Source organism: Macrosteles quadrilineatus, unplaced genomic scaffold (assembly GCF_028750875.1).
Source record: "Macrosteles quadrilineatus isolate MER2022 unplaced genomic scaffold, UCM_ALF_1.0 Scaffold_2__2_contigs__length_208266976, whole genome shotgun sequence".
NCBI lineage: Eukaryota > Metazoa > Arthropoda > Insecta > Hemiptera > Cicadellidae > Macrosteles > Macrosteles quadrilineatus.
The window spans coordinates 170,602,476-170,883,837 of NW_026542595.1; the positions used below are offsets into that span (position 1 = coordinate 170,602,476).

Consider the following 281,362-nt stretch of genomic DNA (forward strand, 5'->3'; position numbering starts at 1 on the left):
AGTTTCAAAAAGTTCGGTGCATGGATGGGCGCGTAATATAAAATCAAACGTTTAAACCCCTTCGTGGGACAACCTATATATTTATAGCCTCGTTCATTATAAGCTCAATTACAAGGAACAGACATAGGCCTACCATTTATAATTTTGCTAAGAACCATTCGACGCGATTTCATATGTTTGTCCTAAAAATGATTCTACAGGTCCTACTTAAGTAGATTAGCAGATCAGAAAATGTGAAGATAAAAGTGCATGCATTATTTCCAAAGATTAATCTAGCTTAGAAAATGTAAGTGGAAAACATATATAGTCCAGAGCTTATGATGATATTAGACAATTTGTGTGAACTTTATTTATTTAACGAGGACTTTTAAATTGGAACTTTAATTAGGATTGTTTTATTAATGTAGGACTTTATTCCTTTTAAGTTTTCACTTCATTTACACACAATCAAAGTTAAATTATTAATATTCAATTTGCAAAGTTGCTTCATAACCATAAATTATTTAACAATATTTGAGATAAACTAAATATTACTTTTTGTAGACTAAAGATAATTAAAAAAAATGGTTTTCAATGGAATTTTCAAAAAACTACAAAATATCAGTAAACATTAAATTTTACTGCAAAAAATATCAAATACATCATTGAGATCTTTTCTAGTTAGTTTATTTTATAAGGACAAAAAATATTATCATAGGTATTTAGTATTAATAAACATGGATTCTACCTAACGTTCGTTGGACACTTTTCTAACAAAGTATTTCAACAAAACAAACATGAGAAGCTGCCCAAGATTAAAATTCACTTGTCTCCAAGCTAAAACCAACACACTTTAGCTTTGATCATGAAAAAACAACTGTTATGACATATTCGCATTTTATAAAGCAAGTAAAACATCCCTTGTAAGACATTTCAACTGCAAAATTTATCATTTTATTATTTTTTTGTCTTGAGGGTCGTGATTTCTCATGTAGTATTGAGTAAAATAAATATATAGTAAATAGAAATAGGTATAGATTTGTATGAAATTGAAAGGAACCCTATAGAGAATTAGCTTATATTTACATACAATTGTAAATATAAATTAAAAACTATCCGATGTCAATTTTTCCATGCCATATGAGAAAATAACTTGAGTCCTCCGTTTGATGTTTTCATCCAAATCTGATAGTTTCTGAGATACCAATGGTGGCAAAGTTAAGTTGTTCACCCTGTGTAATAAACTAATAATTTGCTATATTTTAATATCTTTCTTTAAACGAAATTCTAAAAAAAAACAAAAAAAAACAGACATATTAAATTCGAAAGCCTTTTCTTTCATAATGTGTTTGGTGGTTCAGTAAATTAGGTACACACTTTGGCAATGCAATAATGTTGTGTATTTCTTGTATTCCGTTGAATTGTTTTCGTTGTTTTATAACTGGTATATGGACCCAAAATTAGGTTTTACCATTACCGAATTTTAGGTTCATGAAGATGATTTAATTTTTAAACTTAAATGGTAATGGAAATGATATAAAAGCTTAAACTATTCTTTTCGAGTGCACGTTATTTTTTATAACCTAATGACTGTTAGACAGAAAACTAAAAAAAAAGTTCGTCCGGTAAAACTGTAAACAAGTCTATAGTCATTATCGGATTTCACAACATAATTATACAATATTACCATTGAGCATGTATAATCAAAGATATTACTCAAGGATGTGTGTATAATCTGTTCAGTAAACTCCTCTCTGTTCTCAAGAGGGGTAGATTGGTCGGGTGGGGGGGGGGCGAATGGGGGGAAGGGAGGCTATCAGCCAAGATTGCACGTAGAGGGAAGCCATTTTGCACCGGATCTGCCACACTTGTCGCACCTGCCATTTCCGGTCTGAGATCACGTCATTATCATTACGACGATGTTGTTATCATCGTTATCATTAATTCAGATTTTCATTCAAAAGGTAAGACACGAACGTTTAGCGGATATTTGCACCTGTTTAGGAGGTATTGTCATGTTTTCTATGCGGCGATTAATCTAAGATAAGAACTTTAATACTTCTTTGAAATGGTGACTATACGAAAGTAGGTATTTTGAGCCAAGTATGATTGGAGAGGATTGTAGGATGCGTGGCACGATCTTGTAGTCTTGTTAGTGACTAAGGCCGACATATTCCTATAGATACAGCTGTTAATTAATAGCCCATACAGCCAATTGCAGCTAAGTGGCCTACAGTTAATGGGGGAATCCGAACCAAATTTTTGCCTTGTAATCAAAGAATTGGTCTAATTATCAGAATAGTACTGCGGATAGTAGTAAAACTCACTAGTGCGGACGTTAATCCACACCAGGGTGTATCCTATCCACAGTGCATGCCTATAAATATCCACATTTAGTCACCTCCTAATCGCTAGATTACAGGACGACACCAACGTCCCAGTCAGTAGTTTAGTGGTACAGATCTTCGTAAAATATTATAGATAAAATATAAATATATATGAAAGCAAACTTTTATTCTTCTTATGTGTCATTTTCACGATCTAGACCGATTGGCCCTAGAAGGTTAGCGTCACAATCAATAGATATAGTTCATTGGTGGTTGGTTATTATTGAACCCGCGACCTCGAAAACCAAAGTCCCTCGCTACCACTAAACCAGCTTGCTCCCCTTGATACAAATTTCATTCACAATTAAAAAAAATAAAAATCAATGCATAAATGCTCAAATATAAAATCCTTTGTAGGTTGTAAAGCAAATTATATGGAACTATTTTCTAAACTATTTATTTACAAATTATGTGGCAGAAATAATGTATTTCAACCAATTCCGTGCACGATGTTTCATTGTATGCTAAGTTTATTACTAATGCCAAACTGTAATCAGTTCCATAAAGACATTGTGAATGTTCATCAATGGGTTGTTTATTCATTTTAATCTATTTTCCCAGGGCCGAGAACTTGAAATACTTGTAATTAACTTTTGTGTTGTAGTCTATTGCAGACTTTCATTGAGAGAGTATATTAAACGAATATTTATCATAGTTTGTCAAGCCAATTTAGTTTAAAGTAAAGATTATATTGCAAATAAATAGGCTGCCCTTAAAGGTTTGTTTATTAAAGTCATTCCCTTATGAACCTTTTCTGTCAATTTCGACTTTTCTAATAGAAATCAACTAATTACAAAAGAAGCTGCAAAGAGAGAAGTTCCTGAGAAAAAAATATTTATTTTCAATCAGGTTATAGCAGATTTAAAAAATAAACATTTAGAACAACAACTCAATAAAATGGAATTGCTTTTCAGTTCTTTAAGCGAGCACCAATCAAAATTGTAAATTCATATATTTTACTGTAAAGGTATGCCAAAAAACCTATGCTGGGCTTATATTTTAATTTCAGTATAGATTGGACTTGTGATACCTGTTTGGAGATAGTGTATGCTGGCACTGATTGGGTTACTCGTACACAATACACGTATTTGAACTGCTTATCTTCCCCACGTGTTCCTTAATGTACTTGCCAACAAACTATTATGATTCTGTTACATCAAATATTTCCTTTCATAACTCTTGTGATACCATGTTCTTGTTTTGTAGTAATTATTTTTAAACGTTACATTTTTTCTGAGTAGGATGGGTAAATAGGATACTACTCTGAAAAAGCTGTAATTATGAAAATAAACGTAATTGAACTCAATTTTTTTAAATATTGAAAATCAGAAAGGTTTGTCCATTTTGAATTATTTAACTTCAAGTATTTGAGACTAAAGGGAATTATTATCTGGTTGTATGGCATTGAACATTGAACCACTCTGTGGGCACACACAAAGCAACGGCAAAGCAGGTGGTAATAGTGCTAAAAGAATCTACACAAAACTGGTAAAAAAGCAGTTACACAACAACAGGTAGTAATACATATAGCACGTATATAACAGCTGATACATATACATATAGCACCTAACCTACACATCAGCTGGTAATAAAGTGCTCCAGAAACGTGACTAAACTTTTCGCTCCTTCGCTAATCGCTCCTACTTAATCAAGCACCTGTTTGGTAAACTTTGCACGTTTCCTCTGGTTGGTGGTAATTTATATGTATAACTTAACCGTTCCAATGCTAAGGAACGATAAACCGTTTAGCTGGTGTGCTTATTAAAGCCACGTGATGGTAAAAACTACGTTGCATAGTGCAGCTGTTATTTTAATTAGAAAAATGTTTAAAGTGTGTGTATATTACTGCATTATAAGGTATTGTAATACAACCACCGTAAAAATTTACCTAATTAAAATTTGAGAAAAAATACATTTGTGAACTCAATGTAAATGTTTCTTTCTCTTATGAGTAAAAATCATCTTTATTTTTATTCATGACAAATTTTGTTTTATTTTGAAAGTAACTTATTATAAATTTAAAGTCAAAATAATAATGTATGTATTTTAGCACTTGAGGAACCAAAGTATGTTTTGATTGCAAATCTTTCAAGGTATAATGCTTTTGTAGTACAACTAGTGAGTGGTTCCGTTACTCACTATTCACTACTCACTATTCACTACTCACTACTCACTACTCACTCATTAGATAGTAATGTTACAACTAGATGGTCGTTTGTTTGTTCTACATAGCCTACTAAATGTATCAATTTATTATATGTTTAAATATTTAAAAAACGCTTATATTTTACCAAATGGTATTAACATATGCATTAAAATAGAAATATATTCATTCAAACAGATTATGATGCTAAGGAAGTAAATGAAATACACAATTGTTTGTTAGCTTTGTAATATATAATGCACCAACGACTTAACCTAAAAGTAGGCCTAAGTAATTGTTTCTGTCAAACGGCAGGGTATATTAAACCACAATCCTTACTGTGGATATGCCGTCCTTTCTTGTACAGACCATATAATAATTTATGACTACTGATATTTTATTTCCTCGTTCTAAAATGCATAATCTATTATGATATCAGTTTCAAAACATTTATGTACGCCTTTGAGGTATGTGTATCTATTTATTATTTATTATTAATTAATTATTATGAATTATTATTAGTTATTTATTATTAATTAATTATTATTAATAAATTATTACTAATTAATTATTATTAACTAATTATTATTTATAATTTATTATTCATTATTCATTATTCATTGTCCATTGTTAATTTTCATTGTTCATTGTTCATTGTTTATTAATCGTTGTTCGTTGTAATTTGATCATTGTTCATTACTCATTACTCAATACTCATAACCCATTACCTTTTACTCATAACTCATAACTCAACACTCATTACTCATTACTTACTACTCACTACTCACTACTCACTACTCACTACTCACTACTCACTACTCACTACTCACTACTCACTACTCACTACTCACTACTAACTACTCACTACTCATTACTCACTACTCACTACTCACTACTCGCTACTCACTACTGACTACTGACTACTCACTACTCACTACCCACTAATCATTACTCACTTATCACTAATCATTACTCACTACTCACTACTCATGACTCAAATATCACTTCTCACAAAACATTACTCATAACTCACTACTAACTACTCACTAAACATTACTCATTACTCATTACTCATTATTCACTACTCACTACTCAATACTCAATACTCACTACTCACTACTCATACTCATACTTATTACTCACTACTCACTAAACATCACTCATTACTCATTACTAATTATTCATTACTTATTTCATATTACTCATTACTCATTTCCCATTACTTATTACTCATTACTCATTACTCATCACTCATCACTCATCACTCATCACTCTTTACTCTTTACTACACTCGTTATCCGTCATCCATCATCCGTCATTCGTTATTATTCATTATTCATTATTTTTTAATTCATTATTCATTATTTTTTAATTCATTATTCATTATTTTTTAATTCATTATTCATTATTTGCAATCCATTATTCATTATTTTCATTCCATTATTCATTATCCATTATCCATTATCCATTATCCATTATCCATTATCCATTATTCATTATTCATTGTTTATTATTCATTATCCATTATTCATTATTAATTTTTTCCTTTATTCATTTTTTATTTTTAGGAAAACCAAATTTCTTAATTTCTCTCTAGAGTTTTTAAAGAACTTAAAAAACAAATAATTTAGTATATCAAAGTGTTTTTGTACAATTATTGGTAACGGAGAAAATTCAATTAATTGTAGGTTTAAATTCAAAATTTCCATGTTATTCTCTTGGAGAAAATCTTGTAAAATGTTTGCTCATTTATGATTTTGATAATACTTTGATGAAACCCGGCAAACTTATTTATTTTATACTAAGCTGTAAATAATTTACTAAAACACACTTTATTAGTTTCCTTATATCAGCAAACCAAGATACTCGTTAGGCCTATACCTAAATGTTATTTAAATATATTTAATTAAAAATCAATTCAGACAAAGGGAAATTTGCTTACTCGGCAGGATTGCTGTGGTTTGGGTATTTATATTATTAAATTCTTTATTATTTATTTGCACCTAAGTCTTTATCTTGGCCACATCCAAGAAAATAACAGCTTAATTTATTGAAAATTTTTGATGTCTGTTAGTGAATCACAATATTTTTGTCAAATGCAAAGAAAAAACTATATCATTGTAAAATAAATTGAAACTTAAGTTTTAAGGGGCAAAATTGATTATAATTGAATATGTCCTAAATTATATTTTTATAATTAAGAAGAAATTTGATAACTTAATTAATTTAGACAACACCCAATTTGGTATACATTTTCGGTTCTTAAAAAAAACATTATATTTTATTTTAATTAGGTAGTCTTTAATAATAGGCTGCTATTGAAAACATTATCTCCGTACTTAAGATATAAACAAAAATGTTAATATAATTTTGTTGTTTACGTGTATAGAAAGATTTTTTTTATTTATATCAATACTTCACTTAAACTGCTTAATCCATATTTACCAACACGTAATGTGATTTACCAAAGTATACTAAGCATGTTAAGAATATTTCTTTTGACATGTATGTAGTTGTTATATAAGAGACATATTTTAACCGTTTTTAAAATCTGAATCATTTAGACAAATAGTTCTAGTATATATACTCAATACAATATAGAATAGGAAAGTTCGGAAGCAATACACCAAGTCACTAAGCCTATAGGCTACGTTCTATAAAGACTTGGAGACTTCTCCTTTGAAGAGAGTTGCATTTGATACAAGTTTCAGCGATTTAGATCGAGACGGACAATGCCATAGAACTACGGGCTAAATAATTTAATCGGTTTGTGCAGTGCTTTTAAATGTATCGCACTGATTTATTTTATTTATTTGTAGATAAATCAAATTTTTTAATATTAAAATAGTATTTTATGTGAAAATATGCATCATCGAATTGAAACACCTAACTGGAAACTAAATACACCTCTTTACTAAAATTATTACTATTTTTTTTTATATTGTTTAGTATTTCTAAATATCAGGTGATATTATATTTTTAAAAATGCAACCAAACAAAATTTTACCTTTAAAAATAAAACTCATATCAAAGGGTCCAAGAATAAAATACTAAAAAAGATATTAAACATAAGCATGAACGCATTTTTATGTTACTCCTTGTATTGTTGTCAAGAACAACTTTCATTTAAATAGTGAACATCTGTATTCCACACTATTACGTCAGACAATATGCTTGATAGATATGTTTTCGACAAAACTTCAACCGTTTATTATTTACTCTCGAGGAAATGCAGAGTTATGAAGGATTAACACAACAAAAAGGTGAGTTATATGAAAACTCCAGCAGTTAGAGATATAATTGTGCAACGGCTGTGCCAGGGTTGGTTCTCGCTTTTATTCTAAGCTTTTGATACAACCACAATTTGTATTGTTACTATTTATTCATAATGTATATTGTATATAATACTACTTCTTATGGTATGTTCTGTTACATTTTTTTTAGTTTCATTTCCAATGTCTTGAAGTGGTGCTGACGCAGTTTATATTTTAGTCAAAAACTACTAAATAAATAATTAAATAAAATTGAATTAAAAACATAAAAACTGTATTTGTAGAAGGTTCACAGGTAAGTAGGCTTAATATATAAGCTGCCATGTTTTTCATATTTTCGGTAGTCATTTTTCAAATGATTACGATAACGTTTGAAAATGTTTTGTACATTTTTTAAATTGCAAAATCCACTGTTGAAGTTGATTATCCACTGTTGAAGTTGATTTTGATAAAAATTGTGTTTTCTCAAAAGCTTAAAACTATTCCAATTGCTCTAGTGGGAACTTTAGAGTTCCTGGATTTAAGAACAGCAGCAAAGTTTATACAATACAGCAGTGAAAAGTTTCAGCTTAGTCACAGATGTTAACAGCAAATCTACCTCCTCTTGGAGCAAGTATTGTAACGTTTTCGTGTATTGTTAGAGACAAAATTGTGAAACAAGAGTAAATATGAAATGTTATAGTGTTTTTAAATGTTTTTTGAGCATTCAAGGTTTGGATTTCAAATAGTTAAAAATATTACGGAACATTATTCAAGTATAGTGGGTTTGTTTGGTTGTATAAAGTGGTAGAATATTTAATTCTGGCGGATAAAAACCACTTGATCTGGTTATAGTATACAAGTCCCTGAACGTAAAAACGGCCAAGACCAACGGTTTTTACTGTTTGGGATAAATTTATGTGGTTTTCAACAATTATATTGACCATTGACATTTTCGTTTCTCTTTTAAAATTTATTATTCAGGAATACTCCACTGCAACAAAATTAGACTAAGCTAGTTTGTATTAATTTGTCGTGTTTAATACATGCTATGGTGTCCTTAAGGGGTACACTAAGTTGAACCATAGATAAAACATACTCCCCCAAGTAGATTTCTCATCCTTATGCAACAGCTGAAGACAATTTTATTGTTAGTTCTGTACGGTTTATGTAGAGGTCGTGTTTTGTTTACAATTTGTTTCCCGTTATTACAGTAATTTAAAACCTCGTTTAACCAAATAGTACGATCTAATCATAAACAAAAACTTGTCTCCTAGTTATATAACCAAACAGTAAAGCGCAAATCAAGAAATTAACCCTAAAATAATAGAAACAACATTTTGTCGACACTAGCACCCAGTGTCACCGTACATGAACTAGACACGAAAAACGTGCTTCAAATTTTACAATGGCCGACAAGTCTACTTGTGTTGGTTGGTTAGTCTATGGTTGAACCCAATTACTGTTTTTGTGATTTCAAATAATATTATTGAAATAATTTAATTTGTCTTTTTTATGTGTACTAACCGTAGGTAAATGAATAAACGCATTGGGAACTTTACCAACCAAATGTTTACTATCTATACCTGTAGATTAAATAGAGACAGTTTTATTATAAAAAATATAACCATAAACTACTTACATTTCGCTAAAGAAACATCACCAATGATAAAGACTTAATTATTGTTAGTAAAATTAAATCTGTAGCCATTACAAGAAAAGAGGATAATTTAAGACAAGCAGTTAATGGTTACTACAATAATCAATAGATAGAGCGTATATGCAAGGACGTGTGCCTTTGAACACCTTTAATGCAGAAAAGATAAATTGCACTGAAACCTTTCTACCGTAGAGGGGTGAGTGGGGTTAGGTAGGTCATATGGCTTTTACTTTCACAGCGAATAGTAGATTAGTTTTAAAAGGCTGTTCTTTGTGAACTAGTACAAAGATTACCATGAAGTATTGTTTTATTTAAATTTGCAACATAAAATATTTGTGCTCCAATTAAACATTAAAATTCGTATGCTCCTGTGACTCGTTTAGGTTTATTAAATTTAGTTCCTTGAGGTGGGAATTTCACATTTTATTCCTACTAATATTATAAATGAGAAAGTTTGGATGTATGTTTGTGACAAGTAAACGCGAAAAATACTGGTCGGATTGGGCTGAAATTTGGTATGATGATAGCTCACATTCCCAATTAACATATAGACGCATTCTTATCTCAAAAGTCATTTCGGGCTCCGCCCCAGTGGCTCTGGAGTTTCCTATGTTAACCTTATGTGTAAGCATATTTAAAAGGAATAAAATAATTTTGTCAGCTGTTTCAACTACACAAGTTGGTTATGCACAATAAGCTTCGGTTGACGTGCTTGGACCTTGAGTCCACCCTCACACACACAAGTTGGTTCTATCATAGATAAAACATACTCCCTTGTGTTGGTTAGTCTATGGTTCTATGATACTCAATAGCATTAAAAAGTTACAAGGCTTACCAACAGGGTGCAGTACTATTATTTTTTACATTTATGAAAACATCTATCCTATAAAGGCCATAGGGGCCTAAAGGTTAAATTTTGTTTTTAAAAGGCTTATGTGTAACTATTTTATCAACAGATGTAAAGATCAAAATGTTTCAATTTCGTGTTCTCTTCCCGTTGCAAAGCACGGGTACAAGAGCTAGTAATCTATAATGATGAAAATGTTATATACTGTAGCAGCAATTTTCAATAAGTATCTATATGCATATTACAAACATTTCATGCCAACATATAACCAATTCACTTATTTGCTAAGGGAACAAAACTAAATACCATGAAGCGTTGATTTTACCAAACAGTGTATTTAACTACCCTAAACCCCCTTGAATTAGAAACATTATTATTCTAGCTTATTAATATATTTGTGATTTATTTATGTTTGTAGATGGGTTTTCGACTCTTCAATTTTATTTTAGTTTTAAATTAATCTTTGGGGAGTTAATTCAAATTCCAATCTCAAGATTTACCCCTATTGACTTTCACAAGTTCCGTATGAGTTGTATTTAGACCACAGAAAGAAATAAATACTATCCTTAGCAGTTAATTTATTATTAGTTATAATTATTATCTATTTCTCTATAGGCCTAATGGGGTGATCTTTTTTAAAGTAAAAAAATGATTACTTATAACCGTGATTACATTTATAACCTTCTCTGGCTTTTAATGCCTTCATACAGCTGTTTCGGCTTGGGAAGGAAAATTTGGGTCGTCGATAAAACAAATTCTTCGTCAAATTCAAAGTCATTTATTGAACAAGATCAAAAATCCCATTTCCATTAGCCAATACGAAGCAAAAATTGCATTATCTTATCATAAAAAGAAGAATGGAAGCTATTTTCTACAGTATACGATTTAGTTGTTGTAGTCAGTAACAGAAAGCTCTGACCTAATGCAGTAATTGACTTATATAGAATGCGACTTTTCCCATAAAGTATTCAACTCAAAGGCGGACGGATTCAAGTATCATCAATGTCACGACAGAAAGTTTTCTCGAAGTACAGTTTCATAGCAAACATCTGCTGCAGAAGGCCAAAAGTTTGTACGAAAGGCTTACTAGTACAAATCTAATATATCCTGTACTATGTAATAGATAAGAAAGGTTAATTACCTATTTTAACAACAGAGTCCTAAGTATTATCCTTCTTTTACCTACCGTACGACCATTTTAAAAGTAGCCGTTTCATCTCAGTTCTCGGAATTGAAAAGTTTCTCATAACAGCAACAGCATAGTTTTTCTTTACCATACGGGTAACGGATCAATGAAGTTCAAGGATTGAAAGAGAAGAAGAAAAATTGTACGCTTCGAACGTCAACTAATCAGCTGTTTAGACCAATTTAATTGTTGAGTGGTGCAATTAGTGCTTCAGTGTTTCATCACTGACAGTGGCATTGAGGTTATAAACGAAAAAAAAACCTCTCTTAGAAGTTATGAGTAGTGATTGTTAGTAATTAATAATTAGTAATTTAAAAAAAAAACAGTCGTAGGTAAAGTAGTGTACGCAACTCGCGTAAATAGTCTTAACGACACTTGTAGAAGTTTTAAGGCACTCGCCAAGGGTCGTACCTTAAATTTTCTACTCGTGTCGTTAACTCTATCTTTACGCAATCGTTGCGTAGACTATTATTAATAAATTGTTTCTCTGAGTATCACAGTCCCACATTTTTCGATAACAAGCTTATATTAAATAAGTTAATACTTAGAATTATAGGTAGAGTATTAGTTTACTTTACATGTTTACCAAGTAGAATTTACCAAGTAGTGTGAGTAGAATTTTCCTTCAAACTTAAAATAATTCTGTTGGAGTATGTGTGTGTAGAGTACTCACATTCAATTCAGTACTCACTTACGAAAGAATTGAAAAAACATGGTATCGAATTGGCGTTCAAGACCAACAACTAGACAATTAATAAATTAAACGTTTCTGATCGTGTAATCGACAAAAGTGAGAAGTCAGGTGTATACAAAATTAAATGTGCTAGTTGCCCGAGCTTTTACATAGGAAAAACTGGACGGACATTCGGAACCAGGTACAAAGAACATCACCCATGTCCAAGAGCCGACAAACAAAAATCATCCTTTGCGCAACACCTGGTTGATAAAAACCATGACATGTATGATCTGAACACTGGCCTCGATATACTCCACACAAGCAAGAAAGGAAATAAATTGGACACATTAGAAGAATACGAAATTTACAGAGCCTATACAGAAAATAATTTTGATGACACAATATTAAATGACAAACTACAATATAAATCACACATCATTTTCAATAGTATTTTAGACCAGGACAAGAGACAAAAGGCAGGAGTACAAAGGTCAGCTGATAACACCACTACGCAAAGAACGATGCAGGATAAACCTCCAGTCGGCATCCAGTTCAGATCGTGGCAATGTCAACCGGTACCGTGTGTACGACAGGCCTGTTCGTTGTGTTTTCGTTAGTAATTGTAAAAGTAAAATGTTATTCGTGTTCGTGTTTTGTGTTTCAACTATGACGACGCTACTTCAGCTGAATGTTCAACGTCTGACGATGGCATTATAATGCCGAAACGGCCGTAACTCAAGTTACAACAGATTGAGCTGTAGACGAAGGTAAATACCTATTTTTAATTAATATCAAAGCTCAAGGGCTAAAAATGGATTTTAAAACATAGAGAAAATCAAACTCATAAAATATCTTATCATGATATTAAGTAATTTAAATCACTAATTTGGTAAAAAGAATTACGCATTGAAATCCTTTGGTACGGTCAGATAATTTTGAAACACAGCAATGATAATGTATTTATTTTTTCCACATTGACGAGTAAAATTATTAACTATTCAATGGATAACTGGCGTTTGGGTTAGATTCATATGTAAACCTTCATATATTATCGTCGACATAGAGTTGGAAACAAAAATATATTGTTGTACGCATATTATTTTCAACGATTATTTTATAAACTGTTGTTAAGTAGTGCTAGGAATATTTCCATTGCAGTGTTAGTGGTAATATAATTATTGTGTTACCTGTTTTACGTTTTAGCAGTGATAAAAGTAGTAGTCTAAAGAAGAGTCACTGTGTTAATGTAAATGTTACTGTTGTTGTGTTTGTACCAAGGTTTATGAGCAGAAAATAGCAAATCTACCTGTTACGTGTATTAATACTTCATAACATTGACAGAGCTTTCAAGCAGTATTAACATGAAAATGAGACACTAGAACTTTCACTTGGTATCAAATCATAAAATTCATTTGAGTTAGATTGTTGTTGTAATGAGTTTAATTTTGTTAATGAATGATACGTACTCACATTGGGATCCAAAGTAACAAATAACATAATATACTATTTTGTTCATATAATCCAAAATAAGTTTATCAAACTTATAAGTTGTAGTTTTTAACATTTATGTCTAATAAACTATTTCATCTCAATTCTTTTGGTAAAAAAGAATTGTTTTCTAACATGGATATTTTATTTTTTACAAGAAGTAAAGTAACCAATTTTAAAACGTTGTGAACAGCGAAGAGAAGGTCTTCTTTGAGGATGCCGCTTGATAATTAAAGTAATAACCAAGAGACGGTTATTTGATCATGTTTCTCTTTCGTTTCCCTCAGTAGTTATTTTCTTTGTCGGATCAATAACTTTTACGTTTCACGTAGCATTTGACAATAATCATTTATTTATACAATGAAATTCATTTTATCTACGATCAAAAGACTTTTTTTTAATACAAATAACTTAAATATTTAACTAAAAACGTATGTTTAAAACATCTTTTACAGCCACCTTAAGTTTAAAGAATTTTGCAAAAAATTCTTAACCAACTATAGGGATTTGAGGATATGTAAAACATTTGTAATACACTGGATGTAGCTGTAATATTTTAGTTTTAATCTTGTTTTTTTTTTATTTATCCATAGGGTAGCACATTTAAAAAAAAATCTTTCTACCCTTGGAATTTTCCGATATAGAGTAATTCTTCAAACTCTTCTTTGGAATCGACATAAAACACATACATTAAATATTGACTAGAGTCCGTCATGTGCTTAAAAACTCGACCAAAAATATATACTTGTAAACACTTTTCTGTTTTCACCTCATGCTGTAAATAGAACTAGTGATTGGAATTTTGCCAATTTGTTTTGATTTTCTGTTTGGATTTTGTTGTTATTTCGTCACCAGCATGGCAACCCATAAGGCCCATGTTAGTTTTTTTTTAATTTCAAATAAATTTCTTATGCTTATTGTTGATCGTATTTTAATTTATAAAGGGATTCTGCACATCTACATGAAAACATCTTTCTAAACAGTATGCGTAGATTTTTCCTGTGATGCACACGAGCTGAGAAAAAAAGGTTTTAAAGAAACATGCTTGCATATTAGTATTTAGATATAGAAATGGTTTATAGCATGACTGGATGGGTCATACCAATCTATGAGTTCTGACATGACTTATTTGTCAACTTCACTACATCTTACAAAATTGATATTACGATACACGTATTGTTTAGCGAACAAAGTAATAAACGAATAATTAGTACAGTATACTCGGTAGGTTATAGTACAGTGTATACTCATGCCAAATATAAATCTTTTAAAATTAAATTAAATTTAAAATACTATACTGAGTATACATGCTACCCAAGACAAAACAAAATAGCTTATTTTTAAGAGGAATAAAAAACATTTTTGCGTTTATCATTATTGTGTACCATACCAAGATTCTACCATTAGTGAAGGTAATTTTCAACCATATGTGGGTTGAGGAGAGGGGAATTCCATAACACCAAGTACGCTTAGTTCCAAGAAGGTCAACATGTTTACATTGGTATGCGACAAGACCCTTCTCATCCCTTTGTAAGCCTGTCTCGCACAAAACTCCCCTTAGGTGTGCGGTAAACATTGTGTATACAGTGCAGTGTATTTTGCAAAGTTAAATGTATACAAATTAATTCCCTGGTAGACCAAGAAAGTAACATGCTTTCAAGAACTGTAGTATTCTATTAACAAAGATATTTAAAACTTAAGTTTTAAAATTGACCCTGTCGAGCTTTAAATAAAATCATACATACAATTAAAAAATCTTCATGTAGAACTTTGCAGTTCTTCATTCATACACAAGAAATGTTACCATCGATAAAATACAGGGAAGCCTGTTGTTTACTGATTGAGTACGGGACTTCGGTACCAAAGGTCCCGGGTTCAAATCTCACACATCACCAATGGATTTTATCTAAATCTTATACCGCGACCTCTAGGTGTAAATAATGTGCAAAATAATTCCGGGCTAAAGTCTAGTTGTAAAATATTGATAAAGTACAAACTAGCAGCGGATTGGTATTTAATTTGAACACCAAGTTTTATTAAAGTTTAGAGCCAATATTTCATTGTTTACAAAGCAAACAATAACTTTTAATTATCTTTTAGTGTTATTTTAAAACTGATTAGACAAAAAGCTGCCGAAGTACTAACCCACCCTTTTATACCCATTTACCCTGATATTTTCATAGTTTCAAATTAAGATGAAAAAAGAACAATCGATACCATCAAGAACACTGTAGGAATTTTTAAGTTTTGGCTCATTTTGTAAATGAATGTCGGTACAATACTTTTTATTGCCTTCGAAAGTTCAAACCCACACACTGTATCTGTGAGCTCATTAGTGACTTACTGAGTGTGATGGACGAGATACACAACTGGCGCCAGCACCGGAAGTGGAATCGGCACGACCGGAAGTGAAGGTGACAGAAATATCACCGAATGTCAACATTTACCTGCTCGCCCTCAGTCCACGCTGACAAATATTTGCAACTGATGAAATCGTGGTTAGTTTTTTTCAGTCGTCAATATTTACAACCGTATGGAAGAATTTGTAATCCAAATACTTTATGTGAAAAACATTTATCTACATTTTTTAGTTTCATTTGGGAAGGCATTTTGAGAATAAATGTTATAGTTTAACCATAGGACACTAGGCTCTAACCCAACATGTTTTTCACATCACTTAAGGCTAGGCCTAGGGGTTGCAAGGAGTCACCCTATACGTTCCTTAACTAAGTCAAGTAGTGACCCTTTTTGAATGTATGATTGAACAGGTTAGAATAGGTTAGGTTAGGTTAGAAGGACACGTAAACAAGGACATTACTTCTGCCGGCAACTCACCCTTATATGGCTTGGGCTTGGCGCAACTAAGGAACATTTTTTGGACCCTTTTAGGGCTTGGCGCAACTAAGGAACTCGTTGGCGCAATCAATGCACGAGACTATAAATCACATACATCGATGTAAATCACAAACAATCAGCACGGTTCAATACACGTTCTGGACTCCAATGGACATGTTGGACAGGATAAGGTGCAGCAGAGGTGAATACCAGATTCTCCTGAAAGGATTCAGTCAAGCATATGATCTTGGAACTACCGATGCAACCAACGTACTGTACAGTACAATGCTACAGTATTGAGACGTCCCTACTGCTATCTTCGTGAAATGTGAGTTTCAATAAACACTGCTTGTTGAGATATTTAATAATAATACTCTGCATAACATTAGTGTTTTTATTTGGGTGATTAATTATGATTAACAGTTTGGTGCTTCCACAAGGTTGTGGATAAAGTAATAACATTAATCAAGTACACAATTAAAATATTATCATACAAGAAGCAAGTATTTTTTTTTAATATTGTTTGTGTATTTACTTTAAAGATCGACTACTTTAATAATCGACTAAAACTTTTGAAAGATAACAATTGAAATCTACCATAGCTAGAATATTGTTCGAACAAATTCATTAATTCACACACAAGTAGACTGACGTTAATGTATAGGAATTTTAGGCGTCCTTACTAAATATGGTATTGTTTCAAATACAATAATTTTATTACAAAACATATTGCCAAATTGTTATTTTCTTGGAGTACAATTTAATCATAGACTCGACGCCATACCTTTATGTATAAATATTTATGCTGCTAAAGCATAAAAAAATTTATTTTTAATTTATTAATTATTATGAAGGCTTAAAAAATAATAAAAGGTAATTATCAATATTAACTCATTGTTGTACTGATTTATTAGCTATCTAGGATTTGTGCAATTGGCCCTCTTTCTCTGTTACATCAGTTGGCCTACCCTTAATGATCGCTGTTCAATACAATTCCATATACCAGAAATAAATAAATACATGTTTTTTTATTGGACAATACAGTATCGTCAACTAAACTGATTCAAACTACCAATATCTCAAATGAAAGCCTTTATTCCTATGAGTATTTTAAGACCAAGACATTTAATATAAAAATAAAAATTGAGTTACGTATCATTGATTGCAGATAAGCCAAAAAAATATAATTATTGTTGTTTCGGGATTCATTATCGTGCTTCAGGTACGTCTGATCAAAAGTAATCAATATCTCAAATGAAAGCTGGTATTTCACTAAAGGTTCTTAGAACAAAACATAATTTAAAGAATAATTTAATTAAAACTGGTGAAATAGATCTTGAATTGAAGTAAGATTTCGGAAAAAAATATAATTTATGTTTTTTGGTGTAGTAATGCAGAAGATAAATGAATGAGATGCTTGATTGCAAATCTGTCCATGCATACTTAAATTTAAGACATTTTTGAAAATCGTTCGGGAAGAAGAGCTAAACCAACTCTTGGAAAAGAAAAAAAAATATTTTTTTATACTGTAGGCTATATAGATATCAGTGTGCAATTCACGTAGAAGAAATTGTAAGGCTAATTTATTTCATAAAACTCAATACTATTCACAAAAGCAATCTAATTTGTAAAATGGATAGAAACCGAGAGATTAATGTTCAGACAAGAATTCAGCAATACAATGCAATCATGTGGCAGATTATCTTATTATTTATCATCCACGGGAGATGAATCAGCTGTCTCTTGCCATAATTATCTCTGTTTACATAAACCGGAAGTGAGATTCATGATGCGTCTCGCCGGAAGCTGCGGTGACGTCACCGGATATGAAGGCGAAGATACATTAGTCCCAGAAACCATCATTCAACATATTTTCGGCGGACGGTGAATGTTTCCCAATTAAGATGAGTCCGAAATAGTTTTGACATTTTTATAAATAACTCTAGTATTTTGAAGTTATATTGGTTTCTCTCTATATCTCTCTGAATGTAGTTTGCAAAATAATATTAATAATAGGATCAAATCTAGTGATATCATGAAATAAAATTAAATATAAAGCCGTTATGTTTATTTGGAGTGTCCTGTACGAAATATGAGTTGAATTTGTTTATTTATGTTATGAATGTAAAATTATCACGGAAATGTTTACCAATACTTATCAGACTGTATATGTTTATCATCAGCTTAACTATATTAATTAATATCATGCTTCATTGTTAGATAAAATATAAAATATAAAAATAAAAATAATATGTTATATGAAACATTTAGGGACTTAATAGGTAACAATTTCGTTGTAACATTAAATAAACATATATTTAGCATTAGTATATAATATAAAAAATTATAAAAGTAGAGAGTTTTCACAAATAAAAATATCAATACGATTATAATACGATATTTTTTTGGTTCACACTGAGATGAAATCGATTGTTTTTTTTTAACTTGATTAAATAATTGAAGTAGAATGTTTTTCAGGGAGGCACAACTTACTGCCAACTTATACTTATTTGTTTGTTTAGTATCTTATAATATCAAGTTAGTTTAATTTATTACACTTTTGCTTGGCTTTGAATATACGACTTATGACCATAGAATTTCTTTCCAATTATTTATATTTTCCATATTTGAATTTATAGCATTTGGTTTTGTTTTAAAGTAAGGTGTAACGAGAACATGAAAAGGGGTTGTTAAGTCGGCAAATCACAACATTTAAAAATGAATTTTATGAACATCACATTCTCTGGGAACGGGGAACGGTCTGTTAGCAATAGTTAAAATAAACCATTCCATATACGTAGCTTGACCTCGATATATTGTTGTTATTGAATGTATTAAATCCAAACTTAATCATACTCAATTTTACATTATATTCCGATAGTCTTGGTCACTAAACTTAAGAGATGCTTCAAAATGCTCGGGTCGGATAAAGACTCAACGGGGGGGGGGGAGGTGTAAATGGGGTAGCAAAAAAGGGGGGGGGGCTCATTCACCCCCAGAATACCAATGTAAACATGCGTCTTTCGAAGAGCACTCTTCTTTCCGCATTCATATTAAATTTCCTCCCCTTATCGAACATTTACTTCAACTTACATTTTCTATATTTCCAGCAAAGTTTTAAAATTTAATAAATTTAAAACACACTAACCAAATAAAAACACTATTGATAATAAAATTTAATATTTTTAACGGCGTAAAACCGAATTTATTGGGACAAATAATCATGGGATGCAGTAGTCAATTATGTCGTGGGATGAAAAATGTATAAGGAATTTTATAATAATAACAACAGAACTTTTGTAACTGAAATATAATTCAATGTGAAGATTCGTCCTACTCATTTAAGAATATGAGTCCACAATATTTACAGGGAATCCAAGGCATTTTTAATTTTTCATCAACATTTTAAGATGGAGTTTGTAGTGAAAATAAAATCCCTTTTAAGCCCCCTGACCCAAAAAGTGCTTTTCGAAGTGACGGGTGCCTGTATGCATTAACATTTTGTATGTTATGGTAGTTTTGACTCTTAACAAAATTGTACAGCTCCCAATGCTGTGAATATTACTGGTCAAAAGTAAATGATCATGTTATGAGTTTCCCTATAACATATCATAGCTACTCCCACCGACGCTTATTAAAATGGGATATTGACAAGCAAATGGGAAAAAGTACGAGTCAGATTGCCAATCTCGTTAATTTTTTTCTTATAATCAACTACACTATCAATAAAAAATTAGTCTAATCAGTTCATATTTTTAATGATAAAATCGGACATTATTCAAGACACAGTCACTAAAAACTCTAAAAGAAATTTAATATTGTGAAAAACTATAAATATAAACAACAAATTATCAGGTAAATATTATTTAGCAAGAAAACCTCAAGACTAAACCAAGTTGCATCGTCAAATTGCTAATAAACTTATATTAGGCTATTTCAATTTCACAGTATAATTGAACTTTGCATTCAACTCAATTGGCATTGTAATATTAAATCAGTTAGTTGAGCTTTAGCCAAATCTGGAACAGCCATAAATGGAATTGTTTTACTGTTTTCAACAGTTAAGCTGGCCAAGCATTAATAACTTGAATGTAGAATCGCTTGAAATGTTTCAAATCCCAACCAACTAGAGCAATGTGTATCCACAATATTAAAAACGTTGTCTTTTAAGGCATAATATTGTATCATATTTGTTTATATTTAATATGAATACTAAGGATACGCAAAAGAATTAAAATTATTCTTTTTATGGGTGTTCACTGCCGCAGCCTGTTCATTATTTTTTAAGGATTTATTTTCTATTTTTCGTATGCATTACTGCTAAGAAACTTTGATTAAAGATTATTTGTACCGTATTTTGCTAGATTTCATGTTTTTAATAGCCTTAGCAGTTTTGTTCAGTATATTTCAAACACAAAACTGATTAGTTTACAAATGTTCGTTTTAAACAATAATTCAATGTTTTTCTATTCAGTTAAGTTAATTGATTTAACGGCTATTTTAAATATTATAATAGATGTAAACGATAAAACAACTACTAAACAAATGGAATAGAACAATACCGAAAATCCATCGATTATAGAATAGCTATCAAATGCGCTCTTTATTCAAAATCCTTGTTCCCTTTGTTCCTTGTATCTTTAAGTTCCCTACGCCTTATTAGGATTAATCCTGATTAGACTCTGGTTTGATTAGTTTCCTATGATTTTTTGTAGCAAAGTGTTGTTGAGAAATTCACAACAAGAAGTAGCATTTTTTTCTTCTGTTAAATTCAAGGAAATTATTTTATAGTATATATTATAGCACACCATTAGTTGTGTTTCAAGGAAAATTCTAAAACAAAATGTGTGTGCCAAATGTGTTTCGACAAAAATATATATTTAGTTTGAAAGTGTAACTAAGGCAAATGTCACAGTAAAAAAATTGCTTGTCCAGGACTTATGATGATATCGTTGTGTGTTTTTCAACCTCATAAATCATAACTAAACCCCAGTAGCTTGGCATCATCCTCTTGTGAACTGACATGAATATACTATCAGTTCTAGTGAATGTTTACTAGTCTTGGCAAGACAGCTTATCATGGTGAAGAATACGAAAAATGTAATAACTCAAAGTGTCCATTCACTAAACCGAAAATCTAAAGGTATATGCAAAGTAAATGCATCAAAACTCTTCAAATTATATTGTCAATTATTGTGAATGAATAATAAGTAATTTTAATGAAATAAATGATTTAGTATACCAAACCATAACATATCGTCACTTACGGAGGCATAACAAAAACAAAATGTAGGCTAATCACTTCACATCTAAACGCAATATTAAGTGACATGATTTTATATTGTTATTATGTCCAAGAAACATTTTATATTTTGCATCAATGAAATGTTAAAAGATAATATTGGAAATCTGAAATGGCCCATATACACAGATTTGTCTGCCGATTTTACCTTCCTAGAATTTAACCTAGAGTTCCGATTAACCTAGAGTTTTTTATTGTTTAACCCAATCGAAATAAATTCTCATATAAAATACTTCCACTACAGCAAACATGTATACCAATATAATTTACATTCTGGTCGAATCTTTCTCCAAAATATCCACTGAAAATTATCAGATGTATTTCCTATTACAATAAAATTAATTTCTACGAGTACTTAAATAAATGTTTTATGATTCAGGGAAAGTAACAAAGTGTGTTTTTATTGAAATGTAGATTAGTGGAGTAGTATTAAATACCCAGTTGTTATCAAAATATATCACTAAAAAAGCAAACTACAACGGTTTATTAATTCTCCACAATAACATGGGAATTTTAAATTTACAGTTTTTTAGATTTCCTCCTGAACCCTTTGACATATAAAAACGCTTCAATTTACTATTTTTTTTTCTTTTTAAACACTACAAAATTGTGTGGAAAAATTTGTATTTTGGGGATCCAAAAATGAAAAAACCCAGTTCATACCCCATAAAAACTCTATAAACCCCGGTCTCATAGTCCGATCATGCTGCTTCTCGCGAACTCGTTTAAATAAATGTCAAAATCGTATGGTTTTTACTTGACTTATCGTGCTAATGGGCACACACATACAGTATATACAGAGTGTTCAAAAAAGGTGAGGACATAATTTACTACTTATTCTACACCTTTTTTGAACACCGTGTATATATGTGTATAAATTGAATCGAAAGTGTTTTGTCCTCTGGGGACCTCAAAACAAAAAATAAATCCATCCCGGGTCCAGGTCTAACTAAGAGACCTACAATAATAGCTCATTCCCTATCTGGAAAATTCGCTAAAAGTTGGTTTCAAAATAATTCATAATCTAAAGAATTTTATGTTTGTTAATATTTCTTAATATAGTGTAAAACTAACAGGCAATTCACTATTTCCAGTGTTTATATACTCCTCTAGGAATTTCAGTTACAATAATTGTGTGCAATGTACAATTCTACAAGATTTCTGTACACTTCACTTCAGATCAAGTAAGGGACAGGAGACAAATTAGATGTGAAACGAAAGGAATTACATTACTGTGAGCAAGGTTGGTTGAATTTCCTTCACGTTAGCTTTATATCCGAGTTGAATAAAAACTCATTCTCATAAATATAAGGATATTCTTGAATTTTCAATCTACCAATATATTTTTCTATTGAAATCTGAGAGCAATTTAACTACTGTATAACATAAAATTGTTTGTAGTGAAATCAACCTCCCTCGTATACGATAAATAAAAATCGAAAATAATTAATCATTATATTATTGTAAGCTAGCTAAATATAACACATGTTTCGGACTTGATAGATGTTGTACCCAACAATTCAAATCTTGAGAGACAGTAAGCTCAGGAATAAATACATTCCACCCCATAATGTTATATCAGCAAAATAAACTTACATAACAAAGATATCTTAATTAATTGTTATTCCCTTTTTAGGGTAGATTCTACTACAATTAATAAATTCGGAAGAAAGCTTTCATGTTTCAATGTGTTTTCTTGTTTTAGATGGCAAGTATTCCATAAAATAATTTATTGCGTTGTTTAAAACTAGTTAAAAAGTAACTATTTAGTTTAGACTTAGAATTAAGACTTTGTTTTTTTCTTGGAAGACCCTATTTAAAAACTCCACACATACAAACCAAAGTAAATAGTTAAATATTTAAATGGAAATTATGTCTATTTAAAGGGATATTTTAACTAGTATTTTATTGATTTACATTAATGCTATTGTTATTTAAAGATCTAAATAATCGATTTCATGCTGCAAATAACTACAAACTATTATTAATATCAATATTCATTATATTATTTGCTTTAATTTGTTTACTATCATGTCTTTATCCAAATTTTGCAATTTACCTACACCATTTCACAATCAAGCAATAAATCTATAGAACATTTTTTAATTCATTGTGACACACTATTTTGTACATAATATTTCTAGGAACCTTCAAGCCATTAGGGTCTCAGAGGTCATAAGTTATACACGCTGGGCTGAAAGTTTAAAAGTTTAACTTGGCAAGCGATCTAATAAAAACTTTTAAGTGATATTGGAAGTGTTGCCAAAACTTAGATTCAATCTAACCCATTGAATGTGATCCCTGATTCTATTGTAATTTTGCTTAGAATTCTCAATATTTATGATTTTCAATTTATTTAAACAGTCGAAAAAGGTATGTATATAATGAACAATTTTAAACTATTTCCTCCTTTTTATTTAAATAAATTTATATGATCCTTTTTAGCGGAGTAAAAATTATTTTATTTCAAGTTAAACACAGATTGGGTTTGTATAAGGTCGAATAATCGGAAATAATTAGACATTTTCTCCTTTTTGATAAACAATATTATTTTCTAAAAGTTGAGTGACACAGTTTTACCTTAGTTAGGGAAGTTAATAACTCGTGTCAAACAGAACAGAGTATATTAAACCACAGCGTGGTTTCTAGGTTATCGAACATTTCTCTTTTGATAAACTCTGCAGCAAAACGAATTAACACAACTTTAAGTTTTTTAACATAAAGTAAAATTAAACGGTATCAGCAATCTGACACATACTTTCTCCCATTAGCTTGTCAACAACCTTTATCATGGGTGCGAGTAACTATGATATTTTATAAGGAAATCACCAAATTTGCAATAACTTTTGAACGGTAACCGTTCAGCAATGGGGGGTTGCACTATTTTTTTTTACAATTGAACATAACATATTAATTTCGATCAAAACCTGTTTTTTCCTCAAATCAGATTTTTTGTTATTTTATGGGGTTTTACGGATATGTTATGTGTACCATTTTGTTCAGAATTTAAAGGACCATAACATACTAATTTTAATCAAAACCGGAATTTTCTCAAATCAGATTTGTAGTTATTTAATAGTTTTTTAAATGGAAAAATAATATAAGTTACAAAAACTTTTTACTGAAATAGGATTTTGTTTTTGAATTTGAAAAACTACAACATACTAAATTTTCATCTAAATCGTTCTTGCCATTTTAGAGAGAATCCTGTATTTAAGTTATTTTATAGGTTTTAATGGAAAAATCGCCATTAAAAATCAAAATTAAAAAAAAACAACCTAGAGATACCATGGATTGGTACTTGCATACCAAATTTCATCAAAATCGGAATACAGGTGTGATCTGTAGCTCTATACACATCCACAAATACATACAGACACACACGAACAGACGTCACTTCGATAACCACTTTTTGGGTTCAGGGGGCCCAAAACGAATTTTTCCACTCAAAACTCAAACTCGAAATTTTTTTTAAAACAATACTATGTACTTTTAATGGGTATAGGGGGAGAAAGTAACACAGCTCAAATTGTTAGCAATGATATAGGTAATTAATATATTTATTTGTTCATGAAAAGCAACTAACTAGAAAATAGAAAATGTATCTCCGTATTCAATAGAGAAATTCAACACAATATCTTTTCATTCACCGAATCCAATAAATAAAAATGTGTCTGAGAGAGCCTTTGGCTAGAACTATCTGATCGACGATGCATTTCATATGGGAGTTGAACCTTTTATATTTATTTGGTTGAATAGATTTATCGCAATCTGCTGTCATCGAGTATTATTTACTTCTTCCAAAGACTTTACTATATTTTCACAATTTATTCGTTTATTTTTCTACGTAGCTCCACCCTTTTTTTGTATAGATATATTTTATTAGTGTTAGCAAATTGTAAATGAAACTTTTTACATAGGTTTTCATCTTACATCTAAGATGTGCATAATAACATGTATGCTTATTACTAATAGTGATAGGTATAAAATACTATAAGATTTAAAAGCTTTGAATAACATTTGTTTTCCTTGGACACTAGGCACGAGCCTGGAATTGTTTTTCACATTACTTCATGCCTAGGGTTGTTAGATGAAATCCATTGGTGATTTGGCGGGATTTGAACCCGGGACCTCTTGGACCAAAGTCTGCTCCAGCCACAGTCTTTGAACAACATTAGATTATCCTCACTACAACAAACCTGAATACAGAGAAATTAGCAATTTTCAGTTTCTTAATACACTAAATAACAATGTACTGTGGTCCCGGTTCAAGGCACTGTATTAACGTGACAACTTTTGTAATTGTTGGTCTCCTACTAGGATATTGACCAATTTAGACGATTAGGTACAATACCAGATTATTTTATACGAAATCGTTTTTGGTTTTTTTTTATGTCACCACAATGTTATTAGTTGATTTTGTATCACTCTATTACTTCATATTTATATTTTGTTCCAGAATTCCCCAATTTAATCAGTTCCTGAATAATATGTCCTTATAAAATGTAATCCAACATTTGTACTAATTCCTACTCGTGACGAAAATTTAATTAACTTTATTGAACAAAAGTTTTGGACAACACTGAAAAAATTTTTTAATAATAATCCCAATATGTGAAGGACAAATCAGTTGTAAACATACCGGGCGAAAAATAAATGTATACATTTTTCATTTTATATAAGGGTGGGTTTTAATTCAAATCACTGCTTTGTTCCAATGTGTACGGAAGTGTTACTTTAAACGGCCAATATCCAACTTTTGTTGCTGAAGTTTGCGATGTAGTTTGGCAAAGTTTCCACAAGAGACGGTGATTGAATCTGAATCCATACATAGAAGCTACATGGAGTCAACTCTTATGGCCCAGAGGGTAATGACCCGAGCATTTATGTCGTATACTCCCTGTGTTTAGTTTTAGTACTGATGAGTCCAATCCGCCAGGCTGCACAAAACTGTTAAACTGTCCTAATTTGGACTCGTCATTATGCTGTTTAGGATGAACACACACAGTTTTTTTGTAACCTATCATGCTTAAAAACTACAGTACAATGTGCGTATCCTAAATGAAATCCTATGAAAATTTATTTAGGTAAAATGTTTGCATATTTACGTGTGAGATTGAATATCCAATAGATGGTCTTAAAGGGGGTACAGAAAGTGGTTAGGAAAAAATATTTTTATGAGTTTTATTTGTAGTTTTTATACAATTTTTATTATTTTACGTTTTTTTCCATTGAACAGCCCAAGCCTGAATCTGGGTTGGATGAGCATTAATTGCGCCAACTGACCTGAGTCAGGTAGTCGGGTATTCCTGAATTGCGCCAACTACTCCAGGGAGCCACCCGATACGTTCATTAACCGTTCCATGTGGCGGCCCTCTTTAACTGTATAACTGAGTAGGTTAGGTAAGTTTTGGTAGGTTATGTTCGGTTAGGATGACACGTAAACAAGGACATTCCTTCTGCCGGCAACTCACCCCTACCTGGCTTGAGCTTGGTGCAACTAAGGAACATTTTTTGGGACCCTTGAGGAATTGGTGCAATTAAGGAACTCTTTGATGCAACTAATGCACGACCTCTTGGTCACAATCTTGCCCGCTCGGAACCAGATCACCAATCGTAATGCTAGTAGTAAATTAAATATCATTGCAAAATACGAGTTGTGTAAGAGGACCACAAAAGGTTATCAGTTCTGGGGTTGAAGTAAAACGTTTTAAATTTCAGTTCTAATTTGTTAACATAAAACCCAAATCTAATCGTAGATAAATAATTAGGAACAAAGTTTTACAGCATTTTTGTAATACAATCACAAACAATCTAAGTTATATTTTACAAAATTGTAGCTGTCATTATGTTCTGACAAATATACAGTGATATACGATGGCTCCAAAGGTGGCTATAAAATAACACCAGATGTCAACGCCGGCTGTTAAACATTTATCTTGCCTTCTGTGATCCTTGTTTATAGATGTTGTAACAATCCTTGGAGTGATTCGTCGCTAAATATACTTTACTACGTTTATTTATTATATTTGGAACAGCTTCGTACAAAATTTACACAGTGTAGAGGATGTTTCAAATATAATTTCTGATTTGCCAAAATGCAATGGATTCTCGTGCTCTTTTTTTTAGAGGCTGGCAGTATCTTTTAACTTTGCAAAATGCAAGGCAAGGGGTGAGCCGGTACAGTGCAATGGTGAAATGTACTGATAAAAAGTGGCAGGTCCAAGATCGGTTCCTAGAACCATAGTCAATGCTAGAACCTTCGGCGTCGCTGACTTGGGCCAGCTGACTGTGGTGCTATGGTAGCAGTCACTGCTACCAACACTGCCGCACCTAAGTTCTCAGAAAGGTCGTAATATTTTATAGTTTTGAATTAGTACTAGGGGATCTTTTGGATTTAATTTATTGATCCTGGGTGAGGAAACAGCTGATATTTTTCAGGACCATGCTATTTATTGCATCTCAATTTCCTCTCTACAATCTAATAGTATATTTTGTACCTAGGGCCGAAAATGAGGTTTTGCCAGCTCGAGATAGTTTTCAAGTTCGAGACGAAGTCGAGAACTTAAAACGATCGAGAGTAGCAAAACCATTTCGGTCCGTGGTACGAACGCTATTTTTCACCACACTATACCTTATTACCACTATTCACCACAATAATAATGCACAGTGATAGTCAACACAACTGCAACTTTAAGGTTATGTGTAGAAATAATTTTAGGAATCAGCCAAAAATAATAATAAATAGTTGCTAGGCAGCGGTGACGATAAAAAATTCTATTGCAATGCTATGGATACTGATTGTGTATTTAATATGCATTAATTTTTTTAAGAAAATAAGCGGGCAGCTGATTTTGCAGCCCTAGGGATGTAAAAACCTGCTCGGTCCCCAAATGACGATGACATGGCCAGCAAAACGCAACTTTCAGCCACCAATTAACGTATGTAAAACAGCTATAAACATCAGAGCGTGGTGAAAATATGTTATATTCTATCGTGATTTCAACATCTTAATTGATGATCGAGAGTTTAAAAAATCGCGTTTTTATACAGCGGAAAACATTTTGAAGTAACTGCCTTCTTTTAAAATTATATAAGTTATACAAACCGAATATGAGTCATTTTCTTCTGCGTCTCAACAGTCCCCAATAGACCAAGGAATCCAAACATTGTAATAGTTCTACTATTATTAATTTGCTATTGTCTGTGCTCATTTATACACACAACAAGATCCATATCCAGCCTATAATGGGCTCAAAACATGATTTTAAAACTAAACATTCATATTTAAAATATCCATTACTATTCATCTTTTTACAAACAAACGTCAGGCTTAAATGGGTTCTAGCTGTACGCGGGGTGCGAAAAGTTTGTAAACTTGGGCTTAATAAAAGGTCTTTATAAACTTTAAGTAAGGTTATGCACATTTTCACTAATGAAAATCGCAAATATGGTTCCCGTATCTAAGCCTCAGGAAAGACATTTAAGAGCCTGGATTTTCACTTATTCAACGACGAGTGGTCTTTTTATGTGTTCTCAAAAAAAAAAAAAAAAAAAAAAAAACAGCTGTAAATTTTTAAAAAAATACTGTCTTACGTCAAACAATGGATTTTTCTAATATTATTTCGAAACGCACCAATATGACGATATGACATCAATCCAACCAATATACTAGAAGTGAAATGTCTGAACCATTTATGTGGTCCATAACATACACTATTAACTCTTTAATAATCATTTTCATTGCTGCAACGTCTTTGGATGCAAAGCAAGGAAGCTTTAAAGCGGACGTATGGTTGTAACTACTTCTGTCGTTGAGAAATAAACTACCCGGTTTGGTTTTAATTCTATTAAAAGTTTTGCTAGTAAAAAATTATGGATTATTTAGGATATTCAAGCATAATTATATTTTATCCTGGTAAAATAATTTATTACTAATAATGTTTACAGTATTTTATCAATTATGTCTGATGTGGGCCGATTCTTTTAGCCATTAGAAGTTGAACTGTATACATTTCAAACTAGATACAAACGTTTATATTGTAACTTTAAGTTTTAATGTATTTTTGCAAATGAGGAAAGTATTGATGTAAAATTAATTTTCCTACTAGTCCTAATGCACGTTTCTATATCACTCTGTTTTTAGGGACGTTTCACCAAAATTCAATCGACTTAAATGATATTTGTTGTATAAAGAAATTAATGCAAAGGAAGAATATTTATTTCTACAGCATTTAGTCATTATTTTAATTTACAATTAACAACTACATTTGTGTACAAACATCCTATAATCGTTAGTTGAATTTTAATTTTGACAATTTTTCTAACATCACTTAAGAGTTTTTATTAGATCTCTTGCCAAGTGGAACTTTCAAACTTTTAGCTCAGCTTGTATAACTTCCAAGCTTTTAAGCCCACCAGCTTGTTGTTCTACTAATTTAAAATTAATAGTGTTTGCATTTGCCAAATATTGCGGGTATGAAAGTGATATAATGATAAAGAACCTCTATAATTACATAGATTGTTATACATTTATTTTTATGAATAAAATACAACGAACTAAATGTGTTCAGATGCAAAAAACCGTTGTTTGAACAAAATTTTCATTATTAATGCAATAATTCATGGCATTGTTATATAAAGAAGTCTCAATACATTTGTTACGAAGTTTTCTGTTGCTGTTCTTCTTGGTATTCGTTATTGTATGTAACTGTTTTGTATACTAGTTTAAGCATACAGGTAAATTTATGTTAAAAGATCTACATTTATATAAATAAAAATGTTTGTACAGCTGTTAAAGGTAGACAATAAAGCCATCTCAATCTAACAATGAATCACATTCCATTAAGTATTTTATTATAGTTATGTTATATTTTATGAATAAAGATTACAAATTTTATCGTATAATGCTTAGAAGTTAATGTTACATGCTTAGGAACACTCAGTTTAGCAAAATAACAGTTTCTGTAGTTGAGTGGTTATATTTATCGCCTTCAAATTTTAAGGTCGATGGTTCGGTTCCAAGGGATAAAAAATATTTTATTATGTGTCATGCATCAAAATGTTTAGGAAGAACTGTAGAACAATGTTTTGTAAATAGCTGAAATTTGAAAATTTTTTTTAATTCCTAGTTTTTTTGGGGTAGTGTTCAAAGTACAATTAAAACTATTTTAGATGCAATCCAAACCTTTTTTAATTCTTCGACTGGAAATACCCTATTAATTTATAATTTAATTTATCCCACTTTTTACTGGATTTAAAAATAAAATTATTGTACTCGACATGTTTTACTTTAAAATAGACCTGAACGTGTCTTGGATAGTTTTTGCACATAGCAGCTGCACAAGCACCCACTTGGCTTACTCAAACCAACACAGTTTGCAGTTGGCAAATACAATTCTGCCACTTCAAGTCTTATTTGCCACCGTCACGGTCTGAACTCAGGTGAAATCTCTGGGATTTACATTATAATATGCTCTACAGATTTAGACTGGGAGTTATCTCGAGTTATGTGAATTTCAAGGAAGAAACATGTAAAGACGTGGAAGAAATAAATCACATACAAAATATCAATGGAGATAAGCTGAAGGGTGTTAGATGTAATTGATTTGTTTATGGGTTTTCCGAAAAATTGTATTATTGTTATTAGTTCCTATTAATAACGGTTTTTTTAATTTTTAAACGTGATTTATGTGTTTTCAACATGCATACTCTACCAATATAGAAGAGGTGTAAAACTCTTGTGTAGATTTTGTAGAAAGTGTTATTCGTAAAAACCCTTAAAAATATTAAAATAAATATTTTTTTATAGGATTGCAATTGCAAACGACATTTTTAGTCAGAATAAGAGGTCGTATTTTAGTATGCTGTACCCTATAAGTATGGAAGGTGACTTAAAATTACTTAGGCTGCTTCCCTTTTAATTTAATAAGACAAAGTAACAAATAAATCATTTCCATTTACAGTACACATTTTGGGACTAGCACATTTTCTTATTTGTGTTATACACTTATTATATGTCATATACTAACACAAAAGTCATACACTTTTTCTTACTAAACAACTAAATACTGACTGTATTTAAAAATAAATTGCAATACATTAGATATAAAATAACAAATAAAATAGCAAATAAGACAACACATAAAATAACAAATAATAACTTTATATTTTTAATTTTAAAGAATAAATAAAAAGCTTTAACTTAAAAAATCAATAACTTTACTATTCCATCTAAGACTATTATTCCTAGTTAAAGTTTTAGCAACAACTCCCATACTGCTTCAAGTTTAATGATGCACTTGAAAGTTTAAGTTGTTTTATTGACTTCCAAAGAAAATTGAAAATAAAACGCTAATTATGTACCTGTATTTGCCTTTTACGTACTAAACTTATTCATCCTGTCTACACCTAAATTGTTTTTTTAACCTTCTTAAATATAAATATGTAATTTTTGTTAAAGTATTGTAAATAAATGCTAAGAAAATATTTCTTCAAGAAGCATCAAACCTGAGAAGAAGAAGAAGACAACGAGGAGAAGGAGAAGAAGAAGACTATGACAACATTGACTTCCCTACTGTCAATTAAACGAACTGTACATTATTAATCATGATAACCCAAGATTTAATAATATTTTTTATATTTATGAAATATATAAATACCTTCTTTGAGTTACATCATTACTCATAACACAACTTTAAATCTGAAAATTGTCAACATATTGTTTTATAGAACTTAATATGAAATGTAATTGCATCCGTTAAAGATGTTTGGGCCATCGTTGAGAATGGCAAAAATTAGTTTCATGATCAAAACGTCTAATAACTATTTTTTTCTTTATAATTGGGATAATTTAAATCTTACTTTACCTTGCGTTCAATTTATTGAACTTTGCAACATAAGAGTACTGACTATTTTTATTCGTGATAAAATTGTTGAACAATTGCAGCAAATGTTAAAAATGAAAAACATCAATTGTGTGAAAACAAATTAAACGTCATCATCTGTCAAACGTAATAAAACTACAATATATTTTTTACTTAAACGTAAATTTAAAAAAGCCTTTCCTTTCAAACATGGGTTCTTTAATTTTCCATGCACGTCAATAATATACCTTGTTGTAACTACTGGAGGGCAGGACTATAGTGAACGCCTATTCCATGTCCTGTCATTGTTATAATGTATGCCTTGTCCGATTGCTACCTATGCCCTATAGGTACTAAGTTACAACGGGAGATTTCGCATGAGTCTTTTAAACATATTTATGTATGTATTTGTTTTGTATTTTATAATTTTAGTGTTAAAGCAGAGCACATCCAGTACTTAGTTAAATGGGATATGTAGGAAATACTATTTGTATTTGTAAGAAACAAAGAGGGTAAACTATAGTGGTTTAAATTACCTTGTTAATGTAAACACGATCCTTTGTAGTTTGTTTAGACTACAGCTGTTTCATGCTTCGAAAAAAGGTCAGAAAAATGTCAAGTTGTCTTCGTTGGATATTCAGGTTACCCCTATTCGTTCAGGTCGCCCCTATTCGATCACCGTGCCTATTCGATCAGGTGACCTTTTTTAAATTACGATAAAAATGCATGGATGCATATAACTAATAATGGACGATAAAAATGTTTTAAAGATTTTATGTTACATGTGTTTAGAAATATTTACTGAGAAATATGTTTGGCAGATAAAAGCAAGTATTGTAGAGGATCAGGATAATTTATGTAAGATCGTACAGCATCTTTTCCAAGACTCCGTCTTTCTGCAATTTTCCCACATGTTGTCTGCTAGTATTAGTATTAATACTTGTATATTTCAGAACTCAACCAGTTTTTAGCTTTTAAATTAATTACACTCTAATCATTTAATACCAATCGTATATTTTTCTCGGGTTTCTTCGTTAGAGTTATACGGATGAAAATGTATGCACTGTAAGTAGTAGATATTATTAGAAAATTAATATTACAGGCTCGTTTTTTGTCTCATATAGCCATTTGTACAAAGATACAGTGAACACTGTGTCATATTAGGCTTGTTATCAGAAATAAATCAATCATTGACACGCAAGAAAAATATGTATATAGCTTTACACGGCCATGAGAAATTAAACGATTCTCATTACTAGTTACACGTTAATACTGACTCTATACAAACATGCCTTTAAAAGCTATGATATTTAGTGCCCAGAAAGAGACACTATAGAGTAAAAGAGAGTGAAGACGGAGACAAAGAAACACATATCCGGGAGCAGACAGTCTTTAATCTTAGGAAGTCTTTCATATATTTTATCCTTTGGGAAAACTCGGTCGTTATAAACTTCACAAAATGCTTTTGTGAATACAATGTTTATTCATTTCTATTTTCTCTTATAATATTGGATGCTCAAGTAACCCGTTTTGTCATTTTTAAACTTTAGTTGGAGATTGTTATTCGATACTGTTGTTGGCTAATTTAGTAGTTGGATAGTTTGTTTTTTATTTCACCTACAAACCTAGTTCAAAAACCTGTCATCGAGGATAGAAATATGCAAATCAGGCAATGTATGAAAAGGCCTATTATATGGTTTGCCTATTCATTCTACAGAATGTCCGTGGAATCTACAGGTAAAGTATGCAATACGCTATTGTAGGACTTTTTTAAACCTTTGTTACTTTTTTGGTATAATCTACTATAAAATAAAAGAAACCCACATATAACCCCCCCCTCACCCAACCTCACCCAAAATAATCGAATAAAACATATTTCAATAATTTAAAGGATTTCTATGGTTTTTATTCCTTTTTTGAGATTATCCAATCTAATATAAAATAACCTCAACTTACTTAACATATATACACAAAATATTTCAATATTGTAAGGTAAATACTGTTGTTAAATATCTTTATTTTTTTCTTCACACTCCTATTCCGTATTATACAAAATGCCTAGTCAAAGAGTATAAAATCTTATCATTACTACACAATTCCATACTTTGCTCAAAATCTCAAGGAAATGTATGGAAAGCATAGTCGCTCTATAGAGAACCTGCATTATATACTTTGTCGGGAACACTATGTCAACATTAAACATTGGGAGATGACTCTCTCTGTATTTAATATCCTTTGCAATATTCAATAATTTAACACTTGAAACTTTGCAAAATACTCTAAAGAGTTATGTAAATGTGAAATTTTTTTTAGTTGTTGAGAATAAATTTACACTGTTACCGTTATAACACAAGTAAATTCTACTCAAACCTATGCAATTCAGAATCATGATCACTTATTAAGTATAAGAATTTTCTGTCTTTCAATTATGGTTAGTTTCAACTATCACTCGTTTTCACAAGGAGTTAGATTAATTCATGTTTTGTTTAGTAAACCACGATTATGGTGATTAATTTTAAAATAGTCTAGAAGTTAAGTTTGAATGAAAACTAGAATTTAATTAACGTTTTTAGAACCAAACTATCCAGTGTTTTTGACTAATATATAAAAAGTTAAGTTCTTTTTTGCACAATTCATTCATCAAAATATTTTACGTTTTTGTCACTCGTAATTATAAATCCGTAAACTTTGAGTCGTACTGTTATTTACACATATTAAACTATACAGAAATGCAATGAAAAGAATAATTTAACTCACAAAGCAGTGTAGTGTAGTATATTTCCAATATTTACCGTGATGTGACATGTCGTATGGAGCATGATTAAAGTGATAAGGTAATAAGAAGCCTTGTGGAAATGTGATACACTGATACACTTATAACCCCCCCCCCCCCCCCCAACTTCAACACGAATGGCTTTGATGTAATTTATCTTTTCTGCATTAAGGGTGTTCAAGGGATGATGCCAGGCTCTACACGGTATTGCAGTATTCTCTATTGTTGCACATTGTAACGTTTTTGAGTATCATCTGCGTTTCTCACATATTTTATTCATCTGTGTTAGAGTTCTTATACGTTCAATATTATTTTTCACTTTGGAAACGGTTTGGGGACAATCAAATATTTTCCACTTACAAAACAATAATGTGGAAAGTTATAATTGAGCGGAGTGAGCGAACCGAGCAGAGCTCATATACTAACTCTTTCTTTTGTTTCACAAATACTCCTCCTGAACAGCTGAAGCGAACCGCACGAAATTTAGCACAGTCATAGTGACCTATGGAGAGGTATGAATTTTAAATGGTACAAATCGGAATACAGGGGTTTATCCCTAGGTGAATTTAATTTTTTTATAAATTTATCATGGGCCTTATGGGTTGATTGGTCACTATGATAGTATTTGCAAGATAATAATATAAAGGTAAACCAAATATGTTGATCAACAAATAATCTAAACTAGCACACTCCAAATACACAACCAAAGGTAAGAAAAACGGATTAATACCTTTGAGCATAATTTACTACAATCTGAATATCCAATAATTACAAGGCTTATGCACCATTGACTTTAGATCCTGCAAATAGGTATTGTGTGAACCATTCATTTTACTGTATAAACCAAATATACCATTGACTTTTGATACTGCAAGTAGACATCTCATTTATGTGACCGAGATGTGCCATTGACTTTGGATATTGTAGGTAGACGTCCCGCTGTGAACCAATTGTGTACCATTGACTTTAGATACTGCAAGTAGACATCTCATAACATAACCAAATGTACCATTGACTTTGGATACTGCAAGTATTCACCCATTTTACATAAAGCAGATGTAGCATTGACTTTGGAAAAGTATTGGATTAATAAAATTGCTCTGCTCATTGTTGCAAGCAGACAATAACAATGTACACCTAGAACAATAGTCACTATAGTGACAAACACGGTTAGTAATCTAATAGTGTTGTGGGCTGATATGTTGATATATGACAGTGATATCGTGATATAGTGATATAGTGATCTCGTAACATCTGGAGCTGTCAGTAAAAGGTCACGTCTTTATGTTTAACTTCCTACAATAACTTTCCGCGATGTTATGTCTTGTGTCTTATAACAACTGAATTCTGGCTCTTGTATCGAATCAGGCGTCCTTTAATTTTCAGTGTCCGACCACAAAGTTATCATCTAATGTGTCGAATATATACGTTTTGGAATATATTTGTCTAGTATATTGTTTATAATTGTAACATAAAAAAAATATTCGTAAGGACATAGTACTTCACGACAGTTAGAGTTAATACTAATACTCAACAGTTAACAGCCTATAGTTTATTTCTATTTAAGTATAGTATCCTACTATTTTATGCCAAATTTTGAAAGGTAATTATCTGAAGAACTATGATGATGAGTTATGTATTAAAATATAAAATATTTTAGCAACTGTCAAAATATCATCATTGAAATGTGTAAGTAAGATTAAAATGTTGTATATTTGCGGTGAATATTAAATTTCTGTTTTTCTTGGGTTAAGGACCAGTAGTTATTTGGTGGACTTGGTAACGATGTATAGTGGTCAATTTTCAATAAAATAAATACCCCGCCACAGCAAACCTGCAGACTAAGCGAAACTACATAAATATACCCTGAAAATTGTCATATTTATTTCCTTTTTAAATAACATTAATTTTAATGAGTACCTAGGTTTGCTGCTACAGGGAAGGTATTGAGGTGTGTTTTTTATTGAAATGTTGATAGCTTAGTATGAAATAAACAAAATTGCCATATTTTATTAAAATATATCCATAAACAAGCAAACTACAACAGCTTAGACTCCATAGCAATAACATGGGCATTTTAAATTTAAAGTTTTATTTAATTATCTCCGTAACCGTTAGGCATACAACAACGCTTCAATATACTAAATTATTCCTTTTTTAAGATCTACAAAATGGCTTGGAAAGAAATTGTGAAATTTTATGTTTTTAGAGTCAAAAATGGGAAAACCCAATTTTTACCCCATAAAACCCACCATAAACCCCCGTTCCCATAGTCCGATCATGCTGGTTCGCGAACTCGTTCGAACAATGTAGGTTTACACATCCCTACCAAATTTCATCAAAATCAGATAATGGGAAATTCGCTAAAACAATAAACTTCTGTATTTATATATAAAACAGCCAGCCATAAGTATGAACTGCTATAATGTAACATACGATATGATTTATATTTTAATGTATAGTAAAATAAAATTAGGTTTAGTTTTTCAATTAATTTAAGTTATTTAATAATGAACAATGAGAAAGTTTACAGTTTGTTGAGTCTGATTCCGCTAGGTTTGACTTTCAAACTTTACCTTGATTGCAAAACTTTCTCTGAAGAGTATTCTTCAACTGAAATCTATTTTGTAAATTTCACTGAAAACATTTTCATTTGATTGTAATTTAAATGGATTTGTGTTAAATTAAATCTTTAGCTGTTCGAAAAGATTGGTATAACAGTTTAAATTTAAAAATCAATCTCCTGGTACTAACTAAAATAATTATCTTTACAACTTTGTTCTAATTATTTTGGTTTAGTATGTTAAAATATACGATAAACATTTCATTACTACAGTAATTACAACATTATTTGACGTAGATAAGTTGTGATTTAAAAAATGTATTATAGTGCTCACTTTATTCTGTTCTAGACCCTGAAGCCTATTCTCTTTGTTTTAGTATCATTAGGTTCTTAATCAAATCAGTTCAAATATTTTTTTTTGCACTTTAGTCAGAAGATTTAATGTTGAAAAAGTATGTAACTTTTTTGTGTACCTCAGCTGTACTTCTGTGTTTGTTATTCTTTTAATTTATTACCCTTTTAAACCCAGGCGTGATTATTTGCTTGTATTACCGTATTCTATTTTGTACCTTTCAGCTTAACTTTACCAATAAGTAGTTTTATTAATACTTATGAAGTCAAACAGGGTGAAGCCAGTGGGTAATAGCTAGTTTTAATAAACAGTCTTTGCAAAAAAAAAATATATAGCGAAACCTTTGTCAGTAACAAAGCTGAACACTCCATTTTCAGATTACTCTATTGTACCTTCATACTTTGCTCATTTTAAGGTTAACAAACGCCCAGTTATATCGTCTTGAGTTAGTCAGCTATCGAAATTAATTCGTGGTGTGGTAATAGTCTAAATCCTTTACGTGTTTCTTTTAAGATATTACATTACAAAAGTCATAGTCAACCACAACTCACAACTGAGCTTTTTGAATCCTAATTTATTGAATATCTTTTATAAAAAGGACCTTAGGCTCCGGTTCATGCCAAATTGTACATAGCCAAATCAAAGTATATCTACATTTAATAGGCAACCATGTTTCTTGAAATGCTTTTTTTCTCAGCTCGTGTGTATCGAAGGGAAAATGTACGCATACTGTTGGAAAGATATTCGTATGTAGATGTGCAGAACACCTATAAATTAAAATAGGTTAAAAAAAAACACAAAAAATGAATTTAAAATTTAAAAAATTAAAATGGGCCTTATGAGTTGCCATACTGGTGTTGAAATAACAACGAAATATAAACTGAAAATCAAAACAAATTAAAGAAATTCCAATCACATGTTTTATTTACAACGTAGGGTGAAAATAGAGAAGTTTGAACAATACATATTTTTGTTCGAGTTTTCGACCACGAGGCGACCAATAGTCAAAATTAATTCGTGGTATGGTAATAGCCTAATCCCTTTAAGGTTTATATTCCGATATTACATTAACAAGTCATAGTCAACCACAACTTTGAGTTTTTGGAATCTAAATGTATTGTATATATTTTATAAAAGACCTTAAGCTCCGGTTTATGTCAGATTGTACAGAGCCAAATTAAAGTTTAATAACATATATTAACTAAAGTATTCTTAACGATTTGGCGAAAAATATATTAGGCTGAAACTCCCATGGAGTAACTAAAACTTTAACTTTTCACACAATTACATTTGATACTTATTCATATTTGCAATTTTTTTTACTCAGACAATATCAAAAATTGTTAGTGGAAACACGTATAATATAATTATTTTAATAACGTCTAAATGGCAACTGTGACCATTTTAACATCACTGTTGCAACATTGAATTGAAATGTTTAACAGAATGTTCGAAGTTAGTTTTAATCAAGTAACGAGCAAGATTCATGACTCAAGACTTTATTACAGAGATAAAGACGTCTCGCTAATTACCAAGTCACAATTTAATTAAATCTACTTTCATTATCTTTATTGTAATTTGGCAAATAGATTGATTTATTACTCAGTATGTCACAGATTATTGATATATAACACATGTTCAGGGGTTTTTAATCTAATGATTGTTTTGTGTGGACTTTACTTTTTCATGTTCTGCTTTAAATTAGTTTCTAGTCACAATAAAACCACGAATCAAAACACTTTTTAAAATTGTGTAAATATGACCCATTGAAGACTCGTTATGTGTTTTATGTAAAGGTATACTTTGTCTATGCTCTTTTACACATAGGCATAGCTAAAAAATGCACTAAAATGTTCGAAAAAATACAAACGTAAATTCTATTTGAATATAAAGACGATTTCAGGACTGGGCTGAACATTATTTTACCAAAATATTATACAAAAACTCCCAAAGTCACTTTAAACTCCACAAGAAACAATCTGCTTATGTACTGCGACACAATTACTAACAAAAATATAAATACCCCCACCGTAGCAAACTGCTGCTACTGGGTAGGTATTTTTTTTGGTCCTTGGACGCTAGGCACGAGCCCGGGATGGTTTTTCATACGACTTCAGGCTAGACCTATGACATTGACTTTAACAAATCCATTGGTGATTGGCGGAATTTGAACCCGGTACACAATGGAGTTGGATATCCCAGCTAATTTAATTACACTTTACAATAACTTAAATGTTTCGATAGTCAAACAATATAACAAATTATGCTAGGTACGTAAAATCATACTTTGACGTAAATAACGATAGCGTTGTCGCTTGAAATGGCCACAAGGTGCTGTACCTGCAGTTATTAGTGAAGTAAAAGCTAACATTAGGAGTTAATTCTTGTCATTCAAGCTATAAAGCCATTCGTAGGCGTGAAGTTATCGGCTCAGTCGCAGCAAATGGGTCAAAATTACAGATATTATATATCGAGCGTACAATTGTACCTGATGGACACTCACGCGTTGAAATTGTATTGCAGTGTTTCTACGTGAGGTATTTTATCCCGTATTTGGGATTTTTTTCAGTTTAGTTGGGGTAAAATTAAGGCGTTGACATGAATGGATCTTTGTGTTAGAATTTTTATTTCTATGTTATTATGTGCTTTTTAGAATTTAAAATAGCTTAGTTTGATTGAACCATAAAAATGTTTTTATTTTTCATAGTTTAAGTTAAGTTTAAAGGTAACCTTTTTAAGCTTCAGCATCTTTTTTGTCCTTGTTAACTATACTAGTTTGAAAAACTAAAAAAGAAAATATTACTTAGCACACTACAAGGGAATCACCTTCACAGATACCTTTACGTAAAAATAAGGCCCGTGGTTGGTTCGTATGGATGGAATATCTACAACTGAAGTCCATTGGAGTGATGCTAATTGGGAGATAGTAATTTGTTAATTAAGACATTTTGATTTAATTTTCATACCAAAATAAATGCATCTAAAATTAAAATATTTTGTTTAAATTTATCTACACCAATACTGTACACACTTTTTAGACGGTAAATGCATACAAAATGTGTTATATGGACGATTCATTGTGGCCACTAACACTATTTGTCACCGGAGCCTAAAATAAAAAGTTGCTTGAACTACTATATAGCAAAACTAAAATAGTTAAGAGTGACTTTAAAAGTACTCTTACTTAAAAGTACTTTCAAAATCGACAAGTTGTTCAATCCATGCTTTTACTATCTATGCCTACGACCGTTTTGTAAACTAGCCGTTTCAGTTCAGTTAAGTGAACAGTTTCACATACAGCATTGTTTACTTACATAACAGCATAGTTTTACTACAGTCAACGGGTTTACTTAAAACACGTTAAAAAACACGGGTAACGGACCAATAAGATCCAAGGATTATGAGAAAAAAGGTAAAATTGTAATGATTCCAACTTCAACTAATCAGCTGTTCAGGCTAATTTAATTGTTGAGTGGTTCGATTGTTACAATGTTTCGTTGCATCACTGTCAGTGGCGATGAGAGGTTATAAACGAAAAAATAACCTCCCTTAGAAGTCATGAGTTTAGTAATTTAAAACACTGTCTTAGGTAAATTAGTTTATTTTCTACTCGTGTCGTTAACACTATCTTTACACTATCTTTGCGTAAACTTCTATAATGGTATACTGTGCATTTTAAACGTGATTTTCGGTTTGCTGAATACACACTCTTTCAATTAATTAAATATTCGCGTCCGTGACACCATGGTCAATAGCGTGTTGATGGATATCCTGCGTGACGCACGTTGAGCCAAATGTTGTGTAAGCAGGTGATACGTTATCAACTGGTATCAGTAAATGTTGACAGTTTATCAGAGGTCACCCGTGGGGCCACACCTTCTGATAGGTTTGTTTATATTTGACTATCAAATGTTGGCCCTTCTCTGCTACCTAGGATTGACTTTGGATTTAGCAAAAGTTTTTTTTTATCCTGTTAAAAAGTGTTTCTTTCTGTGTATGAGTTTGTTTTGGTGTGTAATTCCGTTCGTTGCCCGTTGAGTTTTAATTCTCCCTTTGTTTTTATTTTACGCCTTTAAAAAGCAGGTGAGGTATATCTGTCGTGTTGCTGTTGGCAAGTTGAGATGGTTACACAGGTTGTGGGACTGCCGACTTCAGCAAAACTTCAAATAGTGCAAGCAGTGGTTCATCCTTAACTACTGCCTCCCTACTTTTTCTGGTTGTTTAACGAAAGAAACAATCTAAATACTGACAAAACTCTAGAATAATGAACTAGTGTGTGTTCATAATTTGAAGAAATTTGACCATATTAGTGATTTCAGATTGAAAGCTCATACACTATACCCATACAGCAAATCTCTGATCTCCAAACATCAATTTTGGTTCACAAAACGCTGCTGACAAACCAGCCTCAGTATCTGAATACCAAGTTGGTACGAAGATCTGAGGTTTGTGAGCGCAGTACTCGTCAGGAAGGCACAGTTAACCGCGGGTCAGAACTGAGTCAAGGAAAAGGCCTTTTCCTACTTTGGACCCCTGGTTTACACTGCTTTAACATCAGGGGTAAAACAAAAAATATTACAGGCATTGACAAAAGTCTGCATGTAAAACATAGCTTTGTATCTGATTTACGCTGGATAAAATTAAAGACGTTATTTATTTATTTATTTAAATAATTAATTAAGAGCAATAAGATATAAACAGTAAACATCAAAACGCATTATACGAATACCAATCAGTAAAGTACATTATGTTCCTCATTTCAGTTCATAAAGATGACCAATCTTTGTGGGAGTGTAGGTAACCTATGGCTTTTACCTCATCTATAAATAGAACCTAGAACCACATAATATATAAATACCTTTAATATACAGGGGGTTCCGTATACAAACATCCAAACTCAAGGAAATGGTTATTTGGGTCAATATAAAGAGAAAGTGAAGAAAACATTATTATTCCAAAATCACTTCCTTTACCAGATATCTGTAATATTGTATTTTATAAACATGTTTATCGTTGTACTTTTTCCAACAGTTCTTTATGAAACTTGGAGGTAAAAGAAACCCCATATAACCCCATATTCTAGCCCTCCCCCCCACAGAATATGTGAATACATTTAATCCATGGTGGTATCTCACCTAATAATAAAACCACAATATGGGGATATCTTTAATTTAATTTACCTTTATTTTACCTATCATGGTACCTTACCTAGAAGAACTACATAATATAGGAGTACATTAATTCCATGCTGTTGTCTTACCTGAACCAGAGAACATCTCCATTTTTCTTTCTCTGTAGAACACATCAAGAATGCAGGTTACGTTTGCTAAACTACACCAAATGATGTAACACCAGGTGAATTACCAGTTAATGTATTCAGATCATCCCATTGTGAGGACAGGAAAGTATCTTCTACCACGCCCCCTCCCACCCATCCCGGCGGCTCCTCTTAAATTCCTATGCCTCCCACTGGTGCTGATTTTTATGCTAATGCCACGAGCCGAGCCACCAGCTGACTCACACAGCGCAGGAATGTGCGGAACTCCCGCCGTGCCGCGAACTGGAGTAACTCACATGGAAAGAAAAGCCTCCTAGACTCAGCCATGTATGTAGGGCCTAACAAAAAATACATACATAACTTATCAACATCCTAAACATCCTTAAATTATTATGTCATTATACTTGTTTTAGGAAGTACTAGCCGATGAAAGCTAGATAGAACAAAATCTTTACAAGCATTTGCCTCCGGATGCTGAAGCTGCATCTTATTTGAATGGACCAGGTGAGGCCGATATAAAAAATAACGTACTTTAATGAACTTCTTACAGACTCATTAATCTACAAACTTAAAGTATATTTTGTTAATTTTAACTATGATAGTTACTGTGTCAAAGACACTATGGTTTAAAATAAAGCTATTCAGTTTAAAAATTGGCGTATTCCACATAAATCAGTATTCAGAATTACTGTTAAAACTGTTGGATTCTTTGTTAAAATTCATCTACAGTATTTGTTTGCCGTCCTAATAACTGTCTACAAGGTTAGCCTGGTTATAACTGTATTTTGATAGAATAGCAACAAATAATTTTAATTAGCTTTTATCAAATCGTGAGCTTGCGCTTATGTGATCTTACAGCTAATATATCTAACATACATCCCACAATTCGAGAAATGTCTTAGTAATTGAAACCTAAAGAATGCCAGGAATCAATAGTCAATCTCGCTGAAAGGTCGCTATACTTGAAAGTCAGGCGTTGATGAAATAATTAATTGTCTTGTATTTTCTGCCCTTTTTCCTGCTAAGTTTTCCCTATTTTTAATTATCACCACCAACAATGAACAAGGACAGACTAGTTTGATTTCAGATCACCTTTTTGTCCTAGGATGCTAGGCACGAGCCGGGAATTGATTTCACATTACTTCAGACTAGACCTAGGGGTTGCGGAATTATCACTTAAAATCCATTGGTGACTTGGTGGATTTGAACCCGTGACCTCAGGGACCGAAGTCTCGCTTTCTAACCACTAGACCAGCTCGCTCCCCGCAAAGATCCTTATTACCTTATTACTGCGTAATATAGTACGACATGATACATCAGTTGGAAGAAATTATGAATATACTGTAAGTCGTAAGTCTCAAAAAAGGTTATCTGACAGATGCGCTGTTTGGCAATGTGACATCTATAGTCTGTATGGTGGAACCTGTTTCCTGACCTTTTGTCTACCAATGACTGGTCCAATCCTTACACCATTGGACAGCCTCTGGAGGGTTAACAGAAAAGTTTCATCACACAGACTGACCTTTCCAATTTTTGTTGTTAAAGAATCGGAAACTACACATTATGTGTGTTACTACAAAGACAAACGATGTAGCCTATATTTCTTTGTTTGTCAACCCAGCGGCAAGACTGTGTCTTGCCACCCCGCTAAACCGAGACTGAAATAGTTAGTTTTTTCCCACCGGTCGTGACGCCGACTATTAGTTTAGGTGCCAAACAGTTCCGTCGTCTCGTCTGTCGTCCGGAAACGAACCGTTTTGTCACTGCTGGGAGTCACGCTTTTAATGTGCCAGTCGAACGTTGTAAAACTACAACTCGATACGGTCCCAACGGACCCCAAATGTTTGGGCTGAATCCTCATTTTATGGTAGGCTAGAGTTGGGGTTAAAAATAAAAGTAATAGTTGTCTATTTAAAGATTGGGATCGATTTCGTGGCAACAAACTGACTGATAAAACCTTTAGCTATAAGAATGCATTATTACAAATTCTACTCTGAATATGATTATATCGTAATCACTTTAATAACCCCATTAAAGGTAGACGCACGATGACAGGAAATGCAACATTATATTTCTCTAGGAGATGAAGAACTCGTTCCATTAAAACGATAGTATGATAACCCTATTATTTTTTTATTGGTAAAAAACTACTGTTTGCATAACCACCGTACTTAATGCATCAACTTGAATCTTAACTTAAATAAATTTTATGATTACGGGGGAATTATTCTTGAAATCATAATGTGGAAGTCCTAAACTAAAGGACTCTCTTGTGGATTTGAGATTTATCGAAGCCCATATTTTAGTCATAAAGAGAATATTTTCAAAAAAAGTTAAGATATTTTTATACGGTATTTAATGATGCTTTCAAATATTTTAATACTTTCATTGAAATGGTGACCATACAAAGATGAGTGTAGGATGAGTGGCGCGATCTTGTTGTCTTGTTAGTGACTAAGGCCGACATGTTCCTTAGACACAGCTGTTAATTAATTGCCCTTACAGCTAATGGCAACTAAGGAACCTACAATTTTTTAGAGGAATCCAAACCACATTTTTGCCTTGGTATTGACTAATTGGTCTAATTCAGGATAGTTCTGCGGATAGTCGTTACTCACTATTGCGGACGTTAATCCACACCAGGGAGTATCGTATCCACAGTGCATGCCTATAAATATCCACAATTCGTGACCTCCTAGTAGCTGGATTACAGGACGACGCCACCCGTCCCAGTCATATTTACATAGGCTACCTACTTTTAACAAACTTCAAAACAGTTGCATCTGATCTGCATGCACTAGTGAAAGGCACCACTTGACAGAACAACAATAATTTAAACCCAGTTGAAAACTTTTTAGAATACAGCTTTTTACCCTACAGCTATTCTGTTTAGCTCTGATATGGTGCATCTGTTGGTTACTACGCATTGTGAGCACTGCGCAGGCTCGGTGGTGTAGTACGCATAAAGATGACAAATTCATTACGCATGCGCACTCGCATTGGCACGATACCTCGCCAACGTCTTGCGTTATTGCACAGGAAACAAGTTGGCAGCCCTGGGAATCACTTCATCAGGGTTGGCAAGAGTGTAAATCAAATACAACACGTCTACTGTGGCGTCATATCAATATTTTGATACTTCTAGTCAGAATAATGAGTGAAACACACTTTTTGCTCTGTGGTTCACCATTGATATATGTCATATAAACATATGCATTTTACCTGCAGGGTTTTATTTGGTACCTAAACTTTCATGATTCATTTTGGACTATTTTCTATAAAATACGATTTTCAGTGTATAATGTAATTATGTACGTAAGTTTGGAATGTATTTAAATATTTTCTAATATTACTGGATGTGATGGTTCTCATTGTATTGATAGATAAATTTCAAAATAAGAACTTATCAAATTCATGTTTTTCAGACTAACATCATTAACCTTAAGTACCTTTTTTTATTTAACAACTTTTTACAGAACTTGACACTGTTAATGTAGACTACTTATGAAAAACAGTTATTGATGTTTGGGTGCCATTTCTTTTGAAGAGAACTGGTACATCATTTAAATGCATTTGTGGCCTAGATTTGAGTCCTAACCTGCACAACAAGTAGAGTGAATGCACACTAAACTTTGTAAATAAAACCATCCGAACACATGCATTTAAAACTACTCTATTTACTATTTCGACTAAAATAGTTCTCAAAAACTCCCAATTTTAAAGCTTAGGTTCAGAAACCCACGACGTGCCCGACCCTCGACAACCCCAATTTGAAAAACAATAGGAGACGAGTAATTAAGATTTTTAATGGCACGAGTTCCGATGAATATTGAAGGGAAGGGTCGAGCATAAAGCAGTGGGGGATTGTTTTGTCTCACCCTGTAAACCGAGCCGGGACGTCGAGACCGTCACAAAGGACCTTTTATGGGTTTATCTTGGCAAAATCTATACCAAGTTTGTCCTCCGCTCTAGTCTGTCCTCTATCTCTCTATCACTGGGAGTGCCACTAGGGGGTGGAAAGTGGTGCTGAAGGGTCAATGTTTCGGTTTTAAACAAACTGCCAAAATGAAAGCTTTTAACATGTCGGGCCTAGGCCTGAAGTAAATAAGTATATTTTGAAATACTAGTTTGTAGGTGCACGTTTTATGAGTCAAAATTTGAGATATACTTTAAAATGTTTCCATAGCTATATTTTAGTCCATAATCGTCAATCATTTATAAATGTAGTATATTTATTCTTTAAACTGAACTATGAAGTATTTTTTTCATCTAGTATTTATTTCAAATTTGGAAACTAAATCCGTAAATACAATTTTAAAATCGTTGCAACTTTTCATGACTTTACAGTGATAAACTATTAAAATTTATCTTGATATGTCGAGAAATTCATTATTTTGTAGTAAGCTGTTTTTCGTCTTGTTGTTTTCTATAGATATTTTTCACAGTTAGTGTAGTCAACTTAAACGTCTGACAGAAATCTTCAATTTATTCTGTAAAAATGTTAAATCAACAAATGAACAAAATGGACATCCCTACAGTGTGTTTCTGTGTGCTTTGGCTGTAAAACAAACAAAATGAAGACCTCTATTCTATAAAGCTATTGCTCATAACAACGCAATTCTTTGATGGTGGTACAAATTTGAATGTTTAACCAAAAAGGTCATTGTAGACTACGGTTTTAAAACACGATTATATTTTCTTTCAACAAGTTATCAAGTTATCAGCGTTACTGAGATGAGCCTGAATTGGTAGAAAATATTAATTGCACAGATGTTTAAGAGTCAGGCGAATTAATTATTGTGCAGACAGGTTTGCAGTTTTCCTGTTGTAAGATGAAGCAATCATAAACAGCACGTGCTTGATGTTAAAGCTAGCGACTTAGTGGCTGTGGTATGTACTCCCACATTGCCTGAGTATGTGAACTATACTGATTGTATGCCTAGGGATTTTACTTCATATTTCCATAGAGTAAAGCGGAATCCTTCATAGGTTTAATGTTATTTTCTTTTCTTTGCAGACCAGCAAAGAAATGTGACCATTTCAGGCATGTTTATTGTTTTTGTTATTTTGTACACCAGTGGGATTTTATATTGTAAATTTAAACGATTTAAAGGAAAGGCTAGCCATTCAATTTGTGTAGGTACTGTATGCCAGATGTATCGAACCCGTGTCCGGTAGCGCCTAGATTTTTAGTGCACGACATTGTCAGTATTATCACATAATTGGCATTGATAGGTGGGATTTGAACCCACTACTTGTTAACTATTGTACTTTATCTCTACTCTGAGTTATAACTGGTTGATGTTCTGTACTCTATGTACTAGTTCCAGTGCAACGGCTCGGCTGAGGCAGGTATGTTAATGTATGTGTGGGCGAATCAGCTGCACTCCAAACTGACCATATGCGAGACCGCTCAATCCTTTCTAATATTCTCTTGTAGGGATGTCTGATGCATCATGGAGTTTACTTTAAGCATGTGAAGCAGGTAACTAAACGTTGCAGGGTTTCACTCTGCTCCAAAATACTCAGGTATTAGCATTAGATTTCCCATCCTTATGAAACAGCTGAAGCCAATTTTGCCGTCAGTTCTGTCAGGTGCACTGTAGATGTCGTGTTTTCTTTACAATTTGTGTCCAGTTATTTCAGTAATTTAAAACCCCTTTTAACCAAATTATCAATTATCAATTATCAATTATCAATTATTTATGATGGGGACGCCACTATGTGCGTATTTAAATAAAAATATATGATCATAACCAATAAATAACTCATCCTCTAGTTTATAGCCAGTAGGTAAAGCAAAAATCATGAAATTAACTCTAAAATAATAGAAACTAAATTACGTCGACACTAGCCACCAATATCACCGGACATGAACTATAAACAAAAACGAGCTTCAAAATGTATAATGGAATGTGAAGTTTACTTGTGTTGGTTAGACTATGGTATTTGATAAAAAGTATTCAATAAATGAATATATTTTGTATAGTTTTTGTGATAATCAGTGAACTTTTTACGTTAAAACAAAAATTATGTGCTCTTAGACTATTATTTAATTATTAGATAAGTTAAACCAGAGATAAATAATTATGTTAGTTTGGTGTTACTAATTGAAATATGTTTTAATAATTTCTATGTTTATTGTTGACTGTTTATTGTGTTATATTTTATTGCAAAGAAGGATTTTTAAGAAGCTAAATTACGAGTATGATTTTATTACAGTAATAAAAAAATGTTGAATGAATAAAGTTCGTCAGTTTCAACACTGAGTTTTCCAGTGTACATAAACAGTACCGTAGTAAATAACGTTACCAGCACAAAGGATAAACACATTGTTATACTAGATTTTTAGATGTTTGTCTTACTTTAGTAATATTTCCTTATTTCTGCATTTATTTGCATTTTAACGGACATTAAACATTAGCAATAGAGAAAATATTGAAAATTTCTCCTCATACTGTCCTGAGTTTGCTTGCTGTCTTGTTTGTTTCAACTTTCTAATGTTGTTATTGATAGTTTATATCACTGTCCTTTTACTGTAATTTTTACTGTCCTTGTTTTTATAGTATTGTCTGTTAAATATTTCTGTTTGCCATTGACATTTCATTGTGATATTTATTTAATTGTTATCTAGTTGTTGGCAATCGCTATTTTTTCTGTCACATTGGTAAGAATTACAAAATGTTATCTACTTGGTTATGCCATATCATATCTTTGTCAAAGTATTTTTGTTCATTCTTGTTCTCAGTTATGCTTATATAGCAGCAAGAGTGTTTTGACGGGCTGTTACTCTTACACTCATACTATCATTTACATGTTATGTATTTATTGTAAAAATTGTTCTTTCCGTGTGAATAAATAAATAATTAAATAAGACATACAGTTCATACAGTGTTTTCAATTAAATATAATTTTTAGGTGTCTACTTATCTATATGTATAATAACTACTCAATTTAGATTGTTTCGTCCAATTTTTTTTTATCTTGTCCACAAAAATTTCTGTCAACACTCAATTAATTGAATGTAAATGATAAAAATCAGCTGAAGGAAATAATAATAATCTAGAACAAATAAACTGTAAAACATTTAGCATCTGTCCAATAAATCTTAAGATCTGCCAGATTTTAATTTTAATTTTATAAGGAAAAAATATTTTTAGAGTGAACTTAAATTCAAATCAGGAGCAAATGTATAAATATTTCGGACGATTTCGTACATTTCCGTTCCACTTCGTCTTTGCTCCAGGTCTGCCGCTAGATCACGGGGTGTGGGAGGGGGAGAGGAATTCACTGAATTCGGTAGTCTGCGATCAGATCAGTTTGTTGTTCGGTCGGGGAACGGTCTGCTAGAAGTGTCAAATCGTAATGTTGATGTCGGGATTATTAGGTTTTGAAATTTTTACAAACGTGAAGTGAATGTGTTTCCGGATATAAAGTGCGTACCAAAAACATTCAAGGCCTGATCAGTCGTTTTAAATGTTGTAAGTATTAGTTGGAAAACATACTTTAGTAAATTAGACCTGGCCTACCCATATTCTATTAGAAATTGTTTTGATTTACCAAAGCCCTTTACAGAGCTTTTCAAATTGCAATTTGATTGTTTTTCCTATGATTGGTTCACATCTTATGACCATTTCAAGTACCAAAGCCTATATGTTGCATTGCAAGAGACCACCTTATAGGTTATATTTTTCTTAAAGGCTGACTTCAGGTACTGATTGCCAAGTACATTAGCTAGATGTGTTTGTTTATTTATGTATTTGACAATTTTAAGATCAAGTACATATTAATCCAAAGCTGCTGCTATACTTTGATATGAGATAAAAATGAAGTTAAGCTGAGATGAGATATTTTTTGGTGCTTCAAATCAATTTAAAGAGTTCTTGGCCTTTTGGATATTTGTTAAGGTTATGTCATAACTTAATACAAACTATAATCATAGACTAAGCAACACAAGGGAGTATGTTTTATCTATGCTATAATAGGCCTACTCTATTCCCCATGAAGGCATTCACTTTTAAGAGAACTGTAAGCCTAAATCCGAGCAACTTCTAGGCTAACGGTACTGAATGCTGTTTTCATACTAACAGATCTTGTTTTATATTATGAATTTGTTATTTTAAGCTTTAACACAAAAATTTCTGGAAAACCTTTCACTAAATTTAAGAAATTTAACACAATGCCGATAACTTAGGTAGGAATAGTTCATTTGCATGCAAACCATCTGAAATCTAGACTTTTACAGTTAATAACCACAGCTGAATCCTTAAAATAAGCAGTCCATTTTTAAGTAATAGGCCTGATTACGTTTAAAGCTTAAATCCCGCTTTTGTCGTAATTCGGGAAAACATCGGTACCGTACCGGTACTGTAGCTACTTGGCATAGCGCCTACCCAGCTACATTAGTGCCTATCTTATTCCTCAGCGTAATTTAATGCTATTAATATTTTTATCTGTCTGCATAACTTATAGGCTACCTACGGTACCTATTTGATGCCGGATAAGTTAAGTTATTGTGGGATCTTAAATTCGGAGACTAAGCAGAGGTCATCGTTCAATCTATTTAATATGCTACTATTTACTAGACTGTAAGTAAGTTAGGCTACAGTTACGGACAAATTTCTATGCTAATGTTTGTTTTTAATTACAGAAAACCAATGGAACGGTGAAGTGAGATTGTGTTGCCGTGATGCGTGGCGTTGGTTATCCAGGGACTTGTGTGGCAGACCCAACCCAACATGCGAGCGGCTTCTAACCGACACCCCCACAACGTCTGGAAGCACAGCAAATGGCGGACAAAACTAAGAGTCAACAGATGAAGAACATACCTCACTTAGATGATTTAGGCTTTCTACCATCCTTATTGTAATAAATCTAGGTGTAGGTCTAAGCTGTTAGGTAACATTTTGACGAATAATATCTAGTGTTATTAGGGAAGTGATTTTTAATATTTTTTTAGAAACAAAACAAAGTGAATCTGACACAGGATGGTTAAATAAAGTTACATTCCTTAGCTAGCAGAAAGTGTTGAGTGTCGGAAAGTGACTTTTATAGTGCTTTTTATGTCGGTATTGTACCTGAAGAAAGTTTTATTCGTGAAGGAAAATCTGCTTCGAGGCAATACCAAACCTATTTTTTTTATTTATTTAAATTAATAGGTGCAATCCAACAAATTGACATAAACATCAATTTCACATGCGCTTTTGGGTGATCAATATTTAATTCTGAATCGGTAAAATTTAAATCAAAACCTTTTTTACAAAGAGTTAGGCTACTGTTCAGTGCTTTTGTATTTAGTTGATATATTTAGGTAAAAATTATTTAAATAACCATTAGCACGCAGACTTTAAAACCAAAAATGCCTCGTCATAGTGATAAAACATCGTTGTTGGGAAGCTCGTGGCAAAGTGCGGGTGAACGAAACGTCCTTGTGTTGATGAATGGTGTGCGAAGGACCGGGGGGACAAATATCGGAATTAGAAGATGTTTTTTAAAACAAATGACTGTGAAAAGATGTGTAGCAGGATTACTAGTGCTGAGTTTGCTGTCAATTTTATACTACACCCACTACCTGAGCTCGCCTTTTGCAAGGTAAAGTTTCTAGTATATAATATTTTATCGTTGTATTCGTATATTTTGTGTGCAATTTGAGGAATTACTGGGAATTTTCCGTCAAGATTAGTAAAAACCCAATTTTAAGACGTCTCAGGATTGGGACCCGTCTTTAGGTGAGCAGAGTAGGCCTATGCCTACCTAAAGGCCTCAGTTAAAAAAAACTTAATAGTGTACTGTCAGGGCTGTATTTATAATCCATGTGGCCCTCAGCGGCTTTTGCCAGAGGGCTTTTCTTTTCTGATTCATTGGTGGCTGCAGCTTAGGGGGTTTGGGAATACAAGTGGTATTCAACTCTATGAACGGGACCCTTTGTTTTGACAATCCAATCGGCAGTTAATAATCCATACTAGCAGTTAAATAATTCTATTTTATTTTTTATAATAATATCAAAAGATCTACGGTCCAGACCTTTTGACGTCGGGTTAGGTAAAAGTTTTTGAACTGGAATGGGATAAGTAGGTAACCAAACATTTTAAATGTAAGTAAATTATATCTTTTACGCCACACTAAACTGTTTTAACAAACTTTCACATTTAAGGATTTAGTCCGGAAAACAGCTGAATAGGTACCGTTGTGATTATTAGTCCTTAAGCCAGTGTGAATTTATAAGGATTTGTACCTACATATTTTTTATTGTTAAGATAGCTTAGAGTAATATGGCCTAAAATATAGTGCACGTCACTCGTCCAAAATGTGTTTACTAGACTCGTATAGTAATCCTGCACTCGCCTTCGTCTCGCACGGGAACGACCACACTCGTCCGGCAAACACATATTTTTAGGACCTGTAACGTAATTAATGTGCAAATAACCTACCTACCTGACTAATAACTTGCCACATATACAGGGTGCGGTAAAAAAACCGATCTGTTTTTTGCAGAGCACTGTCCAGCGTCAGGTCGTCTGAGGGTGGTGGGAGTAGGCTCGTTGGAAAGCCTAGGATGCAATTTTTTTAGTCACAGAGCAGTGGTCACCTGAGCTACGTGCGGTTGTTATTGAGTCATTTAAAAAATTAAAAAGTTCATTCATTGCAACTCAGCGGCAGCCCGGCAGTTCCGTGCATTCTTTCAATTAGGTCTAAGGCCATATGCAGAAGTTCCGTTGTACTGTACAATAATGCGGTGGGTTACTAACTTTAGAACAACAGCTTTTGCGTTAAAAAGGAAGCTGACAGGCCGTCCTAAGTCAAATAGGATGCCAGACAACTAACATTTGATAGAGTGTGTGCTGCTGTGAAAAACAGTTCTCGTAGGATCGCCTGGAAACAAGCGGCTGCCTTGAACATGTCTGACCGCTCAGTTACACGAATTTTGAGGTTAATTATCATCCCTACAGATTTATAAGAATATTAATCTGTTTAACTTCATGTTAATTATCCGTACAGATAATTACGACGGAACGTCAGAATGCACGGAACTGCCGCTGAGTTGCAATGAATGTAGGGCCTATTCACTACTTATTTTTTAAATACAACTCAATAACAAACACGTAGCTTAGGCGACCACTGCTCTATGACTGCAAAAAATGGCATTGTGTAGGCTTTCCAACAAGCCTACTCCCACCACCCTCAGACGACCTGTTGATGAACAGTGCGCTACAGAAAATAGATCGGTTTTTTTTACCGCACCCTGTGTAACCTAGCCTGGTGGGCATAACAGAAAAGAACCGTGTGTTGTCTGTAATAGAAGAATACTAGCTTCAGTTCTCTGATCAAAAAGATGTACGGTAGTGAAAAATGTGTTGCTACACTACCTATAGGCTAGTTGGTTTCGACTTAAACTGCAAATGTGGCACAAACGTGAACACTAAATAAAATTTTAAATAAAAGTCAATGTACCTGTAATGAAAAATTGAGGATGTCTGCTACATTTAAACAATTAAATATTGAACATCTTGTGCGATCGCTGTGTAGGCTAATTGTGATTATCGATAGTTCAATTTTTGCAGTTGCTTTCTGCAATTAGGAGAATAAAAGCTTGGCTCAAAAATTGAGCCACCTACAGTAACAGATTATTGGTGAAATTCAATTTTCAAGAGAGACAACATTTTCTTAAATAAAATACAGCATAAAATCATACAATGTCTACTATTAATATTGTGATTAAATGCCAGTTATCACTACGGAGGCATACATTATTTTCAGAATTCTCTTTCCTGAAATGAATGCACTACATTGCCTAGGTTGACCTTTTTATTTAAAACCCAAAGTTGGTCGGTAGGCCTATGAGGATGTCCCTGATCTTAGACTCAGCCGCATTATGCAGAAAAAAGTTGTCTCTAATAATTGGTTATCATTCAATTGTAACAATGCCCAATCACTACTTGTTGCCGGCAGTTGGAAAGGCAGAGATTGCAGTTCCACCGAGACCAAGCCTAATGCCAAATACCTTGGTGTTACGATTGACAGCAAGTTGTCTTTCAGCGAGCAGACAAAGTGAACTGTTGACAAAGCCGTTTAAGGTAGTCGCTGCCCTTAGTTGGCTTATGCAAAGCGTTGGCAGTCCCTGCTCTTGCAAACGCCACCTACTGATGTCTGCTGTCTGATCTGCTCTTGGTGCTGAGGTCTGGCCCATGTGCTAGAGAGGGGGGCCTTCCGTGACCGGCATTCGCGTTCAGCGTCAAGGAGCCTTGCAAGTCGCCTCAGTCTATGCAAGTTAAGGTCTCCGAGCCAGCATTCAAGGTGATTGCCGATGCCATCCCGTCTTCCGTTCCGTCACGGGTATCTGACCCTTTTTGTACAGGATGGGGAATGCCAAAGGCGGATAGCTTGGGCTGTTTGTACTGTACTGGTATTGCACACCTTTTTCTTTTGTGACAGGTGGCATGTCCGCTGAGCCTCTTAGTTCACTGAGATCGGCGTCGACATCACTCTTATGAAAACATCGTTTGAGCCCCAGGGGGAGGGCACCTGGAACTTTGTTAAGTCGTTCGCCGAGGCCATACTTCAATGTTTGGAAGAATATAAGAGGAGAGTCTTAGTGGCATAGTTTAAATGGCCTAGCCCGATGTAATGTGCTTAACAGTTCCAGGCCTGTGTCCTTGGCGATGAGGAGTTTTTTTGGCCGGTAGTCCACGGACCCTTGACCTTTTGAGCCGGCGTGATACTACAGAGAGGACATCGAGCCTCTTAGTGATCGTAGAGGAATTTTAACTTCCTCTCTACAAAAAAAAGGGAACAATATCAGGTTTTGAAATTTTCCCTTTCTCAATGTAAGTAAAAGGCATAGGCCTACAATTAGTGTAAATTCACCAAATAAACCAAATGATTTTAATGAATAATTATAAGCGTATAAATTATACTAAAGGGAATCCCCTATTTACCCAACAAGACTTTTCATTGTCATGTGCTAGCAATCAAAAGTAAGTTAAATAATCGGAGGATGTGTGGTAATTTATGAGCATTTTGTAATTTATACTGTACAACATATTTACATAATCTCCTAGCTTTGCCCGTTTAAATAAACAATTTTTCATTTCATAGCACTCAAACACTCTGATTAGGTCAAATTAACAGCTGTTTCTAAGGATATGTCGGCCTTAGTCACTAACAAGACTACAAGATCGCGCCACTCATCTCCATTCATGCTTGGCTTAAAATACCTACTTTGTATGGTCGCCATTTCATTGAAGAGTATTAAAGTAAAATATTAAGACATTCAAAACTCATGTCTTATTATGTGTTTTAAGGTTAACCAAAGAAGACTACTTATAAGTGATGGAATCAATTTAAGTTAGTAGTTGATTTATTACACTTATAACCTCAAATGCCCTAACAAGGCTTAAGTGAGACTTGTTCTGTGGATCTTTTAATTAGGCTCCCTTCGAGACTAATCTGTCTCATCACAGCATCAGCGTCAGCGATGAACAAATAATACAGTCCACTCATACGTTATGAAAGGTTATCTAAGAGCAGTGACACGAGTGTGATTCAGAAAACATTTCGAGAATGATCTATGTCTTAATTAAGTCAGAAAGTCCCATATTAAAAAAATACAAAAGAAATTTTGTTGACGCTATTATGCAGTTTGTAACAACTTAAAAAAATAAAGATGTTTGAGTTTGAGCTTAGTAAATATCCTTTGATGCTGTTCGATTCAATTGACGAGGCAAGTTTATTAGGAAAGCCAATAACTTATATGATTTTAAATCTTGGAGTATATAACAGAGAATATGATATAAACAATTGTAAAAGCCTAGGTAATGATTGTATACACAATCTGTTTGGTTCCCTGATAATTGAAAATATTATATCTCATATCTTAAAGAACCAAACTGATGAAAACAATTAAAGGAACATGTTCTTAAATTTGAGTCCAAATAATTAGTTGAGCTCATTAAAAATTAGCTTAGTTCTAGTTTTGATTTGGCTGTATGGCATTACACATTGAGTAAGACCTGTTACCTACATTTTTTTTAATTTCAATTTTTACTTTGCAGTTAATTTTAAAGAAATGATACTCTACTTATATTTGTTTGTTAAGAATTTAAGGTTAGTTAAAAATCAGTCAGTGTGAAGAGGTTTGATTTAAAACTCCTTCCTAATTCTCTAACGTTAAGCAAATCTGCAAAGTATATGCAACAATACAATACAATATATGCGGAATTAACACGTATTTCCAGTCCACTTGTCAAAGTAAACCTTTTGAAAATGCTGCTGGATTTTCAAAGAGTATAAAAAGCTCTTAAAGCACAAAGGCTGCTCTCAAAAGTGCAATGGGTGTTTTAAACTGCAGAGAAGTCCTCGTTAACCCTGCTCCATTTCATTGAAGGTTCGGTTCTTCACATCTTGGGACCCAAATGGAGTCGATAGTTTTTTACCTTAAACTAAATGTCACGCTATTTTGATTTTTGAACAATAAGTTATTTGTTTTTTTTTACTACTGCTACACTGTGGTATCCCCTTTTCAAGCCAAGTTGTTCATGTTTATTTAACACTTTAAAGATACTTTATTAGCGAATTTCCCATAGGGAATAGCTATTACCGTAGGTCTCATGGTAAGACCTAGACCCGGGACTGATTTACTTTTTCGTTTTAAGGCCCCCAGAGGCCAAAAACACCCCCGTTCAAATTCATATTTATATATACTAGTATATAAGAATGTATATGTGTCCGTTGGCGTGATTGTATTAATAGTCAAAGATTCTATCTTATTCCCAATTAAATTAGTTTCATGTTACCTAACTAACTGTCTAAATCATTTTATATAATCAGGGTAATTAACCACTGCAGCTCAACTCTGCTATTTCTACATCAAATAATAGCTTTATAACCACACAGATGTCTTAATATTTGAACACTTAACTTTTTGCCAGTTTTATTACAATAATCTTTGGTGTTTAATTTTTCTAGTTTTCTTGATCAGTGTTTCCCAACTTATGAGGCCACTGTGATGTACGGGGATTTATTTGAGCTGGTGCATCAGCATTAGTTCACAGCCCATTAGGGGAGGGGGGGGTGAGAGCTGGTCTAATGGTTAGAGCGCGGGGCTTCGGTTCCTGAGGTCCCGGGTACAAACCCTGCCAAATCACAAACGGATTTTATCTAAGTAATAATGCCGCAACCCCAAGGTCTAGCCTGAACTAATGTGAAAAACGATTCCAGACTTGTGCCTGTCGTCCTAGGACAAAAAAAGTTCACAGCTCATTGGAAATTGTGTATTTTACAATGCTATGTGTACAAAGCTTTAAAATTAGTAAGATAATTTTGTCGGTTTAACATGAAAACACATTTAGTAATGGACTTAATTAACTTAAATCAATCAATCAATCAATCAATAAATCTTTATTCAATACATACAACAAGTGTACATGAATGTGTCATCAACCTAAAACTACTTCACATGATTTCACCTACTTCCCAACTTGCTTAGTCATACAGTTTTTTTTTTGTTACAGTGTTCAAAACTTTCTAAACTATAAAATTCGCTATAAATTAAAAACCCCTTAAGTTTATTTTTGAATTTATTTACGCTACTTTCGTTTCTAATACTACTGGGGAGGGAATGCATAAATTTGATTCCAATATAATTAGGACTTTCCTTAAATTTTTCTTTTTTATGTTTTTTAGTTATGAAGTTTAGTTTGTTTCTAGTGTTATAATTATGTACGTCTTTCTGTCTTTGAAGTTCTGATTCATGATTTTTAACATACATTATCGTCTTATAAATATAGAGACTGAAAACGGTAAAGAACTCTAATTCTTTAAAATGATTTTTACAGGATTCGTTTATATCGAGATTAAGGATACACCTAATGGCTTCTTTTTGTAAATGTAAAATTTTGTTTAAATTGAATTTACTTGTTCCTCCATAAATTTCTATACCGTAAGAAATATGTGAGTGAATAGTAGCAAAGTAAACCTTTCTTAAGATTTCTCTGTTGCATAATGGATATAAGCGTCTAATAGCAAAAATACTTGAGCTGATTTTATTACATAAGTTGTCAACATGTGAGGTCCAATTAAGTGTGCTATTTAAGGTGAGGCCTAAAAATTTAGTTTCATAAACAAAATTGTTAAACAGTTCTTTTCTAGATTTTTTAGATTCAAACGCAATGAACGTTGTTTTATTTTCATTTAGTAAAAGATTTTTTTCATTCAAGTAATCTTTAATTATTGTGAGTGAATCATGAGTTTTATTTATAAGAAGCTCCATATTCTTATCATAAATCGACATACTTATGTCATCTGCATACAAGCACAGAGTATTATTTTCTACATGTTCAAATAAATGTTTTGGCATCCCTCCCAAGTAGCACAAGAACAAGAATGGGCCCAACACTGATCCTTGTGGCACTGAGTATTTTACTGTCCTAACCTCAGATTTAATATGGTACATTTTATTCCCACTTAAATGAACAATGTTAACAAACTGTTGGCGTCCCTCCAGATAAGATTCAATCCAGCTTAACTCTTTGCCACCAATTCCATACATTTTAAGTTTATTTAGTAACTTTAAATGGTGCACGCTGTCAAATGCCTTGGACATATCCAAAAAGGCACCAATTACTTTGTTGTCCTCATCCAACTTTTCCAACACATTTTCAATATAAGATATAAGTGCTGTAGTGGTGGATTTGTTTTTTCTATAACCATGCTGCTCTTTATCTAATAAGTTATTAATTTCAAAATAATCCACTAGCTGAAAAAGAAAGCATTTTTCAAATAATTTTGAAAGAGCTGGTTGAATTGCCAATGGTCGATAGTTATTTGGATCTTTTTTGTCTCCTTTTTTATATACCGGGATAATTTTTGAAATTTTCAGCTTATCAGGATAAACACCTGTTATAAGTGAAGTATTAATGACGTGTAAAAGTGGCTTTAATAAAACAGATTTAGATTCTTTTATTATTCTAATCGGAATTTCATCATAACCTGATGACCATTTAGGTTTTAATTGGTCTATTATGGATATTAAAATTGGTTCATCAATTGTTTTGCACTTAAACTTAGTGTTTGAAGCAAAATTTTCAGAACTAGTTTGGGTTTTATTCAGATTTGGTAAAACATTATGTTCCACCATATCAGCAAAATTATTGTTTAATATATTTGAAACAGCATATGGGTCCTCTATTTCGGCACCATTCTGCATTAGTATAACATTATTATGCACCTTATCTTTTTTACTTTTAGTTTTAGAGTTCACAATCTGCCAAACAGTTTTGTTAACATTGGTCGAGTTCCTAATTTTATTGTTAAAATGATTTTTTTTCTTAAGCTTTATAATTTTTTTATATCTTTTTTTACGTTCTTTAATACAATTCTTTAACTTAATGTTACTTCTATCATTCCTGTACAATTGGTGCTCTGTAATTAATTAAATGGCTCAAGCCTAGTGCTCTGTACTTCGAATCAGATAGTATTCGTCAATTGGTAAAATATAACCTTGTTGGAATAAGTTTTTAAGACATATCACATACAATTTTAGTCATATTTTAATATTCACGTACACTGATAAGTCAAAATGTTCACAATACAAGTATTTTGTTCTATTGATGATTTAAGTTTTTCTTAAGCATTGTAGATTATTAAGCTTAAGTTAAAATTTATTTGAAATAAAATACCAAGGTTTATGTTTAAGAAACAAAAAAGTACCTAATTAACAAAAGAAGTTATGAACAATTTTACTAGAAATAAAAGTATCTAAATGACAAAACCAAGCATCCTCTTGACAATTTTTTGCAGCCCTCGAACTGTTAGGAAATAAGACAAAATTTTGGAATTAACAAACTGCACGAATAATAAGTTTAAAATATTCCCTATTTGTACAAGTTTATCAATTTTCCCTTGAACACAGAGCAGAACATTAACTTTAAACGCTCTGATGGTCCAAGTTGGTTAACTGTGTGTTTTATTATGCTTTGCCATAAAACACAATAGTTTAGTTCCCCGCAATTCACCTACATCCTGTGTGGGGACGTGTGGCAAATGTTTTAATCAGGCCTTAACTCTGTTGACCTTGCAGTTATAATGTGAGTCTCTCATCTCACTCTCTCTCTCTCTCCCTCTTGTGCATCTCCCATATCTCTTATCTCTCTTTCTCTTTCTCCCACACAAGTCTCGAGAAACGAAGCATTACTAGTCATCATACCATTACCATAACAAACAATACTATTCCAAACAATGCTCTATTCTATGCTCTTTTTACCTCCATGTAACCATAGCAGCAAACGTAAAGTTTACGCTCAATTGGTATGGATCCACAATCAACAAATTCAATTTATTGTAATTAAAGTTAGTATTTTTACAGTATTGAGCTTACCATCTAAAAACAAACGTTAAAGCTGTTAAAGGTAAAAAGGGCATTGCATTATTTGTTTTGCTCCAGAAACAAGCTATGATCACTATCAAAATGTTCAGTTTGAACATGGGTCCCGTCGGATATTGAAAGTAAGAATATAATGACATATTCTTGTTTAATGTTTATTAGTTAGCTATGTAAATGTTTAAAGTGAATATACAAACTCCTTTAAACTCTACAAATCTCTTGAGTTTGCACATGGGTCCCCTCGGATATTGAAAGTAAGAACATAATGACATATTCTTGTTTAATGTTTATTAGTTAGCTATGTAAATGTTTAAAGTGAATATACAAACTCAACAAATCTCATGAGATGTTCGCAGCAAACAGGATGTGCTTTTGCAACTCATGCATCTCGTGTTCCAAAAGTCTTCTAGGAAAGTGATTCAGCAAATAGAGCATAGAAGAAGTACCTAGCTGGTGTACGGATAAAGCTGATACTTTTATCGCTACTACAAATGTACTCTTTTTTTGAAAATAATTTGTTTACAGATAATCAATTTAGCTTTAGATTAGAAAATAACTCAGTATCAGCTGTCTCTGATTTCATAAATCGGGTGTCGGAGGGCTTGGATGGATCTCAGAGTACTGCAGCAGTGTTCTGTAATCTGTCCAAGGCGTTCGATTGTGTAAACCATGAAGTATTAAGTTATAAACTTAAATATTATAACTTCTCTGATCTGGCACTGTCTTCGATACAATCTTATTTAAAAAACTGGCAACAGAGAACTGTCATTAAGAAAAATGGTAAACATTTCATTTCAAAATGGCAAACCATCAATTGTGGTGTACCCCAAGGATCAATTTTAGGTCCCTTGTTATTTTTAATATTCATCAATGATGTTCCTAACAATGTATCATCAAACCTAATATTGACACTACAGCAATAGTAAAAGCAAATGATGTACATACTCTTAGATTAGAGTTTGATCGTTCCATTGTAGACTTAACTAACTGGTTTGCGGCAAATGGTTTAAAACTTAATAATTCTAAAACACATATTATGCAATTCCAAACAAAATTTTTAGGCTTAAATATTGATAAAAATTTGACATGGAAACGTCACATTGAAATATTAGCTAAAAAATTGCATTCAGCTTGTTTCCAGATGTATGTTTTAAGAAAACATAATAGATTCTAAAACAAAGGTCATAGTTTATTATGCCATATTTTTTTAGTTATGGGGCTCAACATCATATGCCTCAGCTATTTTTAAGATACAAAAAGAAGTTTTTAAGAATCTTATCATTTACATACAAAAAAAGTCATGTAAACCGCTTTTTGAAACATATGGAATGTTAGGCCTAACAATGCCTTCACTTTACATTTATAAAATTCTGTAACACAATTATTTATAAACAATCAATTTATTCATCAATACCCAACACATTCAAAAAATAATTTGCAGTATCCAAGACATCGGCTATGCCTGTATGAAAGATCGCCGCACTTTATGAGTCTAAGGCTTTACAACGGTCTACCTGCTCATTTAAAAAATATCAATAACATTGTAAAGTTTAAGAAAGAATTAAAAACATTCCTTATAAAAAAGAAATATTATACAATAGAAGAGTATTTAAATGACTGTTTTTTAAAAAGTGACTAGTTTAATTTTAATCCTTAGTTTTAATTTTTTATTTTTGTTAGCTAAGAAATGACAATGTCATCTGTTTCACCAGCTTTGCTGGAAATGTGAAATGTTTTATGGCAATAAAGTGATATTATTATTATTATTACTACTAAAATAATTGTATGACAATATTAAATACCTCTGCCGCAGCAAACCTGCAGACTAAGCAAATTTTCATTTGCCAGATTTGATTTCCAGTTGGCAAAATAAACTTGGCAAAACACAGTGAACATAGAATGGATTATAATAATGGAAGCTTAAGGGACAAATTTGCTCAAAAAGAACTCTTTTCCTATAACTCGTAGTTACGTCAATTTATTGAATACTAAACAGCAATGTGTAGACGAAATGTGTCATAAAATGTTTATATGATTGTCAGAAGGTAACTTTTTAATGCTCTATCAAATCAATTCTGCCTAGGATCTTCTGATGAGATTGGTAACAAGGACAGACTTGGTACTTCGTCTTAGAATTAAGAGTGTGCCCTACCACCAGAGAAGTAAGGACAGACAGAGGAAACATGGGACTATCGTGTGCTTCCAGCTCTTGTATGTTTTGCCAGGAATAATCTTGTGACAAGCAAGGAAAGGAAGAGCCAGAGTGGCGAGTGCTGTGTGGAAATTCCTCTAGCACAGGACACCATACGTTGTAGTACATGAGGGCAGCGGGGGCGGTGTTGGAATTCGCCCTAGACACCAGTACTAGTGCTAGACACCACTTACATGTACCATTGAGTGTTTCCTCTGTACTTTACTTCTCTGTAGCTGTACTAACGATGTTTGGACTAATTTTTTTGTGGTTTTCCAGCTTCATCACCCGAGATTCAAGGCCTCAGTCGTACATCCGTTGCTCAGTGCTGGATGGAGCTACTCGACTGCCACAGGTGTCCAACAACCACCGCTCGGCTGCTAGGCTGCGGATAGACCCTAAGGTAATTACCGTTCCACTACAATCTGCATTGGGCCTTGCTGTTACTTTTCAACCTAAAATGTTCTACCTGTGTTTGTTGTGTTGGGCATATGCAACAATTTAATTTTCCTACAGTAACCTGACAAAGTGGCCTTCCTTGCACTGATTGTGCACAGAAAGTTGTCAATTGCTGCATATACTTACTTTTACCGCACACTTTTTACTTTTGCCACACAGTTTTTTTTTTTTTTTTTTTTTGCCGCACACCAGTATTTTATTTGAACAACACAAAACAGCGTGGTTTTATTAGGCACGTAATACGTGTACGCTTGAAAATAAGTTGGCAACACTTAAAGGATATTACTAACGATCAGCTGGTACAGTGTGTTTCCCATTTTGTTCAATGTTTAGATTTAACCTAACCTAAAAACGTGTTGTACAGTGTTTGAAAGACTATTTATTGGTATGCTTTATAGTAACTGTAGGAAAAATATAGGCTTATGTGTAATGCAAGTGCAAACTGCCTTTGCTGCCTTCGAGAAACTTTTTTTCACCTACGTCTTGTGGGTAAACATTTCTCTTGTGTGCAGCAAAGTGCCACTTCGCCCACTATAGTTACACAAATAACCACCTATTTACTTTTAATTGTTACTATAGGTAAATAAAAGAACTAAAAATCTCAGTTGATAAACTAAGAGAGAAAATTCTTCAGAATTCTAATTAAATGCCATTAAAGGTTTAACCAAAGTAAGGAATTATTTTTTCGTTTATTGTTAGTATAATGTAAATACTTCCATGAGTAGGTAAAATACTTCCATAATTTTTTATCTTAGTTCATTACCTGAAGTGTTTTTGTTTGGTGTAGGATGTCCTATATTTTACCATATAACAATAAATTAATCACACAGGGTGAAGCTGAGAAATCAAGATATCCAGTATTTTAGCTAACCTTTTTCATTAAATCTACTAGTCAAACATTTTAATTTTTAGTCAATACATTATTTAGATAAGCAAACTTGGTGACAATTCAGAGTAAAATTAAATTTTGGCATATGCTCAATATAATCAACACAGATAGAAATATGTTGAAAAGTAACACCATGGCCAGAATGAAATTGTACTTATCTTTTGTGAACACCCTGTATACTTTAAAAAACGAAGTAAGGCTATAATGTACAAGGATAGGGATCAGCTAGCTTACGTTACCTAGTACAGTAGAACCTCTTTAATCCGAACCCCCGTAATCCGAAAGTCCACTAATCCGAACCCCTCATTGCTGTACACTATACACAGTATAGCAGTTCTTTATTGTATACTGTATTTAATTTATAGTACTGTTTATTCACCATATTTACTACTGTATTAAATAAACACTGTATTTTACTTTACTAAAGATTTTTTCACTTTTCCCAAAATAATTTTGATCAATTTTAGCCATGTTTTAGCTATTGTTATGTAAAAACAACAATATGTTCTGTAATCCGAACTATTCAATAGTCCGAACTACCCCTGGTCCCAATTAGTTCGGATTAAAGAGGTTCTACTGTAGATAGAGTTCAGCTAGTAGATAGTGTTAGCTTTGGTAACACTAGACTCTACCACGTAATCCTTGTACAATAATCATAATCAGTCAATGGGATTTTCCTAATTTTTCAACCTAAAAGTATGGTTAGTGTGCATTTTAAAGATTGACCAATCAATATTAAGCTAAAACATAGGGAAACTTTGTTTGGGCTTTGTTCTTGACCTTATTGGTTTTTATCCATTAGAATATTGGTCAATGATCCTGAATAATAAATCAGCTAGATTTTGTCTGAAACGAAGCTGTACAATTCCTACAATTTTTAAGTACCCTTACAAATTTCATTCTTAATCAACGCAAAAAAACAATGCCAACTGATTTAAAATTTATTGTCTTTTTTTCTTAAGCCATTGTTTTGTATGAGAAACAAAAAAAGACATTACTGTAAAAACACTTTTAAACAGAACAGTTCCATTAGGTAGTTGTCTTAGGGGCTTTGTTTTTACTCTGCTGGGGAATTATTTTGAGGTCTGATTCTTTCTTATTCTTGTGAAGTAGCAAAATCTGGACTCTTCCCTGTTGACAGTGGAATAATTGTAATTCGACAATGTATGGAATAGACTGCATTTCGCCCCTTGGTTTAAAAGTGTTAAACAATTTCATAATTCCACTTTCCACTCATGTTAAAATAGTGTTATATATTACAACTTTCTGGTAGGCTACAACACATATTCTGAACAAATAATTTGTCGTTACAGGTGCTAGTTTTTGTGGAGACTACGTACTCAAGACTGGGACGAGAAATTGCAGAGCTTCTCGTCTACAACCGAATGAAGTAAGTTATTCTACATTTTATTCTATTTATATTAAACATAAATTGTTTTCAACTTAACAACCATAGGAAATTACTACAGACGAATGTTCTATTGTGTTAATATTGAACGAGTTTTGTATTAAAAAGCTGCTTGTGTCCATAATTTAGCATGACAGTTAATAAACTTGATTTTCAACCAAATATGAAAAGATATTGATGGAAAGATATGAAGGTATAACTTAACTCGCTGTTTTGGCTGGGTCGTCCTTCGGTAGATAGTGCCAGGCTAGATTTACAACTGCATTGTTTAACAGTTGTGTGCGTTTTGTCAATATAGTTGGCTTGCATTTGCTGTTGCGTTAAGCATGGGGGAAAGCAGTGATTAGCAAATTCTCTTTTCTAAAAAATGTTTTCCCTTCCCTGTATATACTACATCTATCAGTATTGTGGTTCCTGGTTGCAATGTTGACCTTTTATTAGGCAGCATCATTAATATTTGAGAAGAAAAAATACCCCCGCCGCAGCAAACCTGCAGACTAAGCGAATTTCCATATACACAGCTGGAGTTCCACTAAATTGTTCCCTTAAAATTGTCAGATTTATTTCCTATTTAAACATCATTAATATTAATGAGTACTTAGGTTTGCTGCTACAGGGAAGAAAATAGGGGGGTTTTATTGAAATATTCATAGCTCAGTATGAAGTAAACAAAATTTCATTAATATATGTCCATACACAAGCAAGCTACAACACTATTTATTCTCCATAAGAATAACATGGTAATTTTAAATTTACATTATTTTGTAATTTTTCCGTAACTGTTACGCATGCAACGATGCTTCAATATACTAAATTATTTGTTTTTTTGAGCTCTACAAAATGGTTTAGATAGAAATTGCAAAATTTTATGTTTTCAGGGCAAAAAATTAGAAAACCCCATTTTTACCCCATAAAACCCCCCATAAACCCCTGTTCCCATAGTCCGATCATGCTGGTTTGCGAACTCGTTCGAATAAATGTAGGTTTACATGTTAATACCAAATTTCATCAAAATCGGATCATTTTTGCTCGAGTTATCGCGCTAACGGACACATATATAAATATATATATAAATATATATATAATTACAAACAACAACAAACAATGCCAACTGATTTAAAATTTATTGTCTTTTTTTCTTAAGCCATTGTTTTGTATGAGAAACAAAAAAAGACATTACTGTAAAAACACTTTTAAACAGAACAGTTCCATTAGGTAGTTGTCTTAGGGGCTTTGTTTTTACTCTGCTGGGGAATTATTTTGAGGTCTGATTCTTTCTTATTCTTGTGAAGTAGCAAAATCACTTCGGCCTAATATATATATATAAATATATATATATATGAATTTGAACGGATGGTGTTTTTGGCCTCTGTGGACCTCAAAACGAAAAACTAAATCGGTCCCGGGTCCAGGTCTTACCATGAGACCTACGGTAATAGGTTATTCCCTACATGAGAAATTCGCTAATATTAATATGAAGAAATATATATTAATATTAAGAGAAGAAAAAATTGAGGTGCTATGAAAATGTGTGAAAAATTTAAAACGTAGAATTTGAATAAATATGTGTAAAAAAGTTAGGTAGATATTTTCTTCAAATAAACGTAGAGAATTTTTATAAAACTATATTGCTTCTGTCTTCAACCAATAAAGCAATATACCATTAACTAGGCCAACCACGAAAACTTGGAATCCTTTTACGCCAAATATGAATTAAAGGTGAGTTTAGATTGGGATGTAGCTTTGTTACTGATTAGGATCAGCTGTTTATTTAGTCATATCATAAATCAAGAGCCCAATGATCAAGGACAGCTGGGCCCAACTTCAAATATTCAAAAAAAACTATTTTAAGATTTAATCTGCAAACTAATTACAAGGTGAACACTAGTCTATATTTACTTAGCTTACAAGCTTTATTTGAACCAACTTTCCATTTTTTGCTCAGTTTTAATTTGATGTCGGACATTTAACGTTTTGACAAGTCCATATCCCCATTATGGGGTTCGTGTTGATTTGAACGTCAGAGTGGTGGTCAATGTGTTGCATTCATCGACCACATGTCAGCAAACTACTGGCCACATTGATAGGTTATGTCACCACACACCTAACTGTGTAAAGTCCATTAATACTGTCATACGGTGATGCTCTGCCATTGCAAGTGCTTTACAAGTTCAATTGGTTTCCATTTTCTACTGGCTTTGCTTAGGGTAGTGAAGTGTATTTGGAGCGATCACGTTTCATGATTTTTTATGAAGTAAGAAATTAAAATGTTAGCTTTAAATAGCAACGGATAAACAACTTAAGAGTTTGCTATTAAGTTGAAGCAGCTGATTTAAATTATTTTTTAGTCCTAAATTATGTCCTAAAAATACAGTGTTGTGCTAGGCTTTTTGATCAGTGGTTGTTTTCAAATGTTTTCTTTCATTTCTTTGCAATGTATTCAGGTAGTATATTGCCTTGTTATTAAACATGTGATTTTTTCGTTACACATACGTTGTTACTTTTGCTAATTTTAAATTGCATAGGCATTACAAAAATGGAATTTTATCCTTCATAGACCTTTTTAATATTTGTCAAAATAAAATGGGTAAGTGTTACTGAAATATTTTCAGCCGTTTTTGCGTGATGATGATACAAAGCACTGAAGTAAATTTCAAAAAGCTTCTACTAAAGCTCAACTTGGATCTCTTATCTATTTCAATTGTTTTTGATAATTTTGATATTAGATATGCCAAACCTTTAATACTTCAAAGTTATGTTGGATTTTAAAGAAAAATATGTAGCAAGAAAGTAATTTTTTGAGGGGTGTTGAAAAAATTACAATAGCTATAAATTTTGTTATATTACTAATGTGGTATTGTAAAAATATTTTTTATACAATCAACACATTCAATGTCAGGTGACACAAGGATACAGAATAGTGTGACAGTAAGCAACTGTTAATGTGGGTGTAAACAGTTGGGATGTTTGGATCCATGTTTGTTATACCTATTTTTTAAATTGCTGAAGAAGTATTTCTCTATTCTATATGCGTGAGCGTTAACTAACAAAATTAAACCTTCATCCATCTGGTATTAATCCTCTGTGGTATGCAATCTAGATGAACAGCTCAAATAATCCAAGCATGCAAGCCTATACACTTACATTAGCAAATTGATCCGATGAGCCGGGAACCCTATTCACCTAATCAGATTAACCACAATTCTAACTGTAATATGTGTTACAAATTAATTTTATAAAAAAACCCTGCCCCAGCAAACATGCAGACCAAGCGAGTTTCAATTTACCTGGCTGGAATTCCACTAAATTATTCCCTTCAAATTGTCAGATTTATTTTCTATTTCAATATCATGAATTTCAATGAGTACTTAGGTTTGCTACTACATGGAAGTGGAAGATAATAAGGTGTTTGTTTTTATTGAAAAATTGATAGCTTATTGTGAAGTAAACAAATTTTCCAAATTTCATTAAAATATGTCCATAGATAAGCATGTTACAACAGTGTATTTACTCTCCATAAAAAAAAAACATAAAAACGGTAATTTAAAATGTAAACTTTTTTGAATTTCTTCTGCAACTGTTACAACAACTCTTCAATATACTAAATTATTTGTTTTTTAGCTCTTTAAAATAGTTTGGAAATAAATTACAAAATTTTTATTTAGGGTGAAAAATAGGAAATCACATTCTTATCCCATAAAACGTTCCATAAACCCCCGTTCCCTTGGTCCGATCATCTTGGTTTGCAGTCTCGTTAGAATAAATGTAGTTTTACACGTTTTTACCAAATTTCATCAAAATCGGATCATTTTTGCTTTGTTATCGTGCTAAGGGACACATATAGCCTATAAATATACATATGAATTTGAACTGATTGTGTTTTTGTCTTCTGGGGACCTTAAAACACAAAAGTAAATTGGTCCCGGGTTGAGTTCTTACCATGAGACATACGGTAATAGCTTATTCCCTAAATGGGAAATTTGGTAAAAACCCGAGGTTTTTAATGTTCAAGTCTCTTCCTCAATATTTTATTTTTATTACAGGCCACATCAAAAACAGCAAAGACCCTTAACAGAAAAACAGTTATTTGGAGTTTGAGTATAATAATTTATCCTGGTCGTTAGGTGGGAGGATTTGAATAGCTTGCATTATTCATCAAAGCTATGCTAGGTCCAATTTATTGTAATTTGGCTGGAAATAATCATATTTTGACCCAATGAAAGCCTTTGGTCATAATAATACTGAAGTTGTTGTCACACAAAGCTTATATTCTGTTTGGGTTGAGTTACATATTTTCTGGGTATTAATGCTTAAAAATATAGCCAACAGATTTTTTTGTATCCCATTGATTACTTTTAATTGTGGATTTTGTGAATCATTTGTTTTTTTAGGTATTTCCTTTCCTATTGGGTTTGTTTATAAATTGTCATATAGCTTTCAGGATACACAGTACATACATTTACACTTCTCATTTTTCATGTTTTTACTTTTTTAGCGAATTTCCCATATAGGGAATAAGCTATTACCGTAGGTCTCATGGTAAGACCTAGACCCGGGACCGATTTACTTTTTCGTTTTGAGGTCCCCAGAGGCCAAAAACACCATCCATTCAAATTCATATATATATATATATATATATATATATATATATATATTATATATATTTATATATGTGTCCGTTAGCGCGATAACTCGAGCAAAATTGATCCGATTTTGATGAAATTTGGTACAAACGTGTAAACCTACGTTTATTCGAACGAGTTCGCGAACCAGCATAATCGGACCATGGGATCAGGGGTTAATGGGGGGTTTTATGGGGTAAAAATGGGTTTTTCTAATTTTTGACCCTAATAACTTTAAATTTCTAAATTTCTCTCTAGACCATTTTGAAGAGCTTAAAAAAACAAATAATTTAGTATATTGAAGTGTTTTTGAATGTTCATTGACTACGGAGAAAATTTAAAAAATTGTAAATTTAAAATTCCCATGTTATTCTTATGGAGAATTAATAAACTGTTCTAGTTTGCTTGTTTATGGATATATTTTAATCAAATTTGGCAATTTGGTTTATTTCATATTAAGCTATCAATATTTCAATCGAAAAAACACACCTCAACATCTTCCCCGTAGCAGCAAACCTAACTACTCACTAAAATTAATGTTATTTAAATAGGAAATAAATCTGAAAATTTATAGGGAATATTTTAGTAGAAATCAACCGGGTAAATGGAAATTCGCTTAGTATGCAGGTTTGCTGCGACGGGGGTATTTGAATATTGACAACATTACATTTTATTTATTATAATTTACTTCTTTTAGCAAAAACTTTAAAGTTTATCACTAAAATAGATACATAAAATAAATCCACTGCAAATTTCAAAATAACCAATCCTAAGTAGAAGCAACAGAAAAAATTATCTAAATTTTTTATCAGTCAATATTAATCAATGTGTTACGGTATATAAGATCTTCGAGACTCTCACAAGGGGCTAAAATAAAAAAAATTGGCTTCTCCAATCAAACTAATTTTAGTTATTTTTTAACAATATTGTCTACCGGTGGATTTAACCCATTTCATACTGTTACCTCTATCCATATTCATGCAGAAAAGCCGTTTTTAAAGCGACAAAACATTCACAGTTGTAATCAGAGTTCTGTGTGTGGCCGTGCATTAATTGTCTGTTTATTCTTCTGCACAGTTCGGCTTTCAGAAAGTAATAATAGCTGAGAGTAGTTTGAACAGGAATGTGAACTTTATTTTCTATCTAGCTTATTCTAATTGTTATGAAACATATTATTATTATTTATATTAGACCTGTGTTTGAAATTTACATTTAACAACAATTCTTCAAACCAACTGAATTTTTTGTTGAATGATTGCATGTTTTTATTCAAACAAGTTCATAATAAAAATATGTTAACCCTCGGATCCAAACCTTCAAGAAAATAATATTGTCCCAATGAGTCCTTGGTTTTTTTTTTAATAACACAATATATTTTTTTTTACTCTAAGTTTACAATTAATAATAATATAACGACTCTCTCCCACTCACAGGATTAATTTATCCTTTGTGGGGGATAATTTCGCTTGATTTTAAAAAGCTTTTATAGAAAATTAAATATAACCTAGAAAAATAAATAATATTGTAAATATTTTTGTACAGGGATCATAATATTATGTTATGTCTGTTTTTGCGAAATAAATGATATTTTGATTTGATTTGATTTGATTTGACAATGTATCCTGTATAAGGAGTTTGGAGAGTTTTTACGGAGTTTTGTTTTGAATAGATAAATTCTAAGGTATGAGAATGGCTTAATAGACAGCATTCTGCCTTTAGCGTGTTTTATGATGTCAATCAATTTGAGAACACATATTTTTTTCCAGCATAATTTATTTGAGAACAGCATAATTTGTTTCCAAGCTAATCTTAACAGTGCAGTAATTTTGTCAATAAAAAATTCCATACAGATTTTTGTGAAACTATATCCAACAAAAAATAAGACATGAATAATCAGTCAATAACAGATTTTAATAAAAGTGGCCCAGTCCAGTTAACATTGTAAATTATGTGATACGTGCTATAAACAGTTTCTATCCACTGAATTTGTGTCGAACTGAATCCGTCAAGTTCTGGCTCAGTGGTCACTCTTGCACCATCGAATCGCCTCACGCAAACTTTTAAATCAGTTTCCCCATATTAGAACAATATGGTCAAATCTCAACTAAAGTTGCTGGTGTGTTTAGACTTTGAAATTTGCTATAGTCTGTATGAATTTCAAGTCTGTATGAAGAAATCTGTCTACTGATCCTTCGAGGCACTATTGAGTCGCCTCATTGAAACTTTTAAATCCTCAGTTATATTGGAACGATATAGTAAAATCTCAACTAATATAAGTTACTGGTGTATTTTGACTTTGAAATTGGCTATAGTCTGTATGGTGGAACCTGTCTCCTGACCCTTCTTCTTACTGGGCTCGGGCCTACCCTGGTCAGCCGTTGAGTAAATTTATGGTTAGGAGACAGATTTCATCATACAGACTATAAATAATATACAAACTTGACCAGTGAATTTCAACACAATTATAAACATCTATGGTTATACTGTAAACTTTTACAAAAGAGCGTAAACTAATGTAAAAGATGTTACAATGGTTACCGTCGTTGATATGTCACTTCGGTCGTCATCAGGCCAATCAGAATCCTTGTATGTTTGCAGTTGTCTTTATTATGATTAAACAATAGTGCTAACATTAAAAATTATAATAAAAAATAAAAATAGTTAATGTATTTTATTGTTGTAACAAACTATTATCTGTTTATTACTGTTTTAAGCAACCGTTTTTTCACTGGGCTGCCTTGCAGGTTTCAAATAAGTCTATTCAATTTTATAAGTTGCGCATAATGCAATGTAAACTGACCAAAATATAAAATAACATTCTGTTAAACAAAGTTTACGAAGTTAAATTCTTATGACACTGTAAAATTTCTGAAATTCGCCCAATTCCCATGTGATAAGTATAAAATTCAAGTGTTTTGTAGTATTTTATCTTTAACAACTGTGACTACAGCGATCCATCAATTGATTAATGCATTTATTTATTTAATGGCGTCCAAATATAAGAAATATTTTCATTGATTGCTAAAATGACGTAAGAAAACAAAGATTTGCATATGAATCATTTTTATAAATGTGTTTTGAGTGCTCCACAACACTTTTAATTAATGCGCAGTAAATAAATATTAGTAACCACTATGTGTAATCATTATGTGATTATACCTATTTGTACTAATCCCATGACTTTCCCGTTTTCCAATTTGCTGGTGTAAGAATGGATTTATATTAATAGTCCTGGCAATGGGTGCAGTCAAAATACAGGGTGTTTATAAAAAACCTGATCGATTTTAACTTTGTCTCACTCATTACGTGTTAGAGGTAGAAACCTCTAGTTTTTATTATTTGTTAGGGAAACTCAAAAAGTTTTATAATCAGCTGTTTTTATTAGCAGTACCTTCTTACATTGTTGTGTGATAAAAACAAATAAGTAACATTTTACGATGGATCCTCGAGTGAAGACGCAGTGTGTCGAGTGGTTAATAGAAACTAAGTCTCCTCTTGCTGTTCAGCGTGGATTTAGAAGGAGATTTAACGGAAATCCTCCTTCAAAGAACACGATAAAAGCATGGTATGAGAAGTTCATGACCCATGGGAGCATACATCACAGAAAAGGCAATGGTCGTCCAAGGGTATGTGAAGAAAATGTTCAAAGAATTCATCAATCTTTTCTTAATAATCCGAGACAATCAACAAGATCTGCAGCTCGAGAGTTGAATATTAAGCATTCCACTCTACACAAAGTGTTAAAAAGAGTTTTGCATTTTCGGTCTTATAAGTTACAGATAGTTCAAAAGATTACGCGACAAGACTGGGCCAGACGCAGAGAAATTGCAGTTACAATGCTCGACCGTTTAGAAACTGACAATAACATCTTAAACCGGATATTTTTTTCTGATGAAGCTACGTTTCATGTATCAGGGAAGGTGTACAGACACAATGTCAGGATATGGGGATCTGAGAATCCTCATTTTCACCAGGAGCATACTAGGGATAGTGAGAAGGTGAATGTTTGGTGCGCCTTATCTTGCAACAGATTGATCGGCCCTTTCTTTTTTGCCGAAAGAAATATCAATGGGACCATTTTCGTGGATATGTTGGAAAACTTAGCCATTACACAGTTTGAAAATGAGCAACCAAACCTGATGTTACAACTAAATGGCGCTCCACTTTATTGGAGACGGTTTGTTCGTGACTGTCTCGACGAACATTTCCCAAATCGTTGGATTGGCCGTGACGGACCTATACCTTGGCCACCAAGGTCGCCAGACATTACCCCATGTGATTTTTGTTTGTTAGGGGGTTTGTAAAAGATCGTGTTTACTCCAAAAAAGTCAACAGCCTGGAAGAAATGAAGCAAAAGATCAGAGAAGCATTTGATGAAATTGATGTTCCGATGTTGTGGCGAGTTTGGGCAGATCTCGAACACAGACTTGATAATTTAAGAACTAATAATGGAAAACATGTAGAAATAAGATAGTGTGAATGTGTCATCGTAAACTTAAGGAAATTGCCTTTGATTTAACATTAATTTTAAAAAATCGTGATGAAAAATAAAAGAGCTATGACTGTTTAAAATCGATCAGTTTTTTTATAAACACCCTGTATATCATCATTTTATATTAAACTGCATTGAACCATATATCACATTTTGTTGATATATCGCCTTCTTCTGTCAGTGTTTTGGTTCAATTGCTCCTCTAATAAATCATATAAACTATATCCAGTTTACAATGTTTTACCATAGATTAAGCATTCTTAATCTATGGTATTACATTCGCTAAAAATAAAGATGGTGGTTTATAGAAATTTTTATTTCTGATAATTTCGTTTGTAAAATAATTAAACTCCAATTTATTCAGTAAATCGTGTATATTTTTAATTGACTGTTTTTGTTAGTAATGGCACTATAACAATTTCAACAAATTCAAACACATATTCCAATGTAGACTTTTGTTTTCCTTTGTTTTTTTTTTTTAATTAGGTTTTGAAAAGAATTCTAAATTTAATAATTTACACTTTAAACTACAGTACCCTTAACCAGCACAAACGACTTTTAATCAAACTAACTAACTACTTTTAGTCAATGTATTATCCAGTAAAAATAACACGTTTTAAAAGGGTTTATTTTATTTAATCAACAGGTGCCAATATTTGTTTAGATGATCCTTTTTCAACCTTTTTGTGAATCCATTACTTGAAATTACTTATTGAACTTAACAATCATTTGATGAATTCTGGAAAAGTTTGTTTTAAGTTAATTAGGTTAAAGTTGTTTGTTGCATTGCTATTTTAGTAGTTAAACATAATCTAAGTGATTTGATATAACTACATTTAACAATAAAAATTGTGGAAATTTGATTTTGATTGAAAAGATCATGAATTATGAAGCAGGTTGATGCTTTTCAAAAGTCATACTGTAATGTTTACATATACATTTTTCTTTGTTTTAAATTCATCTAGGTATCTTTTTACAGTTTTCTGTTGAGATAAATATATGTAAACATTTCAAAAAATAAGTTGCTTTTATTGTGTATTAATAGTTTATGTTATTCAGTTGAAATTATTTTCTAGATTATAAGTTCAACACATTCAGATGATATTTTTCTCAAGATTCTAGTATAATCCTCAAAGATTTAATCAAGTGTTAAATCAACACAAATGATTAAAATTTGTTGAAATAAGCGTCTTCCGATAAGTTGGCAAAACAAGTTAATCATTTCAGGGTTGTTTTGTTGTTCAAGACTAAAAGCCTGTTGAAACTCTGTCCTGGTTTATACCAACATTTCACTCCAGGGAGGAAACTGTTACTTTTGCCCTGTCTCTCTGTTTGATCTGTTCTCTGCTTACAATTCAGTCGCTGATATCTTTGGATCTCGTGTTTGTGATTCCAAACTTGTGGATGGGAATGCTTTGAAAATATTGGTACGATATTCAACCCACTGTCAAGGAGATGAGGAACACATTGTTTTTTCTTTACTGTAAAACAAGGAGCAAATAAAAAATATATACCTTTGTTCACTAAGTAATATTATGAATAAAACATTACTGAGTATTTTTATGGATCAGTTGAAGACAACTTTAAGAACTGTTATGTTTGTTAATATGGAAGGTGTTTTTTTACTATCTGTTTCTTGTTAATTCACAACATGTTGAGCTACTTTAGCAAAAGAAATATAATATTACAAACTGTTGCCTGGCCTATTGTACTATAATAAAATAACAATGTGCAAGTTTTAAAGTTTACCTTAAAACATAAGAGACAAATTTTGTCAAAATTAGTAAGCCTTAACACAAAATAAATAGGCCTTATATGTTACATCAGAATGAGAAGTCAACACTTGCAGTATTAAAAGTTAATGATAAGCTTAATCAAGCCTTAATATAAGCCGATGTAAAATAACGAATAACAAATTTACAGTTTTTATGTTCATTAAACTATTTGTCTAAACTTGTTTTCACCTCAGGTTAGTTTTCTAAACTATAATGATTGTAGAACAGGTTTTACCGAAACAATTCAAACTGGTATTACATAAACTTATCAACAACATTTTACAACATTTACAGTATTATACAACATTTGTATAGAAAAGTACTTCCTTCAATTGTATCAAAAAACCTGTACAGATAAATAAATAGCACTAGGCTACTCTCTCATGTCAATGCAGCAATACAACCGTACTATACAAACTTATTGAACACGATGTAATCCAATCATGGTGTAATGTATGCATTATCTGCTACAAGATGTTTAATGTAAGTTAATGCATGTAACTTAATCATCAAGCATGTTGAAGGGGTTAGGAGTTTATGTCCAAAGGTTAAATTGCATTAGATAATTTACAATGTATTTGAAAGGGGTTTAAACCGTCCCTTCTTCTACATCATTATGACTGAATGTCAAGCTCTTAAATATATGTTTTATACGTTTAGTATCTTTTAGACGGTCCAATCTCCACAATAGTCCTAATTTATGATATGAAATACAAAGGAAATTCATGTTGATCCCCCTGAACCTTTATACTTATCGAAAAGCCAACATTTTATTTCAGATTGCAATCTTCATTGTACTGTATTGGGAAATATATGCATAAGATACTAGAATATACAACATAGAGTTAAGTCATAGCCTCCAGTAACACAAGGCCGCGGCGTTGGTTTCGGTTTGGCAACGTCGCACCGGCCGACTTTGCAATAACAAACGTGTAAACATTGCTGAGAAGCTACAGCTGTTTTAGTAGGACGGAGCTGCGACGTTGCCGCTCTCGCCACGCCTTGTATTAAAGGAGGCTATGATTATGTTTGAGGAAATGTCCTCTTTGGTTATTCACTTCATAAATAATAAACTGTTTAAATTGAATCCAGTATAAGTTAACATGTTTTACAATGACCACAAATGGCAAAATCATCAGATACGGTGACATGTGAAGCTATTTGAATATTTAGAGGATTCTAAAATCATATCCCAAGCCTTTTACGACTATATTGATATACACTTATGCTTTACATTCCTTATGATATTGTGTTGTATTTGTTTTGGTCATTGAAAATAAACAGATCTCCCATGTGAAACCTGGATACATGATCAATGATTTTATGGGTTTATCATTCTAGATGTACTTACTGTGTTTCACAAATCCAGAAATTTTGCATAGACACTATAGTTTTTTTCTATCACTATAATACGTAAGCGTTACATTAATTGAATTAACAATATTTTAATGTTTTGCTGCCAAGAGATAGGAAATACTGTTCCTAATCACTTGTAAAAGCTAGCAACTCTAAAGTGGCTTAGTGCAATTTGAAACTGCAATCTTTTTATCATTATCATAATGGCGCTTTGATACTTGAATAACTACCAACTTAAATCTCTTCTGAGATATTAATCCTTTGGTTATAGTAGTGGTTTTGGTCCATACACAATTTGTTTTGTCCCTAATATTAAACTTTTGTACTGTAAAATATGTTTGGCTTAAAGTAAAATAAACTTTTAACACACTTTAAATTAATTTTTGCTGGTTTTTCAAATTAATATTTATGTGCTTGATAGTTATTTACTTTTCGGTATGAATACATATAACCAGGATCAAAATGTTTGATTTTACTAGTTGGTTTTTTTTACTTATATGTGTAAAAGTATAGTTGCAAAAAAAATCAAACTGGGCTGTTACTATTTTATAGATTATATATTTTTTATTTGACTACTTGTAATAGCAGTCATTAGGAACCAAAGCCAGCAACATTTTGGTCTGTAATGTTGGAGAGTATGATTTATACGGTAATGAACAAAGAATTACAGTTAAAAATTAAATTGCAGTTTAACATTTACAAACTGGCCAATAAAAATATCCGTTTTGCTTGGCATTACTTTTAAACAACAAATGATAAGATACTTTTAATCTGAAATGTTAATAAATATAAATAAAATATTTTAGGTTAGTACTTTAATAATCCAATTCCGCCTACTCAAACAGATGAGTTAAAATGTAATGGTCATATAATTGAAACTTTACATAGTCTATATGGTGTGGAATATTGTACAAAACAACGTTATTCTCCGCTATATGGATTAAATACGTTTGTTACTACAATCAATCGTCTGGATTTGGATGTTACAAAAATAAATTATGAAAAAAATATATAATACTAATATACAAAATATAATACTATATTACAAAATAATAGCTAAGCATTTTTACACAACAACAGAGTTCGTATAATATCTTTATTGCGCAAACTTTCAATCCATAAAATAAAGTACAGTATACATTTTCGCCGCATAAAATCAGGTGCAATATACCTTAGAGTGGTTGAGCTATTGAAAACCTCAATCAGTTCTTTCAATGTAGGTCATCATGATGACATCACAATAGTGTTGACAAAGGACATTTTGATTGCTATTTCATCATTGTGAAAATAGTTTTAATGATTGGCAATTCAGTGGTCAAGTTTCACCTGTATAAAGTTTTATTTTAGGTTTTGAAACGGTTTTGATCAATACATTTGCTTGGTCCTAGGCGTTAGGTGCTAGCCCATGATCGTTTTTCAAATTACTTTAGGCCAGGCTTAGGGGTTGCGACAATATCTTTTAGATGAAATCTATTGGTGTGTGGGGGGATTTGAACCCGGGACCTCAGGGACCGAAGTCCCGTGTTCTGCCAATAGGCCAGCTCGCTCCCCTTTTTTGTGATATCAAACAATCTTTATTTTACGTTGAACAAAATTAACTTTTAGATAAGTGTAAGACTTGTCGTCAAAAAGCTAAGAATATTGACATAAAATACACCGTTTAGACTGCTCACTCTATCGTATAGTCTGAAAACTGGCTTAGAGATGATTTTTTCCAGAAGTGTCCAGTTATATTACTTTGTAAACTAGTGTAAATTTTGGTTATATCTCATTTTTAGGCTCTAAAGTGTAAGATATTCGATCACTCTATTGGAATTTCAAATTGGGTTGAATAACAATAAATATATATTTTTGAATGGTGGTATTCTGGGCAAGAAATAGGTCTATAGTTATCATCAAAATACACTCCACATATACCGGAACTGAACAAGCTTAAACATTGTTTTCTGCTGACAATATTAACTAATGGTGTTAAAAACAAATTTCGCAAATAAAAGTTTATATTTTTAGAAATACTAAACATAAAGTAGGATTTGTTTGTAGAACACCTAAGACAGCCAGAGTACTATGTAGGCTGGAGACACCAAAGAATGCAAGTAGGACAGTGTGGGCAGTGGTCAGAACAGATAGTTGCACTGTACTTAAGTCATAAACCAGTGTAACACTAGCTCCTCTCACCTAGATATTGTAAAAAAATGCCCCCTCTACAGCAAACCTGCAGACTAAGCGAATTTCCATTTGCCTGATTGTATTTACTTAAAATTGCAAAATGTTATGTTTTCAGGGTCAAAAATGGGAAAACCCAATTTTTACCCCATAAAACCCCCATAAACCCCGTTCTCATAGTCTGGTTATTCTGGTTTGCGAACCCGTTAATGTAGATTTACACGTTTATACCAAATTTCATCAAAATCGGGAAATATTTGCTTGAGGTATCGTATCGTGCTAATGGATACATACATTTGAACGGATGGTATTTTTGGCTTCTAGGGACCTTAAAACGAGAAAGTAAATCGGTCCCGGGTCCAGGTCTTACCATGAGTATAACGGTAAGAGCTTATTCCCGATATGAGAAATTCACTAAAATTGGAAAAACGCTGAAATTATACTCAGTAGGCTAATTGTATTTACCTAAACATGTTATGGCTTTTATAACTGTGTTTATGTAAACTACTCTTTATTTTAGTCAGAAGTTCAATTAAATCTATTCATCACTGGCATTCATAATAGCACGATTTTTATGAAGAAAACACATTTTTTACCAACACTTTATGTAATTGATAAGGCTTAGACAACTGACATCCGCATGTCATGGAATCAATGTTATGTAAAAAATATATAATTATTGTACTAAACTTAGAGAGTGTTTCATTGGCACAGAAGTACGGTATGATGACCGTCGTGACGAAGGAAAAATAAAACTTACACAGCTTTAGGGTGGACCTCCATTTGAAGTAAAAACGAGCCTTCTCAACAAACAGATATTTTTCTAAAAAGAAAAAAAAACAGATTTAATCTGCATAACACAATTGACTCGCAGAAGTGTGTACCACAAAAGGACCAATACGTTTTTATTACTATTTAAAGATTCTTCAAAAAGCATTCTTTATATTATATTCATCAAAAAGAAGATAAACGTAGGAACAATCACTCCTATGACGGACGGTATACGAAATATATTATTCATTGAATGATGAACCATATTTTGTAACTAACGCAATAGTCGTTATTGTTTCTACACCTATTTATTACTCATTGAACAATGCTAAATGCTCAGATTTTTTATAATTTCACTCTTTTTGTCGCAGTTAGAATTGTCGTAAGCCTTTAAGGCAAGCGTCGATTTCGACGGGTTTCACCTAGTTTTATGTATAATAGATTAGTTATCTAAATACTAAAAACGTCCCAACAAAAAATATGACTAGCAAAAAATCTACTGCAAAAACAATTTATTTGTTACGCTTTTTAGTATCTCTGCTCTGTCCAAATTACATAGAGTGGTCGACTAAAGCCTCTATGTATCCCACAAAGCTCTTAGTGACACCAGCTCACCTAATGTTTTTTGTTTAATAAATATTCTACCTAGAAAAATAATCGGATGAGATTTTTATCTTGACCGCATAAACAGTTTTTTTAGTAAACCTTTGTATCCAAAACTTTTATCTTTAAATATTAGTTTTGCTAGCTTTGAGGTACACCGTGTTTGGAATAAATAAAATGTAAATAATCTTATTTCAAACTCATACCAATGAAAATTCAAATACATGTTTGCTGCTGTATCAATATTGGTTTTTTTTCAATACAGAGTATAAAAAATTACTTTACAAATTAATTATTAAGTATGCGAAAATATCTGATATGTTACGCACATTTATCCCGTCTTCAGTCTTATGAATAGTAGTCTGGGGATTACTAGTTTCGGGTCATAAGACATCCTCAAATCCATGAAATGCTACTGGCGTCTTCATCGATTAAGAAAATATGTCGGTTGAATTTAATTTGAATTAATCACGAAACTAGTAATCTCCACACTATTTGTAAGACTGTAGACGAATAAAATTAAGTGCCTAATATATTATTAATTGAGTCTTGTTGACGAGAATTTAAAAATACCCCCGTCGCAGCAAACCTGCATACTAAGCGAATTTCCATTTACCCGGCTTGATTTCTACTAAAATATTCCCTATAAATTTTCAGATTTATTTCCTATTTAAATAACATTAATTTTAGTGAGTAGTTAGGTTTGCTGCTACGGGGAAGATGTTGAGGTGTGTTTTTTTTTTCAATTGAAATATTGATAGCTTTGTATGAAATAAACCAAATTGCCAAATTTGATTAAAATATATCCATAAATAAGCAAACTAGAACAGTTTATTTGTTTTTTATAAGAATAACATGGGAATTTTAAATTTACAATTTTTTTTTATTTTCTCCGTAGTTAATGAACATTTAAAAGCACTTCAACATACTAAATTATTTGTTTTTTAAGCTCTTCAAAATGGTCTAGAGAGAAATTTAGAAATTTAAATTTGTTAGGGTCAAAAATGAGAAAACCCCATTTTTACCCATAAAACCCCCCATAAACCCCTGATCCCATGGTCCGATTATGCTGGTTCGCGAAATCGTTCGAATAAATGTAGGTTTACTAGTTTGTACCAAATTTCATCAAAATCGGATCAATTTTGCTCGAGTTATCGTGCTAACGGAAACATATATAAATATATATATATATATATATATATATATATATATATATATGAATTTGAACGGATGGTGTTTTTGGCCACTGGGGACCTCAAAACGAAAAAGTAAATCGGTCCCGGGTCTAGGTCTTACCATGAGACCTACGGTAATAGCTTATTCCCTATATGGGAAATTCGCTAAAAAATTAAGTCATTAATTAGAAAGTTATGCATAGAAAAATGAATATAACCTCTTTTTAACCACGCAGCATTGTCCCATGAAAGAGAAGCAGCAATAACCCTTATTTTACACCAGTTGTAACCCCTAAATTTATCGCTCCTGACACCTCATGTGTGTAAAGCACAGCAGACTGGTAATGTTACGTTAATCTGAAAATGGCTTGTTTACAATCCCTTTGTATATTTACATCAGTGATTACACCGTAATTTATTGTAACGAGGGTAACTAGTGGAAATTTGTTTTTCCTGTGGTGAGTCGATTCGCTAATGCATGTGTACATCACAAATGCATGTGTGATCGAATTTATGTGTTGCTGAATGAACTCAATTGGTAAATTCTTTACATACAAATTCTTACATGTTTTATTGTAGGTTATGCTGATATATATTACCGTTGGGTGCAGGAACATTATGGTTCAAAACTGTTCTAACTTGCTTTCCCTTTGTGATAGTTTGAGTTTGGTTAACTTTTTATGTGTTGGGGTTGTTAAACGTGCCCATCACATAAAATATTACAAAAGAAGGGTGTGAAATTTAGTATACAACCCATAAGGCCACCATGGGTTTTTTTCAAGTTTAATATGCATTTTATGTGCTTATTTTTGAGCCTATTTAAATTTATAAAGAGATTCTGCTACAGGAAAATGTCTTTCTAACAGTATGCGTAGATTTTCCCTGTGTTGCATACGAGCTGAGAACAAGGATAAAAAAAACATCCTTGGATAATATACAGATAATGTAAAAAAAGATTTACCATAATTGTAGTTAGTTTTGATGTTTTATTTCATCATAGACAATTATATTTAGGAATCAGTTTATTTTCAACATATTTTCGCGAATGTACCCCTCCCCTCAATGTTAATAAGTTAATTTAAATTAGTGGTATTACCAAGGCATAAAAGCATCAAAACAGTGTTGTACACAATTAGTTTTGTAGACAAATGGTCAATAAAAAATATAGTCTACGATTGAAACTTTAGCATTTCTAAAGTAATAACGCTAGCAAACGCAAGTAGCAAACGCGACTTACATCCATTAATATCTGAGTTGAAATTATTGGTTTCCAATACATCAAAATTGAGAAATGAAATTCAGAGATGTTAAATTTATCCAGACAGATATTTCATGTTTATGAGTTAAAATTTATGAATGGTTAGGGGTAGAAAAAAGGCATACATCGTCTTTAAAAACCTTTACAGTACTGCGTTCCATATTAACTTTCTTTACATTAGCCCAGGATCACTTCTTGAACATTAAAATGTTATAAAATTACCTGATTCCATTTGTGATCCTAAATTTTGTAGTGAGGAGCTATACCGGTTTCGAGGTTATAACCTCATCTTCAGGCTCTTGATATCACTCTTGTGACTATCACTTCATTTTGTTCTGTATTATTCCAAGGGGAGCGAGCTGGTCTAGTGGTTAGAGTGCGGGACTTCGGTCCAAGAGGTCCCGGGTTCAAATCCCGCCAAATCACCAATGGATTAAGTGATAATGCCGAAACCCCTAGGTCTAGCCTGAAGTATTGTGAAAAACAATCCCAGGCTCGTGCCTAGCGTCTTACGACAAAAAATATTATTCCACGAATATTGCATTTCTTAGCTATTGATATAATTTCGAAATTAATTAATCTCGATATTGATATAAGTAAATGAACGGTTTGCTATAGGCCTAGCAGTGAATCTCAAATTAAAACTGCAAACAGTCTATGTATTTTGGAGATTGGTTCTTTTGAACTTCTGAAATTATATACATTGTCAATCTCGTTAAAAACTTAAGGATTATCATGAAGTAAGACCAAAACACTCCTATGCATTTATTCATGCGTTTCTCTCTATAGTGGTTCTATTTAATTTTAAATTTTCTCGTTTTTAGTTTATGTTTTAACCAGACAATGGTTTGTTTACTGTTTTTTTTTCTCATTATGCTAGACTTTAGGCTCGCGATCATTTTTCACATCACTTCAGGCTAGGGGTTTGGCGTTATCACTTGGATTAAATCCATCGGTGATTTTGCGAATTTGAACCCGCGACCTCAGGGACCAAAGTCCCGTGCTCCACTATGCCATCGCTCGGCAAACTTTTCTGTAGTGCGTTTATTGGTGTAATTTAAGTATTAAGTCTTTACTAATGCTCTTTGATCTATTTATAGTTACAATTAGGCAATAAAGAGTGGCTTTGGAGATTAGTGCCTCGCCCAAATATTGTATTTAACTTGTGCCTATGATGAAATAAAGGTTGGGAAATTCTCGATTGCTGCTTAGTACTTGTAGGAATAGATGTTGCTGTTGAAACATCATAAAGCGATTTTGTAATATTAGTGAGAATAAGGAAGTTTTAAGGTTATGCCAAAGCAATGGCAATCATCATAAAATTTATACGATGAGTTGTAAAGTCTACAACATATATAAATGTGCATTTTCGCCATTATACTTTATTAAATTGTTCTAAATAACCATATAATAATAATTGTACACGATATGTAAATACACTGCTGTGTTGTATCGACGAGGTTTATAAAAAATACAAATATGTTGAGGGAATAATATTTATTTTTCAATTACGTATATTATAAATTTTTGGTTATTATTAGTATGCTTAAATTTACCACGGTATATAGAGAGAAGGTGCTGGGCGCCTTCAGAAAAGTAATATTGAGTTGAGAAATATTTAGAATAAAAAATGTGTCTTTACAAAAATTATTACTTTTACGTCCTAAATATTAATTTACTCCTATAGCCTAAAGTAGGAAGGAACTTAGATATAGTTATTAATTTTAAATTTATTTTATACTCCTCTTTATTTTCTTAGACAGACACAATCGTTTTCCTATGTTATGATATTCAGAATTTCAGGACAAAATCTGACATGTTTGTTCTATGTAAGGATTCTAATGACCCATTTGTCAAACAATAATTAACTTACTACATATTCTGTCAGTCTCCTGCCGTCAGATATGTAGGGGGGGGGGGAGATAGGATGCATAGTGAATAGGAAGGAAGGAAAAGGAAGGAACATACGAGACAATGCACGACTACTGAATGAACCGCAGTCTGCAACAATGAAACAGCTGATTGATTGCACCCGGGAATTAATATTTTCTCACTTCCCAGAATTTAATTAGTAGCATTTATGAATCGTAGGGTTTGTGATTTTTTTAAATTAGTTTATGTATGTTTTAGGAGCTGAATATTTTTCAGTGATATTAAAACGAATAATGATAGGTAATTATTGTAAATGAAGGCTATGTAAAATTTATCAATGTATTTTATGAATACCGTATACAGGGTGTTTCGAAACTCTCCTGTAACTCCGTGGCGATGTTCCTTAGGTCAAAACGAACAAAAAATATCGTATAAACATATGCCCTATCTCGCTTATTTTTCCGTCTGTTGGTGTGTATGTATTTTTTACATAACTTCCCATAACTTTGGAACCACTAAATGTATCAACTTCAAACTTTGTACGTGTATGATAACTAAGGAACTATTCTTTTGCAAAAAAATTAAGTTTCTACTTTGTATAATTTCAAAATGGTGGCCATTTGAATTTTTCAACGCTTAAAAACTCAAAAACTATAGGATTTGTAAAAAGGTTACAAATGACAAAAAGGATGAAAATTGAATCCACTTTACAGAAATGTGCAAATTGTATAGGGCCATAACACAAAAAGGGGAAAAAATTAAATTTTCTCAAGTTAAAACAAAGAATGTTGGCATATGTTTATATGCCATTTTTGGTTTTTTTACCTAAGGAACATGCCCACTTAGTTTCGGGGCAGTTTCGAAACATTCTGTATATTTTCAGATTATATGTAGATACTGATATTTGGAATATCATAAATAAATACCATACCTTGTTACACGGAACATAATTCCCTTAGAGGCTCTAAAACACAAAGGGGTATTATTTTAATAAACCTGGTAAAGATTTAATTTTTGTATAGTTTATTTTTCAAACATGTAGACCTATCCAGGCTATAAACAATTTTGTTTCGGACAGATATTATTAATTTAAAGTTGAGCGAAATAATTAAAAATTTAAACTCTAAGTCTTAGTGTTTTGTTTACCTAATGCCTATTCCTAGTAGGCTACTATTGCTCCAAAGAAAGCTGTATCCAATGAATAAATTATTTTTGAAACTAGCTAAAAACGCCCAGGATGAATTTAGAGTACTGTAAAATCAAAAAAGACGATACAAGCCATGATAGGGCAACAATACATTTAAAAAAATCGTTATAACTACCATGAAATCTATTTAAAAACTAACTTTCATTTAAAAACAACTTTTATTGGGAGTAAACCCATTCAACTAGTTATAACCAAGTTTTACAACAATTGAACTATTAATTGACTTTTTAACTGGTTTAAAACTTAGTTACGGCTTCAGCGGCAATCCAAACGTGCTAACAGGTCTTGGTTATGGGTAAACAATTTGTTTGAAACTTGTTCGTTTCACAATTCAAGTGTTTTTAACTAAATCAAAGTTGTAATTAAACTTTACATAAATATTTTGATCTGCACAGTGTATTCCATTTGTATTTGTTGTTCATATAAACTAAATAAATGATGTAAAAGGCAAATTTTAGGTATTTCAAAATCAATGTAGTTTGTAGACGCTTATAATGTTAAAAATTCACTTAATGTCTTATTAAAAAATAGACAACAGCAAGAATGTAAAAAATATACATGTTTTAAAAGCTAGAAGAGTAATAGTAGTAAATACAACCAATTACCATTTTTTATTTTTTTTATAAGAAAAGAATTATATTAAATCTGCAATCATGTATTAAGTTATTTTTTAAGCATTTGAAACAACGAACGGAAATTTCAAATTTTGATTCGTAAAGTTTAATTTTCAAGATTTATCAATGACAAGTAGCATGGCATACAACTTTTTGCGGATAAGTTTTTTGTGTGTTTTGAAGTTGTTTAAGCTATGAATTATGTATTAACATTGCAAATCTAATTATTTATAAACCCGTTTATAATAATACAGATTTTTATATTTTCCTTTTAAAAAAGTTTAAATGCTTTTGTTTGATTTATTTAAAAATAAATAGTATCAGTTGAATAATATCTCTATTCACAGGTATAACAAATCTATGCAAAATTTTTATTTTTATTTTTTTTCGAAGTTTTTACCTTCGATACGTTTTATTTAAAAAGTTACCGAACATTCTCAATAACATTTAATAGTTGTTAATTATGAGTGACATTGTTTTTACATTACAACAAAACTTCATCCATACAAATAATTCCTTTCGGTAATCATTTTATAAACTCTAGTTAACATTTATCCAAATCAAGATTAATGTCTTCGGTGATCTTTATCTGATGATGGATCTAAAAGTTTATTTAAAACTAAACTTACATAGCAATCCATCACACCAGTAACTTGGTTATAATCCTGGATGGGAAGACTGTTGTCATTCCAGTAAGAACCTATTTAGTTTGAAGGTGATTTTTAACATACCATGAACAATACACTATACTTACGCTAAAGATAACCGCACTATCCAACCTTGGGGGGAGCGAGCTGGTGTAGTGGTTAGAGCGCGTAACTTCGTTCCCTGAGGTCCCGGGTTCAAATCCTGCCAAATCACCAATGGATTTTATTTAATGCCGCAACCCCTTGGCCTGAACTAATGTGAAAAACAATCCCGGCTTGTGCCTAGCGTCCTAGGACAAAAAAATCAAACCTAAATACTCGTAATATTTCATAAACAGATTTTTACTGATCATAAAGCAAGGTTTTTGCGTGGAAAATACGCATTTTTTATTACATTGGCATTAGTTTTTCACATTCCCCCAGTATTTTAAAATAAAAATATTATCTGAGTATTTTAAATGCTACCACGCAAGGGATTTTATAAAGTACACATTGAGATGTTGAGAATGTGAAATGTACGCAGGTGGGTCGGGAGGCTTCGTTTTATGGGCAGTAACAATAATAACATGCAGGTCTTGGCTTCACTACATGAACATAGCCTGCAGCTACGCATTTGCCTTTTGTTAGGTTCAATCCACTTTATTCATTTATCTTTCCAAAACTGTCAGGAGAATTCCACACGATCGTTCTCTTTGTACACCCTTCATTAATTCGCTTTTGTATTTTTGCCAGGTGTATTATGTTAGCGAGCATAATGTATTAGTAAATTGAATGCTTTTTTGTAAGTGTTTTTGGATGAAAAATTCATAATTAATTTTTTTTTTTTGTAAATAATTGTAAGTCTTCTATTTTTTACTACAGTACCTGGAATTTATTCCAGGACCCTCCAGTTTTATGTAAAATAAACAAGAACTCAATAAACGACAACAGCATAGATGTAGCACATTGAACACTTTTAAAGTTATTTCATTTTATTCATGCGAAGAATTTTATCACAATTTGGTTTATGATTTTCAATCATTAGCCTTAGAAATATACTCTAAGATTTATGAAAAATTTGCATAATAAATTAACAGTTAATTTTACAAGTTACAGGTTAGCTACTGTAAACTTATACAGTAAACATTGTACAGTGACGATTAGTAAAATTGAACATTAAACTTTGTTTGGTGTCCTTATATGTTGTAGTGTGTTATCATTATTGCTAACGTTAATTTATTTTTCAGGTGAGTATTGTTTGCCGATTTTAACGTAAGTAAGCTACAGCATGGATGTTTAGTTTTGTACGCTTTACATTTTTACACATTTAAGCGCTTTTTAGTAGATATAATGGACAGGGGTTACAATTAGTTTCCCAACTCTCATGATTGAACTGGCAACCTTTATATCGGTAGTGTGGACAATTTTACCACAGTGATTGACAATAAGTTTTTAACTTTGTGGCATAGGCATACAACAAACAATATTTTGATGAGAAATCTTAGATCAACTATTATTAGTACACACCTATATGATCAATGATTTTATGGAGTTCAAATAGTCTCATTCCTACCTCCTTCTCTCTAGCCAAAATGCAATGCTCTCCTAAATCGTATTGTTGTAGATCTAAAATCTGCAATTCAAGAAAGGTTAAATTAACGGTGTTCCTACAGTGCTGAGGACTTTTTAAGATACTTGTAGATATTTATTCTTAACATGGATTTTTAGTTTTAGAGTTTGTCTATAAGAACCTGTTGTTTTTATGTTAAATATTTGTTGACGCAATTATGCAGTTTGTAGGTACTGTTAAAAATAAAGATCTTTCAATTAACGGAATATTTCAAAACCCGTATTTATTTTTTTGGAGTATGTACTAGTAAAATAAATGTAATATATTTTTTCCCATGCATTGCATAACATTGCACTTCTAATTCGACCAATAATAGAGTAAATGCATTCTATCTCTAAAAACAATTGTTTATACTGTATAAATAATAGGTGAGGAAGCAATAGAATGACAGATTTTGAACTATGTTGTGTTTATTTTAGATATAATATTGCCATGTATGTTTACTATTTAAGAGATGGGGATAAATACTGCCTAATAACTTTAAATCTTTGAACAAAATCGAACATTGTTTACTAAATGGTAAGGAAGAAGTGGGCGTCTTATTAAGTAAAGCAGCTGGTACAATAAAGTGATGCAGTATTAATTTTTGCCTTCCGTATCTGTTGACACAAACAACCGAATGAAAATATCGAATGATATATCGATTATTTGATACATTGTTTGGTTAGTTAGGTAATGTTAACCTAACCTAACTAACCAAACGATATATCGAATAAAACAATCGAATAATCGATATATTATTTTTGTTGTTAGTGCCAACAGATACGGAAGTCTACCCTTACTTTATCAAACAAAAAATACTAACTTTTACTTTCAATTAATTCTTATTCGTATTTTTGACGGTTCTACTTTGTATCCATTTTTGTCATACAAATAATATTCACTTCCCAGATTTGTGATTATAGACGAACAGAGGAAACACAAAAAACAATATGAAAACCTGGTTAAACAATTCGGTCGCTGAGCGAGCATTTGAATACTGCATTATTCATTAAAACCCGTGTTCGGACCAATTTATTGTAATGTCGCTAAAATAATCCTACTTCAGCCGCAGGAGTGAAGCCGAATGGTAATAAAAAAGGGAGCTTTGAGGCATCATATGCTGTTAATATTTCCCCCAGTCAGGTGCGGAGTATTTATGGACTCGGATCTCACCCATGGGCGCGATACAGTTGCCTGTCCTGCTCAGTTTTTAGTGTTGTAATAGCCCAGGTGTACATGTTTTATTCAATATTATCGATTTATACAGATTTTTGTGTGGTTTTATTTTCTCCTCCTGTACATAGGCTTAGTATATGTGAGGAAGTAGGCAATTGTTTTCGTACAATTATGAGTTTTGAGTGGAAATACCGTTTTTGGTCTCCTTGAGCTCAAAAAACTTTTTTTGAAGTGATATCTGTGTGTGTGTAAGTGCGCAGAGATACTGCCTGCACCTATGGTTGGAATTAGATGAAATTTGTTTGTGGGTAATAACATATAGAATCCCCACCGTTTTTCATGAACATTTTTTATAATGTTGATTTACCAGTAAACCCCGATAAATAAACAGATAATCTATTGTTAACAGCTGTAAGCCGGTCGCAGACTGATCATACAAAACATTTGTCTCAAAAAACGTTTTATCTGACCAGTGTGCGTCCGGCCTACCGATTTTAAGTGAAAATAATTATGTCAAAGTCCTTTTAATTCTGTAGAAAATGACACAACCCGGTAAAGAAATTAAAAACACTGTATAGGTAGAAAATTATGTTAAATCTCCAAATATAACGTACACGTTTATCTTTTCATAAATTAGGGATAAATATATATATTTATACAAAAAACTAAATTTGGACAATCCCTTAACCTGAATAAACTAATTAAATAAACCTTTAATGTAGAAAGGGATTAAGTTTTAATTAGCTTTAGTTAGCAATTTAATTGACAATCATATAGAGAGAATAGAATGAGTGAAAAAGTAACATTAATATTTGTAATCAGAGGTTCGCATTGCTACGTAATAAATTAATTAGTTCTACTTGCTCCAAGCGAGTCATATTTACAAGCAATAGCTCAATCTAATTGTATTTTAAAACGGTTTAAACACGGCTTTATGAGTTCACTCAATGATTGAAATATTTTTTCCAAGCCGAATTATTAAACTTTTATACTTCAGTTAGTTATGAGAGTGTTCAGAATTTTTATTCAATTTATTTGTTGCGCTACATGTTGAACTAAAAAGTTTTAACCCTGGATATTCCTTTATGGCAAAACAGTTTTAAAATAAGAAAATACTGAAAAGTTTTGTCGTAAAATACCAGAGTAAATTACAAAAACATGGCTTGATTAAGCGTGTAAGCAATGTATAACACCTATGATGGTTAATTTAGTTTGAAAACGTTTCTTATATCTCATTTATTTTCCAAATCATTCTAGAAACATCCCAAAATCAGTAGGTCATGGTTTGGAGTTTTATTTTTAGTAAGTCCATGTGGTTCTAAATGTGGTTAATTTTAAAGGAGCTCACCTAACAAAACTCTTAATCATAACCCAAAAAATCACACAACACTTAAAAAATTGTCAGTGAAACACCTAACCTCCAAATAATTTATTAATATCAAATATTTAAGCTTTTATCCTAATTAATCATAAAATCTATATTTTAAATTTCATCAGAGATAAGTTCAAAATATTAATTTAATTAGTTTAATTACAGATGGTTCCGATTAGATAACAGTTTTGAAATATAATTAGTTTGCCTGCTGAACTGCTCATGTAAACTAAAATGAGTTGGCAGCTAAATTATTTCCCCATTAATATTTTCCATTACCTACTGTTCACATATTTATAAAACACACCAATCGAAATAGATTTTTTATGAAATCGTAAATACAGTACTGACATTTATCTACAAGTAATGTTATATTATTGAATAGTTGATACGAAATATCGCAATATCTTTGAGAATTTGTAACTATCAATATAATTGCCATTCACAGCCTTTATAGTTTACACATTTAACGTAAGCGAAGTTTCAACAAATCTCACAAATTTTGAACACATCTAACATATTATCTTAATTATTGAACAGCTATATGGTGAACGAGGGATGGAAGATAAAGAGACTCCTTGTTTTATTGATATCATCCTTTGTGGCTGTATTTGTGTCTAATTATATGGACCTACATCTTAATGTGGATCCGGAACCATCGGACAACGCCGTTACTTAGCTAAAAGGGTCTGAGCAAAATCTCCAGCCACTAGAAGCAGCACTCCATCAAACGATCGGCTATGCTTGACACTATTGCAAAGTTTGTCGTCTTTTTCAATGGAAAATGTATAAATATGTGATGAGAATGGTCAATAGTAATATCGATTTGTGTTATATTTTGAGACTTTTACTCGCTTATACCCAAATCATGATTTTTAAAGTATGAAGTTTTTCATAATTAACCCTACATTTATGTGAATTAGTTTTATTACAACAAGAATTCTAACCACACGAAATTTGACTATCCAAACCTACTTTAGAAAAATTTTCACTTAAGACAAACATTTGTTTTACGCCACACTACATCATTTTGACGAACTTCCCATGCAAGGATTTAGTCCAGAAAACAGCTGTTTCCCGCCAGCTTATTCAAATGGGGTTTCATTGCGTACTACTGTTCTGCAATGAGTTTTGCCGGACACCAATCAGCTGATTATACTGTATTTGCGTGGCAATTAATGGTTATAAACAAAAACATAACCTCTCTCAGAGGTTATAACTAGTGATTTTTAGTCCTTTAGTTGGTAGAAATATAAAATGATTTGTACGGATTAAGTAGTATGTCGTAAACTATCGTAAGTAACTCGTCCAAAATGTGTGTACCGGACTCGTATGGTAATCCCGTACTCGACTTCGTCTCGCACGGGAACGACCACACTCGTCCAGTAAACACTTATTTTCAGGACTAGTAACGTAATATACTATTTCATACAATATCCTACTGAATGTAAACAGACAAAATATCCAAATTATGATGTCATAATTGAACCTTATAATCAGAGTCCCACGTTCACCAAGTTTTACGGTTGTTTTAGAATTTATTCAAATACACTATTAAATAGATTTGAAACCACTTGGTCTGAGCATTACCCAGGTTAAAGACGTTGGTTATAATTGAGATTTGAACCTGTGTCAAGTACGACGCTCTAACCTTAGAACTCATTTCTCAGTTTTTGTTTTTTTTTGTCCTAGGACGCTAGGCACGGGCCTGGGATTGTTTTTCACATTACTTCAGGCTAGACCTAGGGAATGCGGCATTATCACTTTGATAAAATCTATTGGTGACTTGGCGGGGATCGAACCCGCTACCCGGGGCTCTAACCACTACGCCAGCTCGCTCCCCACTCATTTCTCAGTTAACATGTTGGCAATGTTTCATTGGTTAGTCTCCAATAACCAGATCATAAATTATTTTCTTTTAGCTATATTTGTATTAACTCATGATTGTATTAAGTGAATTTGTTTAAAATCATTACAATTCTAACTCTACTTATTTTTGAGTATTTAAATCGCTTAAAGATAAAATCCTTGTCACCGTATACGAACCTTCTACAATACCGAATCTCTATAAATTTTATTTGAAAAATATTTTTTTTTATCCATTGTGAAAATTTAATCATTCAAGTCACGTCACTAATTACGGGAAATGAAAATCGTACAAAGTCAACCACGAACGAATATATCGAATTTTATTCAAAGAGTGATCATCTCTGTAGAATTTTAGAGCAGACGAAATATACTGATAAAAATACAAGTTCGACGGCGTATTTTTCCCTCCAAAGTTTATCAGCGCCCGCATGGCGGTCCCGCCGGTGGGAATATTTTTTCACATTCTGACAAGTGATGATTGCCGCGCGGTGAAGTTGGTGCAATCTCTACACAAACTGACAGACTCCCATTCCCCAGCCGCCAAACTACATTTGCTGACATTTATTATTTATCGGGACAATACAGGTTAAAATCAAATTGTTTTTGACCACTGTGAAGTGGTTTTCAGTCGTTGTTTCTTTTGATTTTTATTTGTGATTGACGTAAAGTGGTGTTTGAATGTAAATAAGTGCATTAATTGTAAGAGGTTTTTACTCTAGTGTTGATTTTAGTGAACATAGGTTTGCCAAAAATGCATGTTTGTATTTCGAGTCTTTAAAACTAGAAACAGATTTTCTGATAGAACATTCAATTCAATATGCTTGTATGCGTATAATTAAGTTGTATGACTAGCCTTTTTTTTTGCAACTTAAGTATTTTTTTTCAATACAAATAGCATCTTAGCTCGACGTAAGAAAAACGCTATTCTATAATAATAGACCCACTGCAAAAATTTCTTTTTCTAAAATAATTTTGATCAGAAAAAATTTTGCACAACAAATTCTTCAATAATGCAATAGATTATTTTAGATTGGTGTTCACACTTCCCTAGATTCACAGGAAATACATTAATCGCCATTTTCTAAATGACAAGATTAATTAAAATACTATGAGTTACTTAATACATTTATGTTATTTGTTCAGTTACCGTTGCTGTTATTCCATTTTTTAAATACAATTTCTAACTGACAAATTTTGTTGTGAAAATATAATTTTTTTCACATATAGAGGGCAATTGTTTTACAAATGTAGTTAATTTCTGTGTTAGAAATTTAAACTTTAACAGAATATTAAAAAAAATCCACAACGCTAGTAAAAAATATCACAAGAAACATTTAGAAGTTTATTCAGAAGTTAATCGTACAATATTCCTGTTTTATGTTGAAGCAATGTAAACAGTATTCGTATAAAAGCCGTTATGAAAAGTATTACAATACCTCGACAGGCATTGCCATGCTTTATATCAGCTTTTCCAGACGAATAGCTGCGTTCGGTTTATCTACTTCGGGGTTGTACACTTGTCTTGTGTTTGTACTACAATACAATGCAACTAATTTCAACTAACTTTTTACCGCTCCATCGTGTATATTTTATTTGAACAGAAAAATATCTTTCTCTTATAAAATAACTCATTTTGTAAAAGAAACTTAATTCACATATACGTTTTTTGAGAAGTTTTTTTATATTTTTCAGGTAAAAATGAAACGTATTAATTCTTAAAAAAAGTTATAATTTGAATGTAGGCTAGTTATCTCAGGTTGGGTTCTAAATTTTAAAATGGTTAGCCGACCATAAATTTACTAAATAATAATGATAATTTATTAATCGTTGATCTCTGAAAATGTAATGTTCCAATGCAAAAGATTCAGTATATTTGTCTACATTTGCCCAAAATTAAAACGTGAAGATTTGGGTACCGGTTTATTTTTATACATTTAGAAATAAACGCGATTTGTTCAATCAGTTGTGCAATGGTGAATTATTTTTAGTAAACTTGTAATTAGTTTTAAAATTTTACATTAAAATATACTTCCTTGATTTAGTTTTTCTCAATCAATAATTGTATATATGTTATGTTTCTCTTGCGAAAAACTCTTTTAGGTTAGATTTATGGTCATTTATATACAACCCTTATAACTTGGTTATGAAGTATTATGTCATAATCAGAGTTTTTCTTTGACGTGGACTTGATTGTTTGTATCATAGAAAAAATAATTAAATACAGACCGACAACCGTTATATTTAATTCTTTACCTAACCCGCCATGTTAAACTTCCCTATCCCAAGCGTGATGTATACTATTTCTTTACTTCACAAGTGATGTAAAGTTGAAAAATTTACTCGGTGAGGTAATTTAAATAACATTGAGTGCTTAACTTAAAAAATATACCTCTGTGGAGCCAACGACATTCAACGCTAGAAATCAGCTGTGCGCTTGATTTTTATTGTTATGCTTTGAAGAATTTTCCTAACCTAGCTTTTGTTTGTAAATGAAGGTTACTGTTAGAAGATGAGTGAAATGGATAGTGAAAAATATTGTTCGTAACCTCCTGTATATTGTCGGGTCAGGTAAAATCTTGTACGTTACACGTTACGCAAGAGCTTGTTTACATTACTTATGAGAAGTTAAAATCTCACTCGCTTCCGCTCGTTGCACAACATTCACCTGCGTGATGTAAAAACGCTCTTATTACACTTGTAATGTAAATAGCTATTTTGTTTATGTTCATACTCAATAAATTGTGTCATATGTTTTTATGGGTTTAATACATATTGCAATACGTGAAGTGTCAGTTATAAAATAATGTGTCATCTAATTACCTTGTCACTACATGTTAGTTATTTGTAAGCACTAATGTAGCACAATGATTAGAGAAAATCACATTACCGATAACTTATAACCGCGAAAAACATGTTTTTAAACACAAACTCTCCAAATGGAACGTTTAAGTTAGAAGACATTTATTCACGCGCCATTATGATAACGATGAAAAGATTGCAGTTTAAAACCGTTGTAAATTAGTGTGAAGAGGAAGTTGTTGCATTTGCTTCAAGAGTTCTCAGAACCAGTACAGTAATGGACTTTGTTCTTGGCTGTCTTATATTAATTACACCTTCTTAGACGTTGACACATTTATAAAAAAAATGTGCGTTATAAATTACCATCAGAACTGAGTTCCGCCTTTGTGATTCATCCATGGAATTTATAGTAGTATCACTAAAATGGTTCATAATACTTGTTTGATTATACTATAGGGGTTTTCAAATATTTATCTTGTACATATTTTGAATCTTTATCTATTGCTTGTTATGGTCTCCGAATTAAATACTTTTAAATACTTTTATAACCAAGCACATATTATAATTCTTGGATATTTTATTTTGTGGTGTGGAATAACATTTAAACCTCAATAATGAAAAAAAAAATTAAAATACTGTGTGATATTTTTGGATTTTTTAGAAATGTTTCATATTTATGAAAAAATTAAATTACCATTCTTCGAGTAAGTTACTTATTTTTCACAGAATATTTTAAAACTTTGTATAATCGGTCTACCAGTTGTATAATCCAGTTGTTATGTGAGGAAGATTCATACAAATGAGAGATTTATCCATGGTAATAAAGTATAATTCCTTAAATGCTACCTATTTTTTCAAGAATAAGTTATATCCTACCAAAAAAGTGTTTCTAATGAGTTTGGAAGATTGTAGCCCATTATTGATTACGTACTTTTAAATGATTCATTATATGGATCTTCTCCATTAATTCACTACCACTAGTGGAATGTGGTGAAGTTAGGTATTTCTAACTCTATACTAAACTCTATAACCTAACCTAACTAAAGTGTAATTCCCTACCTATTGCTCTAAAAACTACTGGCAGTGAATTAACGGAAAATGTCCTATTATCCTCTTGCGTAAAACTAACCATTTTTAACGATTAATGTGGCTACGGTGGAAATAATCACAATTTTACGCATTCTAGTTTAACGGAATAACAAATCCTCCACTAAAAGTAAAATTCCAAAAATATTGTTTTTAATAAGCTCATTGAACTTTGCTCTATCCTAGATAGTGTTTCACTTCTTTAAAATTTTAATATACATTATTTTTTTTACTTGATTTGGTAATACATTATATAACGTCAAGAAATAACGTTACCTAAATTCCGAACCACATAAAGAGATACAAAGATATCAGCGACTGAATTGTAAGCAGAGAACAGATCAAACAGAGAGACAGGGCAAAAGTAACAGTTTCCTCCCTGGAGTGAAATGTTGGTATAAACCAGGACAGAGTTTTAGCTCTTAGCCGTGAAACGACAAAACAACCCTGAAATGAACGATTTTCTTGTGCGGGAAACTCTTTAGATTGAGAAAATCGTATTTCAACGGTGTTGTGTAGGATATTGTTCATCGTGCAAATCACTTACGAGTTCAATTCTATTCTTCATAACTACTGTGTTTGTAGCTATGTTAATTTGTAAACTCTTTATGTTTTTATGTAAAATAAATCATAGTTTTCAGAAATGAGTCACAGGCATTTCAAAATGGAAGATCAGATTTTATATAATTTACTTTAGCACTGTTAATCGACCAAGTGTTTGAGATGGCATAATATAGAGCAAAGCATAAAGTTTTGCTGCCGTATTACCTTTTCTGTTATTAGTTTTGCCCTGTAGATTTAAACAATGTTTTATTGGATTTGTTAACTAAACTTGTATTGACTTTTTTTACTAAACACCACCCTATCTAATCCTAGCCTATCTAATCCAGCCTAATTTACACGAGATGTAAATCAGCAATTTTATTAATTTCTTAACCAAATTCTAATTAAAAAAAATAAATTTTACTCACTTTGTATGTTAATGTAATTAACAATTGCTTTTTACATTGCTTTTGTTGAGGAAGGGTCTGAAATACAGGGAAAAGTCTATAGAAATTTCGTTCTCATAAGGTAAACCTGGAGCTGGAGTTGAAATTAATTATCCAACTATGGTATTACCAAATAACTAAATTCCATTAGTGACCAGCAAGATTTGATCCCTAGATATTTGGAAATCTCTATGTTTTATCAGCAGATCAGCCGCGTCCTACTTTCAACATCATTTAGTCTTGGACCGTCTCATTTAACTCGCCAATTAAATATCGACTAGCCTCATTTCATAAACGAAAATCCATAGTGAGAAGAAAATATTTATCCACACCAAAGCCCCTAGATGTAGATTGCTTGATACACTATGAACTGTAATTGACCAGCTTGTGCAGTGGTGTACAGTGCATAGTGTACATTGTCACAGACCTCTGACACTACAACGACTTGTCATCTGTCATCTAGTTCTGGATCATCACCTCTGTCATGTCATATGCGACATGTTACTGCAAGTGTGAACGCATCTCTAACTGTGTCTAACATAAGTGAAATATAGCTTGAATGTGCACTGTTTTGTAAGTTGGGAAAAGATTGAATCGGATATTTTATCCAGAATTGCCGCCAGGTTTATGTTGGCAATCCTAGTTTAGTCTTGCTTGAATAGTTTCGAAACTGTTGTTTCATCTTTGTTTTTTTCAGTTGCTTGACTTTATGTTAGGCGACTTTTTGACACTTATTCCAGTTTTAGCGATGCTGCAAAGAATCGGCAACTAGGGATAACAGATTAAGAGGATAAGGTGGGGATTTTACAGTGGCACCAAACTATGTAATACAGAATCGCTCCTCTGTGCGCCAATGATGTTTACGCTCTCATGGCGCAATTTGGTTGGGCGTTTATTTTGAATACTGTTAATATGCAAGTGCAGTAGTATATTTAGAGACAATATATATCAGGTACATATGGGAATTTTCCGTGTCAACTACGAGAAATTATATTTAATGAAGATTCGATTCTCTGTGGAGTTACTGATCGCATTGGCCAGCTCTGTCGGACATCGATCTCTCAACGTTAAATTATTTCCATACACATGGAAGTGGAGTATTAAGCGGCATGAATAATCAGCGTTGTGCAGTTCTCGTGAATCTAATTCTTTATAGTACAGGACAGTTATGGAAAAAGACCCTAACCTAAAACAAATTAGTTCATGGGTAAACTCTTCTAGAATGTGTTTGGTACACACTCCTTAACATTTCCTGAGAATTCCCCAAAAATCCCACTAAACGAATAAACTTGAAGTTATAGCATTTTCCGTAAAACCTTGCAAGTTCGATTTGGTTGTCCGCCATTTTCAAAGATGTCGGATTTTGCTGACGAGGGTTTTTTTGGGGAATTCTCGGGAAATGTTATGGAGTGTGTCCTAAACACAGTTAGAGTCTACCCTTGAACTAATTTGTTCTAGGTTAATCATTATCTGTCCTGTACTAATAACCCTTTAACAGTCCCATCTGTGGTGCCCATCGCTGGTGTATCCTCGCAGTTAGTGAGTCAAGGAGTAAGCCAGTTCTGAGAGCAAAGAATTAATTAAAATACGTTAGTGGGCTTTTCAGAAAGATCGATTTTAGAGGGAATTTTAACGGGTATTATGCATGTTTCCGGAGTCAGGCAATTTTTGGTAACTGATTCACCTTACATACAGATTGAAAGTGGTGCTTTTACGTAACTTCTAGTATTGTGGTTAACTGGTATATTATCAAATATCTTGAGTTTATGAACGACAACCTTGTTATCAAAATAGATGCAAGATTCCGTACACCTCAGTTGACAAGCAATGCGCGTGTAAGCCTAGATAGGATTGCATTAGGCCTACACCAATCACCAAACACATTACGTCCTAACCCATACAACCAGCCCACTTTGATAACGTTGTGTTTGCTATTCTATCAAAATAACAGGCAATTTATTCATTGGAAAATATCTTTTCTATTAATTTAAACGAGTTTTTTATTGCATTGCACTCTGCGCCGTTTGATTTTTTTATATTTTTTTCTGTATCAAACTGTATGTTTTATACTGCGCTATTCGGTTTGAAAAAAAGTTAAAGGACATTATTTTAAGAGCACGATCTAAGTCTTCATATTAATGCTTATATGCAGCTTTTTATTATTTATAACAAAACCTCAAGCGTGTGTTGAAATTTTTGAATAGGTTGTGGTACATTTTTCAAGTGACTTAATATAAATATTATGGTAATTGTTTGTATTTTTTTACAATATAGCTTATTCCTTATAACTTTTTTAAATTAATATTTTAAACTTCTGTGTTTTAGTACTTGATATATGATACAAAACAAGAAATATACTTTAATAACACTTTATATGTTGTCCAATTCCACATTTAGTAATCTTTAAGAATATTTTTTTAGGATACTCTCCTCTGTGGTAAACATTACGGTGGCAACTAGATTTAGAAAAAATATTATTTTCAGTGTTTACAGAAGTCAGAAACTCAATTTGTTTAAAGCATACAATAAAAAATTTCAATATTTAAATGAGTTCGTAAACTAGACAATTACGTTAGTAGAAAACGGGGGTTTCCGGATGTATAGAATAACAAAATCTTGTCTAAAACTAAAGCTTAAGATCGAGGGATAGAAAAAAAATAATAAAAACTTTCAAGACAACAAAACTAGTTTGATTAGCATGACTATTTTCTTGAACATTCCTCGTTGAACACATGAAACAAATTACTAATTCACAAATAGCTTTGTTGGATCGCAAATTCTCTCAAGTTACATGTGTTGACTTTGTTCACTATAATCTAGTATAGTCAATACTGGATGGTGTTGGAATATATTCCAATAAAATGTTAGGACGCAATAATGCAGATACGCGATAAAATTCTGCCACAAATTGCTGCAGGTCAGGCAAACGTTCATGCTGAACTAAGCTTTTAAATCTAAGGTTTACACCATGTAATCTTTCTGTATGCATACAAAAACGGTAGATTGGCTTATTCCCTTGACTATGTGCGATTTGCTTTACAAATATTATTTGTCTTAGGTTTTTATTTTGTTTCTTATTTTGCTAAATTTTGTGTTTTTGACCTATCATGGCTGAAATAAATATTTCACAATCTGTCATTCCTTTTATTCCCATATTAGTTATTATGTATGGATTATTTTGTATTTTTGTCACTTTTGTACATTTTGCTGTTTGTGGGTTGATACCTGATTTAACTCTGGAGTTGAAATGTTATCGTCTTTTTTATTCCCCTTCGTCTTTTATTTTTACATTGGTTTCTTGACAGTAAATTTCCATTTCTTTCCACATTTTAGTTAACTATAGTGTCATTGTACGTATTAGTATTAGCTTTTTTAACATAAATATACTTTTAATCTCTGTGGTTTTTGATACTTTTGTACGTGCGAGTACCATAAGAAGTCCTCAAATACCACAACACTGTATATATTCATTTAATAATTCAATATTTTAATGAAAGACATAAATATGTTAGATGTCTCTATTTCAAAATAATATTTTTCGTATTTTTTTATTATATCAAAATAAATATGTTTTAATGCAATGAAAAATAGTTAGATCCTTTAATTCAGTACTGCACTTCACTGAGATTCGTTAATTATCTATAGGACCTATGATTGTTGCGCTTGTTAATATGTTCTTCAGATATTTTACACACTAACTCGATCTACATAAAAACGTCACTGTTTTAAATCAATGTTTTCATTAAATTAATACTTATTATATGTTCTAGGTGAGTAGTGTACTGGTGTGGCAGTTTGTAAGTAATTTAATCCAAATTTTAGCATAAGTTAAATTAATCACAAACTAAGTTTCTCGTCTGAACTACTAATGGTAGTGGAAGCAAGTTCTTGATTAAACTCATGAAATTTACCGTTAAACCGGCTAAGGTTAAACTGAAACGTTCAGGTCTAATTATTTCTCCCTGATACACAGGAGTTGAGCTGTCAATATAACTTCAAACTAAACTTTGTAGCTGAAGTTTAGATTAAGTAAAATTATATATTGTGCTTATTTGTTCTGTGGCTGAACGAAAAATTATAAAGTTTCATATTTTAGAGCTAATTAAACACTATTAGTATTTATTTCCGTGGATAATTAGAACGGTGAAGAGTGTTCTTTTCACTAACCGAAGGTGGCCTGTTCGTTCTGCAGAAGGTTTAGTTTGTATCACTTTGTCATTAATTGGTGATGATATATACTAGGTTGTTGTTCGAAAAATAATAAACCTGTATTTTGAATACTATATTACCATTGACTATTGGATACAGAAGTTGTATTAATAGTCAAAGATATTAAGAAATTTTCATCTTGTAAAAATGCAAAAAATATTTTACAAATAGAGTTTGAATGCTTTTACATTTTATGAGGAGAAATATAGCACTCACGTGCAGGGGGTGAGTGTGTATGTACGGACACACTTTTGGATGTTAACATATAAATTGGAATTGTTTAAGTCGGCGTTTTTTCATGTTTTCCATGTATAAATTGAAAATTTTTAATTACGTTATTTAGTTTTAAGAGAAGTTATTTTAGGAGGTTTTCACACGCTAGTTTTAAGCGCTTCGGAAATTCAGGGATCACTTTGATGATTTATTTTGCTTAAGATCCCAAAATTAGGTTTCGCTTGTTTAAGATCAGTTTACAAGTTAAAGACGCAAGCGAGAGTTTCCAAACATTTTTTACTGAAATACAAAACCACTTCAGGGTGATTAAATTTTTATAACTAGAAAAATTTTTTTTAAGAAATGCCTTTTATGTAGGATATAATGTACGCAATTGTTAACACTACGCTATACCGATTATTGTTGTTCGGGAGGACTTAAACACGTAAACATCTGGCTATACTCCCTAACACAAGCTGATAAGAGGTAATCGGGCATTCAACTGTACTTATCTGAACACACCAAATCACAGCCAACTGTATTTCATCTAATCACTTATGGTAACAGAGTTACTGTCGTGATAACTCGTGCTCTTATCATTCAACCTACCATTTTACAATCGCCACTGAGTTAACCGTCGGTAATATGTAAAACTACCAATAATTTACATACTTGTCATTTTGGAAGAAATATTTGATTGTTTTTATGACACTGAAACACATCTTTGCATAGTTTATAGTTGAGATGGTGGAAGATTTGTTGTTTGAGATGGTATATTGTGTTAATAACAGCTCACCATACCGGGTCTTTTACTTGAAAATTATTTTTTTATATTTAATAATTTAATTAATATTTAATGATTAATTTTTCTTCGTTTTCAATATTTAGGCGGTTTTATGGGATGAAGTCTATCCCCTCCACTCTATCCTTTTAAAATAATAGCTCAACAGCTGATAAAGCAACATACGTGCAAAAAAGTGGTGGGGGAACTTCCCTTCAACCTGCCTAAATTATGTGAACCGTGTATAAGAAAGCTATTTTTAGGCATAGAACGTTTAAAAGATGGCCAGTTTTGAAAACAGCTGTTACAGTTTGAAATAATCAATATAATATTTACTAGCTGTTGTACCCGTGCTTTGCAACGGGAAGAGGATACAAAATAGAAACATTTTAATCTTTACATCTGTTGCATATAATAGATACACATCCGCCAACGCTTTTAGAAACAAAATTCAACTTTTATAGCCTTAATAGAAACGTTTAAGTTATATGACTTTTAAATCTGGTAAGTAGTGGATACCACCATTTTGGTTTTGATTAATTTTAAATCGTGTGTAGGCTGATATGAGAAAAACTTACCAAATCTTCGAATAAAACATTGACATACATGATTTACCTTCATCTTACATATCTTTTAATTTATTATTGACATTTTAAATTTCAATTTTGAAGTTGCAAAAATACTAATTATTAAATTTTAATGAACATTTTTTTTTTTTTTAATTTCACTCTTCTTTATATTAAATCACAAATATTTCCATCTTCGGTTTCTTCACTCACAATAAATCATTAGCAAAACTAAGTCAGCTGTTATAAACTTTAGAAATATTGCTGTGTCTTATCAATACAGTTTTTTGAAATATTAAAGAAACTATATCTAGTACTATAAAAAATGTTAAACAAATAATTTAGCATTAAAGACAGCAGACAAAACTAATATAATTATCAAAGCATCAAGGACTAAAAAATGTAACAGCAAATACAGTAAATGTTTCATTGCATCTCTGATTCTACTCTAAAAATATATCAACAAACAACTTAATGTACAAACTCGTTCTTTTAATCAGTTCCATCGTCCATTGCCTTTACATTTTCACACTTACCATTAAGTAAACATAGTAACGGATATTTAATTGATTTTAGAAACAAAAGAACACTGTGTACTGCTTAGTTTTATGATATTTTCCTTGGTTTAATTTAATCAGTGGTGTGGCAAAACACAAATAATAAATGTATCAAATAAAGTAAATGTGAACTAAAAGCTATGTTAAGATAACATAAGAGTATTGTGTATTAGCATTTGATAATTAAATATAGTTACATATATACAACAGATTTTAGAAAACAAAAATCGACTTACAATTTAGTTATTGATGATATTCATTAGTTTAATTAAAGCATAGGTTAAGCATAACACAATAACTTAATTTACCTAAATATACATATAAAAAACAATGTGATGTGCAAGTTATGTTAAGTTAATCTAACACATGTTAAGCAGTTAGAATTTATTTAAAGTAGCCTCCAAATTCATATAAAACATCTATACTTTGTAATTTTAATACTGTTTCCATGAAAACATATCAATAACATTATTTTCATAACTTAGACGCTTTAAAAAATCCAAAGAAGGAGTTGATACAGCAACGGTTATAGAATTTTTTTCTATAATCATTGACATAGTTTTAGAATAAATAACCGATGATAAAAGGTTAGATTAAAATAAACCTACCTCATAGTGTTATGGAAAATATTATATTTAATTTCTTTGTATCAGCTGTCTAAAATTGTGAAATATACAGTTTAGCAGTTCTTCTTGTTTACATTTAAATGTCAAAGCAAATGTAAACAAACATTGTTAGTGTTCTCATCACAGCCATGGAGACCAATCAATATTTACTTTTAAAATGTTCACCTCAGAACGTTTAAAGCCAAAGGGGCAAAGCTTACGGTCAATATCGAAATGTAAATAGTCCTATAATGGTCCTTGGTATGGTAGCTATATTTTTGTATAATTTAAGCCCAGTTGGTTGAGTAGTTTTTGCAGCTATTAGTAATACACATACAGACAGACACCACTAGATTTTTATATAATAGTATAGATTATATATTATATATCAATATAATAAGGTATTGCATTTGTATCATTATTGAATCAGCAGCCATGTAAAGGTTTTAAAACATTGCTACCTATGAAAAATATTGTTTAAGATTGCCCTTCAACCTGAAATCGTAAAAAATTACCAATAGTATTATTTTTGTTGGGTGTCCTCCATAGCAATTTACCAACAATGATGTTTAAACGAAAAGTATGTCAAAACTGTGCTTATCACTTTGAACCAATTCTTGGTGCAAAAACTGTCGATGAAAAACAGACTGTTGTCGCACACCAGATATAATAAAAGCTTTTCCCTTATTGGGGAAGTTCTGTTTCAGTTTCGTTCACTTCATTTTAAAATTTACATTTTATGTAAGTTTACATTTATATTTAAATGTATACTTTTAAATGAAAAAAATCGTTGAAAGTTAAATATTGTGGAACGTTGGTGAATTTCAAACGGGTAACGTACAATAGAGGATCCTTAATGGCTGCCAATAGCAGCCTTCAAGTATAATGACTTCGGTTCTTGAATTTATGTTTGTATTGATTTGTCAAATAACCATAGCAGTATAAAGAATCCAATATTATTACTTGTGTTTACAATATTCTTGGTTAGCTTCTAAATTATCGTCAGAAAAGTAGTTAATTACTAAAGTATTTATTGGATAAGAAATATAGAAAGATTCGGATGTTTAGTGTAATAGTCCTAAAAACGCTGGTCGAATTTATAAGTTCGTATTATCCAATTAGAACCTTAAAGTATTTTTTTCTTTGGCTAGGTTTGTTTCACTGATCGGTTCCCAAAAAGCTATCAAATGTTATGAAGAATTAAATTTCAAAGGATAATTTTAGTGAATTTTCTCAAGTATAATTTTTTTACTACCATTGAACTAATTATGGTTACAAATCGCACGAATTCGTTTTACAAAACCAAAAACATTTAAAGTTGTGACTACTAAATCACTTTATGGTTTAAATTGATTTATGTTAAAAAGAATTTGACCAAACAGTAGACACATACTGTATGATTGTCTTTGTTACCTAAGTGAACACTTTTGGAAATAGGATTTAAAAGTATTTCCCTTTATATTTTAGCTTAAATCACTTGCGATTTAAATGTCAAATTATGACCAAAAAAGGTTCGCAGTTGTTAGCTACTGATTGTTGGACCAATAAACTTTTTATAATCTTATTTAAAATGTTCTTTGTGCTTTGTAACGTTATCGGCCAGCTTTTAATCATAAATACACGTATTCTCCAGACATAGTACACCAAATGTGTGGTATCCTAATTTGAGTTAGTCAATCACCTTGCAATTACTGCAACAGTAGTCGACAAAGCTTCTGTAGTCAATTTAATTCACCTAACCAATTGACCTTATTTCAGACAGTAGTTGCATTTGCACTCGAACTACTTATCGTTTACTTACTAAACCTGTTCTTCGTGGATTTTTATTTTATTGTGATATAAAACATGTTAAATTTAATTTTTGTTAAGGAACCGTTTGAATAATTTTTGTTGTGGATTTGATCAATAAAATATGTCTAACTTTCGTAATAGATAAAGCTATTCAACAAAGTTTTACTTGTGTGTTAAATTATAGAACCATATTTTAAATCAAACTATTTCTTAGAATTTTTTCTGAGAATGTTTTGATTAGAAAATAATTGGGACGATTTGCTGAAAATAATTGGATACGCCTACCGTTAGGTTATGGACTTTCAGGGTTATAATGGTAGGTTTAATTTAATTTTACGTTCACCTGTTTATTTAGCCCATACAATGTATTAGTAAAGGCTTGTAAAAAATTTACATAAAATAAACTCATAAAGATCAAATTTTGGCTTGCGTGTTTAAGTGTTTTTAAATCGGAGGTTTTAATCAAAATTGTATTTTTTCGAGTTTATCTTTGCAATTACACTATTCTATGGATTATTAATTTTTCAATCGTAAATTCTTAATGTACCAAACCAATTGACATTATTTCAGACAGTAGTTGCATTTGCACTCGCACCACTTATCGTTTGCTAAATCTTTTCTACATGGATTTTTTTATTGCTATGTGAAAAACGATAAATAAACTTTTTGTTAAGAAAAATGTTGAACTATTTTATGCATTATTGAATTATTTTATGAAAACCTTCAATACTTCGACAATAGTTTTAGTTTTATTCAAATTGTGCTGAATTCCCAAAGAACCAGTGTAGAAAAATGTGGACCTCTGCAGCATATAATTGAATTGAGGGCTACTCTGCAGCATTCCGTTCAATTCAATTTAAGTTTGAACAACACATATCAATTATCAATCAATCAATTATTTAAGATGGGGACGCCACTATGTGCGTATTTGAACCCAAATATGAGTTGAGGATGAGTGTAGGAAGAGTGGCGCGATCTTGTAGTCTTGTTAGTGACTAAGGCTGACATCAATTCATAATACAGGTTTAGCAAATAACATTTAAATTCAATTCATATAATACACTGTTATAAAGGAAAAGGGATTATACAACTAAATTTATTTTCACTTATTAGGAGATTTTAAATATACCAACCAAATTATCACAATGTGGAATCATCGTTGGAAATTTTCACAAAAGTTATCATATGTAAAGATAATTTATATTTATTTATAAATTAAATCCCCTTGTCGAAGCTGATGTTGCTAACAGAATGTAATCCTTTGGAGGAGTCTTCTTTCACAACGCCCAATCCCATAATCCTATTGCAAACGCTGGTTTGCATGTTTGTATGGTGATTTGGCGCAACAGTTATTCTTCGCTTAGTTAGGTTCAATTTTCCATACAATAACTTCTTTTTGAGCCTTATATAATAAATATTTTAAATTTTAATAACCTGTTTGACACCATTTGTGTGTTTTTGTAAATAAATGTTTTCAAGTGCTTATTCCTACCGAAAAGAGTTTTATAACTTTTTTCATGGTATTATTTTGGCTTTTACTGAGACCAACTCCTTTTTCATTATTTTTTCACAAATCTGAAGGCATCTGTTGTCATTTTCTTCGATTTTTATAGCATTTTAAAATCACGTGTAAAATGAAATTATTTGTCTAACTAATCCGTAGTAATCATAGAATCAATAGAAAATATAAGTTTTGCTCTAAAAATATATTTTCGAATTTTTTAGTCAAAAGTAAGTAGATTATTCAAACATAACTTTATCACTGTACTATTTTATTTGGTTAAAAAATTAACAATGATACGTCTATGTTCATCTAAGCCACAGTTGTCCCTAATGTTATCTCTATGTTAACAAGGTATTTTATGTAGTTTATTTTAGTATAAACATAAATATTTATATTTTTGTAAGTATGACAAGTTTCCTGTTGAGCATTAAAAATAAGGGAAAACATATTGCTGTGTGTCGTCTATCAGTAGGTATTTTACAATTAATTTTATTTTATTTTATTTTTATTTAGACTGGTAATGTGCAAGTATAATAGATGTTAAAATGAAAACCCTTTATGAAATCCAATTGAAACTCCTTACCTACTCTTCAAAAATTTAATACTTTAGTGGTCGCCATTTCATTGAACAGTATTGACAGTAAAATGTATAAAAAAATCTACATTTTATTCTTTAGTTGTGGGCTTATTTATTTACTATCTATTAAACTAAATGTTCTAAAGATAGTTCTTCTAAACTATCATAAACAAACGTTTTTAACGATCTTCGGACATAGTGTTAAAACAATAAATTAAAATGTATTTCCTAAATTAAAATATTATTTTCTTTACTAGGTCCAAAAATGACTCTTTTTCAACCCGAGGTCAAGTTTTTAGATCGAGGCGAAGCCGAGGTCTGCCCTGTGAATCAAATCTTCAACTCTGAATCATAGTAAATGTTTAACTAATGTAAATTTGCCAATTAAAGAGAAGATGCAGGGATACCATAGATAAACATATGTTATACAATCCCTATGACAAGATGAACAACAAATCTCAAGTGAAGACCTTGGGTCATAAACCAAGTGGCCAATCATGTGACCTAGATAAGTGATACTCTAGGATCAGCTGTTCTTGTAATGACGTAATTATTTTTCCGTCATACTGCAGCAAAAACAACCGTTTTAATGCATGCGTTGTGGATCTAATTGGCGTTTTTACCCTAGGGAGTAAAAATCTGCTGATATTAACTCAGTTGTGAATTTCGACTGTAAACAATCGCATGTAACGAAAGTATGTATCGATTGTTTAATCGATTGTAGTTTATTGTTGCCTTATTGTATATAGTTTAACATGTCGATAGTGAACATTATACACTAACACAATCGACGAAACGATTGAATTACTTACTTACTAAACAGCTGATTGTTTCCAGAGAGATGTAAAAGAGTCACATTAGGCCCTAGTGATAAAATGTACTATTTTAACTTTTTAACATCTTTATTGTAATGACTTACAACATCAATCGAGTATAATGTATTGACTTAAGAATAGATCAATATTGAGTTAACAATCTAGTTTAAACAATGAGAGAGTTAGAGCTGTTATTGATGGCTTAAAAGGTATTCCCTGAACTAGTTATTACTGTAACACAAATCGTGTTGAGAATATCGATACTCAATAATATAAAATTGCAAAATTAATTCTAACAAGAGTTTGACCTACTTTTGTTGGTTTAGGAGGTGCTTGGCCATAGCCGATAGCTAAACATTGTAATAACTATCAGACGATTGTTATTTAATTTTTTCAAACAATGTGATAATTAAACTATATTTTTTTGTATGTGCTTAGCCATTTGTGCTTTAACATGTACAGTATAACGAATTTATGACATGTGCGATTTAACGGAAAATGCCATGCTTTTTGAAACTATTCAAACCATGCAAGGGTTTGAAAAATTATTGTTTAGGAGACTCTTAGCCACCAGAGCCACTTGTTGAATAAACATCGTATTCACTTTGATTGCTTTAGTGCTGCATATTGGTAATCAATAATATAACTTACAACTTTAATTTCAAAAATGTAAAAGTAAGCAAGTGTTTTCGGATACGTTTAGCCCCTATAAGAATCATTATAGATCGACAATTTAGAATAGAACAATGTAGGTTGTTCTAATAATGGTTGGTTGGTTAAAACGTTGCTTAGGTATATGAACTATTTAAGACATGAAAGTGAGTGATAATAAATTAAAACAATTTACTGTTTATCCTAGCCATGTGAGAGTGATCTGTTATGCTCACTATTCAAGGTACCGAAACGTACAAAAATTTATGTTTGTAATAGGTTGATACTTAACATTAGAATAATTCGACGTTTAATCCTACATTGTGGTAGTTTGAGCGATTACTGATTTAGGAAACCACTAGTTTGAAATTGTGTTAATAGCCGCGATCGATAGCATAAAATGTGGATGCTCAATAAAGTACACATCAACGGTTATCGTAACAATGTGGCAATTTGAGCAATAATCGTAGAATCTAGAAGTGCTTAGCTATCTAAGGTACTTACTGTTGTAATGATAAGCTATAAATCCTACACATTTTATGATATTGATGTACTAAATAGCAGAACAATGCAACGGTCATTACAACAATGTGAGAGTTTGAGCAGTTGTTGTTTGAGCCGCCGCCGCTTAACCAAAGCCTTCTTGTTAGAGGAATTGTAATTAAAACTATCGATCGTTGTTTCTGACTATTACTCAACTGTTTGGAATATTTAGACCCTATGAATAGTTTCGAATAGGTGTTGAATATTGTTTAGAATGCTAGGATTAATCGTGATAGCGTGAAAGTCTCACTACTTGATTGTAAACATGTTCTAAATTGGTAAAAAATGGTTAAGACTTTTCTACTGATAGTTGATACTAAAATAATAACATCAATCAAATAGAAGTTTATGTTAGCATCGTAATGGTTCATTAATACACCCACCGCAGCAAACCTGCTTGATAAGCGATATTCCATTTGTCTGAATTGTTTTTCAATTAAATCTATTTTAATAACATTAGGTTTAACGAGTACCTAGCATTGTGCTACAAGAGACTAATTAATTTTACTTTTTAGTAAAGCATTAATAGCTTAGTATACAATAAATAAATTGTCCAAGTTTGGTTCAAATATATCCATAAACAAGCAAACTAAAAAAAAATTAAAATATTCTCGATAAAAAACATGAGAATTTTAAATTTAAAATTTTTGAATTTTCTCCATTACCAATAACTGTACAAAAACACTTTGATATGCTAAATTATTTGTATTTTAAGTTCTTTACAAATGTCTAGAGAGAAATAGGGGTATTTTGTGTTTTGAGGGTCAAAAATGACAGAAACCTATTTTTACTGCATAAAACCCCGTTCCCATGGTCCGATCATGCTGGTTCGCGAACTCATTCAAGTTTATCCTGCCTTAAACCTTTAAACAAAAATTTATCAAATTCGGACAAAAATTAATCAAGTTATCGTGTTTACGGACACTTTTAAACGAATGGGGTTTTGGACTCTGGGGACAATAAAATGAAAAGTAATTCGGTCCCCGGCCTAGGTCTTACCGGGCCACCTACGGTAATAGCTACTTTCCTATAGGGAAATTTGCTAATAGAAACTTACTTTTGTCCATCAAACATAACAGTTTACAACAAACACTAAAAAGAGGGGTTTTACATGTATACGACGCCAACCCACAAGCTGTGTATTTTAAGGTGACATTTTGTGATGAATGAATCTTAAATGAATTATGATGGCGCGGTTACTGACTAAGATCAGCTGGTTGTTAGCCAGAATCGTTATTTAAAGCCCCGTCATAATCAAAGATAGTGGGTTCAATATCAAATCATTAAAAGTGTTAAAACCCTTTAATAGCTAGTACAATTGACTTTGTGTATAAAGTCAATGCTAAAACTATTAGCAGATACGGAGTGAGCTGGTCTAGTGGTTAGAGTGTGGGACACGGTCCCTGAGGTCCCGGGTTTAAATCCTGCCAATCACTAATGGATTTTACCTACGTGATAAGACCGCAAAATTAATGTGGAAATCAATCCCGGGATAAAACCTAGCTTCCTAGGGCAGAAAAATAACAGCTATTGAGATCATAGGTGTTGTGTTGATTGCTATTGTGTTAATGTCTTAGAATTGACTGAAGCTTCAATTCGGTCCACACAGTGTGAGAAATTCTCGCCATGAATGTTCCTCAAAATAGTAATTATATTATTTGTTACTAGCTGTTGTACCCGTGCTTCGCAACAAAAAGGACACTGAAGCGAAAAAATTTGATCTTGAATTCTGTTGTATAAAATAGTTACACATTCCCCTTTGGTTTCAGGAACATAACTCAATTGGAACTCTTAGTTTGTCAAATATCTTTTTTTAAGGCTAGGCTAACTTATAAGGCTCTACCTAGTACAAATTATATAAGGCACTGATGCATTTATGGAAATAATGTACCCATACGATTCAATTTTCAAATGATGAGCTTTCTTAAACATTTATTTTGTTCATTAACGTACATTTTTATAAAGTAAATAAGGAAAAATAATCGCACAACATAAAGCACTGTAGTAAAGGAAAAAAACAGTTGAAGGCTCGTCCAAACCGAAGCGGGAAAGTGGCGGGAGCGGGAAGGGGGTGAGTGACCGGCGGGAACCAGCGGCAGCGATACGTGGCGGGAAAGAGGTAGCCCACACCGAAGCTGCAGGCAGCGGGAACCAGCGGGAACGGGACGACTCCTCCCTCAGTTCATTTTCATCTTAGCTACAGAGTGGTTGGGTTACAGTAAGTGAATGTTTGTGGTTTATGCGTTCATTTCATGAATCGTAATTTAAAAGAAGAAGCTTTGCTCTTGCTAGCAACAGCTGAGGATGAAGATGAAGCTGCAAGACGGCGATCTGTTTGGGTTCATGAAATTAATTTAAATAGACATTTATTTGGCGAAATACCACCATACCCTTATGCCGAATCTAAGGAAAGACAAAAGGTGGGTTCAAAGGGGGTTATCTACTATCCAAAAACTACTTTAAATTCCAATAATTTTATGGTGAGGTGGCTAAAAAATAGCAACTCTTAACATCATGAGCCATGTACCCATGTGTTCCCGCGGCGGTACGAGCGGGAAAATCCAACATGTTTCATACCGGCGGGACGATCGAACAACGCTGCGGGACGGCGGGAGCGGTACCGCTCTAGTGTTGGTGCTCACATCTAACACCATGTGTTTTAAAATCCCGCGCGGGAATTCGTCCCGCCACCTTCCCGCTCCCGCCGCTTTCCCGCTTCGGTTTGGACGGGACTTGATATTGATTTCACATATAATTGATATGTTTTACCGTAGCTAATGAGCTTTTTTCAAAGTTAAATCTTTACCTGCAGATCAGTGTGTATATACAATAATAAGATAAGTAATAATAGTAATAATGATAGTTAATAATAATAATTAAGTTTACGTGATAAGTTAAGGGTGCGCTCTACCTCAGCTCGGATTTCTCAATACGAAGTTGCTTAATGCCGATGTCCCTACTCCCTATACCATTGCATTGAACAGCGCCATGAAGAGCGCTTACAAGCCTTTCAAATCTGGGTGATTATATCGTTATCCGTAAAGGTTTAATAAACTAACTGCAGATTCTTGTTTATAAGAATCTACTGCACTTCCCCCGTTTTGTTATTTTTTCTCTAAAAAAATCGTTGTATGCGTTAAAATTTATGATAAAAAACGCTTAATTCAACATTTTTACCAACCTTTGAGCCCAATTTTTTTTTAAATTATCAAAATTTTAAAATGCGGAAAACCTACAATAATATTTAACGAAAAATATGACACCAAGATCTTTTAAATCGGTTCACAATTGGGGCTACAATCTACGCATTTGCGCGCGCCAGCCGGGTAGATATTGTCTAATAAAGTTAATATTGAATATGACGTCATCTTGGTGTTGAAAAATATCATTGACAAAGAAATATTAGCATGGCGTTTTTATATGCTTACAGTGTCATAATTACAGTCAATTGCGTTTTTTATTTTGTTAGCTAACCTAGTGAAACAAAACGTTTTGCTGTCGTATTTTTGTTTTGTTTAAATCTTTGAATTATTATTTACCTGACATTTAGCTTTGCATAGTTTGTATTCTTAATTTAGGGTTGCCATTCATGGTGTAAACAAACTTTCTCTGTTTGTTTCTAAAACACCCCAAAAATCTATACAATGAATTCATTGCTCAAGGTTTCAAATTTATTAAATAAAAAAAAACTATAATTTCTAAACTAAATGTGATTATTTAGTTATGCGCTTTAATTTCTTAACCTACACACACAATTAAGTTTTACGTTGTTTGATTTCAAAAACGCATTTAGAATAGTTTTCGTAATGAAATTATGTATGTAAGAACATTTTACATGCTAAATACTACAATTTAAAATCTTTTCAAATATATTTACAGCTTTAAAATTCAGTTGTGAATAAAGAGAAGTCGGAATATTGTAATATCATCCAATCGACACATATACAGATACTTTACCATTGCTTAAATCTTTTCTATGCTGTAACGTTCTAAATTTAGGCAGGATTGTAATAAAAGTCGTGCAGAACATAACTTTAAAATAACCTGATAAGACTTTTAAGTGGATAATTTCTCAGCTCATGTAACAAAAACGACGTTATCTTTAAATTAGGTTTTGAATTCGAGCAAAGATAACAACTTGACCTGCGCTAGGAAGTTTATGGTCGAAAGAATCTGATAAGGGTATTTTTACAGGCACTTGTATTCTTGTATGTGATAAGTAAATTTAGTTATTTTGTGTATGCCTGTTCAAGTTGTTTGAAACCAATGTATTTTTACTAAGTGAAAAGTTTAACATGTTAAAAAATCAAAATAACTCATCGGGTATTTTATACAGCTTGCATAATTGAAAGTACAGTACAATTTAACAATTAATAACATTTTTTCCGTGTAAGGTGAAAAATTATGAGATTCGGAATTTTTTTCAATTTTATGATCCATTTTAAAATTAAACTGAACACTATACTTTTGAAAATAAAAATACAAAAAGTCATTAAAGTTTCCTAAATCAAACAACAAATATTCCAAAAAATCTTCTAAAAAATCTAAAAAAAAAAATAATAAAATATTTTAAAAATGAAACCTATTGTTGAGGTAAGCACTTCCCTCGGTAGTCCATGTGGACGGACAAATGTAAGACGATATTAATAAGTTAGGACATTGCCTAAACTATAGTTTGTTATGGTGTTTCCAAGCAATTAGCATTGTTAAACATTTTTCCTCTTTTAAGGGGTATGGTTCAAACCCCGGTCTCTGTACTATTTGGTATACCTTAATGTAAGACAGCATTTATATTTAATAGCCCAATACCAAAATGTCATCCTAGTCCTAAAACAGTACTTGGAATCGAAAAGTTTTGGTAGATAAAGATAAGAAACAAATTATGTCACACACTAAACCAATAATAATAATAATAATAATAATGTGTATTTGATTTAATCATACAACTTTCACCAACAGCAATAATATTGAAAGTATCTCAGCGAAATGTTTGCTGATGCTGCATTGGGATTGCAAGTAAAACTCGTCAATCAAATCTGAAATATTGAAAACGGAATTTTCGTGTAATACACTCCTGGGGTTCAGGCGCTGATGGCTTCATTTTATTCCCTCGATATTCTATTGTGTGAAACATTGCTGACCTTTTAACAAGAAATGTTTACGCATGGTTAGTAACTGTTTATTAGTATTACCGAAAGGCCTCGTCTATTACAAGGCCGCCGCGAGAGAAGTGGCAACGTCGCGGTCCAGGCCTACAAAAAGCTGCTGCATAAATTCTGTTGACACGATTGTTGTACTATCATTGCAATAGGTCGACCGGAGTGACGTTGCCACGCACGAAAATCGCGGCCTTATAGGAAGTTATGATTTATGTAAAGACTATTTAAGGGATGCAAATTTAAGTATTAAGTTTACTCATGTTTTAATTTAATTATATTTTTATTTTCTCTATACCAAAGAAAACCCAAACCTTTAATTACCTTTGGTTATTTTCAATAATACCAATAATTCAATAAGTCGACCATACTTCATATTTAAAAATTTTGAACTACTCCCCCACCCACCCCACGGGAATTTTTTTCAAAATTAACCAACACTATTGTAGCCTCTCATATCTAAATATAAGTTATATCTAAATAATATATCTAAATAATAGTTTGCTGCAAACCAATTTCAAATGTCTCAAATAGTTAAGGTGGTGCAAGTTAATTTTTAACCACCCTGATAGTTATTTGGATTTGAAACGTTTTAGGCGCCATTTTGTTATGTGTGGTCCAATTTTGGTTTTCTTTATGTCAATTGTTTAGTTTTGTCAAGACCTATAAAATCATACCAAACTCGACTATACTTGCCATTTAAAAATTTTGAGCTACCCCTAAGGGCAAAATTTTCAGAATTAGCCATCATTATTTTAGCCACTCATATCTAAATAGTTTGCTTCAAACCAATTTCAAATATCTCAAATAGTTAAAATGTTAAGAAGGGGTGCAAATTACTTTTCAGCCACCCTGTATAATTCTCAATTACGAACCGAACACGAGTTATTACGTAAAGCACAATAGTATAGTGTGTTGACGTGACAGCAAGTTTTGTCTGCATGTGAATGTATGTGATGTAGTATATTGTCAAGCATACAGTGTCATGCCCGAGGTGAAGACGTGAATACTGATACACTACGATCTACATTCTACTTCATTGCACCATATCTTACAATTGTCAACCTGCTTGAACACTATAAGTTGCGTTCTTTTCATATCTGACTACTTTCTGGTATTTTTCCTAATTCGGAATTTAGTTATACGTTCCACCTGGGTTTTGCATAGGTAACATTAATTTAATGTAATGAAATACGTCTTCTAACACCAGATATGCAGGGTGTCCCGTAAATAAAAAAATTCAGAAATTGGTTCTGGAGGTAAAAATATAGATAAAATCAAGAATCAGAGCGTCTTTCCCAAAAATGCATCGTTAACCAGATATCCGCCATTTTTTTTTCACAAACACCTTAATCCGGTATTTATAAAACTTAGTATGTATTTTAAAATAAATGAGATCTTTGATCGAAAAAAAGATAAATTTGAATTTCCAAAATTACAGAAATTCAGATTTGTATAATTTAAATTCCAAAAAATTGACAATTTTATAAGAAAGGTAACTTTTATTTAAAATTTACAAGAATTTTTTATCCAATCACATCCAAGTTAAAAAAAGTTCCAAAAGATTGAATGAAACATACCGTACCTGAAATATCACAATTGTTAAAGTAAAATAAGGTCACGGTCCAAACCATGGTACGGTATGTTTTATGTGTTTCCACGCCTCTTGTGTTTTCTTTTTTAATGGGAACGGTCCAAATCACAGTATTTGTACTATTTAGTCGACCTATTTGTAAGATATGTAATAAAATATTAATGCTATATAGCATTAATATTTTATAGTCCTTCAATTTGGTCTTAAATTGATCCCTAAATCAAAATTCAACCTGAGACTGATTAGTGAAAAATCTAGTAAATAGGTAGACCAACATGTATTACAATATTTATTTCTGTATTGTTTTTTCCTTTCGAATAGAAGATTATGTTACTATGAAACAATAAAAATGTTAATTACATAAAGCTATTTAACTAATGTATGGATTAAATATAAGTATAATAAAATTTGTTTCTAGAAAAACAATCTTGTACTCTTCTGTTATGCCGACTACACCAGGTTAGGTTAGGTTAGGTATGGTTAGGTTAGGTTATGTTAGCTTATGTTAGGTTAGGTTAGGTCAGGTTATGTTATGTTAGGTTAGTTTGGGTAGTTAAAAAATGAAAGTGTATTATGCAATGTGCAAAAAACCTGGTATAGTTAGTATTACAGAAAGTATCAAACACACCTTAACGTAACGAAAGTCAATAATTTTATTTATTCTTTTCAATGTAAACATTTTCTATAAATCAATAAAAGGCATAATGTCCAAAGTATTCTTAACAACAAAACAGTCATTCCTTCATCAAGGGATGTTCAGATACAAATAACAGGACATTAATCAGCTTTGACAGGTTGTAGTGTCTAGTGTTCTTTACTGGAGGATATTGGAGTGTCGTTGTCATGTTGAAGCCCGCTAACCGCTGAACTACCCCAACTGTTGTTGCTGAAGGGGATTATTGCATGCTACCCTGCAAACATTCAAATTGGTAATCCTATATCAAGCGGTAAGGGTTCCTTGAATACCCGCTCTGCGTAATGGATTGGGTTAAGGGAATTTGAACATATTTTGTAATTACATAAGTTATATAAACGTCTTTTTCTGTTTACCTACTACAGTAATCAATTACCGAACTTATAAGAAAGAAAACGTTGTATTTAAATCGAAAGGAATCAAATACAGGGTGTGTCGTAAACAGCAAAACTACGGAAAAGGGTTTTAAGGGTAAAAAAAGAGAATAAAATATTTTGTTTTCTAAAATTGCTTTTATAACTAGATATCCGCAGTTTTGTAGTTTTTACATACACATTTGCATCTTTGTATTGTTTTAAACCGATCTTTATTGAACTATCTTTGGTCAGGTACCTACAAGAGACCTATAATTACGACCATTTCAATTTCCATATTTATATAACTTAAAAATGGCTGATTTTGTGACAGAATATGAAGCACACTAATAAAAATTTTCTATTTTCTATAACGATACCAAATTTAAAAGAATCACAAATAGCTTAAATATCATGATTTGTAGCTGTAAAGGTTTAAACAGCTTAACTACTTTTTCTCATCTGTTCGGGTTATACAGTAATGTAAATTGTCAACAGTGTTATTGAATTTAATTCAAAATGAAATTTGACAGGGGGCCCTAAGAATGTCGCCAGGACAATCTTTCGTAATAGTTCTATGTCCCAATAAATGGAAAATAGTAACGTTTGTTTTATAGTTATAATTGCTGCAACAAGTTAAACAACAATACAAGTTAATGATTAAATGCGAGGTTTAGTTGTAGAGTGTAAGACTTCGCTCTGTAAAGTTCCGGGTTCAAATTCTAACAATCACCAATACTGTAGATCTTAACACAGACTAGTGAAAAAATGTGTGTTCCCATGAAGCCATGACCCCCTCTAGTCAGCATGGAGTAAGTGGAAAACAGTTCCGGGCTGAAACCTGGAATAAAAAATATTTATAAATTTCAAACCGATCAGTGGTTCTTAAACTGAAGACTAGCTAGATATTTTTAGTTTATGTCGAATATGTGTTATCTTTTGTAGGCTATATACTATTTTATAGTAAGAAATATTATGCAACGTTGAATGCTACTTTATCGCAAAGGCTTGTGTAAATCCCAATAGATCTTAAATAAGCCTTCAAGTAGAGTGCTTAATATTCCATTCCTAACCCCAAAAGAGCTATAATGTTCTCTGTGATATATACCTCATGTGATCTCTTATAAATACCTTTGAATCGCATCAGATAAATTTTAACCTTTTAGGGAAGACGATTTTGATCGATAAAAGAATTGTATAAAAAGCAAGTTTTTATTTTTGAGTGGTAGGCCTATATAAATTAATTTAAATACATTTTGAAAGTCGGTTGAGAGGTTCCGCTAATCTAGCATTTAAACGTCATGCCTTCTGATCTGAGGGCCTAGGTACGAATCCATCTAAACACCAATAGTTTTATGAGTAAAAGCAATAACTCGATGGTTCGGGACCCACCTTACATTGTAGAGTCTTTTTGGTAGAAAACAAAACCAGTGAGTCATTTGAGATCATCTTGAGTTAAGTCAGTATTTCGTATTTGAATACGACATTTTTACTGTATAATTTGTAAGTGAGTAAAATAGTATATGAATGTTGTTCTTTGAAACTTTAGAGAGGTTTCGCGTTTAAATTGCATTAATTTTTATTTAGCAATTTATTCGCCTGTACGATAAAATCAAACTTATTTAATATATTTTAATATATTTAATATATATTTAAATATTTCCCATGATGTCACAATGAGTAATATTTCAAAAATTAAATTAAATTTATAGTATTTAAGTAATTTAATCTTTTAAAAGTGACACGTGCACGTTATCAATAAGTGAAATAAAAATATATTAAGTGTATATATATTAAGTTATTACATGTTTTATCAACCCCCTGTTGCAAAAGTATGTTTTATTTTTTAATTGTACTTTTTCTGTTTTTAATATTTAATCAGGACTTACACGACTTAGACACACAAAATATCAATGATATTAAATCACTGCAATTTACTGCTTGGCTACCTACAGTAATGGAAGCCATTGGAAATACAATAGTAGCACGGTTACAATAAGAGATTAACGGGGAATTTGAAAACAAAAGAGTGGTCGAAAGTCAATTACTGGTCTGCGGGTAATTGAATGTTCTTAAAACTGTGGATTAGAAAGGAATTTTAAAACCTGTGATTGCATTGTGGAGCTGTAGTTAAACTGTATTCAGTTTTTAATTGACCTTTCAAGAATTAAGCTCTTATCTCTAAAACTGTTTTAATTGTTGACTAACTTAAGTTTAAATGCTTTTATAATTGAATTTGAACAGTTTATTCTACTCTACAAGTTTGATATGTTTAACAAATTTTAGGAAAACTTTTGAGGTTTGTGATTTTGGTATATCTGTTAAAGATATTTTATACTGCGTTTCATGCATTAATTCAATTTTGAAGGTAACTATGATCTGATTAATACTAAACAGCCATTGTTGCAAAATAAATGTTAGGTACCTATTTTTTTTGGCAATTTTTAAACTCAATCAAACAATTGAGTTGTGGAGTTTTTCTTGTTTAACATATGTATTGTTTTGAGGTTTTTTTAGAATCTTAAAGTTTGCATTACATGTTTGCCAAATCTAAACACAGAAACGGCGAATTACTGTGTTTTCCTAGTAAGCATGTGGTTAAAAGGGTAAACGGTCAAAAATAAGTCCAACCATCGTTTTTTCAAGGTTTTTTCAAGTCTTACATTCTTCAGGCTAATCCTAGAAGGTTGTGGCATTATCACTTAGATATAATCCATTGGTGATTGGTGGGATTTTAACCTGGAACCTCCGAACTGAAGTCCCGTGCTCTCCCATCAGACCAGCTCGCTCCCAGCAGTCGGGTTAGAGACTCGGTTTGTAAAGTTTAATTCATAGGTTTAATGCACATATTCAGTACATTATGCAATTGCTTTGGGAATTTTATTAAAGCACTTTTTTAATAATTGTTTCTTAGGCCCTACCTTTAGCATAACTAATTTCATTTTGTCCTATATACCACACAGACATCTTATCAATTATTTGTTTACACTATAGTAGTGTACAAGGGAGAACGAGCTGGTCTAGTGGAATAGCGTGTGATTTTAGTCATAGAGGTACCGGGTTTAAATCCCACCAATCGTTAATTTTTTTTCTTATGACGCTAAGCACGAGCCCAGAATTGTTTTTACATTACTTCAGGCTAGACCTAGGGGTTGCGGTATTATTACTTGGATAAAATCCATTGGTGATTTGGCGGGATTTGAACCCGGGACTCCAGGAACCGGAGTCCCGCGCTCTAACCACTAGACCAGCTCGCTCCCCCATATCCACCAATCGCTAATGCATTTTATATAAATTATAATGCCCCAATCCCTAGGCTAGTCTGAAATCATGTGATGAACCTAGTGCTGGAGCCTAGTAAAAAACTTAAATAATTACAGCATGAAAATTTAATTTTACAATTATTGATTCCATATAATGATCTACCACAACCAGTGGAGGAAATTTAACTTCATCACAACTGTGATGGCATGGATTATGTAGTTTATTATTTGAATACATGATTAAACGGAAACAGAAAAGCAAGGGTTTCAATTGTTAGCAAAACTGATTGCCCGTCATGATCTAATCTTACGCCTTTGTCATGTACACAGAGTATTGTTGTGATGTTTGCGGTTCGCATATGTATAAATGTGGTCTGTTTTAGGTGGCTTTTTGGTCAAATTAGAGGTTTTACCAAATTGTAAACACGTTTTATGGTTACAAACTTTTCTCAACTCATAAAAAAGATAAAGTATACAAGATCCAAATCAATGTTTTGAATGTTGTATGTATTTTTATAGGTTTTCGTAATTTAATCTGTGTAATATTGTAGGAGACGGTTAAAACTGTGCACGTTTCTCAAAATGTGCAAACGGTTTCGAAACAATTCATCGATCAAATATATGTAATCATACAAACAAACGTTTATATAATACGTTAAAGATATTTTAAAGTTATACATTTCCATTTTCAGAAAAATTCGTCCACAATCGTATGACTGTTAAACTAAAATATTTTCCTCATAGTTCATTTAAAATAATTTACCCAACAAAATCGAATTTCAGTTTAAAAATTGGTTTCATTCTGTACATTGTCAGTGAGTGAGTTGTATAGCTTATAAGCTTTCAATTTTGTAAGCCCTCAAAGTTTTTAATGGTTTTAAATGATTCATAAAAAATTTCCTTGAAACAAACAAAATAAGTTGTAAACATGTTAAATCACTTTTACGGTGATGTATTTTAATTTAGAACAGAAAGGTAGTCCATTAACAGTTTTTACAGCAGTTTTTGAACTATAAAGTGTAGTAGGTGTTGTCTGCAGACTACATTCCTCGAGTGAGACTTATGTGAGAGCTTCTTACCATTCTAGGTTAAGTACCATTTTGTGTAATGTTTCTAGCTCGTTAATGTTAATGTTATGTCATAAGTATGACACCATTGTACGAGTAAATGTTTACCGCATATAGAAGCATAGTACCTGGGGACCGAGCTTTGCTCGGGAAACTTTATCACTATACTCTGAAATTGTTCTTTGATCAATGTAAATCCATCCCAAAAATATTATTTTGCGGTCTATCTTTTCTTGACATCTATTTTACTTCTAATAAAATCATAATATCATAGTTTACTGAAACGATAGGTGTTGTCTGCAGACTACATTCCTTCGAGTGAGACTTATGTGAGAGCTTCTTACCATTCTAGGTTAAGTACCATTTTGTGTAATGTTTCTAGCTCGTTAATGGTAATGTTATGTCATAAGTATGACACCATTGTACGAGTAAATGTTTACCGCATATAGGAGTAAGTGAAAAGAGGTTGGAAATAATGAAGCATAAGCATAATTATTTAGATAATCTTCATCAGCCAGTGGTTAAATCCTTATATTCATTTAACTTGTAGTACAATATATCTTTGTGTATAAATATATTCGTTTGTCTAATAATTTAAACCGCCTTTAAATCTGATATTTTCTAGTGAAGAAAATATTGTGAGTAGCCTAAATATCTATGTAATAATGATTGAAACCCCTTGTTTATTGTAATGCCATCAATTTCAAAATGACAATTTTCTTGAACTAACAATTTTTTATTTACATATTTAAAGTAAATTGCTCATATATATTTTTATCTTTTTGGTGCATGTACATACGTTTTTTTCTTGGCTTTACGAAATATGCTAAAATATATTTTGTAGCAGGCTATTTTTACTCGTACAGTGTTGAACTATTGCAAATTCCAGAGAGTTATTCGACGTTTTCATTTTATGATTCGCGTAGTTATCTGACAGAAATTCCAACATATCATCAGATTGCCCATGTATCATGGTATCAACTGTGGCTGGCTGACTTGTTTGGTTTGATTAAAATAAAACACAGTATGAAGCTTTGTTTTCAACTGAAATTCGACAAAACCGATGTCATTACGAGATCTAATCTCGATCTTTTGCTACAATAAAACCTGGTTATGATCCACAAATGTTTATTGTAAAATCAGCTCTGTCGAGATAGGTTCTATACAAACACTTAATTTTAGGAAATGTATTAAATTAAATGTAATAAAATTTCTGTTGGTATACATAAAAAATCAAATAGAAGCATAATTCACTAAAAATAAAAATAAATTTGGCCCAACGTTTTTGATCATCAATATGATCACAAATAACAACTAAACTACAATGGGTTTCAACTTGTTAAGCCTGGCTATATTCATTATCTAGAAAAGCTTTTCATTTAAATATTCTCTACGTAAAGCTGCCTAAGGCCTTGTGTTTCATTTCATTGTGTATTTATATCTAACAAAGCTGTTGCCAATACAAACAAATCATGATACTTGTTTGTTGTTAATAAATGTATTGTTTTATCTTCAATATTATCAGTATTGACGATGAAAAAACGAGTTGTAGTTATTGAACCTATTAATTTTTTTTATTTTATTGAACAAAGTACCGGTAACAGTTTTCGTAATTAATGTAATTAATTAATGCTTCAAACTAGGGGTTTCGACGTAATATTTTTACGGAAAGTAAATAAAAGAAACGTCTTATAACACTTAAAACATATATTTACGCTTATACTGTTACTCGCAAGACGGTAAATATACACAAAAGATGGTAAGTGGTGATCGATTTTGATTGGACACCCAATGTAGTGGCGTCCCTACTACATTTAAGATTCTTGTCATTCGCCTATTGGGTCTGATGATGATTGGAGTGTCCAATCGAAATGGATGACCGCACACCATCTTTTGTGTATATTTACCGTCTTGTGAGTAACAGTATAAGCGTAAATATATGTTTTAAGTGTTATAAGACGTTTCTTTACTTTCCGTAAATTTAACAGCACGTACAATGCTGATAAAGAAGTTATGTAATGTTTTTAGATAGGTTAGGCATGGTTTCCTTCATATAGTCACATAATTCAAATGGACTTATATTGTAAACATCAATCAGGAAAGTTTACAGTTGCTTAGAAAAATAAATTTTGAGACTTTGAAATGTGACAGAAATAGTTAATAGGTCGAATTGCAATTTTACAATTAATTAAACTACCTCAACAAAGTACAGTTTTTAAAGCCTGATAAACTGCTTGGTAGAGGGTTTATAATGCTTTGTCAAGCATTCACTTTGATGGCTAGTTGAAATAGTTAGATAAGCTTAATACGTGTATATTGCTGTTGCCAAAGTTCTTCATCACCTTTAGAATAACATGTATTACAAAGTACAACCTACAACGTAATAGTTTGTAATGTTGACCATGTTACTTGATTAGAGACATTTATATTTTATTTTTAACTCTTTGATGACATAGTTGTTCGCTATATTGAAACTCATAATTTACTGTTGTAAATAGAATTTGTAATAAAAATACCTCCGCCGCAGCAAACCTGCAGACTAGGCGAATTTCCATTTTACCTGATTGGATTTACACTGAAATGTTTCCTTAAAAATATCACATTTATTCCCTATTTAAATAAAATTAGTTTAACGATTACTTAGGTTTGCTGCAAGTTTACTAATTCTCCATAAGGAAAGCATAGGAATTTTAAATATACAATTTTGTTTGAATTTTCTACGTAACCATTAGGCGCTTAAACACGCTTTAATATACCAAGTTATTTGTTTTTAAACTTTACAAAATAGTTTGGAAAGAAATTGCTAAATTTTATGTTTTTGAGTCAAAAATGGGAAGACCCATCACGCTGGTTCGCGAACTTGTTCGAATACATGTAGGTTTACAAGTTTATATCAAATTTAATCAAAATTTGACACATATATGAGGCATCTAGGACCTCAAAATGAAAAAAGTAAATCGGTCCCGGGTCTAGGTCTTACCATGAGTACTACGGTAATAGCTTATTCTCTATTTAGGAAATTCGCTTAACACTTACCTCATGGAATCGTGGTTATGTTTGTATTTCACAATGCACATTTTTACCAATCTATTCTCATTATGTTCGTTATATATATTCTAACAAAGTACGTATATAAATTATAACTAATATGATTGGTAGAGGAGAACGGACGAGTGCAGAAGTGTTCTTTTCCTCTAGGATTCAAAGTGAACCTCATCAATCAAATCTGAAATATTGAAAACAGAGCTTGGTGGAAAGCCCTCCTGGGGGTTTTGAGTTCAGACAATTTCTAACTCTGTATTCTGTCTGAATAATGCACTATCTGAACTACTCAAAAATATAATCAGCTGCGAATCACGTAAAACTCTTCATATGATAATGTGTAACTTATCTATCTAATATATAAAATTCTCGTGTCACAGTGTTTGTCTGCAAACTCCTCCGGAACGACTTCACCGATCGTTATGAAATTTGGTGTGTAAATTCTGTAGGTATGCGAATAGAAAGTAAACTATTTCCCGTTTCGAAATTCTTAAAAGGGCTCCGCCCCAGTGGCTCTGGAGTTTCCCATGTTAACCTTATGAGAAATGGAATTAATGAATCTTAACAGCTGTTTCAATTAAACAAGTTGGTTCTGTTCTATGATGTTCAATAGCATTAAAGTTACAAGGATTACCAACAGGGTGCAGCACTATTATTTCTTTTACATTTATGACAACAGCTAATTTGCAACCAAAAGGTGAGTGAGCGTAGCGAACGAACTTCAACCTGGAGGCGAGTTAGCGTAGCGAACGAGCTAACCTGAAGGCAAGTGAGCGCAGCGATCGAGCTCCAACCCAAAGGTGAGTGAGCGTAGCGAACGAGCTCCAACCCAAAGGTGAGTGAGCGTAGCGAACGAACTTCAACCTGGAGGCGAGTTAGCGTAGCGAACGAGCTAACCTGAAGGCAAGTGAGCGCAGCGAACGAGCTCCAACCTAAAGGTGAGTGAGCGTAGCGAACGAGCTCCAACCCAAAGGTGAGTGAGCGTAGCGAACGAACTTCAACCAGGACGTGATTGAGCGATGCGAACGAGATCATCTTGAAAATTAAACTTAACGGTACTTTCTTTCCATCGGTCTGTCTTAGGGGAAACCTATAACTTTGGCGATACGAAGTTCGCCGGGTCAGCTAGTCTATCTATATATTAATAGGCAAGCATGTTTCTTTAAAACCTTTTTTCTCAGCTCGTGTGCATCGTGGGGTAAATCTACGCATACCGTTAGAAAGCTATTTTCCTGTAGGTGTGCAGAATCCCTTTATAAATTTAAATAGGCTCAAAGATAAGCACAAAAAATGAGTTTAAAAATTTGAAAAATTTAACATGGATCTTATGCGTTGCCATGCTGGTGACGAAATAACAACGAAATATAAACAGAAAATCAAAACAAATGGAAGAAACTCCAATCACATGTTTTATTTACAGTGTGGGGTGAAAATAGAGAAGTGAGTAAGTTTACATTACATATTTTTGGTCGAGTTTCGACCACTGGACGACCTCTCGTTTCTATAAATGTTTGAAATTTTTTATTAGTTTATGGAAATTGTTAAAATTATCATATTTACTATCATGTTCACGGTAGTTTGAAATCAAAATACCCCCGCCACAGCAAACCTGTAAATTTCCATTTGCCCGATTGGCATTTTTATTAAATTTATTTAAATAACATTGTGCTCAACGAGTACCTAGGTTTGCTGCTACAGTGAGGGTAATAAAGTGGGGGTTTTAGTAGAATATCAATAGCTTAGTATAAAATAAGTAAATTTGCCAAGTTTGATCAAAATGTATAAGTTAACAGGCAAACTAAAACAGTTTACTTATTCTCAATAAGCATGTTAATTTTAAATTTACGATTTTTTATTTTTTTCCGTGACCAATAACCGTAAAAAACGCTTCAATGTACTAAATTATTTGCTTTTTTAAACTATAAAAATGGTACCAAGAGAAATTGGGAACTTTTTTGGTTTTGAGGATCAAAAATTAGAAAAACCCCCCATATAATACCCCGTAAAACTCCGTTTCCATAGTCCGATCATGCTGGTTTGCGAACTCATTCAAGTTTATCCCGCCCTACACCTTAGGAGACTTATTGTATTGTTAAATTTGAAGCCTGTTGTGATGTGTAGTTAATGTTGAAGATTATTTTTCACCTCAAAATATCATCTTTCGCAGATTCGTTACAAACTGTTTTGTAGAGCTCGAAAACAAAATAATTTAGTACACCTCGTTGTACGTTTAAACGGAGAAAATTCCATTGAACTAGAACTAAAAAATGCTCATGTTATTCTTAGAAAGAAAATTAAAACTTGCAGTTTGCTCGTTTATGGATGTGTTAGAAGAAAATTTGGCAAATTTATTCATTTCATACCATACCGTACTATTTACATTAGACAAATATATTCCCCTTTCCTGCAGCAGCAAATATGAGTACCCCTTAAACCTAATGAAATAGAAGATAATCTTATATGTGTAAGGAAAAACAATTCAAAACCCAATCGGACAAATGGAAATACGCTTGGTCTTCAGATTTGCTGCAGTGGGGGTATTTAACAATTTATTTATGAAGTGGTAGGTTTGAAAGTCGACCCGACCCTGGTTACAGAACACTGACATGCTCCATTCATCAAACGTGTAATCAAAATGTGCCACTCGACACAACAGCGCTCTCGTATCAATCATACAACAACAACGTCATCGGCTGGCGCAGAATATCGCCATCTTGCGGGTCAACAGCTGTTCTACTGGTGTTTACAAATATTGTGGTAGGTTGAATAAAAAAAGGTTTGACTACAGAAATGTTTGTGAAGGGGTTTATGCAACCTACATAGACTTATTCCTACTCTTCAACCACCAAATATATCAATTACAGCTGATCTTAGTTGGTAACAAAGCTACACAGATCTCACACCCTACAATCACCCTTCACTCATATGGGTTAAAATACGCACCTAGGTGACGTCCCTATCTCAATGATTGATAATCTTAACCTTACCACCGCAAGATGTATGAATGACGGCCCTCTCAATGAACAGCCCAGTCTTTTATAAATTTGATCACTGAAAACTTGACTAGACATTTTTATCGAAAACCAACTTCCTGGTCAGTATGACAATATGGGCAACACATCTTTTAACTTGTTCTAGTCTGTTACTTAAGAGATTTTTTACTTAATTTTTCAAAGTCTGAAATGGAACTGGAAGGTGCAAATAACTTGCAGAATGGAGTTAGCTATGGTTGTTCATGAATTATCTGACTGTTGATAATTAAATGTGGCGGCTCTAACCACATTTGGATTGCTTGACTGAGATTGTATTCTACTTTCGGCCACCCTGTTGTCCAAAGTTGTACTACGTTTGGTTTGGTTTAAGTAACTTTTATAAAAAAAACACATTTCACAAAATTTTTGATTTGCCGTGTTAAATTCAATCTAAAGCTTTGTTTGCGATCATGTCCGACAAAAACAATCAATTTTACAGTTTTTAGGTGTATTATTTATACCATATTAGCTATATATTTAGTAAATATGATAAAATTTTAAGTTAGTATTCATGAAATATGTTTATATCAAGTAATTGAATTTTCATATACCATATCCAAGGGATCATATATCATTTAATTTTCCAATCAACTATCGATTTAATACTAGATTAGTGAGTATGTGATTACAGTTACAAGTAAAATTGTCAACGAATTTTTACAAAATTATTATTTTTCTATCGTACATAATTCTAGTTTATGATCCTACTTTGTTATAATCAAAGAACATATATTTTCTTCGAATTAAATAATTTTATATGTATGATGGGTTTAAAGAATTTTTACAACGATTTTCCGATCACTGATGTGAAAATACTGCTGAAAAGGACCAGTAAAATAAGTTGTTGAAAACTGCTGTGATCTGATTTGCCTGGCGCAGCAACTTTTTCCTCTCGGGTCTACAAAGTACCACTTTGCACCTTTAATGTCCTCCACACAAACTCCTGCTTGAAAGTATCCGCCAATTAACGGACTTATTTGAGAGTCGGTTAACAAATAGTATTTTAATGTTTGTGATTTAATGAGACATTTATTATTTTGCGTTAGTATTACAAAATGTAAAAAGGATTTTTAAGTTTTAGTCCCAATAATTTCAAATACAACTTTAATCAATTTGCTAGATTATTTTATTATTTATTATTTAATATTATTTAATAATTTATTAAATAATAATAATCGAACTGTATATTTAGTATGTAAGTTTTAAGTGGGTAACACCTTATTCTTATTTGTCCAAAAGTTAATTTTTGTGTGTGATATTCTTATTACAGTACCTATGTAAGTTGTATCAGATTAGTTTAGGATAACTATTTTATTTTTTATAGTTTTCCAACAAAATTATTGGGTAACATTTCACTGCTAGTAAGCTAAAATAAACAGCTGTTTTAGTTGTTAGTTACCCAATGAGCTCAAATATTGATACATACCTTCAGTATCTAAAAAAAAAGTTTCCTCCATTATTTATGAATTTATTTTCTTCAAGAAAAGAAATTGCCTAAATTAAACATTAAATTAAAGTTTTTTTTTCAGATAGAAAGTTTTAAGTGGCCGCCATTTTAAAACTAAAATTTGTGTTTGTGCTAATAACTTATGTAACAAATTCCAATTCATAAAAAAATTCAAATAAAAAATATTTTTTTGAAAAAGCACCACAATAGCAGTTGTACAGGTAATTTATGAGTTTTTAAAATGTTTACTGATATTTTGGGCCTTTTTCGTTAATTCGCTGCCACTAGTGGAATGTGGTTAGGTTAGGTTAGGGTTTTCTAACTATACTAAACTCTATACCAACCTAACCTGACCTAACAAAAGTATAATTCACCACCACTTGCTAATAATATATTGCTCTAAAAACTATTGGTAGTGAATTAATGGAACGGTCCAATATTTAAAATGTTAAATAATAAAATGTTATTATTTTAGTTTTTCTTTGGTCTAGGAATGTTACCTTAGAAGGTTGATAAAGTTCAAGGACTTATTTGACAAATTATTATGTGTAAAATATATTTTACAATCGCCGGGAGTGAGACGCTCAGCAGGGTGGGGCGTAACGTTGTAACTGCGTTGTGAAGGTGGTTGGTTGTCTCAGCGGGTGTTAACTCGTAAACCAAACATCTTCACAGAGACGTTTAACTTAGCCTCGTTTGGTCTCTGGGGCTGTAGCCAAGGGGGGGGGACCACCCCCCCCTTGGATCAATATTGTGTCATATTGTTAATGGTTTATGGTGTGTAATTTATTTTACCTACGACGTTTTTTAAACTAGCTTTTCCAATTCAGTTCTTAGAAAATATTCTTTTTAAAATTGATTTTGTACTTTACAGTTCAAGTTTGGACCAATGAGGTTCAAGGATTGAGAAAGAAATTGTAATGCTTCGAACGTCAACTTATTAGCTAAATGCCAATTTAATTGATTATACAATAAGTGTGGTTGGGACAATGAGTAGTTGCATCACGGTGGCAATGAGAGGTCACAAACGAAAACATCTTAGACGTTATGAGCAGTGATTGTTAGTAATGAAACGGTCGTAGGTACAGTAGTGTACGCAACTCGCGTAGACACTCGTAGAAGTTTTAAAGGCACTCGCCAAGGCTTGTACCTTAAATCTTCTACTCCTGTCTGAAAGACTATCTTCACGTGATCGTTCTGTAAACTATTATAAAAACTGATTTCCCAGGACAGAAACTTTTACCTGAAATATACAGGATTTTTGTGTGACTACTAAAATAATTGACCTAATTGACGTCAATATAATTGACGTCTGGCTATTGTAAATCAATCGAATTTTATTTTTACCACAATACTCTATTGAGCCCCGTAGCAGGTACGGGTAATCGATGCGCTCTTTACTCTATGAACACCTTTGTTCAAAGGGCAGTCGTCTATTGTCCGGCAGCTTTCGTCCTTTGACAGCTCAATGACGATGTCAAATCTGTGACACTAAAACTGGGGTATTAGCCATAATTTGTGATCAGACATCGGCTATAAATTGGGATTAGCTATAATTTCTGATTTGGCCATCTATAAATTGTGACTGGGGCACTACGCTATGTATGGAAAATCGAGTATACTACAAACAAGGATTCTCCTTGATTGTCAGAAACATTGGATTTTATAATGACCTGGTTTGGTGTATAATTTGATTTTATTTACATTATTTGGGTTAAAACCTTGTTTTATTTTACGACATCCACATGGCCGCATTTAGGTCGCGTAGCTGTAGCCTTAAAGAGTCCCTACTTTGAGCAGATAGTCTCGGCTGGCGTTTTCTAGGCTACTGTTTCTTTGCGCGTTTGCTGATGCGTGTTAAGAAAGTGTGTATTTTTTTTTTATTTGCTTTTTTTATAATAAATGTACTTAAATTCTTAAATGTGTTTGTGTTTAATTAGATTAGGTAATCCCACCGTACTATCTTCTCTAATATATAAAACTAGTGAACCCGTGCGGCTCAATGAGCCGGCTAGTATGAAACATCACGCCGAGGAAAACGTTATGCTTAAATTCTAGTAACTTTAGTTACATCTTAGAGTTATTTGAAAACTTGTTAGAAACTAATTTTAAATATCTCTAATGGCGTCACCAAGGTTCACCTACATCATTTCTGCTCTCGATTTTAACTGATAACTTCTAATGAATGCTAAACGATCTGCCTCAATTCGAGTTAATATGTTGCAACAAAGTTTTCCAGCATTGAGAATTGAAGAACACTGTTACCTTACTGATAACCTTTCTTGAGTAATTAAAGTTGGGCCATTTTATTTCTTTAATTTGAGACATCCCCCGATCAAACGAATTTTCTCCGTAGAGTAACCTGAAAAGTGGGGTGATGTCAACCATTTCATGTGCTCCATTTTTTACCCACAAACTTGGGGTTACCAACTGAACAACCATAACCTGCTTTGAATAGGCTAAAGCAGCAACACCATTGAAAGTTGGTTAACGTAATTTTAACAAAATGTTTTGAAATATCTCGATCTGTCAGTGTCTGAAGTAAACATTTCTTGCATGCATTCATTTTTGATCTGACATTTAGGCAAGTTTACTTTTCCACCGTGACAACACTATGAGCTTCGTATATTTTTTCACTTCCAAAGTAAGTTGCATAGCAGAACTGGCAAATATTATTCATCTCACAAAGTGAATGTTTATCTGGATGGGTATCTGTTAGACCAGGTCTCTCTTTTTCTACTCTCCTCATACGCACAAAATATCTTATTATTAATTGCGTCCTACTACCGTGTTCAATATTTCTTCTTTGAACTTGAGGCATTTTCTGTTCTTCCAACAAAACTGATTTGAACTGTTTAACTTGGTCTTAACCTACTACATATTACAAACATCAATATTTACTCCCAAAAAGCTACAGCTTCTTATAAACAGCTGTTTTTTGGTTTTAAATTTGTTCTATGTATTTCTTATGGGGAAACCCCGACCTTTGAGTGGGCCTCACGCTCTTAAGAGTAGGAATTTTAGAATTCTAAAACCTTATTGCAAAACTACATATTGAGACGAATCTTTTGACACCTCAAACGTTGAAATTGGTCCACATATAAGGGAGGAGTTGCGTTAACAAAAAACGGCTTCACGTATTATATATATAGATAGATTCTCGTGTCACAGTGTTTGTCTGCAAACTCCTCCGGAACGACTTCACCGATCGTAATGAAATTTGGTGTGTAAGTTCTGTAGGTATGCGAATCGGACGTAAACTATTTCCCGTTTCGAAATACTTAAAAGGGCTCCGCCCCATTGGCTCTGGAGTTTCCCATGTTAACCTTATGAGAAACGGAATTAATGAATCTTAACAGCTGTTTCAATTAAACAAGTTGGTTCTGTTCTATGATGTTCAATAGTATTAAAGTTACAAGGATTACCAACAGGGTGCAGCACTATTATTTCTTTTACATTTATGACAACAGCTATAGTTCGGCCGCTTAGAAAGCGACCTCCTCCAGCATTGGTTTAGCATTAGCGCGCAGGTCGTTTTCTAAGCGGCCGAACTATAATTTGCAACCAAAAGGTGAGTGAGCGTAGCGAACGAACTTCAACCAGGACGTGATTGAGCGATGCGAACGAGATCATCTTGAAAATTAAACGTAACGGTACTTTCTTTCCATCGGTCTGTCTTAGGGGAAACCTATAACTTAGGCTAATTTGTAACTACATTCATGTTTCAAGTTGACTAAATTGTCAACTTAGCTAATTTGTAACCTGGAGGCGAGTTAGCGTAGCGAACGAGCTCCAACCTAAAGGCAAGTGAGCGCAGCGAACGAGTTCCAACCCAAAGGTGAGTGAGCGTAGCGAACGAACTTCAACCAGGACGTGATTGAGCGATGCGAACGAGATCATCTTGAAAATTAAACGTAACGGTACTTTCTTTCCATCGGTCTGTCTTAGGGGAAACCTATAACTTAGGCGATACGAAGTTCGCCGGGTCAGCTAGTATTTCTATATATTTATGAATGTCAGGTTAAGTGTAAGAAAGGGCCATGTAGCCCTAACTTTGCCTGAAAAAATCAAAAATTTGCATTTCATTTAATTTGATTTCATGAACGATTTTTATAGCTATTAGCACTTTTCTTCGGACGTCTTTATTTTATTTGATTTTCTTATTACAGTAGTGTTCTTTTGCACTCCTACACTCTACTATAATATTTGGCACTGAACTTTCAATGAATGTGCTTACTTGTCCTTTGCAAAATTGAGCAATGAACCTTCACGAAGATAGTTTCTCCAACACACTTATACACTATAGTCTGTATGTTGGAACCTTTCTCCTGAACCTTTTTCTACCTGGAACGACCCGGGCCTTGACCATTGTTTAATCCCCAGGAGTCAGGTTCTACCATACACAGTATTCACAAACTTTTTAAATTTTCTGGAACTCACAAGGATTCCAGCCGTCTTGCCCATACCTGAGTAAACCTTTTTTGAGGATCATTAATGATTTAATGATGAATCATCACTAATTGTAAAATCAAGTAAACAGATATTTACAATTTTAATTTTTGTGTTCCAGGTACAAAGTGGAAGTGGCAGGCAAGTCATTGCCGGTGCTCACCAACCTTGACAAGGGCAAGTACGGTGTGATTGTGTTCGAGAACCTCAACAAATACCTGCAGATGGACAAATGGAACCGGGAACTATTGGACAAGTATTGCCGGGAATACAGCGTCGGCATTGTGGGCTTCGTACCCCACAGTGAGGAGACCCTGGTGGGGGCGCAACTACGGGGCTTCCCCCTCTACATCCACACCAACCTCAAATTAAAGGTGAGCTCCCCGAATAACAATTTTAACGTCACATACTTTCTGAATATTGTATTGTAGAATTTATTGTTTTGTGCGAACTCAACAAAGACTTTTTTCATTCTACTCGAGGTAAGACAAAATCCTTCTCTCTCAATGGATTGTTCTGATGAATGAAAATGTTGTTGACTTTTTTGTACCAAGAGCTGCATTGAAGTGGGTTGGTCGTGCATTGGTTGCGCCAAAGAGTTCCTTAATTGCGCCAAGCCCTTAAAGGGACCCAAAGAATGTTCCTTAGTTGCGCCAAGCCCAAGTCAGGTAGGGGTGAGTTTCTGACAAAAGAGATGTCCTTGATTACGTATCATCCTAACCTAACCTAACGTAACTTAACCTAACCTAACCTACTCGATAAAACAGCCAAAGAGGGCCGCCACTTGGCACAGTTAATGGACGAATCGGGTTGCTCCCTGGAGTAATAGGCGAAATTCAGGAATACCTGACTACCTGACTCAGGTCAGGTCAGTTGGCGCAATTAATGCCCTCCCAATGTGATAAACTCGGGCCAAAAAAAACTGACACCAAGTTGAAGTGCATCTTTTTTCATACCAAAAAGCCAAAAAGAGCACTGCTCTAATTCCTTGTATTTAACCGAGGAACATTTCCTACTTGCAGAGTTGAACATTTTTAAAACCCCAGCACTTTTTATTTCCAACATTACATATTCACGCGGATGAAATAATTTCTACGATTTTTTCCATTCCAATGCAACCAGAAAAATTTACTAATGATAATTGACTTTTATCTTTATAGAAAAAGCAAAAGATTAATCATTATAAGACACCCTTGTATTAAGACACGCTCCGTGATAAATTGATTACTGCAAGTGTTTGGAGACAATATAGTGAAGTAACAAGCTGTACATTGATTGAACTCCAGTAATTAGTGCAATGAAGGAGAGCCTCCCTTCGTGATTCCTTCAGCGATTAGATTACGTGCTATCTTGTAAGCCTTGTAGAACAACATTGTGCTATACATTTACTGTAGTTGGTTTTAGTTATTGTTTAAGGGTTTAGTACGGTGAATTTGTGTTATATTTCTTAAAAATACTTTAGGGTTTGTTCTAGATTGTAAAATGTACAATTGTACATAATTTGATTTTATTTCATAATAAAAGTAAGATTGCTGTATTATTTTAAATAAAGAACTAGTGTACATGTTGCTCGAATTCGAGCAATTCCAAAGTATTACAGGAGTTATTTCAAAACGAATAACAGTCATATTTACAATGAGTTTAAAAGAGTCAACTCAAAGATCACCGGTGTGTAACTCAAACCATGTTTATCTTCGTTATTGATAAACCTAAAGCATTCCGGCCGGTTTTCTCCTTCTCAAAATGCCTCGCTGTACAGGCAACACAGGTAATTGATAGAGGGCCAATTGAGAACGAAAAGTCATTTTGGGGTAGTGTTGGGGCGCATTTGTAACCTAATAGTTGAGATTGTCCAGGGTCAGGTGCTGACTTAAGCCTACTACGCGCCACTGTTCTGTAGCTGCGGTCGTTATCACGATTGCGCCTCCTGTCTATGTTTCGTTGTCGTCACGTCGGAGGCATTTAAAAGAAAAAAACAACAACAAATAAACAAATTATAGCTACACAAAACAACGATAAATGCAAAAACTTAAGTTACAATAATGCTAACACGATCCGTCATAGCGACACAAAACAACGATAAATACACAAATTTAAGATACAACCATACTAACACGATCCATCTTGGGGGTTATGTTTACACAAACTCAAATAGTAAATAAATGTAAGCAATGCGTTTCATAGGATTGAAAAATAAATAACAGCAATTAAATTATACAGCTGATCAAAATGTAAACAATTATGTTCTTCATAAGGATAACATGGGAACTTTAACAGCCACTGGGGCAAAGCCCAAGGGACTTTTTCAAAAATGTAAGGCCAGTTTGCAAATCCACGCGACACGCTCTTTCCAATGAGACGTCAACGGATAAAATCGGTTAAGAAATGGCGGAGGAGTTCAACCGACAAAGTTTCATGTAGCGTATTAATTATATAGATTCGTCACCTTCAAATGCCTTAAGGGATATAATTTTAGTACTTGTTTCGAGTGGCCACATATTCTGGTACATCCTCCTGATCAGTCACCGCGAAACATGTTGTAAGATTACACGGGATATTTCAAGATAGAAATACTTCGTTTGAACAATAATCAATATCCAACAGTAGGAATATGCATTCTGTGAAATTTTAATTGCATTTTCGTTTTTTCATACTATTTAACTAATAATCCACTTGCTAGGGGGGTTCCCGTGTGCATTTTATGTATAGAAAAACACCCTAAGGGATCATGTAGGTACTATGTGGGTTATAATTTTTCACGTGGGTGCCAGCTTGGCAGAGTGGGCACAACCTCAGAATCCGCCATTTTAAAAATGGCGGCGGCATTTCTTACATGAAACTCATCGGGAGCTTATATCTCGAAAACGGTAATATATAGCGAGTTACTTTTATTACAATAAATGTTGCTTACATAATGAGGAACAACTTTTGTATTTACAAAAATGTCCTAAATATAACTATTTAGGAGGAGTTGAGCAATATATGCTAATTTAACCTATACATTTTTACTCTGTTTGACAAAAAATTCTAATATCTAAAAAAAACTGTTCTTTTTAATTTGGCACATAGCACTAATTGCTATTTACGTCTAAGGTCTAAATACCCCCGCCGCAGCAAACCTGCAGACTAAGCAAACATTTATCTGGCTGCATTTCTACTAAAATATTAAAATTGACAGAGTGATTTCCTATTTAAATTACATTGATTTGTAATGAGTACTTAAGTTTGCTGCTTTAGGAAAGGTATTGAGGTGTTTTTTTTTTAATATTTTTATTGAAATTTTGATAGCTTAGTATGAATGAAACAACATTTTCAAATAATTTGATTATAATATATCCATAAACAAGGAAACTAAAACAGTTTATTTATTCTCATTAAGAATAACATGGGAATTTTATTTTTTTATTATCTCCGTAACTTTTGGGCAAACAAAAACGCTTCAATATACAAAATTATTTCTTTTTTGAGCTCTACAAAATTGTTTGGTTCATTATAAAATTTCGTGTTTTTAGGGTCGAAAATCGGAAAAATCTATTTTTACCCCATAAAACTCCCCACAAACCCCCGTTCCCATAGTCCGTTCATGCTGGTTTATTAGTCCAAACTCGTCTGAAAACGTAGGTTTACACGTTTGTGATAAATTTCATTAAAATTGGATCATTTTTGCTCGAGTTATCAAATTAAGTCGTAGTTTTGTCTTCGGATACAGGATGTCGTAATGTTGGCTTTGCACTTTATGAATGGATTCTCTTCGGAAGGTTTGCAGGAATTGTGGATGCGACTTGGTTCAGTCAGAACCTCATGATATGTACCTACTAGTTCACATTATAGCAAACAGGCTTGGAAGTAACCTTTGCTCAGTTCACCCAACACTCCATATTTTAACGGGCTGGGACTTTGCCAGCAAATTTGGAACAAAGCGTGCTACCCTAAAATGTAATCCAAGTACTTTGCTAATGGACTTTGGAAAAGATTGCGAGGAAGGGATAGAAAAAGTTTGAAAAACCACAGAGAAGTATTTAGTTTTTAGTTCACATTAAAAAAAGGATAGTCAGTGTGAAGCTATGAATGATCTAACTATGAATGATTTAAGACACTGGATCACTGTCAATGTACTGGAGTCTCTTGTACTGTCACTGTACAACGAATACTCTTAAAGAACTGCATCCGTTGCTCGTGAAGAAATTCTGTCTAGTAGAGCTACTAGACAGCATATCTTACGTGCTTTTTATTGTACATACATCCAAATCCATTGCTTGGAAGAACACGTTTTTCAACTTGATCCTTTGAGATTTGGACACAGTGATGGTGGTTACTCTTTGTTGGTTTTTGGTCAAAATTTGATTTGACTTTGCCCAAGTGATCTATTAGAAGGCTGCAACTTCAAAACCTGTCCCAATCAAAGCTACACATGTGTACGAAACTAGCTGGCATACCGTGTTGTCATTTTTTAAATGTAGAAGTGTTCCTATAGTTGACTGCCGCAATGCACACAAGTATATTGTGAACAGTTTCATTTTCTGATGACTATAAAAGGGAAAAAATATTCCTCTTAACCTAAAAGGCTTATAATTTAGATCCAATAACTGCGCTCAAATTTAATGATCCACGAAACTAGTTCAATATCAATACAATCAGTCCAAAGCAGCCTACCACCAATGTCAAGTTACTGGTTGTGTTAACGAGACGTCAATGCTTGGCCGATGCACCAACTTTGCCGCCGGTCCCGTTCCCGCTCCATCGCCGTTTTAATAATAAATGTTATGAATTATAACAATAATTTCTGTTACATCCGTATATTTATTATTATTTGTAATAATAAAAATTCATTATATAGAAAGGTATATATTTCTTTTAAAATTTGTATGCGTCATGTAATAACAAAAAATTAATTTAAAAATATTTTATATCATTTTAATAACTTATATATCTGTCAGAAGCTTCTCGAATGCTTTTTGCAGGTATTTTACCTTTAAATGAGAAGACAAATTAGTGCTATGTGCCAAATTACAAAATAACAGCTTTTTTATAATTATTAGATTTTTTGGCAACAGAGATAAAATTAAATATGTTTAAATTAAATAGGTTAAATATGACAATTTTAATATTTTAGTAGAAATTCAGCCAGGTAAATGTTTGCTAATTCTGCAGGTTTGCTGCGGCGGGGGTATTTAGACCTTAGATATAAAGAACAATTAGTGCTATGTGCCAAATTAAAAAGAACAGTTTTTTTAAGATATTAGAATGTTTTTTGTCAAACAGAGTAAAAATGTATAGGTTACATAAGCATAAATTGCTCAACTACTCCTAAATAGTTATATTTAAGGCATTTTTGTAAATACAAAAGTTGTTTCTTATTGTGTAAGCAACATTTATTGTAATAAAAGTAACTCGCTATATATTTCCGTTTTCGAGATATAAGCTCCCGATGAGTTTCATGTAAGAAATGCCGCCGCCATTTTTAAAATGGCGGATTCTGAGGTTATGCCCACTCTGCCAAGCTGGCACCCACGTGAAAAATGATAACCCACATAGTACCTACATGATCCCTTAGGGTGTTTTTCTATACATAAAATGCACACGGGAACCCCCCTAGCAAGTGGATTATAATTTGTGATCACTCTTATAACTCTGGTTTTGGATGAAATAATTGTGATTACAAAATTCCCAATATGTAGGTAAATTGCAATTAAGTTTCTAGGGATCCATATATATTTGAGTAAGTTTAACTTTAATTCAAGTTTTACTATTGAATATCACCAATATAGACAAAGTTTGAAACTCATCTCCTGTTGCTTTATTTTTAAACACTTTAGTAGAATATTTTTAATTAAATGTAGCAAGGGTAAGTGAGATGTAAAATAAAACAAAAATAATTCTATTTAACACCATTATTTTTAGCCATATAATGTATTGTATCCCTGTAAATAACTAAAATATAATTCACATGCTCAAAACTCTTTATGTTTCATTTAGTAAATCAATCGTATATATTTAACACAGTAACTGTTTGATCGCAATGTTCAGAACAGTAGTGCCAACCTTCATTAATTACTGTCAGTATGGATTTATTGGCTCACAATGTCAGTCAACTTTCACACGTAGTCTAATGAATGTTGTAATAAATGTTCTTTCCTGATTTATGGCTCTACCTTTTGCGGAATTAAAATGTCGGTCAAAGTTTAATATAAAATACTTGCGCAGATTCTAAATTGGATGGGCCAGAAACCCTTTTTTGAATCACCCAGAGGAAACGAGATTTATTATGTCCTAATAAATATCCGGTTGTACTAATTCTTTGTATTTATTTGAAAAATTACTTAAGTAATACTTAAGTTCATGATTTTAAATCACATTTCATCACCGTTTATAATAAACTAGTGTACATGTTGCTCGAATTCGAGCAATTGTAAAGTAATACAGGATTTGCAAACCAATAACAATCATACTTAGCTATCAACATTTCAACAAAAACACACCTACCTGCCCTGTAGCAGCAAACCTAAGTACTCATATTAAAATTAACTTAATGTTATTTAAGTAGGAAAAATTACCATTTTAAGGGAATAATTAATCTTTGTATTAATTAAGCCAGGTAAATGGAAATTCGCTTAGTCTGAAGGTTTGCTGCGGATACATAATAACAGCAAAGATTGAAGAATCTGAATTAGGTATTACTTATATCCATGAATTTATCTAACAATTATTTCCTGTAAAATATTACTACAGCAGTTCAAAAATATTGAAACAATCTCGATCAACAAATAATGTTGAAAGAATTCCATACTAATGACATTAACATATAGTTTGACAGTTACATTTAATCAATGTTAAATGTTTACATTCGGGCATAGACAAAAATTATTCGGGTGAGTGACATATTTGATTAATGTTTATGATCCCTACCGTTCCTGTTCTAATAATCATGCAGTATTTAATATGTTTGAACCAGCTGTGTGGAATTGTGAAATCAAAATTAATTTGACAGTTAGTTCTGCTTGTTTACATGTTTTAATTTTGTGGGTTGTTCTTTGTTATCATGGATACCATCAATAAATATTTCGATCTTAATTTCTCACAACAGCTGGAGTTCCATAACAAATTTTGTTTCCCATGTTAATCTTATGGATAAATATGAAACTTTAAAGGGCCCCAGGGCCTCACTCTCTAATTATTTCCTTAAAAAGAAAGTTTCCTGCACAACTTCACGTTACGCTCTTTCCAATGACACCAAAAACATGTCAATTGGTTCAGTAGTTTCGGAGGAGTAATTGTCACAAAAATCCTGCTTGCGTATTAAATAAGTATAGATAATAAAAATTACTAAAATGGTAATTACTAGGCAAGCGGGTTTTTCTCAAATAGTTGTATTTTTTCATCAACTCTTGTTATTTATCAGGATTCAAAATAGTTTGAAACAATCAACAAATAAATAACAATTTATAACAATCAATAACTAACAATAATTTGTTAAACCGTAGGTCCACTATTTCCCCAATAATTTACTATTAAAAAATGTGTTGCTCCACAATTCTTTTAGCTTTAAATATATCATTAGCTCTTTCGGGAAGGTTGAATGACAGCTGACCTAAAAAATGTTTTCACACAATTAATTGTTAATTTTGTGGCTACACCATTTAGTATTTCCTACCTCAATTGATTCATTATGCATCTCCTCGTTAAAAATTTAATGGCATCGTTTAGGAAACAGTATATTGGAGTTAATTTATATTTTAATATGGCCGTTTGTGCAACAGTATCAGTGTTTGGACTGGGAATGTAAAACTTTTTCTAAATATGTAACTAAATATTTTAAAATATTTCAGCTGAATGTATGTTTTTTACATTTGGCAATATCAAATCACAAACTTGACATATGGATAAAACTAACTTTTCTCATGATTTCACACTGGTTTGCATTGATATTCTCGTTAAAACGTTTTATGAATATGTTTGTAACTAAATAATTTTAAAGATTTTCAGCTGAATGTATTTTTTAAGATTTGGCAATACTAAATCACAAACTTAACATATGGATTCAACTAGCTTTTCTCACGATTTCACACTGGTTTGCAAGAATATCCTCGTTAAAACTTATTCTGAATATGTTTTTAACTAAAATATTTTAAAATGTTTCAGCTGAATGTATTTTTTTAACATTTCGCAATATTAAATCACAAACTTAACATATGGATTCAACTAACTTTTCTCATGATTTCACACCGGTTTGCAAGAATATTCTCGTCCAAACGTTTTCTGAATATGTTTGTAACTAAATAACTTTTAACATTTCGCAATATTAAATCACAAACTTGACATATGGATTCAAATAACTTTTCTCAAACTTTATTCATGGATTCCAATACTTTATTCTCATGATTTCACACCGGTTTGCAAGAATATTCTCGTCCGAACGTTTTCTGAATATGTTTGTAACTAAATAACTTTTAACATTGGGCAATATTAAATCACAAACTTAACATATGGATTCAACTCACTTTTCTCACGATTTCACACCGGTTTGCGAGAATATTCTCGTCCGTGTCGTAAAAGCTATGATGCTCTGTAAGATCAAAAGGGGGTGACATCAATTCAGACAACACAGCTCAGTTTTCAAGCATCATTCACGCACTAGAGTATATTGGGGGAAACTTACAAGGGTTGCAGTCCTACAACCAGTGCAAGGAACACCCTGTGCTGCTTTGAAAGTCACCTTTGTAATTTAATTAGGCCTTGTACAACTAGGAAGACAATTCTTGGTTGAACGTAGAGAGCACAGCGTCGATTTATTTTCTGTGCTTAATAGTGGAATATAAGTTATTTTTTACACTTTTCTTTTTTTGGTAGCGTTGTGAATTTTATCGTGATTACTATTAGATTTGGGGGGGAGTAAGCTGGTGTAGAGGCGAGGCCCCAGGTTAAATTCCCGAAACTATGGGTAACTCCCGTGACTCTCTGAGGCCGAGCTTGAGGTAATGTGGAAAACCACGAACAAGAGTAATATTACTCTAGTCTGTGGTAAAACTGCTCCGGGATATAGAGCCTAGTATTTTAGGATGGGGAGGTAGACATTGGATTTTATATTGAAAGATGTGATATCTCCAGCTCACAAAGAATATTGCATAGTTACATCTGCATCAGTAATAAACATCCAACAAAACACTAAGATTATTACTGTTAATTTTACACAACAGTAATTATGTAGTTAATCAAAAATGTTTCTGAAACTGTATTTAAAAACTAGCTCTAGGCCTATCAGTAACATTTCTTGCAAACAGAATGAATAGTTTCTTACAAACTGAACTTGAAAATGTGTAATTTACAAATTCATTAAAATTTTAATCCACAAGTTAATTAATTTCATTACATTTCTATATCGATAGTGTTTCTTTAGTTTCTTGTTGAATAAAAACAGTAAAACCTTGATTTTTAAGGTAAAATAAATTTTGGTCCACCTTTTTTCAGTGAGTCTATTTTTACCCCCATTTCTTTGTGAGTTGTGTCTACAATAATTTGTAATCTATTCCGACATCCTTCACCCACTAAAGTCGAACCTCGGTAAGACAAATTCCTAAAATCCTTTTGAAACTTGCATAAAGGTCAATGTTAAAAACCTCTATACAACGTAGTAATTAGGTTAAAAGACCATAAGATGAATTTGTTTGTGACATAGGACTGATTAACCTCTATACAACGAATATTCTTAGCACAAAGCTTTTACAAGACGAATGTGACCTCTATAAGACGAATTTCTCATGATTTTAACATCAAAACAAACAGAAGCTTGTCTCAATATGAAACCACAACCCATCCTTCTTCCTAGTTTATACCTCAGTAATTATCTCAGAGCGGAGAGAAACCTCAATACAACGAATAGCGACAGTTTTAAACCTCGATAAAACGAACCTATTTATGAAAAATACCTCGATAGTACGAATTTTTCCTGTCTTGAAATTCGTCTCTATATAGACTTTACACATTTTAATTTATCTTAAACCTCCTTTCCCATGATGAAAGCTAGTTCCGAATTAAATGTACAATTACAGTATGTGATCACCGTTTTCGAGCGTGCCTCTCCACTTTCAACAATGTAAACTACGCCATGTTTATGCCGAGTAGTGGTGAAAGAAGCCAATGTTTAGACACTAGGGCTCTACAAGCAAGTGGGGAAGCTTACTCAAATCCCGCGTAATCCCTCGTCTCTGCTTGTCATCTGTAATCTCGTCGCCAGCAGTAACTTATTGCCGTCGCTTACGCGTAACTTATTGCTCTTCATGTCTAATATTATTTACTGCCGTAATTTATGCCACTATTATGTACAAGGAGTCAGTCTCTAGAACCGGGTAAAACCTCGGAAGACGGAATTGAATATTAGATCTCGCGGTGAGTTATTACGAGTGAAAGTTTCAGCGGAGTTTTTTATGAGGGATTTTTTGCAGGGAAATGTTATTTTAAATTTATATGTGTCGTAAATTATTTTATAGTGTGTAAACATGGTTAAAAAAGCTATAGTTTTTGAGGAATTTTCTAATTAATTTTTGAATCATAAATATTAAGTGCAAATTTATTTCAACATCAAAAGGGCCATTGAAATTAGGTGTCCTATATAGTACTAACCTTTTTGTTTTATTATATTGGTTATTTGTAAATAAGATTGACGTTTGCTATACAATGTAAAATTATCAGAAAGCAATAAAGGCATTATTATTATGATTATTATTTATTTTAACATTTTGGGGAAAACATGTGCTTAAAGTAATTATCGTGTTAAATCAAATAATATTTTACAGTGAAAAATTTACGTTCAAAATTGTTAACACATATATACTAAGCCTCAATGTTTGAATTTGAGTTTCATCTTGTATTATTTATAAGAACTTATTTTTTGTTTGAAGTGTACTATTTTTTTCTTTTTATAAAACACATCCTTAAACTGTTGATTTCACTTACCTAATTAATCCTGGAAAATCCATATAGGCTACTTATACTTAAATTCCTGTAAAGCAACAACTGTCTCCAGATTAAGTTATTTTACCACAAACTCTTAAATTATCTCGTATACAAAGCCGAAAAGAACATTAATTACACTAATGGTAGAAGAGTCAATAACGTCAACGATAATAAGCAGCAATATCACTCACGGACAAGGGATTTCCAATAACATTTTCCCCTGTAACCTTTACATTGATTTAACGCTAATTAGTTAAGTGAATCTTCGCCTTATCAAGGTTATGTTACGTCACAGTTACTATAACGACAAATCGTCATTAATTATTGGTAGTATGGATCCATCATGGCCGGATTCTTTTTAGGTTAACGGCTTTGATATTGAAATATTTCTTACTTATTGCGATCCTTTTCGGTTGGTACTTTTTCAAATAATTTAAATGTTTTTTTTTCATTCGTGTGTGTCAAAAGTCAATAAGTATTTGGTAATTTATGATTCAGGGAGGAAATATTCTTCTACTTGTCTGAGTAAGACTTCAGTCGTATTTTATTTTTTTTTTGTTCCGTACGATTGCAAAAAGTCCATAATTGGAAATTTATTAATTCATGTTTTTATAATGATTCGTATTAATGTACCTTTTGGCAAGTCTTGTTCTTGCCTTTATTTTTTTAATATAAATGATTGATATTGAAACAACAAAACAATAAATTGATTGAAATTGATTGAGATACTTACATACGAAAGGTGATTGAACGCCTAGATTTACCTTCAACTGAAGATGCAAGGTAATCAATTTAAATTCCATCCCTATTTTAAAGTTGCAGCCAATATAGAAAAGGATAAGTTAAAAATTGAACCACCGAGAATGTATCCTGACGTAAAATACCATTTCCGCTCCTCATTCCTACACACCAACTGACGTCTGACTGAAAGAATGAGTTTGAAAACTATAGCGTATTTTTGTCCCCACTAACAGTCTTATTAAAAATAAAAAATCAATATTAGTAAAAAAAATGCTTTAAATTGATTCATATAAATGGAATGTCTACTCGTTGTATCAAAAGCTAAATGGTATAATATTTCCAATATATTGCTATATTATAAAATTTAATTAATCTATTAGATTAATATATCAAATATTCTATTTATTATCATTATCGATAAAAGCAAAAGGTCATATATTCACTCTTTTGTAATATTTAATTATATCTATTAGATTCGTGTATCCAGTAATCTATGCTCCATTGTCCATATCGTCTATCTAATTGATAGTCCATGTATCTATTAGACCGACTATTAATCTAAACTGGTACTCTATTCAAGCGATAAATTCATCTTTTTTTATTAAATTACCTAAGTAATTTGGTTTTTAGTAATACTTGTTCCTTTATAAAGTAAAATATTTGAATATCGACACAAATGCTTTCAAAAATATTTTTTGAATCTTGCTTTGGTTACAAAATGAATATTTTACAGAAAGGCCAACAGGCCATGTAAATAGGGCTGGAAAAGTCGCTGGTGGTGTGATTCCCAATTTTGAAGTTCTGTTTACATATTTACCCAACAACAATTTCACATGTTGGTTCACCATCATCAATAACAAGCTTGTCACTTTCGTGTCGTAAATATTGTTTCCATTTACAAACGTCAATCTGCTTTTTTCACCCATTTGTGCTTAAAACATTGTAGTTCAATGTTGTTTAAAAAACCCACCAACTGTTGGACTTAACTATGAGCACGAATTTAAAAAAAAAATATATATGCTATCTAATTAGTATAACATAAAATTTCCAACTAAATCCCACAAACCAAAACACTATTCCAAATTAATTTTTATGCCTAATGTGAATAGTACGTTATATCTCGTAATTATACAGGGTTAGTAAAAAGTGTGGAGACCCCCTGTTATTTTTTTAACGGCCCATACTAGAAAAACCAAACTTGGCATACCTTTATGGCATGTTATGAAGTACTTTTTGGGCATAACCGCCACTTGGTGTCCATCCCCTACACGGGGGATTTTGGGGGAAACTCAAATATTTCAAATACAAAGAGCCATCGAGTGACCCCTCGTTTTAAAGGTCCTGGTAAAAGAAAAACAACAACGCAAACTAGAGGTCTCTATCTCAATCCAGTAAAAAATGGCAGCCAGTTGAAATTCTCTGAAGTTAAATTTAACCTTCTGCTTTCCAAGTCTGGAGACCCCCTGTAAATTTTGTAACGGCTCACACTAGGCAAACTAAACTCTACACACTTTTTTGGCATGTTATGAAGTAATGTTTAAGCCTAATAGCCACTTGGTTCCCAAACCCAAAATGGGGGATTTTGGGGGAAACTCAAAAATTTTAAACGATAAGCCCCATCGAGTGACCCCTCATTTTGAAGGCCCTGGTAAAAGAAAACTAACAACGCAAACTAGAGGTTCCTATCTCAATCCAGTAAAAAATGGAAGCTGATTGAATCTTTAGAAATCAGAAATAACTTGCAATTTTATATTCAACTGGCTGCCATATTTTACTGTGTTAAGATAGAGACCTCTAGTTTGCGTTGTTAGTTTTCTTTTACCAGGGCCTTCAAAATGAGGGGTCACTCAATGGGGCTTATCGTTTAAAATTTTTGAGTTTCCCCCAAAATCCCCCATTTTGGGTTTGGAAACCAAGTGGCTATTAGTCTTAAAAATTACTTCATAACATGTCAAAAAAGTGTGTAGAGTTTATTTTGCCTAGTGTGAGCCGTAACAAAATTTACAGGGGGTCCCCAGAATTGGAAAGCTGTAAGTTAAATTTAACTTCTAAAAATTTCAATTGGCTGCCATTTTTTACTGGATTGAGATAGAGACCTCTAGTTTGCGTTGTTGTTTTTCTTTTACCAGGACCTTTAAAACGAGGGGTCACTCGATGGCTCTTTGTATTTGAAATATTTGAGTTTCCCCCAAAATCCCCCATTTAGGGGATGTACACCAAGTGGCGGTTATGCCCAAAAAGTACTTCATAACATGCCATAAAGGTATGCCAAGTTTAGTTTTTCTAGTATGGGCCGTTAAAAAAATAACAGGGGGTCTCCACACTTTTTACTAACCCTGTATGTGTAATATACCAAAATATTTTATTTTCAGTTTTAAAAACTAACATCATGCAATATTACAACCAACTAATTTGAAATTTCCAAATAACGTTTGATATTTTAATTTATTAATTTAAACACATTTTTGACACATATTTTGGTGTTTTATGTATAAAAGTACTAATGCAGTAAAATGAAACATAAACATAATTGCACTAATTATTAAAGCTTCAAGAATAAAAAACAATCACTATATGTCGTATATAACAATAGCAAAATGATATACTACCATCACGTATAGGCCTACATCGAGCAGAATGTAGATAAATGTGTTTTATAACGCCATTAAACACAATTATAATCTTAAAATTCTGTTTAGTTTCAGAATCCATCAAAACGTTTTGGTGTTTAATGGAATTCAATATGCGGAAACAAAATTCATTAAAGCATTCATTACTGGACACAAAGTTGTCCAACCATTATAGATTCAATCAATTTATGCGACAGTAAATAATGATGGATGCACCATTACTATGAGTGCATTAAATTTTGGCTTAACAATGTCTTCGTGTTCCTTTTTTTAGTTAATTTTTTTATGATGTTATGTCAGCAAAATCAAGATTATCATCTTATACACGTAAGGTAATACTGTATCTTGTGTGTAAAATGTTAGTAACAAAAACATTCCAAACACATTCTTATATTATTTAAAAAAACTAAATAACAATTTGTCTAAAAACAAAGAAGTAACAAATAGCAGCCACTTTGTATTTGAGAATAAAAAGTTTTTTTTTGTTCTTTTGACAACTCATCTTATGAAATACACTACCCAAGAAAATTCTAAAATTCACTTTATCCATTTAAGTTTTTGAATGGCGGATCACAATAACATTTTAAACTGAATTGGCAAAAAAAGTAAAAAACACAAATACTTACCGAGAACATTTTTATTTAGTGTATTTGTGTTGAATCAGTTACTACAAAATAAACCGAAACAATACATAATATTACTTAGGAACACATTTCATTGACAATAAATCTGTGTACAGGAAAGCAACCTGAGAAAGTCACAAATCGATATTAATTTTCCATTTCCTTCAACGCCTCTTTACAATAAGGCGGAGATATTCTTGGTTGTTTCACATGTGGATATTAGTTTGGTCTCAAGTGCACTGAATTAAAAATACTTACCAAGATATTGTTCAAGTGATATTTATGTTCATGCACCATTTTTAAGATACTAAACTCAAAATTGGGATGTTCTAGCATTTCATACGTGCATTTCAACACAGTTTCATCAAATTTGAATAGGTTGAAACAAATTGGTTAAGAAAATTTATATTTAATAATATTAGTATAATGTATGAAATCAATGTATTAAATAAAAATACAATGTAAAATAATACCTAATTGATGAAAATTAATTTAATTTAATTTAAGTAAAAAATATATAGTATGACGTATCCTTTAAATGCTATGTAGTTCTCTAGCGAACTGGCTTCTAGGAAGCTATAAATAATCTTAAGAGCATCGTTTAGTTGTCTTGAGAAAGTTTGGATCTTTAGGAAAGTAAACTACGACTAGAAGATTACAAGATGGCAAGATAGAGTAGTGGATTACACTAGGCTTTCTGTTACCAGTGTTTCTGTCCTAAGATATAGGGATTATGTTCTGTCTATATTTCATCTTCCTCTCTCCACAACTCTTGAAGGGGTGTTGTCTTATTTCCAAACGCCAATGTGATAATGAAAAATTAAATTGTATCTTAAGTTTTGATTGTATTAGACATCTTTAAATGGTTTAATTTATTTGCATACTACATACATTACATATATGTAGTATAAAAGCTACATATATTCATTTTATAACTAAGTTAACTAAGATAAATTTGTTAAATTGAATCGGAAATATTTAAAGTTATGATTATTTTTAATTCATAATATTTTTGTATTTACAACAGTTAAATAAATTGGTTCATTCTCATTCTACTTTCACAAATAAGTAATTCTCTAAGAACATAAAACAGTTGTTTTAGTTTCTGTTCACTTTTTCTAAAAATCCACATTTCAACTAAAACTGTTTTATCAACTAAATATGGATACTAAAATAAAGAATCCTCATTTATAAACTCATTTAAAAGACTTTTGCAAATTTGATTACTCTTTAAAAGAAAAAACTCATCTCAAGCAGCTTTATTCTAGGTTTTCCTTTACAAGTTCCTTTGCAATTTTCTAATTTCACACTCTTAAGTAGAAGAGAGTCATCCAGTGAATGTTTAAATTGAAACAAAATATTGAAACACAAAAAGAACATTTCTTAAGCAGTTTGTTATTACGGCTGCTGAGCAGTTTTAATTGAAGCAAGTTTCAAAGCAGCAGATTCTTGTAGATCCTCTAGCTTCACGTCCTTTGCTGAGCATCTCTTTGCTTTTTGTCTGTTTTTAACTAGTTTTTGAAACACTTCTCGTAAAATAGATCTCTACACAAGTACTCTTTACTGTCAGTAGTTTTTTGTCAAAACCAAACAGTGCTTAGTTCACGGTGTCATGAAATATAATAGTGTTAATTAATTAGTCAATAAGTTATGTTTAAAATTGGTTTCAAATTATTAGTTTGCATTGAAAATTCTGAATTGGTGGAACCTTGATAACAAGACCCTCAATAACAAGTGTCATTTTCTATTCCCCTTGAATTTTATTTTGCCCTAATCAAATGTTATTGTAAACCTCAATAAGAAGTCGACCTTGATAACAACTCTTATTGAATAATCCTTTTGAGAGTCTTGTTATCCAGGTTCTACAAGTGCATTATTCTTGGTTAAAAATGAGTAAAGCTAACTAGCTTAGGGATTTCCTTGTGGTAAAAGACAAAAAAGTGTGAAATATTGAAATTATTATGTTTCTAAAGTCATGTACATCCGTTTAAAAACCTGTCAGTAAAAAGGCTACACAGATCATCTCCGTCCATTCTAAACTCACCTTACGTTCATATTCAACTCCCCAAGTGTTATTTGCTGTCTCAAAGAATTCATAATTAAGTAGACCTCTCCTAGTACTGTATTTTAAAATTTAAAGCTTGTCTGTCATGTCTGTTTTTGTCTTGAAATGTTTTTCATGGTAAATTTGAACGGTATACTCTTTTCTGGTTGACTTTTGGACGAGTAGTGTAAAATAGATGGGATATTGATGCAAAGAAAACAATTTCCCCCTGTTGGTCACCATCCGTCCATGCAGAAAAAACTTTAAAACTGTCTTAGATAGTTCCATACAGATTTTTTTTTTATTATGACGTGCAAAACACACAGTAAATAATTTTTAACAATACAACCGTTTGTCATAACTTGTGATATCTATAATCTACTTTACTGAGCTTGTAAAATATGAAGTGGGAAAATTTCATTATATCTCCTCCTCAGATAATTAACTGAAAATCAATCTTTAAAAAGCCATTTTTAAACCAAACACCCGAGTCAGCTGTTTGCTATGTTGACAAAACCTCCCCCCTCCCCATCAACATCCCCTCTCCCCTTTGGCAGGTGGTGAGTTTCCCATAAAGCTTGATAACAGCCTGTTTCCTCTCCCACAATGATAAACACTATTTTATGTCTCATTTATAAAACAATACGAATACAGCCTGATAGGCTTTCCTGATAGATCTGGTTCAAAGGAATTGTCTATGTTTGAATTTAATAACTTGTTTAAATTTTTATTTTTATTTCATAATTGTTCAAGCCAGTGTTTTTTTTTTTTTTTTTAGGTTGCTAAACTCTTTTAAGGGTGAGCAGTCCTAACCTCTTTATTATTTTGTAGTTGCCGGAATCAAACACGTTTCTCTTGTACCCAAGTGAAACATACTAATTATTCTACAAACAGTGTTATTACTTTATCCAATGTTGTTGCAGGACGCAATGTTAAACGCAGCGTCTCCCATACTGAGGGTAACTCGTGCGGGCGAAACTGCTTGGGGTCCTTTACCAGGTAAATGTGCAATAAATACTTATGATTTAAGTGGCCCACAGTTTAGTCTTTTATTAGGTTTAGTAGTATTTCATTAGTTTTATTATTTTGTAATAGATGGGTAACTCCATAGACAAAAAGCATTAAATATAGACCGTCAGCCGTGCAATGGTTACCATAGGTTCTGGCGCACACCACTGGGAGCGCCGTGTAGTTACGTAGCGCAGAGGCCGTGTGCGCCAGAACCTACGGTAACCGCAGCACAGCTGACGGTCTATATTTAATTCTTTTTGTCTATGGTAACTCACACCTTTCAATCTGCAGATTGTCAGTTCGATCAGTATCTTGGTTTGATGGACTCGGCCTTTCTTGATCATTTGACTTTTATTATAAGGCTAACAAAGCCACCTCAAACATCTAACACATGGAGATCTCCCAATCATACTTGAGTTTAAGTACATTTTAATATGCATCCCAATTTGATAATGGGGACTAATAATTGGCTTTAAGAACAAGCCAGGAGTAGTTACTTATTAGATTTACCTCAAGCAAGGCGTGCAAAAACACAAGAATCCTATTCTTATATATTAAATTGTTTAACGTGCTACCTCTTGAGTGTGACCATGTTAGCATGACGTCTTTTAAATCTAGTCTGTTGGCCTGGCTGATTTACAACCTGTTTTATAGCTTGGAATATTTTAAATGTTGCATTGTTTTTAGATTTAGTAATTGATATGGACTAGTCTTGTTCTGTTGTGTTAACACCTTGTATACACAACCTTTGAACTGAGTTTGGGCTGATGTAGTTTTTTATCTCATCTCATTTTGCATTTTAGAATATATTTCAAACTGTGTTATCTTATAAAACCTGAATTATTCTAAAAATTTAAATTGTTTTTAAGTAAACTTATTTCTCTTGATTAAGAGGGAGAGAAGACACTTGTAAACTATTTTTGTATTTTCCAGGTGATGATTGGACGGTGTTTACCGCAAACCATTCTACTTACGAACCTCTCGCCTACGCAAACAACAACAGCCAAGACTGGCTCGGGGACACTGATGAGAACGGACATCAAACCCCTCTCACTACAGTTATACAGGTGAGGTTTGTTTTAACAAGTTACTTATATTTTAGGAATATAAAAATTGCTAGACAATGGATTTCAAGACAAATGCTTGAACTAACTTGAAATCAAATAATATAATTTCGTGGCAGTTTGAAGGTATTTTTTCTCGTAATTCCTACAATACTGTAATTCTCTTCTGCGATCACAAAAATACTGCTATCATCTCCCACGATCATAACAACAATATGATTTCCATGATGGTATTGCAGAAATATCAATGATTATGTGCTTGATTGGCAAAACACGTGATAATACTTCCAAATTATTTTTACTACTCGACGGAGAACCAATGGAATACCGCTAATGAATAGACCCTCAGTCATAGGCTGTAAAAAATTCACGTACAATTACCGGTTATCTGGTCAACTAGACATCATGGCGAGTATTTCAGAACACATAGATTTGTTTATAATTTAAATATATTATCCTCAACTAGTGATTCGGATCAGCAATCAATAATAATAATAAATCAGAACTTCAACGCAGACCATCGTGTACCAAGGAATTGTTTGATATTCAAGATGGCCTTACCGCGAAGCAAGTTCATTGAATCATCTTTTTTGCCACTTATTTCTGTACTCGAAAGATTGTTGGTACTTATGCATCTGAGCATGTGCACTTAATTGTACTTCCACCATTTGCTGTGTGGGTGAATTTTATTTATCATAGTTATAGTAATGGCAGTTTTGCTTTAATTGTTTTTGTCATTTGTAATTGTAGCTTTGAAAAATAAAATAGTGGTTATTACGGAAAACAAACCCGCAGCTATAGGTTTGACCTCAACATGTTTACAATTGGACCGACTTTGCCATGGTCAGTTTGACACTTCAGGCTTCTGTGTAAATTTATCTTTGTAGCCCAATCCAACTGCCTTGTGTTGCAGGACCACGGCAGACTGGATGGTATACAGCGGGTGTTGTTTGGAGCCGGACTGAGGTTCTGGCTGCACAGGCTGTTGTTTCTAGACACGCTCAGCTACCTGAGTCACGGCCAGCTCAGCATCAGCCTCAGCAGACTGTTGTTGGTCGACGTAGACGACATCTTTGTGGGGGAGAGGGGAACGAGGCTGCGACGGGATGATGTTATGGTGAGTCAAACAATCTGTCCTTCGAGGAGGACTCCAGATATGTTGGGCATTCACGGTTTGGGTGAAAAAAGGTATTTTGGGAAAAATTATGGTTTTGTGTGACTTAAGGGCTAATTAATCAGGGCGAAAATCCAAAAGAGTGTGTAGGCGTTGTTAAAATCATACTAACACGGCTGCGGGCCACTCACCGGTGAGTGCTCTAGTTGCTTTCAATTTCTGCGCAACAATACATCAGGAAGAACGGGTATTTTAATGGCTGCAGCTAGGAATGGATTCTTTATTGTGGTGTAGGTTGGTAGTAAATTTCCCCGTAAATTCCCCTCTGGCAAGCTAAGAAATCAACTTGTTGTCCCGTCTTTCTCCCTCCAATTGGCAATACAATGGGACCGGCTAGTTCCAGACAGTGCTGCTATCTATTTGTGTTTTATCAAACTACAATGACTCTTGACGTAACGATGCACATCACCACACGTCATTTGCTATAAGTCAGACTGAAATATTTTAAAGTCAAATGGGTTCGCTCGACGCTGCATCTCACATGGGCTACGCCTGCCTTTGGTGGGTCGCAGCGAACGTGTTTAATCATTCACTACATAAATGAAGTTTTACAATTTTACAATTCTCAAACTATATTTTAAACTAGCTGTGTACCCGTTCTACGCACGGGGATCTTATAATATTCAGTTGAAACCTTCTTATATAAAGAACAGCAGTTGGTTTGCATATTTTAAGATATGCTGGCCAAACTATTATACATAGCTTCATTTTATGTTGTTTTTTGTTGTTCCGGATCGGTATGACAATCAATAAAAGGTTAAATTACCTCTGTGTCTGCCGGTCGATCCTATAACGGTAGGCTTACTTTTATTTTTACTATCTGATCTCGTTTGCATGGCTCAATCACGTCCTGGTTGAAGTTCGTTCGCTACGCTCACTCACCTGTATGTTGGAGCTCGTTCGCTGCGCTCACTTTCCTTCAGGTTAGCTCGTTCGCTACGCTCACTTGCCTTCAGGTTAGCTCGTTCGCTACGCTCACTCGCCTCCAGGTTGCAAATTAGCTGTTGTCATAAATGTAAAAGAAATAATAGTGCTAGTGCTGCACCCTGTTGGTAATCCTTGTAACTTTAATGCTATTGAACATCACAGAACAGAACCAACTTGTTTAATTGAAACAGCTGTTAAGATTCAATAATTTCATTTCTCATAAGGTTAACATGGGCTTCCAGAAATTCCACGTCAAAAATCGACAAAAACTTGATTTTCAAGGGTTTACTGTTAAATATCTAACTGTCTCATATTCGATGAAATACGTCTAAAACCATCTCATATATGTATAGTATTTGGAAAATAAGTTTCAGGCGGGACAGTGCTATAGTTATTGAGGAGTAGTTGTAATAAAGTGCGTATTTTAGCGTTACCAAGAGAATGACAGATAGACAGACAGACAGACAGACAGACAGACAGACAGAAATTGAGATAAGGTTTGATTCGGTTTCTCTGACCTATGAAATGTAAAAATAACCAAAAAGTTCATTATTCTAAGCAATGTACAGACAAAACTCTAATTTTATTTATATAGATGTTTGATGCATGGAAGGCAAGTGGAATACAGTATGACCAGGCAAGTGACCAAACAGTATGACAGTATGACCAAACTTCTACTTACGACTCTCTATGCAAGTAGTTTGATTATGGGATTCAGTTTCAAAATGTAAGTTTGATTTTGTTCTTTTATTTAGTGAGATGGCAAATTTCTTATTAGTTATCAATTGGAGTGTTATATTTTTGTTAATAATTAACAATTATTGTTCCATTTTCTTTTACTTTTCGCAAATATTTTTCCTATTTGGTATTATATTTGTGAAATAGGCCTACTTCTGTTTCATAAACTTCGGAATAGTTTTTAACGCTATCCTGACTGATCTTTATTTGGAATCTTTCCTCACCAATTCAATATATGTCTTATTTTTTATGTCTTAGTCTAATGCTAAGCAATAATGGTGTGCTTTCATTATGGTTTAGCCAACACCATTAGATTAAACCATTAGCCATAACCAAGCCATTAGATTAAAGTAAAATGTTGCTTATTTTAAACAAAAATGCTCCCTAATGTCTGGATGAATATCTGTTATTGAATGAGTTGTGCAGATACAAAATAAATTTACAAAGGATATTGGTTTATCTTTAAAAAACTATTTTTTTAATGAAAGAACAAAACTTGATTATTGCTTTGTGGTTTCAGGCTCTGCTTTCTACCCAGGAGAGAATCAAACAATTGGTTCCTGGATTTCGCTTCAACTTGGGCTTCTCGGGAAAATATTTCCATCATGGAACTGCCGAAGAAAACCAGGGAGACGATATGATTCTGGGTAAGTATTGAAATTTGTATGAAGCAGTTAAAGGTTAAAAGCTTAATAGATATTTTTTAAATGTATAGACTCGCAAAGATTTGCATAGAGTAACTTTAATAGTGTAATAATAGTAGTAATAGTGTAACTTGATTTTGTGTTTTTTTTATCCAATTTTCTTATAGTAATTGCAGCCGTTAGTGTATCCTAGAGATGAACTACTGTGTAAGATAGTGCTTAAGTTAAAGAGTGGTTTTGTTGATGTTGATTCATTCAAATGTATTTTTAATACAGTTGTAAATTTACCAACATCATATTTGAATGGAACGTGACATCATATTTGGAAAAATACATCTCTTTGCTTAAAGTTGTGTTAAGAAATAATTCGTCAACAGTCAATTACTCGATTTCTTTCCATGTAGTATTATGAATTCTAAACATTAAGTTTAATTAAATACCGTATAACTTGATGTTTGTTCAATGATTATGATTGGTTTTACTTAATCACTTTCGTAGTTTGTGTAACTTAACTAACTGAAAACTTAAAGTCAAACACCGTGAGCGAGGGACAAACAGCAGTTTGCAACATACACACGATAAGCGGAGCTTCCCCCCTCTCCCCCCCCCCCCCCACAGGGTTTGACGTAGTTCACCTGAGCTGTCTCTCTTGAATGTCATGTAAAGTGGCAGAACAGCCTTATTTATTCATCCAGAAATATAAACACCGACAAACCAAATTTCCATAATCTTTCATCTGTTTGCCACCTCAAATGAGAACTTTTTATCTTGAAATCCTTTGTAAAGTACAGTACAATAGTAAAAATTACAAATAATTTACTCTTTTTGAGAATTATTGTGATTAAATGTTTTTATTTTATGTTGTCAAAGTATTGTGATACTATCATGGATCTCGTTTAGAAAGAGTAATTCTCCAACATAGTATTAATATGTGCTAACAAACGGTTTCTTTCTTAAATTGCATTAATTGAAATCATGATTTCCCTAAAAATTAAATGTTCAAGTGTCCGTAGGACAACTAATAAAAACCTCTTTAACCTTCTGGCTTTTGCTTTTTGAAAGTCCCACCTTCATAACCTAGAATGTAATCTTTAGTCCGGAACCGTTTTAGGCCAACTTCAGGCTATTCCTAAAGGGTTGTGGCATTATCACCCAGATTCATTCATATCATTGGTAATTAGTGAAATTTGAACCTGGGACCTGGGGCCAAAGTCCTGTGCTCTCCTAGATTAGCTGGCTCCCCTGACTTGTACTTGGAAACAATAACTGTATTTAACACGTTATTTAATACTAATTATTTCAAAAACTTGAAATAAAGAACTTGATCAACATAGATAAACGTTTAAAAACTTCAAAGATCTAAAAAAATATATGTTAGAGACATCTTTTGCAACTACTCTATTGATACACATCCCTTTGATAGTAGGAGAACCACTATACAAGAAAAGAGTATCCAAAATAAAAGTCACTTCTTATTTCCGTCTCTGATATTTATGATAATTTTTTTAACCATGCCACTTAACACGTTCACTGCTAATGACGCACTTGTGCGTCATAAGTATATTAGCAGATATATAATACATGATGTATATAATTACATAATATATTTTAATCCACAATTTATAGTATAAAATGTATTTAATTAAAGGTATATTGTCACTCAATTAACATGATCATGTTAATGTTTATGTTTTTTAGCCATTTATAAAAGTATTACATATCATTAGCAGTGAATGTGTTAATATTGCACTAATTGTGTCATACTTATTGCAGAGAACGCACACAAGTTTACATGGTTCAGTCACATGTGGAATCACCAGCAGCCACACCTGTACGACAACCAGACTCAACTGGAGGCAGACATGACTCTGAACAGGAACTTTGCCAAGGTAAGCAACAACAGAGACTTTGTAAAGGTGTGCAACAACAGAGACTTTGCAAAGGTAAACAACAAAAGAGGCTTTGACAGGGAAAGCAACAACAGATACTTTGCCAAGGTGTGCAACAACAGAGACTTTGCAAAGCCAAGGACTTTGCCAGGTCAAGCAACCACAGTGACATTGCCAAAGTAAACAATGTCAGGGACTTACCTCAGGTAAGCAACATCAGAGACTTAACCAAGGTACGCAACAAATGAGGATTTGACAGGGTAATACACGTCAGGAACTTTGTCAAGGTGTGCAACAACAGAGACTTTGTAAGGACTTTGCCAGGCCAATCAACCACTGCCAAAGTAAACAATATCAGGGACTTACCTCAGGTAAGCAACAACAGAGACTTAGCCAAGGTACGCAACAAAAGAGGCTTTGACAGGGTAAGCCACGTCAGGATTTTGCCAAGGTGAGCAACAACAGTGAATTTGACAATATAAGCAACAACAGGGATTTTGCCAAGGGAATCAACAACATGATCTGTACTAGGGTAAGCAACAACAAGAACTTATCAAAGGTTTAAATACAGAATAGCTTCCAATGCGATTAGCAAGACAAGAACCTAACATAAATGTACTTAACATAAGGGGCGGCTAAAACTTTGCTTTCAGTAACAACAGTATATTGTAAATTTTAATTAGTCAGAAATATAATTGTTTACCCTAAGTTGTAAGTGAAACATAACAAAGAGAGCAACAAGAGGAGCTTATCAAAGGTAATGTATAAGACAGGAACTTGAGAAGGGTAATTTTCCAAATTAAGAACTGACTGAAATTGAGTAGACATAAAAAATCTTAAATGAAAATATTAGATACAGCTACGGTTTACTGCATTGATTCCCATCTAATCCATACATGTTTCCTCAGGAGCACGGCATCCCTGTGGACTCTGGATACTCCGTGGCTCCCCACCACTCCGGAGTGTATCCGGTCCATGAGCTGTTCTACTCAGCGTGGAAGAGAGTGTGGAACATCAAAGTAACGTCTACAGAGGAATATCCTCATCTGAGACCTGCCAGGCTGAGAAGGGGCTTTGTACATCGGGGAATAATGGTGAGAAGCATTTGTTACTTTTAGTGAGTGAACAATGCAAACCCTGAATTGTTACTTGATGAACATTGATTTGATTTGAAAGCATCTTCAATTAGTGGCAACTGGTTCCATTACTGATCCTTTATACAAATATCCTGGTACTTTCGGATTAAGATACGATAATAGTAGAATGAGCCACTAAAAAGTATTTCCTTCTTTGGTTTTTTTTCTTGATAAGGCTTCTACAGTCAAAGGACACCATGTGATCTTGGTCATTATAAGATAACCATATTTTTGAATTGGTAAAGTTAGTGACCGATGTATCAGTAGTGTTATAGTAAAATTTTCTATAACCCTCAAATAGTTCTGCAAAATGAACTGATATGTATAACATGTGTTTTTATTTCCAGGTACTTCCTAGACAGACCTGTGGGTTGTTTACACATACTATCCTGATAGAACGGTATCCAGGAGGCAGGGAGAAACTTGACGAGTCCATCCAGGGTGGTGAACTGTTCCAGACCATAGTATACAATCCTGTAAGTGCTAAACAATCAGACATAAAAAGCCCAAGGTTGAATATTGTGTTATTCTCTATGTGTGTTACAATAACATACCAACAGAGAATATTATCTGAATATACAGAATATTACTGTCTATATCTTAGGTGGTTTTTACTCATTCAATACAGCAATAACTGTATGTGAAATTTAAATTTTTTGTATTACTTTTTCCTACGGCCTTTATATACAAGCAACCATTTTGCATTTGATTATACAAGCACCTATTCTAACCTTTTCCAAAATTTTGGAGCCTACCAATGCACTGCACCATTATAGAACATTGCTTCACACAGTATTTATTATTTAGAATGGCCTCACTATGGTTACAGGTAAACATCTTCATGAGTCATATGTCCAACTACGGCAATGATAGGTTAGCTCTATACACGTTCGAGTCAGTCATCAAGTTCCTCCGATGTTGGACCAACTTGAGGCTGTCGTACGCCCCTCCGCTCCAGCTCGCTGAGAAATACTTCCAACTCTACCCGGAGGAAGCAGACCCAGTGTGGGGGGTGAGTTTGAGGATCATTGCTAAATTGATCTAAGTTTGTGATAAGTATTAAGTGAATTGCGGGAAATCAGGAATACGTCGCAAGTTAATTGTGTAGTGGTTATAGCACTTGCCTTCAAATCTGAAGGTTTCTAGTTCAACCACAAGCCTAGTAAATTTTCTAGATACCATTGAATTTAAGGTAAATTGAACTGAATTGAAAAGGTGTAATTTGTAATAAGGCTATCAATTGATTATGCTATCTAACATAAGGTTGAGGATGAATAGCAGCAAGGCCAGGGTTTGGGCTGTTCCCTACAAAAAATAAGAAATGCTGTTGGGGTAAATCTGAAGTATACCTGATGGAAATAGTCTGAAAATCAATTTAGTCACTGATAATTAAAGTTCCAGTAAATTTAGTCAGATAATTCTAGGTTAGTCAAAAAAAATGTTTAGGAGAAATATGTAATAACTTACCTCTAATTGATGGAAGGAAGATTTTTAGTTTTGTGTACCAGTAAGTTAAACCAAAAAAATAGCCTATTATAGATAGATAAAGAAATTAAAACCATTATATATTTTTCAATATCACCACAAATTGGAATCTCATATTTACATCCTTTAGAAAATTTAGTATCTGAAAAACAAAATAAAATTTTGACTTGTTCAATTTATTCCTAAGTTCATCTTTTTTCAATCCAAAAAGATGATAGTTCGGCTGGAGCTATTTGATTATAAATCACATTTAAATTTAATTTAGTCCATTTTAAAGTTTAAAATAATACAGATTAAACTTACACCATTGTTTCTTTTTTTCAGAACCCATGTCACGACTCTCGTCATATAAAAATCTGGTCGCACAACAAGTCTTGTGATCAGTTGCCTCGGTTTCTGGTCATCGGGCCGCAGAAGACAGGCACCACTGCGCTGTACACCTTCCTGTCTCTTCATCCCAACATCTCGTCCAACCTGCCATCGCCCGAGACTTTTGAGGAAATCCAATTCTTCAACGGACGCAACTATTACAAAGGACTCTCGTGGTAACTAAACAAATTTGTTCAAAACATATCTTTGTTGATGTTGATTGTCTGATTGAAGTCTTTTCAAGATTTATTGTCATTATATTAAAGTGAAATAAGTTACATGCTCTGAATAGTAGGCTACTAATATTTTAAACTATGGTGTACTGACTTTGTTTGGATGAAATACTGGAGTACGGCAAAAGTAAGTAAATACAGCAATCAGCTACTTTGGGTGCTATAATCAGTTCAAGGAATCCCACTTTTTCAGGTAACTGTAGGAAAAATATGTTTATTTAGTTAACAGTTTTTTTTTTTTTTTTTTTTTTTTTTTTTTTTATAAAGATTTATTAATTTCTCTGTTTTACAGAAAGTATTCATCTAAAAATAAGCTTAATCAACAGCCTAAATCCTAGTAAGCTGTTTTAAACTGTTAAACTGTTTTAGACAGAAATGTTTCTAGACCTCCTCAACAGTAAACTAACTATCCAACTGTTTACAGGTACATGGACTTCTTTCCAGCAGTGAAAAACACGACAGCCCAATATCTGTTTGAAAAGTCTGCCACCTACTTTGATGGTGAACTTGTGCCTAAGAGAGCACATGCTCTCCTTCCTGGTGCTAAATTGGTGAGGATCTAGCTATTATCTAGCCTTTATCGTGTTTTGACATTTATTTTAGTGATATTATCTTTTTGGTTAAGGACATTTTCTGAGGTATAACAAAAAATTGCATGAAATAAAATTGTATATCGTCGAATTTTCTAGTTTTAGATTATTGAGGATAGCTACTGAGAATATGTTACCTCAACCAAAGTTAGGTCCACAATTATTTCCGGCTCAAACCGGGCCAACTATTGGCTCCACCCGACCCTTAAATATTGAGGACCTGCAGACCCCAATATAATTAATAGCAAAGTTAATTAATTTCTCTACTGTTTTTTTATTTTTTTATTTTTTTTATGTACATCTTTTTTCTCAATACGAATAAGGTTCTTCAAGGGATGGTTAAGGAAAGATTAGAAAGTATTTAAAAAATTGGTTCATTAAACTCTTTCTCAAGCTGTAAAATGTTGTGCTGCAGGTGACAATATTGATCTCACCAGCCAAGAGAGCGTACAGCTGGTATCAACATACCAGAGTCCATAGAGATCCCGTGGCTCTCAACTATACTTTCTACGACATCATCTCCGCCTCGGACACGGCCCCTAAACATCTCCGTGACTTGCGCAATCGGTAAGTAGAATAGACTTCACATGTAATGTAATAATTTAGAAGCCAAGAAAATTAAGTTCAGGACCTTCTCACCAGAGGTTACTAGTGTATTGGGTTCAATATTAATTTAAATCAATGCAATATCATAGCAAACAGCTGATTGATTTATCACTTGACACAGAATATTGTCATTAGTTAGTCATTATTAGGTAGTCCACAATGCAGTCGACTATTACATGAGAAACATTTAGGAAATAATTTCACGACCAGTGGGATGTCACCCGAGAACTGATACCTGTGCTCTCACACATAAGTATAAGCACTTTGATGAATTTTCTAATATTACAAAAAAATCTCTCACATGTTCTGTAGTTTGTAACGTATCTTTAATCTTAGTAGGACTAGGAAGCCAAGTTGAAATGCTTGGATTGTTTCGTTGTTCAATTATTCTTATTTGACAGCTAGCTAATATTTTGTCATGAGCGTTTACTCAAACTCATCAAGGTGTCGGCTATTGAACATTTTGAACTTGAAAAATGAAATTGTTGTGTGAGGCTAATAGGTCATTGCAATATCATTATGGTCTTAATGTTGCTCAGTAAAACACTGACCTGTATACTGTTCTGTATAAAGCTAAAAAACATTGTAAAGCTAGCGTTTTTGACACTTCATCACGAGACCTCAACAAACACCAAAGTAAATAATGATGGCTAAATGTTATCTTGTGAATTCACTAGCAAAAGTAGTCAGATAGATTCTAAGGCAAAGTTACGCGGATAAATATTTTGTTCCGAATATTATTTGCAAAAAATAATCCAATGGAAAGACTGAGAATTGATTTTAAATTTTTAACAAAAATTATACTGCTACTGTGAGCTATTTTAATTGATTCTTAACCCCCAACAAAATCTAGAACTTAGCTGAACATATCTAGAGTACTGTATATCTATCTCAGTTGTTCGTACGTGTGTCCAATATCTACTATTCCCTGTGTTGTAGGTGTCTGAACCCTGGCAAGTACGCACAACATCTAGAGCGATGGCTAACCTACTATTCTCCTCAGCAACTACACATCATAGACGGAGATCAACTGAGGTCGAACCCCATCCAGATAATGGATAGTCTACAGAAGTTCCTCAAGATCACTCCCTTCTTTGACTACTCCTCCCATCTTAGGTAAAGTGACCTTGAAATTATTAAATTTGTTCTTGCTTACTGCAATCCTTGTCATTAACATTGTAAATTGTTATTTTATTCTTATTGGTGCCTGGATTTGTATTAAAATATGAATTAATCTTGTGACATTAATGGCCTTCAATTACCTGTACATTGTGGTTAGTGGCCCAGGATCACTTATTGGTAAATTTGGTTTAATTTATCTGTCTGTCAGTGATCCAACTGTTGTCCTAATGGCGACCGGTTTCAAAAAAAAAAATTAATCATTAGACTAAATTAAAATATAAAATCTCTCAAATTGAGATTGTCCGGGAACACGAACGCTAACGGTAATGTAAGACATCAAACATAAAAAAAACAAAGGATATTATACACAACTGACCAGTATAGGACACTACAAGGCAGCAAGTGTTGGATGTGTTGTACTGTCCTGTACTGACCAGTTGCTCAAAATGTCCATCCGTTATTTCGTGTTTTACATTTACAGTCACTGTGTTTGTGTTTGCCGATGATCTCAATTTGAGAGATTTTACTTTTTAATTGTAACCTGAAGATAATATTTTTATCTTAAACCAATCACTATGTAGACGACCTTTGGATTACTGGCAGACAGGTGAACTAAACCATATTACCTTAAATTTTATTGTATGACTAAAAGCTGATTTTTAAAGTTAGACTATGTGTGATGCCTCAATTCACTAAATAGTTGTTAAACTTTAGAAAATCTATATTACCATGCTCTCACCCTACAAACATTTTCAAATTCACTTCAGCTTTACCTACTGCTGTTTAGTACAACTGGTTGGTTATGTTCAGGTATGATCCGAAGAAGGGATTCTTTTGTCAGGTGCTCAACGACGATCACACAAAGTGTCTTGGCAAGAGCAAAGGACGTCTTTACCAGCCAATGGACCAGCAGTCCTACAAGCTGCTTCAGGTTATTACTCTACATTAATTTTTAAATGTAAATTTTATATGGTGTAAGATTATTTTATGCTTGTTTGAAGCAATGAAGTTAGATTGATCTGTCAATTAAGTTTCTTTAAGGTAGAAGCTCAGTGCTTCAGTTGGCATGGTAAGACCAATTTGCTTTATCATTTTGATGTTTCTGGAAGCCAAAAACACTATTGGCTCAAATTTTTACACATTTGTGTCTGTGAACACAATAGCTTGAGCAATTAATTTTGGTCCGATCTTGATGAAACTTGCCATGAATGTGTAGACCTGGGTAAACATGATTGAGTATGCAAACCAGCAGGAATGGGTTATGAGAACGAAGTAAAAGAGGATTTTTACATTTTCAATAATTATTTTTTTCTAGATTTTACAATTGAAACATAAATACAGGTGTTGTGTTTTAAATAAAGAATAGATTTGAATAACTTAATGAACTCATTTTATTAAGATGTAAACAGAAAAACAAAACTGTAAAATCAAAACATAAACAATCATATTAAAATAATGATCAGCTGGTTAGCAATCCTCCTCCTTTATTTTTCTTCATATACTTACAATCTTCTTATTTGGTCCACATGTCTTTTACACACAATTCCTTCTTCCATTTTAACAAGATAAATAACATTTCCTATTTGTTTTTCAATTTTTCCAACTGTCCATTTGTCATTTGAATTAAGGGAGTAGTTCCTCACCAGCACTCCCTCTCCTATATTAAAGTGTCGCTTTGTTACTTGCATCTCTGTCTCTTTCAAATTAGGCTTCTCTACTAATAGATCAAGTTCTGTTCTTATATTCCTCCCAAACATGAGGCTATAGGGAGACTTCCCAGTCGTGGAATGCTGTGTTTTTCTCAACTGTTTTAGTATAGTGTTAATCTTGCTCTCGACACATCCATTTGCAATTATAAGGCTCTTCACAGTTTGGACCACCCTTTCAGCTTGTCCATTTGACTTAGGACAAAATGGAGCTATGGTTTTTTGTATTATTCCATACCTTGTGAGAAAATCTTTGAAAGGTTTTGAAGTTAGCTGAGTTCCATTGTCTGATACCAGGACATGAGGAAACCCGAAGGTTGTAAATAATCTATCCAATTGCTTAACACACCAAGCTGTGGTTGTAGATTTTGTAGGTATAATTTCTACCCACTTACTGTAAGCGTCAACGACGATTAAGTACCACCAACCCCGCAGTGGACCAGCAAAATCAATGTGTATGCGTTCCCAAGGTCCGTTCGGGAGCTCCCATGGGTGAGTTGTCTCCTTAGGTGGATTTTTCAATTTTTGTTGACATGAATGACAATGTTTCACCATAGCTTCAATTTCTTGATCCATATTCCTCCAATAACAGTAGCTTCTAGCTAGCAATTTCATTTTTGTCATGCCCATATGACCAGCATGTAATTCTTCCAAGACTTGTTTGTGTAAAGTGGAAGGTACACAAATTCTATGCCCTCTGAATATGCAACCGTCTTGTAGACAAAACTCATTATCATTCAAACTGAGTTCTTTTAAGCTTTTTCCTGATATAAGATGATCGTATACCTTTTTAAGTTCCTCGTCCTTTTGTGTTTCTTCTTCAATTTGTCTTCTTGATACAGGCATCATCTCTACTTGATTTATTAGATACCGTTCATGGTCGTCACATACATTTGATACTTCTGTAACAGGAAATCTTGATAAATAATCCACATTAGCATGTTGTGTCGTACTTCGGTATTCAATCGTATAGTCAAAACCCGATAAGAAATGAGCATAATTAAAAATCCTTGATGCAGTCATAGATGGTAAGGTCTTTGTCGGGTTGAAGATGGCTACAAGGGGTTTGTGATCAGTTATTAAAACAAACTTCCTTCCATAACAGTATGCAAAGAATTTCTTTAAGCCCCAGTAAATTCCCACAGCTTCTTTATCTATCTGACTGTATTTGCGTTCTGTTTTCGTAAGCGATCTTGATGCAAATGCAATGGGCCTCTCAGATCCATCCTTGTATCTATGTGATAAGCAAGCTCCTAGCCCTGTAGGACTTGCATCTGTTGCTAGGATTAACGTTTCATTTGGGTCATAGTGAGCTAGAGTTTGATCACTTGTTATTTCTGCTTTTACTTTCAGAAATGCATCTTCACATTCTTGAGTCCACGTAAATTGTTTTCCTTGCCGTAACAAACCATTCAGTGGTTCCAGTAAGCTGGACATGTTTGGTACAAAACGTGTGTAATAGTTGGCAAGACCCAAAAATACTCTTAGCTGGTGTACATCACTTGGTCGTTTGGCTTTAATTATAGCTTCGATATTATCAGCAGATTTGTGTAAGCCATTTTCGTCTATGACATGTCCTAAATATTTGACACTCTTCTGGAAAAATTTACATTTGTCACGATTCAAGCGCAAGTTAAACTGTTTGATTCTTCCAAAAACTTTCTGTAGGCGATCTAATGTCTCTGAAATAGTGCTCCCCTGTATCAAAATATCGTCAAAAAAACAAACTGTACCTTCCAGACCGTGGAGAACCTTATCCATAAACCGTTGCCAAATACTTGGTGCAACTTTTATGCCAAACATCATTCGATTTACTCTATAAAGTCCCAGATGTGTACTTATGGTCTGTATTTCCCTAGATTCTTCGTCCATCGGAAGGTGTAGATAAGCATTACTTATGTCTAATGTGCAGAAATATCGACCTTTATTCATGTTAGAAAAAATATCTTCAATTCGCGGGATTGGGTATTTGTCGTCACATATAAGTTTGTTTGCCGTCACTTTGTAGTCAGCACAAATTCTTACGTTTCCATTTGCCTTTCTTACTGGAACAATAGGAGTTCCCCATTTTGAATTTTCAACTTTTGATATTATTCCATTACTCTCCAGTCTATTTAGTTCTTCTTCAACTGATTTCTTCAATGCGTAAGGAACTTGTCGAGGTTTGATAAAAATAGGTCTAGCTCCTTCTTTTAACTCTATGTGACCTTGTTCTGATGTAATTTTTCCGATTCCGGGAGTGAAAATTTCTTGAAACTCTGTCAATAGTTTGTCCAATTTTTCTGAACAATCACTTTCAACCACTTTGATATCTGCCCAATCCATTTTTACTTCTCTCAGCCACTCTCTTCCAAATATTGGCTCAACCTTTTGTCTCAGGACATACAACTTTCCATAGAAATTAAAATCTCTGTATTTACAATCGACAAAACAAACTCCAAGAGGCTTGATGATTTCACCAGTATATGTTTTCATTTCAACAGCGGTTTTGAAAAGACGTTTATTTACATGTAGTGATTGAAAATCGCTGTAAGATATTGAGCTTAACGCTGCTCCTGTATCAAGTTCCATCTTCAGCTTCTTTCCCTCAATGTCCACATCTATTAAAAACTTATCACTTCCAGATGAAGTTGATCCCATTGTATAAACCTCGTGGATCGATGAATGGTTGTCCTCAATATCAATTAAGTTTGATTTCAATTCCTTGTTTTTCCCAGTTCTTACATCAGTTCCACTTCTAGATAAGCAAACCCTTGAAATATGTCCAATCTTATTACATTTCCTACAGAATTCGTTCTTAAATCTGCATAAATTAGCCTTGTGCTGTTCACTGCCACACCTGTAACACTTGCCTCTTAAATCTTCAAATGAAACTATGGGTTTGTTTCCCTTAAATTGACTTTGTTTGTCTTTGTATCCAGATTGTAGGCGGTTAATGTTTGCAGTTTCTTTTAGCATTGTATTTCCATCTCTCCGGTTAATCTCATAACTTTCAGATTTAGATTGTTCTATGGAAATCGCAGTTTGTACCACTTCGTTGTAAGAAATTTTACCATCTTTTTCTTGAAGAAGTCTAATTCTAATTTCATTGTCTTTTAACCCCCGTATGAACTGCATTTTTAAGAACATATCACTTACCGTACTTTCACAGTTATAACAATAAAAATCACAGTCCGTTGCTAAACGTTTAAGTTCTCTGGCATATACGGCTATGTTCTCTCCAGGTTCTTGAACCTTGCAAACAAATTTATGTTGGTTAGCTAGTATGCTAGGTGAAGGCTCAAGACAATTTTTCAAAGATTCTGTGAGTTCATTGAAGGTTTTGTCACCTGGTAACTCAGGAGCTAATGTATCACACAATGTTTGGTGCATCTCTGGAGAAAGTGTACTGACAAACAAACATGTCTTGGTCTTTTCATCTGTAATTTTCTTTAACTGAAAATAGTTTTCAAGTCTCATCAAAAAGTTTTTAAATGTCTCGTTCTCTGTGTAAGGTGTAAAGTTAATGTTAGGTACATGGCTATCGTGTGCAACTGATATAGAAGTTGTGTGTTCATCTGTAGATTTGTTCGGTATAAAGAATGGCTGTAACAATGCTCTTATCTCTAAATATACCTCTTCTACATCAGCCCTGTAATCTTCTTCTTGTTCAAAATCATCTTCATCTTCTATTTGTAAAATATCTTCGTGTAGTGAGATGAATTTATGCCAAGCTTCCTCTGCTACATTTAATCTGCCAGGAGCATCATTGACTGATGAACCCTTGTTTTTTAATAGGTGTAGAGTTCTTGTAATCTGGCCTTTTAGTGCTCCTCTTTTATGTTTCAGTCTTCTGATATCATTTCTTTCATCACTCGTCGCCATTTGTTGTGTTTTAAATAAAGAATAGATTTGAATAACTTAATGAACTCATTTTATTAAGATGTAAACAGAAAAACAAAACTGTAAAATCAAAACATAAACAATCATATTAAAATAATGATCAGCTGGTTAGCAACAGGGTTGTTAAAAAAGAAAAGTGAATAAACGGTTGGTACGTCTATTTCCGTTTCAAACAGCTACACCAATGGAAAGGGTGTGTTGATAAGTTTATTTTGACAAGGTTATGTTTTGTCTCCGTAGCTTAGTTGAGTACCACTTTGTGTCCGAAACGTCAGCCTATAGTTTTACTCTGTCAACAACGCAGTTATCACCCGAAGACCTTTATTCAACAATATGCCGTGACTGTGGAAGCCTATCATCTAGATCCAATCATTATAGTTTACCATTAAGCCTGTTGAGTATTTTTTCTCAACTTTCCTCTTTTGTTTCACTTTGTAAGCGTTTTTATCAACTTTCTGAAATCGTAACTATGTTATCTCCAAACCTGATTTTCACCTTTTTCTGCTCTTTTACTATGTTCACAATATCCTTTCTACCATCTAATTGGCTGTTCTGATATTGACTGTGTCTCGCACAGATCAACTCAAAATTTTCCATCTTTGATTTATTTTAACACGTTCACTGCGCTACGAGATCCCGAGGTCTCGTATCGTACCTAGCCCGTAGTGCGGGACCCATAATATGGCTTCTTTCCAAAAACTACGACATCCATATTTCGACGTACAGTTATCGTAAAGAAATGAAACTTGTACATATATAATGCATTTTTCTTGGTGTATCAACTAGTAAATATGAAATGAACGAGATAAATAGATCTCGTAACGCACTGAAGTAATACACTTTTACTTTATTACGATACGAGACCCCTGGGTCTCGTATCAAAAATAGTTGTTCCAAGCACTACATGAGGCTAATGGGGTGATTAGTAACCATGATAACCTTTGTCGAATGCTTGGATGAAACAGGGAAACCAAAGAAATAATTCAAGAACAAAGAGAAAGAATAATGGCGTTTTTATGCTGTTATTTTTAATGAGTTATCTAATGTTTTATAGGTTTACATATTTTTTGTTTTCAACTATGGGAACATAAATCTTGTTTAACTATCGACGTGTTTCTCTTCTAAAACAGCACTAACGGATGCGTATTATAAAGGTCACTGGTAAATTACCTAAAATATCACGATTGTGCAATGTTGTATTTTTATGTAAAAAAGCAAATCATTTACATTAATTCGAATATTTCTCCTGGTCCCTACTAAATCATACAAAAATGAATGCTAAATAATCGTCAAACCGGACAAGCAATTTCCGATAAACAACTTTGTATCGTTGGTTTTTGTTTTGCGATTAGGATCCCTTTCCCAGCCCTTTAGGGAAGTGGTGCAGTCTAAATATAGCTTCAAGGTTGCACCCATCCCTTCCCCCCGCCCACTCGACTCACTGTTGGCACGCACTCATTTCGAGGTCATAGCCCAACCCCAAAATTATAACGAAATAAATACAGTAATTTGTAAACATATTTCGTTTTTATTTTATTTAGCCTGAAATCAGCCGTAAGGAAACGCATTCATAGAAAAAGTGATAAAAGATAAAAGAAAGATCAAATATATTTTTTATAACGGTTACGATTATAAGGAATTCGTAAATAAACAGATAACATATATTTTTCTTAAATTGTTATTGTAGGAAAAGAATAAATACAAATAAATAATGAACTATTACAGCTGTGCGGTACGAGATCTCGGGGTCTCGTACAATGACGTCATATTTACTTCCTGGGCTGGCTGAAGATTGTCAACATTGTACTGGTTCAGATAAACAAACATTCAGCGCTCTCTCGCCTTTCTTTACGAGGTTATGATGCGCAAAAGATTACTGCGCAACATAATCTCGGGGTCTCGTATTGCACCTGGGTAATCATAGCGGACGAGACCTATAGATCTCGTAACGCACCATTGGAATAATCCTGGAAAATATACAACGCAGTGAACGTGTTAAGTAAAATAAACTTAATTTTTGCACAGAAATTTCTGTATAATACGTAAAAGTTTGCAACCTATAACACACTTATTTAAAAAATAAAATACACACTTTTTTATGTTAACTTCTCTTTGATCCTTTCCAACATTGAGCTTCCATTCTGCTACTTATTAGATCTGTTTCTCTCGGTTTGCAGAGGTACTACTTGTCACACAACACAGCCCTCGTCAAGTTGCTGAAGAGGCTAGGTATCCGCACTGTGCCGCAGTGGCTCAAAGACGACCTGAGTGACACCCTGCCCACCTGACATTCTGCAGGTAAGAGCTAGGATCGAACTAGACGATCTGTTACCAGTTAGGGCCACAAACAACTGTATCGCTAGGTAAACCTCAGAGCTGCCTAGGGCTTACCCACAGCTACTTTAAGCCACTCGGGAATTAAACTCAGCACTCGCTAACATACCCAACTTGTTAGCCCACAAAACATACAAAGAACTCAAAGATTAGTCACAACCAAAAGGTAGAGTGGAACAGTGTTAATAAATCAGTATAATACAGAAACCTATATTTTGGAAAAGACTCTAAACCCCATTTTGAACAAAACTCTAAAGGCTATGTTGACTATATCCAAGGCTAAAAGCTTTGAGGTCCAGCTCCCCCAACAAGACCCTTGTTATTCAACTCGGACACAGCTGCTACACACTAAACTGACCCCTGATCAAGTCCACCAACCTACTTAAAGCCACAGCCTTCTGTAGGTTAACAAAATATATGATCAACACTTCCATCCTACTCGTACAACATTGCCAAACACTTCCTCTTCAAAATATTTGACCCCTCCTATTACACAACCTTGAATGAAAATGGAGTACAGTAAAGTCCAAAATGCATAATTTGGACTAGACTATTTGGCTAAGTAAATATTTATATTTTACTTTGATTTTCCCTCCGAAAGCAGAGCCGTTTCCAATTATTTACATATTATTGTTTTGTTCTAGGACGCTGGCAGCCTAATGTTGCTTCACTGTAAACGTCATGGACAATACTTTCACCATATCATTCGGCCCTCTCAAAACTTATTTTTATACAATTTTATCGCAGCTGCTTTTATCTTATCTTAACATTTTATTGATTGTTTAAAAGTAATTATTTTTATACCAGTCTTTACATCAAGCTTATACCTTTTTGTGGTGTTATTTTCATATTGTTTATGTCTATACACATTTCTTATATTTGTTAAGTTTTAATTTTTACTACACACCTGTGATATTTTACGTCTTTGTCAAACTTTTTATATTTGATCTTGCATGTTTATAGTTTAACACCTGCATGAACTTTGGATTTTATTTATGACTAAACAATATTTTGCTAGCCTCTTTATTAGTTTGTAAAGGTTTTTTGTTGAAACATGTGTATGAATTTGTGGCTCTAAGGTTAATTTAGGGAATATTTTTAACTCCCTTTATTTTTAAATGACAAAGTAGTAGTGTTTTGTTTTGGAGCCATTTTATATGTTAGAATTTTACACTGGTGAGATTAATTTTCAGTTAATCTCTAAACCGAGGGCCGATCAGACCAACTACTAGTCTTTAGCAATATTTCCCTGACTTTTATGAGTTGTAAATAAACTCTATCCTATTCCTGCCATGTTCATTGTTAGTCGTACACAGCTATTTATCTTGGACACTATTTGTATGGTTGTTTTTGACTTGCGTGTAAATATTTATATATATAAGGAAGTTTCAATGTTGGTCGTCGTGTATTATTTCATTTAACTCACTGTTGGACAGTATTCAGCCACATGAGAATTCCCGGTGCAAAATTATGCGTCAAGAATACTTGTATTTTAATTTTCAATGTGTAATTTTATTGCATTTAGTATCTTTTTAATATTTAAATTTTGTACTTAATTATTTAAAATATTTTATTAAGCATGAAAAAAATTAATTACAGTTGATGTAAAAAACTAATTTTTAAGTTTTCATTACATTTGCCTATTTTTACTATTTACATGATGTTAAATCAGCATAAATGAATACTGCCCAATCAAAAACTGATCCAGCACATATTAGTTGAGGACTAGAAATTATTTTTTTGTACCTGAACAAACTCCCCTACTTTTCACTCAGACTCAAGCAAATTTTGTGCCATACTTTTTAACAGGTTCATAAATTCTTTAGTTTTGAGATCATTTATAATGTAAGCTTCCAGTCCAATCTAGTGTTAAAAATATTTATATTTTGTTTAGATTGTAATTTTTATAAGGTATCGAGGGAATTATTTATTAGACCCTAATGAGAGTTGTATTTAAATGCAATAAATTAGTAATTTATGTTTAATATTTCTTTATTGCCTATAGAAGATATTAATCCACGGATCTAAAATTTTGTTGTTATACAGTATATTTCAGCCGGTATTGTTTTTAAATGTTTGTAATAGTTGGATTACTAGACAAAGTTTTATAAAATATCATCCAAATTGAGTGATGAGTTGTTCAAATTCAAGCGAGATTAGGTAAAATGTTACTTGACATTTTTATAAAGCCCTTTCCTAAAATAAATTTTAATGTACATACTAATTGAAATTTGTTGTTGCTGGACATGTTTTATTGTAATGTTCCAGATAGTATTGCAATTTATGTAAAAATGTCAATCTGTTTGACTGTACATAATTTAATATAAGATTTAAGAACTTAGACCGAGCAGTGGCAAAATGAAGAATAGAAATTAAAGTAAAATTTTCAAAATTATGTTCTGTCGATTTGCATTACGTCTTGAAAGGTTTTATGGGAGGTTTTCTTACTGTTGAAATGTAATACACACTTTTATTTTTAACACCCTCTGTCTTTTAGTATATTGTTTTTGCCAATTTTTCACAATTGATATAAATGTAAAAAAATTGTTTGCTGCTTCTACAAAAACCATTTTTTTTTTTTTTTTACCTAGAGCATGTACTATTTCTGTCGCTCAAAGAAAGGCAATATAATATTCTACAGAAGTAATTTTGCATTTAAAATTAAAACATTTATCTAGCATTTCATTTATCTCGGGGTGAGTTTAAGCATTTGAGCATTCATTTTTAATTACTTCTACATTTACTATGGTAAGGTTTGCATGAATACAGTACACTTCTTTTCTGATGAAAACAAATTTTAAACAATCAGAATTCAACATATAAAGATAGAATGTGTTTCGTTTCAAACAACACAATACGTTTCCAAAGTTAGTAAACTTAAGTGCTTTAGTGAACGGTAAAACCGTGTTTACATTAGACTAGTAGGCAGGCAAGTTACCTGCCTCTAATGTATTTCAAGTTACCTGAGGCATGTAACCTGCCCACCAACTGGATTCATGTAAACGTGGCTTTAGGAATACAACAATGACATCTATAAGTACCCATCAACCTTGAATAACTACCAAAATCATGACAGTGGATCAGCTATCCATTTGCCAAGTATACATCTTGTTCTGAAAAACAGATAACTTTTTAATTTGTACGTAATTACAGCATCAATAAGAAAAATGACAAAAGCTTTCATTAGAATTTTCTCTTCAGTTCTTATTTTGTTATTATTTTAAGTTATTCTAAAATACTATTAAACTTATTGCAGTTTGAGTATAACCATTGACTATTGTTAATAGTCAAAGGTATAACTTTTGCCACTGTAGTTGTACTGGTTGATGTTATCTATTACACGTAAATTTATTTGTATTAAATTAAGGCAGCAGGAAAATCTCGCTCTTGTGTTGGGCGAATTAAATAAAAACTAAATTAAATTGAAACGTCAAACACGCTCCTATATGTCTTTATTTTTATATAATTTTTGTTGATTTAAGTAATTATACATGTTATTAATATAAGAATCATAAATGTAAAAATAAATCATCTAACATTTTATTTGTATTTTTACTCTTTACCTTACTTAAAATTTGTAAAGCTTGATGACCCTTGTTAAATGTTTATCACTTTTGATTGTTTAAAATCAGGATATTGAGATTATGATATTTGGCCAATATCTACTGCGTCTTTTAGAGGTACTTGCAAGCCTAAATTTGCCTCTTAAAAAAAGACATTTTTCATTTCCGTTTGGGTTTTGGCCTACTTATTAGGAAACATTTTGTATGATAATCGTAAAATTGTGAACAAAACTGGTATTTATCGAAAAAAGAGAACAGCACTAGCTAAAAAACACAATCTCATCAGTCAGGAAACGAACACACGCTTTACTCCTTTAAGTCCTGAATCCATTTACCAACCTTTTATAGCAGTGATGACTGTGTTGCTAACAGACTGTATGGATAAGCCAACAATAGCATTATGCAACAAAAATGTAAGAAGGAAAACGTTTGGAATGTGTAGTATAGAAAATTTTATTCAAAAAGTGTAAACCAATTTAGCATCTACTCGCTTATTAAATTACTATCACATTTGTGTGATAGTAATTTAATCAGCGAGTAGATTGGTATTTGTACCAACAACTGCTAGTAGATACACTATAAAGTTACATCAAAACATTTTTCGCTGTCTTCTGTTGCAAGGTCAAATTTCTGTGAAGTGTAACCCTCGTACCCAGTGGCTGTTATATGATACTGTACAAACTTTGTATCGATGAATCCTCTTCTGATTCCTAATTTTACGAGCCAGTCTCCTGCCCTCATCATTTTAATTGTTGGCATTGTCCCTGGAAAACCAACGTATTTTCAATTAGGTATTTAGATTGGCTCATGGGTCATGCCAACCTAGTCTAGGCGTAGTTCTATAGGATCTTGTCAACGAGGGCTACTGGGGGAGCAAAGCCCCCCTTCCTTGGAACCGCCACTGTACCAGGCGGAAGGCTTTATTTCCAGTGTAGGGATAAAAGATTGTTCAGTCGCTATGACAACCAATCCTAGCTAGCATTAGACTGTTCCATGGTGAGCAATGTTAAGCACACTCCTTACGTAGTGAGATATTCTGCCTACCATGGTTACATAGATTCAAAGAGACAGTATTGGCAAGTATACTGTCTACTTCTCTACATCTTGGCAAGTTTTTGGAAATGTAGGGTCAACGTGGGTAATTGTGAACGCCAATGACTAATTTTTCAGATAAACGCAATTTACAAAAAAAATTTAAGCAATTTTGAAAATGTGGTCAGTGTTATAGAATTATACATATTTTGGGCTTAATATTTCATATAAGCCGATTTCATACCCTATTTAGTTAAGGAGTTATTCAGCATTCACAATTGCCCGGACGGCATTCACAATTACCTACAATTTTGGGGTAAATGTGAACTCAGTTGAGAAAAATATTAAATTACATACTACAGCATATGATGGGAATTGTGATTAAAGCCTAATTCAAGCTGTTCACAAATAACCCACTTTCAATGGCATGTGACAAAAAATAAGTGTGCAAATGAGATTTTTCCGTGGTACTTTGAAATAGTTAGAAAATCAGGTAGATGTAAAAATAACAAAAAATTGTCAGAATATTTAAAATTAATGTATTTAAAGGGTAAAATAGTATTCTTATACAAGAGAAAATAATATAGAGTAGTTATTTGATACAGTAGAGCAAAAGTTTAAAGGAAATGACAAAATAATCTCACTTTAACAAACGAAAGAGTACAAATTTGTTTAATAAAATTATTGAAATCATACTGTAATAGCAATCAACCATTAGAAAAGAAAACTAAATTACATTGGTTGGATAGAATAATTAGGCACTTTCCTTTTAGGCTATACAAAATAGGCCTATTACTTGTACTAAAAATGTTTTTTTGTAATCTTGAAAAACCTATTTAGAAATCAAATCATTAACTGTCTTGTCCGCCTACATCTCAAAAACTGGAACACAACCTGGAAACTTGAAAGTAATCTGTATTTTTTTATACAGTGTTTCTGGGGTTGGCAGCATAATTGGTTTGAAGAATAATCTTTAATGAGAACCAAAAATGTGTTTCTTTTACAGTCGGGGTAAAAGTGAACAGCGTTCACAATTGCCCCAAGATTAGGTTCACAATTACCCCCACATTATAAAATATTGAGGGTAATTGTGAATTTGATAAAATAAAAAGAAAATTGCTTACAGAGGATGGATTGAGGATATATAATGCATTATACATTTGAAATTCTTTCATAATTACTGGTTTTCATGTCAATGTGACTTTTACTTTTTTCACAAAAAAAATATTTGCAAAGGTCTACGCAACTTGTTTGTCAACGAAAAACGCAACTTTTTTTCCAACCTAAAAAAAAAAATTTTAAGCGGCTCTTAACTTTCTAGAATTTTTATCCTGTATAGAAAACAAACCAAATAAACATAAAACATCGATTTCTACTCAAATCAACAATACACTAAGAAATTACAGCCCTAGTTCACAATTCCCCCAGTTCACAATTACCCACATTCACCCTAATGCAAAAAACCTGAACAGGGTGAAACAAGTTCACGGGACGTTGAATGTTTTAAAACGTGGCATACGTTCAAAGAGTCCTTGAATTTGCAATTATTACACCTTACAGCACATTGTTTGAATCTTAATCTTTGACCGGATGCTCTGTTGTCCGTTTGAGATTGGGTTCGCGGCTTTGTATTTTACTCATTAAGACCCTTTAATTTATTTGAAATGCATTTACATCAACCTAAGCTTACATTCAGAATTTGTTCCGACTCCTAACGAGCTTTTCTGACCTCTCTTAGAAGGTATCATCACTGAATGATGTGTTAAAATGATTTTTAAGCCCAGTAACTTTGTTACAAGTTCTGAAGCTCTATATTTATTATTTTCTTAAATATTTAACCATTCTCGGGCTTTTTCAACCTCTATATACGAAGGAAGTGGATGTTAAAATTTGGTCTGCTTATCGTCACTACATCGTCTGGCTTTGCTCCCATTCTGTTACGAGTTCCTATTAGCAATTGAGGATACTGTATAAAAAATGGCCGAATGTTTTTAGGTATTACCACGCCACCTTTAACTCCAGGCCGCGGCCTGGTAGAATTGGCAACGTCGCAAGTAGTGTTGTTTATTGCCAGACGTCCCATAAGAGCTCATTAATTCTTAAGTATTATTCATTAAAATTTAAATTTATGAACATAAATTTACTAAAAGATTAAAAATAAAACATATAGAATTGAAAAACAAAACAATAAAAATTGAAAATCAATTTCTGTACATTTAAAATTAGAGCCAATATTTTCATCGCCCAGTAACCAAGCTTTCGTATTTTTAAAACATACACAGATACCATTAGCTGCCTCCAAACAAAACAGCTGTTACAACACTACTTGCAACGCCACTTCGAATGCCGCGGCCTGGAGTTAAAGGGGGTATTACTCATGTCAGTGATTTAAAGCTGCTAGATATTATGAGGGAAAATTTCAAGTATTCTTAACATTACTAAAACAAAAACCTATGTAATTTAGGCAATAAATAATTGGCTCACCCTTAAAGATGCCCATGTAAGCGATAAAAATACTCTGGTTAGAAAGTTGTTTGTATCTCTTTCCCAATTTAGGACTCACTGCCCAGCCTCTGCATTCATAGGTTTTTCCACTTCCTCCTATAGCAAAGCTGAAAGCTATTATATTATACAGAACAAGTAAATTTTAATTGCAACATATCTTCAACATATTATCTGAGGAAGTCAATAAAAATAATGTATGTTGGAAAAAAACGTATATTTGTTTATATTTTGGTTTGGGACGCTACTAAATCTATCTTACAGATATTTTTCACATCAAGAAAAATGAGTGAAAGCGTAATAATTAATTGTACTCTGAAGCATTGTTGGTTAGTTATTGCCCAACTGAGTAGTAAGATACAGATTTAAAGAAAAAAATGGGTTAAATAATCATGCTGAAGGTGTGCAACGTATTGACATTGTAACAATCTGTAGTTTAACATAAAATGTGTTTTCTTTATGAGTAAAAAGTGCCAAAATACAGGTTATGGCTAACCCAAAACTGGTAGAAGAGAAAAATAAATGTTTTACAATTATCTAGCAACCAAATACACAAATTTGAACGAATAGTGTTTTTGGCCTCTGGGGACATCAGAATGAAAAAGTAAATCGGTCCCGGGCCTAGGTCTTACTGTGCCACCTACGGTAATAGCTACTTCCCTTCCCTTGTATATGGCGGCAAAAGTTTAAATGAAAAATAGCATGTTGTTAATTGTACGAAAAAATTAGGGAAGTTATTCATTTAATGTTCTCTGTAAAACAAACACCAAACAATTTACCTATTAACATAAACACTTTGGGTGAATCACCCTGTAAACATCAGCACATATTGTAAGTCCTCCATGCATGTCCTATGAAGAACTTTAAGCTTAACTTTTGAACTAGTTGTGAGGATTTTCATCAGAACGACAGTGGAGTCTTAAGTAATTATTTTAGTAGACTAACTATATTTATCTTAATTGAAAACAGACTGACTTACTTATAAATAATATCGCCAGCTTCACGACTCATGTGTTTTTCTTGAAGTTTTCTAAGTTCATCCCTGCAAAACTGTTCTGAAAACCCATAACGTCCTTTGGTATATGTAAAGAAAACATTCTTGACTGGTAACTTTGTTGGTTCGATAGCTTTGTCAGGTGCTTGAGCTCCCCACCAGTCTCTGGGTGTTACGTAGAGAACGGTCATCTTACCTGATATGAATAGAAAAATTCTGTCCTTAAAATAAGAAAGGAAAAAGTGTTGTAAAATATGTGACACCTGAATAAATTTGTAGTTCACGTTAAATGCTTCAAACTTTCTAACGCGCGTCTTTGAATGTAAAAACATAGTGGTAAAAGCTTGTAAGCCAACAATTAACATCTTTAAAACATAAAATTATTGATGTTACCGTACTTTTTTTGTTACACAAGTTTAAGAACTTGACAAAGTAGACAGAATGACTTCTAATAAGAATTGACCTGCCTTTATAAATTGAATCTACATATTCTCTTGGAGTTTTTTTTTTACTTCATAATTGATTAAAATACGATAAAATTTACATACCCGATCAACCACTTTCTAGTGACCATTGTGTACAAACAATGAGTTTTACTTTGACAAAATACTAGTTCATTTTGTGATCAATCCACGTACTGTATTATCACATCACTTCATATTATGGACTGAGAGTCCATTTACCTAGCATAAAATATACTAAGAGAAAAAACTCACAAATTAGGTTAAGATTTAAAAAATAATCTTTTGATGACAAAGCTAATTTTCCATCTTATGATGATTTTTGTTATCATTTCTTATCAAAAGCTATTACAGAAAAAGATAAACTTAGTTATTTAAAACTTCTAGATACTGGTACAATGGACATCAATTTCTGGCTTGAAAACTACAATTGATACCACCTAGACTACTTTTTTACTTACTTTTTTATAAATATACGTGTTTTACTAAAACAAAACCACTAATTTCAGGTTGTGATGAGTGTTTCTTAGATAGTGGTGTAATTAAACACAAAGCCTGACACTTTGTATGTATTTGTTAGAAAGTTGAATTAATATTTTAATATTTTTTTTTTAATCCTATTTTAAACTAGGCCTAAACAAAATCATTATATATTCATTCTACAACTTTTTAGTAGGCCTACAATTCTCTATCCTACTAATATTATAAATGAGAAAGTTTGGATGTATGGATGTATGTTTGTGACAAGTGAACGCAAAAAATACTGGTCGGATTGGGCTGAAATTTGGCATGATGATAGCTCACATTCCCGATTAACATATAGGCATATTCTTATTTCAAAAATCCTTTCGGGCTCCGCCCCAGTGGCTCTGGAGTTTCCCATGTTAACCTTATGAGAAATGGAATTATTGAATCTTAACAGCTGTTTCAATTAAACAAGTTGGTTCTGTTCTATGATGTTCAATAGCATTAAAGTTACAAGGATTACCAACAGGGTGCAGCACTATTATTTCTTTTACATTTATGACAACAGCAAATTTGCAACCAAAAGGTGAGTGAGCGTAGCGAACGAACTTCAACCTGGAGGCGAGTTAGCGTAGCGAACGAGCTAACCTGAAGGCAAGTGAGCGCAGCGAACGAGCTCCAACCTAAAGGTGAGTGAGCGTAGCGAACAAACTAAAACTAGGACGTGATTGAGCCATGCGAACGAGATAATCTTGAAAATTAAGAAGTTAAACGGGGCAAAGCCCGCGGATTACAGCTAGTGATATTATATGTTTATATTTGTTGTTGTTGCCTGAGTTCCTGTTGCTTAGATGTTTGTGTCACCTTAGATGCATTTCACCCTGTGTGGCAACTTCTTATGATTTCATCTTCTTATAACTGACAAGAAAACTCTGCAGATGTCACACAAGCTGGCAAAATGCATCTAAAGTGATACAAACATCTCACCAACAAATCAGGAAATACAACGAAGGTAAATGTAATAATATAGGCTAGCCTAAAAGTTCTTGAAAACGGGATGACCACGAAAAGTTTTTATTATTTTGAAGCCTACATGAAAAACCTACTATTAGATGTAATAGATGGTGCAGCAACCTCTTAAATTAGTATACTCTATGTTTGCTCGTTGTTATAGTAAATATCTATCATACAACCCGTTCTTATGAAATGAGGGATTGGGAACTGACAGGGATAGGTAATTAAACTTAAACTAACCAAGTACAAAAGATTTATTAAGATCTATATACAGGAGCCTGGTTACTTTCTAGATGATATTGCAATCATTTTCATACCCTCTTGCACCTCAATTTCTCCAGCAGTATCACATTCTAGAATTTCAGGATTTTCTTTCCAAAACTTATCATTAATAATGTCACAATGGAGAGGTACCGCAACCATTCGAGGTTTTTTTCCTTTCTGTTTCACCACCTTCCGTACAAGAGATGTGCCTTTCTTGAATTGTTCAGGTTCATTATTGTAGTTAATATTGAATTCTGAGAATAAAATTTCATTTTTGTCAGACGACAATGTTCCACACAATTTTTCTTCGGCCTGAAATTAACAAGAAATTATCAAGTCATCAGAAATATTGTGTCAAAAAAGGATGAACAAGTTGTCGTTAATCTGAAAACATTATTACTTCGAACGATAAATTGACGTACAATACATGACAGATTATTCTACTATCTCTATTTGAAATAAGTGGAGGTAAATAATTATTTATGCCAGTAAAATAGTTTTATGACAAGCTTCATTGCAAATCTTTAAACTAGCAGAGCCCACATTCTACCACTCATAATCTAGGTAGTAGTTGCACATAAACTAAGTTAGTCAATTATAAAATACCCCTGCCCCAGCAAACCTGTAGACTAAGCATAGCCTAGGCTATATTTGAAATTGTCTAATCAGATTTTTACAGAACAATTTTAAATGTAGGCTGCAGTTTTTTTTTTTATTTTGTCCTTAGCCTTTAATCCTACAATAACGCTTCATGATTGACTATACGGTGGTAAACTACGTAACTTATTGATCAATAAGTTAGGTGGTCTACCGTAAAGGAAATGATTTTTATTATAGGCTGTTTCCAATTTTTAAAATGCATTAAGTTAACTTATGTGACTTATTATTTGTATGTAAATATACAAAGGTAAAAGACTAATGCTCATATGACGATAAATTAAAATGTCCCACTGTCCGACCTCTAATGGCCTGTGGATGGGAGATATTTAAAAAAAATATGATCAAACTAAGTTAGGTAGGGTACCCTAAGTTGAACATCAAAATACACACCTCTTTGTTGGACAGACCCTTTTTTAAAACGAGAGCCCAAAATACAGTGTTGTACAGGTTATTTACATGGACATCTGCTTGACGCCAGCTTAGATAATCCCTTAGGTTCTGATCCGTAGGATACAAAACTACTCTTCCATCAAAGGAAGGAGGGTACAGTAACTTCACTTCATCACCAAAATAGTCACGCCAATAGAAAACATAAGCAGAGGAAAATTTGCTTGTTACAAGACTCAGCAATTTTTCATGCCTTCTGTTGTAAACTTGGGAAGTCTTCTTGAACACAAAACTAAACTCATCACTGTGACCAAAACCAAAACATACTTCATTCAAATCTTCAAACACACTGGCAGCAGCTCTGGCCATCAAATCGAGTCCTCTTTTGTCATTGGGCCTTTCAAATTTATGAGCCTCTGAAAATTTATGGAATCCTTTTCCATCAACTCGAACAACAATCCAACAATTTAGCAGACACTTGTTCTCTGTTTCAAAATGTCTAACATATTCAAACTTTGATTTGGCCATTTCTCCAATGTGGAACGTTCTTAAGAAATATAATGAAGTGGTATTTAACCGAGCACGTAGTATCTTCTTGAAAATGCATAGGCCCACAGAAGCTTTAAACAGCATAAAATTCTAACCTAATGTTAGTAAATATTCGTCAACGATGTTTCAACTAACAAATTAAACCACCACTAAAAAAACGTATTTAGCTAGTCATTAATAGATGGAAGAGATCAGATAACAAGTATATAAAGTTAACAAGATAGAAAAATATGAAGAATAAAGTAAATAAAATATATATATAACCTTTAACGTTAAGTCCTAACCAAATACACATCTGAAACTGATAGTTTTAGTTTTATAATAACAAATTTGAGGTTATGATGAATTAAGTCAAGTAACAAACATCAACAAAAACTGACTGACTGAAGAGAAGAAGTAAAATAACAGCTAAACGTATTAGCAGTGTTGCCACGCCAGGACGGGAAAATTTTAATCTTACAAAATCCTCACATTAACCTCAACAAATACTTTTGTATTAAGACTTTGCTTTTGGTCATGTGTATGATCAATGGTGTCATAAGTTTTAGTTCAGTAAGGAAGACTCTTGGTTTTTCCTAAAAAGAAAAGCCATTGTTTAGATGGTTGTTTAGCACCAGGCGTCCCAAAAAATACACATAACAGACTGGTAACACCTCTTTAATTCGCGTTTTATTTATTTAAATTTAAATTTATGAAATAAATTGATTAAAAGATAGAAAAAACATACAGAATTGAAAATCTATATCCGTACATTTAAAAAGGAGTCAATATGTTCTTAGCCAACTAAGCCACGGCCACCCAGGCCGCGGCCCGTTAGAATTGGCAGCATCGCAAGTTAGGGTTGTTTAGTGACAGACGTCCCACAAGAACATGGCATACAGGTGACATCAGCTCATTTATTCGCACCTTATTGATTTAAATACATATCTATGAACATGAACTTATTCAAATATTGAAAATAAAACATACATAATTGAAAATCAAAACAATATGAATTGAAAATCTATATCTGTACAATCATAGATAAAACATACTCCCTTGTGTTGGTTAGTCTATGGTACAATTTAAGCGGAGTAAATATTTTCATTGTCCAGTAACCGGCAGTAGAACCACGCTTTCGTCATAGATAAAACATACTTGGGGAGTATGTTTTATCTATGCTTTCGTTAACACAATTTCAAAGTCCTACAACTCTAACAAAAACAATCGTAGATGCATGGGATCTGCACCAAGTAATGAAATGAAATGAAATGAAATGTCTTTATTGCTTTTAACATCATATAACATGCATTGCAATCGTCAAAATACAAGTAATTCGGAATTGAATAAGGAATTCAAATATATATTTGAATATATATACTCAAAATCGAAAATTGCCGACAAGAGGTCCCTATTCGCTTTCCACATTACAAATTAACTGAAAATCAGATCCTTCAAAATATATATTTGTATGTATTATGGTTTTACATGCCAACTACAGAAGCCAAGCCCAAATTTAATAGCAAATAAAAAAGAAGAAGAATGATTCTCTTATTCTAAATTTCTACGTTAGGATTAGAGGTTATGTCATGTTTATATTTTAGGTTAGGAGTCAAAATATTCTGTATTTAAATAGAATAGAATAGGCTAATCATGCCTCTTATAATTATTACTGGCCATCCATGCTGTGGGAAGACTAAAAGAAGCCTTGAGATAATCGAGTTTCTTCAAAAAGAGAAAGATAAAGTTGTTCATCACATATCTGAAAATGATGTTATAAAAACGACTGGAATGGATAAAAATGAGCTATATTCAAGTGAGTATGAGTTTTTATTAGGCATATAAGTTAGAGTAGCCTATGTGTTAATGGATATTACATTTTCTGATATATCTGATTGAAAAGTTACTGTAGGCCTAGCCTGATTTAAAAATAAAGTAAACAGATAGGCTAGGCCTATCATCTGATTTAACAAAGGTTAGAGGGGTACAGTTTCTTAACTGGGCTACGCTAATATCGATTGAAACTATCGAATTGAAAATATGATTATTAATTGATATTAAAAAATATATTAATATCTATTATAACATTAAACTATCATTACCTAACCTAACCGACAAAACTTGCTGATGGTGAAAAAATCGCATGAAGGTTTACTAATCGAATCGATAGTTTCAATCAATATTAGCGTAGCCCAGTTAAGAAACTGTACCCGAGCCTTCATATTTTCAAATTAAAACAAGCGTAACTTAAAGAGTTTACAATGTGAATGCTTAAAGCTAATGATTTTCCTTAGATTTTAGCTAGACTTTTAGCTGATGATTGAAGCCTAGGCTACCGGTAGGCCTACTTGAAAGTACAAAATGTGTCCTGGATGTAATCTAACAATATTTGATAACCACCGAACTTAGACAGGCTGTCCGACATCAGCGACCGTTTCATGAATCATGAGTTACATTCCTGAATCAACAGACATAGTGGGATAGCCTACTAACCTTTGACCTCTGGGGCTGTCTCCTGACAATAATATGGCTACAGACCGCTCTGCTCCTTTCTTATGTAAGTTAGTCCTACTTTGGGCTATCAATCACACGCCTAACTTAAGTTAATGGCTGATCACTCCGAAAGTGCCAATGAATCATTAGGTATGCTTGTTCTTTAGGTTTGATAATGACACTTTTTAGACGCTTGAGTTGATGATATCTGTTGGGTTGAAAAAGCTAAGTTAAGTTAAATTTGTATGGCAGCAGGATAAGTAAAAAAATATTACAACAATAAAATACACTGTATTCAATCAAAAGGTAGGCCCAGGGTATTACTCAAATACTTTTAACAGAAATGCCGACTGTACGAAGATAAGTATTTTGCCAAGTATGAATGGAGTTGAGTGTAGGATGAATGGCCTTATCTTACAGTCTTGTTACTGATTATGGCCGACATGTTCCTTAGACAGGACTGTTAATTAACAGCACATAAGTTAAAGCCAAATGTCATCCAAGCAAGGGACCTACAGTTAATATTGTAATCCGAACCACATTTTTTGTTTGTAATTAACAAATTGCTGTAATTATCAGGATAGGCTTAACTCACTAGTGCGGACGTTATAAAGTAACTTACAAAACAGTAATCTCTGGAGGCTACACAACTCAAGTTACCTTTTATTTGTAAGTTGTAATACTAAGCATATTTATATTAAATAAATTTATAATGTTTACATGGTTTTAATTTTTTCAGATTCCCAGAAAGAAAAAGAAATGAGAGGAATCCTAAAATCTGAAACGCTTAGGTAAGTTTGCTATTTCAAGTTTATTAAAAAAACTTAGCCTATAAAAAATCTTATTTTTGCTAAAAATCAATAGGTTGTTCACACTTTTGATATTTTTAGCGAAATTCCCTATAGGGAAGTAGCTGGTATTACCGTAGGTCTCATGGAAAGACCTAGCCCGGGACCGATTTAGTTTTAAATTTTGATGTCCCCAGAGGCCAAAAACACTATTCGTTAAAATTGTTATGTGACTGTAAACGTGATAACTTGAACAATTTTTGTCAGTTTTTGATAAAATTTCGCTTGAAGAAGTAGGGCGGGATAAACTTGAATGAGTTCAGGAACCTGCATGAAGGGACTATGGGAACTGGGTTTTATGGGGTAAAAATTGGTTTTTTTCATTTTTGACTCTCAAAACAAAAGAATTCCCTATTTACTTAAGTACCATTTTTTAGAGCTTAAAAACAAATAATTAAGTATACCTATTGAAGTTGTTTTTACGGTTAACTTATTGGTCACAGAAAAAATTGAAAAAAAATCATTTAAAGTAATTTAAAATTAGGTACCTTGGTATTCTTATGAAGAATAAGTAAACTGTTGTAGTTTGCTTGTTTAGGGATATATTTTGATCAAACTTGGCAAATTAACTTATTTTATACTAAGCTATTGATATTCTACTAAAAACCCCACTTTATTACCCTCCCTGTAGCAGCAAAACTAGATAGGGCCTACTCGTTTAACTGATAATGAAATAGATCTAAGATTTAATTGAAAATCTAATCGGGCAAATGGAAATTCGCTTAGGCCTAGTCTGCAGGTTTGCTGTGGCGAGGTTATTTTATATAATGGTCTCACTGTTTTAGGTTGTCAAAAGGGGTGCACATGCACAATTTACCGGTATAATTAAATACTTCAGCTTGTTTACTAATTTGAAGAAGCTATTTTGGTAATAAGATTCAAATTGATTTAAAACTGTTACAGATTGTTGGGTTCAGACAGTGTTGTTATTCTGGATGCAGGAAACTATATAAAAGGTAAATTATATTGTATAATCTTGTTTGATTTAAAATTTGCTAGACCTACCATTATTTATGTACTAGCCTAGTTTATGAAATGAAATTTGTGAATCTACATTTTTGTTTCAGGAGAATTTTACATTTAAATACACTGTCAATTAATAACATTACGGCGTGAAATGACAAATCAGCTTTGCGTATTTCACAGGTTTCAGATATGAGTTGTATTGCGCCTCCAAAAGCAGCAAGACGACCCAAGTGACTGTAGAGTGTTGTGCCAATTCAGAGCAAGCTTGGACGTGGAATTTGGATCGTGCAGAAGAAGAACGCTACAGCAGAGAAGCATTTGACGCTTTAATTATGAGGTGTGGTCTTTGTTCTGTTGTTGTGTTAACAATTTAATGTTATGTCTAGAGTTTTCTGGACTTTTTTTATTCAGTAGATCCTCTATAATTCGGCACTGTGCTACTCCAGAAATCTGGGTTTTTTACAGGTAAAATGGGAAATTCAAGTTAAGTCACGTTATTGTGTAACAGTTTAGTTCACAGTGTCTAGTGTGACTGCATTATGTCTATACGTCTAGTCGGGTGACCTCATCCTCTCCCGTGGTCAGGGCAAAATCCTGAATAAGTTACCCCTTGCTGTAAGAGAAACCAGAAACATCATCATTGTCTTACATGATTACGGCAAATTCATTGACAACTTTTGGCTGCGTTTATATTAAAATCGTCTTCCGTGATTGCCACAAAATTCTGATCATCTCCTGTGGCCATGTAAACATTATTATCAATTCCCGTGGTCAATGAAATGTTATCATCGTCATGCACAATCCCGGCAATAACGGTTTACTAATGTGTGATCTTCACAGATGTGTCGTGTTTTGATATCTGAATTGACATTTGACAATCGATTCTCAATATCAATAAGTTACCAATGTATTGTCAGTGCTCGATTTTCGGGGCAACGAGGTGGAACGGAGTTCCGGTACCTCTCTTTCGGGAAGATAAAAAGATTTGCATAAATAGGTACAGATCACATTAAATAGGTAACAGTTCCAGCACCTCATTTTAAAAAAAATCAAGAATTGTTTATCAATATAATGTGCCAATATATCGGTGCTATTGGGGAGCGAGCTGGCGTAGTGGTTAGAGCGCGGGACTTCAGTCCCTGAGGTCCCGGGTTCGATCCCCGCCAAGTCACCAATGGATTTTATCTAAGTGATAATGCCGCAACGCCTAGGTCTAGCCTGAAGTAATGTGAAAAACAATCCCAGGCTCGTGCCTAGCGTCTTTAGGACAAAAAAAAAAATATATATATATATCGGTGCTATCGGAGAATCGACACATCCCTACTTATAAAAATAGTTTAGGTAAAATAAAACACTTGTTTTGTTCATTTGAAGTGTTTTATTAAAGATGTTCCACTAATCCGGCAGTGTCATGGTCCTATATCTGCCTGATTACTAAGAGTCTACTGTAAACAGTGACGGATCCAGAGGGGGGGGGGCGAATACTGCATGTCAGTAGTGTATACATACACATTGCGTAAAATAATTTGTCACACTAACTTTGGACAAAGAAATAGTAAAAAAACTGCCGTTTTGGAGACTTAATTTACACACATTTTTGATGGGGGTACCCCCATACCCCCCGGTTTGCCCCCCTTGTGACTGTTCTAGATCCGCCACTGACTGTAAAGTGGGGATACACTATAAAGGGAATACACAGTATATGCAGGAGGTGTAAAATTAATCAGCTTACAGCAAGGAATATTTCAGTGTGACAAAGGGAGGGAGTATCTGGGGATAGGGGATTGTTCTGTGCGTAGACTGCTGGCTGACTTTAATATATATATCGTGCCTCCGCCCGGCCTGCACTGTCCACTCACTACTTGGCCTGCTGACAAAAGTTTATTAGCATTTACACATAGTAGAATATCATTTTTCCATTATTTTTCTGAATTGTATATATCGAGACTGTGTAAAACGCGGACTCCCTCTGTAATCCCACTCGTAGAGTATTGGTTTGTCAGGTATATTTTGCATACCAATATTGTAGCTTACTACTTTGTATAGACAAAGTTTATCTCTTTTAGGATATGAATTACTGAATCTAAAACAATCCAATGAGGAGTCATGTGAAGCAATATCCAAATTACAGTGGACCAATGTGTTCATTGAGTCAAAGAGTTCAATCATAACAGAGTTGATTAGTTAAGTTACTTCTTCAATCCTATTTGAGCTTCAAATATAACTCAGCTGTTATTTAACATAAGACTCCTGAGCAAAAAATCTTAGTCTGTAACAAAAATAAACAGGTCTTCCTACTCCATTGTACACTCACCCTGAATTTATTCCAACCTTAAATAATGTGCCCTGCGTCTGACTGAATCAACAACTAAAAATTACTTATTGAATAACCATTTGCTAGCAGAATTAAAATTACCTAGTCAATATACGTTCCATTTGTTTTGTTGATTGGAGAAAGTCTTAGCTCTCTAAGATCATCTAAATCAATGATTCCAGATATGAGACCCCAGACAGTCGTAACAGATGGGATAGTCCTCTGATAACTCTACAGCATGATGATGTCTTCCCTACAGATGTCCTCTTTAATGCACTGTTTCATCGGAAACCGCCACCACCAAACCAATCCACTCAGTGTGTAAGTTGCTAAATAAAATAACATAGACGTTAGATGTAATGATATCCTATACAAGTTTAGGGTAACATACAAAGTTAACTTGTTTCCAAAACTTCATTTCAACAATAATACAATTAACTTACCCAATCGTAACTTAATTTTACATTGCAGATTATGCTTAGCTTGATAACTAATTTGTTTAAGTTAACCACTCAGTAGCTTAGCTAAAAAAATAAATTGACTCTATATCAAATTTCAAACCACATTTTACAGCATAATTTTGATCTGTTGTTTGCAGTGGTAGCTTAGGGATTTTTCGCTAAGTCGTTTTATTCTTATGTAATCATTTTCTATGTAATTTTATATTATGTTTTCATAGTACCCTACTATTAGAAATAGAGCGACATCTTATTAAACATTTGTTCCAGGCTCCTCTGTCCTCGACTAATTTTCTCTATGAACTTGACAAAGTGACACAAGAAATTGTTGCGGTAAGTCCTCTCAAGTCTAAACTGTTTTGTTACCAACAAATTGAGTACTCAGCATGAAATAAGGATTTTCGACACTACCCAAAGATGAATGTCGATTAACTTATTTTTTTACATTTTTAGTCAGAATCTCAGCAAAAACGATTTTTCAGAGCCTACTTTCGGCACAGAAGATGGGTGCCTGCGGAGATGTAAAGGTTCCCGGGTACAATGATATTATCACTCTCCCAGACACTACGTTGTCAGCTGCTCAGCTGGCTAGACATCGTAGAGAGTTTCTGAAGTATACGAGTCTGAATCCACCGATCACAGGCCACGACTCAACGGCTAACCTGGCCGGAATGTTTATACAGTTTCTCAATACAACTCTGGCAAACAGCCGGTGAAAAACACCATTGTGTGAAATAGACATTTTGAGATATTAAGTTGTCCGATAGAAATTTGAATACTATATACAGTTTATCAATTTAAAACAAAACACAACTCATATTTTTTTAAACGTACAAAATTTTTAGAATACCAAGGGTTGAAGGAAAATGCTGTCAAATTTCTAGTGTATTTTTTCCGTTTCTAACACAGTTTGAGTTTAGTAAACAATTCCAGGTTTTCAACTAAGTTTTCTCGGATCCCATAAACTATAATGACTGCTCTTGCCTCAAAAGTGTGAATAGCCCATGAATTTTATGAAAAAGATTATACAAATTATGATCCAAATTAATTTGTACAAGAATTTATTATTATTTATTATACAAGAACTTGTTAGTTACTATTGTTACTAATTATTTTTTATATCACCCTCCTTGAAACTACTTTGTTGTAATCTAAGTGTAAATAATACTTTAGTACAAAATGAGAGGATTTTACTTATTTTAACCATCGTAAAATTAAAGTATTTGTAAGAGTTACTTAACCATAAAAATAAAATGAATTACAAGAAGAGTAAACAATAATAAAACGTTGTATTTATGAGTACGCACAATTCATTTGTTCATTACAACACTGTTCAGGATAATCAGGAATTTTTTTTAACAATGCTGAATGGTTGCACCGTTAAAGATTTGTTTCACAAAAAAATCTGTTTGTTAACTTGTGTAACATTTCAAAGGATTCTAGGAGTCTTACAAAATCAAGAATCAACATCTCCATCTTTTTTATTAGGCCTACGGTATACTCTTTTACGAACTATAACATAACCTTCTTAAAACAGAAGCACTCAAAAGATAAACTATTCACATTGTCTACATCTGACAGATTCTAATATTATATTATTCACATCAGCTTTGTACAATACATGTATCAAAGTTATTAAACAGTAACAACAACTTTTCCTCGTAAGTGTCCTTTGCTGACTCGATCATAGGCTGCAGGAAGTTCTAAAATGTTCATTGTCGTGTCGATTATTGGCATAAGCTGAAAACCAACAGTAGATTTATTTGACTACAAAAGATATGAGAGTAAATTTCAAAAGTGAGCATGACAGTTTGTTGAAAGAAGTAAAAATACTACATATAATATATCAGTGTCTCAATTGTTTCAATACAATGTTTGGAGCATAAAATACTCAATGAGAATGACTCAACTAGCTAATGAGAATAGCAAAACTTGAGTCTAGAAAGCAATGAAATCTTGTATGGTGAATGAGCAAATAATAAATTGAAACACAATACTTAAAGGAGAAATAGTATTGTTTAAAATTGAATTCAAGATATTTAAAATAAGCAAATGATATAGTGCTTTAAATGTTGTGTACTTTAACGGCCAAAATGAGAGATCAAATGTAAAATAGATGCAAATATAGTTATTTGTGTAACTAGTGGTGAAAGTGGCACTTTGCTGCACACGAGAGCAATGTTTACGCACGAGCCGCAGGCGAGTGCGGAATGATCTCGAGTGCAGCAAAGGCCTTTTTCACTCGTGTTACACATTATATTTTTCCTACAGTCATTATAAAGCATATAAATAATTAGTCTTTCAAACACTATACAACACGTTTTTAGGTTCAGCTGGCAACACAAATGGTGCCCTAGAGAAAGTAGTACCCGCGGTCCGTATCACTCCGTTATTTTACCTCGGCAAGAAATATGCTCCGCGTTTTGAGAATATAGTTCCGTATGTTTTTGTAATTTGAAGTGGTTTCCGCGCCTGAAAAAAAATGCTTTAAAGGTATTTTCTTGTTTGTTAAGATCGTAGGAATATTTTAAAAACGTTTAAAAGAAAAGTCCAGAAAGTTCAGAAATACCGAAACTATAAACACGAAATGACAGGTTAAATCGTAGTTATAATAGTCAATCAGCTGCTCATAGTATTATTATTTTTAAAGTGTTGCCAACCTATTTCCAAGCGTACACGGATTACGTGCATAATAGAACCACGCTGTTTTGTGTTGTTTCGTTGGAATCCTGATGTGCGGCAAAGTATAAACCGTACGGCAAAGTATAAACCGTACGGCAAAGTATAAATATGCAGCAATTAGCAGCTTTCTGTACTATAAACAGTACAAGGAAGCCAACTTTGTCAGGTGACTGTAGGAAAAAATATTTACAATTGTATAACTTTTAACTTTGATTCTTAAATTGTAGGAAAAAATAGTGCAAGATTGTCATTGTCTTAATATTCACATTTCACCCACTCTATTTTATTATTCATTGGGTTTTAGATAAGATACATAAAATGTGCAACACATCAGATTGTTAATGTCACATTTTGGAGTGTTAAGTAAACAATAAATGGTTTTAAGTTTATATAAATTTTAATTTTTGTTTTGCATTGGTGTTTATCCATAAAAATGAAAAAATGCACTTGCATGGTATTTTTTTTAACACATTGTAGCCTACTCCAGCAAACTAACCTGTCCGCTTTCGGCCAATCGTGATATTTCTCGGACGCCAGCATTGATCGGAGCAAAGTATCCCCAGCGCAGTGATGTCCCCCGCAGCAGTGCTCCAGTGGTTAGGTTAGGAACCACCAGATCAGCTGCGTTACGCAGCATTCCTCCCACCAGACCCAGCTGGTCTGTGTTACGCAGGAGAGGTGATCTGTGTGCAGAGATGACAAACAGTATAATTATAATATAATATTAACATATACAAATAATTATACTATAACTAGCTGAGTACCCGTCCTTCGTACGGAGTTGGTATACAATGCTTATTGTAGTTAAATACTCATGCTTAGTAAAGTTCTCACACTCAAGTTTTTGTTGCTGCTTGGTTCAAATTAGCTGTTGTCATATATGTATAAAGAACTAACTTAAACAGATTTAAGTTTATTGAAAATGGTGCTGCACCCTGTTGGTAAACCATATAATCTTTTAATGGTATTGAATATCATAGAAACAGATTGTGTAGTTGAAATTGAAACAGCTGGCAAAATGATTTAATTCCTTTTATGAATACTCATAAGGTTAACATGGGAAACTCTAGAGCCGTTGGGGCGGAGCCCGAAAGGATTTTTGAGGTAAGAATATGTCTACATGTTAATCGGGAATGTGAGCTATCATCATACCAAATTTTAACACAATCCGACCAGTAGTTAATGCGTTATTGAATTTCAAACAAATAAACAAACACACAAACTTTCACATTTATAATATTAGTATAATTATTGATAAATAGGTTGGTGTAATTTTTTAAAATGAACACATTGTCAGGTTTTTAAATGAATTACTTTGCCAAATCCAGGGGTTGGGGAACAGATTTAAGTTTATTGAAAAACAAATAAATAAAAGGTTTTGTTTATTTGTCAATTAATAGGTCCGTAAACACCACAGCAAATAATGAAATTATTGTAAAAAATAAATAAAAATGAATGGAAAAGTCATACATTTGTCCTCAGTTGAGCTCAAAATAGATTTGCTAAAAATTAGAATATTTTTAAGAATTAGGTTATTCAAGTATGTCACAATAAAAGCATTGTTGAATTTTGATAGTAAAACCTCAAGAGAAGACTCATATCAAGGTTCACATGTGATCAGGGGTAAAACAAATGGGGATTTGAAAATGACACTAGTTTAGTTATCGTGAGTCTTGTTATCGAGGTTATATTGTAGAAAATTCGTTGTTATTTTTTGTACAGACATAGGCGTATTTACGCCTTTGGCATTTTTCATGCTTTATTAAAGGGAAAGGTCCATATTATTATAGATGACAGGCCCAATCTGTGGAAAAGCTTTATCATTGACATTAATAATTTAGTTTTAGTTTACTATGGACACTAAGGTCACAGTGTTGTTAGTTATTAACACATTGAGTGCGGCCTACAATACCTCCCACCTCCACATTAACATTAACATAGTGCGAGACTGGCGTGCACGGCGGACTACGTTAGACTACAGAGCATTCCTAACTCTAAAGTATTGATCCAGTGTGAGCTCAGCCTCACATGGGGAACATCGTTTCGCTTCCTGCTTGCTGTGCCAGTTTTTTACTTCAACTCGGTATAGTTTGTTTTCAGATCCGACAATTTCATCGGTGGTGGGGACTGTTCCAAATTTAGTAGTCTTAGGGTTATGTCTTAGTGAATTAAATAGAGTAACAATAATTACTGTAGTGTAGCATTTTGGAAATAACCTAACCTCAAAATTGTGCTTGACATCTTTTTTCGGTATTTTTTCATGGCGTATCCGGGTTTTTCAGCCCTTTTTTTCCCTTCATATGGCAATACTGAGGGCCTGCTAGCAGTTTTGTTTAGTGCTCCTATTTGTTGGGTTCTTGTAAAACTACATCCTACAACGAATGGAACACAATACATGCTACAATATGGCTCTCATTTGGATGAAACCAAATTTAAACGTTTTCTTTTTCGCCCACTCAACCATGCAGCGCATTAGCCAGCGGCCACGTCCGGCCATCGCACAACCACACTTAACATGTGAGTTGTTTAACTCAACATCAGCTAATAGCTATTACATGTATGCGAGTTTGAACAATCAGGATGCAGATTTTTGGTGACAATCGGACATGGATTTTTTTAAAAGAAGAGGTGATAGCTATGTTCCGAAGATCAACTGGTTCTTTAGGTAGGATCATTTTTTCCAAGCCCAATCAAGGACAAGTGGGTTCATATATCGATAAGAGTAAAGTAGGCTTATTTTAAATGTCACTTGTGGTACCCCTAGTCACTAAGCCTACCTTATGCAAAGATGGATGCTGACAGTACAATTTATGCATCAAGATTAATACTACTATGAAGGGGAAGCAGGCTGGTTTATTGGTAAAACACGGGACTCTGGTCCTGAGGTCCCAGATTCAAATCTTGACGTCCACCAAAGGATTTTATCTAAGTGCTGATCAAGCCACAATCTGTGTAGTTCTACCCTGACGTACCGTAATGTCAAGAAACTGAAAAAATCCCGGACTAGAGCCTATCGTCCTAAAACAGGAAAAAGAATAGGCCTACTATGAAGAAAACAAACCTCAGGGTGATGTATTTTGCAAGCCTCCATTCCTTCAATAATGGCAGATACTTTGGAAATTCGTCTTCTGGCAGCCCAGCAGCATCGAGGATAACATCAAATCTGAAACAGGTATTTTGGATCAACAAAGAGTTTAATGTTATGAAGGTCTTGGTTTAGTTTAGTTTTGTAATCTTGCAATTTAGGTTAAAAACCTTAAAAATTTTAAGGTGACAAAAAAGAAACGTAATCAAAATTTTACTATTTACACCAGATGGGCTATAATTTTCATTCTTTAACCTATAATACATTGAATACTTTGAAAGCATCGCTTACTTGCCCGCTGCCTTGATGGCATCAAGAGCCGATGGATTTGTGTAGTCAATCACATGTTGAGCTCCCAGAGATTGTACTAATGGAACTGCATCTGTACTGCATGTGGCTACAACCTGAAATATAACAGATGCCATCAAATACAAATATTTACCATAGGCTGGTTATTAGCAATGTAATTCTCACATGGCGGGAAAAAGTTTATTCTGTTTTTTGCCATTACTATCAACTTATACACTCACTGGGACTTGCAAGTTAAAATTTACATTTAACATCTGAAAATGAAATTACCCCCGCCATAGCAAACCTACAAACCAGGCAAAATTACATTTGTCTAATTGGATTGTTATTAAAATATTTCCATGGACATGTCAGATTTGTTCTTATGTCAACAAATACCTGGATTTGCTGATAGGTTTATTTCCAATTTAAAAAACAATTATTTCAATAACTACTTAAATTTATGTAACAAATTGTTGTTATTTGTTGTAATAAAGTGTGTTTTTTTTACAAGTAATAGCCAACGGGAGAAGACCACCTCGAAGGCCTAAAAAATAAATGGTGGGAAAGCATGAGGACAAGTAGATAAAGGCATACGACCAGTAAAGATGGCAAGCGATTGTTGGCGAGAAATAAACCTAATCTTGCTGTGGTTTCCAATCTCGTTAGAATTTACGAGATACAGGCCGAAACATTTACACACTCATGCCGAATTTCATAGTCATAACATTACCTGTGCACCCCAAGCATTGAGCATCTGCACCGCCAATGACCCCACTCCTCCTGACGCTCCTAGTACCAACACGGACCGTCCCTGGGGCGACAAGACCATCAACTCGCCAGTGATCTTTAGAGCTGACCATGCAGTGAGGCCGGCGTACAACAGACAACTGGCCTCCGAGTCCTTCAACTTCTCTGGCTTGCGATGGACCTGCAAAATTAGGCTTAAGAAACAGCTGATCTTCTTCAGTAATATTACTCAGATCAACACATTCCATTCTACTCTTACGCGTTCACAACAGGCCTGTAGGCAGGGCAGGTTACGTGCCGTGTATTTCAAGTTACAACCCATCAACTGGCCTCATATAAACACAGCTTTACTCTGAATTTGTATTCGGATAAAAACATGCATTCAAGTGTGTCTCACTGTTTCACATTCACTAAGGTCACACAAGAGTCCTCACACAGAGGAGTGAGACAGCTGGTAGGCAACGTGTTAAAGTATTGATTGGAAATAAAACTCATTCATGTAATCAACTTGGAAAACATATTTTTTCATGGAAATACAACCTTTTCTTGAATCTAGTGAATTATTTAGATTTTTAGAGTGATAAAAACTTTTAACTAACAAACTCATCCAATAAAATGCTTTATTCAGCCCATTTGAGGGCTTTTTTGGCTTGCTAAAAATTAAAAACTTAATTTTACTTTGTTGGTTACCAACTTTTCCAGAGGTATTAATAGTTTTAATTTCTGTGTATTGTTAGGCTAGTACCTTTGACTATGAATATAACTAAACCTATACATATTCCATTCTGATTTTAATTAGAATGAGAATTAACATAGTTTAAATAGCGGGAGCCACTGACGTGCTATCAAAGTGTCACAAGTTTAGGGAAAATAGAATGTGAACAGTAATGAACATTACCACAGTTTTATTTACATTGATTTGTATTAGCAATGTTGATTACTTGGTTCAAACTTTAACTAAAATAACTTACCAATGTTAAAATTCATTATGGTGTGTTATCAAAAATAGTTGCTATATTTGAAGTTAAGACTTAGAGATAAACTCATTTACTCTCTCATAAAGTTATCTACATATTTTATACTTGTAAAGTCGGTTTGTCTTCTGACAGAAAAAGCTAATGTGTGTGTAACCAGTATGGTAGTTGAGTGAGCATAACAACTAGTTAGTCACAACTAAAAGCCAAATTTATTGTCTTCAAACAATGTCTTCAGAAGATAACAATCAAGTAAGGGTTATCAGAATAAGTAATTGTTAGCATGAATTATGTAAACCACAATTTGCATCAAAAGTTGTTTGTTAACTGATGAAACTGTTTAAATTAGTCACCATTTCATAACTGATGGTAGGCTTATGACAAATGCTACTTTTAATGTTTGGGCTGAATTGAATGAGTACTTTGGTTTGGTATTGTTTGTGGATAGGATTAAGTTCAACCGGACCTAAAATTTATAAATGATTCCACCGACTAAATCCTCATAATACTTATACTTTAATTTGAATTTGAAATGGTGACAATACAAAGGTTTTAAGCCAAGTATGAATGGAGATGAGTGGCACAATCTTGTAGTCTTGTTAGTTACTAAGGCCGACATGTTCCTTAGACACAGCTCATAGAGCCAATGGCAACTAAGGGACCAACAGTTTATAGTGGAATCCGAACCAAATTTTCCCCTGTAATTAACGAATTGGTCTAATTACCAGGATAGTACAGCGGATAGTTGTAGTACTCACTAGTGTGGATGTTAATCCACACCAGAGAGTATCCACAATGCATGCCTATAAATAACCACAATTCATGACCTGGTAGCTTGATTACTGGACGACACCTCGCTAAACACTTAGGCACTAGCACTCACCCAATCCTTGTGCACAATGACATACTGAGCATGACAGCCAGGTTTGTGGGGCGGAGACACTCCGAACACGCTGTCTCCTACCATCAGCTCACTACTGACACTGTTGCCTTTGGCCACCACTTCACCAGCAAAGTCCCTTCCGAGGATGAGTGGAAACTCCATCTCATTGGCACTGCATTTCTCCACCTGGCGTATTGTATTGAGAAGTACATGCCCGTAACTGCCTGGTGAAATGATTCCTTATGTTAGGTTACTAATATTAATTTATGGATTGACATGTTGAGTACGGTACCTATCTTGAATTGCCGGGGCAAAAAAGTCAAGAAATCTCAAATTCATTTGCCCTTCAGTATTTTTTCCTGTCATTAGCAGTTTGTGGGTTTTTGTGAGAAATTAGTCCAACCCAGATCTTGAGACTTAACATCGACTTGTTAGAAAGTTGAATTATTAATCTCAATCGACGACCAATAGCCTAATAATTTTCAATATGGTACAGTACAACCCCACTAATCTGTTACCGACGTGACCAGAAATCATGGTCGGAACAATGAAAAGGTCGTTGAGAAGCATATTAAGTGGCCAAGTTAATTGCTTAACTGACATTTATTGATTGTGCAGAAGACAATGACATTGTGTCCGTGACAACGGGAGATGTTATAGGTATATTTTGCAACGATCGCAGATCGCAGGAGACGACGATGATGTTTCCTTTACCGCAGGAGATATCCAGGAGTTTTGCTGCGATCGCAAGATTTGGCCACGATTGTGGGAGACATTGATGATCTCCACATGATGCAAACAGACCATGATATTTTGCCTAGGATTTTTACATGATTGCGGACAATGATGATAAATGTTTCAATGATCGCGGGGGATAAATAAGATTTCGATTTGCCACAGTTGTAGGAGACATTGATGATCTCCACATGAGGCAAACAGCCACAATAATACCATGATAACATTGTCACAGATGTCACTAAGGGATGGCACAGTTGGATTAAGCAAGGAGTCGGACTAGCCGAGGTCAGATTAGTGGGGCTCTAAGTTATAGAAGGTAGACATAGAGAAAGCTAATGTTTCAATGGCGATCAATTTTGACCAGATACAACGGCAACGTGGCCTTATTGAAGATTGACGGATGACATAGGCCTATTCAATTTTACGCTAACTAAGCTAAGTTTAGTGAATGATAAGAGAGTTTGTGATTTAAGTTAACCCTTTAAGTGCCTCAAGCGGGTGAAACAATTTTATTTGAGGTTTGCCAGGCAAAATAGTTGTTGCCAAACCCCTTCTCTCGCATTTAGTGTGATTTTCAGCCAGCTTTTTTGAAATGTGATTCTGTATGAAGCTATTTTCTGAGCGTCTCGCTGCAAGAGACCGGCATTTCTCGCGCAATCTTGACCGTCTCGCTACGAGACGCTCGGCACTCAGGCTACGACAATGGTGCGTCTCGGAGCAAGACACGGTGGCACTCACCCCTTACAAATGATTGGGAAAACTTAATTTGGACATAACTTAAGCTAAGTTAGAATTAGGCTTTTCATCTTAGCCAGAGATCCAAAAATGGCCTTAGGGGATATTTTTCCATAACTTAATTAACAATGAGAGCCTCTCGAGTAGCATAAACAGTAAATTGAATACTTACCCATCATTGCTACATCAATAGGATTGACTGAAGCTGCTGATACTTTGACTAAAACATCATTTGGGCTCATTAATGCGGGAATTCTTACTGATCTTGAAAGTTGAAGTTCTTCTAGACCTCCATACGAATGAATTTCCCATGCTGCCATTTTATGTGGTTCCTCTCCTTCAAACACAAGTTTCTCAGCAACATCTGATACTGCTGAATAGTTTTTGTAAAATATTTTTTTATTGACTGTCCCAAGCTTTTGATTATTTCTTAAAAAGAGCCTGATCAATACTGACATTGTTGTGGTAGTCTTCGTTAATATTAAGTCAAAACGATAAAGGTCTAGTAGGCTAGGTCTAGATTTTGGCTTGGTAAGTTAAAAAGTTACTTAATAAGTTACTAAAAAACTGTTATAAAATATAGACAATGCATCTCAACGTTAAGTATATTTTGATATTCGGAAAATTTACTATTTGAAGCCCGTACAAATAACACTCATTTGACAAAGAAACTATTCAATTGCCGGTATTGCTGATGTTTATTATGAAACAATTGTATGATCAAGTGTAGGGTGTAAAACAAGGTGTTCAACTAAACAATCACATAACTTTCGACAGACACTGACACAGGACAGACAACAAAACAAAACAAACTCTACAGACGACAAGAAAACAAACTTACATCAGCTCTCAGCTGTTTTTGTTGTCTTACAAAGAGATAAAACAGAAACAATTAACACCTGAAAACACACCGTGGAGTCTCATACCTTATAATGGCATAGATTATAATCGGGAATTTGTTCTACAGCTTATAATCTGGAAAATGTGGCACAGCGTATAATCAGTTATGAGCTATGCCCCCCTTTCACAAAAAATTATGAGCTATGCCCCCCTTTCACAAAAAATTATAAGCTATGCCACAATTTTTTTAAAACATTAAAAGGTATCAAATATTTTAAGTTTCACAACTGATAATGGCGTTTTATAGCAATCCAAACTCATGCAGGACTTTTCTTGAGGGATTGTTTTACTATATTTTTTTTCATGTTTTACCATTGAGTAACTTTAACACGATTTGTGTGTGATTTTTATTAATCATTGCAAGTACGGTAAACCCATAGACAAAACATCCTCCTCATGTTTTATCTATGTTAAAACTTAATAATGATACTAATACGGAAATAATGGTAATGTAAGTATTTCGTTTTTAAAAATTTCAAGGTTGATAAACATTTAATTTATTTCATTCTTGTTCTTTATTCAATGCTGGGGCAAAAACGTCATTAATTTAGTCCAAATTGTAAATTGAATATAAAACTTCATTGCTTTTAGCAAAACCATAGACTAACATAGAATACTTCCCATCACGGTCACCTTTAACTCCAGGCCGCGGCCTGGTAGAATTGGCAACGTGTTGCAAGTGGTGTTGTCTAGCACCAGACATCCCGTAAGATAACATGGCAGACAGGTGACAACAGCTCATTAATTCGTGCATTATTCATTTAAATAATTTAAATTTATGAACATAAACTTATTAATATATTTTTAAAAAACCATATAGAATTGAAAACCAAAAACCATATTTAAATTGAAAATCTATTTTTGTACATTTAAAAAGCCCATATTTTCACAGCCCAGTAACCAATTAAGCTTTCGTATTCTCAAAATATGCTCACAAATACAATTCATTACCTCAAAAAAAAAAAAAAAAAAAAAAAAACAGCTGTTACAACCCTACCATAGATGGAGTATGTTTTATCTATGACCCTACTTGCGATTTTGCCCATGTTGCCACTACGAAGGCCACGGCCTGGATTTAAAGGGGGCCGGGCTTCTTATCTCATTGTAAATTTTGAAGCTCTTTTTTCGTGTCTAGTTCATGTCCGGCGACACTGGTGACGAAATTTAGTTTCTATTATTTTCAGAGTTAATTTCATGATTTGTGCTTCAGTGTTTGGTTAACTAGAGGATTGAGTTAACGTTTTTAATTATATTGTTTTATTTGGTTAAATGATATAACAATAACAAGTAAACAAAACACGATCCCTACAGTGCACCGGACAGAAATATCGACAGAATTGTCAGCTGTTCCATAGAGATGGGAAATCTACTAAAGAAGTATGTTTTATCATAGATGTATAAAAACAGAAAATAGTTTAGTTTTATCGTTTTATCATAGACTAACCAACGTATGTTTTATCTATGGTTTATCAACAGAAAATAAATTGTACAACGAAGCTGCATAGCAAACTAAGCTTGTCAACCTAGAAAACCAGAAAAATAGACAGAGCTGAAGCTCTCTCTAACCTCTAATGATTGAAGCTAAATAAACAACATAAACAAGTAAACAACATAGTCTCAGTCTGCCACTCTGCCTCTTAAGTAGTGTTAGTTATTCTACTTTGTCCTCCGGCTTGGTCAATTTGGCAATTTGTGCATCAGTATTTATAGTTTCTGTGAAGATATTAGTTTATTACTTTTTAGATATTAAATTTAACACTTCCGGACTGGACCTTACCATATTATAACTAAGCTTTAGAATTTGTTCTCTTGCTAACCTCAATATTCACTGATGGGAACTTATATCTATACCAAATAGTTTTCTGAGTGATACTCAAACAAAATAAAGGAACATGTTTACTATAAATAAATTTTACTCTACTATTAATGTTTATAGACGGGTTTTCTCATCAAAGTCAACCAAGAAAGTTGTTCAAATCTCCAATAACAAAACTCCAAAAGCTCCTAAGCCCAAGGTACTTTATCATTCAACATTAAGTTTACAACTTTGTTAATTTTTGCTTTCTGTTTTCTTGATTACTTTATGTTTGTAAAACTTAATACTTTGGAAATTGCTCTATAAATTTTGCAAGGCTGCGATAAGCTGTGGGAAATTGTCAATAAGTTTAGTTATAGTAACAATAACAACATACTATGTAGGCCTACCTATCAAATTTATTGGTGAGAGGTTAGGCTCGCTTAAGTTATGTGTCTTGATTTAGTTTCTTCAGTGCATTCAAACTCCTACACCGTCTTATAGAACGTTAACCAACGAATATAAACTCAACTTAAAAGCATTCTTCATTTACCTGCAGAGTTTGGATAACTTACCCGATTTTAACTATATCACTTAAATTCAAATAAGTTAGCTAGGCCTACCTAAATTACAATGGAAAAAGTTTGTTAAAGAGAAATCTTACATTTCCCCTGCACTTTGCTTTCCTATTGTGTGGTAAACTTAGAGCCTTCTAACCAACTTCATGTCTCTAGAAAATAAAATGGGAGAAGAGAATTTTTTCTGGAATCCAACCCACTGGAGTCCTTCATCTTGGAAACTACTTTGGTGCAATTGAGAAATGGGTTGAGCTTCAAAACGAAGGAAACGATGTTCTATACAGCATTGTTGACCTGCATTCTATTACTGTTCATCAGGTAGGCATCTATATAATTAATACGCTACATGAAACTTTGTCGGTTGAACTCCTCCGCCATTTCTTAACCGATTTTATCCATTGACGTCTCATTGGAAAGAGCGTGTCGCGTAGATTTGCAAACTGGCCTTACATTTTTGAAAGAGTCCCTTGGGCTCTGCCCCAGTGGCTTTGAAAGATCCCATGTTATCCTTATGAAGAACATAATTGTTTACATTTTGATCAGCTGTATAATTTAATTGCTGTTATTTATTTTTCAATTCAATGAAGCGCATTGAGTACATTTATTTACTATTTGAGTTTGTGTAAACATAACCCCCAAGACGGATCGTATTAGTATGGTTGTTGTAACTTAAATTTGTGCATTTATCGTTGTTTTGTATAGCTATAATTTGTTTATTTGTTGTATTTCCTTTTAAATGCCTCCGACGTGAAGACAACGAAACATAGACAAGAGGCGTAATCGTTATAACGACCGCAGCTACAGAACAGTGGCGCGTAAAGGGCGTTATTATATTTTTGTTGTTTATGTTTTTTGTTCTTCATTATTTTATAACAAGTTGCAGTTTTGCTCGATTTCGAGCAACAGGTTATCTAGTTTAAACTAAAAGCATGTTACTAAATACTGGTACTTAACTAAATAAATGCTCTAAAATTAAAATATATAGCCTAGCCTAAGTCCAGAACTTAATGTATACATCTAAAAAAGAGGTATAGGCCTAGGCCCAAACTTATTTAATAGCCCAATGGCTTAACATACCACTATTTGAAATGAGAGGCCTTTTATTGATGTGATGAATGGAGTAGGCCCTACTTTCCTGACTTGATTGACTCAACATGTAAGGTGCCACTGGACTCGAGTTATGAGTCAACCAACAGATCTCAACTGGGTCTGAGGTTGGGTACTTTTGGCTTCTCTGTGCGGAATCGTGGTTAACGAGGTTCCCAGATGAGTCAAACTAAACTCTATCAGAGTCAGTCGATCAACTCGCGTTTTGTCAATTTATTTATTGGATTACATGTCAGTACATCTTAATAACAGGACAAATTGTCAGTGGTTATATCTAAGACTTCAAACTAATAGATGAAACTAATAAGGCTATATATCTGCTTTTACACAAAAACAAATTATTGCCTGTTGGTTTTGTGAGTCTGACTCTCATTTGGCCAATGGCAAGTTAGTTGTTTCGTGAGTGGTACTCTCTAAGTTATCACCCAATAATATTTCAGTTTTGTAGTTTTTAAAGTCAATTCGTCAAATTTCTTAAGTTTGTATAAGTTAAGTTCTGCATTCTCTGCATGAATTTGTGGTTTAACAAGTTGACTCAATCCTCTAGGCTACGGTATCTGAATGGAATGACTAGGGTACTTCGGATTAAAACTCATGTGAGTTCGGGTCTGGCTAGATTTAAAGGGTTTAAAGCAAGCTGCAAGTCCTAACTCAACTTCAGTTTACTTAACTTTTTAACTTGCCTCGTCACATCCTAGAAAGTAGACTACTACTGCCTTTTAAATGCTCTCTTTGTCTTCCAGGATCCAGAAGAGTTGAGATCAAAAATATTGTTGATGGCTGCCAGCCTTATTGCTTGCGGTATCGACCCAGCAAAGAGTGTGCTTTTTCAGCAATCCAAGGTAAAACTGTAGATCAATATTTGGTTATTGCTGACCATATTGATTTTCCTAACTTAGCCTAATTCTTTTCTGTTTTTAAATATCTGTTGCATCTTAGATCTATCAGACATGGCTTTAACTGTAAGACTGTATACAGAAATATGTTCTTAGGTTCACCAGCATGTTGAACTGGCGTGGGTGTTGTTTTGTAATTCAACGATGGGAAGACTATCTCACCTTCCTCAGTTTAAAGAAAAGACAGCCTCAATGAAAGAAATCCCTCTTGGAATATACCTCTATCCAGTTCTCATGGCAGCTGATGTAATGCTTTACAGGTAAGAGGGAGCCAGTTAAGCCTAGGCCTACCATAGTTCTGTAAAAATTGTGACTTCCAGCTTCTATTCTTATAATGATGCCAAAACCATTAACTCCTAAAGCCCAACAGTGGGTGACAATGGGACATTATCCCAGAAAGAGGACGAGTCCTGCTGAAAGATCGGACAGTGTTAAATAAACTACAGCACACATAATCAGGATCAGAGAAAGGGTCTACAAAGATTGTGCGATCAACAGTTTACGATAATGCTATGAACTAGGGATGGACGAGATTGGATTTTTAGTTCGAGACGAGACGAGATTTTTTATTTCTCATAAAATTTCGAGACGAGATCGAGACGGGATTTCCCTTCTCATACACAACGGGAAATGCACGTTCAAAATTTTTACCTGATTTTGTAACATTGCTAGATGACTGTTTAAATACAAAAATAATGATAATAGGCAAGAATATTTACAATCTTTTATTAAAAAACATCAGCATAACATTATTTTATTAATCACGCCTAACTTATTAAAAATGCCTACAATTAGGAAACATAGTGATATCAGTTAGGATAGAGTTCAACTTATCCTAAAATAAAATAAATCATAAAATAAAAGCAATATTCATTTTTATAAAATAGTTACTTATTTTGACTTTTTATAGTAATAAAACATTCCTCACACTGCTTACACTTAACAAAACTTCTCAAATGTTATTTAAGTAATATTATTAAAATAATTAAAGTAATATTTACATTTAAAGAATTAATTAAATAAGAACGCCTTCGCAAAGGAAACGCAACTACAACACGCTCCTGTATTGCGGGTATTGCATTTACTTTCTGCAGGCGTTTTTAATTTTTTTTTAAATTATTTTATTTTTTATTCTCGTCTCGATAAAAATCTCGGCCAAAAAGAAATCTCGTCTCGTGTAACGAGATGTAAAATTTCCCGAAATTTCGAGACTTGACCATCCCTACTATGAACGCAGGTGGTGACGTCTCCCTGAATTAAAAAAATATTCCTGTTATTGTGATCACAGGAGATGTAGATGATGGTGCCGCGATCGCTGTAGACGATGATGAGGTCTCCTTACAATATTTACAATTTTATTGCGATTGCGGAAGATAGTGTACAATATTTTATAAATAAATTGTAGTTATTAAAAAACTAATACTTTAAAAAGCAATCTGATTTTTGCCTGAGATCCGAAGGTCAACATTTTGACCCAACCCAAGCTGAAGTAAATTATTCATAGTCACGGCCGTAGACCACTAATGTTAAAGGGACAAAAAACAAAAGCTTAACTCTGGAGCCACAAAGTATTTAATCTCACATCTACTATTCCAATGTACCTATAAGTTGATTGAAGTTTAGCAAGATTACAAACCTTATGGTTTATAGCCTATTTACAAAATCCTTTTAATAAAGGAAATAAGAATAAAGCTAATTCATCTGTAAGTTTGAAGAGCGAATGTAAGTTCCTGCAGAAAACTTAGAGATAATTTAGATTTGCCTCAGAAAGCCCATACAGAATTCCGATTTGAAGAATTAACTTCATGCAGTTTTGAGAGAATAAATAAATAAACTACATTAATTGATAACAAAGCTTTTAACAAGACAACTTAATGTGTCCAAAACATCATTAATACTTAATACTTATAACACCTAATTGTGTTAAAGTTAGTTAGGTATGAGTTAGGAATAATAATGAAATAACTTAAATCAGGAGAGAAGATATTGTTAGGTTGGTAAAAGCCTCAAGATTAAGATGGATTGACCACAATATAATTGCATTTGCAACGGATAAGTGACGAATATTTAATGTTAACAATTTTTTATAATGAATATAAATGTGTAGGCCTATTAATTTTCATATAAAGCCTAACTAATTTTGTATGTTATCAGAATTAAGGAAACTTTGTCTAAAACAATTGATCGTCTCTTAGGGCTACCCACGTACCTGTTGGTGAGGATCAGCTGCCACATATGAACCTAGCAGTGGACCTGGCCCAAGTTTTCAACAATCGCTATGGGGAAACTTTCCCCGTGCCTGAGATAATCATCGAAGGTACTGGATTGCTTGAGGTTAGGCTAAAGACTATTGTATGTCTTCTAGATTGTTTTTAAACCTATTTTGTACTTTTGAGAAATTTATTGGTTAAAAACTTTCTAATTCAATGACTGAAAATTCACGGATGAATCGATTAGGTCAAATATTACTTGTCTGAATAATTCCACCACTTATTAAACCTAAAATAAAATTTTCTTATAGGTAAAAAAATATGTTTCTAGGTTTCTACCTAGTAAAATACTATTACAGAAATTTATAAGCTAATATTTTTGTTCATTTTACTTGACTACTTGTTGTGTATGATCACAAACCTTAAGTAATAGCAGGCCTAGCTTGGTAAAGATAATTTTGTTTCCTTTAAGTAATGATAACTTTATCCAGGCTTCCACAGTCACAGTTGATTTTCAAATCTAGGTCTTCAGGTGATGACTGCGTTGGCGGATAGCTGCCACAAAGATAGCTGTTGCGGATCCGAAACGTCGACATCAAGTTTAGCTCATTCAACAAGTCAATCAATCAATCAATCAATAAAATCTTTATTCAATATTAGTACTCTGTACATAGAATGGTGTCAATATTAATGAATACTAAGATACATTATAACTAAGATTGGTTAATACTAAGGCTGTCAAAACAAAATATATAGTTATATGCATGAAAAGAAAAACAGAACTAAAAACTTTCTTTACACATCATTTTTACATGGGAATTCGGAGAAAGAATATAATGTTAAATCAATAAGATATTTTTTTAGTTGATTTTTGAATTTATTAATATTTTTCTCAGATTTAATGGCTTTTGGTAACATATTATAAAATTTTGACCCCATATACATTGGCTTTTTTTCATAAAATCCAAGTTTATGTTTGTCAATGCCAATTCTATTCCTGAATCTTGTATTATAATTATGAGTATCTCCTACAAAATGAAGTTGGTCCTGACGGTTTTTCACAGAAATTATAGTTTCATAAATGTACATTGCATATACAGTCATGATACCAATTTTAGAAAAAAAGAGTTTTACCGATTCATTATAATTTAATTTTAATATAATCTGAATTGATTGTTCCTGAATTTTTAGTATTTTGTTCAAATTTTGAATGGAAGTTGCCCCATATAATGAAAGACCAAAGGCGATATTTGAATGAATATAGGCGAAATACACTATTTTCAGAGTCTCTGTTGAACAAATTTTTGAGAGCCTCCTTAGTGCATATACCCCAGAGTTTAATTTAGAAACTAGATTATTGACATGGCTGTTCCAAGACAAGTTGCTGTCTATAGTTAATCCTAAAAATTTAGATTCATACACCTTCTCTAATTCAGTTTCATTTATAATGATGGTAGGTGACAGCATATTTTTATTATTTTGATAAGTTTTGAATTCAATGAAATTTGTTTTAGCAGAGTTTAGTACTAAACTATTATTTTGGAAAAACTGATTTAAAAGAGCCAGGTTTGAAAATGATGACAACTCAACCTCCTCAATAGAGTGCCCATTTATTTGAAGATTGGCGTCATCAGCATAAAGACATAAGCTATAATTATTATGTAATTTTGGCATGTCTTTTATGTAGCATGTGAATAACAAAGGTCCCAATATGGACCCTTGAGGAACACCTCTTATTACCTGTTTAAGAGTGGATTTGTATTTGAGCAATCTATTGTTATTTAAATTTAAAATTTCTACAAACTGTTGTCGGTTACATAAATATGTACTAAGCCAATTATATTCTTTCCCTTCAATCCCAAACAATTTCAATTTATGTAATAAAGTCCCATGATTAATGCTATCAAAGGCTTTACTCAAGTCCATAAATATGCCTACAACTTTCTTGCCTTTATCAACTGAGTCGATCACAGATTCAATAAACTCTGTTGCTGCAGTTACCACTGACCTTCCTTTACGATAACCATGCTGGCAACAATCAAACAACTTGTTAGTTTCAAGGTACTCAATCAGCTGGTTCGCAACAACTCTTTCAAAAATTTTTGAAAATATAGTGATTAGAGCAATTGGTCTAAAATTATCAACTTCTGATGACTTCCCTTTTTTAAAAATTGGTTTAATTTTTGTTATTTTCAATATTTGTGGAAAAATTCCAGTTATCAATGATGAATTGATCAAAAATGTAATGGGTTTAATCAATACTTCTTTTGCTTTTTTAATTATTGGTCCAGGAACTTCATCATACCCTGTGCTAAAACTATTTTTGAGATTGCTTATTATTTTATCGGTTTCTTTTTCATTTATTTCCCTAAACTTAAATTTTTTAGCTGTATATTTTTTATCATTTTTGTTTTCATTGGTGTGAAGTTTATTTTGTGATTGACTTACAAAAAAGTTATTAAAAACTCAAGTGGTCATCATCCGAAGACTAAGATTTACGATGATAACTTTAAGCGATATTGAGTCTTTAATATTTTTCTCTATTAATTAGATTCTGCACGAAACAGAGTGAGGAGTCTGAGGGAACCGCTGAAGAAAATGTCGAAATCTCACACAGACCCCAAGAGCAGGATAGAACTTACCGATACTCCTGATCAAATTGTTGGGAAGGTAAGTGAATGTTATAACCAGTGGCACACCTTGAAAATAATCACGGGGAACTTCATGGGTGTTTCCCCAGACATTTATTGTTTTGAAATTTTAAGTAATGTAAGTTTGTTCTAACTTAGCTCTTTGAAAAACAAATTTTGATTAGGGGCAATAGGAATGTAAAAATACCTAGAATGGAGTAGCACTTTGCTTCTAATAGCTCTCCATGTCTGAGCGTCGACACCTATTGTAAAAGTTTGATTTGTTAGTTTGTATTTGATTAAAAACGAGTTTGTGATTTAGTGATTCTGAAGAAAAGATTTCATTTTAGCATTAAAGGATGATTTAGCTAGGACGTAAAAAACATGAATACTATGCACATCCTACCAATATACGAGGAATGTATTTGGGTAATACCATAATTTTGGCTTCAATTCTTGCTATTATTGTTGCTCTCATCGATGGTTGGAACCTAAGAGCGACTAACAGCACAGCACCTACGTAAATGGGCAAGAAAGCATGTCTGTTTAAATCTTAAAGTGCTGCTATGGTGACAAACAATTAACGTTTTATTGTTAAAAAACTCTTTGCCATCATAGTCTGCTCCCGATAATTTTCATTATTTTTGTTAGCATGTCTTACAACCACTGGCTAATCCCACAACTTACATTTTTAGGTTAAGAAAGCAGTGACTGACTTCACATCAGCTGTTTCGTATGATCCAGTAAATCGCCCAGGTGTGTCTAATCTAGTTGCGTTACACGCTCTATCTGCTGGGAAAACCTTTCAACAAGTTTGCGATGAAAATGCTCACATACAAACTGGCCAGTAAGTCTTCACTGATAAATTAAACTGTTATAAATTAACTTACCAATTTTAGGTATATATACAACTAAATGGTAGGAAACAGTGCTCTGTATTGCGTGAATGGCTGTGCTTTTGTAATGTCAAGTGATTCATCAAGATGGACAGTCATGAATACAATCACTGTTTAATAGACAAAAGTATCTTTATTACTGAACTCAATCTGTGTACAAATTCAAATGTAAACAATAACAATATTAACATAATATGACATATGATTATACACAGACAAAGGAATACTTTTAACCAAACATGCCCCTTTTCACAAATCTAATTTTTTTGGAGCTTTGACTATCCTGGTTCTGGTACGTTCAATGAAGGGTCGAATATACCACGAATTACGACGCAACTTTCTTCCATTTACTTCAACAATGTATGATCTGTTTCCCAGCACATCAACTATTATACCTTCTTCCCACTGAAGGTTGGTAACATTCCTGATCAATACTTTTTGTCCCTTCATGAAAACACTGGCTTTATTTAGTGCTGTTTTATTATACTGCATACCCTGGCCAAGTTTGCTTGTCACTTCTTTATCATCAATAATCCGTGGTTTAAGTTTTGATGGTATTACAGGTAACTTAGTGTTCAGAACTCTACTTTGAAGTAGTTGCGAAGGAGAATACCTAAGATTCGCAACTGGAGATGACCGATAATTTAGAAGATATAAACTAAAGTCTGACTTTTCATGCTTTGACTTTTGCAACATTGACTTAACTATGCCTACTGCTTTCTCCGCAAGTCCATTACTGCGAGGATAATGGGGACTAGTAAACTTTACTTCAAACTTCCACAATTTACTGAATTCAATGAATTCTTGAGAGTTGAATGGGACATTGTCACTTACAAAAATACTTGGTATTCCAAAACGAGCAAAAATTGGCTTCAATGCTGCAATGACAGTTGTTGCTTTTTTATCTCGAATACGCTCAACTTCAATCCATCTTGAGTAATAATCTATTAACACTAAATAACTTTGATTGTCGAAATCGGCTATGTCTGCTGCTACCTTGTAAAAAGGCATGTCAAAAACTTCATGAGGTTGAAGTGGCTCTTTCAATTTTGCTCGCATAAACTTAGCGCAAGTAGCACAGCTGTCAATAAGATTTTTCAAATCTGAAACTAATCCAGGCCAGTAAACAAGTTCTTGAGCTTTCTTCTTTAACTTGTTGAATCCCAAGTGAGTTTCATGGAGTGTCTGTAAAGTATATCTTCGCATAGATGGTGGCACTATCAACCTTTCGTTAAAATACACTAGTCCATCTTGAACTGTTAGGTCATTTCGTATTCTAAAATAATGCATTAGTTCATGGTTATTTGGCGAAACTTTGCTGGGCCAACCTTCTTGATAAAACTGCATAACTTTGTATAAGGATTCGTCTTCATTTGTAGATTTTATGTACTGATCCATTGTTTTTACATTTATTGTAACTTCATGAACTGAGTGAACAACATCCAACATACTTTCATCTTCTTGTGATTTTGTAGGAGCACACTGTCTTGAAAGAAGATCTGCAACATATAGTTTATTTCCTGGAACAAAATTCACAGTGAATGAGTACTTAAGTAACTTCAGCCGCAACCTTCTTAAACGGAATCAGTGAATTGAAAAAAGTACCCGAGTCAATTTTCGCAACTTTCGGTAAACGTAAAAAAACTGTATAAGTTTTGCATTAACAAAAATATAAATGCATAAAAAATTGAGAATATTATTTTTAGTACTACAAAAAAGATAACAACACAAAACTACAATTTTTTATGAGTTGTGTAAATGAAAAAAATTTAATAAATTTTTGACTGAGGTCCCTTTTTGCTCTCAAGTCAAGTTTTTTTACCAAGATTTCTTACACCATACTAAAAAATGTCAATAAAACCATTTTAAAGGAACACTTTTATTTACAAGGATTTCATGTACTTTACTGACAGATATTATGTGCAAAATTAAGTATTTTGCCAGTTTAAAGTTCTGGATTTTTACTCTTCGTACTTCACTCAATGTTATCTTGCTCGTCCGTCGTTTCCCAGTTTAGAATTTCATCATAGAATTGGATGTGTTCGTTTGGAATGTAACTATACAATCTTCTCAAATCAACAATCTTCTTTCTTTTAATGGGAACAAAACCCCTCGGATAAGCTTTTGTATCTGGTAGGGTGAGGCACAGGCCCTTTCGCAAGTTAAACGTATGCAGTGTCTGAAAATCTCCCGTTCTTATATGCATACTTGCTTTGACAGTGCCTTTTTCCAAATAGGAGTACTGGAAATAATAAAATTTGGAAATAACAAAATGTTGTTTCTCTTGACGAGGCAAGGTTTTGGTTTCGTTTGATACGGCTGTCTTTTTATATACCGTAGGCCACCATTTGGAATAGTCAGTAATTAAATCGCTTTCGACTAAGGTTACTGTACATGGAGATTTCTTGGAAGAGTTAACTATTAATTCACAAACTTCCTTTGGAGTGTAAATTCTGTCTTGTTTTCTTATTGGCCTCTTGATCATACTGAAACTTCTATCGCAAGGATTATAAGAGTGTCCTCGCAATGGGTAAAACTGCTTCACAACTTTGAACCTACCCAAGTCACACAAAGCAAGACAAACTTTAGATAATGTGTGGTTTTTATTTTGACCCCAACAATTATCTGAAAAAAGGTGAAGTTCCTCAACTTGGCTAGGGAGTGTACTAATATAATCCATTAAGAATGAAGTAACATCATTACTTCCTTTGTGTGCTTTTCCTTCATGATAAACATAATAATGTGAAAGTTTAGTTTTTGTATTGTATACACAAAAAACTTGCACGGTTAACTGGCGCAAGTAAAATACGTCTTGCTCCGGGATTTTTGGTAGCTCAATGTTTTGCATAAAGTCAAATACAAGGCCAACAACTTTTTCATTATTTTCAGACATTTTTGTTGTATCTTGAAGAGCTTTGTGAAATTGCTTAGCGCGCCTGCGATGAACCATTAACTCTGCAGTGGCAACACGCTTTGCATTTTCATTAATATGAGGGCTTTTCAATTTAACTTGACGTTCCTCACAGTAGGCACAGGTGTCTATTTGGGGCTTACCGAATTTTAATGTAAAGTTCTCATTAAAATACTTGAGATAAAACTCGTATTTGACACCAACACTTGGAAACCTTTCATTAAAGAGCTCATACATTTTATTAACGGTGAGTTCTGAAGACAAGTAAAGGTATTCTTTTGCTGCATAATGTGTTTTTTTAACTGGGAATGATTCGATATGATCATGAATCAATTTCAGAACATCAGGTGTTTTCTTGTTAGAGGGGCTTTTTTTCCCTCTCATGTCCCTAGGAGATTCCCCGGCTTTAAATAAATTTCTAATACGCCTGATTTTTTTGTCAGTGACATCGTATAGTCGGAAAAAGGCGTTTCTACAAACTTGAATCTTCTTACCTTGGAGAAGTACATAATATTTAAATGAACTGTCATACTGTTTGGATTCATTTCCCTTCCTTGGTCTTCTTTGTTTGACATCATGTTTTTCAATCATTCTTTGTAAGTGAAGATCTTGTTCGTTCTTACTATCCAACTTGTAAAGCGAATCAAAAATCAAAGCTCTTTCAGCTTCATCAAATTGTTCGAAGCACCTTTTTGGACATCTGGAAATAAAGCAAGCAATATAAGACACAGTACAGAAACACATAGAGGTGTTGAAATCGGATAGCCACCAGTGAAAACATCAACGCTACTACACTGAATAGCCTAAATAGGAAGAAATAACGGTTGTAGTTCGGTACACGCCCATGCTGGAACAAACAAATGAAAAAATCGATGTTTTATAACAGTCGACCTAACCTAACTTAACCTAACTTAGCCCAACCCGATATAATAAATCGATATTATTTAATTTTGATTGTTCCGTCAGGCGTATACGGAACTGCAGCCGAAACAACAATAAACGAAGTCTACATAATACGATGCAATTAAAAATAATCTACCTTAACCTACATATAGCAATCAATATGCATTCTAAACTAGTAAAATGTGTTAGGTTATGTAATAGAATGAAACCTAACAGAATCTGAGATGTCAAATTAAAATGATGTAGGCTATGTAAGGCCTATGCTATTTATACGCTAAATGCATGAACAAAATAGGTTCATAGTCTGTCTAAGGTAGTTTTAATGATGTTTAATGTGTCATAATAACCTAGTCTTATGAATAGGAATGTATATTTTAGCACTAGGACTAAAATATAGGCTTGTAGTACTAGCCCTATGCTACCTAAAATGTGGTCCCAGCTGATAGCTTAGTCAAATATTTTCAACAGTAAGAAATTATTTAGAGTTCAAACTACAGTAAATAAAGGTACTAGGCCTAAAGATGTTTTATGTTTGCAATCCTTAAGTACCTGCATGGTGATGAGACGGCTCTGGCTCTTTTAAGTCTCCCTTTGTGGCCAACATACTCTTGTCCTCTAAGTATTTTTTTCTTTAATTATATTTCTCCTATAATTTTCTGGATTCTTTTTTCTTTTCCTCCCTCGCTTTTGGTTGCCCTCTTCCATATTTTTTGTTCAAACTCACAAGGAATAACAATAACCTAACAACTAACCGTCAATGTATCAATCAACAATAATACAGCTTAGGCTACTGTGAAAGAAACTACGGACGGACAGCTGACTGTCTTCTGAACACAGAGTACAAAGCGGAGTTGAGAAGTAAAACGTACTTTAGTCACTGACTGAGGTACCTTTTGCCTCTCAACACGTAAAAGTGTGCTGTAAATATAACATTTGTAATGCTTGAATGACGGCTCTGCACTCGCTTTTTGCACTCAGACTTGTGTCTACCCCTAAGAATTCAAAATCGATGACTTATCAAAATGGCCACTTTTTTTACTTATGTACCTTTTTCAACTCACTGATTGATTGAAGAACAATCATTGTTCTTTATTTCATGAATTTGCTTATTGAAAATTGATAGCAAAGGAGAATGGTCCGTTTGTACTTCAATTCTGAAGTGTCCATAGGCTAAGTTATGAAACTTTTCAAAAGCATATACAATTGCGAGTAGCTCTTTCTCAATCTGTGCGTAGTTCTTTTCACTTTCAGTAAGTGACCTGGATCCAAACATAACAGGCTTCCCATTTTGGGTCAAGGAACAACCAAGAGAATAGTTACTTGCATCTGCTTGAATAGTTATTGGAGAATCAAAATCAAAGGGACTAAGTAAAGCAGCCGCTGTAATAGTTTCCTTCAGTGTATCCAAATGACGACTGTGTTCGGGGGTCCACTGAAAAACTACATTCTTTTTCAACAAATCTTGAAAGAATGAGCAGTGCTCTGCTAAGTTAGGAATGAAAGGCCTAAGATAATTCACAGTGCCTAAAATTCGTTGAAGTTCTGTCTTATTCTTAGGTATTTCCAGTTCATTAATAGCTCTGATTCTTTCACAGTCAGGTTTAACACCATTACAATCAAATTCTTGTCCTAAAAATCACACTTTTTCAACAAAGTATTGAATTTTATCCTTATTCAGTTGAATGTGGTTTTTCCTTGCCACATTGATAACTTCAAGTACAATTTTGTACAGCTCTTCTTTTGTTTCTGCTGCACACAGTATATCATCAAAGTACACTACAACCCCCTTAACGTCACTGAAAAACTTTGATGTTGTTTCATGAAAGTACTCCGGAAAAACTGAGAGACCAAATGGTGCCCGTAAATAACGATAAGTGCCAAACGGAGTGCTAAATGTACACAGTTTTGAAGACTCTGGATCCAAGGGAACCTGATGGAACCCATCCTTCAAATCAAACACACAGAAGTATTTTTTCTTAGCCAACTTAGTGGTTATTTCATCAAGAGTTGGGATTAAAACATAGTCTCGAATCAAACTTTTATTCAATTCCTTTGGGTCTAGACAAACTCTCAAATCTCCAGTTTTATGTTTTTCCACTATAACAAGGTTGTGTACCCATTCTCCAGATTCACATTTCTCAATTATGTTTCTTGATACCAAAGAATCCAGCTTCTGCTTAAGAGGATCCATTAATTTGTTAGGTATTCTATGGGCAGGTGAACTTCTTGGAACAGCCCCTTCCTTAAGTTTCAGTTTTAGTACTTCAGGAAAACAACCTTGGTTTACAAATACATCTTTATTCTCTTCAACCAGTGTTTGTACGTCGGGTATTTTGCTTACTGCATCAATAGATATTCTCTTGATGAGGCCCATTGCAATTGATGAATTAAGTCCTATTATTGGCGTCGCCTTTTCAGAATCAACCACAATAAATGTGATGTTGTACAATTTAGAAGCCACTGTAACTGGCAGTGTTACTTCCCCCACTGTGTTTATTTTGAACCCACAAAAAGCCTCAAGCTTGGTTGTTGATGGTTGAACCTCAAAACACTTAGGTAGAGATAAGCTATCAAGATCTTTGGTGGAAAGAATATTAACATCTGCACTAGTGTCAATCTTAAATACAATCTTCTTTGCATTTATATTTAATGTTACTGTCCAGTGACTTGCTTTGATCCTGTTAACATTGACTATAGCCCCCACTTCATCGTTAAGCATCCACTCTGACTGTGTTTCATCAATTCGAGCAGTAGATTCTAATTCATGGCCATTGAAAATTTTTGTCTTGCATACTTTAGCAAAGTGATTGGGTTTTTGACATTTTAAGCATACTTTTTTTTGTGCAGGACAAGGTTGGCCTTTGTGAAAATATCCACATCTTGAACATCTTGCACCTTCATTATCATAAGCTCTATGCCTGATCATTGAGTAATTACCATTTGTCGCTTGGCTGTAATTTTGCTTATTCATCTGTGGTTTTTGAGTCTTGTTAATAGTAACGTCATCAATATAGGTTGGCTGATCACTTTTCATTAATTGCTTCAAGTTTTCTTCTGCTGTTTCTACGCATCTGCAGTAATCAATTACTTTTTCTAGAGGAACATTGTCTCTTAGAAGGCGTTCTTTAACGCTCACAGAGGAAATTCCAACTATGATTTGGGACCGTAGGAGTTTATCTTCTTGATCTCTAAATTCGCAAGGGCTTACAAGTGACTTTAAATCAATCAAATATTTATCAAAACTTTCCCCATCTCTCTGTTTACGAGTTAAGAAACGATGTATTGCCATAGTCTCATTCTTTTTAGGAACACAATGTTTTTCCAACGTGTTTAAGATACTTAAGACTGTTTCATCCTCATTTTCGGCATCTCTCTTAAGTGTGTTGTAAAGCTTTAAAGCTTCAGCCTCTAAACGGTTCTTCAATCTTGCAACTTGTACTTTGTTTGACTTTTTGTCTGTTTCAGTTGCTTCAAAGTATATTAATATTTCTTCTTTAAACTTCTTATAATTGGTGGCAATATTACCATTAACAACATTCAACTCTTCAGGCTTATTAAAATCCATATTCATCTTTCTTTTCTCCCTTATTTACTCATTATTCTTGACTGCGCCATGTTTAATAGACAAAAGTATCTTTATTACTGAACTCAATCTGTGTACAAATTCAAATGTAAACAATAACAATATTAACATAATATGACATATGATTATACACAGACAAAGGAATACTTTTAACCAAACAATCACCCTATGTAATGCTATCCTTCAATTGTGTGTGTAGGCCTACATGTACCTGTTGTACCTAAAACTTTTTTTGCAGGTAAATTAAATTAAAACCATCAGGACAGAAATGGTTTGTGTGCAGAAATTTACAGTAAAAAAAAAACTTGCAGATTAAAATCCATAGAGGTGTTGTTAGTTTAGTATACTTTAATCAAACTTGTAACAAATTTTGGTATTAGAATTTCATAGCTGTTCTTAAAAGGCTTCTAACACTAATTATTTTCTTGCTTCAGGTACAAAAGAGTAGTCGCAGATGCAATTGTCGAGAAGTTCAACCCAATCAGAGAAGAGATGAATAGGCTTCTAGCTGCTCCGGAGTATTTAGAAGAGGTAAAGAGTTTTTGGACAATTTATTAGTATAAAAAACACAGAAACAAAATGGACAAATAATTTTTGTATTTGCTGGGTTTCTTTATAACTACTAAAAGAGCCTTGAAATATTTACGACGTGCCATAAGAATCAGATTGATTCTGTTGCATTGTGATCGAGTTCCATGCAATTTTTTATCTCAGTTCCTAGAATTACCTTGATAATGTAGAAACATCTTGGGCAATTCAAACATAATTGTAGATTATTAAAACTTTTTCAACCGTTATGCAATGGAACTGAAACTTAAAAAAGATAATTGGCTCAGAAAAAGTGGAATGTAAAACACAGCCCGGTGTTGCTATACAGCTTCATACTGAACACTACATAACTCAGTCAAGGTGTTACCTTCTCTTATCCCTTACTACGTACTACTTCAACACTCGTAATATCGATGACGCCATTTTATCATTGGCTGTTTGCCTCCCAGCTCGCTCCTTAGTCGTTACCTGGCAACTGTTGTTATCCACATACACAATTGCTCGTCTGAACATGTTGTGAACAAAAACACATAGCACGAGCACTGTTGATCAACTTAAAATTTGTTATGTAAGCTCAGACATTGTTTATGCTTGTAAAATCAAGCCTTCAAAGAAAAATTGGTTTACTCTTGATAAAATTTAGCACCAAGGACATAATGAACCCTTACTGATTACATATGTTCCTAGTACACCTGTGATATCAAATTAGACTTTTGCTTACTTACTCTTACTCCTGTGGCCATTGAAAACGAAGGCGGCCTTTGGCCTCGCCAACCATGTGCCTCCGGATCCTCTGTCCTCTCCAGCTCCAGGTCTGCTCCCATACTCCTTAGTAACTTCGTCAATCCATCTCATTCTTGGTCTTCCCAATGGCATCCTGCCCACTACCTCTTATCACTTGTTTTAATCTCTCTCTCACCTCTGCGTTGAATGTGGCCCAGCCACCACAACCTTCTACTCTTAACCACTCCCACAATATCTGGTTCCTTGTATAATTCCCTCAACTCCCTATTTTTTCTTATTCTCCACAAGTCTCCGTCTTTTATTGGTTCAAAAATCATTCTCAATACTTTATTTTTAAAAGTCTTTTTTAGTTTTTTTTTTGTGAAAGACCATGTTTCTGACCAGTTATAGCACTACAGGTTCCACTATGGTTTTTATACATTCTTATTTTGGTGGTTTTTGATAGAAGTTTACTTTTGAATAATTTTACTAAGCTCTAATATCATTTTTCTAATGCCGTGAGTCTGTTTTGAATTTCAACATCTTCAAATGTGACACGTCCAATAATTTCAAAACCATCACCTAACTTACCTTCTTTGTACTGGTTCCATTGGGGTTCAAACTCAAGTTCCACTGAAAAAAACTCAAGCTCTTACATTATCTGTGAATAAGTCATAGTTCCGCTCATTTCCTCGCTCAAATTTTCAATAATCCTAAACATGTATCTGATTCATTTTATACTATTTGCCCAGGTGCTGGACCAAGGAGCTCAAAGAGCGACTATGCTGGCCGAGATCACTTGGATGGATGTTAAACAAAAGATCGGTCTACAGACACTACCTCTACCTAGACATATATCAGCTTCTTCTGTGTTATGATCAACTGAACGGAGAGTCTGATGACTCAAGTCTCCTAGTAGATCTCTGATTCGATGCAGAAGAGTTGTTTAGCTTATGTTCCTCAAGAAATTAATCCCTCAATAGTCAATGAACATGTTCTGAGTTCTACTGTGTCTGTTCTTTTTAATTTATAAATTGAATCTTTTTTTAATTTATATTATAATACAGTACAAAACCGATTAATTAAGGTTGTTGGGACCGAGACTCCCTCGGTTACTAAGAATCTCGGATAACACAGAGGTTGCATACATTTTGAGGTTAGGGTTACGGAGGTTAAGGTACCTTATTGTGATGTCAAATACTTGTAATAAGCAACACATAGTGAATCAAAAATAATAGTAGCCTATGTTATTTTGATTTTGATGCAACCTTTTTTCCAAATAACGTAGTAGGCCTTAAACAATCGTAATAGGTAGACGAAATGATTGAATCTGTTACTGAAGCTGCTTATTTACATAAGCAAAATTGAAAACGTGCTGTAAGTCGTTTTGAGAGGTAATCTTACGTCATGAAATGTACCTATTTTAGTTTTTTCGCTTAATTTGTTGATTGATTATGAAATATGAAGAAAAATATAGTTCCATCACACGGGCCAAAAGTGCCTTTTCCTCGCTCATTTTCCAACCTCGGTGGAGCTGGGAGGACATCTTTGTAAAATATATGGCGTTTCAAAATCGCTATTTAAATATTCCACTCAAATAAAAAAAAAATTAAAATAAAACATTGAAGTGTAATACTTTACGTCAAGAACTAAATTTGTATCAGATCCAAGTTGTTTCACGTTTAGTAGGTCCGATTTGTCAGCAATGATTGTTTAAAGAATAAGATTTCTTACTAACCTACTTATTATAAGTATTTGGTCCATTTGTTAAATGCCATAAAAATGGCTAAAAATGTAGAACTCTTGCGAAGAGAATTTAGTGTTAAACAAAACCACGATTACTAAAAAAAACCCGGTATGGATCATAAACATCAACAAATGACGTTTTTGGCCCGAAAATAAACACGATTTAACATTGGTTAAATGGAACTGCTAAAACATATGTTCAATGCTATTAGTATAGGATTCGGGCCAACAACGTCATTTTGTTTATGTTTATGATCCATACCGGGTTTTTTCTAGTAATCGTGAACAAAACATAGAGATATTATAAACTAGAGTGCATTTATTTTGTTAAAAGTTGTTTTTAGATTAAACTTATAACCATTTTCTGTTACTTATGGAATTTGAATTACAGTAGTATTAAACTGTACAGAAAAATAAAATCATCAATTTTAGGCAAGCGTGTTTCTTGAAAACCTTTTTTCTCAGCTTGTGTGCATCACAGAGAAAATCTATGCATACTGTTAGAAAGATATTTTCCTGTAGATGTGCAGAATCCCTTTATAAACTTAAATAAGCTCAACAAATTAATTTAAAATTTAAAAAAAATTAACATAGGCCTTAAAAGTTGCCATTTTGGTGATGAAATGTACATTACATATTTTTGGTCGAGTCCTCGACCACTGGACAACCTCTACTTCATATAATTCCCTTAATTACTTGCTTAAATAAGCTCAACAAATTAATTTAAAATTTAAAAAAATTAACATAGGCCTTAAAAGTTGCCATTTTGGTGATGAAATGTACATTACATATTTTTGGTCGAGTCCTCGACCACTGGACAACCTCTACTTCATATAATTCCCTTAATTACTTGCTTCAGTAAACACCTCATTTTGCCATTAGCTAGAGAAGTTGATTGAGTTGTTACAAAGGAAAGTCAGAAAATCGAGGATAGAGGAGTAAAAAATATTCAGAAGCATTAACTAACAAAAAGGTATTTTATTTAGCTCACGGATATCTACAACAAATAAAGGATAAAGTTTACTGGGCAGCGGCAACCAATGCTTCTGCAACCTCAACAGCAATCTGCAACACATAGGAACAGAAAGTATAAGAAAAAACTTACGTTATAAGAGAAAATGTTATATGAGAAAACTTAAGAAAAAATATACCTAGATAAATTGTTTCTAATCAAGAAATAGTGTATTTAATTACTAAACTCTGTTCACAAAAGTTAGGCGGTTTGAGGGGAAGCGATTCCATCCCCTCCATCTCACTCTAATTTTAAAACAAATGTAGGCCCTAACTATGTATTAATGAAAAATAGGTATTGGCCCACGGTTAAACCCATGAATCTTTCAACCCTAATTGAAGGTTACCGTATTACAAATGTATTGATTCCATATATTGCATACAGTTCACAGACTTTGTTCCGGTTATACATAATAACCTAATATTCCCTGGTTTTTGGTTGGCCGAACAAATTGGTTAGTATTTTAGAATACAGAGCTTCGTACTAATAGTTGTAATAAATCTTTCCCAGCTGGGGGTTCCGATTTTCCAGACAGGGTCTCTGCTAATTGTTCAAATCTGATTTGCTAACATTAATAAACCTTTAGGCCTACCTGGGCCTCAGCCTTGGCAACTTCGCTAGATGCAGACGACAATTCACTCTGAGCCTTGCTGAGGACCTCACGGGCGGCCGAGATGTCCAAATCTTCCACGGAATGTGCCTCCTCAGCCAACACTTGCACTGATGAGTCATCATTGATGGTTATCTAGAGACAGTGTGTCACATTAGTAACAATGAACAATCAACGTTTTCATTTCAGTAGACACATATTTGCATAGGACACATCAAAAAGTAGATGCTACATGCTGCAAAAACACAAGCCAGAGATAATTTACAGCGCTCGGTAAGAGCAGTGGAGATTCCCAACTCAACTTGAGTGAATCAGAGTATTTCAGTTTTTAAGGCAGTAAGAGAGAGCTAGGGACGGGATAGCTTAGAGTGAAAAACCATGACCGGGCACACCGTACGTACCTTACAATTTGGCAATGTAATTGCCTCAGCAGAAAATGCAGTTGCGAATAATAGCTGAAGAATTATAATAGTTGAATAATAGAAATACAGTAAATTTTCTTTAAAGTAACCCATTCTGACATCCTAGTTTTGTGCGTTGGATACACTGGTGATATCTACTAAGCTTGGTTAACCGTTGTTACTTTTAGGTTACTAAAAATAACCATTTGGAGTCCAAAATTTACAGTGTGATAGGCTTACATGAGTGTCAATTAGCTATAGAGAAGATTTCTGGCACTGTCTTGGAAGTAACCAAATTAAAATATCTAGAACGACTTGTTACTTAACAATAACTTATTGACGAGATATAATAGTAAGTTAGCCAATGTAGCTTTAAAGTAAAAATGTGTTAACTTAGGCTATGCAAGCTCTTACATAAAATCAAATAGGCATAATGTTTACCATATTTTTATTATGTCATGTAGGCCTACCAACTCACCGTGCCACTGGAAACAAAGACTTTCTTAGCAGAGCCGTCTTGCTCATAAATAGTCACTACTCCTGGCTTCAAAACTGCAAGTGTCGGGACGTGTTTGGGCAGAATACCAAATGAACCACTGAAGGATGGCACATCTACTTGCTTCACATTGGCATTGTTGTAGAATACCTAGAGAAATGGAATTTTCAAGATATGGAGTTACAACTAGGGCTGAAGTTTCAGCCCCTGGCAAATAAATTAGTAGATAAATAGCCAAGGTTAATTAAAATTATTATAATTGTAATTATTTAGTTATAGCGTTATTGTCTACACCTTTTATGTCAAGGGGTACCGGTAGGCCTTTTTTTACATCGTGACCATGGGAACCTAGCCTATTTTGATTTATAACTTGTATCACCAGAAACTAAACTTAGATTTTTAGCTGAAAATAATATTTAATTTTGGGATTATTATTTTGTTGTGTTTAAGCCCGTAGGCCTACCTGTTTCAATAGCACAAAAATAGTCTGGATATAGGCCCTAGGATAGGTTTAAATATAAATTCTCAACTCCATGGTCACTAAGTAGGCCTACTGGTAAAACCTACACCTTAAATTAATTAAATAGGATAAAGGTAATTTTGAAATCTAACATAACTTCAAAACTCATTAGTCCATTCCATTTTTTAGTCTAGCGTAATGGAGCAATCAGACCAGAAATAATGTACCGGTAAACAAAAGAAATCAAAACTTCAAACGACCGTAACGGTAGTCCAGTTAAGTTTAGGCTAAGTTAATGTTTGTGACCTCGGAGAAATTTTTGCACCGTTGTTTTCACAAAAACATCTGGTAAGTTAATATGAAAGATGTACGGTAACTTAGGTTCCCATGGTCATATTTCTCATGTTATGTAATGTCAAATAAGTAATTACCAGTTATCAAAATAAATAAATGCAGCAACCGATAATCCATTTGGTGAAAAATCACTCTATGAAAGTCTATAGCCTACTATGATGAATGTGAGAATTTGGCAGTAAGTCGTGCTAACAAACCTTGTTTGCTGCAGCAAATGTAAAAGCCATCTCTTCAGCATAACCTCTCTGTTGAACAGAAGCTGCGGCTCTTGAGGCCAGGAGCCTGGCAGCACTACGGGTTGAGCGAGCTAGAGATGCAGCCATTGTGAGCTAAAAATACAAAATTAAATGTAAAGACTTAACTACGGTAACATATGTATATGTATTGGAGTAAGGGCCTAGGTTATTAAGATGGGACCGAAGCAATAAATTAGCCTACAGTTAACTTAAGTGAAAGGACGAATAGCTAAGTTAGTTATTAAAGATGCATCTTCCAGCAGCCTTAGATTTATCGAAGGCCTGCTAAGCAATCTTATCTAGGTTTACATCCTAATCCATGCCTCTGGGACTTGTTGAAGGCTAAGTCAACACCTTAACGAAACATGCTAAGAATCATTACAATTCCCAACTCCTATCAATAAAGTGTGGATGACACGATTAAATTAAATCTTTGTTTGGATACAGTTTCTTAACTGGGCTATGCTAATATTGATTGAAACTATCGAATTGAAAATATTGATTAATAATCGATATTTTTAAATATATCTATTATTAAAATAAAACTATCATAACCTGACCTAGCCAACCAAACTTGCTGATGGTTAAAAATCGCATGAAGGTTTACTAATCGAATCGATAGTTTCAATCAATATTAGCATAGCCCAGTTAAGAAACTGTACCCCTTTGTTTAAAAAAGCACGGCCAATTAGTTGTTTTACTAATCATTTATGCCTAGTAAAGTGAATGCAAATAGGCCTAGGCCTACTGTACTGTACTAGGGCAATGAGGTTAACATCTCTTGACGATTGCTGTGTTCAACTAAAATATATGCAAATTCAGACGGGATCTAATAAATAAGACTTTTTGAGAAACACTTAACTACATTAGTACTGGATAAATTTGTTGAATTTTAAATTACCTTAAATTTGTTTAATTTTGACCTACAGAAGTGGAAGGAGAGGAGATGAGAAAATTTCTGTCCTCTGCTAACAGTGTTGCCAACCACAAGCACGTCTAAAACAAAAACAAAAACAAAAACTGTATCTCTACTGTACATACAAATTAATTTCCACCATCGATTATTTAACAAAAAATATTAACTAAAGATTGTTCCAAAATAGTCACACTAAACTACTTTAATACCATACAAAGTAAAGTAAGTTAAGTTAGCAAAGTAAGTTATATTAAGCCAAGTATGAATGGAGATGAGTGTAGGATGAGTGGCACGATCTTGTAGTCTTGTTGGTGTCTTATTCCTTAGACAGAGCTGTTAATTAATAGCCCACACAGCTTATGGCAACTAAGGGACCTACAGTTAATAGTGGAATTCGAACCACATTTTTTGCCTTGATATATACGAATATTGGTATAATTTTTATGGATAGCACTGCGGATAGTCGTAGTACTCACTCGTGCAGACGTTAATCCACGCCTTGGAGTATCGCATCCACAGTGCATGCCTATAAATATCCACAATTCGTAACCTCCTAGTAGCTAGATTACAGAACGACGCCACCCGTCCCAGTTACTTGTAAGTCATTCGGAATAACCATCCAATGATTTATTACGACACTGAACTCAAGTAACAAGTCAAACGACAAAAATCTCTTTGTTTTAGACTTCTCATCCCAAATTTTTAAATTTAAAACTAGTTTTTCGTGTATAGTTCATGTGCAGTAACTAGTGCCGACGAAATTTTTTTTCCATTATTTTAGGGTAAATTTAATGATTTGTGCTTTGTACTTAATTAGAAAATGACTGGATCTTTCCAAATCAACAAACTAAGTTTCCGTTAGTTGTAAGAAATCTACTTTTTGTAAAATTCAAAGAAACTATTTAAAGCTGGCTAAAACAAAAAGCATTATGTTGAATAAAGTTGGTTAAAATTGTACTTTGATAAATACATTCATTATTTGTTCTAATTACATACAGAACAGATCCCTTTTACTAGCTCACCTGCTGTACCTTTATGGACTACGTCCCACGCTTTGTATTGTGGAGTTGGAAATGTCCTGAAAAACAACAAGGCTCCTGGACCTGATGGGGTACCCAATGAGGAATGTTCCATCTATGATACCCTGAACATGTTAGGCACGTACATTGCCTGCCTGTCCGAGAGGATGTTTCCCAGGGAAGGGAGACCCATAACAGCCGCCCTCCTACAGATATCTCAGTATGTTGGATACGACTGGAAAAGCATTAAATTATTAAGCAATAATTAATTTGATAGTTTAATTATGCTCAACTATATTAATCTGACTGTTCTTCCCTTTTGTTCGGTATTTGTAATGTGCTAGTTTAGATGATTCGTAGACTGACATATATGTTTACTCTTTTGCTCTTTTGTCTCCCTTTTCATTGTAATCTTGAAAATAATGTCATAGCGGCCTATAAACCCGTAAGACCCATGTTAAATAAAAAAAAATTAACGTAAAGAAAATCCCTTTAGTCTGATTGGTACCATTTCAGATTTATAATAATAGATAGTTGGTAAATGGCGTTGACGTTGTGACATTATTTCCATGTAGATCGTTCAGCCATTCAGGATGAGTATTTGGAAAACAGGAGTGTAGTTTAAGAACTTCTATCGCTCCGCTCAATAATACTAGTGAGTACTATATTAGCGAGAATAGGATAACATTAGTCTATTAGGATATCGTAATTTGTAATATTATGTTTATATTATGGTCATTGAATACACTTGTATAGTCAATACTAGAGCGTTCCATGTAGTGAATCAGTATAATACAATATTCCTAGATCAGAGCGTCACTACCAGATGTACCTAGCGTACTCTATGTCTATTGTTGTCGGGCTATGCGAACATTCTATAGTGGAATAGAATACAGAATAGGACTGGCCTCTGAGGAGGTAGGGGATGCGACGTTGCCACTTCGTTCTTGGCTGGTGAGCTGACTTTCACCTAGAGCCTGGGAGCGGGCGCGGGCATCCCTCTGACTCTGTCTTCCCACTTACTTGTAGGGTAGTTTAACACTACAATTAATTTTTTGGCGGTATCGGTTAGTGTTGTCATGTTTATATCACATGGAAGATACATTCATCCCTTACTTGATTATGGATAGATTATTTGCACAATTAATGACTTAAACCGCTACTAGATTTAGTTTTTGAAAAATATATTAACATACAATTAATAAATATAAAATGAAAATACATTTTATATAGGGTCACCTTTACAAGTTTCTGGAAATATGTTGCCTATAGTCAAACGTTTGTCAACCCCAATTTTATAAACAAATCACCGTAACAATAAGAGCAAATGAATACATATGGTCCAAACACTTTTATAGCAGTTCTAAAAATCTTGTAAATTGTTGCCCTGCTTATAGTTTGATACATAAAACAAATTAACATGGAAATGAAGAAGGTAAAATCTTCCATATTAAACATTTACAGCAATAGTTTGGTTGTGTTTAGGAAACGAAGTTGGTCAATGTTTAGGAATTACCCCAAAGCTGCCTTTCTTTGAACACCTATTGCGACCCTCATTCCGTTAATCTTATTATTGCCACTCGACTGAACTTAAACTTACGGAGAACAGGTAGCTCAATAGTGACGAAGACATTTCTGTAATATTGTGATTTGACAAAAAAGTCCGTTAGTTTTATATTGAATTTAAGAAAATTGAACTAACGTTTACATACATTACGTTATGTGTTGCATTCATTCAAATAGTCATACGATATATTCACTCTTCTATAAAAAAAAAAAAAAAAACTTCTAATGTAGGTACTCTAGAAATTCTCAAAAAACATACCAGGTAAAAAGGGAAATAGATAACATAACTGCCAATTTATTGCCAAAATGACATAACTATTTTTATTAGAAAATATTATTTTATATTGCACTGGAAATTGTTACATAAAAATATTTACAAAAGAAAATATTGACGTATGAAACTTAAATAAAATTTGTAAGGGATAGTGACATTTTTATATAGGCCTATCAAGATATTTGCATTACGTAAAGGAACACCACGTCCGACGTTACGATATCGCAAAAGTTTCACGTGTACTCGTGGTCGTCCACGTCGCGTACTGTTGTCCGTATTCATTGGGCGAAACACAGTTCGTAGACGAATTCTTGACAAAACAGGAGGGTATACTAGAAACGCACAGGTCAGCTATCGGGCAGAGACTGAGTGCGTGGCACAACTTGGCAACAGTGGACAGATTTCTAAAAGCTGATTGGATGCCGCATGCCCCGCCCCACCCGACTCGAACTGGTTTCGGTCCTATTCTGTATTCTATTCCACTTATAACTGACAACGGACAATATTTAAGCAACAAGGCTGGCATGCCTTAGTGTTCAACTTTTTACCTTTTAAAACCACATATTTTGCATTAAAACTTTACAATACCCGATTCAAAAAGTGAAAAAATATTTAGTGCTTTCAAACATATTTTATGGGGATTGAATCAAGATTTCGGATAAAGAATATGGATAGTAATTGTGTAACCTGAGTATTTTATACAAATTATACCAACTTTTACTAGTTTTACTAGCTTTTACTAGTCAAATTTTAGATGCTGCAATAATCGAAAAAATCACTTAGAACTATCGGCATATTACTTTTTTGAATTTTAGAGGTTTTCTGAGGGTAACAGACAAACATTACTAATTATAGAGGTTTTCGAATTATCGAGGTTCGAATTAGTGGGGTTCTACTGTATAATTATTGGCAATCGAAAACGTGTAGCTGATCTTCAAAGCGATCTTAATTACGATTGAATATTCTTATAGACTATGGTAGTGATAAGGAATAGCGGAATAAATAGCCGAGTCTCATATAGGCTTAGTAATATGATTTAAATTTACACGAACAAAATTATGTCGGTTCAAAATGTCTTTGGGAGTTTTACCATTGACTATGATTCGAATCCTTAAGGAGTTTTTTATCCTTAATTAGTTAAGGATTCATAGTCAATGGTTTTACTATAGATTAAACATACTCTTTTGTGTTGTTTAGTCTATGGTTTCACATTACGTTACATTTAATCTAACCGAAAGGTTTGATTCTTATGCACCCACAATGCTGCAAGTTGGTTTTGTACATTAGAATAATTTACACACAATTCTTGTATCAGAAAAATAGAAGTGACAGAACAAAGGATTAAATGCCAAAACGAGCACGGTGTTTGCGTGAAAATCAAAGCAATGGTGGTCGAGAAAGAAATGTCATATCTAAGTGGTGCAGAAATCAATGATTTGACCTTTGTACTCTGAAGTTGGATCAACCACAACAGCATTACGCTGTCAATGTTACTTATAGCATCACTTTTACAAAATCAAGATATTTATGTTTAGAATGTTGCCTATCTTATGTTTTAACTAGGTAGGCCCATTTGTTTGTAACTATTTCTGAGGGACATCGAACACAAAAACACGGCTATATATTCTGTATTTAGGATAAACGAATAGCTTCAAATGTTAGCTAAATTGTGAAAACAACAAATGATTTGTAGCAGGAAACTGTGGCACATTTTAAAACTATGGTATCACACTATACTTACATAGGTAAATTATTTTTCATCTTAATTATTTTACGTTAGTGTCTTTTTATTAGTACTATAATTGAGTGAAAATTTAAAAACGTACGTTTTCAGGAAAAGCACTTTGCAAATTTTTTTCCCTTTTTTTCAAAACTTTTATTATTTTATTTTATTTCATTAACATTTGAAGTTTCATAAAATGTCCATGGTAACGCAATATCTTTGGTAGTTTCTTTTTAGAAGAGCATCTTTAGTGGAAAAATACAAAATCCTGTCACGACCATAACGGACGTTTAAATGAATATTAAAAATGGTTAATACTATTTTTATAACTATGTTTTGCTATAAACTAATTTACTTTTAAGACCATTATACAATAAAAAGGTCACTGAGCTTTTGGTATATTTGGTCTTCCTAGAAAAAAATACAAAATCTCAAAAAATTGAAAATAAGCCAATAAAATCTTTTTAAGTTTGTATAACTCTGAAAAAACTTACCTGAGACCCGAAAAATCGTTATGTTTGTATAGAGGTGTGCTTCTTTTGTGTATAAAACATTGAAATATGACGATATTTTAATTTTTGAAATTTTTATGATAGAAATCATAAACGTGATGGTCAGGGACAAGCGGTACGGTCGTGAATTGTCGGAATAATCTAAATCTTTCCAAACAATCCTTCAATTATACTGTTAGTTATAATAATAATATGCGTTTCAATTGAACTAAACTGTTCAATTTACAATTATATTAAAGTTATTGTCACGACCAAACACACTATAATCCATAAGGCTGAATTGGTCGTGAAAAAACCCGCGATGGTCGTGAAACTTTGGTCGTGAAATTACGTGCTATTTGGCTCTGTTCTGGCGGTAGCCCTGCACCTCATGTTCGAGGATACAAAGTGGACTTCTAGGTTAATCTAGCAATTGAAATATCTAATAAACAAAAATTAACACCATGTCTACTTCATCGAATGACTACGTACGGTCATGGACACACCAAAATTACAAAAAACACAATCTTTCCTTTATTAATCTTGTAATTCCTCCTTTTAACTCGAAACGACCGGCACTACAATCCTGACGTACACCCCGAACTAGTCTCTAAAACCAACTGACTCCATCGACACCAGGCTTGCCACTGTCGTGCTCCAAAGTTGAAAATTTTTCCCAAATGGTCGTGACGCCAAATCGAGGGACAGACTTATTTTGTCATGGTAGTCAGTTTGTAATTACAATAAAATTATAATATGCTCCTTTTTTGTAAGTTAAATAACCATTGATGACATAAAAATATGGCTTTATATATTTCGGCATGAATAATTATTCTAAAAACAGCGTAAAATTTGGAAAATGTACCCTAGGGACACGTCATGGTCGTGAATTTCGAGACTTTAAAAATACGAAAAAAATACCTAGAACCTATTTAAAACCAAATAAATGTGTGTAACATGTTGCCCCCGTCCAAAAAAATATTAAAACACATAATAATAAACTACAAATCCAGTATATACGAAGTAAAAGGCCAGGGACATGAAAACGTAAGTTTTTAAATTTTCACTCAATTACCTAACTATACACATTAATGTTTACCTTTCAGTACTTTGAGTTAAAATTGAAGGGGATGATTAATTGTTTAACAAGTAAATGTTAGAATCCTGTTTAGAAAATGTACAAGTTTGGACGTTTTTATTTGGAGTACAGCACTTATTTTATAAATTTATTCCAACGAATAAACCAATAAACATTTCATAGTGTAGTATCCTATGATCACTAAATTTAAGCTAAATGGTTTTCGTTCTTGTTGTGTATTGTGGCAAAATTAAAGTTGTTGATTATTATGAGTTAGTCCCCATTTTTAGCAAATTTCCCATATATGGAATAAGCTATTTAAATATTGATTTGAAAAGAAAATCTTATAGACTTAAAAGATTTTTGTAAAACTACGCTGTATTTTTTTACACCGACTACTAAAATAAATTATCAAGTTTAATAGGAAATATTTTATTCTAGCTTATTTCACCAGTAAAGCAGATGAAAATTTACAATATCAATATTGAGTATAAATAATAGACCAAAATAGTTAGCAGAAATACCCAACAATAGTTTTTCAAACCACAAAGAAAATAACTAACCTACTTTTGATCAAATAAAAAAGGTTAACGTATGTGAAAGTAGTGATGACTGTTAATGTGTAAGAACATGGCCTCCGTTCTTAAAAAAAATTAAATACAATGACGGGACGAGACTAAAGAAGCTAGCCTCGGCCATCCGAAACAGCTGTTGCACGAATTCATAATGGAGCGTCTGCGAAATGTTTATTTTCATCCGTTTATTATGTGGAAGCAGAATTTTATCCCCCTGGAATTTTACCTGAGGTAGACTGACGTCACAGCCTAGGGGGTAAAATTCCGGTCGCGAACTTTTAAATTGCGCAACCTGAGTTGAATAAATTAAAGGTGAAATTAAACGCATCTTATTACGGTTGTGAATTTAATCAGAAATAATAGTTTTAATAGTTCAAAACATATACAAACCTAATGTTTCTGTGAAAAATATCACTAAACAATTGTTATATGCTTAACACTTTGATTTCGATTATGCTGCTCTCGACTGGGACGGTGGCGACGTCCTGTAATCCAGTTACTAGGATGTCACGAACTGTGGATATTTATAGGCATGAACTGTGGATGCGATACTCCCTGGTGTGGATTAACGTCCGCACTACTGAGTACTACGACTATCCGCAGTACTATCCTGATAATTAGACCAATTCGGTAATACCAAGGCAAACGTGTTGTTCGGATTCCACAATAAACTGTATGTAGGTCCCTTAGTTACCATTAGCTGTATGAGCTATTAATTAACATCTGTTAATTAATTCTAAGGAATTTGTCGCCATGTAATTTTGTACCTGTTTTCTTCTCTTTACACAAAAACTGTTTAGCCTTTGAAGAAAAATAGATGCATTAATTCATCTCAGCACGTGCTAACGTTGTATTATTTTTAACTCTAAAAAACCAATCAAACTTTTCGTAACTAGTAATGTTTTCCGTGACACCAGCGATTTATTCATGAATTAAAACTCACTAAAACAACTGTATAATGGTATAATAAATATTTATGGATTACTTTAAAGTTACAGACTAGTGACTTGTATTTTAAGTTTGATTTCAAACTGTGAAATATGAAATACAAATCACATAAAACGGGTGAGGTTCATAATGTCCAAATTTCACAAACTCCAACGTATAAAATATTAAATAAACAGTGCGTTCCATAACCTCCAAATGTCATAAACTCCAAAACAATAACTTTCAAATAAGCACCGTTTCACAATGTCCAAATTTCACAAACTCCAACGGGTATATCACAAAGTCCAACGTTAATATATTAAATAAACAGTGCGTTTCATAACCTCCAAATTTCATAAACTCCAAAAATATAACTTTAAAATAATCACCGATTCACAATGTCCAAATTTCACAAACTCCAACGTTTAAATATCAAATAAACAGAGCGGTTCATAACCTCCAAGTTTCATAAGCTCCAACGGTACAGTCTCTGCCAGAAGTCGCTGCAGAGGTTGCCGTGGTTCGGTATGTAGGCGCTACACGTTCTACTGTTGTAACGGCGCAACACGAAGCATCATTGTTGCTCCGTAATTGCTTTCTTAAGAGTATAAGTATATATTCTTAAGAGTTCCCATAGTCCGATCATGCTGCTTCGCGAACTCGGTCAAATAAACGTAGGTTTACACGTTTGTACCATATATATATATATATGAATTTGAACTGATGGTGTTTTTGGTCTCTAGGGACCTCAAAACGAAAAAGGTGGCAGCCACTAGAGAGACTTCTGGCCCAGACTGTACCGTTGTAGGTTATGAAATTTGGACATTATGAACCGCTCTGTTTATTTGGTATCTAAACGTTGGAGTTTGTGAAACTTGGACATTGTGAAACAGTGATTATTTGAATGTTATAGATTTGGAGCTTATGAAATTTGGAGGTTATGAACCGCTCTGTTTATTTAATATTTAAACGTTGGAGTTTGTGAAACTTGGACATTGTGAACCAGTGATTATTTGAATGTTATAGTTTTGGAGCTTATGAAATTTGGACATTATGAAACGCGCTGTTCATTTAATATTTTAAGCGTTGGAGTTTGTGAAATTTGGAGTTTATGAAACGCTCCCCATAAAACAATCTTTATAATCAAGTGTATACGTAACTACTGCACTTGATTGACCTATAATATTGGCGTCGGTTAATGAAAGTAAGAATTATAGATTAAGTATACTGTTAGTGGAGGTAAACTTCTCGCCCAATTGCAATTTCTGAAGCATGTTGTTACTTTTTATATCCAACTAGCTCCTGTATCCGTGCTTCGCGACTGGAAGATGCACTATACCACCTAATCCAAACACTTGTTAAGTAATTTAAATTTATAAACAAAAACCACTAAATGTATACACAAAAGTATCTGCATTGTAACTGTCCTACTGTTTACATGAAAATATGTCAATAACATTATTTTCATCACTTTTAATACTTTAATAAATCGAAACTCAGCAAACGTTAAAGAATATTTATTTCCATAATCAATGACATAATTTTAGAATAAATTAACCCGCCACATAGTTCTTAAAATATTATATTTAATTTCTTTGGATCAGCTGTGTGAAATAAGCAATTTGGCAGTTCTGCTTGTTTACATTGAAATGTCAACGCAAGGTAAATATTGTGAATTCTTTCTCTTGCTTCCACGGAGACCAAAAATATTTACTTTTGAAAACCTCATCTCAAAACTTTGGTCATCCAAGGGGCGTAGCCCGAGAGGTACTCATGTAAGTGAATAGGCCTATGGTATTCCTAGATATGTGGACCATCTTTGTGCTTAATTTTGGCTTTATCGGCTTAGTATTTTAATCGTGACAGCTGCCCAGAGAGACAGACAGACACCACCTTAATTTTATAATACTGTAGTATAGAATAAAAAGATAACGCTAAAGTAAAATTGTTATTGACTTCTGTACTCTGTAGTCCATCGTCAGGTATGACAAAACCATCAGGTCAAATCGGATATGCAACCAAAACTAGTCATGACCACACTATTTATTAATTGTGAGTTGTTTGTTAATTATAACGACTGTTTACATAGTATTATATACACGAAGGTAAATTCATATTTCTGTAGTCCACTATAACAACATACAAACGCAATTTTTTTTATATAGTTGATGCACCAATGCAATATAATACATTATTAGTTTTTAGTTATGATGTTTGTTTTCACGACCTTCTGTATTTGGTTGACGCGATAGTTCAATAAGCAGTAATGGCAACTGCGAAATGGACACATTACTATTTAGATAGAATCACACGATACACAAACTATGTTAGAAATAATTTTGTACGTCTAATCTTACCTTAGTTAATATTTAAGTGTACTGAATCATAATTTAAAAAAGTAAATTAGAGGTATATAAAATAGAGGAATAAAAAGATAGCGATAGTTATATTTCGTCAAATTATTTACTAGCCTCCTAAAAGTATAGTTCATTATTGTAAATTAAGTTAAACCATTTTTTTAAATTTAGAGAAGAAAACATACCAGTAATTGTTTGAATAGTAACAATGGAATAGGAATAAATTCAGAGCATTTTAGAATGCAAAAGTATAACATTCTCATATTATTGCTAGCACCATTTTCAGTTTGTACAGGAAATAATATCCACAAGTTCCTCGGAACCGAAGTTCTATCTTACCACAATATCACCATACAATAAATGTATTGCCGCAACTGTAACTTTTACCATGGATATTGCCAAACTAATTTATTGTTGAAAAGTAGAAGAAAAGTTAAGTCTGGGTATTCGCTGAAAAGTCTAATAATCTAAAGCTTACAAAAAGTTGGGATCCTTTCTTGCATTTCATATCTGATCATTATAGAGATGCAATCATGCTAACTTATTTTAGCTAAGTAAAACTTATAATTATATTTACTCAAAACCTTAGATTATTCTGTCATTTTACAATTTCCATGACACTTTTAGTGCTTTAAATTATAACTGTGGCCAAAAAATGTTTATATGATAAAACAGCTTATTGCTGAAAGTTTTTATTTTCAAAAGCCATTTAGTGGCAACAACAAAAGTTTAATTTTGGCTGATTTGAAAACTTTTAAAAATAACTTATATGGATTAATGAAACAATGATGTTTATTCTTCCAAACATTGACAGGAAATATAAGTTTACGCAACGATCGCGTAAAGATAGTGTTAACGACACGAGTAAAAATATAAGGTACGGACCTTGGCGAGTGCTGTAAACACGTCTACGAGTATTGTTAAGACTACGCGAGTTGCGTACACTACTTTACCTACGACAGTTTTTTAATACTCATAACTTCTAACTCATAACTTCTAACTCATAACTTCTAAGAGAGGTTATTTTTTCGTTTATAAGCTCTCATTGTCATTGACAGTGATGCAACGAAATATTGTACAAAAAACTAATTGCACCACTCAACAATTAAATTGGCCTGAGCAGGTGATTAGTGGAAGTTAGAAGCATTACAATTTTACTTATTTTCTCTCAATCCTCGAACCTCATTGGTCCAAACGTGTTGTTAGGTAAATAAAAAACAATGCTGTTGAGTTAAACAACGCTGAATCTTTTTAATTCTAAGAACTGAAATGAAACGGCTGGTTAAAAAAGTGGTCGTAGGTAAAGAAAATTTACATATTTGAAATAGTTTCAATACAATTACCATCAGTAGCGTATCAACGTGTAAAAACGATTCCTTTATGCCAAGTTGATGTTTGTGTGGTTTGAGTTTATCTTTTCTAACAAATTATACTGTATCTAATGTATTAAAATGCGTTTCCATAAATTAATTAAATTATAATGCACGAAGAATATATTTTTGTACTTCATATCTTTATTCAACTTGATAGTTTAAAATATAATTCATAATTTTTGTTTAAATCCACAGATGAGTTCCTTTATTTCCAAGGTAGAAAACTAATCGTTAACTAGATTGGAATCAGGTGTCTCGTTTCCTTCGCAGAATCTACTAATCTCTTAGGTTTAATTATTCAAATTGCATTATAATCTTTAACGCATTTATTCTGATCACTCTTTAAAAAATGCTATTGGTCTAGCCTTAGCTTTGAAATAGTCCGTAATTTTGATACGGGAATATCGTATTTTATTTGATCTATCAACTAATTATGCCATCTAAGAAAAGATGCGAGAAGTGTCTTGTTAAATATCTAAACAAGTAACCAACCACCAGTAACAAGTACACAACATCGAGTAACAACAACAACAACGACAAACAACACAACAAGTAACAAGTTAGTAACAAGACCAGGGTTAAGACCGTTCCCTTATAAACGTATAAAATCGCACAGACGTAGATATACACAAAATAAAAAACCTAATTTAACCTCTTAATTGGACATTATGATCGTTGCATGGTGTCCATAAATTCATTATCATTTATATATTGATGTGATCCAACATTCTCATTTACCAAATGAGGAAAAAAACCACAAAAGAAATATATAAAATGAAAGACAAATTAATGAGAAATATTCAGATTGCTAGCTATACAATTAAATTGAACTATTAAAACATCCTAGGCTTTTGGCAAACGATTCCTAATTACTTCATTCAAATATCTTACACATTATTTGGAATTAAAACATTACATAACAATATGTAAGTTGTTAACAGAGCCTTCGTCTTAGCCCTTCATAGCCGCAGATTGTTTGAAAGTAGCTGGAAATTGTTTGTTAGTAGCCTTTGACAGAAAAGTTTCAGGATTGCAGTGTAAAGAAAAGTAGGTTTGTTGAAGTTTCTTCACTTTAGCTATTAGGAAAGTTAGCAAGTAAATAAACTTTATCAGTTGTAAGAGGTATTGTAAAGTTATCCTTCAGATATTTTTGGATGTTTTGTTATAAATGACACATTCTCAAAAACAAACAAGTTACCATTCGTTGAAAACACGACTTTGGACATATTTTGTTTGGTCAGACAAACTCTTTTATCGCCAAATCTAGCTTTATAACACAATAAACAGCGTGCATTGCAGTCAATTTCGTTGTAAAAAGTTGTTATATTTTTACATGTGAAAGTAAATTAGTTAACAACAGAATACTCATTTCTATTAAAATTTTCCTCAAAAACTTTTGACTATTTTTTGTAACTATTCGCTGATTAGAGAGGAAAGTAATACAGTATTACAAAGTGGTGGACTTAAAATGCTCTACATTTTTGATACTTGACTCTTAAAATAAATTAATTCAACCTTGTATGTCAATGGTAGATAAATATAAAATACGATTTGAGTATTGGTCTGGCATTGCAGAATATTCGATTCTATACTTTCCATATCTTTACGCTTCATGCCCCAGTAAAGATAGAAAAAGCACATTTCAATACATTTGGTTAAAGCAGGGGAGCTTATTGGCATTTGAAATCAGTTTACACACGAAGTTACATTCTTTAATCTAGTTATGGGATATTTTGAGTTAAAATTGTCTGAAATACGCACATATAATTCATAGTTGATGATTTAGAGGAAATTTGATTAGTCGCGAGCAAACGTATTGTAAAAATAAAATACCCTCGCCGCGGCAAACCTGCAGACTAAGCGAATTTTCATTTGCCTGATTGGGTTTTCACTCAAATATCTCCTTAACCCTTTCAGTGCTAGGCCAATAATTCATATTTTATAAGACTTTTTTGTTTGCCTTTTAAATCCATTACCCGTTGTTGAATTTTAACTGTCATGTTGTCACTATTTTATTAATTAGGCTAATTTTGAATAATAACACAATAAGAAAATTTATAAGAAAGATAAATCCCGGTATCTGTAGTAAACATCAAATAAAACTTAGTTTTTGTTGTAATTTTCCTGGTTTTCCTATAAATTTTTATGTTCTGATAGCATTATTTGAAACCGAAATCTCACAAAATCAAAAGACATATAGTTTACAATGTAATATTGAATTTAACCCTGATTTAGTTGGACGAGGTTATTGTAATATAGCAATTTTAGGGAAACTAATGTTTTGCAGCAAAGTCTCAGGAACACATTTACTACTACTAAAACTAAAAGATTGCATCTAAATAGTCCGTGACTAGCTGGTGCTGCTACCTAGTAACGCATTGAACAACTATCTGCAGCGCCATCTGTTCGCAATCGGTGGCGACAGCTTAAATACCGGGTTTTGACTCCCCATTCTTCAAGCACAGATAGCCGAGAAGGCTAGGGCGTGTGTCACTTGGCCAGTGGCATTCGTCTGCTCGGGTTCGAATCCCGTCCTGTATATCCCTTAGGGTTTTTTTTAAACAACGATATATCGTTTCATAGCACTGAAAGGGTTAAAAAATAAAATTTTGTTTCTCATTTAAATAACATTAGTTTAAGAAGTACTTAGTTTTGCTGCTACAGGGAAGGTAATAAGGTGTTTTTATAGTTAAATGTTGATAGGATAGTGCAAAATAAATAATTTTCCAAATTCAATCAACATTTGTTTACAAACAAGTAAACTACAACAGCTTACTTATTCTCCATAAGAATAACTTGGAGATTTTAAATTTACAGTTTTTTGGAATTGTCTCTGTAACCGTCAGGGATACAACAATGCTTCTATATATTGAATTATTTGTTTTTGATCTCTCCAAAATGCTTTGGATAGAAATTTCAAAATGTTATGTTTTTATGGTAAAAATTGGGGAAAACCCTTTTTTACTCCTTATAACCCCCATAAAACCCCGTTTCCATACTTCGTTCAAGCTGGTTCGCGAACTCGTCCGACTAAATGCAGGTTTACACGCTTTTACCAAATTTCATCAAAATCGGATCAATGTTTTTGCTCATGTTATCGTGCTAACGGACACATAAATAAATATGTATGTGCATATATATGAATTTGAACGGATGGTGCTTTTGGCCTCTAGGGACCTTTAAACAAAATAAGTAAATCGGTCCCTGGTCCAGGTCTTGCCATGAGGGCTACGGTAATAGTTCCACTGTTTGTAATTATTGTGTACTTGTAAACTTTTTGTGACTTTGAGTTGTCTTGAAAACCAGTGTATCTGAAGACCGCTTTAAATAAAGGCATTTTATTATTATTATTATTATTATAGCTTATTACCTATATGGGAAATTCGCTAAAACAAAAAAAAAAAAAAAAAAAAAAAACAATAAAAATTAACTATGAAAGACTATTTATTAAAAAAAGAAAACTTTGAGTTCATCAAACCAGCGGCCATTAATTTTATTACATTTATATTTTCTGATACTAATTAAAACTATTGATGAATCAAACTGTATTCATTGAATGTAAACAGTATTGTATTAACCACTACAAAACTAACATAAATAGTGAAAGTACGTTTTTGAAATATATTTAAGTTTGTCAATTAATTAACTATTAATAAAAACAGGCCAACCGTTAACTAGATTGCTGCTCCAGACTAGCAAATCCTATGTTAAGTCTTTTAATTTATTTTGTATTAAGGATCAAGATCCTCTTTAATTAGTTGTAATTCGAAAATATCACTCATAAATTAATTCAAAACCAAAAGAGTTTTTTTCAGTGTTCAATATGACACAAAAACTACGCGTAATTATTCCGAGTGAAATACAATTGTGTCAGATACAAATAATATCTGTTCTTAGAACTCACAGTTAAATTTATCATTTCATTAACATTGAGTTTCAGGTTTTTGCTTTAAATGGTGAATGACGTAATCTGGGTTTGAATTTGCCCTTTAGCTAATTGAAAGCTTAGAAGGAATTTATTTGGGGCTTTTGACAAATCAGTAGAATTCAGGGACAATGGATTGCCTAGAAAGTAAATTATCATTATATCATAATTATATTATCATAATACTTAATTATCAACGCCAGTGTAAGCACACCACTGGGTTTTAAGTTGGAAACATCAAACTGGCAGAACTTTTGTTGGAGCTCTCAAAAAGTTTACACGGTTCAAAAATACTCTCTGCAAATGAATACCGAAAACTGCAGTACCTTAGTGTAAAAAAACTATATATATTTGGTAAAAGATTCTACTTTCTCGTAGATGTTTCTCTAAGCAGTATTGAAGAATGTTTTTAAAAGCTGCAAATCATACTATTCGTAATGGTATAAGGAGAAGAAATAATAGATTTATAAAAAAAAGATTAGGACTCCAAGCTCAAGGGGAAGATGACAAATAACATATGTTTAGTATTCATTTGTTTATGTTGTTTTTGTAAATATTTACTTTTGTTTTTAAAAAGATAGTTAATACCAAACTATGATTTTTAATTTATTGTTATCTATACTTATAAAAGGCAAAGCCCTCACTGACTCACTGACACACTCATCACTAATTCTCCCACTTCCCATTTACCTAGGAGGCTGAAATTTGGTACACCGATTCTTTAGGCATTAAATAGGAAAACTAAGTTGTTTTTATTCTGATCGGACTCTCGGACTCCGCCCCAGTGGCTCTGGATTATTCCATGTTAACCTTATGATTTTTCATATTTAAAAGGAATTAATGAATCTTATCAGCTGTTTCAATCAAACAAGATGGTTCTGTTCTATGATGTTCAATAGCATTAAAGTTACAAGGATTACCAACAGGGTGCAGCACTATTATTTTTTTTTTAAATTTATGATAACAGCTAATTTGCAACCAAAAGGTGAGTGAGCGTAGCGAACGAACTTCAACCTGAAGGCGAGTTAGCGTAGCGAACGAGCTTACCTGAAGGCAAGTGAGGGCAGCGAACGAGCCCCAACCTAATGGTGAGTGAGCGTAGCGAACGAACTTCAACCAGGACGTGATTGAGCCATGCGAACGAGCTCATCTTGAAAATTAAGAAGTTAAACGGGGCAAGGCCCGCGGGTACAGCTAGTTTAAATAATAAGTCATAAAATATTTACTTTCAAACAAATATAATTTTAAAACACCATAATACCCCCACCGCCGAAAATCTTAAGACTAAGCGAATTTCCATTTGTCTTATTGGATTTTCATTAAAATACGAGGCATGTTTTTTAAAGTAAGTACCGTTTTAAAATGTCTCCGTTCCAGCACTGCGATTGGCATTTTCGACATTTGTGCTGTGTATGGGCATCTATTGGTAAGACCTAGCCGGAAATTCGAGAACAATCGGCCGTGTTTACATCCGGTTTCGAGCATTCAAAATGGTGCCGCCAATTGAGACTGCCGCCGACTGTGAAGTGCACGCTGTAATTAGATTTTTTAATGCTAAAGGTGTGAAAGCCATTGAGAATCATCGACAGATTAGTGAAGTGTATGGCGAAAACGTTGTGAGTGCCATAATGGTACGAAAGTGGATAAGGGCATTTAAATACGGCCCCACCAACGTTCATGATGAGTAACGCACTGGGTACGGGGACAGTAATGACGCCGCCCAGTGCGTTGCTCATCATGAACGTTGGTGGGGCCGTATTTAAATGCCCTTATCCACTTGCGTACCATTCTGTCATTCATAATGTTCTCGCCATACATTTCCCTAATCTGTCGACGATGTTCGATAGCTTTCACACCTTAAGCACTTAAAAATCTAATTACAGCGCGCACTTCACAGTCGGTGGCAGTCTCAATTGGCGGCACCATTTTGAATGCTTGAAACCGGATGTAAACACGGCCGATCGTTGTCGAATTTCCGGCTAGGTCTTACCAATAAATGCACAAACACAGCGCAAATGTCGAAAATGCCAATAGCAGTGCTGGAACGGAGAAATTAAAAACGGTACTTACTTAAAAAACATGCCTCGATCCTTAACAATGTCAAATTTAGTACGTATTTAAAAACACCAGTTCAACAAGTACCTAGGATTGCTGCTACAGGTATGGTAATGAATATTTTTTATAGTTTAAAAAATCATTTTCTAAATGTTATAAAAAAGTTTTTAAACAAGCAAACTACAACGGTTTACCAATTCTCTATAAGAAATATGTATGAAATTGTAATATGAAAAAGTATGTATCAGATTGCTGTTACAGATTATTACATGCTCGCAATCACAGTATTATTAAGATTTCTAATTTAGTTTAGTAGATTTTTTAAATTTAATAACCATGAAAATCCATACATTAAATGATGTTCACCATTAATTTAGCCACGAACTGACCTGTGACTTAGGTTTAACATTAACCTTATTGCTGAGGGAGCATATCTTGGAACGTTGCTAACGTGTTTTCATATCATTTCACACCAAATAATGTGTTGTTACTTGCAGCCAGCACATAGCGTTGATGAAAAATTTTACTACGGGTGTAAAACTGAACATTTTATTTCCTCTTTCGTTTTCAATCATAATTTAAAATTTGAGAGTGTAATAAAGATTCGATCGTAAAATATTTTGTTGTATTCTAAGGAGCGATGTAAAAACTGTTGTGTAAATTGTTAACAACAACAACAACAACAAATTTTTAAGTGAGGGTTTAATGATGATTGTTGTATGTCAAGCTATGAGATCGACAGTCTTGTCCTCTGGTTGCAATTCTGTGCAATTTATGTTGATTTTTTGTCTCTACGAAATGTTTTGTGCATTCGTACAGTAGCTGCAATTATCAACTGACTAAAATGTTCAGGGGCTTTTAGAAAGTACATTTTAATATATCAAACAGTTTCGATAAGAGTTTTCATATAAATATACCAATGTAAATTTAATTTAGTTTAACCTGATGTCTCTGGCTCTCATGTTTTTGATCGACTCAGCATACAGGATTATGAAACAAATATTAAACATATTGAATATGTTTGACACATATTCAAATATGTGTCAAACATATTCAATGACGAGGGGTCATTACTGATAGAGAAAATAATGTATATTATCATCCAATCGTTCAGTTTCACCATAAGATTTTTAAATACTTGAGGAGTGTAAGGGGATTCTGGAGTAACAATAGCTTTGGTGTGATTAGAAAATCACTAACAATCTAAAATCATGATTTTTAGATTCAGTAGGAAAACGTTCTAACACACATTCCATATCGAACACTATATCATTACATCAGTATTTTATAAATCACCTACTGGATTAGTGTGCACATCCTTTCCATTATACCAACTTAATTAAACGGTTGGATCATTGTTCGAACGTAAAGTTTTCCATTGGGATTAGAACTTTAATATAAAGTACGTTAATATTACAATGTTCACCACGAGATGTAATAGTAAAGTTTATTAATTAGGAAAACTTAAGTTATTTTCATTATAGTATTTCTATATTGGAAACAGATTATTAAGTATTATTGTGTTATTTTAGTTACCAAGCTAACCAAACTGTAACTCTAATCTATGTATATAATGATTTCTAAAGTCCTTTTTTTGTTGATACGCCACAACTTCCTTAATTCTTCACTAATTCCCATAAATAATATGTCATTTTAAAGCTTCTTTTACGCCAGAAAATATACATATGTCACTTACATTTCAGTGTTTTTCGTAAAAATCCATCCATTTCCAAATGTACTTTTACCGTAAAATTTTGATTTCAATTATTTCGATAATAGGCCAGTCAAATCGTACATAAAAAGAGGCTAAAATCGCAAAGCGTGATGTATTGCTGCATTTTTCATATGTTGTTGGGACCCGTTAGGGTAACTCAAAACCAAGTTTGCAGCTTCGAGATCCCTGTGCTCCCTGCGTAATAAGTAAAATATTACAAAACTAATGTATTTTTTTAAGGTTTTGGTTTATAACTTATTAACAGTGCATTTTTCTTAATACTACTCAAATGTAATAATTAAAGTACATAAAATTTCCAACAATTTAAGCATAGTTTCATTTTTGTGTGTCAAATAGTTTTTGAGAAATGATTTTTCAAATATTACAAATTTTTTAAGTAATTACCATAATTTACATTTTTCCTGGGTTGGACCCACAAAAACTGTGTAATACCCATATTATGGCAGAATTCTTATAACTGCTTTTGTAGTAAATGTTATTGGCTTTCGTTTTATCACAAAGCTAAGTCTCTACCTCCAACACTTTTCTGAAAACTATACAAAAAATAATTTATGAATATCACGATTTTTTCATTTAACGAGCTTAATTGTTTTTACAACATGTGTAAGTTATTAAGAGTTTAAAAAATATTACTATGTTTTAGCAAATCTTTTTAAAATATAATATAAATTTGAAAATTTGTGTAAAAACAACTTACAGTAAATATTACCACCGCAAAAAATGATCAAATATATCGGTCTCGGCACTAAGCCTTACCGTACCACCTATGGTAATAGCTACTTCCTATCAGTAAGTAAAAAAGAAGAATACGTTAAATTAGTGTTTTATTTCTATTATACTTGTTTTCTTTATGTTAAGTTTTAGATATAGTTTTTGACGCCATTCCATGTACTGATTTATGTACAATATGAAATAAACACTATTTGATTTGATTTGAACACAATCGTTGCGTCTACTACTACGGTATATAATTCTTTTGCTGTTTCAAATATGTATATGATGCATTTTAACTACAATAGTACAGGTTCTACATCAATAAGACTCATGCTGATTGCTGATGTACTTTTTCCCGCAGCATCTTTTCCGAGAGCCTGAAAGACGACCTCCTGTTGTGTCAACCTTGTTCACTGATTAAAAGGACAGGACGTCACTTGCAGGATTTTGTTTTAAACTAAAATGGAAAAATGACTTTGTTAGGTTAAAATGGCAAAAGATAAGCTGTGTTTTGATCTGCTATTTATATCTAGGGTGAATATTATTGATTTTGTACTGTATTGAAATTGGTCCCGGGTCCAGGTCTTACCATGAGTACTACGGTAATAGATCATTCCCTATATAGGAAATTTTCTAAAACCTTATAATTTTGTTTATTTCGATGTCAAAAAAATGTCATTATTTATACACATCCAGGACTGATTTACTTTTTCAACTTCAAATTCCCAGAGGTCAAAAACGCCTTCCATTCAAGTTTATGTAAATGTGTGTGTATGTCCATCAGCACATGAACTAGAGTAAAACTCATCCGATTTTGATTAAATTAAAAGCAAATGTTATGAACCAGTATTATCGTACTAAAGGGTACGGGGTTTTATGGGATTAAAATAGGTTTCCCCATTCTCACCCTAAAAACTCCTCCTAGGAAGCTGGAGAAAAGTACCTAATTGCTTTGTATGGTGACAACACATTCCACGATGAATTCGAAAACCTTCGGTTCCGCCTGTTTGTAAAGGCAGCAGCCTGCGCTAAGGTAAACTTATCACGCTTGCCCACCCCCAAGATGCAGCTTCCTTCCACTAATTTCGAGCATACCACCAAGTGCAAAAATGGTTAGGGATTGAAAAGGATCCCACAGAGTGGGGTTGGTCAAATAGCACAGCAGGATTGGTTCCAGTGACAACAACATGCAGTCCAGCTCCATCCAACCTTCTGAAACTAGTTTCATGTGGGTGCAAAAAGGGATGCAAGGGTGCTTGCACATGTTGGAAGGCCGGGATAAAGTGTTCACCATTATGTACTCCTTGCTCTGCTAAGAACTGCCAAAATGTCACATTACCATTTATTGAAGAGGATGAAGATGACCCTGACGATAATATGTCTTTTCCCGAAGATTTTGAATCAGGAAACATTTCTAATACCTTGCCTTCAGTGTCGAAAAAGCCAAAATATTAATTATACGAATGTTTTGTCATTATTTATCTTTAAATATAACTTTTAATCTTAAATATGTTTTTCCTTATTTCGTTTTTATCACTTAATGGTTGGGGACATTATTTAAACTCATTAAATAAAAAAAAACGTGATATTCATAAATTATTATTTGTATAGTTTTCAGACAAGTGTTGAAGGTACAGACTTGGCTTTATGATAAAACGAAAGCCAATAACATTTACTACAAAAGCAATTTTTAAGAATTCTGCCATAATATGGGTATTACACAATTTTTGTGGGTCCAATCCAGGAAAAATGTAAATTATGGTAATTACTTTAAACAATTTGTAATATTTGAAAAATCATTTCTCAGAACTATTTGACACACAAAAATGAAACTATGCTTAAATTGTTAGAAATGTTATGTACTTTAATTATTACATTTGAGTAGTATTAAGAAAAATGCACTGTTAATAAGTTATAAACCAAAAACTTAAAAAATACATTAATTTTGTAATATTTTACTTATTACGCAGGGAGCACAGGGATATCGAAGCTGCAAACTTGGTTTTGAGTTACCCTAACGGGTCCCAACAACATATTAAAAATGCAGCAATACATCACGCTTTGCGATTTTATTGTCCAATTTGACTGGCCTATAAGCTGATTCATTTAAACGATAAATTAAGATAAATTAAAAGAGTAACCGTTTAGGAGAAATAGAAATATCCATTAATCCTTTCAGCTGGTGAAAATATGTTTATTTTCTACCTACATTAATATGACAGCCACTCAAACGTCAATGTCACTGTTAAAAGCATTTAATTTCATCCCTTGGTCTGTATATACAGTTTTCTCTTGTACTTTTGTTATTAACACATGTTATTAATCATTATTAATTTTTTGTAAACAGTTTTTCAATAATAATACACATTCTTTTGTTCACATTACAGTGTTTCTAATTTAATCTACATTTTTTCTATAAAATAATCATTTCAAGAACATCAGTTCACAACAAAACAAACATGGTCCTTCGAGCCAACGGATTTATTTCTCTACAGTTAATTGAATCATCACAGTAAGTTTTTAATTTTTATTTCAAACAATCATGGCAGAACTTAGGCTTCTACAAAACAAGAGAGCTTCAATCAAAGGCTCTCTCTCAAAAATGAAGACCTTCGTGAACAATTTTGACATCAATACAGGTAATTTATTAGATATTGAAATCAGAAATGAAAAGTTAGAACAGTTGTACAGTGAATTCACAGACATTCATAGCAAAATAGTTGCAATCACTTTAGATGAAACTGACAACAGTTTTGATGAATTTGAAGAAAATTACTACATGGTAAAAGTAGCTTTCAAGGAAATTTTGGATACAAATAAGAATCTTTCAAGGCCTGATTTGAATCATTCAAGTTCTGGTAGTTCAATTGGCAATGTGTCACAAGAATCAAACTTTTTAAAACTTCCTAAATTCAATTTACAACCATTTGATGGAAAATATGAAAATTGGGTTTCATTTTACGACCTATTCCAATCAACGATTCATGCAAATCAATGTTTATCAGATGTGCAAAGGTTTTTCTACCTCAAGTCATGTTTGAAAGGGGAACCTTTAAATCTCCTTTCAACTTTGCCCCTGACTCAGTCCAACTACTTAGTTGCGATTGAACTCTTAAAAGAGAGGTATTGCAACAAGAAAATAATTGTTAACACTCACCTTAAAGCTTTGTTTTCACTGCCCAATGTAAACTCATTATCAGATTTGAAATCTTTATTAGACATCACCAATGTAAATGTGAGGGCATTAAACAACCTTGGGTACAAGACTGAGGAGTGGGATGTATTACTAGTTCATTTGCTAACATCAAAATTAGATCAAAATTTAAGAACCAAATGGGAATTGAGTAATACAACCAAAGAAGTAGGCACTTTCACACAATTGGAACAATTTCTTAATCAGTATATTCAAGCTTTAGAAACAAGTCAAGATACCAGCAAAGGTACTAATGTATTTAGACACATTAGGACAAATTCAACTGAAATATCTAAAGGTACTACACAGAGTTGTCCTTTATGTGTACAAGATCATCCCTTGTTTAAATGTACAGAGTTTTTAAGTCTCAAACCCTATGATAGAATTCAAAAGGTCAAACAGCTTCATAGATGTTTCAATTGCTTATCAGCTACTCACATGGTTGACACTTGCAAAGCATCCAAATGCAAGGTCTGCTCCAGAGCTCACAATACCTTATTACATATCTCTAAAGAGTATATGCCAGAATTAGACCCTAAAGTTAGTTCTAAGCATAAACTTGACACAGGATTTCAAGCTAAGCCCAAACCTGAAGTTAGCTCACACAACAGTGGTTCCAGCAAATCAGAAGAAAAGAATAATCCAAAATGTAGTAATAGTACAAAACTATTATCAGCAGGCATTGGTTCTCCTACAAGAGTGATGCTGTCCACAGCCAGGATCAAGGTAAAGGACTGCTGGGGTGAGTATCAATACTGTAGGGCTTTGATAGATCCCGGGAGTGAGGGAAGCTTCATTTCTCAAACCTGTTTTCAAAAGTTAGGATTATCACGACAACCATTCAACGTTTCAGTCCACGGAGTAGGTAACAGCCATGCTGGTTATACACGAGGATTAACATCACTTTTCATTCAAACCAAGCAAGATACAGACATTCAAGTTACAGCATACATCTTGAACAAGCTAACTAACGTTTCCTCACTCAACACATCCATTGATTATTGGTTTCATATTCAAAACCTTGAACTTGCTGATCCATACTTCTACCAATCAGGTCAAATAGATATCATTCTAGGAGCTGACATTTACGTAGATCTATTGATAGATGGTATAGTTAGAGGTCCAGAAAACACTCCATCAGCTATCAATTCCAAACTAGGTTACTTGTTGTCAGGAAGATTATCAGATCCATCATCTGAAGGTATTCATTCATTCAGATTATCTATTAAAAGTAATGACATAAACACTGCAGTAGAGCGTTTTTGGAAGATAGAAGAGGTCAATCATGAACCTACTTCTCAATTGCAAGATAATGACAATTGTGAAAATCATTTTCTGAACACACATTCTCGAGATGAATCCGGAAGATTTTGTGTTTGTCTTCCTTTTAAACCATCAATTACTGAGCTTGGTGATTCTTATTCAACAGCATTAAGCAGATTTAAAAGACTAGAATCGACACTCACTTCTGACAGACGTGAAAGTTATCAGTCTTTCATGAAAGAATACATTGATTTAGGTCACATGCATCAAACACCCAGCGAATTATCATCCATTGACAGTAACAAACACTACTATCTACCTCATCATGCAGTATATAGAGATTCGAGTTCAACAACTAAAACCAGAGTTGTTTTTGATGCATCATGCAAAACAACATCAGGTACATCATTGAATGATCATCTGTATACTGGTCCAAAACTTCAAACTGACATAATGGATTTGCTAATTAGATTTCGATTGCATGAAATTGTATTAACGGCAGACATTGAGAAGTTTTACAGCCAAATTTTAGTGAGCAAATCTGATCAATGCTATCAAAGAATACTTTGGAGATCATCACCAGAAGAACCGATTAAGTCTTATGACCTTAACACAGTTACTTATGGAACATCATGCGCACCATTCTTATCCATACGTTGTTTACATCAACTATCTGACCACATTAAGGATTATTCTCCTGAAGTGGCTAGGATATTGAAAGAAGACTTTTATGTTGACGATCTTGTAAGTGGAGCCAATACTGTAGATCAAGCTTTATCCATAAAAAATGAACTAGTTCGAACACTAAATCAAGCAGGGTTTCCATTGCGCAAGTGGTCATCTAACGCCAAAGAAGTTCTAGATGAAATAACACCAAGTCAAACCATTTTCAATTTCAATCAGAAGACTCTTCAGTCAAACTATTAGGACTTCTGTGGAATCCCGAAAGTGATACTTATCAGTATTCAATTAATTTACCTGACTTACCAAGCAAAATAACTAAACGTAAAATTTTATCTGAAATTGCCCGTCTATTCGATCCATTAGGTCTATTGTGTCCAGTAATAACCAAAGCAAAACTCATCATGCAAAAAACCTGGTTATGCAATAATGGTTGGGATGAGACAGTTTCTGATGAATTATCTAGTGAATTTGTTCAATATTGTAACAATTTGTCACACCTCAAGAATCTTCAGACACCCAGACCATTAGTTTTATTTGGGTCTGAAGTTATCTATGAATTATTTGGTTTTTGCGATGCTTCAGAAAAGGCATACGCTGCAGTCTTATACCTCAGAAGTGTTTCAACATCAAATGTACAAGTTCAATTGATCTGTGCTAAGTCAAGAGTATGTCCACTTAAGAAAGTTTCAATCCCCAGGCTGGAGTTATGTGGCGCAGTGCTATTAGCTCAACTAGTTGACAAAGTAAAACCAATTTTACCTACCTCAAACACTTATTTATTTACTGACTCTACAGTTGTGCTGGCATGGATTTCAAAACCCCCAAACACATGGAAAACATTTGTAAGCAGCAGAGTGTCACAAATTCAATCCCTCACCAAAACATCAGATTGGAATCACATTTGTTCAGAAGATAATCCTGCTGACCTAGCATCTAGAGGTGTCTTAGGAAACAATTTTATCAATCAGGATTTGTGGTGGTTTGGACCTTCATATCTGTTGGATAAAAATATGAAAATAAATGAATCTATTCATAATGAAAATGCATATGTACCTGAAAGAAGATCCGTCAAATGTGCTTTACTAAGTACTGATGAGTGGTATTTAAAATTTAGTTCATACACCAAAGCCATCAGAGTTACTGCTTATTGCCAAAGATTTATAAACAATCTCAAACAGCCTGTACAAAATGGACCACTTACCCCAAATGAATTAGACAATGCTCTTCTATGTATTGTCAAACAAATTCAAAAAATTCATTTTGCTGAAGAAATATTATGTTTGCAGAAGAAGAAATGTGTGAAACCCAACAGTAAACTTTCAAGATTAAATCCATTTTTAGATGACAATGGAATTTTACGAGTTGGAGGACGGACTCAACAATCCAATCAATCATTTGACACCATACCATACATCAAATAATTTTACCGGTAAAACACCAATTCATTCGGTCTTTCATCATTTACCTACACCGTATTTATTTTCATGTTGGAACACAATTTATAATGAACACATTAAGACAGAAGTATTGGTTGATAGGCAATACAAGAAATTTGATTCGTGATGTCATTCGAAAATGTTCAAGATGTTGTAGATTCAGTAACATTTCATATCAACCTATAATGGGCAACTTACCTGAATCACGGGTAACATTCACTCGATGTTTCTATTCCACTGGTTGTGACTTTGCAGGACCCTTCTTAACAAAACAAGTCAATTCAAGAAGCAAAATACTCAGAAAAACCTACTTAGTTGTTTTTGTTTGTATGGAAGTCAAAGCTGTTCATCTAGAACTAGTTTCAGACCTAACAACAGATACCTTTTTAGAGCTTTAAACCGTTTTGTCAGTAGAAGAGGCATTCCTGCACATATGTATTCAGACAATGGAACAAGTTTTGTTGGAGCAAACAACAGTATAAGAAAGTTTCTCAAGGAAAGTCAAGATGTTATCAAGGAATCCACCTCAGAAAGACATATCAATTGGCACTTCATCCCTCCCCATGCACCAAATATGGGAGGACTTTGGGAATCCGCTGTAAAATCTTCAAAATTTCATCTAAAACGTGTCATTGGAGATCAAATATTATCTTTTGAAGAACTAAACACATTAATCATTCAAATAGAAGCAATTTTAAACTCACGACCCCTCTGCAAAGTATATGATGATCAAGCTGAAATTAATATTTTAACTCCTGCACACTTCCTAATTGGTGAAAATCTAGTTTCTATCCCGGAAAAATTGGATGCTGGACATATCAACTACAACAAGAGATGGAGGCTTATTCAAAGAATGAAAAATTCATTTTGGACAAGATGGCAAAAGGAGTATCTTCATACTCTTCAACAGCGGCACAAGTGGAAATTTCAAGACGGTAATGTCAAAGAAGGTGAAGTTGTTTTAGTCAAAGAAGACAATATGCCACCAATGAAGTACGCCATGGGACGAATAGTTAAAACATTTCCTGGACTAGACAACATTGTAAGAGTTGTGGAAGTGAAAACTCAAAACGGACTAATAAAAAGACCAATCAACAAGTTGATAAAAGTTCCCACCTAATCATTTTTTTTTGCGGGGGAGTTATGTTAAAAGCATTTAATTTCATCCCTTGGTCTGTAAATACAGTTTTCTCTTGTACTTTTGTTATTAACACATGTTATTAATCATTATTAATTTTTTGCAAACAGTTTTTCAATAATAATACACATTCTTTTGTTCACATTACAGTGTTTCTAATTTAATCTACATTTTTTCTATAAAATAATAATTTCAAGAACATCAGTTCACAACAAAACAAACAGTCACTTTTATTCTTCAATAATATCGGCAAATAAACTAATTATAACCAGGAATTTTGGCCATGGTGAAGTTATTTTGTCACAGTTTCAGTATAATTCGCTACAATGTTCATCAACAAACCTTTAGAATGGTGTTTGTTCTGTTGGGGAATCCATCGTCGAAGCAAAATTATTAGTTTCATTGCTGTTCTGATCGTGTTAGGTTCTTTCTTCTCAACGATTTACAATTCAAATGAAGATAATATCACAAATAACCATGAACACAGCTTTGAACACAATATCAAAATGTATCTTTTTGATCATCCCTCCAGTTTTTATGATTTACAACTTGAATGTGGAATATTTCAAACTATACTCCATTCAAAACATTTTGGTGGTTTAAGGGTAGGGAAGACATCTAACCCCTCCACTTTAAGATTCTAACATAGCTAAAACATACCTCTACAGATGAGATTTATCAAATTGCCAATCAGCTGCAAGATAAATTAAGCACGAAAAAGTAGCAGGGGAACTTCCCCTTAAACCGCCTACATTTTGTGAACAAACTATAGAGTGGGCCTAAACATAAGTTCTAATCTTCTAAAAGGTAACGTAGAAACAACACAGGGAGAATAGATAGATATTAAAAACAATTTACAAATTGTTTCAACGAATTCTCAAGTAGGTAAACATGGCAAATACAGCCAACAGCAAGAGTGGGGAAAAATTCAATACAACTAATTTGGTCATGTCACACTTTACATATTAACACTTGTTCTGATTGGACAGCAACATTATGCACTTAAACTAATGATCCCGAAGAATGTTTTTCATAGTTACGATGTCTTGAGTGGTTTCTGCAGCAACCTATTTAGCAGCAGGAGAAAATAAATGATACAATGATATTGAAACCCCTGGAGTGGATATTGTTCAGTTGTGGAATCCATCGCCACAGCAAACTCATCTGTTTTGTAATCCTAGCAGTCGCGATGGTATTAGACTACAAAAACTTTTATATTATTTTTGCAAATGACGAAGGCAAAATAACATTTAAAACAGTGATGGCTACTATAGAGGTCGTTGCTTTTGCTAGCGTTCCAGTAGTGAGCATGATCTACAACTGGAAATACTTTGACCATTGTGAGCAAATCTGGGCAGATGTAGGATGTCTGATGGAACGTCTAAACCTGACATACACGTCAAGACAACAGAAGATGATTCTCTGTGGGGTCCTCGCACAGTACTTGGCTCTAGCAGTTGCCGTTTGGACTGGTAAAGCTAAAGCTATGTACCTTGTTCTATCGAGCTTCACATATGGTTGTTTCCTGGCACCCCAAGTATATCACGTGATATTCGTGGTCACATTCCAAAGACTCTTCAGAGCTGTTAATGAAAGAATCATTGAAGTAAACTCATCAGCAGGAACTGTTAGCTCTCAAACAACAGCTTCGCAGTTGGCAAACGCATTTCAACTGTACACTGAACTCCAGGAGGTTGTTCAAAAGATGAATTCTTACTTCACTCTTTACTTGCTCTCCGTCCAGTTCGTCCGCAGTTTCTTCTTGTGTAATGAAGGATTCACATTTCTAGTCACAGCTGGATCCGAACAATTAACTTGGCCAAGGCTCATCTACATAGTTCTCAACTTAACAGCTCTGTTGTCTCATTGCGCTGCGTGTGAGGCTTGTTGTCAAGAAGCTCACAAAACAGTTATCCTCGCCCATCAGCTGGTCACGTATAACTCTCCTGGTGTTATTATCGAGACAGTCAGTCTGTTCTCTCTAGCGACGTTCAACGCCAAAGTCAGCTTCAGTGTTGGAGGAGTCTTCTCTATAGACATGTCTCTAGTTACCAAGATGCTCTCGCTTGTAATCAGCTACCTCATTGTAGTGCTACAACTCACTGACTAAGATGTGGACTTCAAAAATACTTAGCTGAATTGTGCTATTTAGCTAAGTATATGATCACAGACCATCTCACTATCACTGACTACGGATTTGGAATATTTTGAACAAATAAGGGCCTCAATATAATTGTTCCTTTTCTAAGTGAATTTTATATGGTTTTACACGACTAAGAATTCAATAAGGAAAGTCACATTTTTTTGGCTTTGAACAAAACAGTGGGGATATCAATAAAGAGCTGGTTAAATAGTATTTGATCTCTGGACACATTTGTTTCAGAAAACGAAAGATTGTTTTCTTGTCTGTTAATGAATATTTCCACCAGAAAATTGAGAGGAAGAAACATTGTGACAACAATAGAACAGTTTATTTCCAGAGTTACGTAAAAAGTTTAGTGATTCTTTTCGTAGACAAACCAATGGTCCATATTCTGATGTAGGTTGTGCCCCAGATATGTGTGACAAGTAGTGAAATTATCACAGAATTTGTGAAATAATTGTTTAATGTTGTAGGCTATATTAAATAAGAATAAATTTATCTGTCAATGTTACCAACATCCAAAAATGTTAATTCATTTTTCACAACATAGTTTTTTAACCATTCAGATTTTGTTTGAATTATTTTGTTTCAATCTAGCACAATGTCTGAGAAATAAAATAACTTACTTACATAAATATATCAATATGATTGAATAAAATATATCTTAGGGTGTTATTATTCACTTATTGTGTTTGATATTGTGTTAGGAAACGTTTTTGGTGCTACTCGTTGGTGCGTTTTATTTTAAATATTTGAAAAAAAACAACATAATTGAACAATTTCTTTTAGTTTTTTTCTGTCATCATACTTTTATATTACACTTGAATGTAATTCTATTTGTTCACAGTACTTTTAGTCAGTTATAGAGTTGCAAAAACCATTAATAAACGAAGTTCCTTGGCTTTGCTTTTTGACAATAAAAAGGGTATAGTGCAATAGTTTTCATTGTTTAGTGTGCAAATATTGGATGCACCGTTTTTTATTGAGTTATGATTGACGGTTTAAATGATAGATTACTAGGTGAAACCCGTTGAAATTGTCGGTTAATTTCGCTAACGCTAATTCATCTAACTTGCGACAAGTAGAGTAAAATTTTACAAATTTTGAGCATTTACCATAGTTTAATGGGTAATAAATTGTAAAAACAATAATGACTATTGCGTTATCTACAAAATATGGTTGATCATTCAATGAATAACATATTTCCCATACCGTACGTCATCGGAGTTATTATTACTATGTTAACTGGTTTCTCTTCTTTTGGAAGAACCTATTAATAGTATTAAAATAGAATTGGTGGGTCTTTTGTGGTAAAAACTTCCACGATTTCATCAGTGTAGTGCAGATTAAATCTATGCTTTTATTTGATAAAAATATCTGTTTGTTGAGAAGGCACATTATTTTTGACTTCAAAGGGAGGTCCACTCTTAAGCTGTGTGAGTTTGATTTTTCCTTTGTCACGTCAGTCATCATGCCGTACTTCTGTGCCAAAATATACCCTCTAACATAGTTCAGAGAAATTGGTCGTGGAGTTACTGTTTAAGCTGGAATGTCGAGGACACATGTTTCATGTTTCGCTGTAAATAATCGTAGCTTAAGTATTTTTATTAAAAGTGAAGAAGACCAGTTGAATAATAAGACGTTGAATAAGTCCATAAGATGCAATGATAAACGTTACAGATTGCACTAAAGCTTTAGAGGTTGATTGTGTTTTAAAAATTAATTCAAATACCCCCAACCCCACAGCAAAGCTGCAGAATAAGGGCTGCAGCATAATTTATCTTACTAATATTATAAATCTGAAAGTTTGTGAGTTTGTGCGATTGTGTGTGTGTGTGTGTGTGTGTGTGTGTGTGTGTGTTGCCCAATCACGCATAAACTACTGGACGGATTGGGCAGAAATTGGGCATGATGATAGCTCACATTCCCGATTAACATTTAGGCATATTCTTATCTCAAAAATCCTTTCGGGTACCGCCCCAGTGGCTCTGTAGTTCACTATGTTAACCTTATGAGTATTCATATTTAAAGGAATTAAAGAATTTAGACAGCTCTTTGAAAAAAAAAATTTTTCTATGATATGTAAAAGCATTAAAAGTTATAAGATTTACCAACAGGGTGCGACCTTATTAAAAAACTGAATATGGCCGTAAGAACCTTTTACGTAAATACCTTACAGTATCAAGTTACAAGGAAAAGGTTTATATAGACAAGGGCCTGTGCATAGATATGAGTTGTGTGTGGTTGTATTTACTGTAATCGGAATTTGAAGGATCACTGTAAAGATGTGGAATATTTCAAACTATACTCCATTCACAACATTTTGGTGGTTTTAGGGTAGGGAAGACATCTAACCCTTCCACTTTAAGATCCTAACATAGCTAAAACATAGATCTACAGATGAGATTTATCAAAATGCCAATCAGCTGCAACATAAATTAAGCAGGAAAAAGTAGCTGGGGAACTTCCCCTTAAACCGCCAACATTTTGTGAACAAACTATAGTGTGGGCCTAAACATAAATTCTAATTGGCACAAACAACCGAATAAGTGATATTGATTATTCGATTGTTTAATTTGATATATTGATCGATATTTTCATTCAGTTGTTTGTGCCATCAGATATAGAAGTGTACCCAATTAAAAACAATTTGAAAATTGTTTGAAAGAATTCTCAAGTAGGTAAACATGGCAATACAGCCAACAGCAAGAGTGGGGGAAAATTCAATACAACTAATTTGGTCATGTAACACTTTACATATTAACACTTGTTCTGATTGGACAGCAACATTATACACTTAAACTAATGATCCCGAAGAATGTTTTTCATAGTTACGATGTCTTGAGCTGTTTCTGCAGCAACCTATTTAGCAGCAGGAGAAAATAAATGATACAATGATGATATTGAAACCCCTAGAATGGATATTGTTCAGTTGTGGAATCCATCGCCACAGCAAACTCATCTGTTTTGTAATCCTAGCAGTCGCAATGGTATTACACTACAAAAACTTTTATATTTTTGCAAATGACGAAGGCAAAATAACTTTTAAAACAGTGATGGGTACTATAGAGTTAGTTGCTTTTGCAAGCGTTCCAGTAGTGAGCATGATCTACAACTGGAAATACTTTGACCATTGTGAGCAAATCTGGGCAGATGTAGGACGTCTGATGCAACGTCTAAACCTGTCATACACGTCAAGACAACAGAAGATGATTCTCTGTGGGGTCCTCGCACAGTACTTGGGTTTAGCGGTTGCCGCTTGGACTGGTGGTTTAGCTATGCACCATGTTCTATCGAGCTTCACATATGGTTGTTTCCTGGCACCCCAAGTATATCACGTGATATTCGTGGTCACATTCCAAAGAATCTATAGAGCTGTTAATGAAAGAATCATTGAAGTAAACTCATCAGCAGGAACTGTAAGCTCTCAAACAACAGCTTCGCAGTTGGCAAACGCATTTCAACTGTACACTGAACTCCAGGAGGTTGTTCAAAAGATGAATTCTTACTTCACTCTTTACTTGCTCTCCGTCCAGTTCGTCCGCAGTTTCTTCTTGTGTAATGAAGGATTCACTTTTCTAGTCACAGCTGGATCCGAACAATTCACTTGGCCAAGACTCATCTACATAGTTCTCAACTTAACAGCTCTGTTGTCTCATTGCGCTGCGTGTGAGGCTTGCTGTCAAGAAGCTCACAAGACAGTTGTCCTCGCCCATCAGCTGGTCACGTGTAACTCTCCTGGTGTGATCATCGAGACAGTCAGACTGTTCTCTCTAGCGACGTTCAACGCCAGAGTCAGCTTCAGTGTTGGAGGAGTCTTCTCTATAGACATGTCTCTAGTTACAAAGATGCTCTCGCTTGTAATCAGCTACCTCATTGTAGTGCTACAACTCACGGACTAAGATGTGGACTTCAAAAATACTTTGCTGAATAGTGCTATTTAGCTAAGTACATGAACACAGACCATCTCACTATCACTGACTACGGATTTGGAATATTTTGAACCAATTAGGGCCTAATTATCATTTTTCCTTTTCTAAGTGAATTTTATATTGTTTTACATGGCTAGGAATTCAATAAGGAAAGTCACATTTTTTTGGCTTTGAACAAAACAGTGGGGTTATCAATATAGTGATGGTTAAATAGTATTTTATCTCTGGACACATTTGTTTCAGAAAACGAAAGATTGTTTTCTTGGCTGCAAATGAATATTTCCAATAGAAAATGAAGAGGAATATAGAGGAAAATAGAGGAAGGGACATTGTGTCAACAATAGAACAGTTCATTTCCTGAGTTACGTAAAGAGTTTAGTAATTCTTTCCCTAGGCAAACCAATGGACCATATTCTGATGTAGGTTGTGGCACGAGACGTGTGACTAGCAATAGAAAAAATATCACAGAATTTGAGCAATAATTAATTGTTTAGTGTTGTCACATTTTTTTGGCGTTGAACAAAACAGTGGGGTTATAAATATAGTGATGGTTAAATAGTATTTTATCTATGGACATATTTGTTTCAGAAAACAAAAGATTGTTTTCTTGTCTGTTAATGAATATTTCCACCAGAAAATTGAGAGGAAGAAACATTGTGACAACAATAGAACAGTTTATTTCCAGAGTTACGTAAACAGTTTAGTGATTCTTTTCGTAGACAAACCAATGGTCCATATTCTGATGTAGGTTGTGCCCCAGATATGTGTGACATGTAGTGAAATTATCACAGAATTTGAGCAATAATTGTTTAATGTTGTATGCTATATTAAATAAGAATAAATATATCTGTCAATGTCACCGAAATCGAAAAATGTTAATTCATTTTTTCACAACCTAGTTTTTGAACCATTCAGATTTTGTTTGAATTATTATGTTTCAATCTAGCACAATGACTGAGAAATAGAATAACTTACTTACATAAAAATATCAATATGATTGAATAAAATATGTCTTAGGGTTTTATTATTCACTTATTGTGTTCGACATCGTGTTATGAAACGTTTTTGGTGCTACTCGTTGGTGCGTTTTATTTAAAATCTTTGAAAAAAAAAACACAATTGAACAATTTCTTTGTTTTTTTCTGTCATCGTACTTTAATATTACACTTAAATGTAATTCTATTTGTTCACAGTACTTTTAGTCAGTTATAGAGTTTCAAAACACATTTAATAAACGAAGTTCCTTGGCTTTGCTTTTTGATAATAAAAAGGGTATAGTGCAATAGTTTTCATTGTTTAGTGTGCAAATATTGGATGCACCGTTTTTATATTGAGTTATGATTGACGGTTTAAATTATAGAACACCAGGTGAAACCCGTTGAAATTGTCGGTTAATTTCGCTAACGCTAATTCATCTAACTGCGACAAGTAGAGTAAAATTTTACAAATTTTGAGCATTTAACATGGTTTAATGGGTAATAAATTGTAAAAACAATAATGACCATTGCGTTATCTACAAAATATGGTTGATCATTCAATGATTAACATATTTCCCATACCGTACGTCATCGGAGTTATTATTACTATGTTAACTGGTTTCTCTTCTTTTGGAAGAACCTTTTAATAGTATTAAAATCGAATTGGTGGGTCTTTTGTGGTAAAAACTTCTACGATTTCATCAGTGTAGTGCAGATTAAATCTATGCTTTTATTTGATAAAAATATCTGTTTGTTGAGAAGGCACATTATTTTTGTCTTCAAAGGGAGGTCCACTCTTAAGCTGTGTGAGTTTGATTTTTTCCTTTGTCACGTCAGTCATCATGCCGTACTTCTGTGCCAAAATATACCCTCTAACATAGTTTAGAGAAATTGGTCGTGGGGTTCCTGTTTAAGCTGGAATGTCGAGGACACATGTTTTATGTTTCGCTGTAAATAATCGTACCTTAAGTATTTTTATTAAAAGTGAAGAAGACCAGTTGAATAATAAGACGTTGAATAAGTCCATAAGATGCAATGAAAAACGTTACAGATTGCACTTAAGCTTAAGAGGTTGATTGTGTTTTAAAAATTAATTCAAAAACCCCCAACCCCACAACAAAGCTGCAGAATAAGGGCTGCAGCATAATTTATCTTACTAATATTATTAATCTGAAAGTTTGTGAGTGTGTGCGTTTGTGTGTGTGTGTGTGTGTGTGTTGCTCAATCACGCATAAACTACTGGACGGATTGGGCTGAAATTTGGCATGATGATAGCTCACATTCCCGATTAACATTTAGGCATATTCTTATCTCAAAAATCCTTTCGGGTACCGCCCCAGTGGCTCTGTAGTTCACCGTGTTAACCTTATGAGTATTCATATTTAAAGGAATTAAAGAATTTAGACAGCTCTTTGAAAAAAATGGTTCTATGATATGCAAAAGCATTAAAAGTTATAAGATTTACCAACAGGGTGCGACCTTATAAAAAAACTGAATATGGCCGTAAGAACCTTTTACGTAAATACCTTACAGTATCAAGTTACAACGAAAAGGTTTATATAGACAAGGGCCTGTGCGTAGATATGAGTTGTGTGTGGTTGTATTTACTTTAATCGGAATTTGAAGGATCACTGTAAAGATGTGGAATATTTCAAACTATACTCCATTCACAACATTTCGGTGGTTTTGGGGTAGGGAAGACATCTAACCCCTCCACTTTAAGATCCTAACATAGCTAAAACATAGATCTACAGATGAGATTTTTCAAAATACCAATCAGCTGCAACATAAATTAAGCAGGAAAAAGTAGCTGGGGAACTTCCCCTTAAACCGCCTACATTTTGTGAACAAACTATAGTGTGGGCCTAAACATAAATTCTAATTGGCACTAACAACCGAATAAGTGATATTGATTATTCGATTGCTTAATTCGATATATCGTTTGAATCAACCAAACGATATATCGAATAATCGATATATTGATCGATATTTTCATTCAGTTGTTTGTGCCATCAGATATAGAAGTGTACCCAATTCTAATCTTCTAAAAGGTAACGCAGATATAACACAAGGAGAATGGATCGATCTTAAAAACAATTTAAAAATTGTTTGAATGAATTCTCAAGTAGGTAAACGTGGCAAATACAGCCAACAGCAAGAGTAAGGAAAAATTCAATGCGACTAATTCGGTCATGTCACACTTTACATATTAACACTTGTTCTGATTGGACAGCAACATTATACACTTAAACTAATGATACCGAAGAATGTTTTTCATAGTTACGATGTCTTGAGCGGTTTCTGCAGCAGCCTATTTAGCAGCAGGAGAAAATAATTGATACAATGATGATATTCAAACCCCTTGAATGGATATTATTCAGTTGTGGAATCCATCGCCGCAGTAAACTCATCTGTTTCGTAATACTAGCAATCACGATAGTATTACACCAAGATAACTTTTATTCAACTGCAAATGGCAAACGCAAAATAACATTTAACAAAGTGATGTTTACCATAGCGGTCGTCACTTTTGATAGCGTTCCAGTAGTGAGCATGATCTACAACTGGAAATACTTTGACCATTGTGAGTCAATCTGGGCAGATGTAGGTCGTCTGATGGAACGTCTAAACCTGACATACACGTCAAGACAACAGAAGATGATTCTCTGTGGGGTCCTCGCACAGTACTTGGGTCTAGCGGTTGCCGCTTGGACTGGTGGTATAGCTATGTACCATGTTCTGTCGAGCTTCACATATGGTTGTTTCCTGGCACCCCAAGTATATCACGTGATATTCGTGGTCACATTCCAAAGAATCTATAGAGCTGTTAATGAAAGAATCATTGAAGTAAACTCATCAGCAGGAACTGTAAGCTCCCAAACAACAGCTTCGCAGTTGGCAAACGCATTTCAACTGTACACTGAACTCCAGGAGGTTGTTCAAAAGATGAATTCTTACTTCATTCTTTACTTGCTCTCCGTCCAGTTCGTCCGCAGTTTCTTCTTGTGTAATGAAGGATTCACTTTTCTGGTCACAGCTGGATCCGTACAATTCACTTGGCAAAGACTCATCTTCATAGTTCTAGATTTAACAGCTCTGTTGTCTCATTGCGCTGCGTGTGAGGCTTGCTGTCAAGAAGCTCACAAGACAGTTGTCCTCGCCCATCAGCTGGTCACGTGTAACTCTCCTGATGTGATCATCGAGACAGTCAGTCTGTTCTCTCTAGCGACGTTCAACGCCAGAGTCAGCTTCAGTGTTGGAGGAGTTTTCTCTATAGACATGTCTCTAGTTACCAAGATGCTCTCGCTTGTAATCAGCTACCTCATTGTAGTGCTACAACTCACCGACTAAGATGTGGACTTCAAAAATACTTTGCTGAATAGTGCTATTCAGCTAAGTATATGATCACAGACCATCTCACTATCACTAACTACGGCTTTGGAATATTTTGAACAAATAAGGGCCTCAATATAATTGTTCATTTTCTAAGTGAATTTTACATTATTTTACATGACTAAGAATTCAATAAGGAAAGTCAAATTTTTTGGCTTTGAACAAAACAGTGGGGTTATCAATATAGTGATGGTTAAATAGTATTTTATCTCTGGACACGTTTGTTTTAGAAAACGAAAGATTGTTTTCTAGGCTGTTAATGAATATTTCCACTAGAAAATGAAGAGGAATATAGAGGAAAATAGAGGAAGGGACATCGTGTCAATAATAGAACAGTTCATTTCCAGAGTTACGTAAAGAGTTTAGTGGTTCTTTCCCTAGGCAAACCAATGGACCATATTCTGATGTAGGTTGTGCCACGAGACGTGTGACTAGCAATAGATAAAATATCACAGAATTTGAGCAATAATTAATTGTTTAGTGTTGTAGGCTATATTAGATGCAAATAAATATATTTGTCGACGTCTCCGACATCTAAATATGTTAATTAATTTTTTAAACGTAGTTTTCGAACTATTCAGATTTTGTTTGAATCATTTGTTTTCAATCTAGCACAAAGTCTGAAAAGTAGAATAACTTTCTTACTGCAATAATGGTATCATTATATTTTATTCAATTTTAACTGAAATTTAGAATTCAAAAGTAAATATAAAAATATCAAAATGTTTAAATAAAATATGTGTTAAGGTGTTGTTGTTGTTTTGAGTAACTACATTCAATAGAACACATAACCTTAACAGTAACTAAAGCTGAACACTCGTACAGGTTGAAACTGTGGTTCAGTGTTGTTCTACGTAACACCATTCAATAGAACACATAACCTTAACAGTAACTAAAGCTGAACACTCGTACAGGTTGAAACTGTGGTTCAGTGTTGTTCTACGTAACACCATTCAATAGAACACATAACCTTAACAGTAACTAAAGCTGAACACTCGTACAGGTTGAAACTGTGGTTCAGTGTTGTTCTACGTAACAACATTCAATAGAACACATAACCTTAACAGTAACTAAAGCTGAACACTCGTACAGGTTGAAACTGTGGTTCAGTGTTGTTCTACGTAACTACATTCAATAGAACACATAACCTTAACAGTAACTAAAGAGGAACACTCGTAAAGGTTGAAACTGTGGTTCAGTGTAGTTCTATGTAACTACATTCAATAGAACACATAACTTTAACAGTCACTAAAGTTGAACACTCGTAAAGGTTGAAACTGTGGTTCAGTGTTGTTCTACGTAACAACATTCAATAGAACACATAACTTTAACAGTCACTAAAGTTGAACACTCGTACAGGTTGAAACTGTGGTTCAGTGTTGTTCTACGTAACAACATTCAATAGAACACATAACCTTAACAGTAACTAAAGAGGAACACTCGTAAAGGTTGAAACTGTGGTTCAGTGTAGTTCTATGTAACTACATTCAATAGAACACATAACTTTAACAGTCACTAAAGTTGAACACTCGTAAAGGTTGAAACTGTGGTTCAGTGTTGTTCTACGTAACAACATTCAATAGAACACATAACTTTAACAGTAACTAAAGCTGAACACTCGTAAAGGTTGAAACTGTGGTTCAGTGTAGTTCTACGTAACTACATTCAATAGAACACATAACCTTAACAGTAACTAAAGCTGAACACTCGTAAAGGTTGAAACTGTGGTTCAGTGTAGTTCTACGCAACTACATTCAATAGAACACATAACCTTAACAGTCACTAAAGTTGAAGCAATTCATCCTGACCCTGAATTGTGTCAATCACTTTTCTCTTCCATTTTATATAACCACATTTTTCGGCCGTTTTAAAAGTGTTCATATCCATTGAGTAGATGTAAAATTTAATTTGACAAAAGTAGTTTTGTTGAGAATGAATTTAAAGTAAATAGCCCGTCTCGCTGAAAACATTTTTTGACAAATTCATAAAGTTGTCCAAACAAATGCCCAAGTGTAAACAGGAAAATTCCAAAATTTAAATGCTTTTAAAGTAATGAAACTTATCAAGCTAATAAAACAAAAATCTTTTGATAAAATGTAATCTTGTTGTCAAAAGTTTAGAATGTTTTGCATTCCAAATAACTATTGGTGTTGATCCCCAACTTTTCTGCAATCACTATTAAATCCAGATTTTTGTGCAGTGTAAGTGTAAAAGTTTCTATGACAGTAGATAATTTAGACAACTGAGTTAAAACACAATTGAAACTGGATTAGTATAACGTACAACTCAAAATTTGCGAGTAACATTAAGAGCATTTAAAAAAATAAAACAACACAAAATTTAACTTTCAGACCTATTAACCTACTGAAATCAAAATTAGGCAATCCTAAAAAAACATCAAAATTTGACATGTCTGGAACTTATGAAATTAATTGTAATGATTGTAACATGAAATATATCGGCCAAACAAAAAGAAAAAACCCAAACAAGATTAAAGGAACACCAAGCTCATGCAAAATACAGATTCCTGAAAAGTTAGCCCTTGCTAGCCACAGTACAGGACATATTTTCAATTTAGGAAACCTTATACTTTTAAAAAAATTATAAAACCTCAACATCTTAATGCGTGGGAATCTTATTTTATAGAAAGAAAAAAAAACTTATGAAAATTATTTGCTAAACAATGAAGACGGCTCAATTATAAACTCGGAATTACTGAAAACTAGGGTTGCTTTCAGAGAGGTGAAAGCCAGTTGAGCGGAACAAACGTGATTTGATATTTGCATAAGTAACTAAATGTAAAAAAGTCAATAGATGTACTAATGCTGGTTTTATTGTTTAAGATTATAATAATTCAGATTTGTTTTTACTACATCTTGTTATTCAGATACCTCTTCCAAAAGTACATTATGGTAGTTTTGACCAGGAAAATATTATCAGTTTATTTGGTGCAACACAAATAAACAACTCGATCAATAACCTATAACCTACACTTTACCTTCCTAATCTAACCTTACTTCAAAACACTTAATGTAGTCACGAATACTCATAAACCCCGACCTACCTTCCCCACATGCCTAAATTAGATCAGTGTTCAATCTGCGTTTTATTAATAAGTGTAATAACTTACTGCACCGTCGATGTAATTCATCATAATATAACCTGTGATGTATTATCGGATTAAATATCGATTTCGATTCGGTTCAATATATCGCTTATTAAATCCTGATTTCTAACATTGGCTGTTTCTAATCAGCTGGCAACACAAATAGGTTCATGGTTTAAAAATGTTTAAAAGGAAAGTCTAGAAAGTTCAGAAATACCTTATGATTCTCTTGTTTACATTTTTCTTGTAAACAAAAAACTGTCATATGGCTACTTTAGTCCCATAAGCCTAATGTTAAAATTTGGAAATTTTAAGTTCGTTTTAAATTGCATTAGCATTATCTAATTGAAATTTGTTTGTTTATTAACCATCTCACTATTAGTCTAAGTAATCTTGTTAAGTTTAGCTGAAATGTGTTCTGCCGTTATTGAGTGATGTTGCTTTATTTGTTGCATTGAAGTTGATCCCAAAGAGGTACGCTCGCTTCGCTCGCTCCGCTCAATAATTACATCAAGAACAACACTGTAATATATCCAAAATTCTAAAGATTATTTTTCTAATATTAATTCTTATATATTTTTCCAATGTCCTTTACAACATCTGCTTTAACTTTGTTTGAAATTAATTTATTATTAAGTAAATATTTACTTTTTATACCAGTGTACTAGTGCCTGAAGATTAAAACCTAGTTTCTGAAAGCGCTAGTGAATAAATAAAATTATTATATATTGGCCTTGTTGAACTTGTAAATTTAACAATACATTCCGTTAAAGTTTTCACACTTAAAAATTACCAAGGTTTTTGAGAAAAGAATGATAATCAATAGTAAAGTCAAAGCCATCAAATGTGATAACGTCACTAAAGATCTAACATGATGGTAAAGTACGATTTATTATTTATGAAGTCAGAAGGTCGTTCTTCACATGTGTAACGGTAATTCCTGGCGTGGTCCTTGAATAAAACTACTTTAGTAGTTTACTGAATGGAACATTGTGTACGACGGTATTTTCAAATAATACCCTCTCACCCTACTTCTGATAATTTATTTAACATAATCCTGGCCAGCCTTAATTTTTCAGTAAGTACTTAATTTTAAGTATACTCCCACCAGCATGAATTTGTTTAATGGATACAAACCCCTATACCAAATAATTGAGATCCAGTGTTGATAGTAATTTTAAAGGGAAATTAGGTTAGGCATAAACAGTAATATCGTAAATAAGTAGTCCTGTCGTTATAATACACATAATAATAATAATAAAAATAAATGGTGTCCAGCTTTAGCTTAGAGAACGGAAAAAGTCAAATTCATGCTTTTTACCAATTGTTTGTCGCTCGTTGGAACAGGATATGATTTTGTACCCTGAAAATTCTTAAAACTGGATTTTTACCAATATAATAAGAAATTACAAAACGAACTGTAAAATAAAAATGTACGAACATATGATGTTTGTGGGAACATCATATCCCTACATAGGGATGTCTGATCTATCTCGGTTGCTATGTTATAAGTCTACCAATATCAAAATGATGTTTGATTTTTTAACTTACGTATAATGTAGACTCAAAACTTATAAGCTTATGTAAAGAGCTTACCTAACTTACTTGTGCATTGTGAAGCCTTTATTCTTGAAAGAATAACAATACACTTAATATTTTGTATATTTTTTTACCCTACCAAAATGTCTGCCTGCTTACTGAATTTATGAACACAAGTAAAAGAGATTTAATCTTTTGATGTACTAATTCATCATCATTTTACCTTTACGAAACGATAATTATTTGTTCATAAATGCATTAAGAGATTTTACATCAAAAATTAAAACCAGGATCTTGCTACAATACGATAAATATGTAACACAAAGTCTTTTACCTTTCAAACATATGACATTGATGTTTCACCTTGTATCTTCTCTTTCTTTTACGTAAGTCATTGCAAATAATGGGATCGAACAAGAAAATAGTGAATATAAATAAAATAAGCGTAACCAAATACAGGATTTTTTCCTTTTTGATTTGCTACATTTTTGTCTTGATTACTTCAACCTCAACCACATAATGCCTTATTTCTGATCATGGACGAATCAACATAACTGGGACGGTGGCGTCGTCCTGTAATCCAGGGGTCATGAATTGTGGATATTTATAGGTTTGAACTGTGGATGCGATACTCCCTGGTGTGGATAAACGTCTGCACTAGTGAGCACTACGACTACCCACTATCCTACGACTAGTGCTATCCTGATAATTATACCAATTTGTTAATTACAAGGCAAAGATGTGGTTCAAATTCCACTATAAACTGTAGGTCCTTTATTTGCCATTGGCTGTATGGGCTAATCAGCTGTGCCTAAGGAACATGTCGGCCTTAGTCTAGGAGGATTAAACATTAAGGAGAGGACACGCTGTAGTTTCGTTGAAGCCAGCGTACTGGGGAGGGGGGGAGGCAGCGCTACTCTCCCGCCCCCCTCTCATACTGCGTTGTATGCTTTACTGGAAGATTTGGTACATAACAGAAATATCAAATAACTATTTAAAAATTAGACTTCATCATGCTACGAAAATTAAAAAGTTAAATTCTAACCGTAATATTAGGAACCTATTAAGAGGAAAGTCATATTTATGAACCAATAGTACGTTCAAAAGTGAGTAATTTACACAAGGATGACTTATTTTTTAGAATTCGTTGTCCTTGTTTTTATTTTTTGTCATACTTGTGTTGTGTTTTATTTATAATACTCTAACCAGAGCGCGGGACTCCGGTTCCTGGGGTCCCGGGTTCAAATCCCGCCATATCACCAATGGATTTTACTGTTCATAAATTAAAACTCAAATCATGAGTAGTACTGTATGTGTATTTGAACATTTTCTTAAAGAGAAATAAAATAAGTTTTTATCCTTTAAAAGAATGATAAACGCACTTTGGCGGTCAGAAGACGCGATGATTGTTGAACATTTACACTTTTTACTCGAAGTTTCTTTAGGTAAACAGATCAAATATAGTTCAATATGATATTTAAAAAATCAAGAATTTGATTGCCAAGAAATTGTTTTACTTTTTATGATTGTAATTTAATTGTAACGGCTGTTGGTGTAAAAAAAGTTAGAGCGGCTTTGCATTTTTTCTTAACTTTGGCTATTTAAAATCACCTGCCTAGCACATAAATGACTTAAAACTAGTAAAAAATTATATTAACAAATCGAGAAAACTATGAAAAATGCAAATTTAAAATGTATTTCATCCCGAATTAAAATTTTCATTTTAACCTATTATTAGTAAGATTGTTTTATAAACTGGAAAGATAAAAAAAAACTTTTTTGTAATTATTTTTCTAAATACCACTTTTAAATATAGGTAAATATATATTTTCTATTTCCAGAAACTCTTAAGGAACACGAATAAATTGTTAATTTGTGTAGATACATCATATTTTTTTCAAAAACGTAATTAAAGTAATCATATGTTCAAAGTTCAGGTCAATTCTTTCAACTTTGATCTTCAATAATAAATAATAAATAATATTTTTTATAGGAATGATTGACACCGTTCGATAGGAAATTTAATTTACTTTAAGAATGCCATCGGTGAATAACACAGGTGTTTTAGTTTAGCGGCAATTTTAATTCGAAACAGCGCGCGTCGCGTTTTTCCCTATCTCTCCCATGTTATAGCCGAGGCTTTTTGCCACTCTACGGCTCCGCGTGCCCCTCTAGTGTTCTGCTAAAGCTGGCTTCACCGCAACACGTGTATTCCTATTCGCGTGCCCTCTCCTTAATGTTTAATCCTCCTAGGCCTTAGTCACTAACAAGACTACAAGATCGCGCCATGCATTCTACATCCATCCTTCACTCATATTTGGGTTGAAATACGCATCTAGTGGCGTCCCCATCTTAAATAATTGATTACTTGATTGATTGACACCATCAGTAATGGAAAAAAGAAACAAAGACTAAAACTAGTGCTTGTTGTATACGCAACCTACCATTATTATTGTAATAGCAAGAACCACGACCAAATACTAAAATTTTTTATTACAGTAGTTACCACCCTTAAGAACTGGTATTACAGTAGATACACGTATATAATAAACTAAATAAACAAATAAAATAAAATACTGTCTACTCTGCACAAGCAAGAGTTTAGTTAAGTTTCAGCAATATATTTTCGTTTTTGTGTCCAAACTTCAGCATGCCTTTATTGTCAACGTCACTTTTAATTTGGTTTATTCAGTTTGTTGGCTGGGTTTCAGTTATTCAGGAATGTCATATAACACACCAGGAAAAAAGAGTAAATAAAATGTTGTGGTATGTATATCGAAAACGACTTTTGACAATTGTTATGAAGGGTTGTATTTAATAAACATAGATAAAATGAACGAATAACAAAGTAACAAATGTTATATGGAGGTTGATACCAGTTACCTTCTGCTGGCTCCTGTCACATATCATAATTCAACTAGTTGCTCTGCAACGGGTTGAGATTGCGTAAGAAAATAGTTTTGTTCTTTTAAAAAAATTAGCTGTTACCCACTGGCTTCACCCCGTTTGACCTCATAAGTATTAATAAAACTATTGATTGGTCAAGTTAAGCTGAAATAAACAAAACGGCATACAGTAATACAAACAAATATTCACATTATCTTCATTATTTTTGTATATTTTGTAGTCTAAAACAAGCGTGAGTACGGACAAACTATTATTTTTGTCCAAGGATTTTTAATATTTTTTACTGTGGGGTATTTGGCCACGAGAAATCGATTGGAGTTGGTCACAAGGCTGGGAAAAATTCAGTTCAGGAAAGTGACCATGCTATTGTCAATACCTGTTTGTAGCTGCAGTTAATAAAAACAGCTGATAGGTAATTTTTATTGCAATCGATGAATTTATAAAAGTGTATTTAAATGTGTCGTTTGTATCATCTACAATTTTCTCACATTGACTACCGAAAATAATAATTATCTTAATTTAGCTAAATAACTTATCACTAATAAATTTGATGTTTAATCAAATCCGAGCAAAGCTCGGTCTACTGGTACTGGTGAAAATTCAATGGTGATATGTCGAGTTTTGAACCCGGGACTAAAGTCCGGCACTATAACTCTAGACCAGCTAGCTCGCTTCCATTTTCATCCACAATTTAGCACAATATTTAGTTGCTCAGAGCACTAGATCTAGAATAGTTACGCAAACATTTAGCGTTAGCTCTCCAAAACCCTCCAGCCATATGTTTTCTCATTTGCTTAGGTTCTTACATTCGTAGAAGTTTCCTTTGTTGTCTACTAAACGACAGATTCAAAGTGAGCGTTGTGACTTAACCGTAACTCTAGAATCTATTGTGAATTTAATTGAGTGGTCAATTAATACGTACGCCTAAAAAATCTATTTAATTGACCATGAGTGGTCAATTAAATTTAATCTGTAGGGTAGCTACTTTTGTCAGCTATTAGTTTAGACGAGGTTTGAACTATATCTTTTCATCAAGTTTAAAAATCCCCATTATTTAGTTTCAATGGTAAGATAAATGTGTTTGTAACACAGTCTTTAGTGACTGTACCTTCTGCCTAGCTAAATAAGGTATCAAAAGTGCCTTGTATGATGATAAATAAGTTTTGTTTTTGTTTTTCAATTCTCTGCATGGTGTGTTGCAGGCTTAGGCTAAGATTAATGTGACGTTTCCTTGTACATATTATGCTTTCAGGAAATAAATTATTCTCATTCTCATTCTTATTCTCATTCTCATTCGCATTCTCTCATTCTCTCATTATCTCATTCTCTCATTCTCATCATAATTAATTGTACTTGGTGATATAATTGTGGCTTGGAGCAAAAATAGAGGTTGGTGTACTACTATCAAGTAAAAAATCCAAGCAACGAGGGCAAACGTGTTGAACAGACACATTGCACGCTGTTTGAGTCCGTACCAGATGTAGATTTTACATATGACGTAATAAAATAATGGGTTTCTATGTCAAATATCTTTTTCATCCGTCCAATCTAACAGATTTTTACGGTTGTGGTGACATTTTGAAGCTTGCGATTTTGGTGGAAGGACGAGGCAACTAAAAAGGTAATTGTTTAGAGCTTCGCTCCCCCCCCCCCCTAAGCGAAAACAGGTCAATACATATTTCTAGAGTTTTCCTATAAAAATCCAGTGCTAGTTCCCAACGCAACTTTCATTATAACACTTCTTATTTTTTATAATTTAACAGCTAATCAATAAACTAAAATTTGGAAGGGAACTCACCTATACCTTTTCATCAAGTTTAAAATTCTCCATTATTTTGTTTCAATGATTGAAATAAATCGATCGAAACAGAGGTGACATTGGCAAGAAAGGTATAAACAATCAATGACCTGCCCTAAACAACAACAACTTATAATGGATGTTCTCGGAAACTTAGGGCTACCGATAATAGATAAAGTTGCCTTTCGACACACCCTTACAACAACTTATAATTGTTCTGGAAATCGATTATGGTAAGACTGGGTATCAATCAGCTACGTATTGTGCTTCGCCATTGTAAGCTTTAGCTTTATATGGGTGAGTATTTTTAGTTGTTTAAGAAGTAGTTTTCTAGTAAAGTTGACCTCGTCATTGATTTTCTTGTTTAGCTGAAAAGTCGAGGTGAAGTCAAGCTATTTTCCTAAGATATATTGGATATTTAAAAATGCATTTCCTCGAAAGATTTACAAACGAACGAAAGTCTTTCCGTATAAAACGTAAATTCAAATACCCTTAGTACACGTGTATGGGGTGTAGTATATTCGGAAATATCTGTTCCGTGAACAATATTATTTGTACGTGTAATGAAAATCCATAAATTATCGTACCCATGAGAGTATTGGGTTTATTGGTCAGTCCCAGAAATAATGAGTTTGACATGTTTTGAAATAAAAAAAACTAGTTCAACCGTCATTCAAACGTAGTTACTATTTTTCCTTTATGTTCACCGAAATAGCGATTTTTGAATGAAAATTGCTTTGATATCTTTGGTTAGTTTTGAAGAGCCTCTTCAATAAATTGTCTTTTTCAGTCTTTTTACACTATAGTTAAGTAAAAATAATGGTTAAAGTACGTACTATTCCAAAGTTACAAGCTTTAAGCCAACAGATAAAAAATAAAATATTTAACTAAGTCATTTACATATAAGTTGCTGTTGCAGTATGTTTTTGTAAAACCCGACTTGGTATATTATTCAAAATAGAGAAGAAACCCTACTATTTTAGAACCAAGCTTTTGACTATTCTTAGAGGCCCTTCCGACTACATTTTGTTTAAAATGTATCAAATTATATTCCACAAAGGTAGTTTTAGAGTTCAAACTTACCGTTTTCTGAAAAGGTCAATGCAATCACTTGACCAAATAATTTCAGTTATTTCGGAAAGCAAAACAGTTTCACACTTTCATTCTCCATGTGTTATCCGGAGTAAAAAGTAATAATGTTCCACCTAGTAAAAAGTAAGGTTTTAAAGAAATAATAAAACCACCCCCTTATTTAAAGATACAAATGTATTTGATTATTATAATGTATTTGATTATTGGTAATTAACAAATATTTTTGAAGACAAATAAATAAACTATTGAGTTAGTTTACTCCTAATGTTTATTTTATGACCTTATGTCAAGGGTAACGTTTAATTTCAAGGCAGACCTTGAAGTGTTGCGAATAGCGGCGGATCGTTCTATGTTTATTTTATGAGAGAATCACGCCCATTGCTATTGCAATATGTATCTGTCTAGGGCACCCTCGTTCATTTCTCCAACAGTCTTTGAACTGTCACCTTTCAGTCAATAGGTAAGTGACTCTTCTAACACGATTCGTCTACGAAATTGTAACATGGGGTTTACAATAAATTATCAAACGAGAAATATTTCATTTGTATAGAGTATTTAAGTTAGGTTGACGAAAATAGGGGATTGGATGTTGAAAATTATTTATTTCAACAGGAACAGCAACAATAATGCGTTGAGTTTCTGGTATCTATATATTAGAAATGTTTTAAGAGTCAGATGAGGTCTGTTTGATTATAATGTTTTGTACGGATTTTGAAAACTTATCAAACATATTGATTTAAAGAAAAGTAATTAATATAAACTGCAGTTTTAAAATTATTATTATTATTATTATAATTATTATTGTCCATTGTTAAACTTAAGTAATAAATTTAAAAGAGAATAGCCTACACAATTCTTTTAGCTAAACCACTTTCTGGTATCTACATACTAGAAACCTAAAAAATCAGATGATTTTAAACAGCCTTATTGATTAGTTTGATTGCTGTTCAAAACGTATCTAACATATCGATTTAAGCTAAAGTAAATGTAAACTGCATTTTAAAAATTGGTGTCCATTGTTTTACATAGAAAATAAACTAAAAACAGAATACACAATTTTTTAGCTAAACCATATAAGCTATTAATGATATTTTGTTTAAAAAAATATTTAATGTTAATGTAAAATAATTTTGAATAATATATATAATAATATAAGTACCATTGTAATGACACATTTAACTTAGAAATATTGCATTTTACAGAATGCACAACAGTACAAAACTATTTATCGCAGCAATTAGCACTTAATAATTAAGAATTAATAAATCATATGGAGCAATAGTAAAAGGTAAGATCTTTTAATTTTTTCGCGTAATTTATTGATTGAACATAGGATAGTATATTTATTGTAATATACTGATTTATTATAGAATAGCAGCTCATTAGTGTTATTTTACAAATGTTATGGATTCTCTGAAATTCAAATAAAGCAGAGCTACCTGGAATTGTATACTTATATTAACCTCTGTAATGATGACTCTTCATTAAATAAAACTTGACTAGCTTTATCAGCTTTGATATTGCGACCAAACAGTTATAATAAAATATGAGATTTTGCATACAGTGACCAGGTTTTATTTCCCCCTGTAAGGATGGAGATAGTAGATGGCGTCATGAAGAACGGATAGCCCATCATTGTCCGTTCATTTAAGATCCTTATGATAAGGCAGAAGGCGGTACAAAGGATTCAGACTAAGATCCAAGAGTAGGTGGGAAAACTTTGACCTAGACTTGGGTTGGACACGTGACTGAAAAATAGCATTCACCTAGATCTAGGACAATGGTAAATGTAAATTTTCTACAGACAATTAGTATCAGCGAGGAGTCGATTTGGAGGGTAGATATCCAAGAGTGTGTTTATATCCTTTATGTTAATCTAAAATAGTTGAGGACTTTTCTACCAGAAGGAAATTTTGTACAGCTACGAGGCTTTACATAATAACATAATGTGGGGAAGGGACACTGTAGGTTACGATATGGGTCAGGAAATTGCTTATGATTTGCTCATTGATCGCCTTCATCTTCATCCTTGACGATTTTACATGTAAATCTGTCAACAGGTAATCATGATCAGCGAGGAGGATGCGGAAGAAGATGGCAGTTCAACAATGGCTTGGGGAGAGGACACCATATCTCACGACATGGGCGAGGAGACTGGATAGGGATTTGGCTACTGGATTGATAGCCTTCATCTTCATCCATGACTATCTTATATGTAAACCTGTCCACAGGTAATCATCATCTGTAGAAGAAGACTAAAGTTTAACAATAGGGAGAGACACCGTACTTCACATGAGTCATGAGACTGGCCAAGAATTTGGATATTGGATTGATAGCCTCCATCCTCATCCATGACTATCTTATATGTAAATCTGTCCACAGGTAATCATCATCTGTAGAAGAAGACTAAAGTTCAACAATAGGGAGAGACACCGTACTTCACATGAGTCATGAGACTGGCCAAGAATTTGGATATTGGATTGATAGCCTCCATCCTCATCCATGACTATCTTATATGTAAATCTGTCCACAGGTAATCATCATCTGTAGAAGAAGACTAATGTTCAACAATAGGGAGAGACACCGTACTTCACATGAGTCATGAGACTGGCCAAGAATTTGGATATTGGATTGATAGCCTCCATCCTCATCCATGACTATCTTATATGTAAATCTGTCCACAGGTAATCATCATCTGTAGAAGAAGACTAAAGTTCAACAATAGGGAGAGACACCGTACTTCACATGAGTCATGAGACTGGCCAAGAATTTGGATATTGGATTGATAGCCTCCA

General features: G+C 33.1%; 9 protein-coding genes across 11 annotated transcripts; 6 read left to right on the forward strand and 3 right to left on the reverse strand.

Moving 5' to 3' along the window:
• Positions 1-50,909: 50,909 nt before the first annotated feature.
• Positions 50,910-178,701, forward strand: LOC128985452 (bifunctional heparan sulfate N-deacetylase/N-sulfotransferase). The gene is made up of 20 exons (XM_054404940.1): positions 50,910-51,066; positions 52,236-53,176; positions 64,435-64,558; positions 66,817-66,893; positions 137,382-137,634; positions 155,172-155,247; positions 156,193-156,326; positions 157,237-157,440; positions 159,683-159,809; positions 161,580-161,695; positions 162,604-162,789; positions 163,179-163,307; positions 163,661-163,843; positions 164,641-164,861; positions 165,343-165,469; positions 165,924-166,075; positions 167,054-167,230; positions 168,047-168,167; positions 175,002-175,122; positions 175,803-178,701. The coding sequence occupies exons 2-19, from the start codon at positions 52,944-52,946 to the stop codon at positions 175,110-175,112; spliced, it is 2,751 nt and encodes a 916-aa protein (XP_054260915.1). The 5' UTR covers positions 50,910-51,066; positions 52,236-52,943; the 3' UTR covers positions 175,113-175,122; positions 175,803-178,701.
• A 455-nt stretch (positions 178,702-179,156) lies between these two features.
• On the reverse strand, positions 179,157-187,345 carry LOC128986231 (probable tRNA(His) guanylyltransferase). Of its 3 annotated transcripts, none has more exons than XM_054406466.1 (5): positions 186,504-187,345; positions 185,507-185,765; positions 183,235-183,445; positions 182,238-182,365; positions 179,157-179,485 (listed from the first exon to the last, which is right to left on the reverse strand). In XM_054406466.1, exons 1-5 carry the CDS (start codon positions 187,131-187,133, stop codon positions 179,298-179,300), a joined length of 1,416 nt encoding a protein of 471 aa, XP_054262441.1. In that variant the 5' UTR covers positions 187,134-187,345; the 3' UTR covers positions 179,157-179,297. The 3 variants fall into 3 exon arrangements, 1 of the variants encoding a protein (XP_054262441.1); XR_008490111.1 differs by having other exon boundaries at positions 179,349-179,485; positions 182,238-182,354; XR_008490110.1 differs by having other exon boundaries at positions 179,349-179,485; positions 182,238-182,372.
• A 1,336-nt stretch (positions 187,346-188,681) lies between these two features.
• LOC128987134 (protein KTI12 homolog) lies at positions 188,682-195,290 on the forward strand. The gene is made up of 7 exons (XM_054407853.1): positions 188,682-188,844; positions 190,261-190,312; positions 191,273-191,325; positions 191,516-191,672; positions 193,832-193,970; positions 194,378-194,440; positions 194,590-195,290. The coding sequence occupies exons 1-7, from the start codon at positions 188,682-188,684 to the stop codon at positions 194,821-194,823; spliced, it is 861 nt and encodes a 286-aa protein (XP_054263828.1). The 3' UTR covers positions 194,824-195,290.
• Positions 195,291-195,603: 313 nt separating this feature from the next.
• LOC128987133 (reticulon-4-interacting protein 1 homolog, mitochondrial-like) lies at positions 195,604-205,010 on the reverse strand. Its single transcript, XM_054407852.1, has 7 exons — positions 204,415-205,010; positions 202,770-202,993; positions 200,896-201,093; positions 200,166-200,278; positions 199,851-199,952; positions 197,286-197,472; positions 195,604-195,847 (listed from the first exon to the last, which is right to left on the reverse strand). The coding sequence occupies exons 1-7, from the start codon at positions 204,698-204,700 to the stop codon at positions 195,743-195,745; spliced, it is 1,215 nt and encodes a 404-aa protein (XP_054263827.1). The 5' UTR covers positions 204,701-205,010; the 3' UTR covers positions 195,604-195,742.
• A 1,765-nt stretch (positions 205,011-206,775) lies between these two features.
• On the forward strand, positions 206,776-226,015 carry LOC128986988 (tryptophan--tRNA ligase, mitochondrial). Its single transcript, XM_054407629.1, has 9 exons — positions 206,776-207,157; positions 207,672-207,833; positions 209,366-209,464; positions 209,615-209,778; positions 211,714-211,835; positions 214,280-214,398; positions 215,054-215,205; positions 223,086-223,182; positions 224,676-226,015. The coding sequence occupies exons 1-9, from the start codon at positions 207,035-207,037 to the stop codon at positions 224,799-224,801; spliced, it is 1,164 nt and encodes a 387-aa protein (XP_054263604.1). The 5' UTR covers positions 206,776-207,034; the 3' UTR covers positions 224,802-226,015.
• A 612-nt stretch (positions 226,016-226,627) lies between these two features.
• On the reverse strand, positions 226,628-230,247 carry LOC128986828 (ATP synthase subunit delta, mitochondrial). Its single transcript, XM_054407380.1, has 5 exons — positions 230,140-230,247; positions 229,200-229,331; positions 228,171-228,338; positions 227,274-227,426; positions 226,628-226,734 (listed from the first exon to the last, which is right to left on the reverse strand). Exons 2-5 carry the CDS (start codon positions 229,323-229,325, stop codon positions 226,690-226,692), a joined length of 492 nt encoding a protein of 163 aa, XP_054263355.1. The 5' UTR covers positions 229,326-229,331; positions 230,140-230,247; the 3' UTR covers positions 226,628-226,689.
• Positions 230,248-258,941: 28,694 nt separating this feature from the next.
• LOC128985135 (putative gustatory receptor 28b) lies at positions 258,942-259,790 on the forward strand. Its single transcript, XM_054404517.1, has one exon. The coding sequence runs from the start codon at positions 258,942-258,944 to the stop codon at positions 259,788-259,790; it is 849 nt and encodes a 282-aa protein (XP_054260492.1).
• Positions 259,791-262,879: 3,089 nt separating this feature from the next.
• Positions 262,880-263,725, forward strand: LOC128985136 (putative gustatory receptor 28b). Its single transcript, XM_054404518.1, has one exon. The coding sequence runs from the start codon at positions 262,880-262,882 to the stop codon at positions 263,723-263,725; it is 846 nt and encodes a 281-aa protein (XP_054260493.1).
• Positions 263,726-267,285: 3,560 nt separating this feature from the next.
• Positions 267,286-268,083, forward strand: LOC128985137 (putative gustatory receptor 28b). Its single transcript, XM_054404519.1, has one exon. It carries the CDS (start codon positions 267,286-267,288, stop codon positions 268,081-268,083), a length of 798 nt encoding a protein of 265 aa, XP_054260494.1.
• The last annotated feature ends 13,279 nt before the right edge of the window (positions 268,084-281,362 follow it).

Excerpts from the sequence above, each read along its gene's own strand:
- LOC128985452 (XM_054404940.1), top strand. The coding sequence starts at position 52,944 with ATGCCTCGTCATAGTGATAAAACATCGTTGTTGGGAAGCTCGTGGCAA. Across the intron at positions 163,308-163,660 it reads AGACCATAGTATACAATCCT|GTAAACATCTTCATGAGTCA; the intron begins GTAAGTGCTAAA and ends CTATGGTTACAG. Across the intron at positions 166,076-167,053 it reads CTCCGTGACTTGCGCAATCG|GTGTCTGAACCCTGGCAAGT; the intron begins GTAAGTAGAATA and ends CCTGTGTTGTAG.
- LOC128986231 (XM_054406466.1), bottom strand. The coding sequence starts at position 187,133 with ATGCTGTTTAAAGCTTCTGTGGGCCTATGCATTTTCAAGAAGATACTA. Across the intron at positions 182,366-183,234 it reads GCTGGCGATATTATTTATAA|CTTTGCTATAGGAGGAAGTG; the intron begins GTAAGTCAGTCT and ends AATAGCTTTCAG. Across the intron at positions 179,486-182,237 it reads TTACATGGGCATCTTTAAGG|GGACAATGCCAACAATTAAA; the intron begins GTGAGCCAATTA and ends TTGGTTTTCCAG.
- LOC128987134 (XM_054407853.1), top strand. The coding sequence starts at position 188,682 with ATGCCTCTTATAATTATTACTGGCCATCCATGCTGTGGGAAGACTAAA. Across the intron at positions 188,845-190,260 it reads TAAAAATGAGCTATATTCAA|ATTCCCAGAAAGAAAAAGAA; the intron begins GTGAGTATGAGT and ends TAATTTTTTCAG. Across the intron at positions 193,971-194,377 it reads CAAACCAATCCACTCAGTGT|GCTCCTCTGTCCTCGACTAA; the intron begins GTAAGTTGCTAA and ends CATTTGTTCCAG.
- LOC128987133 (XM_054407852.1), bottom strand. The coding sequence starts at position 204,700 with ATGTCAGTATTGATCAGGCTCTTTTTAAGAAATAATCAAAAGCTTGGG. Across the intron at positions 202,994-204,414 it reads TATTGATGTAGCAATGATGG|GCAGTTACGGGCATGTACTT; the intron begins GTAAGTATTCAA and ends TCATTTCACCAG. Across the intron at positions 201,094-202,769 it reads TCATTGTGCACAAGGATTGG|GTCCATCGCAAGCCAGAGAA; the intron begins GTGAGTGCTAGT and ends CTAATTTTGCAG.
- LOC128986988 (XM_054407629.1), top strand. The coding sequence starts at position 207,035 with ATGTTTACTATAAATAAATTTTACTCTACTATTAATGTTTATAGACGG. Across the intron at positions 211,836-214,279 it reads GCCTGAGATAATCATCGAAG|ATTCTGCACGAAACAGAGTG; the intron begins GTACTGGATTGC and ends TCTATTAATTAG. Across the intron at positions 214,399-215,053 it reads CTGATCAAATTGTTGGGAAG|GTTAAGAAAGCAGTGACTGA; the intron begins GTAAGTGAATGT and ends TTACATTTTTAG.
- LOC128986828 (XM_054407380.1), bottom strand. The coding sequence starts at position 229,325 with ATGGCTGCATCTCTAGCTCGCTCAACCCGTAGTGCTGCCAGGCTCCTG. Across the intron at positions 227,427-228,170 it reads TCTTTGTTTCCAGTGGCACG|ATAACCATCAATGATGACTC; the intron begins GTGAGTTGGTAG and ends CACTGTCTCTAG. Across the intron at positions 226,735-227,273 it reads TTGCCAAGGCTGAGGCCCAG|ATTGCTGTTGAGGTTGCAGA; the intron begins GTAGGCCTAAAG and ends TATGTGTTGCAG.
- LOC128985135 (XM_054404517.1), top strand. The coding sequence starts at position 258,942 with ATGGCTACTATAGAGGTCGTTGCTTTTGCTAGCGTTCCAGTAGTGAGC.
- LOC128985136 (XM_054404518.1), top strand. The coding sequence starts at position 262,880 with ATGGGTACTATAGAGTTAGTTGCTTTTGCAAGCGTTCCAGTAGTGAGC.
- LOC128985137 (XM_054404519.1), top strand. The coding sequence starts at position 267,286 with ATGATCTACAACTGGAAATACTTTGACCATTGTGAGTCAATCTGGGCA.